General features: G+C 38.7%; 1 protein-coding gene across 7 annotated transcripts; it reads right to left on the minus strand.

Moving 5' to 3' along the window:
• Positions 1-2,781: 2,781 nt before the first annotated feature.
• On the minus strand, positions 2,782-241,803 carry mtg (mind the gap). Of its 7 annotated transcripts, XM_065220051.1 has the most exons (9): positions 241,698-241,803; positions 240,751-240,966; positions 135,434-135,903; positions 69,311-69,442; positions 33,683-33,816; positions 14,024-14,251; positions 13,430-13,948; positions 13,215-13,370; positions 2,782-5,018 (listed from the first exon to the last, which is right to left on the minus strand). In XM_065220051.1, exons 3-9 carry the CDS (start codon positions 135,483-135,485, stop codon positions 4,623-4,625), a joined length of 1,617 nt encoding a protein of 538 aa, XP_065076123.1. In that variant the 5' UTR covers positions 135,486-135,903; positions 240,751-240,966; positions 241,698-241,803; the 3' UTR covers positions 2,782-4,622. The 7 variants fall into 7 exon arrangements, with proteins under 7 accessions (XP_065076123.1, XP_065076117.1, XP_065076118.1 ...); XM_065220045.1 differs by having other exon boundaries at positions 13,430-14,251; XM_065220046.1 differs by having other exon boundaries at positions 13,430-14,251; positions 241,497-241,801.
• Between the last annotated feature and the right edge of the window lie 1,990 nt (positions 241,804-243,793).

Here is a 243,793-nt window from a genome sequence, read left to right on the forward strand (position 1 = left end):
CCAATTTCTTCAGGGAAGCTCAGAAATCTTCAGAAAAGTCTATACTTTCAGGGAAGTCGAATGATCTTGAAGAATCAGTCTTTTTATTTCAGTATTTCAGTCTTCAAGAAAAAGTGTTGATTACAGTTTTATAATCGTCACCGTTTGTTCCAAGGCTTGGGATCTTTGTCATGGCTTCATAGGTAAAGAGCTTTCTTTTTTAGAGAGACTGTCTGCCTTCGGCTGGTTCGTCTCTTATCAGAGCTAGGTAAGTTTAAGATGTTTGAGCTGAATGAAAAACGGCGCAACTTTATATCGCCTGAAGAAGGCCAAGTCCAAAGACCGAAACGTTGACCATAACACATTGTAGCGTTGAACTGAAGAGCCAATATCAGAAAAAAATAAGTACTGTTAAGTTTTATGGCGAGCTGACAGCAGACAAGTCTATCCATACCCTGGTTATATCGAGGTTGAACAGAAAGCAATTGATGCAATTGCGGTCCGGCCACGGTTGCTTCAGGAAGTACCTGCATCGGTTCGGAAACGTAAGGTCATCCCTCTGTCCGGAGTGTAGAAACGTGGTTTTCGACTGTCCAAGATTTGAGGCAGTGCAAAGCGGGTTAATCATCAACACAGACAATGTTGTACATGAGTGTAGAGACGAAGGCTTGTGCAATCCCGTGAGTAGAACTGTACTACAAATACTGACAGAGCTGCAGCTAAAGTGGAGATCGATTAGCGAACAAGCTATGTCGGCTAGAGGATCGAGGTGCACGACCACCGCCAGGAAAACTGTGCGAGGATTTTTCCTGATTGGATGGCATACAATTAATGGGTGTAGAACAAAAGTCCAGTCAACCGTTAATTTGTTACACGGTTCCAGTTGTAATATGCAAATCATCATAAGCTAATTTCTATAATAATACACCCAGTTGATGGCAATCACCTTTCTCAATGAATTTCACTCGAATAACAAAAAATCTTGAACTTGTCCAAGATCCGAGCTACGTTCGCTGATAATAAAGCAGCCCATGAGGTCAAACGAACATCTTAATCATCCCGTATTTTCGCTTGTTCTTGTCTATGGAAAATAAAAAACAAAAATCACTCCGAGACAATGCCCCGAAAACCTACATAGACATTAGGGTGGTTCAGAATATTGATTTTGCTCCACGAAGCTAAATCGATTCTAAATCAGGTCCCGATCATTCTCCAGCATTTTGAGTTTATTTGGATGCGAACCCATACTGCACTGACTATTTGAAGTGTTTATAGGAAAAGTAAACTTGTTGTTCTCAACGTCCAAGCCCTTCGCCATAATGGTTTAAGCTACAACTTTGCTGGAGACCACTTTTTGATTAGACACTTATGCCTTAGTAGCCTGGATATTATTAATTTATTTGATATTTGATAAGGCTCAACCGAATTACCTTTACAGAGCCGACGATTCTTGTTCACTATACAATACATCTTAAAACTATAACACAATAAATATTTTACCTTTCGCTATCCAATAAGCCTCCTCCACCAAAACGGGAGCCGCTTCCAGTAGTTTCATTGTATGCCAGATTCGCCAACGGGAGTCAGAGCGCTTCCATTGCAGCAATAGACGCAAAACGTGGTCAGCACTCACACACTCATCACGAAACGGTTGCTTTCCAAAGTCGACGACGCATCGACTGAAAGAACTGCTGAAGAAGAACAATGAAGAAGACCACACAATTGTTGCTGCCGAGTAAACAGACGATCGCGTGACACACATTGAGAGTGGTCTGCTTCTGTCGACAGACGAGTGAACACTGAGTAGCCTGGATATGTTTGCCCTATTATTGGTGCCAAGCACACCAATATTACCTGCTGAGCAGTTTATAGAGCATGCGATAAGAAAGTCATCCTCCTAATTAATCATTAACTAAATATCCTGACGATCAATTGAAATGCGGGCGCCACCATACTTGTAGCTGGGGAAATTTCACAATAGTACAGATAGAAAACTTTTCCAGGCGAAGGGCTAGAAGGATGAGAACTAAAAGTTCAATTATTTTCCATATAAACTTCAAAGGGTCTGTGCAGTATGAGCTCCCATCCAAATGCGCTCAAAATTTGGGAGAATGATCAGGACCTGATTTGAAACCGGTTGAGCTTGGTGGAGCAAAATCGATATTTTGAACCACCCTATTAGACATAGTAGTCCGGAGCGTGAGTATTTTTCGAATTTAGTTCATTAATCTGGTTCATGACACACATGGCGATGCGAGAAATCATAATCAAATTCCCGGCGAGGCGTTGCAATTCTAGTAGGAAATGGGAGATATTACGTTACGTTAGGTCCATCACGTATCAAATTATGCACCGGATGTTTTCTATCAATGCAAAATGTTTTTTCCTTCTTCGGTAGATTAGAACCAGTCAGGTGCAATGGAAAGATTTGGACTAGGGCTTATCGCCACCAGCCACGGCAGAGCAGAGCTTTCCGGACGACGACGTCGTACGCATCAGGATTTCGGAGGCATCGCCCTGGTTCAATATGAAACACGGTTGTCGCACTCTAAGGTTGTCTGAGAGCTGTACGACGGGCGATAGAAAAAGCAAAAGACAATTTATTTTGCGACATTTTTTGTATTTTTTATTCCTTTCACAAGATTTTCGGAATGTTTAGATTTTCGCTTTCACTGGTTTGCATCTGACTACTAGTAACTGCTAGCTTCACATAGACTTACTGGTTTGTGTGTGTGTGTGTTTTGTTTTTGTTTGTGGTAAATGAACCACCTTTGTTGGTTTTGAATTTATGTGATGTTTTTTTATTTGTGAGAGCAATAAAATGCAACGTTGCTAACAGATTTTGATTTGCTTATGCATGGTTCTAAGAAAAAAAAAACAATGAGCAAATTTTAGGTGTGCTTACGATTTCACTATCAGAGTACATCGCTAAACAGGGCTTCTCCGTATCTACCATAACTTTTGACAAATTCACCGACTAACTCCCTTAAAACAAATAAGTGGCTGAACTAAACCAGCTTCCATATACCCGAGAGATTTTCATTTGTATTTCCTATCAATTAAAAATAGACGCTATATCGGAACGAACCTAATAACATATACCCATATCAGGAAGTAAATACGTCAACAAATTGCGTACAATCCGTAAAGTATTATCAACCGTTTGTAAATATAGTATAGAAAAGTCTTTCGAGCGCGAAACCCTACCCTCTTGTGGTTTAGTGTAGTGTTTCGCCATTTGTGTTTCTCTTCTACAAGTCGCTAATAAAATAGGTAATAAATATGCTTAAACCAATCTATAACAAGTACACAAATGAATTTAAGTATTCGTAAGAATTATTTTGGCAGTTTGATGTGTGTAAATTTGACACAACTTGTTAGTTTCGTTCTCTGTCTTGCACTGACAATAATTCACTTGGGAGTTATTTGATAATTTTTGCTTTGCTGCCGATTTGGTTCCATTGAAACTGAGAAGATAAAAGACCCGCGGCAATGCTACTAATTAGTTTGTAATAATCTCTTTTAGTACTAGGTTGTAATGTTCGATAATTTCGTTTCGAGGGAAATTTCAAGAGGCTCCCAGATTACATTAGAAAACAATTATACCATTTTTACATGTTAGGCATGTTTGCGAAAAATGCGAAATGAAACTGACTACGCTATCGAGGCGACCAAAAGTGGTATAGTTACCCTAAATCCTCTTATATAGCAGTGAAAAGCCTGCCAGTAAATATCCCACTTTGATACCACCGCGCTACGCGGAAAGTATACCTCCCAGGAGATTATGTTTCATCTTTCTGCACTAAAAACGAAACTAACTGAGAGAGTGAGTCACTTTTACTCCGTTGTGAGTCACTTTTACTCATTCGTATGAAGATATTTCGAAAAAACGTAGGTCACTCAGCGCATGAGTAACCCATGCTTTTTTGAAATTTCTCCATCCGGATGAGTAAAAGTGACTCACTCTCTGACGAAGGTTCGTTTTCAGTGCACAAACAGACACTATAAGCCTTCAGACCAGGCTTGAAATCCCTCGAAACGGACGTTATCAACGTTGTTGTTGCTGCTGCTGTAGTTGTTTGAATCTTCCTTCTGCATACGCACCTAGGTTGAGCAAAATCATTCGCAAAGAGAAACAGTAGCAACAAGCGAGTCTACGCGGCCAGCACATTCCTCATTGCCAACTGTCCGCAGTGGGGGAAAAGATGAAAATGTTTTCCCTTTATTGCTGCTGCGGGCTCACACTGTTCCCGTTTCCCTTTGCTCAGTAAAATTAGATTTAGCAACTATTTTTCTTATTCTTTTTAAAGATATGACTTCCTTCGTTCAGCCCCCTTCCCGCATTCTTATTTCTAAAATGAAGTACACATTTTAAGGAACACGAAACAGAATGTAACTCGTTGGCTTTGTTGGCGAGGGAGAGAAACGGTGAGCGAAAGTTTTTTTTGCGAAGAAATTATAATAAATAACTTTCCTAAGGGAATATTCAACCTTCCTCACCATTATTCTCATCAGTTCCAGCCCAGAAGTGTTAGCTTTCCTTATCTCGAGTACCCCACCGAAAAGGGAAAACAGAAAACAATTCAATCTTCCTACTTTTGTATAACATAACCTATAGGTAAGTGGCATATCCATGAGCCAGCCTACGCCTTGGTCGTGGCCGTGGACTGTATCGTCGAGGAAGATTTGCTACTGATTTCCACCCCGGAAGAGGCGGAAGCTTTCGATGATCGACCCGTCAGCGGCGTTGTGCTGTTTTGGTCAGCGGTAGCTGAGACGCTGTTCTTCAACGCTTCCACATCGACTCCGTCCACGTTCTGGGGATTCTTGTAGTTGGTCGAGAAGAACGACAGGGCCTTCATCAGTTGGTAGCTTTTCGACACCGGTAAGTTGGAGTCGTACAGGCCCTTGCTGTTCTTGCAGTCGACGTAGAACCACCAGTTGCACTTGAGGATCGTCTGGTCGAACAGGGTGCTCTCCGGGCAGAGGAACGACTTCATGATCAACCCGTCATCAGTAAGGGCACACACGTGGAAGACCTGGAGGACAAAAACGGGAAGAAAATTGAAAATTAGATCGATTTTACAAAGCAAACAAATAGAGCGTTTCCACGCCAAATAATATAGTTTGAAAAGCAGTGAGTATCTAAGAGGCTGTTGTGGACAGCTGTTTAGAGATTTTTGGTCTCGCTTCTTCTATTCAACAGTCCATATACAATTCGAAAAATTTGTATGAACGGTGGGTGCTCAAACCCTTCTTCCCGCTCCCTAAACTGTCCATATGGACAGCTCCTTATTTCTACCATTCCATGATGCCAATAGGCTCTATTGAGCTTAACAAACAAATAAAGATTATCAGGAAATGCTTCAAAACTACTTTGAGCCTGTAGACATTTGAAATTAGAATTGTTTGGAAAGTATTTAATATCTTATTGAAGCCATTCGATTTTGTGCATGTTTTCAGAAGGCAATTCACGTACTCACAATGTAAATTATAACATTGTTCAACACATTATTGATCTATACAATTTCAAGATCTTGACTCCACAATAGTTTGAAGAGCATCAAATATCTCATTATATGAGAGGAATGTTGTCAAACGGCTTCCGTAAACTTTCTAGACTCATAAAGATTTCCAGGAAATTGTTCAAGATGCCATTTAGCCTGTCAATCTTCAAAATCATACCTCCAGAATACTTTGAAGAGCATTAAATATCTTATTGAAGCCATCCGATGATGTGTATGTTGACAGAAGGCTCACTTGAACTTTACGAACTCATAACGGCTCTTACCACAATGTTCAGGACTTGATTGAGCCTCTAGATCTTCAAGATCTTAACTCCAGAATATTTTGAAGAGCATTAAATATCTTTTTGAAACCATTCGCATGCTGACATGAACTTCCCGCACTAAAAAGAAAAAAATTCAGGACATTGTTCAACACTTCATTGAGTCTGTAGATCTTCAAGAGTACTTTTGAGAGCATAAAATATCTTATTGATATCATTCCATGACTGGCTATCTTGAACTTCTTGGACTCATATTGATTTTCAGGACATTGACCTATATAACCTCATGATCTTAGCTCCAGAATGGTTTGGCGGGCATTGAGTATCTTCTTGCAACCATTTTAAGGCGCGCTTGTCATCGTATTTGGGCTACAAAATGGTGAGTTGACAACCTGGAAGGAGCGGCATACCTAGCCCCTCACAAGTTCCTACTTCACGCCTCCCCGAGTCATATGATAACAAAAGACTACCAGCTGAAACATGGACACAGCTGGGTGGCGTAGCCTGGGCAATGTTGCCAGTCTGGCAATGGCAAAGTAAAGAGGTGCGACGCGAACACTGGCGCGGTAATCATAGTACGGTGATAGAGGAAATGCTTCACCAAACCCGAGCGTCTGCTGATGATCACCGTCCTAGTGCCAGAGTGGGACTCTAAACAGAGCTGTCCCCCGGCGAGACAGGGGGTTGGGGCAGGCCCAACAAGCCGCCCTGGAGAAAAAAAACATAAAGTTGCAAATACTGAAGAAAGAAATACGGATCGGAAAAATCGGCACAGAAACTCGGAACATGGAACTGCAAATCGATCGGCTTCCCGGGCTGCGATAGGTTAATCTATGACGAACTTCAACCACGCAACTTCGAAGTCGTAGCACTGCAGGAACTTTGCTGGACGGGACAAAATGTATGGAAAAGCGGGCATCGAGCGGCTACTTTCTACCAGAGCTGTGGCACTACCAACGAGCTGGGAACGGGCTTTGTAGTGCTAGGTAAGATGCGCCAACGCGTGCAAGTTGAGGATTAAGGTACGTTTCTTCAACTACAGCGTCATCAACGTGCACTGCTCACACGAAGGGAGACCCGACGACGAGAAAGAAGCGTTCTGAACGCTCAGGTAGGTCGGGCCAAACAGCCTGCATGCCGTATCGAATGACAACGGCCAACGATGCGTGAACTTTGCAGCCTCTCGGAGTATGGTAGTTCGAAGTACCGTTTTCCCCCGCAAGGATATCCACAAAGCCACCTGGAGATCACCTGACCAACACACAGAAAACCAAATCGATCACGTTCTAATCGACGGGAAATTCTTCTCCGACATTATCAACGTCCGCACGTACCGCAGTGCACATAGATTGGGATCACTACCTAGTTGCAGTATGCATGCGCTCAAAACTCTCAACGGTACATAACACCCGTGGAAGTCGAACACCACGACCCAACATTGAGCCACTACGGGACGCCGGAGTTGCCTAGGACTACGCGCAGCAGCTGGAAGTTGCACTAGCCACGGAAGAGCAGCTTGGTGCAGCTTGGCGCAGCTTCTTTTGAAGATGGCTGGAGGGACAGCCGTTCCGCCATAGGTAGTACTGCTGTAGCGGCACTAGGTACTGCAATCCTGGAACGAAGAAATGACTGGTTTGACAGCGAATGCAAACTGTTAGTAGAGGAGAAGAATGCAGCACGGGCGAGAATGCTGCAACACCGCACGAGATTGAATGTGAAGCGATACAGACAAGCGCGGAACAGACAAAACTCGGTTTTCCGAAGGAAGAAGCGTCAGCAGGAAGACCGAGATCGCGAGGCGATGGAAAATCTGTACCGCGTAAACGACACACGGAAGTTCTACGAGAAGCTAAATAGTTCGCGCAAAGGCTAAGTGCCGCAAGCCGATATGTGCAAGGACTTGGACGGTAACCTTCTCACGAACGAGAGTGAGGTGATTGAGATATGGAAGCAGTACTATGACGAGCACCTCAACGGTGAAGCAGCAGAAAACGAAGGTGGCACGGCAACAAACCTTGGAGCACGCGCAGAGGACGACAGGCTACCGGCCCCTGATCTTCAAGAAATTGAGGAGAAGATCGGTCGGCTGAAGAACAACAAAGCAACTGGCGTAGACCAACTACCAAGTGAGATATTAAAATACGGTGGTGAAGCACTGGCTAGAGCGCTGCACTGGGTAATTGCCAAGATTTGGGAGGAGGAGATATTACCGGAGGAGTGGATGGAAGGTGTCGTATGCCCAATCTACAAAAAGGGCGACAAGTTGGATTGCTGCAACTACCGCGCGATCACACTGCCTACAAGGTACTCTCCCGAATTCTATGGCGCCGCCTGTCACCATTTGCAAGAGAGATCGTGGGGCAATACCAGGCGGGATTCATGGGTGCCCGCGCTACCACGGACCAAATTTTCGCGATTCGGCGGCTTCTGTAGAAATGCCGTGAATACAATGTACCCACACATCATTTGTTCATCGATTTCAAATCCGCATACGACACAATCGATCGAGATCAGCTATGACAGATTATGCACGAGTACGGATTTCCGGATAAACTGACACGATTAGTCAAGGCGACGATGGATCGAGTGATGTGCGTTGTTCAAGTATCGGGGACGGTCTCGAGTCCCTTTGAATCTCGAAGGGGGTTACGGCAAGATTATGGACTTTCGTGTCTGCTATTCAACATCGCGTTAGAAGGTGTGATCAGAAGAGCTGGGATAGACACGAGTGGCACGATCTTCAGCTTCTTGGCTTCGCCGATGACATTGACATCATGGCACGGAACTTTGAGACGATGACGGAAACGTACATCAGAGGCTGAAGCTAGGCGGATTGGACTTGCCATCAACGCCTCAAAGATAAAATACATGAAAGGAAGAGGTTCTAGGGAAGACAATGTTAGCCTCCCACCCCGAATTCAGATTGACGGTGACGAAATCGAGGTGGTCGATGAGTTCGTGTATTGGGGCTCACTGGTGACCGCCGAAAATGATACCAGCAGAGAAATTCAAAGACGCATTATGGCAGGGAATCGTGAATTCCGGAGGACGCTCCGGTTGAATAAAATTCCCAGTCGCACGAAGTTGACTGTCTACGGCCACGAGATCTGCACTATGTTCGTGGAGGACCAACACGCCCTTAATGTTTTCGAACGGAAGGTGTTGCGTACCATCTACGGTGGAGTGCAGATAGATGACGGAACGTGGAGGAGGCGAATGAACCACGAATTGCACCAGCTGCTGGGAGAGCCATCCAGCGTCCACATTGCAAAAATTGGGCGACTACGGTGGACTGGGCACGTCGTAAGAATGCCGCACGACGACCCAGTGAAAATGGTTCTAGAAAGCGACCCAACAGGAACAAGAAGAAGAGGCGCGCAGCGGGCAAGGTGGATCGACCAAGTAGAAGGTGACCTGCGAACCCTTCGCAGACTACGAGGCTGGCGAACTGTGGCCATGGAGTAGCGTGGAGACGACTTCTTCGGACAGCAGAGGACAACAAGGCCTTAGCCTGATTGGAATGGAATGAAATTGTCATCGTATAGCTTTTTAGGGCTCTGATGATGTGTTGAATACGTCGGAAACGTGCGTATCAAACCACAATGAGTCAACAGGACATCAAGATCTTAACTCCATGACATTTTGGAGAACCTAGAATACCTCAGGATCGAAAAAAAGAAGTTTAATGATAAATTTAGACACATACTAACACAAAACATACCAAACAGTACCAAATGAACAAGAACACAGTTTTGGCCATCTCCTTGTATGGAGATTCTGCATAGTGCACTGCGCAGAGCCGCAATTTCACTTCTAATTTAATGTTTACCCTTCTTACAAAGCAGGGTATACATTCCGCATGGAAAACCCAGTTTCGTTCCTAGGTCCAGAGGGCTAAATGGTATATACTAAGTGCAAGCCTGATTTTATTTTCACTTGAAAAAAAAACTAATCAAATTAAAGGGTGTTACGATCAAAATTTGGTCAAACAAGAATGCGTGTAAATTGATTAAATGTATCATAATAAATTTTTCTACCACTGATAGACCAAATCCAAATTGCCGTTTAACTACAGCCACCACGTCCAGTTTGTTCGCCGTAGAACGCCAGTTTGCCTTAAACTGCTTCTCGCTTCCAACAGTTTTTTGGGTCTTCTTCAGGTTCCGCTTGACGGCGGCCCAATATTTTTCAATTGGGTGGAGCTCTGACGTGTTGGAAGGGTTCTTGTCCTTGGGCAGCATACCACTCCATGGCCTTTTTTCCGTAATAGAAGGATGCCAAATCCGGCCGAAACAGCACGGAACAATTGTGTTGCTTCAGGAAAGGCAGCTGACGTTTTTTCAGACACTCGTTCACGTAAATTTCCTGTTTGACGGTCCGGATTACAATGAAAATGTCGCTTTTCATGCCACAGGTACAGATAGCATGCCAAACCAGGTATTTCTTAGCAAACTTTGACAGTTTCAAATGCTTGAAAATATTTACCACCTTTCCCCTTCCGGTTGCCATATAAAACTCCTGCCCAGGAAGCTGTTTGAAGTGCGAGTAGCCCGGATTTTAGCAATGCGCGTGCAAAATTTTGATAACTGAAGAGCAAATGTCAAAATCAAAATAGAGGCATCATTCTGCACGCCGAACCCACAAAATGAGGGGTGTTCAGGTTTTTAAAAGATCGATACAAAAAAAAATGTGTCAAGTTTAAGTCGTCCAAATTTTGATCGTCACACCCTTTAATATTCATACCCCAAGAAATCAAAGTGCCTTAATGTGGAAATCTTGTGAAATTGGCGTACTTGTTTAGGTTGACGAAAGCCATACCTGCCTGCTAAAAATGTTGCACCCATGTTGGAAATAGCACCCATAGATTATATATTACGTAAAATTGTTAAGTGATCACTTGTGATTGGTGTACTATTGTGTGGCAAGCAAGTTTCAACCCTAAGATATCTTCGACCGGGCCAGGCCTCCATCATGATTTACGTCACTTTAGGCCTACGACCAAACCAAATCAATTAAGAATCAAGCATACGCAATGATCATATCCCGGTGCAATTATTCCAACCAGCTGAAAGATTGCAAAGAGATTTCAATTTCCCGTTATTTGATAAATCATTTCAACCTGAGGCTGCATTTTGCCGATCCAAAATCAGCCATTCCTTGATTGAAGCATACCGGAAATGCCTGTTGATTGCTAAACTGGGCCGGATGTTGAAATTGATGCGAGACTAATCGAAAAACAGGCCACCGTTGATCCAATTTGGGATGTGTGTTGCGACGCATCGTGCTTACTAGACAGAACAACAAGCGGTGCGTTGCTATAGGTCCCAACTATCCAAAAGATACGTAGGATGCCACGATCCTTCAGCCAGAAATGGTTTCATCGAAATATTTACATGATTGCATTTTAAATCAGGGTGGTTCTGAAAAACATATACGATTAACGTTCAAGAATCTTGCAGAACGGTTATAAAGTTTTTCAACAAGTGAGCTTGGTACATTGCTTTCAAATCAGTAAATTAATAAACAAATTTAATTAATTTAATGAGATTTCAAAAAAATACAGAAAACAACCACTCTCACGACAAACATCAACCGTTTCACCAACGAATAAACCACCAGCAGCGTACGTAATCAATGCGTACTCCAGATGCAATATTTTCACAACTGAGTGGCTTTTCTATTGAATGGATTCTAGGTTAGGTACGTTCGGATCCCGGTCCTATAGTTGCAATATTCGTTACCCATAAACCTACTGCGAAACACGTGGTCCGATCGGTTGATGGTTGTTAGCAAAATGTTTGAACAACAGCAGCCCTGCATCATCGTCGTCGTCCCTCGGTCTGCAAAGTTGCCGTTCGCTCGGCCGTGGATGGCTGCTTTATTAGAATGGAACCCGCCCATAACCCATCTCGCACTTCCGCTCCACCTCGATTCCGATGGTGTGGTTTTCCCCATTTTCGGGGTTGATGTTTACAGCTTTCCTCCAAACTGAATGTTGAACTGTTTTGGCTGAACGATGATGTGTCAGCAATATCATCCACCGATATCCCGGAGCGATGTGGTGATGTGCGCGCACCATTGCCCTTTCGTCAGGATTCGAATGCAGTTTAGGAATTTCATAATGCCTTTGTTTTGGGGTGGCGAAAAACTCCGAACCCCTCGTCGTTCGGTGAGTTCAGTTTAATGAATGCTCGCCATCAGAACCGTCCTTGCGTGTGCCTTGCGGATTTGAACTACGAACTGAAATTGGAACATGCAGGTTTGCTAGTTTGGTTATACGCAAAGACCGTTGGTGTGCTTCCCAGAAAAAAAAATCCATGTAAGCCATAGGACCTTTTATGTGGACCGTAGTTGAGCATTTCCACGTCAACTGACGAATCGATCGGACACGACCTTCTGCGATTTTCAAATGTATCGTAGCTATTAGGAGTACACATGGCTATGATCACAATGTACTACGTATGTATGGCTAAAGATCACGTGTAATCCTCGTCTATCGGCATAAAAGGGTGATCAAACTTTTGTTTGCCTGTGGGCATTTGAAAAAACGCACTTTTGCTACTATTTATGACACTTAATTTTACAGCACTATTTAAATAAAACAACTGCTTAATGTTATCAACAGTTTACTCTAGGAGTTCAAGAAACATATTCTAGTAACCATTTTCCTGTATATTCAAGATATTTGCATCAATAAGCATTTTTAAATTTTGGCCCAATGTCACCCCGTCTTACGGTATGTAGAAGTTATGCTATCTCCTACGGATTTATATTTTTATAGCGGATAGCCTTATTCGCTGCTTGCTCGTTCTCTTCCTCAGACCAGCAATTTTTCTTTTATAGATGTAAAGTGTTCATTAACCGAAATTTGGCCTAATGACGTTTGGCGTAAAGACCGTCAACAGTCCTACTCATCTGTCCTCTACTGTTTATTTTGATCAATCACAACGGTACGACGAAGGTGCTTGCTAACATCTACAGAAAAGGAATACTTTGATCATCAGGCTAAACAATATCTACCAAACCAAATCAAATCAAAACCATTAGCCGTGGTTTTTGTTTGACCATAATGACTTTCGACCAACCAGAAGAAGGTCATCGCGAACCGAAGTGCAAACACACAAGTAAAGTTAATTTGATGCACATGATTAATTATCTAGATCTAACGTCATTATAAACCAAAAAGGTTATCCAATCTGGGGGCAATGTGTATTAAGTATTTAATCCAATCGAAACCGTCACTACGTTTTGTGCCCGTAAATTCCCGTGGGTCGTAGAGTTCTCTGCATATCTCTTAAGTAAATGTTTGACTAGCATTCCTTTTCTATCCCCACCAGTTCCTAGGACTTGGCCAGGGAAATTATTGACTATTGTAGAAATATATAGTCTTGAACTCGTACCACCTACGATGCTATGTTACGCTACTAATCAAATCGAAACCACTTACCATACAACCCAAGTCTTCGTCGCCGTACAGTCCGGGGAAGTGCTTCTGCTCGCCACAGTTGAACGTCGTGTACGGCAGATCGACTTTGGAGGTGAAGTTGTCGTCAAAGTTCTTATCGTACCCGACCGGATAGTACTCTTTGGGTGCGTTCATAACCTATAAAATGCAATTGGTCCCGATCAAGAGAACTTAAAATCAACCCCTATTAGACTCACCTTGTGCCCATTATGCGTCGGATACCGTCGTGGACGTGGTGTAGTCGTGGTGGTTGTCGTGGTAGTGGTAGTTGATTTGGCGTGCTGTGCAGCGATGATCTGAGCCTGGACGATTGCGGACTGCTGTTTCTGGTACTGCTGTTGGGCTAGGAGTTCCTGTTTACGTACTCGGATGGCCTCCTTGATGACTTCGACGCTAACATTCGCTGCAGCAGCCAGTTCTTCGACGGTATGGCCCATCAGGTCAACTCCATCGACGACGGTCGTTCCTTTGGTGACGTCGCTGCGCGATGGGACCGTCATGATGGAGTTCTTGATCGTGGGTTCGGACAGTTTATTGTCGACTTGAATGACTGGTCCGGTTGAGATACGGGATACGGACTCGGGCATTGCGTGGAAGGCAGGTACCTTCTGGACGTGGATGTTGTTATCCTTGTACACTATGTGCTGATTGGGGGCACCGGCAGCGGTAATTCGGGATGGGCGATGGAAGGAAGAGGTTTGGTTCATGAGCTGGTTCTGGAAGGAAAGATCAGGAGTTTGAGGAGTTTTGAGGGAGAAACTTTTCTGCATCATGGTGGGATCGTATCTCACCGGTTCGGGGTTCTTTCTCGGGAGGGGTTTGAAGGCGGGAACGCCCAGGGGAAGGGATGTTGCTTTGGTCATTAAGGCCGTGGCTGGTGAGACGTAGAGGGGTGTTCCGGTGGTTGGTCTCTGGGGCCCAACGAAGTTGCTGGTCGGTGATGCCAGTTTGAGCATTGGTTGAACGGTTATCGCCTTTGGACGACTCTGTTGGAAGTTTAGTGGTGGAGCGAAGGATGCCTGAAACGATAGATAATATGGGAAGGATGTTATTAAAGTGTTCAGAATCTTCTGCTGAAATAGGGTTGACGATTTAATCCGAGAGACGGGGATTTTAACATCACTTTTTAAGGAAGGAATTTAATAGCATCAATTATTGAATATACTCTTAGATAATTTAATTTACTGCCACTGAAATTAAGAAATTTAATTCCCGGTTTTCGCGGTTGTCCATCACAGTTTTCCTGGTTTCATATAAATAGCTACATTCGGTCTAATCACTTTGATAAAAAATTAATTTTTGGATCGACCTTCTTCGATTTGTATTAAACTTTGCGTAATTGTTTGTTATGGGTAATGTTTATATTTTTTCTAAAACTCGGCCATTTAGGGTTTGTTAAATTTTCTAAATAGCGTCTTTTTTTTTAATTTTTGTAGCACGGTAATGGCATTTCTGATCAAAATGAGGTCTGAGACAAAGTTGTAGAGCAAAATAATTTCATATTTATTTTAAGTTAAAGAAATGTTTCAAACCAAACTCAAAATATCCCCACCGATTTTTTAAAATTTGTTTTCAAAAAAGCTAATGAAAAATGCAAAATTGATGGGATGTTTGAAACCATGGACAATTAAAAATTGACAAAAATCGTTGAACATGAACTCAACTACTCTTGATTGTTTATTTTAGTACAATTTTAGTAAAAATGTGAATCATAACCAGAAACAAACAATTACGCAAAGATTCATGCACATCGGAGAAGGTCGAGTTTTATGATTCATCATTTGGCGTGGAACTGCTCTCAACGTAAACAATTCCAGGAGTTTAAACGCACATATTTGTTTAAGCGTTAACAAATATTTTATGTTGTGTAAAACGACAACTTAAGTGTCACAAACGATGTTCAGGCATGTCAATCCATTGTAAAAGAACACCTTTACAATAACACCTTTTTACACGGTTTTTTTTTTAAACAACACGTTTTTTTTTTAATAACGCTGTTAAAGAACCAAACATTCTAAGTGTTTCCTGAGGAATGAACTTAGCCAAAAAACAAACTTGGAAGTGTACTTCTAGTGGGATTACCGGAAATATATTATGAATATATTTTCGGACTTCCGGTTTGTGAAAAACTGTCGAATATCCTACAATATGGGTATTTTCTAAACGGGGACGACACGTAGAAACCGGAAATCGGTGATTCGCGCCATTTTGGAATCCAAGATGGCGACTTTCGGTTTGTGAAAAACTTTCAAATAGCCAACAATATTAATATCTTCGGAACGAGGACCACGTGTAGAGCCCGAAAATCGAATATTAACGTCATTTTGGAAACCAAAATGGCGCTTCCAGTTTGTGAACAACTGTAGAATACGCTACATTATGTGTATTTTTGAAACGGGGACGTAGTGTAGGGTATGGAAATCGATTATTGACACCATTTTGAAATCAAGATGGCGTCTTCCGGTTTGTGAAAAACTGTAAAACAATATGAATATCTTCGGAACGAGAATGACGTGTAGAGGCCGAAAATCGAAGATTAACGTCATTTTGGAAACCAAAATGGCGACTTCCAGTTTGTGAAAAACTGTCGAATACCCTACATTATGTGTATTTTTAAAACGGGGACGTCGCGTAGGGGATGGAAATCGATTATTGACACCATTTTGAAATCAAGATGGCGACTTTCGGTTTGTGAAAAAAACTATCAAATACCTTACATTATAGGTATTTTCTAAATGGACACGACGTATAGAGGCCAGAAATCGATTATTGACGCCATTTTGGAATCCAAAATGGCAATTTCCGGTTTATGAAAGTGCCAAATATATGATAAATTTTTCAATAATGTTTATCTATATACAGTACTTTCCCGTTTTTGTCAGCGCCATCTGAAATTTTAGGCTGACAAAAACGGAAAGCAGACAAATCAATATTTTAACCATCAAAATGATTTTGAAATCAAGTTTGACCATTCTTTATCTACTATTAATGGAATTACTAATATCTGTTTACTATTCTTACAAAAAAGGGTACACCAAACGTCTCGAAAAGTTTGTTGAGCCTGTTGAGTACTGCTCGGTTTCCTTAAATTCCGCTTGGTTTTCAGCGCTGCAACCAAGGCTGAACCTCCATATCTCAGTGTCAAAGTAAATATACTAGCCAGGAGCCATCTCTTGCTACTGCTTGGTCCAGAGATGTTCGGTATGATTCTGGCTACCACATTGATGACCTTCGCTGCCTTCTCGTAGGCGTATTCTACGTGGCTATTGAAGCCAAACGGTCGTCGACCATCACTCCCAGGCATTTCAACAGGCACTTCTAGTTTACTGTGTGCTCCCCAACGGTAATTTTTGACCGCTGCAGCGCTTTAAAGTTACCGATCAATACCACCTCGCTTTTGTTGTGGGCTATCTGCAGCTTCGCTTCATGCATTAGGTTTCCAATCATGTCGACCGCCTCGGTCGCCAAAATTTCCATCTATTCCAGCGTCTTGCCCGTAAGACGACGTCGTCCGCAAAGCCAACTATCTCAAATCGTTTGGGTAGCTTCAGCGTTAGACCGTTTTAAATCACGTTCCAGAGCGTTGGACCCAGGATGGAGCCTTGTGGAATTCTCACCGTGATTCTAATCGATCTCTGTCCCATATTTGGCTCGTAGATCAGAACCCGGTTCAGGAAGTAGCGTCGGCCTCACAGCTGGTGCTGTTGAACGCATTCTTGACGTCGATCGTTATCTCAGCGTAATATCGATCTCCTCTCCACTTCTGTTTTGACACCTTCTCGGCTCTCTCGACAACTGTCCGAAGTGTATCCACTTTTGCTCTTCCATTTCGAAATCCGAACTGCCTCTCCGACAATCTTTGCTCACTTTCCGTGCATTTATTCAGCCTGTTTAGGATGATCCTATCCAAGAGTTTTCCGATTGTATCTAGCAGGCACTGCTACGAGTTACTTGTTGGTGACTTCGTCGTTATCTCCCTCTCCGTCTCCGTACGATGTAGGTTGCCAGATCGTTGGATCGTGATTCGAGAAAAGTCCTTCCACGATGACTTTCAGGTTAACTTAGCAAATTTCAGCGGGCATGACTTGACATATGATCTTCGTCATCACGACGCAGTGTGCGTCGTTGGCAGCAGCGTCTCAACCCAGCTCCAGTTGACAGTTTGACTTGCTCTGCTTTATCTCTCGTTGATGTGCTCGGAACATTCCTCTACGTTCCTCTCTGTCTGCTTCTGTTCTTGCTCTCTGAACACGTCTTCTGGCTCTGAGACAACTAGCGCGGACGGTGCTAATTGCCTCGTTGCAGCAGTAAGCTGGAGGCCGTCTGTTATTTAGCTCCAGTTTCCTCGGCATGGTCGTGTCACATGCTCTCCCTAACGATTCTGTCAACTCGTCTTCCACTTCAGGTCGCAAGTTCTCGTCCTCTGTACTGCCACAGGATTCCGTTGTCCGATGCCATATCAGATTGCCTGATGGTCACTATTGGTATTCACACACTCTCCAATTCATGTTTTTCACCTGCGACGGACTGCATCTTTAGCGTTGTTATGATATACTTCGTAGATTGGATACTAGCGACACCCATCCGGCCACGCCCATCTTTACCATAACTAGGGATAGGGAAGGAAATGTTGATGTAGTACTTACTTACCAAGAGGCCACCGACTTAGCGACACCCTCATAAGTGCTACGGAGTTGGAGGGTTGGGTAGGGTATTCGGTTAAGACCAAAAGGCAACCAAAAGTATATATTTTTTATTTAATTTCTCGATAGCCGGCTATCGAAAGAACATATTCATTTTGTTTAGTGATCATGAATTTTAAGAGTCATGATGGAGAGCTTGGGATTAAACCCATGATTTTTTGCTCAGTAAGCAAAATCGATCCCTCCAGGGTCATCGAGCATCTCATAATCCACAGCGCTTTGCGTCAAAGTACGAATATATGGATGAACTATCTATTATTGAATAACTGTTATTTACGATAATTACATGAAAGAGATAAAATATAAACTACAAACAAAACGTGACTACTAAAATCTTAAAAAGATATTCTCACAAATATATTTCACGCAACCAGGAATTTTAAAACCATTAGACGCTATAATGATACTCTGCACATGTTATACACAAGAAGAGGCCAAAAAGCAAGCGTCCGACACACAAAACCCGCCAAATCCACTTGCAGTCACAATCAACGATTCTACGAATCGCGAGCGCTCACGAATCATAAAACCGCCGACTGCGGCACTCTGAAATCGAAATTGACAGGCTCTATGCGTCAAACACCCGCCCTCCAATCTCCTTCCGCATCCAACAATACAAATCTCCATTACAACATCTAACGAATTTAAAACTCCGAATATCACTCACCTATAGCAAGTGAGTGGAAGCAACCCTGCATGCAACCATTCTTCATGATACACTTTTTCTGCCTATCTTTCTATTGGGCCTGTGGACATGCGTTAGCTTCGAAACTTCTAACCAAACTGGGAAAATTTTCAGATCACAAAAAAAAAAACAGTCCGCATAAAGTGACGTCGAGAATGGATTCCCGGCCATCTCTGCGAAAAGTGCTGGTGGTGCTTTTATTGAACAGCCTAATTTCCAGCTTCGCCAGAGCTTCCAGCAGAATGTGCCCTCTTGCGTTGGTACATCTGTTTCCCCACTCCCCACTGCCTAAGCATTGAAGTCTCCTCCAGTCCGCATAAAGTGACGTCGAGAATGGATTCCCGGCCATCTCTGCGAAAAGTGCTGGTGGTGCTTTTATTGAACAGCCTAATTTCCAGCTTCGCCAGAGCTTCCAGCAGAATGTGCCCTCTTGCGTTGGTACCTACATCTGTTTCCCCACTCCCCACTGCCTAAGCATTGAAGTCTCCTCCGATGACTACCGGTCTTCGTCCGATCAGCTATTCGGAAAGTCCAAGCAGTGTCTCGTGGAACTGCTCCATCGTCCATCGGGTGCGTTAATTTTGGTGATCACGAAACCTTCTTTTTGAATGGGGTATCTGCCCATAACTTGTATTGCAGCCATCCCAGCTCTATACGCAACCTAGTTACCTTTATCGGGAGGGACTCGATACAGTTGTGCAGTGTCGCAATAATTAAGGTTTATTTGAGTTACCTCTGTTATTGTTGCGACAAAACAATTAAGTGTGAATTGGAGCAAAATGCTTGCGAATTCATGCTTAAAACCAAAAAGTTCAGCAAAATCTTCAGGCTGACAAAATCGGGAAAAAAAGCTGACAAAATCGGGGGTAGACAAAATCGGGAAAGCACTGTATATATATTATAAAACATAGTTGCGTACGTCATAACTCAAGAACGGATCGTCCGATTTGAACTGTCTTTTCTTTGATGTGTTCGTCTCCGCGCAAGGGAAAATTTTAAAGCGAGAAATTATGGAATATTCTAAAAGAAAAATGGAACATTTGGGAAAATTAGTATCTCTCTCTCTCTCCTTTGATTTGTTTTCCGTCGAGCTTGTTTTCCGTGTTGAACTTTGGTAATTACACCAGTCGAAACATTATATGGACTTCATCCAAGTTGTTCTGCATATTTTGCTCGATCGAAGTCTCTGGTATGGGAAATATTAAATAATGTGAGAATTTTTTACAATCAAATGAATATTTTACTTCTGTTTCCCATATATTTTCCAATACTAAATTTGAAATTCTCCTGCGAATCCAGATCCCAACGAAATTAATACAAATTGGCACTCGAAAGAGAAGTAATGAGTAGTGATGGATGTGATCCGCCATACAAACTTAACCCTCCCTAATGCTTATCCAACAACAGTTCATTGTCAGGGATGAATCCTTGGTCGTAAGAAACTACGATTAATTTCCTAGTGCAGTTACTACTCTCTCATTACAATTCCTCCTACGGCAAACTTCCATCGCTTTGGTCTATGTGATTACCGAACACCATTTATGTTATCAAAAGTCCATCCACTTTATCCAAGGAATGAAACTGTGCAGACCAACATGACCGAACCGCTCCTCAAAGTGAATTGACTTCTTCGCAGTATTTCATTGACTTAGTTCCGCTTCAAACCGAAACAACCACCAAATCCATATTGAAAAGTTTCTGACAGATGCTAGGAAAGAAAAAAGAGCCAAAACTTAACCACTCACCACCGAAAGTCATAAGAAAAATTCCACCCCATACCCATAAGCAGAATTCTGCCAAGCACTACATCACCGAGGATTCGAAAAGTTTTCTTTTCTCGAAACACACATAAAACAATTCTCCGTTGAAGTGTACAACCGCTTTCATTCTTTATTTGCTTTGTTTCTCCGCCCGACGCCAGGAAGAGCCAAAGGATGGCCAAGTCACTGCCAACTCAGAAGCTGCGAATGGGAATGCTGAAAACACAGACAAGAATTTTGCACTCCCACTATGCTTCGCTTGCATAATACAGGGTTGCTCCTCGCCTGCCAACCCCCGTGTACTGTCGTGATCGTCGGCTATAAATCGCACGGATTATGCTCCATGATTTAAGGATTCTGCACCATTCCGACCCTCATCGGTCCCATCATCCTATAAAAGGTTTTATTGTTCAACAATTTGGACTGCACAAGCCGTACCTCTCTTACTCAGCATCGTCTTAGCTCAGCCGGCAGAAATCGGAAAAGTAAAAAACCAGCACAAAGACAGAGCAGTAGTAAAAACAATACAAGCAGCAATTTCCTCCCGAGTGGAAATGAATTAAAGACAAACAATTGAATAAACATGATGCAGCTCTTTTTCCGCTTTTTCCCTGTGGCGCATAGTATCGTGGAAAGCAACAGAACGAGCAAAGGGAGCGCATTTATTGATCCTAAGTCATGCCGTCATTCGCCAGTGGCACTACTCTATATTGTCACAGCCAAAGCAGCGGAAAACCCGGAAGGATGTTCTTATCGTCACATTCCGAGCATTTAATCGAGCCTCGTTTGTTCGCTTGAAATGTGCGAAACGAGGGGTACTTTAAAGCAATATTGCTGTCGTGCCGTGCGAGTTTATGATGCATTAAAGCACAAAACGACCACTTTGATCCTGACTCAGAGACGTTCAGTTGGTACACCCGTGTGCAATCTAATGGGCTGATATGGTTCCATCCCTGACTACAACCCTGCCGTCGGCACACAGCTTCTTACTGATGAAGAGCAAAACGAGCTGGATGTCAATGCACTGATGGCAGGTGACTGAGCTGACTGGCTGCGTTTGCCACAGATTAGAATTTGCTTCGGGGTGTTTGTCTGCGCGCTATGCACCCTGGAATGTATCAGTTCGCCGGGCAGGGTATGCAAAAGCGGTAGACATGGCGAGAAGTCAAGAATGCACTTTTCTTGTTCGGATAATTGACAACGAATAGCACGTTTGACTTTGTCGATGTTGCTCTACAAGTGGGAGGTCGTTAACGGGTGTCGCACAGATAAGGAGGTTGTCCTTTTCATCTTCGAGGTTAAATTTGTGAAAAGGCTCCTTTGCTCCTTTGGAAGCAGCTGATGTCAACTGCTTTTGAATTGGATATTTTAAGACTTAGTAATTCCGACTGTGGCGGTGGTGGCGATGGTGCTGTCAAGGAGGTTTTATGTTTAAGAAATATCTTTTGTGCACCTGAAGTTGTTGTGATTCCCGTTAAGTTTCTTTGATGGAATTTAAGTTAATTTTTAATTGGGACCTAAAATAATTTAACAAAGTTGAGCTGTTCCACGCCAACTGACGAATTGATTTAATTGTGTACTATTGCAGATTTTTCCCTTTCACTGCAAGACTGATAAGCTCGTTTAACCGAATCTAAATAAAGGGTGTCCCACATCAAATTGCACCACGGAAAAGAACGCTGTAGAAAATTACCTAGTTGACCGATCCTTTTCAAACTTTCAGACAATAAAATATATGCCATTAGTAAGCTTTTGGCATATTTATTTCATTCATCTTCAATACCATAACCGTACGCTCGCACCTTACGCTTAACTTCACTCATTAGGTTCTGTACAACATCTGGCTGCAGCTTCGTCTGTACGAAAACCCACTTTTTTCTTCATGTCTTCCTCAGATTTAACCTCCTTGGGATGCCCAGAATTTTTTTCGATGGGCCTTAGTTTCGGTGCGATGGGGGGGTTCATGTCCTTGGGTACGAAAGTGACCCCGTTGGCTTCGTACCACTCCAGGACAACATTTCAATTGTGGCACGAAGCTAGATCCGGCTAGAAGATCGTAGGGCCCTCGTGTTGCTTCAATAGAGGAAGCAGACGCTACTGTAGACACTCCTTGATGTAGATCTCCCCTTTACAGTCCCGGTAGTCACGAACGGTGCTCTCCGTTTGCCACATGAGCAGATCGCTTGCCAAATTATGTATTTCTTGGCAAGCTTTGAAATTGTCTGCTTCCTTACTTCCTCCCGAACATCAAACTTGTGCTGGGCGGTGAAGAACAGTAGCTCCAGAAGCTGCCGGAAATTTGTCTTGACGTAAGTTTCATCATCCATCACAATGAGGCTTCGTCAGCATCTGGGTGTACAGTTTCCGGGCCTGTGACTTTCCCACCGTATTTTGCCGATCGTCACGATTTGGAGCCTTATGCACTTTGTACGTATGCAGTCCCTCCCGGTCCTTGGCTCTCTGAACGAAAGACTTGGCCAGATTCAACTTTTTGGCCACATCCCTGACCGAAGCATTGGGATTCCGCTTAAACGCTTTCACGATACGCTTGTGATCCTGAAAACTAATAGATCATCCATTCTGACCGCATTTCTCCTTCCGTTCGATGCTCAAAGTTTCGTAGTATCGTTTAATCACACGACTTACCGTTGACTGCCGATTCCGAGTTTTTTTTTTCGTTGTCCCGATGAGAGAGTTGAGGATTTTCCAGGTGCTTGCGCAAAATCAATTCGCGACGTTGCTTTTTCGGGTGACGCCATTTTTTCAACTTTCAAAAAACTGGCAGCGATAAAAATAAGGTGTAAACAATATACTCTAAACTATTTCTACCCAAATTTTAAAGAGAAAATACCCCATGGGTAATTTTCTACAGCGTTTTTTGCGTGATGCAATTTGATGTGGGACACCCTTCACTGAACCAGCCGACCGACACATCAAAAGTCTATAAATTACATCAGTTTCAATGCGTTTGCAAGGCATAATGTTGGTGCTAGATTCGAAGAAGACTCCTTATAGAGAGTCAAAAAGTAGGATGAAAAGGTTGTCAATTGTTCCCTTTCACTCCTTGACTGCAAAAGCCGTTTAACCTAACCATTTAACATTAGAGTTGCCAGCATGATTCTGGGAAAAAATTTCAAACTCGAAGTCCGAAAAATGTCTTCACCACTTATTTTGAACGAATAAACGAATAATTTATTTTACCAAGGGGCGTCCATAAACTACGAAAATAGTTTCTGAGATATTTCAACCACCGGCGTTAAAAGTCATTAATGAGCAATTCCACACTAACTGGAACCGCAACGCAACCTTTTTCGATTTCCATTAAGCTTTGCATAATTGTTTGCAATGGGCAATCATTAAAATGTGTGCTAACTTGAATCTCATCTCATTATATAAAATGGAGTATTAGATATTTTTCAACATATCGCAGTATGAGAATGTCTCTTCAATCTGTTTGATGTTTTAGACAAAGTTGTTGGAAAATGGAAAATAAATGACCTTTGGATGGAATGGAATGGTAGAAATAACAAATAATGTGTATTTAGAAGCCATAGATATCGAGGGGGCGACACATCTAAATCTCAATTCTAGATGCTCAAAAAATCTCACACTAGCGAATCAATCTTCGAAAAATCATCTTTAATTTCTCGCATCTACTTGCATCGTGCTTCATCTTTTTGCAGGAAATCTTCAAAATCGACATAAATCTTTCTTCTATCTACTCAGCGTGCGTGCAGTTAGCCACAGCAAAACACAATCTTTTCTGCATCGTAGATAGAGTCGTCCCCCTCGATAGATATAGATATAGATTATATTTATTTCTGTTAATTATGATTTTACATTGCACCATTTTACATTTTCCAAAAAGCATCAAAGTAAATTGAACCATAAAGTAACCAACGATACAGACAAAACGGTTGCTACGACTACCACGACAAACTCGCTCTGTAACATAGCTCGATCGTAGTGGTATAAGGATAATGATATATTGCTTGCCTGCTTTGTTGAAATATACACGGATGAGGACATTGCTTATCTGAATCGAGAAAAGACATAAGAAAAGAATTCCCATTGGCACACGTGTATCATCTTCGGCTTTACTTCGTGAAGCAGTTTGCCAACAATTTGCTCGTTTTCTTCAACCACCCCGAGTGAGCTGTGTCGAACGGGCTGCTTGTCATGAAAGAAAGAAAGAAGATTATATCATTATCGCTTTCCACTTCTGACATAGCGTTATCATTCGGTTCGTTGATCGCTTGTCATTTTGTCATTTGGAGACATTTTTGATTCTGATTCTGATGGCACTTTGCACAGGTCTCCCAGATTGGCGTTTTGTACTCAATGACGGGGAGGATGATTTGCTTGTGGACGGCAAGCTTGTTTTTAAGGGACAGGGTGGAGGTAGAGCGACCTAATCAAGATGGTGCACTTGGTGGATGTTTTATCCACATGGGAACGAAACAGTAACTTTCTATCGAGGGTGAGACCAAGGACACTCGATCATTCAATGGGAGTATTATAGTGGACTTTTAAGTTACCAGGTGGGACAAGCCGAGGTGAATTGGAGTGTGGAAATAGTATGATCTGTGTTTTAGCTGCATACAAATCTTCCAGCTTTTGATATAGTCTGACAGAACATCCAGGCTTGATTGGAGTTTTCTCGTCAGAACACGGATCGACCCTTTTAGATGATGGAGGTGTCATCCGCAAACTTTGACAAAATACCACCACTCGGAAGTGGAGGAACATCTGACGTGAAGATGTTGAAGAGGATAGGATCAAGGAGGCTACCCTGGGGAACCCCAGCATCAACTTTGAACGTATCAGAAGGTGAATTGTTTAAGAAGACCTGGAATGATTTGCCCGAGAAGTAGTTTTGAAGATAGAGAAGTTGTGTCAATACAGATTGTACACAAGGCCATCATGTCAGACATTGTCGAACGCCTTCTCAACGTCCAACAATTCCATGGCAGATGTAATATTTTCAAGCCACCAAAACTGGTATATATATTAGTAACACAATATGTTTGACAAGTGGTAGGGGAAATGGATGTAATGTCGGCCTAAATGCCCCTAATGTGGGCCCATACATAAATTCAGCAATTGACTAAAATTTCAATAGTGACCAAAATATCCATTAGTACCGTCCCTATGACGCGTTCATCTAGGTAAAATTGATAAATAGCAGTTTTTTAGCGATGTGCCCAATCTTAGATTCATAGGCCAACATTAGAGCCATTTCCTCTATTTGACCAATTTCCTATACCATTTTTCCGGGCTCTTCTCCACACTCATTCTTCTATACGCTGATGTCCTGTTTACATTATGCTGGCTCATTAGCGCTAGTTAAATAGCATAAGTGTAACCACCACATTAGATGGCTCATTTTTTGCCCAATGTTGGATCTTATTGCTGGAAGGAAAATTGCTACTGTCCAAACACATAAAGTAACCAACGATACCACGATAAACTCTAATTTCAACACATCTCGATTGGAGTGGTACACACTGTACGAAAACATCCTCAATATTTCGAATGATTATCGCATTGCTCGAGCCCTTTAACAACATGCATCCGAATTTCGGATGATTGTCTTATGGTTGAATTCGTCGTCAGATGATGAGCTATCCAAATAAAGGATGATTTTTATTTGGAGAAAAGCTGTCAAACATAAAGCGCTCGGAGGACAACAATTTACGAATAGTATGACATGTAAGACATACTTTTAATAAGATATTTATTTCGTTTGTTTATATTTCCATTTTGAATAGCCATAACTAGCCATTCGAATTCGCAGTTGGTAGAGGAAACCTCGGAGAAAACTTCCTCCACCACAAAATAGACAACCTTCGGTTTCCATGCTTTACCCATGCTCGTACTAGCTCTGATAGCAATGGCTATGCTTCCACCTCGTTTGTCAGCTCAGATCAGCAAATGACGTTCGATAGAATTATTTACATCATTGTTTTGAATGATTTGCGTTATGGGGTTGAGCCAATACCATATGCATTTCCATTTAGTATGACAGTCATTCTGCAAAGAGCATTACGCATTTCAACTGAAGGCTCTATCCCTTTTCATAATATTGTTCATCCTGTATTCGAGTGGAATTACAAAACAACCGTCATCCGGTTGCAGCTATCATTCGGAAAAGCGATTTAGATGTTTCGATTTGAATGGTATGAGGTTTCATTCAAACAGATGATGGTATTTATGTACAGTGTAGAAGGATAATGATATATTGTTTGCCTGCTTTGTTGCATGGTTGATCACAATCGACATAAAGACATAACAAAAAAATTCCTATTAACACTTTACTTGGTGAAGCAGCTTGCAAAAAATGTGGTCAGTAGGAAGAAGATTATATCATTATTGCTTTCTATTTATGACATAGCTTTATCGTTCGGCTCGTTGATCGCTTCTCATTTTGTCATTTGGAGATACTTAGTTTTGATTCCTTACTGAGGACAATCCCAAGAAACATTGCAAGATTTATCGTGGTTTTATAGCATTCTACATGCCTAAATTATGCCCTACACAACCCTGATAAAACCCAAATTGTTACTTGAGAATATTAAGCTTGCTCAAGTCGAACAGCGAGGAGATCACACTGCTGGGCTTAGTTTCCATGCTATAATGGGACCACTATACTCGATCAAAGTGTGCTGTTTTTGTTTGTAAATGACTGCAATTATACAACAGAAAATTAGTGCCTGTGTATTGAATTGGCCTTTTAATGATAATCCAGTGTTGGTTTATTTCCTTTTAATTTCATTATATTTGCTTATCTTTTGACAGATACGCGTATTTCGTCTACTACTTGTGGACTTCATCAGTGCCGAGTACTCAACACCAGTGAAGAATCCTTTTTTATCTACGATTTATATACTAATCAGTAGGTACTAAAAATCAGGTATCCACTGCCATTTCAGATTTACCTAAACAAGGTGCCTAAATTAAGTCTCCAACAGGTAGATACATGCTACGATGTGTGGTTATAGGTAGAACTACTGCATTACCTTTGTCCGCTTTTGTTAAGAATACCGGCTTTGTTTTTAGTTCTTTGAGAATTCGAATTTCCTCTTTTTCGGTTTTACTAAGTGAATGTTCCTTTCCGTTTTGTATTGTTTCTGAAATAACATCCCTAACACACTCAAAGTTCTTCATTCCTATGCAGCTTATACGTTCATGTATATGTATGTATGGACTCCTTATCTTAACTTATTTCCGATGGAGTAAAAAACATGTTTCCATTCGTTTCTCCTACGCACATGATGCAATTAGTTCTTTCTGTGTTCATATTGTAGCACTATATGGTGACTTCTAAACACAAACGATTTATAATTTCTACGATTCTTAAAACAGGATGGAGCCATGCTTTTTCAGGCATCCTAAAATTAAAAAACCTCTTGCGTAAACTGAGGGATGCCTGCAATGATTATTACCTTTTCGTGGCAATATGAGCCACCCCCATATCCACCTTAATTGAATCTAGCCATACAATTTATGATTGGCATCTAGGCAACCCGCAAGTTGCATGTCACCACCAAAGCTCTGCTTATCAACCAAAACTACCGCATAACATTCTGAGAACCAAACAACCCCTGTACATCATGTAGATTTCCAGTGAGATTGCCCCACCCTCGTCGAGTAGTCACCTAAACACTCGTCACTTCTTCTTGCTTAAACACCACACTCGCACAAAGCCCTCTCAGGATCATTTTGATGAGCCGGGAGAGGAGCATAATGTAGACTCACATAAAGCGGCCGCTTAATTGAGGTGTCATTAGCAGCAACCATAACGGCAGCAGTAGGCAACCGCGGCTTCGTCGAGATGTGCTTTCTTGTTCAACGAACAAGGCAAAACAGGCTTATAAACATCAACGAGATGGCTTTGCGCGTATTTTTTTTTTTGGCAACCTAAAAGCCAAACATGCCATGCAAATGACATGGCACATTATCGCGGTTGTAGACAGGTAGGTAGGTACCTGACGGGTACAAGAAGCAACGGCAAACAAAACCGTGGCCGCTTATGATACGCACGTGCCAACGAGCCGCGCGGCTTCTGCGGAGATGTTCCTAATTGTTACTGGAGCTGTGGAAAATCTCGATTCCACGATAATGTTCTACCGTTTATTTTTATTTTTTCAAATGGAACGGGGCTTACCGGCTCTATAACGAGTTCAAAGTATTGGCACGGTAATGCCCGGATGGAACATAAACGCGTGCCATGGCATGTTGTGGATTGAATTACTTATGCAGACTTGCAGCATCCCTCTTCCAACCATTTGGATGACTCAACTATTTACGGTGATTCGGTGACGACGGTGAATGTGATAATTTCACCTTTGGGCAACACAACACCGAACAACACGCAGTAACGGGATGGGGGCATGTGACGTGAGCAAACTGTGAATGGAGAATCATGGTAAGCTTTCTGATTCGGAGGAATCCACTGATCAAATACAGTAGAAGATTGAGTTTCACTTTCCTCAATGGATGGAAATTTTTGCGATTTCTGTGAGGACGGAACTAATTTCCACAGCAGGTTGGTTTAGTACTTGACGTTGGAACGACGGCCGCAATAAAATAGACCCAGGTATAGCCGATAGTCGGTCGGTGGTTTGTTTTTCGTCGATTCTTCTTTACGGCTTTTCGCCGTGTTATCTTGACTCTTGAGCTCAGCATCCCACCATCATCATCGATGTGTAGATGTGACGGTGATGAGCGTTGCTCTGCCGTGTGGTTCGACGTTGTGCGCGAGATGCGTTGCGCTCGATTATGCTAATAAGAAAGTGAAATTCTTTGGTGAGATATCCGCCGAAGGCAGCGAGCGACAGTGATGATTGAGATCATCGGACGGGTGGTTACGATACGATGAAACAGTGGGAATTTTGGGCGATTGAGTTCAACGAACCGGATGAAGACTCTGGTGGAAATAAATACGATTTAGGTATAATGTGTATCGAAGTGTTCTAAATATAGAAGGTTGAATTGCTGAAAATATCCAGGTCCCATATTTTTTCGCGAGTTTACATAACTTTCATGTTAACAACGAAGTAAAGCCTAGCAACTCAGCTATAAACGCATTCTGTTTCGTATCTGAAATGGAGTGATAAGGCTTTGAAAAAGATTATTTTAAGCTGAGTATAACGTAGATACACTGTAACAGTGTTTTGTAAATTAATTTATGTGTAAAGGTCCAATCGAATAAACTTAGTTATCATTTGCTTTATACGTACTTAATCTTAATCTTAAATCAAAGTCTAAACCGAATACGCGCGGTCGTTTCGAAGGCATAGAGAATTATGAAAATCTATATCATTTGACCATTATGAGCGGTAATAGAGTTGTTCACAGTTCGTTCACAAAAATTCCTTAAAATTAAATCATTACCCAAAATATTCTCAGCCTAGAGGAGCTATGTAGTGTCGGTAGAAGTCCTTAAGGTGGTTACTTGAAGAGTCGAAAAATGGCCGTTATGATGACTGATATGCCCTAGAGCTCAAATCTCGGACACAATTGCGACATTGCTCATGCAATCCCTGTTTGATGCAGTGCAATTTCAGGTTTTCTAGCGCACAAATCTCGGACACTGTTGCGACATTGCTCATGCAATTGGAACTCCCTGTTTGCTGCACTGCAGCAAACTTAGAGTTCCAGTTTGATTATTGTATGTTGTATGTGATATTTGTGCTTTTGAAATTTCGAGGTGATGATGACATTAATCAGAAATAGGAGACCTTAAGACTTAAGCTTTACGATACCAACATAGTCAAAACACAAAATCATTTATTTTAATTGGGCCCTACTGGACTTGGTTTGCATGGACGGTAGGTGAAATGGTAACTTTAAATGAGAAAGTGACAGTGATTAGAGCCTCAGCGTTCCATCGTGTCTTGGAAAAATTCCAAAAAACTTCTGTATGAAAAATCATGATGTTGGATAGGGCGACTGACGCAAAGTGTTTGGAGCTCCGCCAGAACTAGTAGTGATCACAATCACCTTAAAAAAAACGATAGCATTATCATTTATCATATTTAGAATAAATAATCAATTTCACCCTATTTATTTAATAACGTATTTATTTATTTATTTTATTTATTATCTCATCTGACTAAATCTAGACAAAGATTTGAAAAGGGTGGAATTCAAAAATCACCATATCGAGAAAACCGGTTCTTAATCCCATTTCATGACTTGGCCTCCCGGATCTTACACCCTTTGAACTGCCAACATTGTTGATACGCCGTGTGGGAATACGCCCTTGGAATTTTGTGTTTATTGTTCCGGCTTGAATCTTCTTTCGCAAATTTTGTGAAAGTGGAATTACGCCCGGAAATTTCAAATTTATCGGGTGTGACTAGATACTACAGAATCAGTACGTTTAGCATATTAAAAATATATATATTTTGGCATTATAAAAACATAGAGTTCTAAATTGGAAATACGCCACGTAAAAGGAAACAGATTTGATGATTTGAAATGACGTTTTCTTCTACTTGTTCGTGTTTATTCAGTAGTTTGTGCTTTTTCTTTGCTGGAGGTGTTTGCAAGAACAATTGTTATTGTCCCGTAGATTCTACAATTTTGCCTAAATTTGAAAAAAATCCTTTGCAATCTACAAGTATATGACAGTAAGTTGAGTTCCACAAAAGCGACACATTGGTGGAGATTTGTTTTCCAGCACATGAAAGTGAGTCAACCGAGTGTGCCCGATGCATAATCTGGTAACAACTCGCTGCTCAAATGAATTTTTTCCTGTCAACGAATTTGCATGCACTCGCTTTGAATGATGTCCTAATGGAATTAGGATATTGGATGGGGAAAAGCTAAAGTGGCATAAAATCCCGACATCAGCACCCAAATATATAATTGTCATTGCCCATCGTTGCAAGCAAATCTCGTCACAAAGTGGAATACTATATTGCATAATGCAATTTCACCCATCATTCCACGTCGAGTTGATCCAAATGTTCGGATCGGTTCAACTCTCGTGCAGACTCCGTTGAATTCGGTAACGAAAAGCAACCGTAGAAATTTTGACATCGAAGAAATCATTGAATCTGATTGGATCGTGCAGGGCATAATTTGCTGCTCTCGCGCACGCCAAGATTTAGGAAATTCCTTGTTCCCAATGGAGCAATTATCTGCCAAATAATCATCTCCGATTTTAATGTCTGCGGTATAGCAGAAATTTTTTTCCGTTGGTCAAGAGATCATTTCGATGCAAGACTAGGTTTCAAAAGGGCGTATGTGTTTTCACATATGCATTTTTTTCAAAAAATATAACTCTAAAACCGTTGATTGTAACCAATTTGTCTCTCAGAAGAATTTGTAGGGAATCAATGAGAATCATAATCGGCGCAAACATTTAGTGTCTTCGTAGAAGTTGTTTATAATTAAATGGGCCTCATTTTAACTTAAGTCGTTACTCTAACTTTTTTGTTTTAACTTATAGGTAGCTACATTCTTCAGCAAAGTTGTAGAACAAATCATTATTTCAAGCTTTAATAAATATCTAGCTCTTCATTTGTTCATGCCACAACTATTTTTCTACTTTAACTTAGGGTTCCCTAAAAAAATCAGTATTTTCTGACTTTTTAGTTTCAAATGTTTCAAAAAAGTGTTATTCAGATAAGTTGTAGAGAAAATTATGGGGCACTTTTTTACTCAACATAGTATTTGGGTATAACTTAACATTCAAAAATAAGAAGTAATTTTAACCCATAACACAGCGGTCTAGTCATAGACACTGAAGAAGTTTGCAAGTAGTAAACGAAATACGTATATGTTATAGTTTTTTTAAGTGATAGTGAAAGTAAGTAGTGAAAGTGAAACAATAGTAGTGAAATTTAATGGAAAAACAACGTCATAAGAATCCTGATGAATGTGGGCGTCTTAGTAGAATACCTGTATAAAGAGATATAGAAGGATTAGTAATTTCCATTTAATTACACTACCTTATTTGCTTATCCTTGACAGATACGCGTATTTCGTCTACAATGAGCAGGCTTCTTCAGTTTCTTGTACTAATACTATTATTATTATTTAACTTTATTAATGAGGCTTTCAGCCTTGGGCTGGTTCGCCTCCACTGTACTAATACTTGATGTTATCTGTCAAGGATAAGCAAATAAGGTAGTGGAATTAAATGGAAATTACTAATCCTTCTCTCTCTCTTTTTAAACGTAATAAGGTATACATTTATTCTACTAAAACACTCATGACTCAATTTAGCATGGTCAAATGAAGATAAATGGTGTATTCAGCAAAGATGATTTAAATAATTTCTGCTGCAATTTCGCTGCAGAATGTAGCCACCTACAGGATTCGAAACTCAAATGTCATTAGCGAAATACATCCATAGACCATATAGGTCCACCGTTGTATAATTGGCAATTGGGAATTGTGGGTTCGAATCCCCCCGGTGCCCTTAGTATATTCAAACTTTCTTACAAACAATTAATTTGACTGCAAGTCGCTAAACCGTAAATCGAATGTAGCCACACATACTTAAAACAAAAACGTTAGATTCCCGATTTAAGTTAAAATAAGGACCACTTTAATCATCATTTTTATAAATTAATTATAATTAATTAACCCCCTAAAATAAATAGGGACGGAGTAAATATTTTTGCATGCTAAATTGCCGATTCAGACCACATAGAATTGTTTACTGAATAGGTGAAGGTCCATGGAATCAGCACAACATCATTGTTCTCGGAAAACGAAGCTCTTTCAGATGATGTATGATAACCGATATTTTTTCCAAAATTAATTTAAAACACACTGTTTTTATGATGATTACGTTTGTCCCTTTGTACAATATAAAACAAATATGATAAATGAGCGCCATTCTTTTCTGTCACGAATTTCCTACATCCGACAGCCATAAATTTCGGTGCACCTATGGAAATCAACATTGTTCTCATATTCGTTCGCTGTCCCATTTATTTAACTACCCGTCAAGAACGGTTTTCCGGCACATGACAGCTCAGCATCACCATTTATTTTCCATTTTTCTCTTATCTCTCTCATATCATCGTCGTCAGAGTGCCGTCATCACCATCCCCATCATACCTCCCTGCAATCCCACAAAAAATATTAACGGACCACATTAAATAACTCAATGAAAGTGAAAGTCCTTCAGTCGCACATTCTCGCCACATTCCCCCACGCTGCGGTTTGTTTTCCTAAGAGCACACCCAGAGACACCTCACGGCTAGAGAATAGCTTTTATCCCACATCAAGACCCACACAGCATTTCTCTGTTCCGCCGCACTCTCATCCTGCACTTACCGGCTGTTTAGACGCAGGCAGCACCCCAATGTTGTTGACACCGGCACCGGTCCGGACGTTCAGCGCTCGCCGTTTGTTGGCCTCGACGTTGCCGAGCGACTCGGCTAAGCCCAGATCGTCACCGACGCTGAAGCCTGTAGTGAAAAAAAGATGATGGAGGAAAAACGTGAGTTCGTTAAGAATATTATGTAAACGAAGCGGAATACTTTTTTTTTTGTTTTGGCCTTTTAGGAAGGATGTTTATAAATTAATGGAGAGAGAGAGATTGGAGCTCTAATCGCAAAGTAAGTCAAATTCGTGGAAACGGAGCATCGTTGGTAGACGACATGATAAATGGATACGGTTTTATCTAAATTGATGATGAACGCATTGGGCAAAATAAAATAAGAATAACTGGGGATTTCAAAGATAATGATAGAAGCGGAAAAATTCAGAAGTTCTAGTAGAGAAAATAAAATGTCTTGTGTGTTTCTTGCTCCACAACCTTCCTACAAGCCAAACATGGAAACATTACTTGTAATACATTCGCATAAAAGCTTGTACAACTTCTTTAAACTATCCTTAGCAACTTCCTTGGGCAATAGAGTATGATTTTAATTGCCACATATTTATACTAATGCTAAAATGGTACAGGCATCAAAAGCTCTCAATTAATAACGGTGGAAGTGCATCAAGAACACTAAGTTGAAAGCACGCAATAAGGTAAAATGCTACAAGTGATAAGCTTGAAATGCGAAGAAGAAGAAGAAGAAGAAGAAGAAGAAGAATATCGTAAAATACTTTTTTTAATAGTTAGCTTGCTCACCCACAGATTAATAGATTAGGCTATTATAATCAATACCGTGTAAAATCTTTAAAAAAATGTTTAGAGGTTGCACGCTTTATTTTTTTCAGGACACTTCCGAAAAATGTGTTCAAAAGGTTAAGAAAATGCATCATATAAAGTAGCCCAATACCATGTTATTGCAGTATAAGACTCCAAAAACAAAGTTTGGTATTGAATTGGGTCAAGAAAGTTAATTTTGTTTAATTTTTATGGCGTCAATTTTCAACTAAAAATAAGGAAAAGGATTTACCAATGTTTGCCTTCCTTGTTTGTAGTTTTGTAGAAAATTTTATACAGATTACTATTTCTAACGAAAGATTTTTTCTATCTGCTCACTGAACCGAGATATATTCTTTTAAATGGAAATTTTAGAAGTTTTTAGAAATTTTATGGCAAACAGACAACCACCCATGTTGATAAAAGCCGAAGAGTTTCATCCCATCAACATGTTGGACATATTAGAGAAAATTTTGGAACTTGTTGTTAAAGGCCAGGAGTATTTAAATAGTAATAGTTTGTTGATACCAGAACAATCGGGATATCGGGAAGGTCATTCTTGTGAAATCGCGTTGAATTTGGTATTAGCGAAGTGAAAAAAATAACTTGGAGTGTAAAGATACGATTGTTGCTGTTTTTTGGATCGCTTTTGAAACAATTTCTAGGTCCTTATTGATAAGATCAATCAAGCGCTTTGGAATAACGAGTACTGCATATGAATGGTTTGAAAGCTATTTGTCTGACAGAACTCAACGGACGGTTTTTAATGATTCTGTTTTCAGTCCCGTGGGGAATAACCTTGGAGTGCCCTAGGGAAGTGTATTAGGGCCCCTGTTATGTATTGTGTATATTAATGACTTGCAACGTGTTTTACGATTTTGTGATATTAATCTTTTTGCAGATGATACTGTGTTAATCATTGCAGCTAAGGATTTAGATGATGCCAAATATATAAAATTCCTGATTATTACGCTTTTCATCCTTGGCCGTACCATACCAGGTGTAACCAATGAGGTTCTGAGGACTCAATGCAACTGCTAACAGCCATGTTTTATGAATTATAATGTGAATTGTTGTGTCAGTTTCCTGGGAGCATTTAATACATGCCATAGGTTTAGTTCGGCCTATCAAGCAAATAAATAAGTTTTGAGCAATACATTTCCAATGTTATTAAACAAGAAGATCACTACTTACTTCAAATTGTGATCTGCCCACGTACCCCTTACAAATGAGACGGATTTTGAACATTTCCCAACATTACGAATACGGTGGGTAAAAAACCTTACGCCGACTACGAAGCCTCCGAAAAGCGTTTAACGGCAAGTTTGCAATGGCATAACTTTGCCATTTCTTGGTGAATTTCAAAAAGTGTTGTACCTCTAAAATTCCTAGAGTCTGTAGATTAATTTGATTGTAACAATATTGAAACTAGGCTTGCATTCTTTTTTTTAGTGAAAAGAGTCGTAACACGTTTATTTTTTAAAGGTGTGCTTATGGGTTTTGCAACTGGCTTAAGATCTATAATTTAGATTATTGGCCACAAATGTTCATAATTAGCCAGAATATAGTCATGGCTCCTACATATGAATCCAGGAGACAACGGAACGGTCCTCGAAAGATCCAGAACATCCGTAAAAGTAGGCAATCCACGAAACTGATCCTAGAGCTCCGTGTTTTTTCGAAAACATTAAGAACTGCACACTTAGAAAAATTCATGTAAATTTAGGTGCCCTGAGTGTGTGTGGTATAAGAAAGAATGTGGGTCGTGACATAAACATGGACCTGGATGGTCATGGGACCTTCCTCCGGAAGATCGGGAATATTCGTAAAAAGGCCAATTAATGAAACTGATCCTAGAGCTGCACAGTTTTTGAAAAACACAAGGAACTATGCTGATAGAATGAATTTGGGGTCGTGACATAAACATGGACCCTGATGGCCTTTGAACCGTCCTCCGGAAGATCCGGAGCATCCGTAAAAGTAGACAATCCACGAAACTGATCCTAGAGCTCCATGGTTTTTTTTTTAACATTAGGAACTTTGATATAATATAGAATTTGGGGTCGTTACATAAACATGGACCAGATTGCCATCGGACCGTCCCCTGGAAGATCCGGAACATTCATAAAAATAATCAACCTATGAAATTGATGCTAGAGCTCTGCGGGTTTTCGAAAATACTTCACACTGTCATATATAAGTTAATTGGGGGTTGTAACATAAACATGTACCTAGAACGCCATCGGACCTCCGGAAGATCTGGAACACCCTTAACACCCAATCCACAAAACTGATCCTAGAGCTCCACGGTTTTTTTTAACAGAATTTGAAACTGGGGTCATGACATAATCATGGACCTGGATGGCCATGGGACCGTCGTCTGGAATATCGGGAACATCCGAAACTGATCCAAACTGTGTTATACGAAATAATTTGGGGTCGTAACATAAGCATGGACCTGAATGACCATGAGACCGTTCTCCGGAAGATCCGTAAAAGTGCTCCAGCCATGATACTGATTCTAGAGCTCCGCGGTTTTTTCGAAAACATTTCGAACTGAGATATAAGAATGAATTTGGGGTCGTGACATAAACATGGAATTGGATTGCCATTGGACGGAAGATCCGAAAAAGTAGTTCATCCATGAAACTGTGAACTAACGCGTTTTTTCGAAAACTCTTTGAACTTTGATATAAGATAGAATTTAGGGTCATGACGTAAACATGAACCCGGATGGCCATGGGACTTCCAATAGATCCGGGACTACCGTAAAATCTGTGAAACTGATCCTAGAGCTCTGCAGTTCAATTTGAACTGTGATATAAGTAAGAATTTTGGGTCGTGACTTAAAAATGCATCCAGATGGCAATGGGACCGTCCTCTGAATCATCCTGAACATCCGTAAAACTGGTAAATCCATGAAACTAATCCTAGAGTTCCACAATTTTTTTTTCAAAAATATTAGGAACTGTGATACATGAATGAATTTGGGGTCATGTCATAATTATGGCCCGAATGGCTATGGGCACCAGCCACGCTTTTTAGAGGCATCGTATTCGGAGTGTTAATGATAATTCCAAGAGAATTTTAATGATAATTCAAAAGGAATTGTAAACGGAATTCCGAGTAATCTCAAAAGGAAGAGGATTCCTGAGAAGAGGTTTGATTGAAATGTCGAAAAATTTCTCAAAGGAATTGAATTCCCTGGAGGACTTCAATGGAGGATAAGAGATTAACAAGCCTTTGGCTGAAAGTTTCGCTAATAAAGATAACCTAACCTAACCTATGGAGGATTCCAATTAAATTCTTAGGGGAGTTTCAAAGAAATTCCGAAGATCATTTCATGGTACGAGAAAAGCTAGGTATCTTGTGAGTTTAAAATGAATCCCATGATAATCCGGAATTCTAAGGCAATAATGAAAAAAAATGTTTTTGATTTTAAATGGAATAATATTAAATTGATTTTTACAAATTTTATAATTAGTTGATGCAAAAACCACATCATTTATTAGAGTAAATGCATATACGACGTACCATTTGAGAGGGGAGTGGGCATTGGCGTAGCTAGAAATTTTTTCTGGAGGGGGCCTAAGGAAGGGGGGCTTGTAGCTTGTATTTTATTTTGCTACGCTACGTTAAGTAAAAACTCGTGAATAATATTACATATTACATTACAATTTGATTATATTTATTTCATAACAACGATTTAAACTTCGAGCTTACTGATTTTGAACATGCAATGATCGTTTGTTCATGCTTTTTATAATGAAATCACATAGCGTCCGTATGTCATAAAACTAAGCATCTAAAACTTAAGAAAATTCTCAGAGCTAGGTAACTCCATGAATATTGTTATAAGGTTTTTATTAAGATTTTGAATATTTCATTATCAGACATAGGAACCAAAATTAAATTTAAAGAGTTTGAATTTTATAACTTTATTTATTTACCATGTTTCAAGGTAAAGTGCACACAACATAAATTTCATACATTTAGGACTTAGGAAAATGTTCAAGATATAGGTCGATGTACAAATCTTAACATTCAATGAAATTAGATCAATTGTCATAATTCTAAGACTAAGATAAAATTGAGATCCTTCCTAGACAGTCATTTCATAAAATTTTTAGAACATGAAAATTAAAAATAAATTAAGTAAAAATTTCTATAATTATAATATGTTTAACCTAATAATAAAAACTACACAAATTAGATATGATGATGATGATGGTCCCACCTCTTACCCCTACAAAGGTTTGAGCTGGACGATTTATCTTTAAGATAATTAAATATGACATTTTAACCAGGTTGGCAAACAAAATCGAACTGGTTTCAGTTACAGATATAAATTCCCTCTAGAGTTTACAGTTGCTTCACAGCGATATAAATGTTGAAAAGCTCAGGCGTCCCCCTCTTAGTTCGCCTTTTTGTCCACCTAAAATATTCATAAGTATTACAAGCAATCAAGAGTTAATGAACAATCAACAAAGCATCCTATTACACTAGTAACCCCGCAATCTGATGCTATCATAATTTTCAGCAATGTCAGGAATGCTCACGAACCCCCAACATTTGCCAGAAAACTTACTACTAACTCAAGGTATCTTCCAAATAAGCTTCAAAATTGCATTTTTTTTTTTTATCAAATGTTAAATTCAGTCCTCTATATCCGTAATACGCGCGCGAGGCTCAAACCTTTGTAGACTACTATTTTTTTTACTACTACTATTAAATCATATATCAAAAAACCATCATCACCATCGTGGCGAACAAAATAGTTTTTGCAGTGCTACAATAATTATTAAAAAGTCGTTATAACAGCTATCCATACAAAGTAATCCGTTAAAAATAACTTCGTCAAGATACATAATTTGTCAATTCATAAAAAAAATCACTGGATAACCGTTCAAAAGACAGTTTTAACGTGTGAAATGCAATGTCTCTTAAATTCTGCTAATGTTGTTGAACGTTTAATGTGTCTAGGCATCGAATTGAAAACATTTATTCCTTTAAAAAATAATGAATTCTGTGAAGCAAAAGTCAAGAAATGTGGTGTTCTTATTTCATCCGCGTTTCTAGTATTATATCTATGAAAGTCACTTCCTCTTTCAATTCGGTCACACAAATATCGAGGCAGCAAACCGTTAACTACTTTAAAAATGAACACCATAGTCAAATATACAATTCTTTGCTTCACCGACAACCATTGTAAGGCGTCTAGCATCAAAGTTGAGGAAGTGAATCTATTACATCTCAAAATCAAACGCATTATTTTATTCTGCAAGCGCTGTAATCTCGATATTTGTGTTGCATTAGACAGAAATAAAATGGATGGGCAAAAGTCTAGATGAGGAGAGATGATTGATTTGTATAGCTGTATTTTACTGGCAATAGTTAAATCGTTTTTCAATCGACATAGAATTCCATACTTCTTGGCAATTTTCTTGATGACATTGTCAATGTGAGAGTTGAACTTAAGTTTGTCATCAATAATCACGCCAAAATATTTAATCTCCTGAACGCGATCAATAGTCTCATCATCAATTACAACAGAGACGTTCTCATTTAATCGATTCCGCGAAATTACCATAAATTTAGTTTTACTTGTATTCAATTTTAACTGCTTACACTTCAACCATCTACTTAGATACTGCAAATCTTCATTCAAGTGTGAGACGGCAACTTCTAAATCCTTAGCTGCAATGAATAACACAGTATCATCTGCAAAAAGGTTAATGTCGCAAAACCGTAAAACACGTCGCAAGTCATTAATATACATAATAAATAAAAGGGGCCCTAATACACTTCCCTGGGGCACTCCAAGGTTGTTCCCCACGGGACTGGAAACAGAATCATTAAAAACAGTCCGTTGAGTTCTGTCAGACAAATAGCTTTCAAACCATTTATATGCAGTACTCGTAATTCCAAAGCGCTTGATTGTACTTAACAGTAAGGGCCTAGAAATTGTTTCAAAAGCGCGTTTCAGATCCAAAAAAACAGCAAAAAGCAGCAAAATGCCAGAAAAAATCTAAGAAATTTCATAAAAAATAAATTTTAGGTATTAAAAAAAAAGGTTTTGATATCATAGGCTTCAACAAGCTTTGAATCCCCTGTTAAAGTCGTTCGAATTCGTAATTCAAGATCTTGGGAAACTTACCTAGATTCTGAGACTTACAGTATGTTTCTAGGAGAAAATTCTTCTATATTAGAAAGTAAAAAACAAAAATTTCGAAAAATATAGACATTTGACAAAAATTATGAAAAATCAGGTCATAATTTCATTTTATCAGGTTTTTAAGATATCAGACTTCGAATGCCATTAGCATAAGATTCAATTAGCTGGAAAAAATTTGAATACTTCCTGAGCAATTTACAGTCTCGAAAGAATATTTGAATGTTTTAAAGTTGGAGATCCTCGGAATTTGATCAAGCTGAAGTTTTGGAAAAATGTCCAGAGAACTTTACTAATATCTTCGTCTATATGGAGATCTTTTGAATATTTCCTGCTGTCTAGGAAGGATGGCTCGAAGAATATCCTGAAACTTATACAACGTTTCCTGAACATCTACAAAAGTCCCTTAAGTTTTACAAAATTTCCTCAACTTCTACGAAGTTCCCTGAATTTATTCCATATTTTCTTTACACCTCTCGTAATTTTACAAGGATCTCTGAACATATTTGCACTTCCTGGAAACTGGAAAGTTCCTTGAAATTTAACGAAGTTCCCATAACCTCCAGGAAGTTCATGGAGCTTTTTTGAAGTATGATCTCTGACAAACTGCAACGAAGTTCCTTAAACTGAAGCGAGGATCCCTGAAGTTCTTAGAAGTTTATTGTACTATTTTTGATCTTCTACAAAATTCCCTGAACTTTTTCAAAATTCCTTCTACAATGTTTGCAGCACTTCTACGTTTCTCGTGAAGTTCCACGAACGAAATTTCTTGAATTTGTGCGTAATTTCCACAACTATTCCAAGTCAATGAGGCTTCAAAAAAGTGCCCTGAAATTATATAGAGATTCCCGAAAGAACTTTAAAAAAAAAACCATTATTGGAGGTTCAATTTTATTAATCGCTGTTAAATAGTAACATAGAACTTGACAAGCTTGACAAAATACCGGCGAGTCAAAAAACACCAAAAATTCTGGGGTTGCCTGGATAATTCTGGAGGGGGGCTAGCTCCCTTGGCGACCCCATTAGCTACGCCAATGGGAGTGGGGGGTTTCAGATGTTGTGTCGTGCCATGTATTAGGTATAGAAAAATAGACTACGAGGGCGAGTCTAAACTTGTGGATGTTCCCTTATAATAAACTTGAAAATTCAAAAACCAAAAAACCAACTACAATTTATAATAAGGTCTATTGATTTTTCCGGTTCTACCATCTAATTCCCGTTTTCTTCCGGATTTCCAGGTTTGCTGACCACCCTGTTAAGTTAACCATATTATAATGACGTAAATAAAAAGCGAGTAGATAATCCACTAGCTCTAAGCACAGAGAACAGAAAGATAGTTACATACGTATAACAGATTCATTAAAACGATGCCGTCAGCACCCTTGAGTAAGAGCTCCGTGCAAAGGCAAACATAACATCTAAACCAGTACCGTAAGGTGGGGATGACATGAGGCCATAGAATTTCGTTCCCTACCTTACAACATTCATATTTTATCTAGGAAAACAATTTTAGGCATGTTAATTTATTAATCAATGATATACAGGGTGTCTCAGAATAGGTGTCACCATAGTTTAATGTTTAATTTACTGGATTTAATTCAAAGGTGTAATTTTTACAGAAAAATCAATCATAGCACTGATAAGTGTAAATATTTGTTTGTTTCTTTTCAGTTAATTTGTCAGCACAGTGAAGTTATGCGGGAGCTAGTTAAAATACAGATCTGACATGCTAGTAGATATAGAACTCAAGTTGCACTTGATTAATTCGTTTGGGCTATTTGCTACAATATATAGGAAGCACGAACGGGGTTTACTAGGTATCTATTCAAGTAACGTTTCTTTGAATATGCGACAATTTTCGAAAATGGATTTGTAAACCGATTGCGTTAAGTTCTAAACAAAAATCACTAGGGACTTGAATCAGTATGACTTGTTTGTATAATGGAAATGGAATATAAATATTCAAATTTGGATTTGGATGGAGTTTTGCTTTAAATTAAATTTATTTTAGTGACATCTATTCTGTGACACCCTGTATTTGCGACTGTCATGGAAATGGTTGATTGAAATTGATACCTCATTTAACTAAAATTAAATAATAAATTGGGCTAAGACATAAACATAACAATGTATTGCTGATTGCGTCTGAAACTGGACTGCCTCAAAAATGCAAAAAAGTGTGATATAAGTGCACCTTTGCGTCAAATCGTTTTGATGTCTTCGGAGCACTTATTGCTTTGATCATAGGAAATAAGTGCACCGAAGACACCAAGACGATTAGACGGAAGCACTTTAATCACACTTTTTAATAAGTGAAAGCGCGCTTATTAGTCCAGTTTGGTGTGAAATGCGCAATACTTTGTATGTATAGTTAAAGATCGCATGTAAGCCTCGTTTATTCACAGAAAAGTGTGTTTACAGAACTATTTAAATAAAAAAACTTGTTAATGTTCAATCCTTTAAATTTGTCGAACTTCTTACGAAATCCCTTTATGAAGAGCTTTTCATATTGTTAATGTTATCTACACTTTACTCCAGGATTTCAAGAAACATATTCTAGTCATAATTTTCTGTATATTCAAGATATTTGCATCATAAGCATTTTTCAATTTTGGCCCAATGTCACCCCGTCTTACGGGTACCTAAAAGGAAAAAAAGGAGCACAATCCCCTCACACCTGCCAGCAGCGAGCGAGGATACTTAACTGCGGCAACAAACCGACATTTGAGAAAGAAACACATGAATCAACTTTGTGCTCGTTTATGTAATAACATCGTACTGTAAACACCATTATGATTATGATGCGCGGTTGTAAGCGTTAAAGTTAATACCAACCCGCGAAGTTTCAACAATGCAAAACAACGGCAACACGCTTTGATGTTCAATATTATGGAGGTAATTAAAAGATAACACTTTCTTGCGGAGGAAAATGCAAATTTAATGGGTGTAAGGATTTTAAATTGATTGCCCTTCTTTGTGTAGGATCAGGATGGACGCAGTACGGTGCCTTTAAATGTGATGCTACGTTGTTGGCGAGTTTTATTTAATGGTTAATAATTTATGGGAACCATTATTACTGTTAAAGTTGTGGGAAATCCGCCATTGAATATAAATTAGTGGAGGAGCACAGCTTATATTAAATTTTCACGTGAATTTACTAACTACGCTCACCAGTGCACAGTGGGCCAGGAATGAAATCCAGCAGGAATAAATAAATAATGCTGTGATTGGTTGCAAGTAAGATGACGTCTTCAGCAAAGCTTCTTGGCTCCTATAATTTGGAGGGAAAAAATCTTCAAATTGCTAAACACCAGATTTTTTTCAAAAGATTAGGTAAAATTTCATATTTATCTATTAACTATTCATAATAATATCCATACTGAACTGCTTGTTTAAAATCCGAATGTCTTAAATATATTTCAATATACCTCTGAGATTTTTTTTAGGGTTTGATTGATTTGATGTACTTTTTGAATAACTGATAACGTTTTGCGTTATTTTTTTAAAATTATTTCTGAAAATCATGATATGTTTTACATTTTGATTGATATTTCTATTTTGATACGCTAAAATAAATTGTATTCTTCAAGAATAAATTTCAGATCAATTTTACAAGACTCCCTATATCTCTGGCATTTGAATATATAGAACTTTGATGTCTTATGGAACTTTTCATAAAATGGAACGTTCTACAACCATCATCTGGAAGTACACAGCTAACAAAAAAGGATATGCTGTGCGCTATTAATCTTAACTTAATTGGATGCAATCCCTGCTTTATTAATGCTAGATTATATTCTTGGTCCACTGTGCAGTGGCCTGAAATTCGATAAGGTTCCACGGTTCATTTGGAAATGAGATATTTACCAATTTACACAGGTGCACAGAGAACTAGTTAGAACAAAATCCCGACCAAAATTTAAAAAAAAAATAGGGGATTTCTATGTTACTGTTTTTTTAATACTTAAATACATACTTCACAAAGTGGCAACGGTTGAAACACGTAAAATAATAATTTAAAATTTTAAGAAATGTTTAAACATTGACATTATTTGGCAAAACATTGAGCAAATTTGGTTAATTTTGGTGCAAAATAAAATGTTTTTTTTTGTTTTTGTTCCAATTCAACTAAAAATCAATGATTACAACTTTTTGTATTCTATCAATGTATACTCAAAATAGCAGTAAATAATGTTGGCCACATGTTTGTCCTCTGTGCGGTGCACCAATCTCAATTAACAAACCATATGTGGTGGCGCCGATAATGATGAGCACACACAAACGACGGTCATCATCGAACAAGTTTCAGCACACTCTGTTTGAATAAATGTCCCCTACCGCAGTCGAAGTGCTGCTAATTAAATCAAATATATGCAATATCTACGGATCATTGCACAAAAGAGTGAGCTACCGAATGGGCCCGTGGAATAGTGTTTAAATGATTTGGGGGTCTATTGGATGATGCACCAGTAGGATAGTTATCTGCCAACTTAGCACGAACCAAAGCTCAATAACAATCCGGGGGATTAAGTGAGCGCAGAGGTACCAATAGAGTGGAAAAATTAATGCAATTTGGAATGTGCCGTGGAATGGTTGATGGTTGCGACGGGAGGTAGGTACTTCAAATTGATGCAAATATTTACACAAATGAATCGTTGTAGAATCAATTGAACGTGTTCATGACGGTGGGCAGTGGCATCCTGGAATTGCCTATGGCTATCAAATCTCAACGAGGCTCAATATCCAATGTTAAATTAGCTGCACGGGGTTTAAAAGCTCAACACAATATGTGAAAGGTGAATTGTGCATCATCGTCAATATTCATTAAGTAATTGTGATTTGGTTTGGGTGTGGTTTACCTTCAGCCTTCGGCAATTGTACAATTTATGCTTTAATGCCATTAAGGGGATAAGGTATTTAATTAAATCGATTTTGTGAATGTTCGTGACAAGTTTCAACCCAAAACGGAGGAAACGGATCTATTTAGCGGAATAGCTTTTGGTATTCCTGTGTTGACGTTCTTGAACTATTTTTTTATTTGGATTCTCGGGCGCGTTTCAATGTTGGTATGGAGCAGTTCCACACCAAATTACGAGTGAATAAAACTCGACCTACTTCGATTTGCATGAAACCTTGCAAGGGGATTTTTGATCTTGTATTTTTTTCAAAATGGCGTCTTTGATATTTTTGAATTAGAGCTCATGAGAAATGCAAACTTTTGGAATATTGAAAACCATGGACACTTGAAAATTGGCGTAAATCGTAGAACTTGGGTCAAATTTTTAAACTTTTTTGTTAGTTAGCTTTTTTATGTTATTTCGACACAGGAAACAATATTTGAGACGGTGTAAATCGTATTCTGTGAAAAATTACTTGCATTTCCTTGTTGAGGCTCCGCCGCCATGAGCCTTTGGGTCTGTCTCTGCTGCGATGACCGATTCCAATCCAGATTTCGTTTCCACCCCTACGCAGAGCGTGGTCGACCTACATCCACTTACGTTCTCGAATTTCAGTTGATATCGGCTTCTGATGACATCGACGATGAAGCTCAACATTCGAGATCCAGTTGTGATGCCACCAAGCACCAAGTTGATGCATTTCTGCAGCTTTTGGGTATTTCACTGGACTATAATAGTAGAGATTTCACATTTCAGTGAAAATACGGGTTTTGGTGCGTCAACTTATCTGGCTTGAACTCCAAATATTTCGTAAACTCGTAAAGGCAGCCGTAGCCTTCTTGATTCGTGGAAATATGTTGCAGATGGTACCACCGTCTGACGCTACCCAGAAAAAAATTAATTTTGATACCACATCAAAGTGGATGCACTTAAATCGTGTCAAAAATATGGTGTAATATTACTTGCCAGAAAGGACAAAATTATCATTAATACAGTGCATGAACTGACATTACGCTGATTTTACTGCATTTGTTTATTTTTGTGGCCATAAAAATTACATGAGATTTTGGACATGATTGAAGTGCATCCTTCATGAATGTAATATTAAAATTGATTTTGTTGCTATGTAGCTGGCTGCCAAGATTACCGTGTCAGTAATGTAAAAGGGCCTGGAATAGCACTCACGATCTGCTGATCAGTAATAAGAAGCGGTCGGTACTGCGTCACCAAGTCACTTACAGCAGAACAAACCACGCGACGTACCGTCGTGTCGAGCGTCTTTGGATACTATTCTTGTGTAAGTGAACTTTAACATATTCGTATGACATCAATAAAGTAGTATTATAAAAAGATGTGGTGTACATGAAATAAGGATACCTTTATGGTGTGTAATGAGAAATGTATGAATGACCAAGATTGATTGTAGAAAATGGTCGCCTTATAGCCATCAAACCGCAGTCGGAAATGTAAACGGACGGGCTACTTAGGGTACATCGTAAATTTTCTTCTGGTTTGATAATAAAGTGGACTACATCCAATAATAAACAACCTGTATAAAATTCGTAGCCAAATCAGTAAAATTACTGGTTTAAGGTAAAAAGGGACGTCATTTATTTTCAAAAAATAACTATCATGAAACTTTGTTTATTACTTTCCTACAGTGAAAAAAAAACTGCCTTTGAATTTCCAAAATTAATGACGTCCTCTTTCCCCTTAACAAAGCTTTTCAAAAATCATGAACTTTTTGTATGGTAGAAATTTGAATATGGAGAAACATCACCTCTTTTTTCTTTACTTGCCATAACATTGTTTTAAACATGTTTTACCTTAAATATCTGGCATTATCTGGTATAATGAATACCAATCTACTCCCGAGTGGTGCTTATGAATGTATTTAAAACTATTAACAATGATTTTGGGTCAAATTTTTGGGAAGATACACTTTTTATAGAACTCAATGGTAAACTTTTCGACTTCATTCTGGGAAGCTCATAATGATAATAGTTTATTCAGTCGAATATTAGTGCAAGGCTAGGACCAGAGTTAGTACTCATGTCCCAACCGTCAGAAGAAAATGGGGCATCACTCAACCTTTCTAGTTTTGATGCTTCCAACATCCAACCAATCATATAATTACCAAAATCGGAACGTGCGGTACGAGATGTCCACGTTTCATCCATTTATTGGATTCTGAAGCATCGTGTTTAAATCTTCGATTTAAACCGGCCCGATGTTTTCTGAATCATCTTGCCCCTTAAATTCTGCACAGTACACACCAAATTTAAATCGCTGGAAATCAGCAAAATTTTGCTGATTTTAGACGTGATGATCGTAAGATCAGCAAACGTTCGACCAAAATAATGCTGCTGGATTTTTCAGCAATTCCAACTTCTGTCAAAATGACGTCCTTTACTGAAAATCAGCAATATTTCTTTACTGATCTTTTCAGCAATTCAAAATTCTGATATTTGGCAGCATTTTGCTGATTAAACTATTAAATTCAGTAAATCGAATTTGTTTTCACTATATGAGCTCACAGCTTCTGTAAAAGATCGTTGATTCAAATATACGAATAATAAAGATAAAATCAACTTTTCTTTTCCAAGTATCATTTATTAAATATAACCAGTGTCCGAGCCAGTGTCCTTTACCTATATAATTTTATTTATTCGTATTTTTTTATCTCTCCCTCTTCGTGCGGTTTGACTGGTGTTGTAAGAATGTAAAAATACTTGCGACTGTGATGCTAACAGTTTGACAGCTCTTTGACTGGGTGTTAGTTTATGTTAGCTGAATTTTTCGGTAAAAATATCGTTTGCTGTTATTCAGCAAGGCATTGGATTGCTGATCATGATCCAGCAATACGTTTTACTGATATTGAAAACTTAAATTTGGTGTGTAGGCCTTATATCAAATAGACAAGAAAAATTATGGAGGTATATCCATCATTTTCCAGGATGCTTTCAAGAACTAGCTGTGTTGGTGTTAGATTAGATTAGATTGGATTTTGGGATGTGTAACAAGATATTGCAAAGACATCAGCTAGGTGCTTCTTGCTCAATCAATAAAAAAAATATCGAGGTTCAGAGGGGACCATCAGGGCGGAACCCGATTGAAGCAATTTGGATGGGGAGAGTGGGATTGTCAACTCCCTGTAGCTAAAATTTCGTGGATAGAGGGCAGGCCCTTCTCCCTATCTATTGAGACGTTCAGCAACACGATGGCTTGATTTGGTTGTATTAACTTACTTCTGGAAGGCGATTCTCCATCACTCCCGTGGGTTTCGCATAAGTGTCTCTGTTTACGGGTCCGTTCCACCGTTTTTGGCCCTTTATACAGGAGTATGATGAGTATGATAAGAAATCGTATTTTAATCAAGTCATGTAGTAGGAACAGTCCATTGCTATGTGCAGTCACCTTGCTATAATAAGTGGTAGTCTATCCTCATCATCATCATCATCATCATCATCAATACAAATCACATCGAACCATCCATTGTTCAAGCTAGGCGTCATAATGCTAATCGTGTGGTCGGAAATAGAAAAATTAATGAAACACAAAATCTCATTAAGAAATCGACAAGACCCTCACAACTCGTTATTGTGAAGAAACTTGGATTGAATCTTCAGCTCAGCATGCAAATCCAGTTGCCAGTAGGCCACCGAGCCCCTCATATCACTACAAACTATAACGATCGCCACAAACACTTGGATCGTGTGTTGGTGTCATCGATCAAATCCTGGAACGACGACGGTGGAAAAAAGTAAGGAAACAAATTAAATTGAGGCATTCGTATAGAATGACCTCTTCGGAACGATGCAACCATGACTTCCGAACAATTAATTTGGTGGGTTGAAGTGTTTTGGTACAAAATACACATTATTGGCATCATACCACTACAACGCGTTCAAAGAAAGGCAGAGGAGTCAACAATGAGCCTTTGGGAGACTTTAGAAGTAGCAAAGATGTAGATGTTGTAACCGTTTGTTACAAGATTTGTATGATTTTTAAATTGTGCATAATTGTTTAATGTACTGTCACGTTTTTATAAGTTATTTGGGTTTAGTTAGTAGGATTATTAAAAGATATGTGTTAAATATTGTCAATTTGTTAGTAGGGAATCGTTTAAATTTTAAATTGTATAACAGTAAAGTATGGATATGTTACAGTACAGTGGGTGCAACTACTACAAGGAGATGCAGGCGGGAAAATGGAGAAATGATTTTTTTCTGATTGGGATATAGGATGGAGGGATGGAAAAGCGAAGGGTCAGATAGCCCACGAACGACAGGCGTTCACGTGTGAAGGGTGTTGAACAGTTAAAGTGCTTGAAATAGCCAATAGTGAGTGGTAATATTCGAGTGTGACAATTTGCTGCACCTCAGCTCAATTCAGGTAAATAGTTCTCTGCCCAAACTATAGCTAACGGCTGAAATAACGCCCATGCGTCCATGCGCCATTTTGTCCGTTGACAAGAACAACCGACGCGCATGTGATCCGGATTAGCAGTCTCTAGGGGCCGCTTGGTCTAATAGCAAAGGAAGTAGCCTTCCTCAAGCCAGACCAAAAATAATCGGCTGGAAGGAATTGGTTTCGGAAACCCTTCCTAACCGCCAAGGAGACGTTCCCCTCTCGGTAGAGTCACTCTAGCCTTGTCTGGGCTATGCCGATGTAAGTCTATGAAGGAAGACGCCTGGGAGGACCTATAGTAGTTTCACGCGCCAACGAAACCGCTTCCTCACCCCGCCACTCAGCCAACGTTGACCAGAATTCGTAGCACAGTGAGTCCAGCGAGCACTCGCCCAACGTCGTCAAAGCCGTCCATATTCAGCATCAGTCATCATCATCAGCAGTACCGGTACGTTTTGACGTTAGACTGCGTCTGTGATTTCTATATGGAGGTACACTTTGTGAAAACCAAAAATGGAACATGTAACAAAATTATGAAAGATTTTGAACGTTAATAGCTAAGCTGCCCCGAGATCACTTCAATAATTTTATTACCCATCTATCAGAAATATTTCTACGCATCGATAGCATTGCTCTCGACTGTTGATTTTCAACAAGAAACTATTGAAAAAGTGGTAAATGTCAAATATTGTCCAATGTAGAAATAAAATGTGATTTTCAGAGTTGGTTGGAAATGCTATCTAACATGAAGCTTTAGTGTGATAATTTATTAGCTAGAGAGTGATCTTAGAAGAGAGTACCCGCATAAACAATAATCATAAGAAGCGCCTAACCACCAATTCGGGATATCATCCCGACTTTATGTGGTATGGTCGTGATATGATATATGATATCGTTAGTGTATGGTACCCATTTATTAGGGTAGATGGATAGTTCCGTTAGAGTACGGCAGTATGAAAATTCAATAGAAGTTGAAAATGAACGAAGGGCCATTAATGCGACAGCACAAAGTCAAACGCACACCTTTTGCCAACCCGTACGATGTACGCGGAGATTTGAAGTATGTCTTAAAATCTACAGGCATAATTTCACCACTGTTTTCGTGAAATAAACTTCCCAAACCCAGTCGTCATAATCGAGTACCACTTGGTAGCACATCATTCTGATTTAACCTGAAAAGATATAAAAGAGCGCTGCTGCCCAGCCTCAACTCATGTTTGCTTCGGACGGCGTGGTGAGCAGGCAGCAGAAGCAGCTATAGCAGCAGTAGGTGGTGGCAGGTTAGGAAACTTACTCTTCTAACTAACAGGTCTTGGTAAAGGAGGCGCCAAGCGTCATCGCAAGGTTCTTCGTGATAACATCCAGGGTATTACCAAGCCCGCCATCCATCGTCTCTGGTCTGATCATCTGATGATCCCTAGTCACATAACCAACAACAACAAAGCAACCACCCCTGTGTGGTAGTAGAACCCTCGCGACGATCAGTAAAAGAAACCAGCAAAACGGTTGCAACCAAACTTCTAATCTTGGAGCAACCGGGCCGAGACTCTTCTGAGTGTTCATTTCTTTTACACATCAAAGTGGATGCACTTCAATCGTGTCAAAAATATGGTGTATTACTTGCCAAAAAGGACAACATTATCATTAATACAGTGAATGAACTGACATTACGCTGCTTTTACTGCATTTGTTTATTTTTGAGGCCATAAAAATTAAACGATATTTTCGACAGATGCACTTCTCCTCTTGGATGTAATATTAAATTAATGTTTTGCTGTGTAGCGAAGTTGAGGTTTCCTTCGCTGCGCCCTTCCAACGACCGGGTCAACCCGTGTCCAGCAGTAGCCGGGCCGAGACTCTTCCAAGTGCCCATTCGTCGTTGAGGCATCCTTCACTACGCCCTTCCAACCCGGCGAGCCAACCCGTGTCCAGTAGCAGTCGTGCCGAGACTCTTCCGAGTGCCCATTCATCGTAGCAAGGTTGAGGTTTCCCTCGCTGTGGCCTTCCAACCTTTAGCAGACACCAGTTCAACCCCTGTCCAGCAACAGACGGGCCGAGAATCTTACGAGTGCCCAATTGTTTGAACCAAAGAATATGGGATTGTCCGGTCCGATTTGCTGATCCAGCTGTCTACACGTCATCATCATCTTCCAAAGGCTTGTAGCCTGTACTATCAGAGCCACCAAGATTTTCCAAAAGAGTCAAATTTCTGAACCTGTCTCAACTAAAATTCATATCAAAAGGTTCTTTTCAGAGCAATCATAGTCATACTAAAGAGTATAAACAGAGAGAACCCCACTCAAATTCCTATTCCTACACAAAACACAAGCTCCTGCTGCAGGTTAAAATTAACATTTATTGTATAAGACCACGTAGTCCTACGTTACCATTGCGAACAACCCCATAAGGCTGTCCCTTGTAGTTTTTAAAGAATAAACCACCCACTTTACACCCACACCCACAATAGTAGTAGTTTAAACCAACCTTGTTAAACAATAGTTGTCTTCAATAAATTGTTTCCATCTTGAACCACAGTTGCATTTTTTCCATAACGTTAATCAGATGACAGGCTGGCAGCCACGTTTGGTCGCGTAGCCCCTCCAATTGCCCAGTATTAGCCGACCTTGAGACTCAGCTGGAGAGGTCTCTTGCTATTGAGAAGTTACCGGGAACAGACAGTAGAGTTACACTAGTTACAATGTTTACACTCATTATTGTATATTTGGCTATTCAGTGTTCCAGTGTTGACGCATCCACAAAAGACCGATAAATTAGGTGTTTTTTTTCGTTCCTTCCCAGGAACGATAAATCTGAATGGGCGATGAAAGGTGCCTATTCAGGCAACTAGCGGAAGTCAGCTCTAATATTCGTCCATATAACAATCACTATTCAACCCAATTTGATGACCAATTCAAGACTTGTATTTGAGCGACAACCAGAGATGGTACATATCATAGAAATTATATGGGGAAAACGACCGCAGGGTTGACGTAGGCTACATTAAGTTGTCTAACGAACTTCTTGTGCATTTTTCTTGATATTGATTTATAATACAGTTTAACTAACCTTTTATTTCGGTCCTATGAACATATTTTGAATTTCGTACATAGTAAAACTTGGTCAAATTTATGACCCCTTAAAAATGCGAATGCATAGTCTATTACATATAAGCTTGAGCTTGAGCTTGATTGACCGTCCACGGTTGCTACTCTGTTACTGCCAGATCAGCTGTAATTACACAGAGAACCAATAGACGATGCTTGGGACTAACAATCATCCTCAATGTGTAAAAACTGGTGATCTTAAATTAGGCAATACCAGATTGTGTTGACATGACACTTGCTTTGATGGAAGCCGAGAACACCTCTGCACTTCCACGAGGAATCACTGGGATGTTGGATAAGAGGGTTGGGTTTGCAGCAGGGTTCGTTTTGGTAAACGATAAGCTGAATTGATGTCCTAACGATCATATAACGCGAAGGAGCTTGGGACTAAACCCACGGTCTTCTGCTCAGTAAGCAAAAACGTTTGCCACTAGGCAGACGAGCACCTTTTTAATCACCGAGTTGCTGTTATTACCATGTAGTCATATTAACAAATAAAACGATTGACGAATCTTGAATGTGGATGGGCCTGAGATTAGACTCATGATGTTCTGCTCAGTAAGCAAAAACGGTTGCTCTAAGGCCACCGAGCCCCTCATATCACATAATACCGTTGCTCAAATTTGTGTATCCATTCAAACCCGGAACCAACGACAACAACGAGTTTCGCAAAATACACGATACACAAGCGATTTTACCATAAATCTCTTTGATATGTAAGGACCTGGGACAGCGTTTTTCTGCTCAGTAAGCAGGCCACTGTAACCGACGATCTTTCAAATCCAAAAACTAACAACTACGAAAAAGTACTTAGGCCTTCATTAAGTTCCACTTCCATGCGACGTTCAATGACAGGGTCCTATCCAGGATTACATCTGAAAAATCCAAATCTGGCCAACGCCCACCCTAAACCTAAACCTGTTCTAATCCATCTGAAATGACTAACGAATGGAAGACTTTGACTACCCAGTCATGCGATAGTCTCATTCCGTGCCTTATGGCAACTTGATGATTCTATTGCGCTCATCTTTTGGCACCACCCAGGGGAGACTTGGTCATGTACCCAATGCTTAACTTATCTCCATTCCACTCAGCTACTCGCAATTTCTTGTGATATAGTGGGCGGAATATTATTATATGAGACAATCCAATGCAGACGTCTTTCCAAATTTGGCAGATCGGCAGGTAATCGGTGAGTTACCACGATAGTTGCTATTCAACAACTCGACAACGTCCCATCGTCAACGCCTGCTATGAGAATTTCCCATTGCAGACGCCAACGAAATGACGTCATTGAGCAATCGATCAACTACCCTGGTTATCGCCTGGTACCTTATAGCACGATGCTAGGAGGCGAACCGGAAGAATCGATGAGCTACCTCTCCCCCCGAATGCATAGGCTATTACATATGGTTTCAAAATTCCAATCCAAGCTCCCCACCTTAATTTTTAATTTCTGGAGAGTTTTCTAGGAAATTATCAAATAAAAAATGTTTCTCTAAAACACAAGATAAACAAATCGAAAAAATACATTATTTTTTTTTTCAGTAGCTCAAACATTAGTTTTAAATAAGGTCTTTGAAGCAAAGAAGAGAGTAAAAGTGACATTTTATGATAACGCAACAGACAGTTGTCTTTTTCTTATCAGAAAACGGTACTTTCAATATTGAACAAATTGTTGATTTATATGTAGGGGTGTGTGAGTCTGGAGAAGTGATCTTCCAACCCGATGCTATAGGCCAATACCATTCATTTCCGACCAGACCAACTCCTGATTCACTCCACGGTTTCAGAGCTTCGGCGTTCAGCCCACTCTTTCCGAGGATATCAACTCAGTGTGCTTCAACTCTAGGACGCAACGAGGTTGGCATCATGAAAGCCCCTGATCCCCCCACCACAGTCGAACTTTTCCCGTCGCCGTGCATCAGTCGCCCTGGCCCTGTGTGTGGGGTGCGAGAAAGGTGCTTCCAACTCGGTAAGTACAATACAGTAATGAGCAGTTCATCTCCTGATCAGTTTTCCGGTTCTAGCGCTGTATCCAAGCATCACGCGATCAATAGCAACAACGACACAGCTCATCCATGACATCGTCTGCAATCAATCTATTACCAAAATGTCAGGAGCCTTCGAACTAAGACGACTGCTTTGAAATTATGTTGTGATTACGATATTGTAGGTTTTTTCAGAAACGTGGCTCCGGTCCGATATAAGTAGCGCGGAACTGACCTCGGACTATTCTATATGGCGATGTGATCGTAGTGAAACCAAGGTTGCAAAGACTCATTTCAGCTAAAACAAACTCACTCACTCACTCACTCACTCACTCAGCGATCAGCAAATCGCTGATTGTGACTCATAGAAAGCAAAATTTACAGGTTTTATGTTTCCAACGCATACTTTGTAACCTCTTCTTGTAAGTTACAAGTAAAACATGCCATCATACCATCTTTTGGTTTTATTATTCCGAAAAACATTATTTTAGCTGAAATGAGTCTTTGCAACCTTGAGTGAAACTACCAGAACTTTTGTTGGCGCGTGTTTTTGCTTAATTAACTAAGTTGCTATTGCTTTATGTTGGAAGAGTAGACTGTTTATTAAAAAAGAGTGAATCAGCTGAAGCCTCTCCTTGACATGAAATGAAGGTTTTCATACAAATTACCAAGAGCTAAAAGACCTGAATTTGAAACTATTCCGATTCAGAATCGATTCGATACATGTTTGTCATTTACAGCTCAGTTACAATTAACAGTGTAAATAAGCTGTGCAAATCCCGCCAGAATGCTAATTTCCCTTCAGACTCTCGACTCCAAATCAACACCCAATCTAGGACACCCATCGTCGTGATGCATAATGGCAATTATCATCCCTATACGACGACGCATTCATCCAATCAGCGTCGTGGTGAAAGCATAACGTTTTCCAATTACCATATTTCATTTGTGGACATAGTGCATTCAACCGCATCATGGGACGCACATCAATAGTGGCGGAAAGCCTTCGGCTAAGTAATGCATACTGAGGACACAGGCATTAATCTTCAACGATAATGTACCTAATCAAGTGTCAGCGCACGACTAGTCACCGCACCGTCGTCATTCGTCATCATACATTGAATTCGAGGATTGCGAATAATAACCTACACGGCCGTTCAATCTTACCCAGTGACTGAGTAAATTTGGATTGCATGCTCTTTTTTTCTCAAGGAAGTATTGCTCAGTTTTCATATAAACTGACAGCAGTACAAATTTACTCAATCACTGGGTAAGATTGAACGACCGTGTACACTAATGCACGACATTGACTGTGGCTGCATCCGCCAGCGCAAATTTGCTTTTGTAGTACTTGCAAGAGAGCGGTTCACCTCAGGAAATTTATTGGAATGTGTCACTCGTGTCAATGAGGCGTTCGTTTGTATGTAACTGCCTTGCCTGTACAACTTTCCAGTAAGTCAAACTGCAAGGGTCACTTGTGTGAATTATGACTTTCAATTTCCTAACTCGGGTTCATTTTCATCCACTCACCGGCAAAAAGTCGGGAAATCCTTCGCGGAATAATTCCGAAAACATTAGGCGTCTTATTACAGGAATCAAGTATCGCTTTCCACGAATTATCCTTTTATAAAGTAGGAGGAGGACAACCGGCTTCCGCTTTGTACTTTTTGCCGTGTTTTCTAGATTGATGTACCAACCAAAAACCGGGTTCTGTTCTTCGGTCATGTTTTTCGGCTACGGGAAAGGACTATCTTATTGCAAGATTATAGGATGTTAAGAGCGGCGACACGGTAGTCAGCGGTCGCAGCAAACGAGCGACCGTAATCGTAAATTCTAATCACACCTCTTTGCTCGAAATGATTACGATTATGAAAGTTTGGTGACATCCTGCCTGCGTTGACGGAGGACAACGTGGAGATAATTTGGCTTAGGAAAAGGGTTGAAAAGGTGGGGATTTTCTGCTTTTTTCTGAAGGTAATGATAAGACAGTACTCAGGCTTATCTTCTGAGAAATATTTTAGGAGAGTTGGCAGTGGGCGGTTTGATTTTTGTTGGATTGCTTTATTCTTTAATATCTACCTCGTCAGTTCTCTTGGAAGCAGTACAGAAAGTAGACGTTATCTACAAGGTGCATATCGAGATTCCAATGGCTAACCTTTTGGGTTACCTATAAACAATATTTTTAAAACATCCAATATCTAAGATATGTGATTGTCATGGCAATAATTAACAAGTCTGATGCAATTAGTGCTGTTGTATTGCACATTTTCATCTGTCAATCTACCCTTTTTGACATTTTTTCGCATTTTTATATTTCTTGATATGCTGTAAAACTGATCGAAACAACAAAAGGCTTTTTTGTCATTGCATTGCCATAGCAACAACATATTAAATTTTTCATCGTGTGGACAAGTACAAGCCAAGTTAGAGCAAAATAAGTATAATTCCCATACAAATTTCAAATCATTGGCGCGACCTCTAGACCTTCATCAATCTTTGCCAATTTTTGCACAGGGTCTTATTTTGGGGTTATGAATGGAATGGAGGGTGACATATTTGAAATTCACATCTTTTTCAAAAATGAAGCACCCTAATGTTCATTTTTATTTGCGTCATTGAAATGTTTTGAACCGGACCGTACACAAAATGTTTATTGTCTCGACAAAAGCCTCTATGTAAATGTTGGGCTCAATCGGACATGATTTAGGGGTGTCACAAAGTGGTCAACGGTTGAGATCTAGTGATAACCCGAAAAATAAAATTGTCGGAAATCAACTTTCTGAGGCTATGAAATTTTTTCGGAAGTCCCAGGCAGAGTTGGTAACGGTCAGTTTGGTCAGTGACGTTTGACGAAAACCAAAAATAAATTGTCGCGGTACAAAAACCATCATTTCCATACATCCTTCGTCATTGACGAAGAGAAGCCGACAGTAATCCCTGTGAACAAATCCTATCGCATCTTTTACCTTCACTTCTCTTTTTTGTATCATGCTTCATGCATGGACAAAAAAATACAAATACCGTCGAACGTGCATGTGAGCAGACTAGTAACCACACTAGCCTTTTCATTTTCTTAAGCGTTGCTAGACCAGTGGTGAAGACACAAGCCTGTTAATCTCAACGTTGGTGGTTCGGAGCCGTTTTGTGCCCATTTTAACTTATTTGTGTTGCTTCCAACAATCATCATTTTTTGTCAAACAATACGGAACGGCTGACTAAAACGTGCAGTTTTTAATCCTCTTCGAGTACCCGACCGATCTAAGAGAGAGAGAACGTACTGAGCTATTATTATTATTTAGCTTTATTTAGGAGGCTTTCAGCCTTAGGCTGGTTCGCCTCCAACTCGTACTGAGCTAGTTTTTTTCACGACGTAAATGAAAGAGGACTGTCTTCATACGGAATTTGTCATGCGCTGCTTGGAGTGCGACGAAGATAGTAATACAATATTTTTCATCAGTGACATTGCTCTCTCTTCGTTGATGCAAGACAGCCCTGGTCCCAGGAACCTATTTTTTGGCGTTTCATGCATTTTTGAGCCATTTTTCATAAAAATAAATTTTGATCTTTGAAACTTCACAAAGCTCTAGATAGCCGATATTTAAAAAAAAATCAGAGTTATGACAAAGTTTTGGCTATAAATGGAACACACCATAATAGGAACGTATAGCCATAGCGTATACACCCACCCTATATCTAGACGTTTCATGTATTTTTAAGTCATTTAGCATCACATTTTTGACGTAGGACTACGTCTTTGATTTCTATATGGGGGTACACTTTGTGAAAACCGAAAATGGAACATGTAACAAATTAAGAAAGATATTGAACGTTAATAATTCAGCTGCCCCTGGTCCAATTTAAATAATTGTATCACCAATCGATCATAAATATGGCTACGCATCGATAACAATGCTTCCGAATGTTGATTTTCAACAAGAAACTATTAAAAAACTAGTGAATGTCCAGCATTGTTCAAAAGCGTCGAATTAACTAACAAATCCACCAATAACCTACATGCATATGCTGCTTCCCCAGCACAGTCGTCAGAGAGTAGTAAGTAGACGAAACAAGTCGAAGTGGCATTCGCCTCCGATCCTCGGGCGCGTGCGAATAGGAAGGATGGAATTGCGTAATATTTTGCACACTCATCGCCATAATCAGAACCAAATGCAAATTATTCGAGATAACCACCATCCGTCGTCTGGCTCGCCGTGGCGGTGTCTGACGTATCTCCGGTCTGATTTACGAGGTGTGCTGAAGGTGTTCCTGAAAAATGAGATCCGTGATGCTGTCACCTACACTAAACACGCCAAGTGTAAGCGGCCATGGATGTCATCTACGTTTTGAAGTGACAGAGACGCACTCTGTTTGGTTTCGGAGGTTAAATCATCACCAACTTTGGCAACAAAACGGTTCTTTTCAGGGCCACCAAGCCTATTACAGTAAAGAGTAGGAATAGAATTCGTCTGCCTGTTTGTCCATACTCAGAACCAACGACCACACAAAATGCTCATGTAATCAAACTGGAATCAGGGGTACAAATTATTTTGATCAACCTTGGTCAACTTTGAATCGCCACGGCCGGATATTTTCGATGGAAGAAGCAACAATCTAGCATCTAATTCCACGAAAACGGCAGGAAACATTTGTGAAGCCGAGTTATTTACGAAAGAGAGTGTCGATATTGAAAAGTGACGCGAGATTTGTATTCCGCACTGAGCTGCAATGCTACCGACGCCACACCTGGACCCTACATATCGACCCATCAACTCATGAAAAGGGGACCAACGGCTTTACTTCCCCAAGGAAGACGTGATCAGAGATGTTATGCCTTAGAACATGCCAGTGGCGCCGACTGAGATTGGACCCAGGCCTGCTGGGGTGAGAGGTTATCACGCTAGCCACCGGTGCCGATATCTTTCAAGGTGATATCACGGCGAATGAGATCGACCCAAATTTGAGTTTAGTTATCTCAGAAATAAGAAATAAAGTGCAGGAACTCAGCGATGAAAGTTAAGATTGGATTCACTCAGTCTATTGGTACTACTCCGAGACTGAATAAAATTTTCGTCAATTTCCTCATTTTCTGTCAGATTTTTTAGAATTTCCACAGGAAACCATGAGACAAATTTACTCATCGCTGAGCTCCTGCACTTTTAGCGATTATGAGTGAACTAAACTCAAATTTGGGTCGTTCTCATTCGCCGTGTACGCAAAAGGAAAAGAGCCAGTGTCGCTACTTGATAGCAAACTACTCATAATGGGAGGAGTCTTGGTTGCACATCATTCTGCTTTAACCTGAACAGATATAAAAGAGCGCTGCTGTATGGCATTAGCTCATTTTCGCTTCGGACGGCGTGGTGAACAGCAATAGCAGCAGTAGGAAGGTAGTGGCTAGTCCACTCCTTGACACCTAACAAGCAACAATTGACTGGTCGTGGCAAAGTTTTTCGAGATAACCGATATCGGTCGTCTGGTTCGCCGTGGTGGTGTCAAACGTATCTCCGGTCTGATCTACGAGGTGTGCTGAAGGTGTTCCTGGGAAATGAGGTCCGTAATGCTGTCACCTACACTTAACACGCCAAGCGTAAGTGGCCATGGCTGTCCTCTTCAATAAAACGGCCCTTTTCAGGGCCATCAAGCTTACATCAGTAAAGAGTTGGAATAGAATTGATCTGTGCTTGTTTGTCCATATTCAGAACCACAAGCTCCCAACGACCACACAAAATGCTCTCCAGAGTTGTAATCTTGTAACCAAACTTGGAAGCAAGGGTGCAAGTGATTTTGATTGATTCTCTTACTCAACATTCTGTTTGAAAAAGATTACTACAAATTTGGTACGCCTACAATTCAAAAACGGAAAGAGTTGAGATAATAGATAATTGATCAATTAAAAGAACTAAATACTTTTCACATTAATTCCGTCCACTAGCGGTCCTACGTCAAGCTTCCGTTCGTGCCCCTAGGCACAGATCCTTCAACTTTTTTTCTATTTCCGAAATTTCACTAGGCAAAAAAAAATTTTTTAGTTTACGCTAGATTTTGACGATTCATGCATTGTTAAGACATTTGGCATCAAAAAACTGCTTTCGATTTCCGAAATTTCATGTATCCCTCCCTATCTTGGATTTTTTTTATATGAAATTATTTCTAACTTTAAACCGCTTTGGGGTACCCCTAAATTAGCCCCGATTAAGCACAAATGTTGCATATGGTCTTTTTTCGAGGCAATGAACATTTTGTGTATGGGCCGTTTAAAAAATTCGATGGTTTCTTTTACCCATCCATTTAATTGGCAACCCAGACCTTGGTCTTAGAAATCTGTTCAAGAATGTTGAGCGAGAAATTTCAGAAAGAAGGGTGGTGAAAAGGTTTGTGAGATCGCAAAATTGGAAAAATCCTCTACGAACGTGAATTTAATATTCCAGAAATGGAGACATTTTCTAAAATTTGTCACATGTTATATTGTTAACACTGCGCACACGATGCATCCTGCAAAATGTGTAACGGCAAATTAGCAATGTTTGAAAAATCATTATCCAGCAATTTATCGATAGATTTTAAATTTATAGGAAGCGAATAAATCTTCAAAGTCTGTTGTTTCAAATAAAGTCAAGAGATTTGAAATTGGTTTTGTCTTCTTCTTCATCGCATTTCAAGCTTATTGTGTATGGCATATTAGCTTATTGCGTGCTCTCAACATAGTGTTCTACTAGATGCACTTCCACAGTTATTAATTGAGAGCTTTCGATGCCTGTACCATTTTTGCATTAGTATAATTATGTGGCAAGTACAATCATACTCTATGCCCAGGGAAGTCGAGAAATTTTCCAAACCGAAAAATTCCTAGACCGAACCGGGAATCGAACCCAGCCACCTCCAGCATGGTCTTGCTTTGTAGCTGAGCCTTTACCGACTGAGCTAAGGGAGGTCCCAAGGGTGAAATTGGTTTTGCCGTTACACATTTTACCGGAGGCATCGTGTTGGGAGTGTTAAGGATCGAAAATCATATTTAAAATCCTAGACTCTGGGATATTGCATTTTTTTAGGTCTAGGTCTGAATTTTGGTCCTATGGAAAAAAAATCTACACTTAAATAAATATTCGGACTCCAAAATATTCCCGGTTTTTTTATATTTAGTAAAAAATAATGATTGCAATATCACGTTATTTTCAAGGTACTCAGAATCAATTTGAATAACGTTTCTTAGACTCGAGTCCTCTTATGATTGCAGCGTCTGGCTGAAAATCTCCTTAATAAAGACAACCAACCAACCAACCAACCTCTTATGATTGTAAGGTGCCGGAATTTACAAAGTACCAGAATTATGGATTTTTCAAGGTCGCAAAACCGAACGCTATCGGGCTGAATTTAAGAAATTGTTTTAAATATCTTGAACATTTTTTTTAAGAATCGGGATCTCTTTTAATATAAATCTTTAAAAAAATGTAATCTAAAGAAAAATTTTAATTTCTAAGATTCTGAGGCTTTGACCTGTGTTTAGAGCCTTAGAATATGCAATTTTTTTTAGAAATTTGTGACTTATGAAAATCTACCCTAGATTTAGAAAAAAATTTTATTGGATTTTTATCGAACAATATAAATCTGAGAAAAATACTCAAAATGTGGGATTTTGAAAATGTTTCTAATCCCTGATTTTTTTTTTTAGATTCCAGATTTGGAAAAATACAGTCCCTGGAAAATTTTGTTCAGTTGGGAAAATGTTCAGGGTTGTAATAATTTGAAGATTTTTTTATAGAATTTTAAAAATTCTACAGAGCTCTGACAAGAATACCAAACTAGTTCTAGGATTAAGTCCTGACGAACTTTTAGAAGAATTACAAGGGAGTTGTGAGGAGAACTTCAAGGAGAATTCCTAGTTGACTCTGAAGAGAATTGTATGCGGATTGTGAGGAGAATTTAAGAAGAAATATAAACAGAATTTGAAGGATCTTTTGATAATAATTTCAAACGAAAACCGAGGAAGATTCACAAGAGAACTTTAAACAAGATCCAAGAAAAATGCTGGGAACGAGTAATCGTGAGTTTCAAGAAAATTCAGCACAGAATTCCAAGGTATTCTGAGGAGAATTCCATAAGATTTATGAGGAGAGTTTTGCAAAAGGTTAAATAATTTCAAAGGTTTAAGGTGATTAAGAGCTGAATAAATCATTGTTGAGCTGAAGAAACATATGTTTCACCCCAAAAGGCCTGGTTTCAATCCCAGTCGGTGCCGCCGGGATTTTTTGAGGCATAAAATCTCTGATCACGGGAAGTAAAACCGTTGGACATCGGTCTATGAGTTGATGGATCGATACGTAGGGTCCAGGTGCCTCCCTGGCGTCGGTAGTATTGGTACTCAGTACGGAAAACAAGATCGACGGAAAACAAATCAAAGGAAAAAAATATGTTTGTTGCAATATGTTAAGGTTTATGGATTTTTCCTGGTTCTCCTGTCAAATTTCCGGCTTTTACTCGGTATTCTCGACTTATTTTCATATTCCCGGTTATTTCCCGGTTTTAACGGTCTTCCCGGTTCGCTGGCCACCCTAACCCTGCTTTAGCACACGGTTGTGTAACGTTGAAAATCGATGATCTAGTAAATTTAGAAATCGAAAATACTTAAAGGTTTCTAACATAGGTTTCTTTGAAAACAAAAAAAAATAGCACGTAAACAGCATTTCTGATCGAAATGACGCCTGAGACAAAGTTGTAGAGAAAAAAAATGTTTTTTTTTTGGGAAATTTGATAGGGTAAATGATGGCTTCGGCAGCCATCGACTGTTTTCGGCAACCACAATTTTAACGTTAATTTCTCTGTATTTTCTCACTAAAACACTTCGCTGAATGTATTTTGTATTGTATGTATTTATTCAGGTTCAATCCTAATACATGTTCACGACTGATAAAACCTGTTATGTCAGGTGTTTCTTCAAATGAAACATAAGCTCATGAAAATACGGCTGATTTCGAGTTGCCGATAATAGAACAACTGGTTAACACACAGTTTAAACGGAAAGGTTGCCGAAGTAAAAGAGGCTGCCGACAATAGTCACACTGACTTGAGAAGTTTGGAGCGCCTTAAAAACGTTTTCAAACCTATTTGGTCAATACTGTCGATTGAAATGGATAGAATAGCTAGCAGCAGATAAATGTAAACAAACAAACACGTCATATGTGTGCGTGACACTGAGGAAATGCTAATAGAAGTGCGGACGCTGCTTAGATTGCCGAGAATACGTAAATTCCCCTATATAAATATTTTTTTATTTATATTTTTTATGTTAAAAAAAAACATTACCCAAATTCCCAAATATCTCAAAACCTTTCCCGATTTTTTTTAAATTTTATTGTCAAGAAATGGCCTATGGAAAATGTAAACTATTATGAATGTTCAAAACTATGGACCCTTAAAAACTGATAAGCATCGTAGAACAAATATTGTTAGTAGTTATTTCTGAGTAGTTTTTCACAGAAATGATTCAAAATGTCTCAAGCGTTGGTTTCTGAGAGTAAATAACATGAAAAAAATATTTTAACAAAAAGTTCAAAAAATTTACCAACAGTTCTTGTTCTACGCTTTTTGTTAATTTTCAAGCATTCATAATTTAAAACATTGCACAAGTTTGCATTTCTTGTGTGCCTCTTATAATAAAAACTCTCAAAAATCGGACCAGGACATTTTGAAATATTTAAGTATTAAACATGTTTTAAAAAAAAAATATTGAAAATTACTAAAAAAAAAATTTCCCAGATAAACATTTATAAACTTAATCTCAGACGTAATTTCGATCAGAACTGCTGTTTCTGTGATACATTTTTTTGAAATTTCAGAGACATCATTTTGAAAATTTTACAATATCCAAAATGGCCGAATTTTATCAAAAATGTGAATCATTGCCCATAACAAACAATTATTCAAGGTTTCATGCAAATCGAAGCAAGATGGAGTTTTTCCGATTCATCATTTAGCACCTGCTCTTCCTTTCATATTAAAGAGGTGTATTTTGCGAAACTTGTCGTCGTTGGTGCCAGTTTGAATGGTTACAACAACTCGAGTAAAGGTATGATGTGATATGAAGGGTTCGGTGGCCTTAGAGCGATCGTTTTTGCTTACTGAGCAGAACATTATGAATCTAATCTCAGGCCCTGAAGTGCGTGTTAACCAGCTCTTCTATTGTCGGCAACTCGAAATTAGTCGTAATTTGTAGTGCGTATGTTTCATTTTCATTTGCAACTCACTCTCAAAAATCCATTTTTGAACCGATTATTGATCCATTAGCCTCAAATAAAAGATGAATGTTCCTAGAATGGCACCCTGCCCAGGCTTTTGCCAATTTGGCCATTTAGACTACCTGGCACCGCTTCCGATAGGACACTAAAGGACACTTCCAAAACCTCATCTACTGGTACCGTCCGACGCTCAAAATTTATTATTTTTCAACCTGAAGTAAATGGACATCATGCAGATTGGAGATTGGAGAAATCTTGGGGAGGGTGCCATTTTAGGCACATTTATCTTTCTTTTGAGACCAATAGATCAAGAATCGGTTCAAAAATAGATTTCTGGGAGCGAGCTGCAGTCTACAAAGGACTACAAAATTGGTTCAAGTGCCTAAGGACAAAACTCCATATCTCGATGTGATACATCGCAATTTCTTTAAAGGAAGTTTAACTGTACCAAGTCATTTGTTTTAACTTCTACCATATATCGATACCGTCCGCATGTTGGTCGACACATAATAGCCGGTACACGATGTTAGACATACGGTCGTTAGGCATACGGACGTTAGGCATAATGCACGATAGGCATAACGGACGTTAGGCATAATGCACGATAGGCATAATCTACCCGATGAATCCCAGAAGGATGATAATGGGGACCGTCTATTGATTGCTGACATCGGTGACAATAATGAAGGAGCCTTAATTTTTGGGACTCATGAAAACTTGCGACGTCTTGGACAGGCAAAGTATTGGCTTGCAGATGGTACGTTTGCCACAGTTTCTTGTTTGTTTCGGCAACTCATCACTGTTCATGGAAGTATCGCTCCCTCACATCAGCAGACAACAAAAACGGAGTCGTTGTATCGAAAAGTATGGGAGGTAATCCTGGAAGCAGCAGGTATGTTTTTTATTATTTAATGAAAAACCACAGAGTTCACCATTTTTCATTTCATGAGGTTTTCTTTGGCATCATCTTTTATTCAACCTTAGCTGTTTTTTTTTGTTATTGAATGAAAAATCACAGAATTCGCCATTCATTATTTCATGAGCTATTCTTTGAGGAAAAGCTTCTCTTCTTTGACAATTTCAATATGTGTGTAAGAATATATTACAACAAATGTGTGATTTTTTTTATTTCCAGCTGCGATTTGTTTCAAGATATAGTTCAAAACAATGCTGAGTTTTTATTGACAGATTACTTAACCGGTATCACTACTAATCTTGAATCTAAGTAAATATGTAGCTACGTCACTTATGATATGATAAATAATGGATTCCAAACTGTGCTTATTAAATAAACTATGTTTGTATAACTTGTATCATCTTTTATTTAACACTTAGTCTAATTTAAGCATTGTTTACCATGCTCGAAACAGGTTTCTATAGTTGCACAGCAGCAAGGTATTTTATGCCTAACGTCCATTATACCTAACGTATATTATGCCTAACGTCCATTATGCCTTATGACTTTATGCCAAACGTCCGTATGCCTAACGTCCGTATGCCTAACGTCCGTATGCCTAACGTCTGTATGCCTAACGTCCATATGCCTAACGTCCGTATGCCTAACGTCCGTATGCCTAACGTCCGTATGCCTAACGTCCGTATGCTTAACGTCCGTATGCCTAACGTCCGTATGCCTAACGTCCGTATGCCTAACGTCCGTATGCCTAACGTCCGTATGCCTAACGTATTTATGCCTAATGGGGTACACTTCATAATAGCAGAGGTAAAAAAATGAGTAGCACTGTTTTTGGAAAAAAAAAATCGGTTTGGAATCAGGAATGTACGTTTTATTTTTAATTAAAATACCAGCACATCCCGATTAGCAAATTTCTAGATTTTTTTCCGGCATATTTCTGATTTTTTTTAAATTTTTGCGGTTGTGTGATGTACATTTAAATTATGTGTAAAACCAAATGCAATTAAATAGGGCATTACAAAGAAGGCTATATTTTTCCTGTATATTGAATTCCATTGCATTATTGGATATTAAACACCATTCGAAAGAAGCAGAATATTATTTGATTATTTATTTTAACCAAAAATAATATACACTTATACATTATGGATGACCCACAATTATGGGTCTCTTGCATTTGATTAACACACTAGGCAGACTGTTCCATAATTGTTTTTTGATGATCCATCATTGACTTTTAAAAAAATGATCAAAGATTGAATTGTAGAGAGTAATTTGAGATTGCATAAACAAACATCAAAAAAATAAAAATTTCATCGAACAATGTTTCGGCCATATCTTTGCGGAACCAGTGGACCCATTCCTAAAATATGGAATAGCTTTTTATTAAACCATGGTACCTTTCAATTGAAGGTTCACAAAAAATCATAGCATACTTGCTTAGTCTTCGCACCAATAATGTTTTATTCTAATTTGGGAGGCATCTGGATGAAATTTATCTGCTTTGGGATGAAATGCATCTACTGAGATTTCATTCAGTGTATACACGACATTTTTTTAGATAGTATAACTTTATTCATGTAAAACTGACCATTTTTAGATGTATGAATAAGTGTCACATTTAATAAACCAGAATCAAATTGTTCAAAAATAAAATATTTTTAACATAATTTTCTACAAATCACTCTGGCCCACATTTTGTCTTAGTTATATTTTTTCGTAGAAAAAGTTCTCCCATGTTCAAATGGTAGTCTAGATTTTCTCAAGGAAAATAAGTATGCTAAGTTGTTTAAGTAGACGAAACCTTTGCATCCACAATGTTTCATTGGATTCTGAGAGGCTGCTGCCTTCCACTTCCAAAGCTGCTTGAATTTGTGTGAAAAACAAAATGGTACTATTTGCCCAAGGAAACCCAGACAACGCCGAAAGGTTTTTTTAGGCTGGACCGGGAATTGAACCCGCTGAATTCGGCGTGGCAAAATCGCACCTGACTAGACTCTGCATCGACTGCCTTTCACTACGTGAAAAACAAACAGTGTTCTGTTATCGAACACTGGGTGCATTTATTTGTTAGTGAATTGTGAATGTTAAAGGTTCAATTTTCATTTAAAAAATTTAAATTTTATGTTTGAACCAAAGTTTTGTTGAAATGAGAATTACATTTATGAAGCATTTGTATGCAGTTTTAATTCAGCAACAAAAACAATATCGTATTACTACGTTAATAATGTGGTTGTCGTTATATTTTTTTTTGCTCCAGAACGTAAAATAAATCCACACCCAGTATTAAAATCCATTCAAAAGAGGTACCGTCAGATCCAGTTTCATTGAATTTCCCACTTTAATTATGCGGGCCAAAATGAAATAAAAAAGATACTTCTACCCAGTAATTTCCCGTTTGACACTCGCCGTCCATTAGGGGCGCATTTTCGTGATAGCAGCAGGTGGTAATTTGCAGTCCGCTTTGATGGTGGCCTCCACGCACAATGTTTGTCCGAAACGGCCATCATTACCTGTGCCCATTGGCGAACACATTGGCCTGACCTTCCGAATGACTAGAAACGTGAATCCTGGATATCGAAATCCCTAATGTAATAACACCTTCCTACCAGCATGGGAAGGCAAACATGGCCATTCATCGGAGATTTATAGCACCATGAATAAATGTCGATAGTTGCGAGCACTGATTACACGTGTACGTGCAGGGATCAAAACCAGGGTATATATTACGTTTAGTAAAATATTGTTCCTTTCTCCGTGTTTAACCAATAACTGATATTGCACCAAATCCTGCTGAATGTGATACGATCGAATGGTAGAATGTTAGAACGTGTTTCCAACATTGATAAGGAGAGTAGGTATACATTTTCCACGGTCGACCGGAGCTAAAGAACTGCAACAAGTGTATAATTACTAACACTTTCATGTGCATACATTTTTATCAATTCCTGGTACCAATATGTCGTAGCCATACAAGCACAACGTTTATCAATATGTTGCACACTCAATTAATCGATTCCGCTGAAATCGTTTTCTCATCTCTCCTGCGGGAAATTCTAGCGAAAAACAAATTGATCTTTACCTAACCCGAAGTGAGCTTTGACGCCCCCGAGGTTCCGCACTCGAAACAGGCCGGATTTTTTGAACGCACAGTTTAGTATGAAACCAAAGTCGGAATCTAACACACAGGTACTTTCTAACTGTCTGATTGTGCCTAGAAACGGGGAAGAGAGAAAGAGAGAGAGAGAAAGAAATGAGAAATAATAAGGATCACTTGGTTTGGTTTGTTGTTAGCGGTCTTACTAAGAACAACCCGCTGCCTCCAGGATGTATATGTGTGCCTCCCAATACCTGGTGTTTTTTGGTGGTGGTGGTGTAGTTGTGTTGGTGGTGGTGGTGGTGGTAGGTTAGCTTGGTGATGAAGATGGGTGCATGTTAGGGGGTTGCATTATTCGCCGAAATTCTGTTTCTAGCTTTTCAACCTCTCAAACCCTGGAATATCTGAGGCTTTTACAGTGTGTTGCTTTACGAGATGCCCGATTTAATAGAAGATTTGGTTACTGTGCGATCCGCAATTCAAAATTTCAGTTAAGAATACCATATTGTCTCTTAAACCGTTTCAAAAATAAACAAATAAGGTATTCCACTGTCTCTGAGTCACTCTAAATAAGACTTAAACTTAGGGTACTTTGCCAATTGTTGAACAGCTAAGCGCGTGCTTTTTGTTAATTTGTGATTTTATGAGATTGAAAACATTTTTGAAGTAGGAATTCCTCAATTCATGAGGCATTTCCAGAGGTGATAAGCAATTTATATTGGTAAAAACATTCAGTATAACGCAACTTTTGAATGTGCTTCAGAGCCCAATTGGTGCACTTATCATTTGCTTTGAAATTCTATTATTGCACACTTTGTATCTAATTATTTCACACCCATAAAATATGGCTAAATGCATCTTGGAATGAAATTTTTAAGCAAGAATAATTGTTCAGTTAATCTGTAAGATGGTTAAACATAACTTTTCAATATATTGTGCTTACAATATCAGTAATTTTATTGATTTTATTGAACCAATCAATAATCGAAGCAAAACATACACCGCTCCTGTTTTACATGAAACGTTGAATAGCTTTTGTATAACGCATATAGAAAATAATCCAGGACCAAAAGTCCAAAGGTGATCCAATCTTTGAACAATACTATTTTGTCTGAAATTTTACATAATTGATAGATGGATTTAGGTTGATCATTAGATAAAAAAAATAACCAACATATTCCTGTAAAGATTACTTAATTTAATTTAATTTAAAGCTAGTCATAGCGTATTTCACAACTACCCTATTACCCTTATTAGTTCACAAATAACCCGATACAATGCAACATGTGCAATGTTCAGAATGCTTCCTATAATTCAATTTTATTTGCCGCTAATAGCTTCAAAAGCTTCCAACTAACATATTTCAAATGTGATTCCCTATTCCCGAACCCTATAAGATAAGGTTCAGACGAACTTAAATTGGTCCAGAATATGAATTAGAACTGCACCGTCGTTATAAAATTCCTACTTTTTACTATTCGATGCTTTTTGCTCATGTATGTTTTGAAATATATCAAATAGCTTAATACCCTTTTATCATTCGGTAACATCGGTTACGGATGACCTGACTGTTTATTGAAAACACTCAATTCTCGCGTAAAAAAAATTGAGTGAAAATTATTATGAATTTTTGGCGGCCATATTAAAATTAGAAATCCAATATGGCGATTTTTTTGAAGTCATAATTTTTCATAAGCTTACCCTCACCAAAGCAAAGATTTTTTTTTCTTAAAGATACATATCAAATTAAGATAGAGAAATTTGGCGATCGCAAGGAATTAGAAGAAAAAGAAAAAGGAGGTAATATGATCCCGTACAATTTGTGATGATTCTTATTATTTTCTTCTGTTTCCTTACGAAAAACGAAGTGCTCCATCATAATTTGAAATATCTTAAAGGAAAAAGTCACAGCTTTCAAATGCGTGCTTAGTTTTTAATTTGGTGAAAAGCTCCAATATGGCGACTACTTTGAATATGGCCGCCAAACATTTGAAAACAGGCCAAATGAAAGCCCTGTCGTTTTCCTTTCGAATGATCCGCAAGAATGATTAGAGATATATTTATTTAAATCATCCAAGAATTTGCAAAACATGATTCGAAAATCATGTGTGACTAAAAAACGCCTGAATATAGTAACTTGCTGTAAAAATGTAGACTGTAAGAAGATCTAAAAGTCTTCCTTTCACTAGTTTTTGACGAAATGTGAGACACCCTAAATAAAAGCAGAAAAATACTTCTAGCATGAGTCAAATGAAGATCTAGATTAATGCAGTCTTGAGCAAAGTTGCTTTTAATAATTGTTTCTACAACATTGCTGAAGAATGTAACCACTTAAAATAAAATAACATAATACACTTAGTTTCCTGATTTAAATTAAAACGAGAACTACCCCAATCATCATTTTTATAAAAAAGAAAACCAATTTAATAATAAAGAACTCCCTCGATAAGTCTCATCGTCGCCCACTGGTCACCATAGCCGGTCGAACTCCAGACGAATCTAGAACGACACTACCGTTCATACTGGTGACATCGCTCTGATGAGACAACGAAACCTCACCCCCAAGCTCCTCCCCTTTTCCTATCCTTCGACAATGTATCCCACTAACTTCGGGTAAGCCGCGAGTATTCGGCCCAGCTCCTACTAGACATAGAATTAAGTGAAATTTGTTACAAACAAAAAACAGTGAACTATCGGCTCCGTAAAGCTAACGCGATTGAGTCTTACAAACCATTAACCACCTAAAAGTAATCGAAACAGAGTAAATTATGCTTTTCCACTAAATTGCCTTTCCTTGCACCCAGAAATTGCAACTCTACCAGCGTCTTATGTGAAGCTGTTGCTTATAATAAGGCCTTTATGTTGATGAAAGTAGCAAATAGGGTGGACCATAAATTGACAAAAACAATTTTTTAACTCGTTCATTTCTTATTATACCATGATAGAACCATCTACAAAGTTATAGATTACGTATTTAAAAAAAAATACTTTGCCGAGGAAACTAATGGTCGTAAAGCTTATGCTGATTTTTCAATAGTGAACCAAAGTAAGGGGTCACTAAAAAAATACTTTTTAGAAAATAACCTACATGAAGGTTGTCTTATATTTCTAATCATTAAATTGCATATTTGTAATGCTGAAGGAAGTGCCTCGTTTAATCCTTTGATAAAAAAAAGCTAATCAAACTTTCTCCAAAAATAAAATCATTTTCAATTGTTGATACCCTCAGTTGGGGGAACGGGGATACACTTCTTGCAGCAAACGAAAGGTGAAATTTTAATGCATATATTTTTTGATGAGTAGAAAAAAGTTGTAGAAGACTATTTTCGCGCACAAATTTAAATAAAAGAGTTATTCTATAAAAACAATATTTTAGGGACACTCTACCTTAAATCATAAAAACTGCTATATAAGCTTTTATAAAGCTTCCCCACTACAGTTTCTTTAGCAAAGTTTCTTAAAATAACGTCACTATAGGGAGGAAGGGGGTAATATTTTGCTCGATTTAGCGTGACATAATTAATGCATGGGCCCTAGGCAGTGGATTTTTTCACCATTTTCGCAACAACAATAGCACTTTTTTTTTTTTAATTATAGTCACTTTAACGCTCTTGGGTCATTCGTGACTTGTCCGGGGGTGAGATTTGAACTCGTGACTTTGGCGTGAGAGGTATGGATGCTAACCACTACGCCGGGGTCGCCCCCTAACAATAGCACTACCCATGTTCTTGCCATCAAGTATCGTTTCCCCCTAAATATCTTCTATATAAGCACATGTTCTTAGTCTTCAGGTATCGTTTACAAAAAAAAAATAGTAGGCGTAACATCATTCTTGTAAACCCCACATCCAAATAGAAATATTGTGACAATTTTTTAATGGATTTTAATTTTTTTCTATTACAAGATCAAAATAATGATTATAACAATGCACAGTAGTGCAGAAGTCGGTATTCAGGTGGAATAAATCGTTTGTGTCTAGAAAAATAGTTTTAGACAAATTGAGTCTTCGTGCAAAGTATTTTTTTATTTATTTCCTGGAAAAAAATCTGCGCGTTTTTAATTTTCTGAAAATAGTGGAGAAAGATATCAGAGTCTAACCGTATTTTTTTTTCGGAGCAATAAGCTTTCCGTTAAACAATTTTTTTTTTCTATATATAACTAGTTCGTTTATTTACTAGGCTCAGTTGTGTGTGACATTTTGCGGAGCCAAAAATCCGTTATTTTTTAATTAACATTTTAACAGCAGTAAATCTAGGTTAGTATTGGGTACGAATTACTCGTGGTGGGCTCGAGGTTAATGGGTAACAATTTCGATTGGAAGGAGCTAGATAGGAAACAGGTTTCTGAAGCCTCCTTCAGATACTACTATCGAGCGGTTGACCAAATGCTGGCTGGGCAGGGGAAGTAGCACAGAAACAGGAGGATAATAAGACTGGGACACAATGGCGGGAAATTGTTTGGAAAGAATGGGATGGTCACATCACACTCTAACATCAGACAAACAAAGGAATTCGTAGATCGCTTGCATGTAGGGATGTGTGTCTAGCGAGTAGTGGTTGAACATAAGTTTTGACCTCACGCGAATGAATCCCCGACTTACATCCAGACCTCCCAAGTAGCATTTCTTGTTTTATTGCACTCTATTAGTGGTTTTTGAGATTAATTTTATAAAACCGTCAATAAGGTTAATAGCTCCAGCAAAACCTTTTGATAACCGCTATAAGATCGTCTTCCAGCTTAGTGGACCACTCTTGATAAGGTTTATAAAGCATGTTTGAGAATCACAATGAAGCTGTCTTAAAACTTTTTGTAAGAAAGCCCCATACTCTACAAAAGGTTCTCATAGCCTCTTTAAGTGTAATATTGTATCCAAGCAGTTTTATTCCGCTTTGGTGAAAATCAGTTATAAATCCAATTTAATTTTTATTGCCTCAAAGCAACCGCCATAAATTAGTTTGTTGTTGTTCTGTTCTGCTGAAACTTTTTTTTTTCCATATGGAAATCTTTAGCGGTAAAAATAGGTTTGAGTGTTGGTTTCAAGATCACCATGCAATCAATTTTGTTTCATGGCGACATTCGTGGAAATCTTAAAGAAAATATATGACTTTTTAGAAGTTCCAAAACATATGCACTTGAATTTTTATCGTGTATATTGGAATAATATGAGCGTTACATAAATGCGCCTCCAAAATAATTCAAGTTAACAAAAAAGATTGTTTCAGAAATCAGATGAATTTGATGGAATCATCTTAATTTTACAGAAAATAGATCTCAATAAATGAATTCATACCAATGCACACTGGAAATTATTTTGGATTTCTTATTTAGCCTTTATTTTATTGAAATTTCTTGGATTTTATTTCAAGGCTAATGGCATTTTCATAATGGCAATATGGCGACAGAGGATTTGACAGCAGGCAAGAAAAATACCAAGCGCAATTTCTTAAAATGTCTAATGCTTACATTGGATGAAAGCAGAACAGAAAAGCATAATGCATGATTTTAATTCGTGCACTATTTTCTTTATACAAGAGCAATTATTTTTTTTATTTGAGGGCAAATGTATGTACCTATTCTACGGGTGCAACTGATTAATTTTACAAACATTTGGAAATGTTTTGAATGGTATGAAACCTTAATGAAAAGTTATGCGTGATTTCAACTTTTTTGTCCTTGAACTGTCACCATTCCATGTATTGCGACCAAAATTCGACAGTGTCACCCCATGTATATGCGAGCGATAAAGGAAGAATTATAGAGATTGCTGACGTTTTTCTTATTTATTCACAAAGCGATGTGTTAACATTTTTGGGCTCGTAATACTATTGATGATGAATGATGATGGTCCCACCTCTTACCCTCGTTTGAGCTAGACGATCTATATTTAAGATAATAAATATGACATTTTAACCAGGCTAGCAAACAAAATCGAACTGGTTTCAGTTACAGATATAAATTCCCTCTAGAGTTTACAGTTGCTTCACAGCGATATAAATGTGGAAAAACTCAGACGTCCACCTCTTAGTTCGCCTTTTTGTCCACCTAAAGTATTCATAAGTATTACAAGCAATCAAGAGTTAATGAACAATCAACAAAGCATCCTATTACACTAGCAACCCCGCAATCTGATGCTATCATAATTTTCAGCAATGTCAGGAATGCTCACGAACCCCCAACATTTGCCAGAAAGCTTATTACTAACTCAAGGTATCTTCCGAATAAGCTTCAAAATTGCATTTGTTTTTATCAAGTGTTAAATTCAGTCTTCTATATCCGTAATACGCGCACGAGGCTCAAACCTTTGTAGACTACTTTTAATTAATCTACTATTTAATCAAATATTAAAAATCCATCATCACCATCGTGGCGAACAGAAATAGTTTTTGCAGTGCTACAATAATTATTAAAAAAAAAGTCGTTATGACAGCTATCCATATAAAATAATCCGTTAGAGACAATTTTGTCAAGATACATAATTTGTAAATTCATAAAAAAAATCACTGGATGCTGTTCAAAAGATAGCTTTAACGAGTGAAATGCAGTGTTTTTTTTTTAATTATGTAAGTGCTGAACGTTTGATATGTCTAGGCCTCGAATTGAAAACATTTATTCCTTTATAATATAATGAATTTTGTGAAGCACATGTCAAGAAATGTCGTTTCAACCGCGGTTCTAGTATTATATCTATGAAAGTCACTTTCTCTTTCAATCCGATCACACAAATATCAAGGCAGCAAACGATTAACTACTATAAAAATGAATACCATAGTCAAATATTCAATTCTTTCCTTCACCGACAACCATTGTAAGGCAGCTAGCATCAAAGTTGAGGAAGTGAATCTATTACATCTCAAAACCAAACGCATTATTTTATCCTGCAAGCGCTGCAATCTCGATATTTGTGTTGCATTGGCCAAGGTTGCAAAGAATCATTTCAGCTAAAATAATGTTTTTCGGAATAATAAAACCAAAAGATGGTATGATGGCATGTTTTACTTGTAACTTACAAGAAGAGGTTACAAAGTATGCGTTGGAAACATAAAACCTGTAAATTTTGCTTTCTATGAGTCACAATCAGCGATTTGCTGATCGCTGAGTGAGTGAGTGAGTGAGTGAGTGAGTTTGTAAAAAATCGCTGATTGTGACTCTCATGAAGTGAAATAAACAGGTTTAATATGTCAAACACATTCTTTGCAACCTCTTCTTGTATCCTACCAATTCAAAATTTGATCATGGCATGTAATTATTTCATAATTTAGAAAAACATTGTTTTAGCTGAAATGAGTCTTTGCAACCTTGGCATTGGCCAGACATAAAATGGAAGGGCAAAAGTCTAGATGAGGAGAGATGATTGATTTGTATAGCTGTATTTTACTAGCAATAGTTAAATCGTTTTTCAGTCGACATAGAATTCCATTCTTCTTAGCAATTTTCTTGATGATATTGTCGATGTGAGAGTTGAACTTAAGTGTGTCATCAATAATCACGCCAAGATATTTAATCTCCCGAACGCGATCAATAGTCTCATCATCAATTACAACAGAGACGTTCTCATTTACTCGATTCCACGAAATTATCATAAATTTAGTTTTACTTGTATTCAATTTCAACTGCTTATACTTCAACCATCTACTTAGAGAACGCAAATCTTCATTCAAGTGTAAAACGGCATCATCTAAATCCTTAGCTGCAATGAATAACACAGTATCATCTGTAACACGTCGCAAGTCATTAATATACATAATAAATAACAGGGGCCCTAATACACTTCCCTAGGGCTCTCCAAGGTTATTCTCCACGGGACTGGAAACAGAATCATTAAAAACAGTCCATTGAGTTCTGTCAGACAAATAGCTTTCAAACCATTTATATGCAGTACTCGTAATTCCAAAGCGCTTGATTGATCTTAACAATAAGGGCCTAGAAATTGTTTCAAAAGCGCGTTTAAGATCCAAAAAACAAACCGCAAGGGGGTGGAGGAGGAATGTTTTGCCCCTTTGGTGCCAGTATTTTCCATTCACAAGCTCTATAAGGTCCACTGCTAGGGTAGTTTTAATCAATGGTCTAGAATCGCGTAACAGAATGTCCGATAAGCGAGTATTAAAAAAAGGAACGAAAGCCTTCAATGCTGATTGGTGAATTGTTGTGACCATCCACGACTGTAAATCTGATAAGAGACACAAGTTGGCGTAGGTATCATCCTCCGACTCCAGATAATTATATATTTCCTCTTCATGAGTCATTTTTGGTGCAGCAATGTCCATTCGAAGTGAAGATGGTTCAGAATGGTGAGGAGGCACACTCTTCACAGCTTCCTTTGTGACATCCGCAGAAAATGCAGCGGCATTTGTTTTCTTGGTTGGAGTTATTCACAAAGGTTTGTTGATTTTCTTTGCGCTCCGCTTGGAAGTACCGGAAAGTTTTGATTCTGTTCTATGTTGTAAAAATAAACCGCCCATTTACACTTCTGACAAGTTGCAACTGAATGCTTATAATTGTTTTAAAATTACTAGTTTTATAGCGCTTACTTATATATCAATATAAGGATTTATTTTTGGGTTTTATAAGGGCAATTCATATTGTTTTTTTTTTATACTTCAAGGCAACCATAAAACCTTTCATAAGTGAAAATAGCATAAGCATCAGTTGGTTTTTGTTATAAGCTTTATAGGGGTTTTGTATATAGCTATAAGAATATTCCATGACTTGCATTGTATATGACCGTCATAAAACTGTAGGTAATGGTTGCAGCTGCAATAAAACCTTTATAAATTTTGAATATAGCCAAGCAGCTCTACATTTGTTACCTGGGAGCTTTGAACCACGCTCTCGAAGAAACATTTGGAGTAATGTAATGTAACCACCACCCAAGAGAATTACTTGTCCACTCGTTTTGCCAACTTAGAAGAGAACTCTGACGTACTAATGGGAAAAATTCATCATGCGAAATTCTTCTATCATAAATCTTACCTTGTTGGGCGCCCATCTTTGCGAGAGAGTCTGGCTTCTCATTGCCTGGGATTGAACAATGTGAGAGGACCCATACAAAGGTAATCATATCTGATCTTTCGACCAGCAAACTCATCTGCTCCCTTACCTTTGCAAGGAAATAAGATGAGTGCCTACCTCGACCGAATAGCCTCAATCAAACTGAGACTATCCGAGAAGATGAAGTAATGGTCTGTGAGCATGTCGGAAATCATCCCCAATGAGAAGTTGAAACGGAACAAGATTCCTGAAGTTTCCGGAAGTCGTTGATTTTTTTCTAAAACTATTGGAAATAGATCAATAATCGATGAAAATCAGAGGTTTTCTATTTTTCTAAAGAAAAAATCCATGTAAAAACATTTTGTTATGGCATCATCATGGCACAAAGTTGAACTCGAAAAGCCACAAAAATCAACCTTTCGATTTTGTATAGCGTCCAATTTTTTTTTCATGTTGAGATAGCGGTAAGCATCCACTAAAGGGAAGCTCAAAGTTGCCCCTTAACTTTAACTGGTAACTTTATATACATTTATTTCTCGTAAATAATTTGTCTTAGACCATTTTTGGACTTTTTATGATGCATTTTTTTGCTGAAGCAATCAACTTGCAATCTCTTTTAATGGGAAAGCTATAACCAGGCATGGAAAATCATTTTCATTCATTTCGTGCATTGATTTACATTCATTTGCCTTTAACTTTTTTTCTTGAACAGCATTCCGCAAAATGATGTTAAGAGCTTTTGTTGATTCTGTTATTAGCTACAACTTTTGTTAACAAATCAAATCCGTATCTCTTATGCATGACGAGGCAGAGCGAACAGAAACCACTACTGTTTTTCAGTGAATGTATTTTACATTCACTGAAAAACAGTAACAAGTTCTGCCCGCTCTACTTCATGATGCATAAGAGATACATATTTGAGTTACGAGCAAAACTTGTAGCTAATAACAAAACCTACAAAAGCCCCCTGCATTATTTTGCGGAATGCTGTGGCTGAAAAAAGTTAGAGGCAAATGAATGTAAATGAATGTATAAAATCAATGCAAATGATTTTCCATGCCTGGCTATAACCGATATAACCGATATTTTTATGAAAAGCACCGATTTCAAATGTTTATATCTATAAATGCTGACTCTCGGATAATGTTTAGCTGAATCTCAGCAAACAAATGAAATGTTTGCTGAGATCTCAGTAAAACTATTATTGCCGAGATTTGCACAGCCGAGCTTGGTAGAAAAAACTAAGTGTGTAGATAAATCTTAACATTTGAATCAACATCAATGAATTTTTACTCTTAAAGTCCGAGATGTGCAGCGAGCATTTCTCACTTCATTTTTACAAAGCAAAAACAAATACAGTTTAGTACTAGAATTCAAATCTACTTTTTTTTGCGCATCTATAACAAGCTTTAACTGCTACTGCTTCAAAACAAAACTATCTTTCGTCAACTGTTTCTGAAGTTATTAGTAAATCAGCAATTCGTGACCAAAACGGTGTATGCCAAGTGTCTATATTTTCAAAAAATAAAAAGTTAGTTTTTTTTTATAATCAAAGTGTTTTCATGTTACTTCATACGTGAAGTTAACGATTTTCAGAGTTGTTTGGAAATGCTATCTAACATGAAGCTTTAGCGTGATAACTTATTAGCTAGATACAGTTCTGAGCGGAACTTTCAACCTACCCTCTTCATACCTTTCTCTAGCTAATAAATTATCACACTAAAGCTGCTTGTTAGATAGTATTTTTTATATAAACCTGACCACCATGATTATAAAAATGACCAAAAGAAGAAACTTTTTAAATTGAAAAAGGTCACACAAGACACCAATCCTGTAAAACTTAGGACAAAAGCACTAGAACTTTTTCCTGAATAAATTTCCATCTTTTGCTTGTAAATTATAAGAGATATCAATTTACTTTGCTCAAAAAATATGATTTAACAACAAGGCCTATAATAATCTATATTTGGCTTTCACGAAAAATTAAAAATTTATTAGAGCTAAAAAATTGAATGTTTCAGGATCACATTAGCATCAGCATCAGTCAATTCAGACCGGTGAGAGTAAGAAAAAAAAAAACGATTCTGCAGCAAAGTAGTTTGAAATCATCTCAGCTACAATTTTGCCTACATCATGCGTTATTATCTACAAACAAAAAATGTTAGTTAATATATGGGTCATTCCAGCTCGCTCAAGTGGGTACAGAATTTAAAAAAAGTTGTGGTCGATGTCACCGATTTGAGCCAAACTCGGCCAAAACGCTTATTTTGACATTCTGAACAAACGCCTTTTTTTATTTTACTCTAAAGTGCCTAGATCCTTCTGGGCTATAACCCTCGATTTTCGAGATTTAAAAAAAAAATCATCTTTCATAAGAAATTACTCCACATTTATATTTTCCGATTTTATATTTCAAAAATGTCCAAAAACTAAACAAAACCTTTTTTCGGGCATGATAAAAAGAAATTGACACATAAATAACTTGATTTAAAAAAAAAATAAAATTAAGAAATAATAATGAGAAACAACTAAAGGAAATGTAAATCATGAAGAAAACAGAATTGAGTGTGATCGTTTTTTTATGATGGATAAATTTGACTCCATACAGGAATTTTAGTTATTCAAACCAATTTGACAATGACTAAATTTGACAAACTAATTTAATCGGGGAAATCTCATGTCAATAAAGTAGCTTATCTACTTTTACTGACTGCTCTGGAGTGACCTAATTTCTGCTTGAACTAGTTTCCAAATGTCGTGGTTGCTATCCAAAATGGATACTATAATTAAAGATTTTTCAGAATACTTCCCACCCCAAGGGCATCTGCCCTGAAATTTGTAATTCCTATCTGTAAATTCTACAAGCTATGAACCCTTAACCATCGCAATAGCAGCACAGAACCGTTTATCTAAATTACACGAACATTTGTGTGTTAAGATTACGTCTGATAAAGCTCTTCAATATGTAACCCACGGATGCGATGTGCCAAAAATGCCGGTGTCCAAATTCCGATGAAATCCCGTTTTAATAACAAATACGCAACACTCAAGCCCCAATCATCACCAAACAACAAGCACAATAACAATAGATTCCAACCATTACTGCTGTTTTCCACTGAGAATGAACTTTTGCGTTTCGCGCTTTTTGCCAGACACCACCACACCCCCTCCATCGGGCATCAGCTCACCATTCCCATTTGTAAACGATTATTATTCTCCTTCTCCTCCTGACACTCTCTCTCTCCTCCGCCATTTCCTCTGTGCACCGATCGACCGTGGAACAGTAAGAGTACAACATACAAACCTATTGTCAAAACAAGCAAACAACAAATCACTCACTTAACCACTATAATTACCAAAATCACCACGCTAGAGACCATAGAGACTGAATTCGAGAAAAGAGATTAAAGTATCGGTTTAAAGCGTTAGAAAGACAGAGAAAAGGCAAAACAGCGAAGGAGCGCAACAGAAGTAAGGCGATAGACATAGACTGAGGAAGGAGAATCGCAGGCAAAAAGGAAACCGAAAATTCCCACCCAATTTTCTTCGACTCCACTATCCCGCCAAACAGCAAAACAATCCTCCTCAGACGGCACCCCACGGCACGTTTCGCTTTATGGTTAGATATGTACACACGCTGTAAATATGCATTGATTCAATCATTTCTGATTTATCTACTGTTTGGCGGGGAGAAACCAATAATAGTGGCAGTGGCAGCGAGAAGTGCGAATCGAACGGTTTCGGTTTGTTTGAAATTGCAACCAATCAATCAAATCATGCGGATTTTTTGTTGTTATTAAATCTATTGGTATGGTAGGGGTGTGGAAGGATTTTGGGGGTTCGTTGTTTTGGTATGAATTGAAACTGCCATAATCATAGAAAACGATGAATAAACGTAGTGTTTGTGTGCAGTTCACTACGGTTTAATTCTGCAAAGCATACAGACAATAAAATTAAATATAATTGTAGAGATCAATGTAAAATTCAATTCCTATGATTAAATCGATCCTCCTAACAGATTGGTGAATGAGTTTTTGGTACTGAAGAAGTGTAAGCTGAGGCAAAAATACTTAAGTATTCCAAAAGATATTGCCCATGGACCTGGACAATTTTGAATTCGACACTTATGAATTCCATCCAGCAAGGCTTATAAATATAGGTAATGTAAAACTTCATATCCTAACCAGAATAACACGCCTTAAAGACCATGTTGTAGAAAGTAGCCCAAGAAATCCTACAAATTTGATGTGAAAATCCTCTGACATTGCACTAGAACTTGAAAATCTTTTGGTGTTCAGGGCTCTGTAGACTCTGTTGACTTTCCCTGGAGTCCATCTGGACTTACTTTCGAAGTTCTTGGAAAACTTCTGAATTTAACCGGAAGGTCTTATGGACTTATCCTGAAGGCTTTATATTGTTGCCATGGTTGGTCTACCCTACGTCATGATTATTGTTAAGTTTCTTACAAACAATCTTAAATTTCGAACAACACTTTACTTTACACTCCTCCAGGAGGCAACTTCCCACTTTGGAGGTTTGACTTACGAAAAAGGAGTATTTACATCAAGATTTGCGATTATCAACAGAATACACAACATTTTAACTAACCATTTACAATACAGTGAACGCATACAAATATGAAGCAAACCTTTAGGCGATTTCGCCTGGGTTTTTTGGAAAAGCCATGCGATTCGCCCGTCACAGAGGTAGAGGTGTAGCGTGACTCGGTGACACCCAGGGCGGTTAATTTGGGTGTTACCCCCTAACTGTCGACCATTATTGTTTGCTGCAAAAAGGCTACTTATAATGTAAACGATGGTTTTTGAACACTCTTTCCAGTTATCGATATTTTTTAGGCCTCAAAGCCAGAAAGATACTCCTCATAATTCAGTAAATGTTAAAATTGTACACCTTCGGTTCCCAGCCTGGAATAAACGTACTATTTGCTGAGATTCCCAAATAGAAATAGTTGAATAATAATTTCCTCAAATTCGCAATTCAGCTAAACATACTACAAGTATTATTAAATCCTGAAACGACATTGCTTAAAACCTTCATAAGTTTAATGTTTCGATATATTATATTTTAATAGGATTGAAATGTTTGGAATTTAATCAAATATATTATATTTACAATATGATCCAATCTTTTACTTAGCTGTCGAAACGAAATTTTAGCGATTTAGCGATGAAAGCGCCTCTGTGACCAAAAAGGCTACCACTGTAATTGTTTATCATCATGAGGGGTAAACCAAATGAAAAATTTTATAATATTTTAAATGAATGTATTTCATCATATTATTTTATTTGATGACAACATTGACACAAATTTTAAAGCACCGTGCCGATTCAAATTTCCGACACTTAAACTCGAATTTCGGACACTTTTAAAAGTTGTCGAATATGATCCACATGTCTTGTAAATTTTAAATTTTTTTGACTAGTGCCCTCCACGATCATCTAACATTATTACTTTGTTTCTAACTGGATGTAATATTTAATTAAAAATGAAAGTGTCCGAAATTTGAATCGTCCGAAATTTGAATCGGAACGGTAATATGCAAAATGTTATTAATGAAAATAATTTGACTCTTGCTTTTGCAATGCGTGCTTTATTCGCACCCCTCGATTGTTATTGAATGATCTTTGCTGACCTTTTTCAACGCTAGATGGTGCGTGGAACAATATTTTGCGGGTCGCCATTGCAATGATTGGAAAAGGTATGAACGGATCATATTTTTAATATGATATATTTGATTTTATCTTACTAATCAGAAAGATTTTATAAAGTTTTTAAGGTTTGTGAAAAATTCTGTAGCAACGATTCAATTGGAATTTAAGGAATTCATTTCTAGACTAAAGACTGGTTACAAAAAATCTTCATATCATTTTACACATTTGTTTTTTGTGTTCCTTATGTATATGTAAAGTGCTGTTCATTTATTCTATTAAGTGGAAATTATCACGCAGTGGTGAATGTCCCTCATCCTTCATTAATAAACTAATTAAAAATTTCTTAGTCCAAGTCATACAGTTCGAGATTTCTGAAAGTCTCGATAATAAAGAGTACTTTAGAGCGTCAGATTTCAGTAGGTCTTCAGTGGGAATGACACTGCTGATGACTGAACATTGTAGTCGAAATACTTATCTATCGTGGATACAAAATACTCATTGAAATTAAATGGAAAATAATTACATTTTTTTTGTTGTTACATCTAGGAATGGGCGATTTTGAATCGAATTTCAAAAGATGGTTCTATTCATCAATTTTTCAATCGATCTCAAGCGCACCAGCAATTGACTGAATCCATTGCTTTGTGAAGAGCGCTAAAAACCCATAACCCTTCCTCCCACTTTCAACATTCAAAATCGAGATATTTTTTTATAGGTTTATAAACAATATGGCATGGGTCAACAGATAACTTATATCCACTTTCCAATCGAGAAAACAAAAATTTGTCTAGAAAAATTTGTCCAGTTACAAACAAAGTACATTTGGCTAATTTTTACAAATTTGTTTGTATTCTTGAACTTTAAATTATTTAATGTTTTCTGTCTTCGTTGGCACGTAAAGCTTGAGTCATTTAATATCTGGACGCACTGTTTATTTTACTGCAGTGCTTCTAGCGGTCGGATATGGAATGTGTTAACCGCAGTTTGTTTTGAAATGTTTCCTCTTTCAGTGCTGAAAAGTTCGTCACGATTCATTTTGTTTAAAAGAAGCCGCGGTACAAAAATCGTTGAAATTGGCTAAATTGATCGTGTGCAGTGCTGTAAAACGTTTCTGTGAGCGGCATACTATCGATCAACAGGATCATAGCAAGCGTCATAGTCGAACTAAGGATCGGAAGCTGGGCTGTCGGATTATGATATCGCCAAGAAATCCAAAGTACCGTCACCGAGAAGGATTTCGATCTTTTCGGGCCAGTAAGCAATCAATCAGGACACTGCAGCAGAATCTAGTGGCCAAAAGACGTACCCACAATTTGTACAATGAGGTTCTTACAATGTACGAAAAATGCATCCTCATGGACGACGTACATATTTGAGTCAGTGTTCACTCTGCTGTCGACAAAAGCAGGCCACTCTCGATGTGTGTCACGCGATCGTCTGTTTACGCAGCACCAACCATTGTGGGGTCCTCCTCATTGTTCTTCATCAGCAGTTCTTTCGGTCGATACGTCGTCGACTTTGGAAAGCAACAGTTTCGTGATGAGTGTGTGAGTGCTGACCATGTTTTGCGTCCATTGCTGCAATGGAAGCGCTCTGCCCCCGTTGGCAATACTGCCATACAATGAAACCACTGGAAACGGCTCCCATTCTGATGGAGGAGGCTTATTGGATAGCGGAAGATAAAGTGTTTATTGTGTTGTACCTTTTGAGCATGTAATGTAATGAGAACAAGAATCCTCGGCTCTGTAAAGTTTCGATTGAGCCTTATCAAATAAATTAATAAACAACACTATATTTGAGTACCCATTTAGAACATTCACAATGGCTCATTTCCAAAAGGGTACGGTAACTGTAGAGGCAAATCCTGTAATTTATCATCGATCCATAATAAGTTGAATCCCTGAATATCTGAATTCTATCAAATCCTCAACGGCATCAGCATTGTCAGCTGTATGATGTGTGTGCAATTAATGATTGTAATCGGCATTTTGACCTATTTCACACTCTTTCTCTCAATGTACTTTGCGAAATTTCGTACAATATGTTCAATCACCCGGAGTTATTTGGAATCAACATACTCCAAATATATAACTAATCCTCTGCATAGCCATCTTAGTCACTAAATTCTTTTTTTTAATCATAGTCCTCTTGGATCTTAAATTAATTACAAAATGCACCATTAACATGAATTACATCCCAAATCCATTAAATTTAAACTTATGCATAGAATTCAAACAAATGCACTAAGACTAAGTCAGGGGAGACCATCGTGATATGGTTTCCTTGCTTCATCTAAAATTCAAAAGTAACACCTCCCACAAAGGTCAAGGAAAGCATTCTCGGAAGCATTACTTCCCACTTTTTCTCATGCCCATTGGATTCGCTTCATTTCCAATTTTCGTCTTGTCATTCATTGAACGACCACCAGACCAAACCAGCAAATCATCGCCAGTTGGGAAGCCATATGCTGGTCACTTATCAATCTGACAGACCAGCAACAAACCGAAATTGAGCTGTCAGTAAACGAGCAAAACCTAACCAAATGTACTGCAGAAAGATGCAGCAGATAATCAGCAACGACACATTTAATTGCACTTTTCCCGCAAATCTGAAACGGAGATACGAGGAAAAGGAAAATTGAGAAGCAATCCCTAATAAACAAATACCATATACGAACCGGTAATCCGGATGGTAGAACTATCCCACAAATGGTTGGGATGATATCGTTAAGCTCTTTCTTATGATTATTTGTATCAGGGATGTCCAGTTTAAAACTTATAAAACTGGGTGAGAAAGCTTTTGTTAACACTTTTACTACTCACATCAACAATCTACAGTCTATTTACTACAACCACTGGAGCAAAGATAATTGAGGCTAATGAATGAGTTTGCGGGTCAAGCAAGAGAAGCATGTGTTATGTATTAGTTTTTGTTAATTTTCCTGTGTTCAGCCAGACTGGACGGAGCTGAACCAACCCCAGAGAGTCAGCAGTCGTTCCGGGCGGTTTATTTACACAAGATAAACTGCTAATTGGCACTTTCTTCCGAGGTGCAGTTTGTTTTTGTTTTGATTTTGCCGGTAGCATTAACAACTTTCGGTTTTGTGAATCGTGGTCAGGTCGGAAGCGAAAATCAGTGAAGTTTGATGCACTTGGGGCGCAGAAAAGTGAATGGAAATGGGTTACTCGGATGCATTTTTTTTTGCAAGTTGATCCAAGTAGGTCCCTACTGCGGATTCAGGGTTTGCGGCCATGAGACTGTTTGTCTCGATTTAAGACTCGCATCAAAGATATAAACTTTGCTCCATGCTTCGACTGCTGTCGGTCAAAATACCTAGATGTCTGCGGATGATAGGTCGGAAATATGGAGACGTAAACATCCTAATGGAACAAAAACGATGGATCACAAGAGGAAGGATCCATTTCATTAGTATGACTTGCTATATTGTAGCTAAATTTATACGCGGAACAAGGTGATTATTCCGGACTAAAGTGTATGCCTTGAGGGATTCATCTGATGATAAATCTATCAACAAAAACAGGGCTATAAAGCTGTCAGGCAACGATTAACTTGAACCTTCAAACTTGATGTGCTTGAACATTGATGGGCTCATTAAACGATCATTTTAAGAAATTGAAAATGTGCACCATTGTGCTTTTTCAAATAGATAAAAAGCTCAACGAACAGAAAATGTACGCTAATTTTTACTATAGATATACGCATTTGAAAAAAAAAATCAAAATGGATTTTTTTTAAATTACAAACGTTTTTAGTCTTAACAAAAACAAATCTTGACAGATCATGGTTAGATTTTGACTTTATAATTTCAATTCATAATGATAAAAAAAAACTTCACAGTTACAGCCTACTTTGATAACGCATTATTTTTGTAATGCTTTGCTACACTGCCTATAATCACATATCATTCCCATATGGATTTTCGTTAATTTTGAGATAACAACCCTATTCACTGTCAATTGGAATCAAGTTAAAGTTCTGCTTTTCAAATTTCCATATTTTTCTCGGATATAACAAAACATGCAACAGAATTTAACTTGAAAACAATATCAATAAATTTACGATGATTTTTCAAATATTTACATGGGAATGGTAACTTTGACTGCCATTTTCTCAATGCGATTATAGGCAGCACAGGTCATTATTGAAAGCAAACTAGTTTCATCTACCTATGGCATCGCGAAATACCTACCAAAATTAAAGCTAAAATATGCCATCCCCGGAATCCATTACAAAAAAACAGCCAATCAATTCGATCCACTCCAGCCGACAGCTGGAGGAAATATGGGCCTATCGCATCACACCAGGTCCAGCGCAAAACACCTATATCGTGCCGGTATCTATTTTGCACACCGAACCATTAATTTTACCGACCGTGGGAAAATATGCAAATTTAGGCCAATAAATTTTCCTCTTTGAAAACTATATTTAATCCTGAAACCCCCTTTTCACCGGCACCGATCTGATATATCCGCATCAGCATTCGGTCAGGACACACGTGGATGTTTGGCTTTGAACGCCCCCTTCTGGCAAAACAGGGTTGATTGATGAATTTTGAAAACCGGAACGGCTCACTCAAGGGTTGGAAATCAGTTCAACTTTTGGGATAAATTGAATTTTCGATGAAAATTTATGAATACTTTGCGTAATGGGAGCTCATTCCATTCATTCGTGTACCTACATCGATCGACCAAACAATTTGTTTTCCCCTGCTCAGAAACAATAACATTCATTTTACCGCACCGTAATTTCCTACAGAGGCAAATCAAAATAAAGCACTAAAAAATGATCCAGTTTCCCGAGTCGACTGTTCCGAGAGCGCAATTTTGACCGTCGAAGCGAGGATAATTTCAAAATAAATCATTACCGCCCAACGCGACTAAGTTACATCTTTCGAGGCCAAATCGAAGAAATATTCCCGTGGCTTGTTTGGACTTGGCGGAGCAAAATTTTTTGAAAGTGAATCCACCGAGCAAAAAAATCAGAAAGGAAAGGCCGTTTACAAGATTAAGTGAAGAGCCCGTCCAACGAACCAGACAGAAGAGCAGCGGTAAAGGAGTTTCATGGCCTCCTTTTTTTTCGTTAAATTTACAACTTTACGTCGGGCAAATCGCAAAGAAAGAAAAACAAAAACACGCCTCCTGTGATTACTTTCAATTTTTGTGATTGTCAATTGTGTTTGCCCATTGCGCGTTGAGGATTGTTACCGTATCTTGTTTTCACATGGACCAATCGGACGAATCGGCCTTAGTCGCCGCCACCGCCGTGAATGGGCAAGCACTCAAGTACCTTGCTTCATCGTCGAGTCCTGCCTGCGCGTAATATGTTCAAGGTGCCATAATAAAAGTTGCCAATCGCAATGCTGCTTCGTGCTATCAAACTCCTTTCATGAATGCCGAAATGGCAGAAGCAAACATAACATCTAACGTGTCAACCACAGGAAGGTGGAAGGGAGGGGTGGTTTTGTGGGGGGTAACAATTTGCTTGTCATTCAAACGGATCGGTCGGCTGTCCGTTTCATATCTAAGTGAACTTGCTGGAAGCGCTGCCATTCCGTACGACACATGCAACTATGCGTGCCGAAAACATTATCCCATCTGAAGATATCCAAAATCATAAGAAATGTCAATCAAAAGTTCCCAGCCCTCTCGTGTTGGGTTGTTCAATTGTTGATGTGGTTGTTTTTTTCATGCTAAATTTTTCGAGGTTTCAACAAGGGCCTTTTCACTCCCGGGTGAAGGCTTTGACTGGAATGGTGAAAGATTTGACATGTGAGGAAACAATTAGCAGCTCATTGTTACGGAGCACTGAGCAGCCTGAGACTTGTTTCTGTGGAGGTGGTATCTTCACTGTATTTAATGATATGAATTGAAATGTTAAACGTCAACTTTTCGTTGTGTACACAGTACGGAAACCAAATAAGTCTACACACTAAGATTATTTTACAGGAATCAGGGTTTTTTAATTGCTCAAAAAGTCGGTAACATTTCAAATGGGAATTTTTTAATCATCACTGAATGGATTTAACAGAATGTAGTCTGTTCAAATTAGGGATAACATTTTAAAAATTTGCATGTTTCCAGGTTTTTAAACTTTTACCGATCTTAATCCTAAATAACTGGGCAACTAAGCTGGATTAGTGGGTAGTATTTCTGAGCCAAAAAAAACTCTTCTTCTTCTTTTTCTTCTTGACGTTGAAGCTTTTATATGAGCTTACGCCTACTCTCAACCAAGTTTTCGTAGACACACTTCGTCCAATGTTATTAAATAGAGCTTTATATGCCAATCAGTGCATGAATTTGTAGTGTAGCAAGCACAACTATACTATGTGCCTAGGGAAGTCGAGAAAATTTGCAACCTAAAATATCAGTGCTAACATTTGAAAACGGCACAAAAGCCATTTGTAAACAAATGGTTTGTGGGCCCTTTACTCACTACTTGAAGTACACCCACGCAACACAACAGCAACATCGGGTAGGGGAAAATTTTCCCCTTCCTGACGATGCTGTTGGTTTGCGTGGGCGTTCTTCGGGTAGCGAGTAAAGGGCCCACAAACCATTTGTTTACAAATGGCTTTTGCGCCGTTTTCAAATGTTAGCACTGATATTTCCTCGATTGGCCCGGGAATCGGTGGGCTTGACTCCGGCTTGATAATACTGTGACTAGGCTATCTGAAACCCCAAACAACAAGAACTATTGATTTTGATTATTTTGCAGTTGTGCCTTAATATAAAATCAGTCTGGACTTAAAACTCCAAAATAGTTTCGAAACTCTAAAATTGAATCAATAATTGGTTAAATAACCTAATAATGTCAAAATCATCTTACTACTAAAAAATGCCATAAAACCTAAACCTAAATAGGGGAAATGGCTTTAATGTTGACCTATGGATCTAAGATTGGGCCCATCGCTAAAAATCTGTTATTTTTCAATTTTATCTAGATGAACGCGTTATTGGGACGGTACTAATGGATATTTTTGGTCACTATTGAAAATCTAGTCGATTGCTGAATTTATGTATGGGCCCAAATTAGGGGCATTTAGGCCGACATTACATCCATTTCCCCTAGTCCCAAAATTAATCAATGCCTTTAAAAACTTCAATATTGCCTAACGACGCCATAGCCGCTGTAAAATTACTATAAAGGGTGTCCACAGTTAAAATGCATCACTTTAAAAAAGCTGCAACGTTTTGCCCTTTGGTTTAATTTTAATGAAATTTTGGGTGAGATTGCCTCAGCGTGTATTGTTTACACTGCGTGACTTTCATTGTGAAATTAATAGTGGTGTCGAAGGAACAACACGATTGCGAGAAAAAAATTTCACACTCACCTCAACAACCCACATCTTTCGCACCGAGCCATCCGAAATATGTTGGGAATCCAACAATCTACTTTTTCTCGTGTCATAAAACGTTTCGGATAACGTTTAACTGTTAATCGGAAGCAAGTGAGTGCAAAAAAAAAGTGTTCCGTACTGCGTTGAAGATCACCAGCAAGTGGTTACTGCCTTCAAACGTAAACCCAACTATTCCGTTTGGGATGTCGCGCAAAAACTGCACCTGACAAAAAATTTCGTGCAGAAAGCCAAGAAACGAGCAGGACTACGTTCATACAAGGTTCAAAAATCACTAAACCGCAATGAACGGCAGAATAGGACAGCTAGAACGTCAACACAAATGTTGACAAAACCACACTGCTGTATCATGGACGATGAAACATACGTAAATGTGGACTTCAAACAATTACCGGGAATCCAGTATGTGACTGCGAAAGACATGTTCGATGTTTTATTTAGAATCTCTCGAGAAACAGTAAATGTTGAAGTTTCTCAAGAAATTCATGATTTAGCAAACGATTTGTTCGTGCGGAAAACGGAGCAAGCCAAGTCTACATGAATGAGTGCCTGAGGAAACGACTGCTTCCGTTTCCCACGTAACGTTCCTACTATTTTTGGCCGGATCTTGCCTCTTGTCACTACTCCAAGGACGTTCTGGCGTGGTACAAGACGCATGGGGTCAATTTCGTGCCGAAGGATCTCAATCCCCCAAACACACCGGAGATGGAGCCGATCGAAAGATACTGGGAAGTTCGGGCATTCGGATTTGGTGAAGAAATAGAGTGAAATAAAGATACGTAAACCAAGCTAAACCAAGTATTATAATCCCTGAAAATTTCATGACAATCGGTTGAAAGACTTTCTTTGGCGAGTACTTCTAAGTTATCCCATTTAACTGTGGACACCCTTTATTCCAATTGATAAATTAATGCACAACCTAAAGTCTTTCGGGTTGGAAATTTTCTCGACTTCCCTGGGCATAGAGTACACTAGTTTACAGCATTTTTGAACTCGGTAAGGTGTAATGTTTTTAAAATTCGCAGGAAAAATAAAAAAATAAATGCTGTAAATTTTTAAATGACTTCAAAATTAAATTTTTAATTAAGACATAATATTCTAGTAAACGGTAGCAAATTTATTTAGCTTCACTTTCATAAAAAAAGATTTAAAATTGGTGCACTAGTTCCAAAGATATTGACATTTTAGTAATCGTACTTTTGTCCAAAATTCAAAAAATCAAATTTTTTGTATATTTCAAAGATGGCTCTACTTTAATTTTTTCTGACCACGGCATTGAATTCAGCGTAAGATTTTGCATTAGAAACGTTGGTCAACCACTAAAGTTCACACTTTTTATGTTGTTTTGTAAACTAGTGGTATCATTGTGCTTGCCACGCAATATACAAATTAATGCATCGGTATTGGCATCGAAAGCTCTCAATTAATAACTGTGGAAGCACATTTAGAACACTAAGTTGAGAGCACGCAATAAGCTAATATGCGATAAGCAATAAGCTTGATATGCGAAAAAGAAGAAGAAGAACCTAAAATTAAGCGTAATATAAACTTCACCATAGAAACTTTTAAATTTCAAAAAGAAGACTTCGAAGTTGACCAAAATCAGTTATCCCGGGATATTGGATGATCTTAATTTAAAAAAAGCTTATGTGCGCAACAATTATGCATAAACAATCATACTAAGCTATCTCCCAAATTCAGTACATTCTGATTATTTCATTCTTACGACAAATCCTAAATTCTATTTAGAAATTTTACAAACTTCGTCAAAGTTTCAAAAGTGTACTTGTAATTTTAAAATTATTTAGAAAAAAGCTTCAATCCTACTCCTGTTCATCTAGCAATGAAGAGCAGTTTGCGAAATCCGGATTCGAAACTACACCAACCATTCATTCATAGTCATCATTTAAAACAATTCTACGCATTGCATAACCGCAAGCTCGTATGACTGATCCGTTGCGACCGACAACAACAACAACAACGGTAATGTGTGGCACATTCGCATCCCAGCAAGCTCTGCATGCGGCAGTAGGGTCGCACAGCAGCATTCGCTGAATTTGTACAGTACACTCTCTCTACCTCGAAGGGACCATCGAGTTAGGTAGGATATCGAGTTACGGAGGTAAATATTGGAAATTTGTATGTATTTGTTATAAAGAGATCGAGTGAGGGAGAGTTGACTGTATTTTCAACCAACCTAATAAGTGCAGTCGACAGTATAGGTATACCGCGATGGAAGTGATTGGCGAATGTTTGCGTTGGTTGGCACAAAAACAACAAAACTGGACGTCCTTGCTATGATTCCGGGGATTGCCAAGCCACAGCCGGAGTGGTTTCGGTACCAATGAACGGCAGCAGTAGCCTACTACGACTACTACTACAACGGTCAGTGTGACAAACCATCTGTCCTGTAAAGTGGAATGTCCGGATGTGAAGTCAATGGTTGCGTATGGTCTAATTTAATTTAAAAAAAGCCTGTTTGCCATCAATAAAATAGTAGAAAAATCGTTTTCGGATTATAAATCGCCAATACATAGTCGTAAAATAAACTGCGAATGAATTTGGGATCGAACTGTACAGTGTATTCGCGGCTGATAGCGTCGTTGTCATCGTCATCGTAGTGGATACCCGACAAAAATGGTGCCATACACCTTGTATGTAAATCAGTGAGGAGTAAATATGAATAAAATGAATATAAATAACGATTTGACACTTTCGCCCACCGCTGCTCTAGGCATAGCGAACGAATGCGGTCCATAAACAGTGGAGAAAGTGGACAACGGCAATGGAAAAAAAAAGAATTGGTGCGAAATTGACAAACTGGAAAACTCGACAATGATTTATTTGCACGGACACGTACGGCCTGCTTGGATTGGCTTTTATCTACCGTTAGGTAGTTCAATGTTTTTATTTTTTTCAGTCAGTTCATTTGGGAGTTTGAGAGTGACACAACTGAATGAAATTGACAGGTTCTTTTTCGATAACCTATTATTTGACCGATGAAAAACGTATTACCATTTCGAACCAATTTCGAGCTTGTCATGTGCAATGACGGAATTTCTTGTTCAGATGACTCAATTTACATTAGCGTCCGGTGAATTAATTCAAAATTAATCACCTATAAATCACCTACATCTCCAGCACAAAATATCCCCATCCGCTTCGCCCCAATAAAGCTGCTCCATCATAACTCATTTCTTTCGTTTATTTTCGATTTCGTTGTTGTATCGCTTATACGACCTCACGGAGACGTGCTCGATTGCCTTGGCCGCGGAAAGGAACTTCCTGAAGTTCACGACATTCGTGTGTGAGTGTCCCTCAAGCCAACAAACCGATCAACCAACCCCGACAGAGGTCATCAGATCAGGCCAAACAAAAGCAAACCGATACTTTTCGAAGCCGGCTTCTTTGGCATCCGCTTCGCTTTGCTTATATAATACACAGCGAGAGAGCTCGAACCACAACGGCAAAAGCGCGCACGTGAGCCAAAAGGCGTTTCGCCGTTGAACCGCATCTCCAAGCTCTTTCAGAGAGGTGCATTTCTTGAATTCCTCTGTGCGATGTCCTCCTCAGCAATACTGCCAACCAGTGGTCAGCAGTCGGTCGATCGTTTTGGTGCATTAATTCGAAACCCAATGCATGAATGCGTTGGCTCGAGGGGTGTTTTGTGTACTACAATTCCAACACAATGCCAAGGTATAGGAGGAAGCAATGAAAGAATAATAAAAATTTAAACTAAAACGACCATCATCGATCAAGTTCACTCATATTTTGAGAAGCTAAAGGCGATTTAAATCAGTGTATATATGTATATGGTTGGGTTTGGCAAGTTTGCAGTTGAATAATTGGCTCACGGCACTAAAGTTAGCTCATGGGTCCGGAATTGGTTCAAGTTACAGCATGCAATGATTAAATAAGATAAAGTAGAACGGGTTGGCAAGGTCACCTGAACGCAAATGAAGTTACATTGCTGATCCAGTTTGTGTTAATAATCATGAATTAAGAAGATTGTCCACTAGGGTGACCCAAAATGACACATTTTAATGACACCCGTAGCTCGCTCTCTAGATACTAGCTAATTTTTTTCTTTCGCTTAAGTACTCACTTATCGATTAACTGATTTAAATCATTGTACAACATTAAAACTTTACCACAAGAATAGACTATGAGCATTATGAAATTTTTTCGCGAAAGCTTGGTTTCAAAATGAGGATCTAAATCCTATCCTATCTAGATCCAGAGACGAACTAGTCTCAGGCTAAAAGTATCCTTAATAATGATTACTAACTAACAATAACTAACTATGTAGATCTATAGCAGAAAATATAGCCCTAACTTTTCTTGCACATTCCAAACAATTCTAAAACTGTTGCGGCATACTTACAGTTCTTGCACACAAAATATTACACCGATATTTGTTTGTCTTATCATAAAAATTAAAAAGGTGTTATGTTTCAGTATGTGCATCAAAACGGTTTCGAAACTTTGACTGCTGGTTGATCAATTATTAAAAGATTACACTAGTTTACAAATAAAAGTAAAAAAAAAACCTTAAATCTTTTACCTATGATCTTTGTGTAAAATCGTGCGCTGAATCCAAAATTGTAGTCAAAAAAAAATCAGTAGGTTAGTTTTCCAAATGCAGCTTAAAAACGATATTTCACTTAAAAAAAAGTTTTCTAAAATACATTAAGTCTTGTGTTCATTTTCAGTAAACACGGCACCGCTCAATCGTCAATTTTTGACGTAGGATTACGTCTTTCAGCAACATATTGGGGGTGCAATTTCAAAAAAACCAAAATCGACCGCGTTACGAAAAACTGGTCAGGTTTTGACCACTTATAACTCTATCAATAGCGGATGGATTTTAACTCTAAACAAGCCAATCGATTTGAAATTTTCAGTTGTCTTCATTTTTAGTTGGTTGGTTGAAGCAGAAATGATTTTTATCAGCGGTGCGTTAGCTGGTTTGTGCTTCAGTCGAATTTTTTCATGTGAAATGGTTTCTAAATGTTTTTCATTGTTCAATATCCGAAAATCGTTCCAGCATAGAATACAAAAAACATGATTAATGCCTTGAGAAGTGCAAGTTTGAGATGATTTGGAATTTTAGTTAATTTTGCACTTTGACAAATATTGGGTGCTTCTTGCTCAATCAATAAAAAATATATCGTGGTTCGGAAGGGACCATCAGGGCACCCGATTGAAGTAATTTTGATGGGGAGAGTGGGATTGCCAACTCCCTGTTGCAAACATTTCGTGGATATAGGGCGGGCTCTTATCCCCATCTATCGGGATGGTATGAACTTACTTCTGGAAGGAGATTCTCTATCACTCTCTGGGTTTTGTGTAAGTGTCTCTGACCCTTCATACAGAAGTATGATGAGTATGATAATAAATCAAATCTTGATCAAGTCATGTAGTAGGAACAGTTCATTGCTATGTGCAGGTGCCTTGCTACAATAGGTGGTAATCTATTATCATCATCATTATCAGTCGGACTTTCTTTTCACTTGTTTTGGTATACAAATTTTGGCAATTTTAAAACAATGAGTGTTTGCGCACGAGGCGAACGTTTTGTGTGACTTTCTTGTATTAATTCTTTTTAGTGCTGATTAGATTGATCCCCGTTTTCCGCCTCATATTATTTGGCAAAGTCCCATCCATTAACCCCGAGCCGACCGCGGGTAATCGGTCACCCCACTAACTTAAACCCTTTTCCACTTCAACAGACGCACTACCGAAAGTGAGCATGTCGACGCAAGCTTTGGCTCCTCCCACTAGAAGGATTTCATAGCATAGAACAGCAGCCACGATAGCAAAAGAGGAGAAGAATAAGAAAAAAATATCATATAAAAGTAGCCACCTTTCGCGCAAAGCGCACACACGTGTACCACATTGTATCGAACGGATCATCAAATACAAAGTTTAAACTAAACAAATAAGCATTCTCCTTTTCCGTGACAAGCCCAAAACAATCAGCCTTTCTCAAGGCTCACAATGGGATAATCCCTGCAAGTCGAGCATTTCGTAAACCCCATCCATACCTTTGGTATTCCCCTTGAAGAGGAAATTGGCCGTACAACTGGGATCCTCCGAGCCTTCCCACACCATTTTCAGAATCCGTGAGTGGACAATGAGATTTTAAGACCTCATATATTTAAATTTTTACAAAATAGACAAACTTTCATAACTCTGGGACCTATACAACTTTTCTATCTTGCAGTCTAAGAAAAAATCTTACCAATACGGGTTTCCCGGGTGCCCAGCATATTTTTCCCGGTTTCATATAAACAGCCTGCTATGGTAAAAAATGTAAAAAAAAAAATAGCTATGACATTTTATTTTAAATGAAAAAACTAACGAAAAAATTATTCCTTCTTATAAGCAATTAAATAATTTACCAGAATTTTAAAAATTGATTACGTTTCAAGATCGCAATATTCTGTTATATAATATAGATACTTATTTGAAGTTTAAAGAAAATTGGAATGTTTTTAAGTGTTTCAGAATTTTGAAATTTATGTAAATTATTTAAATTATTCAAAGGGCACTAGTACAAATTGATAGATTAAACTTAGAAATCCTTATAGAAAATAATGAGAACTACGAATAACATTTAAATTCTCAAACTAAGAAGTTTTGTGAACATCACATTAACATATTTTTTTTCTTCAATAATTTAAGACTAGGCCAGTTTATTTTTTGCCATTTTTAAGCGGGATTTCTGACTTCACAAGTGGTTTTAAAACTTTTTCACAAGAATGTCACTTAGTTCTAGATCAAGAGCACATTGCTCTAAAAAACCTTGTGTTCTCAATCCCTACCCTGCCACCCGTTTGCTAAAATTTGTTACCCCTAACCTCGAGATAGCCGCGAGTCATCGGCCCCCGCTTTACTAACGTTAGTTTTAAGTAATTTTGTAACCCAAACGATGAATATCGGCTCCGCAAATCTACGGCAAATGAGCCTGGAAAAATAAACGCATTAAAAAAAAAGTGGTTTTAAAAATCATCAAGTTAAAAAAAATCAAGGCTCTTGGACTTAAACAAAATTTTGGGATTCTGAAGCATTGAATTATGATAAACATTGAGGAGAAATTCTGAGAATAATTCTGAAAAAATTCTGGAGAGTGTAACCAATGGCATTTAACTAGAAATTTCAGGTGATTTTGTGAAGTATTTCAAGAAAGTTTTAAGGTAAACTAAAGATGAATTCTGAGGGTGGTGATCGTGGTCGTGCGGTTAGCAGTATCACTCGTCGTTCAGCCGTTGGAACTTTTCGGGACCCACACATTCTAGATATAGCTGGAATTAGGGCGTACCAGCTTTTGTAAACAAAGACTTCTCTTGATGATTTCAAGATACTCCAGGCACGCCTACACAAACCAACATATCTATCGGGTAGGGGAAGTCTTCCCCCACTCTATGGTTGTGTCGATTTGCCAGGGAGAGTCATGACTTTCGCGAAATCATCGAGAGAAGTCATTGTTAACAAAAACTGTTACGCCCTAATTCCAACTCTATCTAGAATTTCCCTACTGGTCTACTGGGTGTTGTGTGTTGTTCGTTGTTATTGTCTTAAGCTAGATCTGAAGAGGCTATAATAGCGATTAATAATATAATTCTATGGAGCTCTAAAGCAAATCAGAAGCAATTTCAGGGACGATTCTAAGGTAATTCGGAGGAATATTCAAAGATAATTTACCCAACGGCCAAATTAATGATGATACAATCCTGAAACTACGCCTAATGATGACATACGGATGAAAATCTCTTAAATGATCAATCAATAAATTATAGAGACATTCCGAGTAGAGCTGCAAGGAAACATGATAAAGATAGTTCCAACGGGATCTAGTTCTTAATATAGTTCAAAAAATTCCTGGCAGAACTTCGGAGAATTTATGAGAATTTGCAGGGATTTTTCAGGAGTGTCCAGGTGGGTTTGGCAGGAAATTTTGAGAATATTCTAAAGTTTTTCTGAGCAGTGTTCCAAGAGATTCTGGTGAAATCTGCAAAGGAACTCAATGGAGACTTTCAAGATAATTCCAAGAGCAACACTATCTCAAATAAACCACGTAGTCAACGAAAACAACCGTAGCCTTGACCTCTGCTTCGTTAGCGTTCAGGACACCGCTCCTTTCATCTCCACGGCACCTTCTCCACTAGTAAAGCAAGTACATCATCACCCTCCCTTGGTTGTCACTGTTGCTGACAATCACAATCGGGTCTTTGACGACATTTCCACAACCGTGTCATACGATTTCCGGAAAGCCGATCACCGTAGTATCGTCAACGTGCTATCTAGTATAGATTGGGAGAGCATCCTCGATCCTGATAATGTTGAAACCGCTGCGCAAACATTTTCACATGTCTTGGCTTATGTCATTGACAGGCACGTTCCGAAAAAAGTTCACCGTAAAATTTCTCATCCTCCCTGGCAGACTAGTGAACGGCGTGGGTTGAAGTCGACCAAGAGAGCCGCATTAAGAAAATTCACTAAGTATCGTACGCTTTCGCTGAAACGTCACTACATTAGGCTCAATTATGAGTTCAAGCGAGTTAGCCGTCGATGCTATTTGCGATATCAACGAGGGATTCAGAAAAAACTCAAGTCGCACCCGAAGTCATTCTGGAATTACGTAAATGAGCAGCGCAAGGAATTCGGCCTACCTTCTTCAATGGTGTTGAATGGAGCAGTTGCTTCCACTCCTCAGCAGATCTGTCGCTTGTTTTCTGAGAAGTTCGCCAGGGTTTTCACGAATGAGAGATTAACTGACGAACACGTTACCCTAGCAGCTAGTAATGTTCCACTGTACGGTCAAACACTGGGTGCGATGGATGTCAACGTCGAGATGATTTCCACTGCCACATCACAACTCAAGTCGTCCTTCAATCCAGGACCCGATGGCGTTCCATCCGTATTCCTGAAAAAGCATATCGCCAGCTTGCTGATGCCCATGCTTCACCTATTTCGATTGTCCATCTCGAGTGGTACATTTCAATCTTGTTGGAAATTCGCACATATGTTTCCTATCCACAAAAAGGGCAGCAAACGGGATGTGGACAATTATCGTGGAATTACGTCGTTGAGTGCAGTTTCGAAGTTATTCGAGTTAGTCATCATGGAGCCTCTACTCTCTCATTGTAAGCAGTATCTAACTGGTGATCAACAAGGCTTTACTTCCGGTCGTTCTACCTCCACAAATCTGCTGTGTTTGATATCGTATCTTACGGAAAGCATGGCAGAGAGGACTCAAACAGACGTCATATATACCGACTTGTCAGCTGCCTTCGATAAGCTAAACCATGCCATCGCGATTGCCAAGTTGCATAGACTTGGGGTCAGCGGCAACCTCCTGCGATGGTTTCGTTCATATCTCACTGATCGGCAACTGATGGTTGCCATTGGTGACAACCGGTCCAATATCTATCTAGCTACGTCAGGAATACCTCAAGGAAGTCACCTGGGACCTTTGATTGTCTTACTCTACTTCAATGACGTGAACTTGGTCATGGAAGGCCCACGACTATCGTATGCAGACGATCTTAAAATCTACCTACGAATCCGCTCGATTGAGGACTGTCACTTCCTTCAACGTCAGTTCGAAGCCTTTGCCAGCTGGTGTAATTTAAACCGAATGGTGGTTAACCCCACTAAGTGTTCAGTGATCACTTTTACTCGGAAGAAAGAACCAATCACATTTGAATACAAACTTATCGGCACTGTAATCGACCGTGTGAACCATGTGAAAGATCTGGGTGTTATTCTGGATTCTCAACTTACGTACAAGCAGCACATCTCGTACGTTGTCGACAAGGCGTCTAGGACATTGGGATTTATCTTCAGGATAGCAAAGAATTTCTCCGATATCTACTGTTTGAAGTCAATGTACTGTTCCTTGGTGCGATCCATTCTGGAATATTGTTCTGTGGTCTGGAGTCCAAACTACAACAATGGTGCTGAGAGAGTTGAGTCCGTTCAACGCCGTTTTCTTCGATTCGCTCTGCGGAAGCTGTCTTGGAGAGACCCATTTCATCTGCCCAGCTATGGAAGTCGTTGCCAGCTGATTGATCTGGAGCCTCTCCGAACTAGAAGAGACACCTCTAGGGCCCTGTTCATTGCGGACACTATACAAGGTAGAATTGATTGCAGTGCAATCTTGGGGCAAGTCAACATTAACGTCCAACCCCGTGCGCTACGTAACAACGTTATGCTGAGATTGCCACTTCAGCGCACAAACTATGGCATGAACGGTGCAATAGGTGGGCTGCAACGAGTGTTCAATCGAGCCTCGGGCATCTTCGATTTCCATATGCCTCGACAGCTGCTACGAAGATACTTCTCATTGTTCTTTTCTGGCACAGTTAACCGTGAATGATTGTGTGTTTTATTTATGTATTTTATTCTTAGTTTTTACTTTTTGATTTACCTATATAAGTTACTTAAATCATCATTAGGGCTAAACACAGCCTGTTGATGCAGACAAATAAATAAATAAATAAGAGCCATCTGAGACATCACCTGAAAGTCATTTTGAGAATAATTTCAAGGAAATTTAGCGTAATTGAGGAAAATTCCAACGAAAATACTTTTCTAAACTATCAAGGCTCAAGCACAATGACAGCGAAAGTAAACGGCAGTGGCAGCGGAGAAGCCCGATCCGAGTAAGCCTACTTGTCGGATTGAATACTAGTTAGAACCAAATCGACTTCGGTAAGACATCGTGATGTCATTTGTGATAACTGTCAAACTTGACGTGTCCGTTCCACTTCCACCCACATTGCGTTTGGGCCTTTAATGTCATGCCAAGATATTTCGTGGTTGATGCTACTGTGAAGGAAAAGTGAGAGAGCGAGAGAGCTGTTTTTAACACCTGTTGAAGAAATAGCGGCAGCATATCTATGGGAGCTCTTCAAAATCATCGTGATGTCATGGATTCCTTTGCAACATATCGGGTGAGATCTTTCCTTTATTTTTCTCTTTACTTCATTCCATTATTATATGAAACATTATATGCTGGGTACGGGGGGGCAGACCAGGGCACCCGATTGAAGCGAAATGGATGGGGAAAGTGGAAATGTCAACTCCCTGTCTTTAACATTTTGTGAATAGACAGTGGGCTCTCCTTCTGTTGAATGGCCTGTTTTTGACCGGTTGTATGATTAAAGAAACTATCGCGAAAATTATTAAGCATATGAATATAAATGCAGAGTGAATTTCGAATGTTTTTTAGGGAATTACTTAAGTCAGTGATCCTCATTTCCTTTTTTCTTTGTTCGATGGACATATTTTAAGTTGAACTTTATGTGTTTCCCAACCATTTCGACTATATATTCGTAATGCAAAAAAAAAATCATGCTGAGGTTGTTTGGAATGATTCAATTGAAATCTTGAGACATTTGCAAAGATATCCTGTGATAAATCCAAAAGAATAAAATAAGTAAATTCAAATATTCTGGAGTACTTTTTGAATAGGTCGTAGGTAACAAACGTAAACAATTTGATATTTTGATGCTACCAGCCACTACTCTGCTTACTCTTCTTAAAGGTAAAATTTTGCCCACTACGTCATTTCTGTTTCATTTTCTCATCAAAAAAAAACTATTTGTCTTATGTGAAGCGTAAAAACTGTACATACGACCTGTTGTTTTTTTTTTCATAATAAATGTAAAATTTTGCCAATCTTTAATGTAAACACGGTGATTGGTGGTCCATAAAATGATAATTATGCTTTCCGTGAGATATTACTAATTGTTATACATATTAAGCCACTAAAATGCGCACGGTCAAATGTAACATCACGACATGCAACAGGTCGTATAATATTAATTGGTTAAAAACGTTTCTTTTTTAACAAGAACGCTATTAACATCTTACTCAGTCGTGATAGATGTTAGTTTAAGGGAATTTTGAAAGACCGAAACAATTTTTATTCACCAAAACAAAACACCGCGTTTCGCGTTTATTATATGAGAAAAACAGTCAATCTATCTTAATAGATCTCCATCGATGAAATGCATAGTTCGAGAGCTGACCGCTAGAGTGCAAAGCGTAGGTAAGGTGATTGTAACATCTTCGATTTTCACGGGTTCAATAGGTCACCTTCACTTTAATCACATTCGTTGTGATCTAATCACAGTGGTAATTATCTTCGAGATAATTGCTTCCTGTCCACGAACCGCACTATCAACGTCACAGTCCCTTCTTCGTAGAGTAAGAACACGGTACTTGTGAGGTTCAAAAAACAACTGTTCTTGGCAATGGTTTATTTCCGACTAGCTTTGCATGCGAAATTGATTCCCTTTGAACTCTTATCTTCTCTATCTAAATCTCTTATCTCTCCTCTCACGATATCTGCGGGAGCAGATCACCGTTGCAGAGTGGGCCGACAAATGAAATTGTTGATGCAAATTTATAACTGTTATACTCTACTTTACATTACCGGCCGCCTTGAAATAGTCATAATTTCAACAAATTATTTTAAATCCTAGCGCTAACTAAATGCAACATACATTACTAATGAACTTAACATGCATAACAAAATTGAAACACGGTACTAAGCAACATCGCCGAATGCTTCGAATCTCCGGATAGGTTGCAGTGATTGGACCATCACCCGAGTTTCGCGGTACCAACGGAAGTGTGTCTTGTCCCAAGTCTACTTCGATCTCCATTCTGCGATCATGGCTTCCTCAGCTTTCGTCCAATATGCTGATCCAACTGAAAAATATGAGAGGGACTTTTTTACCAGATTTTAACACAATTTTAATGACTTCCCTGGCGCGGAGGCTTGCGTGCCTCCGCGGGTGCTCCTGCACCGATGACAATGTGGTCCACATCAATGATGCGAACGCTGTCCCTCTCAATGGTGTGACGACTCGCATGATTCGCGATGATGCAACGATATAACAGGAGACAGCGGTAGTAGCAGCATACAGATGAATGATAATCGTGATCGACTGGGTGGGTTAATGATGAATCCGAATCACATGCTGGTTGAAGCGCTCCGGTCTTCGGCGCATGGAGGTAGTGGCATGCGGGAACCAGTTGGCTCCCGCAGGCGCCCAGCACCTCTGATGACGCTAGTTCTCACGAGTTGAAGTTTCGTCATTGTCCCGGATGGGTAACGGACAAATTTTCGAGATGGCTCGGGTAAAGTTTCCGTTCATTGTCCGCACCGTAACAACCCTTACATTTCCATCGGGTCCAGCATGAACTTGAATGACCCGACCGAGAAGCCACTTCAGTGACGGAAGGTGATCCTCCTTTATGAGTACCAATGCTCCAACCGAAAGATTATTACGTTGTCTCGTCCATTTGGTACGATTGTGCAGCGTTGACAAGTACTGCGTCGACCATTTAGCCCACATATTCTGCATGAACCGTTGAGCGCGCCTCCATCTGGTAAGTTGATGTTCAGGAACCTCTGTAGGAATCTCTGGCTCCGGTATCGCAGTCAATGGACGATGGATGATAAAATGTCCTGGGGTTAATGCCTCCAAATCACTGGCATCGTTGCTCATGGGCGTCAGAGGACGTGAGTTTAAGCATGCTTCAATTTGTACCAATATAGTCTCTAGTTCGTCTGGGTAAAGGGATTTCAAACCAATTGACCTTTTCAAATGGTATTTCATGGATTTGACGGCCGCCTCCCATAAGCCGCCAAAAGTAGGAGATTTTGCCGGGATAAATTGAAATCTAATGTCTTCCTTAGCAGCCTCTGTTACAACTCTTTCCTGTGCTTGCTGAGATTGTAACATCCGTCGCATTTCATCAAGTTGCCTTCGAGCGCCAACAAAATTCGTAGCATTATCGCTCATGATCGTTACTGGTTTTCCTCTTCTAGCAACAAACCGTCGGAGGGCGGCGAGAAACGCATCCGTCGTCAAGTCTGCTACCATTTCTATGTGTACCGCTTTCGTAACGAGGCATACAAAGATGGCAGCAAAATACTTCACAGGGACCTTTTTCCGTTGCGGATAATTTACCATGAAGGGGCCGCAGTAGTCTATGCCTACTCGGAGAAACGGTGGTGCAGGTGTCACTCGTTCTGGGGGTAAATCAGCCATCAGTTGATCTTGATGCGAAGGTCGACATCGGAAGCATCTCATACAACTATGGACGATCTTTCGCGCTATGTTTCGAGCGGAGAGTGGCCAAAACCGTTCTCGAACTCCCGCTACCAACAGCTGGGGACCAGCGTGCAGTAGTTTATAATGGTAATGTAGCATAACTAGTGTGGTGAATGGATGAGTTTTGTCCAATATGATTGGATGTTTCCTATCGCTGGGAACGTTGGCATGCTGTAACCGGCCGCCAACTCGGAGTATGCCATTGACCAACCTGGGATGAAGAGTGTTGAGACGAGAAGTAGATTTAACCTGGACGTTTCGTTGCAGTTCGTCGATCTCTTGTCTAAAACACTGATGCTGCGCAACTCTTGCCAACTGTAGGAGTGCTTCATGTCGCTCTTCGTATGTTTGTACACCGATGCGTCTTTTTGACCGCTCTTGCAGACAGTTGAACTTAAATCTGAGCAGCCAAGCTGTGAGGGTTACCAAATCATCGAGTGACGATTTTAATCCAAATATTTTACTAGGTGGAAGGACGTTGACAACTGCAGACACGGGTGGATTCTCCTCCAATAGTGATGGATCTAGTCGGTTAACGAGAACTTCCTGCTTCTTAGGCCAAGTTTGTTCATCCTTGACCAACCATGTTGGTCCGTGCCACCAACCCGTATCATTCGTTAGTTGAAGTGGTGTTGTCCCACGAGAAAGAACGTCGGCTGGGTTTTCACAGCCTGGTACGTGGCTCCAAGACGCGGTTCTGGTAAGGTGTTGCACTTCGGATACTCTGTTGGCTATGAATGTTTGCCAACGTGAGGGTGATGATGCTAACCAGTACTGAACAATTTCCGAATCTGTCCAGAAAAACGGTTGTGCGGACGTCAGTTTCACAGCCTTTGCAACCTTATCGTAGAGATGAGCCAGCAGTAAGGCGGAGGACAGTTCTAGACGAGGTATGGTCATCAATTTACGTTTCTTTTTCTGTTGATCGAGCGGGGCAACTCTGGACTTAGAAGTCAATAAATGTGCGGAGATTCTACCGTCGGAATGCGTTACACGTACATAAATGCAAGCACCGTAAGCCACCTTTGATGCATCACAAAAGCCATGTAACTGAACGGCAATGCAGTTGGATCGAAACTCTACCCATCGAGGCACCGTCAGTCTGTCTAATTGCGCCAAGTCTTTCCGGAATTCTTGCCACCGGGATTGATCATTTTCGACGAGCGGTTCGTCCCATGAAACCTTCTGCTTCCAGAGGTTCTGGACGAAGATTCGTGCTGTTATAACGATCGGTCCAATCAGGCCAATTGGGTCGAAAATACGGGCTAAATCAGAAATCACAGATCGTTTACAAATAGCAGAGAGATTCCACGTTGGAACCTTGAATTTGAAATTGTCCGATCGTGGTTCCCAGATGAGTCCCAAGGTTTTGATTGAGGCGGTTGAATCATCCAACTCGAACAACGTACGGTCATCTTTAAATTCTGGTGGAATTTGCTGCAGGATCGCTGGATAATTAGTGCTCCATTTTCGAAGAGTGAAGCCTCCTCCTTGAACCAGGTGCTGGATATCATTACAGAGCTGGATGCCCTCTTCTATGGTATCTACTCCGGACATCATGTCGTCGACGTAAAAATCTTCACTAAGTACCTTAGCAGCGGCTGGGAAGCTGGATCCGTCTAGTTCAGCGAGTCTTTTCAGGCATTTTGTAGCGAGATACGGAGCAGAAGCTGTCCCGTATGTCACCGTACAGAGCTTAAAGATGCGTATTGGACCATCCTTGCTGTCTCTCCAAATAATCAAATGTAGTTTTTGATCTTCAGAGCACAATAGGACCATACGATACATTTTTTCAATGTCTGCAACTACTGCATATCTATGTAACCTGAAGCGAAGGATTATGGAATTCAGGTCGTCCTGCATAGTAGGTCCAACCATTAATGCGTCGTTGAGAGAAATTCCGGAGGATGTTCGACATGATGCGTCAAAAACTACACGTAATTTAGTTGTTGTGCTCTCAGGTTTAATAACACAGTGATGAGGAATATAGTAGTGACGTGTATGTGGTGCCATTTCATTATCGTCCACCTCCATCATATGTCCCAGCCGAAGGTATTCTGCTATAAATTCGGCGTACATATCCTTAAGTGCCGGATTGGCATCAAGACGTCTTTCCAAGGCCAGGAACCTCCTTAGAGCTGTCGTACGAGAGTCTCCTAGTTGCTCGATGAGCTGCTTCTTCTTGGGCAAAGTTACAATAAACCTTCCATTGGTATCCCGAACGGTGGTACGATCGAATATGTGTTCACAAGCCGATTCTTCAAGCGAATATGTGCTTTTGGAGTGACATTCCTCTAATTCCCAAAATCTCGTCAATAGTTCATCTATACGTTCCATGGATAGATTGGCTACTGCTGGTCGAGGTAGACCAGCCTCTTCGGACATCCTCCCACAAATAATCCATCCTAGCGATGTGTTCCGCATTACTGGACCATCCTCACTAAGTTTCATGCTCTCCGGCGATAATAAGTCAAAGAATAGACTGGCACCGATGATCATGTCAACAGCATTGGGCTCATGGAACGTTGGGTCCGCAAGTACGACGTCAATGGGCAGGTTCAAGCTACTGGTGTTGATTTTTGTTGCTGGCAAATTTAGTGTTACTTGCGGCAACACATAGAATGTCTCCTCCTGTACGAAATGTGAAACTCGAGAGCGAATTCGAGCGGTAACAGACTGCTTACATTTCTTCGTCGCTTGACCGATGCCACTTATCGACAACATTTCTCGTGATCTCTTAAAATTAAGCTTCTGAGAGAGACTCTCAGTTATGAAGCATAACTGTGATCCACTATCAAGCAGAGCTCGTGCGAGAGTAAAGTTTCCGCATTTGTCTTCAAGAATCACGATCGCAGTTGCTAGCAAAACGGAACGTGATGCCTTGGTTTCGTTAGCAGAAAGTACAACACTGAGACTAGCTAGGTTGTCTGTTCGAGGTGGCATGTTTTGTGAACTTGTGGAAGCGATTGATGGAAAGGATTGGCTCGTGGAGGGATGAAAGGTTTGCTGAGGAGTATGAGTGTTTGGATTTTTAGATTCTGATTCTGAGGGTGTTGACAATGATGTTTGTAAGTTTGGTGGGTTCTGCGGTCGCTTGTTCGATTGCGGGTCAGATTGATTATTAGGAAATTTGTGTGGACTTACGTGCAGCAGTGAATGATGACGTTGACCGCAGAGCTTACAGGAACTTCTCGAACAGGATTTGGACATGTGACCTCGCGAAAGGCAGTTAAAACACAACCGCTTTGTTGCGACTACATTTCTCCGTTCGTCTACCTTCATAATCTTGAACTTCTTGCACTGGAAGACTGGATGTTGAGATTCTCCACAAAACGGGCAACTGTTTAAGTTACTCTGAATACCAGCGTGACTAGCGAATGGCCTTGAAGGCTTCTTCGTATCCGGAGGAAGGGAGATCTTCCCAGATACAGATTGTAGCACCATACAATGGTTTTTGAGGAAATCCACCAACCTTTTATATTCAGGGACGTCTCTCGATCGATGTTCCGTTTCCCAGAGGCGTATTGTAGTTGAATCCAGCTTACTCGACAATAGATGAGCCAAGATAGTACTCCAGTTGGCTGTTTCTTCACCCAATTTGTCAAGCATCTGCAAGTGCTTTTCGAATTCACTGATGACAAAATTCAAGGCCTCGAAGCTCTCCTTTTTCATAGGATTGATGGATAGCAGTGAGTCTAGATGCGATTTAACCAGTAGTTTCCGATTTTCGTATCTTAACTCCAACGACTTCCAGGCTATTGAGTAGTTTGCAGCCGTCAGATCAATGGATGCAATTTCTTGCAAAGCTTCGCCTGATAAGGATGTACGTAAGTATGTAAACTTATCGATATCAGACAATTGAGTGTTGTCTGAAATCAAGTTTTTGAACGTGTCTCTGAACGTAATCCACTCTCTCATATCACCACTGAAAGATGGTAACTTAAGCTCAGGTAGTTTAACACGCATGCCAATTGGAGCAGCCTGTTGGCATTGGGAATGAACTGCAGGAACCATCGATGAACCTGGCTGCGCTGTGGAAAGGAGTGCTTGGAGTGTTTGCTTGATGGAAAAGTATTCATCGATGAAATTCTTCATAATTTGTTCATTTTCGCTGGTCCTTCAGTCTTCTTGCACGTACTGCTTCGGTTTCATCGGTGTCGGCAAAATCTTCGTCTTCAGCTGCGTCTTCCAAAAGAATCTCCGTTTTCATGCGAACATCACGAAACTCGTCGTAGATTTCGTCTAACTTCTGCATCCTGGTTTGTACTGATCCTTTGTCTCGTGATTCATCGTACCTTCGAACAAACTCCTTCAGGACGTCCAACACTTGTCGTAGTTGACGCTCCTGCTTGCCAAGTTCACGAAGAGTTGGCATTTTTTGTCTTCACTTGCACTATTTGCAGCCAGACAGCTAACCGAACCGCGCGACCGAGTATCGTATCGAACCCACCGATTGACAGGGATAGAATCACACCAAACAGAATTGGCCAATCAACCACAGGAGAAACAACTCAACTCAGCAGACTAATAAACCTTTTTTTTCATCATCGAATTGAAACGTACGCCATGCGTTTTAAATCTTTATTTCATCGCTTCAATAGGAAAATCAATTGAACGAAATCATCTCTTTGTCATATATGCACAATGGGTTGCTTTGAACATGCTTTCAGAGCACACCTCAGACAAACCTGCTTTCAGTGTACTTATCTGAATTTCTGCGTAGTAGCCCAAACGGTAATCGGCCAACATGCAGCATACAGCAAACAGCAAGTAGTTCCCAACGGCGGCAGCATCAACAGCAATGGTGAAACATCGGAACCGATGGAACATGGACAGCAACAACAGCAGCAGTGAAACCTCAGCAATGGCGTAGCAACGAAATTGAATAGCGGCAGTGGTGATCACTTTCACTATTGTTCGGAACAGCATTCATGCAGCTGTATTCTTCTTTCTTCAGAACCACACATCATCCGGTTCGAAGGACCAATATAACATCTTCGATTTTCACGGGTTCAATAGGTCACCTTCACTTTAATCACATTCGTTGTGATCTAATCACAGTGGTAATTATCTTCGAGATAATTGCTTCCTGTCCACGAACCGCACTATCAACGTCACAGTCCCTTCTTCGTAGAGTAAGAACACGGTACTTGTGAGGTTCAAAAAACAACTGTTCTTGGCAATGGTTTATTTCCGACTAGCTTTGCATGCGAAATTGATTCCCTTTGAACTCTTATCTTCTCTATCTAAATCTCTTATCTCTCCTCTCACGATATCTGCGGGAGCAGATCACCGTTGCAGAGTGGGCCGACAAATGAAATTGTTGATGCAAATTTATAACTGTTATACTCTACTTTACAGTGATTAAACTCACTCTAGCTAACTCTTAGACTAATTGAAGTCGTGTCTATCCATTTAAGGTGTTCCAAAGTCCCAATATCATATCTTAAATGAACAAAATAACTGACTGGTGTCAGTTTGATAGTTGTTCGCCGCCCCTTCTGCACACGCTAGTGTTTTTGACTAGCGTCTTCTTGTTAGATTAGTTACAATAATCCTAGCGAAATATTGCCTAACGTTTTCTTGTAAAGGGCAGTTTTTGAACCTATAATCTTTTTTTTTGTTTCGAGATTTCACGCACAATAACCTAACTATTAATCAGCTCACATATCATACATGCCATCCTCAATGTTTCAACCTCCATCGTCCGCACTGCACTGTCTGTTAAGACAATTGAGCAGACAGATTCAATTACCTTCCTACGAGTACGGTTTACTCGTCCCGCATGTTTCTCTGCATAGCGAGCGAGCACTCACTCATGAAACAGTAGGTAAGCCTACCTCCAAAAATTCCAAGCATAATTGATCGTCGAGAATGAATGAAACAAACCAACGAATGCCACCGAGACGCGGCATTAGATTTACCTTGCTGTAGGTCACTCGCAATTGAGCCCATTATTCGGGGTAGATGGATGCCTGTCGTCGTCGTCGTCGTTTGGATTTGATTATGATCACCGTGCAATATCACAGCGGTCGACGGTCCCTAAGTGTTGAAAAATTGAAACGGTCGATTATTTGATTGACTTCGCCACCAACCAAGCAATGTGCTTAGGTCGGTGCAGAAAACCGATCGTCCGACTGAGCAAGTTTGCTTTGAAGTTGATCTTTGTATCGAAATGAGACACACATTCGTGTGGTTCGCAGCTCGTGATCAAGGCTGATCAACGTTTCTTTCTCAGCGTCCAAACAACACTCGCGTTGATGGGAATGTGTGGCTGGCATGGTTCGATTTCCGTTAGAAGAGTTTGCAACAGCTTTGCAACTGGGAGGGGTCTCCCTCTTCTACCTGTGGAGCGAAGCTGTGAGATCTTATCGCATCGAGCAACTATTCCTTCATATGAGAAAAAGTAATTCAATTATTTGGTACTGCTCGTGAGGCGTGATTTTGAACGTTGCAGCTGCTGTCAAAATTGACACCAGTTTCGGCTACGAACAATTATCCTCTGTCAATGTCGTATATTACCCCTCGTCGCCTTTATTAATTCAAATCGTGGAAATTGGATTTATTAGGATTGCAGTTTCTATTTAATGGATTTGCTATTATGCGATTAATCTAATATCTGATATATAAATAGCCGACAATAATTTGTGATTTCATGTTCATTTATTTGCACGGTCGATTAATTTTGATGTATCGAATTAACCAGTGGCGTCGCGTAACTTCACATTTTTACCTGTGCACCAACTTTTAAAGTGTGATATCTAGCAAAATTTGTATTCAGACCGATTGCAGAATCTTCTAGTTTCACTGGTTTTTATCCATTTCAAGCAATATTTTGAGATATGCTATCGTTTTGAGAGCTGGTAGATTGAGGTTAAGGCGACGCCACTGGAATTAACGAGAGGTTTATTTATTGGCTGATGGTGCCATGTATTGATTCTCCATTGTACCTATTGCTTATTGAGTTGTATGGTTGTCAATTTCTATACAATACACTCAGCTTGGCAAACATTTTTCTGCATGAGCTAACGTATTACTGCATCAACTACAGAGACACTGTAACACAACCTGCTAATAATGAGCATAAACTTGGTGACATCAGTTGCCCATGCCAGTTGTGCACGACAAAGTCTGTTAGTTAATTCGAGAGCATCTCATTCTGTTGATCACTGTATGCATAGCGAAAAAAAAAACAAGCGGAGATTGCATTACTGTGAGATTAAGCGAATCTCATTCCCTCTCAACCGTCGCAAAGAACAGGTTAAGCCTACAAGACTCGGTAACTGCCATCATCGTCGTCGTCGTCAGTTGCAGTTGGCTTTAGCTCTTTACGCAATTAGTTTGGATAATGTCTTGGACCAAGCTCCGGAGGGGGGCCAGTTGGGCAAGATCGCAATGTGTTGTATGAGCGCACGCCTTTGCCCCGCGAAAGAGAAGGCCTTTTTACGAGCACCCTAAGCCCGCGGGGAGGAAAGGTGTCGACTCGTACGCGGTGAAAGAGCTATGTCCCGCGAGGAAAATGACCCTAATTGAGAAGGTTTGAAAATGAATTATGCTCATCTAAGCACACTCGACACTCGCGGGTTGGCAGGGGTCAGGAATGATCCATCTGGCGTAAAATTCCATCTATTTGAGTTATGCAACTTCATTTGATGTGTGAAAGGGTCAAAAGAAGCATTTGGCGAACGTTTATTATCGGTCCATAAAACGGTGGTCTCGTTGGTCGTTCTCTTGAGCGGAGAAAGGTGTGAATACGGTCAAACAAATCCAATTAGCGGGAAGAATCTAATGGTGTGCAGGTAAAGAACAGATGTACCACGTTAAAGTGACACTAATCAACGCCATGTAGCGTTTGCCGGTTGGTTTTTTTTATTCGCGTCACACCATTGCATTGCCAGCCACCGAGCGGTTTCATTATCATGAGGTTTTATTATCTGTAAAACGGCTCGTTAAGAGGTGTTATTTCTAAGTGTAATTAAAATGTTCATTTATCTCAATTATTTTTCGTTGGACAATTGAGTAACACATGCAGGTGGGTACAACGAGTTGCAGGGCATAGTTCTACAGTATGATTAATGATCCCGATCATGAAAACATGAATAAGCAAACTGAGTAGTTATGCTGAGCACAGCATCTTCACCTTGTTCACACACTGGCGTTCTGTGAAATTAGCAGCACCGATATTCAGGGTTCTAGGGTGGCCATTGGATTGAAGAATTCAAATTCCCGGTTTAGAATAGGAAATTAAGAGAGAAGAAAAATAGATTGGAGAAGAAAAATCAAGATCTCAATAATCGTAATCGAATGTAACTATGTCAATACACAACCGGATTTCACTAGTTGCCTGTAGTTTGCTTCCTGGGAAAAGAAGATCCGAAATAGATTCGGGTGTAACTAAAAATTGACCCATTACTATTGGTATTCAAACCCGTGTGTCATTTAAGCTAACGGACGCAACGTGCGTTGGTTTTTACCCTTTGATTGATTTCAGTCGAATGAACTTTAAATTCAATACCTCGAATGCCTTACTTCATCGATCGCACTAATCGCAATCAACCAATCATACAGCAGGTACGTTCTACTTTGCTCAATATGAGATTGCTATCTTAAAAAAAACATAAGTGCTGTTCGTTTCACTTCTTGTGGTCCGTTATTCATCATAAACCAGTCATCACAGACTAAATATTATAACAACAAGTGGCGATGGCGCCTCAATCCTGTTACATACAGTTATTCCGAAGAAATCCCAGCCACCTAACTAACACTTTCACCTTCCAGTTATAATTTAGCCACCTTACCATGGTAGAAAAAATGGCAAGTGGAAGATCCTGTTAGAGACGGCAAATTGCCGACTCCATGTTGGGAAATTACTACATTTATCATAGATTTTAAAAGAAAACAACTCGCTCGGCACTTGGCTTGCCTGGTATGAACAGGGACTGCTGGTACCGAACCGGTATACGCGCAATCGTGAAGATTAGGTAATTGCTATCTTACATCAATTACGTCTTGGGTGTTGCTGTGCACCTTTTGCATGGCTGGTGGATTAGGCGTCATCGGTCTGGTCTGCCGGTCGGTCTGTCGATTATCGCTCAACGGTAAAATCGCGTTCGAGTCAGCTGGATGTCGGCAGGTACTAGCATACTATAGGTGAGTCTCGGACAAAATCCACACCCAACGGATGAACGAACGGTTCAATGAACCAAGTCATGAAGAGGTGTAGGCAAAAAAAGGGTACATTCAGAAAGAGAGACATCATTTTGCGCAAGAAGTGTAACTGTCGGCTACACGGATCGTTCGGTTCGAGGTATGCCGGTTTGGTGAATTGGATGCACTTGAAACTTGGATGTGTGGTTGCATGTCGATGAATCAGTGTGTTTTTGTATATCAAACAAAGGTTATGCTACGCATCGGTGCGTTTTGTGGCGGTAAAAGCTGATGATAGATTTGACATACTGAGGTCGTTTACAGGACTGCCGATTTCCATCGGAAGTGGTAATCGAACGTTTCGATTAATTGGTTGGTTGGAGTTGATTGGTTGACAACTTGGTGGTGATTTACGATGTAATTTTTCATTGTTGCCAAGGCTAATTCCCAAAGAGAAGAACAATAAATTAAGAGCAGGCAAAAGCTTGCGTAAGAGAGTGAAAGCCATGAAGACGAAGAAGACTATAACCGCGGAGCTAAAACCCAAGCAAGAGAAAATAACTTATGAATACCTAATGCTGTTCCTGATACCAAAATTTGGTATATTTAAAATACATTCTAAAAAACAAAAGTTGATATTTGAATACCAAAGGAATACCTGTGTGGTATCGTTTTGCTATTGCGTTTGCTTTATTTAATATTGTGGCAACATTTGTTTGGTATTATACTTTGGTATTTTACGTCTTATATTAGGCTAATCTATACCAATTTAAGGTTCCTGGAATTCATATTTCAATTATAGAATACCGAATCTAAGTTTGTCAGAATGCTCATTTAGAAAATCTAAGAAAAATATATATTTTTTGACATAGGACTACGTCTGTAATTTCTATATGGGGGTACACTTTTGTGAAAACCGAAAATGGAACATGTAACAAAATTAGGAAAGATTTTGAACGTTAATAACTCAGCTGCCCCTGGACCAATTTCAATAATTTTATCATCAATCGATCAGAAATATTCCTACCCATCTGTTAAATTTAGGACTTTATCATTTTTAAAAATGTAAATATTGAAAATTGCATGAATGTGCAACTGCTGCTATCGTAATTAAAATTATCACCTCGTAATTAAAATTATGCCTACGAAAATTGATTTCCCTAACACAGATTTCAAAGTTGAATTCCATTCGGTCTCATCGAACGGTGTTTATTCAATCACCGCGTGGAGAGTTATGGTGTTCTCCAGTAAACAACGAAAGGCTCCCCGCAAGCAGCTATCTATCAAGGCTGGTCTAAACCGCTGATTGTATTCAGTTCTAATCACCGTGCGTGGTGCTGTCCGGTCGTCGACATCATCATCATCATCAGCAGCAGCAGTGCTTTCGACGCGTGTCGTTGAACGTTGTTCTCCAGTACACAAGGGAAGGCAGCAGCGAGCTGCAGCCCACATGAGCATCCATAGAAGGAAGACGAAGCCGCACCGCTGTTGATCGAATCAGTAGCTCTTCGTGAGTCGCTGTGGGCTATATATGCCAAGCGCGTCACCCTCATTCCAAACAACATACAGCTCACCAGCCTCATCTGTGTTTAATACCCTAATAGGTCAGCATTACTCAACCATCACGACAAACGGTCCTTTTCAGGACCACCATAAATTTGTTAAAGAGCATTTTTTGGACATTTGACAAGGTCATCAATCGGATGTCAGTTCACATATTAAGATAGAGCTGGAATTAGGGTGTAACAGCTTTTGTAAACAATGAGTTCATTCGATGATGTCTTGAAAGTCATGGCTCGCCCAGGCAAATCAACATCACCATCAGGTAGGGTTAAACTTCCCCTAACCGACGGTAATGTTGGTTTGCGTGAGCGTGCCTTGAATTTATAAAAATCATCGACAGAAGTTAAGCCTAATTCCAGCTCTATCTAGATATGTTTAAATCCAACATACCATGTACTTTACGGCAACATTGGGGGTGCAATTTTAAAAAACCGAAGTCGGTTGTGGTCCGATTTTGATCCAGAGATGATGGATTTTAAATCTTAAAACGCCAATCGATAAGAATTTTTCTACAAACCTGTTAAAATTAAGACTATTATTTTTTTAAATGTTGCAATGATAATTAAAATTAACAACGATTTCCTGCGAAAAGCGATTTCCGTAACACATATTTCAAAGTTGAATTCCAACCGGTCTCACCAAACGGTGTTAACCGCGATGAGAGTGGTGGTGTTCTCCAGTACACCATGAAAGACTGCCTGTAAGCAGCGAGCTGCATCCATAGAAGGAGGAAAAAGCCGCACCGCTATTGATCGGAATCAGTAGCTCTTCGTGAGTCGCTGTGGGCCATCTATGTCAAGCGCGTTTTACTAAAGAGTATGAAAAGAGAGAACCTCGCTCAAATTCCTATTCCTACACAAAACACAAGCTCCTGCTGCAGTAACAAGTAAGATTTATTATATAAGACCACGTAGTCCTACGTCACCATTGCGTACAACCCCTAAGGGTTGCCTTTGTAGTTTTTTTTTAATTTTGTTTAAATGCTTGGCTTTTTCTGAACTTAAAAATCTCAACATACTTGATATCTTTAAGTACAAACAAACAAGTTCTTTATGGTTTCGGAAGTGAGGCAAACTATTTTATTTGAAGGGTCATTTGGCAGAATCTCGCTAGACTGAACGCCATCTGATTAGAAGACTAATGGTTCATGAGCCGAGAATTGAATATCATCACACGATAACAGCATTATCAAGTTGAAAGAACATAGCAGCTAGAGAAATGACAGCTTGCAAAATACCTTCACCTATTAGCGGGGTACCACAAAGTCCTTGAAAGTTCTATTTTGGTACTTCGATACTCTGAGACACACATTCTCAGACTTTGTTTCAATTGCGACCCACTTAGAGAAATTTCATTAGCTCGCGAACCATCAATATTTAATACAGATGTTGCAAAGCTAAAATGTCCTTGAGAACTTAAATAACTTAGCAGCACCGGTAGTGTAGTGGTAAGCGTGATTAACTCTCACCCCAGCAGGCCTGGGTTCAATCCCAGTCGGCGCCGCCAGGATGTTCTGATGCATCTCTGATCACGCCTTCCTTCCGCGGTAGTATTGGTGCTCAGCATGGAAAACAAAATCGACGGAAAATAAATCAATTAAAAAACTCTCATAATAATATTGAAGCGTCAAAATGGTCTTAGAAAACCAAAAATAACCCAACATAATGCATTCCAAACTGGTCTAAAAATGCAATAAATTACCAAAATTGTCTAAAAATGCCAAAATACTTCATAAATTAAATGGTAGAATAGCCCTGAAAGCGTCAACATTTTCCATTAATCGCAAAAAATGGTATTATTTCAAACTGACTTTGAAACACCAAAACAATTAAGGGAGCAAGTTTCCGTTAAGAGGTTTAAATTAGTATAAACAATGTTTGGTATATTCAATTTTCCAATAAATCAAAGCACGAAAACGACTCATCCAATCGAAATGTCATCTGACACAAAGTTGTAAGAAAATGGAAAAAATACACACTGAAAAAATTTATTCTGGTAAAAAATTTAAGGGTTGTGTCCAAAGCACGACCGCATTGTTGACGTAGAACTACGAGATTATTTTTGATGCTCCATTCACTAATATATTAATAACAAAATAAATGGTTTAGAAACTTAACTCCAAAATGAACAATTCATTATTCAAATTTTTGATACTGGGCGGTTATTGAATAAATCCTAAAATTAGGATTACATTTGACCGCTTTCTTGTTGGCTTGACACATTCGAACGCGTTCAGCAACGGTCCGCGTCTGTTTCGCAGGTTTCCCTGCCTCCTGGTCTGTCACGCGCTTCCGATATTCACGGAGATATTTAGCAGCCATGTGTTGAGACATTTTGAAGATTTTTACAGAATTTCTCAATAAACACTTGTTTCACTTCGAATATTGACTCTATCCAACGCGGAGTATAAACACTGAAGCACTTACTGTACGAATTGAAATTTAGAGAGAATGCTACAATGCACAATCACGGTGGTGTTTCAATATGATGTCTGTGTTTGGGAAACAATCACAAAATGAAATTTTGATTGCCTTTCTTTTTGCACACCCCGGCAAACTACACAGACTCCTCCCATCATGAGTAGCTTGCTATCAAGTAGCGACACTCTCCTTTTGCGTAGTTTGCCAATGTCAATACTTTGAAAGCAAAGGGCGAGTTATTAACGAAAGATGAAGCGAATTGATCAAAATCACTTGCACCCCTGCTTCCAAGTTTGGTTACAAGATTACAACTCTGGGGAGCATTTTGTGTGGCCGTTGGGGCGTGTGGTTCTGAATATGGACAAACAGCCACAGATAAATTCTATTCCAACTCTTTGCTATAAAATTAAGCTTGTTAGTCCTGAAAAGGGCCGTTTTGTTGCCAACAGGCATGGAAAATCATTTACATTCATTTCATGCAATCGTTTACATTCATTTGCCTCTAACTTTTTTCATCAACAGCAATTCGAAAATGATGTATAGAGCTTTAGTAGGTTTTGTTATTAGCTACAACTTTTGCCCATAAGTCAAATCTGTATCTCTTATGCATCACGAATTAGAGTGGCAGAACTTGTTACTGTTTTTCAGTGAATGTAAAATACATTCACTGAAAAACAGTAGTGGCTTCTGTTCGCTCTGGTTCGTCATACATAAGAGATACGGATTTGAGTTGTAGCTAATAACAAACCTACAAAAAGCTACATACATCATTTTGCGGAATTTTGTTAATGAAAAAAGTTAGGCGTGAATGAATGTAAATGAATGCCTGGTTGCCAAAGTTGGTGATGATTTAACCTCCGAAACCGTACAGAGTACGTCTGTCGCTTCAAAACGTAGACGACATCGATGGCCGCTTACGCTTGGCGTGTTCAGGGTAGGTGACAGCATCACGGATCACATTTTCCAGGAACACCTCGTGTTTTCTCGTAGATCAGACCGGAGATACGTTTGACACCGTCACGGCGAGCCATCACGAAGAACCTTGCGATGACGCTTGGTGCCTCCTTTACCAAGACCTTTTCCTCCTTTGCCACGACCAGTCATTGTTGCTTGTTGGGTAGAAGAGTGGATTACCTCACCTGCTTCTGCTGCCTTCTCACCACGCCGTCCGAAGTGAAAATGCGTTAAGGCTAGAAAGCAGCACTCTTTTCTATCTTTTCAGGTTAAAGCAGAATGATATGCAACCAAGTGGTACTCGATTATGACGACTGGGTTTGAGAAGAACGTTTATTTCATGAAAACAGTGCTAAATTATCACTTTTTATTTTTACATTGGACAATGCTTGACATTTACCACTTTTTTAATAATTTCTTGTTGAAAATCATCAGTCGAATGATCCGTAGAAATATTTATGATCGATTGGTGATAAAATTATTGAAATTGGTCCAGAGGCAGCTGAGTTATTAATCTTCAAAATCTTTCATAATTTTGTTACATGTTCCATTTTCGGTTTTCACAAAGTGTGTCTACATATAGAAATCACAGACGTAGTCCTACGTCAAAAAACTGTGAAAATTGTGAAGTGTCCATTGAGTTCATTTGAGGTTAGCACTTTCAATAAGCTTTAAAACAAACATAAGTTTAAAAATTTTCTTCAATGTGCTTCTATTGTTATTGAAGTTTTAAGTAGTTTTGTTTTTACGAAAATTTGTGATTTTTTCAACAGAGTGTAGCCAACATTTTTGTCTCAGAGGTCATTTAAACGTTTTCGTGCTATGATTTATTGAAACATACTAAACACGCCATTTTAAAAAAAAAATAGGCGTGGGTCAAAATGGCCGAATTCTGACACAAACTTGGTTCATTGCACCAAGTGAACAATTGTGAATGTGAAGTTTGTTGGAATTCGAAGAGAGAAAAATAAAATCGATTCACCAGTGCTCGGTTGTCTAATTTTCCGAAATTGAATTTTAACGCGTAGGGAATTCCAGAAAGTATTATTTTGGAATTCCGGGGAGAGTTCTAAAGAAATTCTGAAATGAACACCATGAACTTTGCGAGTAAAATTTTCGTTGAGTTTTATGAAGAACTCCAAGAAAGCTACAAGTAGAAATACATGACAATGCTGAAAAGATTTTAATAGCATTTGTAGAGTAGCCTATAAGAACTCCAAAGAAAATTCGGAGAAGAATTTATGAACTCTGATGAAAATTCCCTGAGAAGCTGACGAATAATGATAGTAAGTTCAAAGGGATTGTGAGGAGACTGTCAATTTTCAAACAATATTCCTACATTCATTACTTTGGGAATCCTGAAGAAAATGTGTATGATAATTGTAGGTATGGGCTGAATTCCATCGATAATACCAACTGAATTGTCAGGAAAGTTACACAGAAAATTCTGACTGCACAAACCCTTTTTTAAGCGGGTACTTTCGTTCAATTTTCTTTTTCTGTGATGAACTTAGAAAATTTCTGTAGGTAAAGTAAATGGCTCTAATGTTGGCCTATGGATCAAAGATTAGGCCCATGGCTAAAAATCTGCTATTTATCAATTGTATCTAGATGAACGCGTCATTGAGACGGTACTAATGGATATTTTTGGTCACTATTGAAAATTTAGTCGATTGCTGAATTTATGCATGGGCCCAAATTAGGGGCATTTAGGCCGACATTACATCCATTTCCCCCACCAGGTTTTTCTTTGATTTTTTTTTCTGATTTTTTCACACTATTTGTATCAAGTTTGGTTTCATTTGATCATAGGAAAAAAGTGAAATAATACCGCGTAAAAAAAGTTGGGTGTACATCAAAAGCATCCCGATAGGAATTCTGATAACAATTCAAAAGGAACCTAATGTTGATGGATCCAAAGAAACACTGAGGTGAACTCTAATTTTTAAAATAGTTTCAAGGGAATCATGAGGAAGTTTGCAAGGAAATTTTAAAGAGAACATCAAAGAACATCAGGGAACATTCCAAGGGAATTTCGGTAGATTACTGAATGAACGCCGAAGAGAATTTAAATGAATTTCTGGAACTATCTAAAGCGAATTTCAGAAGAATATTTAGGAAATGCTGATAAGTGTTCCTAAGAAAATTATCAGGAAAGCATAATAATTATTCTGACCAAATTCTAAGGCGAAACTATACCTCATATGAAGTGTATACTAAGGATTCATAGGAATTTCCATCGAAAGATAATTGATAGAAAAGAAAGATAATTGTGGAAAAAAATTAGGAGAATTCCTGCGACAATGATCAAGAAATTGAAAATAATTGCATAGCAAATTCCAAGAATTTACCGGAGAGCATTTTTAAAGCATTATCAAGAAAATTCATCCACTCGCGCGAGCACCACAGAATCAAAATAACCAAGTGAATCTGCACGTCGACTCAGAACTGACAGCAGCAGAAGGAAAGAAGGATAAACTGAAAGGCAGCCGAATAATTTTCTCTACCGAGGGAGAACCAGATTGAATGCGTAATATCCGAATGATAACGATTTACATAACCAAGTCAGATAGATTTTGGCTCACTGCTTTAGTTGAATTGGCCACAGCAGTTTTACGGTATTTGCGTGACGCTTATGTTTATGTGTTACAGTATAACAGTTTTCTCCATATTAATAGTAATTCAAATGTGTCAATGTATGTTTACAGCTAAAAAATAAAAAGTGATTATTTCTGCATAATTCTCATTCAGCTCACTCAGCAGAATGCAATCGTAAAAGACTCAGCATATAAAAAATAATAAAGCTGGGTTTAGATTAGGCAAGTCAAATGATCAACTCAGTTGAATTCAATTGGCTTGAAAAATTGAGCCTGGTTCAACTTTTTTCAATTCAAATGAGTTGATCAAGTCAGTTGAATGGCATGGTTTACACTTTCAATTCCCGTTCAAGTCAGTTGAATTCAACTTACTTGATCAATTGACTTGCCCTGTCTAAACCCAGCTTAAAAGAGGAATCATCTACTCTACTACACTCAAAATCATTCATGTTACGCACAGCTGTATGTTTTGCTCAATTCTGCGTTCATCGAAGACAATAGAAGCAATGTGAATACGAACGAAATCAGTGCGGCTCGCATAAGCTGCTGTTCGTTTCTGATGTTGTATGCGTGTGAGTAAGTAGTAAATGCAAAATAAAAAGATTTTTCCCATGCTTGAGGGTTATGAGGGAAAATTTAGGATAAGAGGGACCGATCCTGTTATATAGAAGAGTTAGAGTTCTGTCCAGTTGGTAAAATATCAAAAAAATCAAATCTCTCCAATGACCATGGACGCGCTTGATTTTCGCAGAACAAAATCAACAAGCAATCGACTGCGAATGACAAGCTGCGATATCGTAGCTCCGAATATCAAGCAAACAAAACTCACCAGCTATAATTCTCACCAAGCTGTGGTGAGCTTGAGTTTTTCGATTTTTGCTTTACACCCGAACCCGACCCGAAGCTTCCATCACAGCCGGTTGCAGTAACTTCAGTGAAGTCGAAAGAGAGATAGCAAACATTACTTTCTCTGTCTAAGAAAACGATGTGCCGCGGAATCGTTTGTGTGTCGAGTCAACTCTCAGCTACAATTCTAAATGTTGAGAATAGTCGCGCAATACCAAAGGAGCTTTAACAATCATTATCAAGCTCTTTATTTTATTCTAATATCACGCGTTAAAAAATATAATTTTGCTAATGATTATGCCATCACTTGTTCTGTCCTGTGCATAATTATCGTGGTGTAACAAAGCTTAGGGAACTTCCCTTATTCAATAATAAAGTAAAATTATGTATGACCATTTATAAAAACATTCTTACACAATACACACGCTGCTCATATGGTTTTGCAACATTTTGATTTATCATATGATGCAGCGCTTAAGTTGAATCAAAATGAATTATTCCATTTAAAAGCGCTAAAATATGATAACCGCAAGTGCACTCAGCTGCAATCATAATCGGTAATTTACATCTAATATGCTCCCATGTGAATTCAACTGGCTCAACAACTGAGACTGAGAAAAGTTATTGCACCCTTTTCTGCGTGACGCGGAAATCTCATCAAGAGTGAGAAATTACATTTTGCGGTTGACTCTACCGAGCTCTTTGTGCATCATAAACTCTATCTTATGCCTTGGATTCTTTGGAAAAGAGCGCACATGATTTAGGCTCCCAGTGGCAAAATAAGGCACCACAGTCTGACCCAAAAGGTCTGCACGTTGTATTGGCTTATGGGAAGCGAACAAGTGGGTGAACATGATAAGAATTAACCTTCGCTTGGCTCTTGAATCGTTGAAGAAGTTATTGATGTGCAACGAATACCCACCCACATTGCTATTCTCCACTGGGCTGCAAAGAGTGCTCTCGTTCATTTACATCGTCTCCTGATGCTGGGTGCTTTGTTCAAGCGGAAGCATACTGTCGGATCCTGGGGATTCACAGAAACCTGTATGTATAATAATAATATGTACTGTGGCTGCTTCCACCCGTGTGCGTATTGGAATATCCAAGAGAATCCTTTCCTAGCCAAACGGTTGCATAAGTAGTACGTACATCCAATCCATAAATCCACTCCAACAAACGCTCAGGCAAGCATCCAGGTCAAACCTGAAGAGGCATCCAGCAATAGCAGTTGATTGATGCAGTTGAATGTAATGTTGGTATAAACTCTACTCTCATGGTTGGTAGTAGCACATCTAATATGTACACTCAATTAATTTGGCCATTAATTTCGTGAGACTGCACCGCACGCTCCCGATAAGAAGAGTTTGGTAAATAACAAACACGGTTGGAGCCAAGTTTCCAGCTTCGGATAAACACATTGCGCTAGGTTACAATTAATGTGCGGCTTATTCGGAAGCTTGGTGCTGCGGATGACGATGATGATGATGGCAAAAGGGATGGAGTCATAATTTATGATATTCAAAAACTCCTCTCGACCGTCGGGTGAAAGGCTTCCCAGCATGAAGTCGTAAATTTTCACCCGCTCTGCTTTCTTTCCAAAATGTTAGCCCTTTCAGAAGCTTACATACTTGGCCCTTTCTATAATATGGCACGGTGTACTGGCTGGCACTGCACTTGATTAATATTAATACCCACCACCGAAGACGACGTAGCGCACCATCCATTTGGCAAGGGTATGTATATGTTGCACCATCAGGTGTTATTGCTACTATTTACTGCCCGCGTAGCTATGGGAGCTTGGCGTGAAGCGAGCGAAAAATACGGCATGCGATCCAACTGCGATGAATGGTAATGAAAGTTCAACCCAAGGTCTCTCACCGTACCGATCTATGTACCGATATGCATTGAATGGAATTGAAGTTGCGTGTCGTTTCTTTTGATTCGGTCGCATAATGTACGGTAGAGGTTCGCCCGAGCCAATTTCATCGTCTGTCTATGCCTGGGCATATTACCAGCCCCGATTGTTTGTACCGGTTTGTAAAACAATCCAAGTGGTATGGTGGTGGATGAGACTTGCGCCGGGTGAAAATTACTAATAGCGACTAACCGCTGCCGAAGAGCGAGAGTGAAAAAAGCTCACTGCGGTGGTGTTGCTGAATGTTTGATTTTCAAATTTAGCGGGCGAAGCGTTGTATGACGTAGGATTAGTTTTTTTTTGTTTTAGATTTTTAGACCATGGTAGATTTATCTTTCTTTGAAATATGAGCGGTTCTTTCACGTCATATTGCAGTCTGGGTACTGCGGAGTCTTTCGATTTTATTTTGCAAGTTAATAGAAAACTGATTGAAAATTTAGTGCTCCAGCCCCATGGCTTTAACAAAGTTAGTTTAAACACATGTTTTACAAAACTTTGTTTTATTGCAGTTGACAACTCAGTTTTAAAATTAAGAATGTGTTATCAAAAAGTATGGATCATTTGTATGAGGTTACAATGCTTGACGATAGATAAGAACAGTAACTACATTTGTTGCTTCTGAATGTTTGGCTCCCATTTGACATTTTATACTGGCTCTTAAGTGACAAGCACATGGACTGAGTCCGCAGTACCCATATTGTATTCATGATTGTTGACATCTTGAATAAACTATGCATCAACCTTCTTTTCATGCTGCTTATTATTTTCTTCAACCGGAACCATACCGATGCCTTCTGATGAAAAGTGAACAACTATACTAACCCGTTCGACCTAGTGACCCAATCAACCGAATAGCAATGGGGTTTGGCCTAGTGATATTCGGAATAGTGGTATTCGGCTAAGTGATTACTTACTTTACCATTACGGTCATCGTGGAGAGAAAGGATTGTGAGTTCGACACCAGTTGTTACTAGAGACCGAATACACCTCTGCATCACCACGGCTATCACGGGAAGGACAGTGAGAAGGGTACATAAGGTCTACACAGCAAAAAAATAATTTTGATATCACGTCGAAGTGGATGCATTACAATCATGTCGAAAATATGGTGTAATATTACTTGCTAAAAAGGACAAAATTATCATTAATAAAATGCATGAACTGACATTACGCTGCTTTTACTGCATTTGTTTATTTATGTGGTCATAAAAATTACATGAAATTTTCGACATGATTGTAGTGCATCCACTTTGATGTGATATCAAAATTATTTTTTTGCTGTGTAGATTCACTTTTAAAGCATATTAAGCAAATGAGGCCTGGGATATAACCCATGAAAAAAAACGGTTGCCACTAAGCCATCGAGCCCCTTACATCACAACAAAGCACTGCGGCTGACTCTTTCAAGTCTGGAGATATGTAGCTATCCAATTAAAATTATGTATTCAAAACCAGTCAACAATGTTTTTAAGTCCGGATCGAGCAAACATCATATTTTTCTCAAAATATCACGTTTGTCCGCACCGTTCCAAATGAGTTGTATGAGTATCAATTTTCTACAATATCTTCTACAAACAACAACTAAACCGGAACGCACAAGCTTCTGTAGTTCAAAGGAGACTGGTATGGAGCCCAATTTCATCAGCTTAGTAAACAAAAACGATCATCACTAGGCCACCAGACTCCTTGCATCACAAAATATTTACCACTACAACGATTGTTCAAACCCGGCAACTTGAAGCTATTCGAATGGGATGACGTCCACGGCAGAATTTAACTGTTTTTCGAACCCGAGAATATCACTGGTTCGTGCTCGTGGGATTTTGTACGTATTATAATACACTCAGAGTCCTCTTAATTAATCTTACTACAGCATCCCTAGTAATAAAAGGGAATCAAATACCACGTATAAGGACGTATCAATAGGAAAGAACTCACCACATTTCCACTATGAATGCGAATTGAATAACCGTCATAGCATTCATTTGATCCAGAAGGACCAAGGACCACGGTAACTGTTCTAAAAACATGCTCATTTCACACATTTCCTCTAGTCAATTTTGTAGAGATTTGCAACTCTAAAAAGTGTGACTTTCTAAAACTTTTATGGTCCCACATTTTGAAAAATAAAAAACGGGATCGCATATTTTTATTACATGTGGGGCTGAGAAAAATACTCGAAATGAGGGATTTCCATGATCCTAGATTTGAACAATACGAACACTATTATTACCGGCCATGAAAAAAATGCAAGAGCTTGGAAGTACATTTTGATTTCAAATCATTTAAAGATTATTCCATAGAGTTTTGATGCGAATTTTCGGGATGTTTGATGAAAATTTAAAAGTAATTTAAATGTTGATATAAAAAAAATGCAGAAGAGAATTCCAACAACAATCTTGAAAACTTGTAAGGAGCTCTGAAAAGAATTCCAACATAATTCTGAGATGAAGTCCCATAGAATTCTGAGACGAACTCCAAGGGATTCTATGTGAAATGAAAAATGAATGTTGAATTCCTATGTTATTCTAAGAATAGTTCCAAAGGAGTTGTGCAGAGAAATTATACCGAAAATTCCAACGAAAATCTGTTGAGAATTGTACGGGGATCATGAGGAGAACAGAAGGTGAATTTTAACGAGAATCCTAAGATAATTGAGAGGATTTAAAGAGATTAATTGAAAAAAAAAGTGGAGGGAAATTAAAAATTAATTTTATGAAAATTCTACGAGAAGTATTTTCTGTTAGTTTTAACAATAATGTCATGATAAATCTGAGCAGAATTTCATTATAATTCTGGGATTAATACTTAATAATAATTGCATTGAAATTTTGATTTGAAACCGTAAAAAACCAAATCCCGGAATATTTGGTAACTTGAATTATTTTCTAGAGTATTGTGCCGATAATTTCTAAGCAGAAGAATTGAAAGGTATTCCAGGGATAACTTCAAGGGAATTTTTAGAGGATATCCTGGGAAAAATTCCAAAACAATTCTGACTCGAATTCCAAGGTAATTCTAAGGTTAACTACGAAGAGAATTCCGAGGAGAATTCCTAAAGAATTCAGAGCTTAATTCCGATTAATAATTTCTCGGTTTGATCCCGGAGTTTTGGAAATTTCTCCTGTTGAGCAATTCACATTTAAATTAAGCTCAAACCGAAAGCTATTGAGCTGAAGGATCACTTGGTTTAATGGGTCCTCTGTTCGAAACATAAATCCACTGCGATCAGCAAGAAGATCTATTGTAGTATAAAAAGGTATAACTAAGACAGCAGACTTTTTTTTCGTGGATCTTTATAATTTGTCTATGTTTTAACCAACTTGAAAATTCGCCCTGAACTCATTATAGGATTTCGTTGGAATGTTCAATAAGTTTCTTTAAAATTCCTTCTCAAATTTCTTTTCAGAATTCCTATAAAATACGTTTGAGATTCTTTCTGGGCGTCATTTGAAAGTTCTTCGTAGCAGTCCAGAGATTCTCTACAGAGCACAACAACAAAATAGTGGAATTCATTCATTCTAATGACTCCAAAAATTCACTGAAGCTTTGAAAATCGGTAGGAAGTCAGCTTAAGAAAAAAACACATGTTTAAGATTAAATCCAACATGGCCAAATTCAATAGGGCCGCCATAATTTTTGAACCAATCCCTAACTTTCCCCTTTACTATGGTGTATAAACATGAGGGGTTTTCTTGAGAATATTCAAAGACTTAATTATTCTAATGAATCAAAAATGCGGAAAAATTGAGCACTTTTGAAAACTTTTACATGTCCAAGTTATAAAGAGGTCCATTAATTTGAACTTTGCCGATCGATTTTTTTTAGTTCCTTAACTAGAACATCTGAATGAGCACAACAAATGAATTACTCTGCTTCAAATTATATTGGATTTCATTTGGAATTCTCCTTTCAGTTATCAAGAATTCCTCTCGAGATGCACTTGAATTTAACATCAGATTTCTCTTGAAGTTATTCATAAAATGCCTTTTGGATTTTAGTGAATTCACTTGAAATTATCTTAAGAATTTCTCATTAAATTTATCTAGAAATTCTTCTTTAAACTTATTTAGAATATTCATTAGGAATGGATCAGAAATCATCAACATAATTGACATGGAATTTTCTCGGAAGCTGCCTAAAAATTATACTCTGAACTCTTACAAATGACTTGGAGCTCTAGTCAAAACTTTTAAGGTGGTAAGCTCCAACCGATATTATCCTCGGATTAAATCCCGATCAACATATCCGGTTGCTTTGATGTCGACATCAGAGTTAATCAACACGACTCTAAGCAAACATCCAAAAATGGATGGTATTAAAAGTTTATCCGAGTTGGAGCTTACCTTCATCTTAGTTTCTCTCAAAATGTCTTTGAAATTTTCGCCAAAATTCTCTTATTAGTTCTTCAAAGTTACTGCATCCTTAAAATCTAGTCCAGTCCAAGGATCTTCTAATTTTTTCAAGGTCCATAATCTTATTTTTTCTGAAGAGAGGACGAAATGGTTTATTCCTCGTTTGTCATCAATTTTCACGGACTATTCTCGATTAATTCTAAAGTGATACTGTGAGTAAATTCCACGGCAGATCTTAGTAAAATTCCAAAATGATTGAGACGAGAATTTTACAAGGGTTGAGGAGAAAATTCCTTGTGAATTTTAAGAAGAAACCAATAGAATTCTGATAACAATTTATTTGGAATTAATTCAATAATTTTAAAGAAATACAGGTAGGGGAATTTACGTATTCTCGGCAACCTAAGCAGCGACCTTCTTTCTATAGACTTTTTCTCTATGGAACGCACACATATGCAGTATTGGTTTGTTTACAATCTTTTGCTGCTAGCTGCTCTAACAATTTCAGTCGAAAGAATTGTCAAAAACTGGTTTGAAACGCTTTTAAAAAGCTCCAATCTTCTCTAGTGAGAGCGAGTAATGTAGGCAACCAGTTTTTCTTCGGCAACCGTTCCATTTGAACTGCATGTAAATCTGCTGTTCTATTATCGGCAACTCGAAATCAGCTACAATTTGTAGTGCGTGTGTTTCATTTCAAGAAAACCCTGCTAGATTGCTTCTTCTCAGTGGTAAAAATATAGTCAAATTGAAGCTGAAAGCGTTCAGCGAAGTGTTTTCGTAAGAAAATCCAGTGAAAATAGTGTTTCAATTTGGGTTGCCGAAAATAGTCTGTCATGCCGAAGCCGTCATTTCCCCTATTGGAATTTAAATACTTTGAGAAAAATATGTCTTCAAATTTGAATACTTAATGTAGTTTTATTTTTTATTTCTTAAATTAACTAACATTTTACGATAAGTAATATAATGAATGGTATTGAAGCATTTTATTTTAAAGTATTACATAACATTGAAAAGTGTATTTAAAGTAATAAACGCAGCATGATAAGATTTTAAATATTTGGTCGGTTGATTGTGTTGTATTGAATAACTTATTCTAAGCGAATTCTAAGGATTCCTAGGAGAGTCCAAAGGGAATTTTAAGGAGAGTTCCTAGAATTCCAAGGAATTGTATTCTTATAGTTCCGAAGGAAATCTAAGAATGATTGCTTGAGGAGCATTCGAAGGGGATTATCAGCAGAATTTCAATTTTGATTTCACGGATAGTTCTAATGCAATTCAATTGGAGAAATCCAAGAAAATGATGAGGAAAATTTCAAGAAAATTCAAGAATGCTTAACATATTTAAGCATCCAAAAAGAGGAGAATCGAGAAGAATTTTACAAAAATTCAGAACAAAATTTCTAGGAATTCCTGGAGAGTTCTGTGAAGAATACCAAGGTATTTATTGTGCGATATACTATTCCAATTGAATTTTTGCAAGGGAATTTAAAAGAGAATTATGGAGCGAAAGTTAAGCGATTTTATGTGAAAATTATTAGGGATAATTGTATCACTCAGTTCAACGGGTACAACTAAGTACTTATGTTTTGTTTTAAAATCAACTAGCTCTCTGTTGTTTAAATATGCTACACTACAAGATTGCACCATTACTTTTCATTGCCTAATTAAAGGCCTAGGTAAGCTCTCAATAATTTGTTTTCGCGGTTCGAAACAGCTTCCCATACACTTTGCCGCAATCAAACTAGCATCAAGATGCTATTACCCGTTCGGTGCATTCCGAATCCTTCAAGAAATGATTCAATCTATGAAAAATAATCTCTCATTGCCAATCCGAGTTTGATCCAGCAACCACTGCAAAACAATAAAGCAGTTCCCTCCACAGATAATGGCACTCATCAATTCTTGCCATTGCATTTCACACTTCTCTTCATCACCCCAAAAGACACTTCATTAGATCGTACAAATTTGGTCGTCATCGTCATCGTCGTCTGGATCACCTTGCCGCTCGCTCCACTGGCAAATTTGTCATTTTCCAAACGGAATAGCCGCGGCCTTAATTGACCCTTTCATTTTTGAGCCGCCGGTTTGATAGTCGACATTGACAATTTTTCCCATCCGATTCAGTCAGGTGCGGTTGCATTCGAATCGCCGTGGTCACTGCCATCACTTAATCCAAGTTTTATGATGCCATTTCGGATTTAATTGGAGTTAAAATTTCCTGTCCCAGCGAGGATTGATTGATTTCAGTTGTTGGATAGCCGCTAGATGACAAATAAAGTGACATTGTTGAATGTCATAGCGTTTGTCCTCACAATTAGGATTTGATCTGTGGGTAGCATATTGAATGAGTCAGACCGTTAAAGTGTCGAAAGTGAAAGTAGCCGTTTTGTAAGACTTTTAGCCTTTTTCGACTAAAGTCCTCTAGTAAAAATATGGACGACTGAAACCAGAAAACTGAAACAAAAAAAGTTGTTCCAATCGAGCCACTGCATTTTGACATTACGATTGGAACAGCTTTTGGCAGACTTCAATGCTTTATCATTTATTACTTTATGGAGGGCCTTATTTTCAACCGCATAAAGGATGAAACGTCAAATCAAAACATTGTCACGGTTGAATGCCAAATGAGTTCACGATTTTACGACCAAATGACGCAGGAGCCTCAAATGATCGAGGACCCAGTTTCGCCCCACCCCAGTAGTAAAAATTCCTACGCCGGTAGCCGCCACGAACCTTGAATTATCGGTTTCTCCAAACCGCAACCGTTCAATCACCTGTTGGGTACAAGTTGTCATATTCGCTCGATCGCTATCCGGTTTAATTCGATTTAGCCGGTTTCAAATCAAATACAGTATATTTGCAAGTCATAAATGATCTAATTTGTGTGCGTTATTTTTAGTCAAGTTGCAAGCACCTTTGCCTGGCTATTCTTGAAGACAAGGAAGCTAAAAGTGCTTTATTGGACGAATTTCCGTTCATAACAGATCATAATGGGGTCTATTATTTTAAAACGCCTGGACCAAAATCGACACCCTGAACCGACCATCATTACTAGAAACAAACAAATTAGATTTACTTTGTCTCGCAACAGATTCTGAAGTGGTATCTAATTGCATCAGCTATGCCCTGTCTTTTTTTTAAATAACCTAGCAACCAACGAACTAGACCATCGGATTCGTCCAAGGGCGAACAAGCGATTTCTCGAACAAACACAGAAACGCAGAGCTAGTAGGCCTCGTCTGTGCGCAAATCAACCGTGACGAGATGTGCGTAATTCATACGGAAAATGTACCATTTCGCGCTCCAAGGATTCGAGGATATGGTTCCATTCAAGTCCGATATACCCTCCGAGCAACCGTAAACTGTATCGCATATAATACTCGTTAATATCGTGCAGCAAAAAAGGGAGACTAAAGCACTTGAACTTGAAAATCACTCGCAATTGCAGCACTCTCAGCTCCAGGGCGTCATGATCCCTTACCTCCGCACTCCACGTTCAATGAGTGCAGCGCGTGCTCTTGACGGCTACCTACACCGCATCTACCGCGCAGGAGAGGTCAAGTAGCTGGTTTACTCACGTTCAAAGTGGCAAAAGTGAGCAACACAAAAAAGTTTATTCACTTTTTTTTTTCGGCCCGGTAATTGGGTTGCTGCGATCATGGGGACACTCTCTTGAACCGACATGTCCGGAACATGCAGGTTACTTTGATGCGAATGCTATTTACTACAAGTACGAGAGTTGACCTCAGAGAGCGACACTCTCGGATCGGCGAGTTCATAGGCAAGAGCAAGCTTCACAGTTTGTGTAAGTTATGTACTATGTTTCTTTTCTTTTCAACGGGGGGTTTAATTACGGTTTAGTTAATATGCGTATCTTAATCGGGCCCTGGGCCAGACTGCCGTGTGCGTGCCCAAGCGTGGAATACGATTTTCGTTCATGGTATAGGTGTTGAGATAATTAATCGTTGTGCAATGTTATATGCCGGAGATATGGGAATGAACTTGACCCTGGGTCGGTCGGTTCGAATGTGACGAGTGCGGTAATATTACCTGGTTCTGCTTCGGCTGAGAATTCCGAGCTTTTAGCGATGTTTTGCTTGCGTGACATGTGTCATTGCGTGGTTGAACTTGTTCTGGAGGCTTGGATGATTAGGCGCTTCGTGATGTGTGGCATGCCACAAAAAAGGTCTTAAGTGTACAGCAATTAAAGCGATACTGTATTTTTATTCTGAGCGTGATTCAAGAGCATCAAACATTCTAGGTAGTACCACGTGGTACTAAGATTGCAGTTCCTGGTCAAATAGCGAAAAAATAAACAAATTTTACATTTTCCCTCTCAGAATTCCATGAAACTTCGCATAGTTGTTCGCTAGGGGCAATGAACCAAGTTTGTGCTGAAATTCGGCCATTTTGACTCACGCATAATTTTTCAAAATGGCGTTTTCGGAATTTCCCAATGAATTATAGCACGAAAACAGCTCATCTAATTGAAATGACGTCTGAGACAAAGTCGTAGGAAACTGAATTGCCCCTTTAAAAAAACTGTTAAAATATACACGCACTTCTGAAAATTTAGTTGTGAGTAAAAATCATCTCTTGACCTACGGAAAATATAGATCTCCCAAACTGAAGACATATGAAAAGACCCATCCAAATTGGAAAAGCTCGTGCGAGATAAGATACTTCTAAAGGAATCGCTCTCAACGAAAATTAGTACCAAACTTTAAATCAGGAATTGAGAAATTTTAAAGAAGTAATTATAGGCTTAATAATTATGCGAGTTGGAAATTTTTTTACAAATTTGGTCCAGAACAAGCTTTTGAATATAGGATGAAGCCACTTAGAAAAATTGATATAAATTTAGGTGCTCTGAGACTGACATATACAAGCGTAAATTTTGACATAAAATTGAGTCATAATAGACGCGAAATTAAGCTCAATCAAACGTAATTTCAAACTTTTCAGTCTCGGAGCACTTAATTTTACTTGACATGTTTGTTTACGTCTTATCCTTTATTTCAAAGATGGATTCCGTCACGTGTAAATTTATTTCTATGTGTGTACGTAACTCTCTTTTAAACTAAAATCCGAATACATTCCAACCCGTGCTACGATTTAATCTGCCAGCGCTACGGGAAGAACTATTCTGTCGAGCAACTTTTTTAGCAGATCAGAACTATACTTTATTAAATCGGAGCAGAAAGTTTTAACCATTTATCAGCAAGCCACTAATTAGTACCAGAATTCCAACAACATCATTCAGGAACACCGAATATTACAGCAAATTGCATGTCGTACAGCACAGAATGACTGACTTTTTTTTTTCGAACTACCGTAATGCTCCGAATACGGGACAGTTCTTTAATCCGGAAATTTAATTTCTGATTAATTGTGTCGTCTTCTTTGCAACATGATAAACATATGTGATGATTCTGAACGACGACATTAGGTAATGTTAAAATGTACGTGCCATTTCGGTACTTTACGTAACATACAGTTGATTTGGTATTGAATTTATGCATTTGTGGAGCTCTAACACAGTAAACGAGCTTGGAATGGATATGGCAAACAAAAAACCTACACTTTGTAGTTAGCTAGCATTAGCTGACCCAGCACAGAGAAAGAGCATCATATTCATATTCATTAGAAATTTATTCATCCAGAAAGTGCATTCATGAATAAAGCAGCAAATGTTGAACCGGCTGGGTCGTCAATCGAAGGGGAGAAGGCAGGTATGAGGGGAAATAAGCTTTAAATCTACCATCTCTACATTTTGCGTTAGTTGAACCTTTTCCCGACTTTGATTATATATGAATGCTGGTAAAATGGTCATTAGTAATCGCCAATTGTGCAAGTAGGTGGACGGGGGTGCGAGCAAGCACATGCGGTAATAATAATAGCCGATGCTAAACAGATGATGGCAATGAGTGATGAAGCGGTACGCGTGTGCGTGTGTCGGTCGATGGGTGGAATGAAAAATAGTAATGAAAGTGAATGGCACGAAATGAATGAAACGATTAAATTATGATCATTGCAAAAGTGTAGGAAAATTCAGACGTGAAAACAATACAAGAAATAGAAAAAAGAAGAAGAGCGAAGAAGGAAAACACTCTAACGGATTGATATTATTAGACTTACATAAAAAGCAGAATGCAAACAGCATAAAGTTGAACACTCGGAGCCGATTCATGGTTGGAATTCTGCTGCTGCTATTGATGTTGTTTTCACTTTCGTTCACTGCTGCTGCCGGGCGAGGGTGAGGATGCTATGGATGCTCGACGTCTGTTATTTTCACTTTCTTTGATCAGGTGTTGCAAAGATGAAAAAATGCAAGCATTGAATTTGAATATTCAAGCAATTCACTCTCTTCTTGGCTTTGCTTTTGTATTTTTTCTTCTATTCCTTCTTCCTTCCTCTTATCACTGGAAGCGACTTCGAAACCGAAAATTCACACTGCAGAAAAAATATTTTCGCACTCTTAGGAAAACTTGGCTTGTGGCAGCACCTATTACCGAACACGAACAGCCGAACAATGTGCACCTATTTACATATGCGCGCAAAATGGAATCACTCTCGCAAAACTGATTTCAATGTTGAAGATGCATAGCCTGCAAAGAAAGAGACGAAGAAAGAAATCAAGAGGAGAAAGGTTAAAGCTCTGACATTTTGGAGCGAATCAGTGTATGAGGATGGGTAAGGTGGATCTGGGAAACCATCTCCATCGTCGAACGGTAGTGCCATGCTAATTGTTTGCAAATTCAAATGAGCTTCGAGGAAAGGTCAATTAACCGTTAAGGTGAACTCCCCCCAGCAGCTGTTGACCCGATGAGATGGGCCGAGTACCGTAACGATACTGCTCATCATTTGCATCAGAGATATTACGTCAATTATGTGGACCACATGGATGGTTTTGGTTTCGAAGAATGGTTAAATAAAAACAAGCATCTTACAGATTTAGGTTTTTTTCTAAGAAGCATTCAGTAATTAAACATTTCCACATAACTAGACGATCTAGTTTTCGCAGACGTGAGGACTGAGAGAATCTTATTATAACGAAAAAAGAGCTATGTAGTGAGTAGTGAGGTCACGAACGGGTTGATTTGCTATCGTTAAAAAAAGACAATTTGAAGTTTTGATGATTTTTTTCAGCCTGGAAAAGGCTTTTTTTTCCTTTGGTTTGTTTTTTCCGTCGATCTTGTTTTCCGTGCTGAGCACCAATGCTACCGACGTGCCAGAAAGGCAGCTCTCACACCTGGACCCTACCTATCGACCCATCAACTTATGAACCGGGGACCAACGGCTTTACTTCCCATCCGAAGGAAGGCGTGATCAGAGATGTTATGCCTCAGAACATCCCGGCGGCGCCGACTGGGATTGAACCCAGGCCTGCTGGAGTGAGAGGTAATCACGCTTACCACTACACCACCGGCGCCGTTTGCCTGGAAAAGGCTATAAATTCTTTAAAATTATGTTTTGGAGTTTTAATTATTTAAATTCAAATCGATATTCGACGTCATTGTGGAATCCAAACTGGCGGCCATCGGGTTTCAGAAAAGGTGTAAAATACCCTAAGAGATGTCAACAATCGATATCCGACGTGTAACCGTCGGTTCCAAATATTTTACTGGTCGGCTCCACCACAAGTCCAACTACCCTTCCTATAATGCACACTTTTCAAAAGTTCTAACCAAACTGGAACAGTGGCACTCACGAGTAGACCTGTGCACCGGTCCTTTCATCGGTGGCAGCGGCGTAGAAATCATTTTTGCCTCGGCGGCGGCGCCGCGACGCCGTTGACTTTTATCAGCGGCGACGGCGTGCATCGGCGTAGCAATATGGTGTCTGCCAAAATGTCACATTTCAAAGTTGAAGTTAAACCAAAATATTATATTACTGTATATATGTGACATTTCGGAATAGTATCGGAACTATTGCTTAAGGTGGTTTTTTTCAGTAATTAAAATCATCCCGGATTAAATAGCCTATTCGGAAGAGATGCCCGCATAAACGCGAACCATAACTTGACCTTACCGAAAATGGTTAAAAATTGTTTATAATCCCTACTAAACTTTAAGTGAAATGTTTATGGAACTTTACTTTTACTTATGGTTTGAGAACTTTAATGGTAATGGTTATGGTAGTCAGTAAGGTCCATGGATGGTTCTGTAACATCGATCACATTTTGGGTTTGGGTCGGTCACATACCCGATCTTCCTATTATTTAGTTATGGTGGTTTCACCAAACCGATGACGGTGGTTTCACTTTTTATTTAAAGTTCTAGTAACCCTCCCAATTAACATTTTAAGTTTTATGAAATACTACAAAGCAACTATAAAACAACATTCATAAAACCCTGGTCAAGGCTATTTTGTCATTAACGGTGGTTTCACTTTTTATTTAAAGTTCTAGTAACCCTCCCAAGTAATATTTTAAGTTTTATGAAATACTACAAAGCAACTATAAAACAACATTCATAAAACCCTGGTCAAGGCTATTTTGTCATTAATGCATCCACCAAAACCTCATTAAGACTAGAATATGTCTAGTTGGCCCACCCTGGAGAAAGTTCTGAAGGGTGTATTCTCGAAGCTCTTCAAGATTGATTTACTGCAAAAGGTTGTATGACGAACGCATTGAGAACCATTTGAAAGCTACAATAAAAGCTATTTAGCAACAATAAAAACCCTTTCCGAGCCATTTCCCCTAGCCGCATGCTGAATCCACTAGGAAAGCATCAATCAAGATAGAAAAGGATTTATGAATCCGATCTTATCAAAATAATTAAAATATAAACTGATGGTATAAAAATCTTGTTGAATATCCAAATTTATTACAATAGTTCTCATTAAGTGGCCTAGTTTTAAGTGACATATCAAATTTTATGTGAAATGTACGTGAAAACATCGAAAAAATTATGCACACCCTCGTAAAACGTCGATTTGACTAATTATTTAACATTGAAAAAATAATATATTCTTCAGATCGAGCTTGGCTGAGATTTTTTTATTATTTTCGCATTTAAATGTTTGCTCATTGCTAAATTTATCAAAATATAGTTATATCTAAGGAAATATTGATTGAAAATCGAAGGTTGTAAAAAAACAAGCAAACTAATTGTAACATGGCGGTGGCATGAAAGTTGATTTTCATGGGTCATTTGTGAAAAAGTTGTTTTGCTTTCAGGAATTCCTTAACAAATTAATAAGGTTTTCAAATGGCTTTTATGAAGAAAACTTGCAGGGTGAATTGTATTTATCTAAAGCCATTTTGCTTGATCCTAACCCGTTCAGATTTATGGCAGCATTTATGGAGGCAAAGTAGCCTGCAAAAAGTTAAACGTCAAAGTTTGTTTATCTTTCGATAGTTGCACTGTGAGACCCTGGATTTATCCTGGCGATTTTCTCCCGATGGATTGGGAGCAGTTACTGAGATAGTTTGCGATACTGTTTTACAACATTTCGCATTTCGAACAACTGGAAGCGCAATCGTTCCCGAAAAAGATCCCCTTCTTCCGAATGGTTACAGAAGTGCACCATCCAAAGATGCAGAGATGTACGGTTGAATGAAATTTTCGAAGAGTCTTTCGCCGAATAAAATCGCTCGATCGGAAACCAGATCTGGAGAAGGCTGGTATGTTTTTCAACTTTAGACAATGTTTTATGAGTTTGAGGGCCCCGCTCACTTTACTCTTCTCCGACAGATGGTCAGTCGTTGGTGGTGTGCTGGTTCTTCTAAAGAAGTAAATTTATCTGAAATTGCTTGATTTTTTCATCCTACTTCGTCTATCCTTCGAGATTTCCTTGTCATAAATTTGGCATTTATTAACTATGAGGAACCATCTTTTAAGCTCAGTTTGTAAACAAAGTAATTGGGGAGTTAATGATGCACTTTAAAAAGCTAAAAAGCAAAAATAAATACTTTTTTCTCTAATGCAAAACCTAATTGTTTTATGGTTGCTTTTATAATGATAAAAACACGTTTATAAAGTATTTTATCATGACATCAATAAACAATTGCTAATGACGTTTATGCTTGAATTACAGAACAGTTTTAAGGAGGGAATGATAACTGTTTTAAATTTATTTTTAAAACAAGACAGTTTTTGACTTTCTTGCCAGACTATAAAAGGTTTTTAAAACAGCAAAAAGCTGAATTACTAAGCAGGAATGTTTTACACTTTAAAATGCTATATTTAAACTAAATGGATTGTTCATTGCCGTTATAAAACCATCATAAATCAGAGTGGATGCCAAATGGTTACTGAATTGTTGCTTGGGCTATAACCATCAGAAACGGGAGTTTCTGGTAGCCTTATTTGCTGTTTTGTGTTGATTTTGTGTTCCGCATGCATCGTTCCATTTTGCCTTTCTCCATTCCATCTGCTAAATGTCGTTTGAGAAATAATTTGGACGGCGTGTCAGTTTACCGGGAGTCCACGGAATTGTTTTTTGGAACTTTGACCTTGTTTGTGTTTTATAATGTGCCAACCATCGATAACCACGTCTTTAAAAATTTAAAAGTATAAAAAATATTACATTGACGGCGAATCCAAAATTATAACGGCTGCGTATCAAAAATCATCAAAATCGGCTGCGGCGGCGGCGGCGGCGTGTGAAAAAGTGCGGCGACGGTGGCGCTGTGCTGCGGCGCTCAGGACTAGTCACGAGTGGCTTGGCGAGTGAGTGAGCCTGTTCCACTTTCATGATTCGCTGCATGAGAGTTTGACAGTCGAGCAGTTGAACGGGAAAAATAATCCGCCACCTTGTCCCAGAAGATTACGCACAACGCACAAGTGTAAAAGGGGTAAACAAACCTATTATGAGATCAAATGTCAGACTTCGGCATTTTATTATGTTTGTTCGGCTAAGTTTTAGGAGATTAATTTCAATATAATCTCGGCAATTTAGTGCAATCAGATTTTGAGACTTCATACCGATTACAAAAATATCAATATTGATGTGTATTTGACTGTATTTCCACTTTTTCATAAGTCAGAAGTCGTCATCTTCGATTTCAAAATGGTGTCGCATGTCAATTTTCGATCTCAAGACGTCACCCCGATTAAAAAATACCCATATTGATGGGTAAACAAACTATCCGACAATGATAAATTTGCCATCTACGTGCACAGATCTTTGCGCATACGCTTGAATCGAGTGATCAATAGGGTGCTTCATTCTGAAAAAAGTGATGAATTTCTGATGGGCCACCCTCCAGTTCGATTCATAGCCCCAAAATATGAACCTGTGCAAAAATTGGTAAAGATTGATGAAGGTTTAGAGGTCGCGCCAATGATTTGAAATTTGTATGGGAATTACTATGGAAGAATTTAAAAAATCGCTTATATCGCTATAACTTTGCTTCTACTTGTCCAAATGTCGAAAAAATTTAGTATGTTATTGCTATGGCAATAAACAAAAAGCCTACAGTTGCTACGCTCAGTTTTGCAGCGTATCAAGAATTATAAAAATGTGAAAAAATGGCAAAATAGGGTAAATTGACAGATGAATATGTACAAGGCAACAACGCCAATTTCATCGCAACAACAACAGGCTTGTTGATCATTGTCATGACAACCACATATTTTTTTTTTTCAACGTTTGGACAACTACAACCAAAGTTAGAGCAATGTAAACGAAAATCAATAATTTCCCATACTAATTCACCAAAATCTCCATACAAAATCCAAATCATTGGCGCGACCTCTAAACCTTCATCAATCTTTACCATTTTTTGCACAGGTTCATATTTTGGGGCTATGAATCGAACTGGAGGGTGGCCTATCAAAAATTCATCACTTTTTTCAAAATGAAACACCCTAGTGATCAATCAACAAAAGTCATAAAAACTGCGCGAATTTGGATCGAACAGCTTCGCTTCAATGCAAAAGTAAGTTCATTTGACAATGAAAGAATAAATGAACACGAGCAAAGCCAAAACAAACAGCATGAAAACTGATTGAAAGTGGTTTTGTTGATGTTGGCGGGGATCTGCTCGAAGAGAAGACAGAATGACTTTCAATTAACCACTTCATTCGAGCAGTTAAAATGACGTTTACTACCACTCGAACTTTGAAATAAAACATTATTTTGAGATTTTTTCTTCTAGAATCACAAGAAAAGTAGCCATCATTTGTACGTTTCATAAAAAAAATAGAAATAAGTTGGTCCAGTTTTGTGAAATCGCTGGTAGAAAGTCACGCCAAAACTGTTTAACAAAGTGGTCAATTGAAAGCGATAGTTGACAGCTTCATCGTCACTTGACGATTTTCGATTGAAAGTGACTTTGTGGGGCCCTGCTGCCGACAATAGTCACTAGGGTGGGTCATCATGATCATTTTTTGTTCAGAACAATGTTTTTTTGGTTCCATTTTGGGTCTCAACCAACTGTGCAAAATTTAGGGATGATTGGTTGAAGCCTAGCTTTCCGCATTGCGTTTAAAATTCGTATGGAAATTAGTATGGGAAAACCTACTTTTTCCATTTTCATTCATAGGAAACAATAATTTTGATTATCATGTACAAGTATAGTCCAGGAGGTGCCTAACCATTTTTCTTAAGAATGTAAGGTGCTAGAATGCCTCCAATGCCTATCAACACTGCCTGTGTACCAATGATATGCGTAGTTGGAAAGGGGAGGTGAGCTCCCACGTCAATAGAAATAGGTTGGTTGGTTATCTTTATTAAGGAGATTTTCAGCCAAACGCTGCTTCATCTCCGCCAATAGAAATAAAGTTTCAAACTGAAATACTTCGGAGTTTCTTATCATATCGATTTGGTATGTTCAGATGATTTATTCAAAAGCAATTTCTCAAGCTCATAGGCATAGTTTGAGAGAAGGGGGGGGGGGGGGTTAACCATACGCAATTTTTGAATTGAAAAAGCAAAGTTGTCAATCACTTGCTGGACTATATGTGTGCATGGTTCCAGCTAAGTTGTGGTCTACACACTAAGATTATTTTACTAAGGAATCTAAGAAAAAACTGATTTTCTTGCATTTTTGATAATTTTTCCCAATATTTTTAGAAATATAAAAACGCGCCGGAAAGAATACTCTCGGAGCGGTAAACTTCCCCTTAAAGTCGTCTTCAAGTAACTTTCTTAAACACTTTTGCCAAATTAAGTAAATCGATATCACTTGCAGACCACACGATATTAACGTTTTTCTGAAGAACGTTTTTTTTTTTTAATAAAAAAGTTTATTTTCGTATACAAATAAGAGTTTAATTTTCGGTAAAGTCATTTTTTTTTTCATAAAAAAAAATAGTTCATCAGAATATAATCCGATGGTATTGAGTTACATTATTTGTTATTTTTCTACACACATTTTTCGATAGAAAAAATTACATTTACAGGGTGGCCAGTGATTTTTCATTTTTCCCGGATTTCCAGGTGCAAGTATTTAAATTTATAATATTCAGTAAAAAATAAAAGTATTTCATAATTTTTTTTTTAATCGACCAAGTGCAAATTTGCCATGATATTTGGGGGTAAATTATCTTCAATAGCAAAACTTCAAGGAAAAAATGGTAAAGATGAAAGTATATTCATCAAAATGGGTCGAATGTTATAAATTAAACCATTGATCTCTATTCTTTACCATCCATTAAATATCCATTTTACAGTCATCCTACAATTATGGACCTGAAAGTGATCTTCAAATGTGGAATGATTATAAGAAATATATCAAGTAGCAAGTTAATGATTTTTTAAACAATTTCTTAATTCAATCTATCACTCTTTACAATTCGGTCTAATGACCCTATCAGTGCAATAGCGTAAGGGCTAGTGACCATAAAAATCCCATGATACAGTTGCTCAGTAAGTTCTCGAGCTTTACAAACATTAAATTTGTGATTAAATTAAATTAATTTTCTTGGTACCTATATCGAAAGCATCATATACCTTTACATTTACCAATATTTGTAAGGTCACTAGGCCGAACGCTATAACGCTGAAAAGGGTCATTAAACCAAATTGTAAAGAGTGAGATATCGAATTAAAACATTAAAAAAAATCTGTAACTTAATACAAATGAGATCTAGAGAAATTTGTTGAAGATCTCAGAGTAAGAAAATGTTTAAACAAATCTGAAGTTTACAAATTTGTTAAGGTCATGAAACTGCATTTTTTCAGAGATTGAGAAAATTACTCAAAATGTGGAACATTTGAAATTTCACAGATAAAAAAAAATATGTTGGTCCTGTAAAGTTTCTAGGCTTTAAAAAGTAGAAGAAAGTTCAGAGCACCAGTAATTAAAAAAAAATATCATTGAATTCTTAGGATAATTCCTATGATTTTTTGTTTTAGTTTAAAACGCATTAAAGTGTTAATTCAAGAGAAATGCTCAGCAGAATAACTACAAAATCATGTTAAACATCCTAAGGAAGTTTTGACCAGAATTTCAAAATAATTCTGAAATAATGTCCTAAGGAATTCTGAGATGAATTCCATGGCATGTATGGGGAGAAGAATAAAATTTCTGAATTGAATTCTTAGATAATTCTAAAAATAATTCCATTGAAGTTGTGAAAAGAACATCAATGAGAAATCCTACGTGATTCTGAGCTGAATTTTATGGGGAGATTAGCAAGTGAATTTTAAAAATAAATCCAAAAGAATTTTGCGCAAGAATTCAGATAATCATTAACAGAATTTATAGGGTGTTTTAAGGATAATTTATAACAAAATAGCCTCTGGTGGATTCATGAACAAAGTTTTCTAGTCTAGTCCAGTCTATATTGAAATTCCCGATGAAAGTTTTGATTCATATTTTGAGAATATTTTCATAGGAATTTAATTGTCCGCATAATACTAAAGGAAACATATGGAGGATTCTGAAGAAATTCTTATGGGATTTCAAAGAGAATTCCATGGTACGAGAAGAGCTCTAAATGATTTTCTTGTGAGTTTTTAGGAGGATCTCAAGATTATTATATCTAGAATTCCAAGGAAATTATGGGAAAACAAAATTGCATGACATATTGCACCGTTTCCACACCAACAGATGTTGCTGTCCACGAGGTTTATTCTATGGAGATGCACATTTAGCGAGTCGTGGTTGACTACTTAAACCCAAGCCTTTGAACCACGCTCTCAAAGGAACACTAGAAATAATTGAATGTAACCACCGTCCAAGATTTCCAGTGTCCCAATCGGTTTGCTAGCTCGAAAGGGTACTCTGACGCACTAAATGGTAAAATTCATCGTGTGAAATTTGTCTGCCATTCAATTCGCCTTCCTGTCCGCCCACCTTTGCAAGAGAGTTCGCCTTCTCATTCGACCAGTGCACTCATCTGCTCCTTTACTTTTGAAAATAAATAAGATGAGTGGCTACCTGGTTTCATCGACCCGATATCCTCACTTGTTTGTTTCACTAAAAATAGCTGGGTTATAATTGAGATGTGCCCTATAAGCTATGTTCATTTAGATGATACAGTCAACTTTCCATTTCTCGATATTGAAGGGACCATCGAGATAGGGAGCGATCGACAATCAGAACAGTAATTTACTAGCCTACTGGTACGATTATAGAAGCACTTCGGATAAAAAAAAAGTGTATTTGTTTATCCCGCATCCAAAGCAAAACTCTATCGATTGACTCAAACGTCGAAAAAATTAGTGAACTAGGTTTTCGACATTTGGAGATTCATTTGTTCCCGAAAATTTTCTAGAGAACATCCAGATAGAGAACGATCGAGATAGAGAGAGTATCGAGATAAAGAGAACATCCATGAGAATCTGAAGGGACTGTCCAAATCATAGAGATAGGGAAATACCTCGAGATGTAGAACATCGAGAAATGGATAGTGTAGTAATAATTTTACACCATGGGTGCAAATTTAATCAAATCGAACAGGAGTCATAAAGAAGTTGCACGTGGACAAAATTAGGATCAAGTTTCAAATTATGTTTTCGTAACAGTCGGCGTCGGGGTCAGTACTTTTTCTTCGACTCCGACTCCGACTACTTATGCCCAAAAATGCGTCCGACTCTGACTCCGATTTCACAGCACTGAAAGATAAATGGTTTCAGGACTATTTTGCAAGCAATTTCAGCTGATCGAGGCCATTTTTGTGATTTTATAGTTGATAGTTGGCCCATTTCATTGTTTGAAGCACTTTTCTATTTCAATCATTTGAGATGAATTTCTATTTAATTTTGAGAAGCTTTCCTATTTAGTTTTCACACGGCTTTGCTGTTTTGATACTCCCCCCGCGAATCTTACATTAAGGCCGTTTTTCGACTGATTTTGCGTTAATGCGCATTTTTGTCGTTTGTAGTTATTTCAACATCTTTTGATTTTTATTTTGCTATTTTGGCGTTTTCTTAGACGTTTCCATGCCATTCTTTTCTGTCATTTTGCACTCGACAAAAGTTTGAGAACCACTGTAGTAAGCCACAGTATCATCAGAGTCGGTACAGGAAACAATTCGCTGGCCTGTATCAAATTTGATTGCATCCATAAATCCCACCCAGCACCCAACCCAGACCCAACAAACTGACTATCGCACCCCAATCGGGCTTGTCGTGGTTCATTTGCAGCAGTGTATCGGATGCAGTAAATATCATCGCTACCAGCGCATCACATCGGATCGCTTGTTTTCCAAATGTTATTGAAAAATTGCTTTTCATCGACTCGTAGCTACTACCACGAACGCCTGCAGGTACCTGCAATTGCGAGAAGATCGCTATCGAAAAGAAAGTCGAGAGTCTCTCCGAGCAGCAGAGTTACAATGTGTGTCCGAAAATGCGACGTCTACCTGCGTGTTTTGTAGACCTCGGTGAGTGGGTGATTGGGCTGATAGTTTCGGTTGCTGGGGCTTTATTGTACATACCTACAGTGAATCATGAAATTTTCCGTACAGTTGTCCTTGCATTGTAAGAAAACAGCTTCATGGACACAATTTAGATGGATTAATTTTTGAAAACTTGAGTACTGGTTGATCAAATGTTTATGAATTATCAGCAGTTTGACTTTTTTTAATATCCCCGACAATATATAATTGCTTGAAATAATGAACCGCTGAATGAAATTTCGCTTAGTTTTCATTATTAAAGAGTATCATCGCTTGGAAAACTTCTTAAATAAAATAGATAAATCAATGAATAGTCAACCAATGCCAACATTTCAGAAATCTATCTATGTATCAAAAAATTGCCCAAACAGCTGTACGAGAAATTCTGCGATACACTGTATATGAAGAGGCAATTGAGATCTAGAGGATTATAATCTAAATTGGCCACACTTTTACCGTCGTCGATCATTTCGGCTGACGATGATTATGTATTAACTAATTGGCATAACAGTATAATTACTTGCCTGAAGGCCTCGAGGGTGATGATGTAGGGTAATAGATACTTGGAAACATTCATCATAGATTATCACACCAAATGTAGGCCAAACGCTTGCGGTGAGGTTTTTAATTTTGTGTGCATGACTTTTACGGATTGAATTTGTGCCTGGAATGAAAGGTGACTTCTTCATTCGTCCATCCAGAGTCAGCACAATTCCATTTCCTCCTACTACATTGGTTAACTAGAGTGTCGAATTAATTGCTAAAACGATCAGCATCATTTCAACCATTCTCTCCAATTGCAATTGCCTCCAATTCAAATTTACTGATCGAAATAGTCATCCATGTGTATTTCACTTTTCACCGTCATAAATTTCCCCGCAAAACTTGGGAAAACTTGTCCTTCTTATTTCACCAGCAAAAAGTTTTCCCTCAGCGCCAAAAATAAACACTCCTAACGGAGCAAAACCAATTTCATCTTCCATTTCCCCAGCATCGACCGCATCTCCGGCGAACGAGAACCACAGAATCACGGGGTGACTGACTGAGTGCCAAGGGGAGCAAATACCTTCCCCATTACCCCTCAAAAAATCCTTATCACGGCCCATTGCTACTACTTCCACTGCTGTTGCGGGATAAAAACACTCGATTTCGATGGTGATGAGCGTTGTTTAGCCCGATGGCATGAAAAATGTGTATTCCCCCATTCCCCTGCCTTGTTCCAGCTCATCCCCACCCAAGGACTATCCTCGGTAGGAACGAAATAAAATTGGAATTTTTCAGTATTTCCATTGCCCAAACAACATGCTACATAGTACAGAGAGGTACCGTTGCTTGCGGATGGAGTTTTAGCCGGTATTCCTTATCCAGCAAGTATAGTGACCGCAAACCAGGGATCAATGAATCCAGAAAAAATAATACCGACTAAAACTCCATCCGCTAACAACGGTACCGTCCTGTACATGTGTCCTGCCGCCGTCATAATTTTGGATCACCCTCGGAAGCGGAAAGCTTTCTATTCCCAAGATTTCCAAATGCCGCAGAAAGCCCGAGGGTTAGGGAACGGTTGGCGATGGCAAGACAACACGACAACAAGATAAATAACACTCATTGTGATTCAGAAATTCAAATACAAAATTGATGGTTTATTTTCCGACGGATTGCTTCCCTCTTTGGGCAAGCTTAGCACCCGAAAGTTTGACGTAACAAGGGGATGAAAGCATGCCACTACGAAGAAGATGCGCTGGGAGGAAAAAAAAATGTGGAGAAAAGTTACAGTCGTTTAGATTTTCGGGCTCGACGAACCGGGAACGTAATCCATAGCTGTAATTAATATACAATTTTGGATTATTGTTGGGAGGGTTGTTTGAGGGGGAAGACGGAATGTTTTGTTTGAAAGTTGCGAAGATCTTTGAAGGCCACTTGAAAATCAAGAATTGGGATTGAAGTTTGTAAAATTAAAGAAATACTTATATACCAAACAACATTACATGTGTACAAATATGCATTAGTTAAAGAATGTGAAACAGAAACGAAAATAGAAAAAAAAATAGAAGAGGAACTGAAAATACACAGAAAATAAATAAGACGAAAAAGCACGATGAACTTGTGCATAAGAAGTTTTAATATGAAGAACATTTTTTTACGAAGATGTGCTAATGAATCGTTAACCTTAGGTGTATAGATGTGGTTATAAAGCAAGACGACTATGCTAATGGCAGCGAGTTCAATTTCCGATCATCTCGGCATGGAACATTTTTCGAAGTGTTCATAGAACACAAGTTTAAAACAGAAAAAAAAGTTCCACTAAGGACGTACCAGGAATCAGGACAGTAAAATAAATATAGAGCAGAAGTTCCAAACAAACATCAAACAATTAGCAGGCTTCATGGTTACTTGAGTTGTTCAATTTCACATCTAGGGAGATGGCCCCGGCATAGTGATTAACATCCCTACAAACATTTTGAGCTGAATCAGCTGAAGAAGCATATTTTTGCCTGAATAAGCTTTTATGCAGCTGTCAATATTTGTTGGGATCCATACCCCTCACGCCAAAGCCACGAGTTCAAATCTCATGCCTGGACAAGGAACGAATATAATATAATATAATATAATGAATATAATAAAAAAAAACGGTTAATTTCTTTTAACCCTTTCAAGATCAGACCTTCGTTGTTTTGAGAAGCAAAATAAAATAACCAAGTTCTTCAAAAAAAATGTTCAAAATAAATACTATTTTAAATGTTCTTCAATAGTTGTTCAGTTGATTTTAATTTTTCACACGAATGAACGAAACAAATGTGTATGCCTCTCAAACCGTTAAACGAATGAGCGAGAAGTGATCTGGAAAAAATGTGTAAAGTGCGGTGTAAGGGATACAATTTAACATCTGGACAATAGCCTATCAACATATCCGAAAGACAAGAAATTTTTGTTTTAAAAAATCCTAAAGACCTCGGCTGGATTGAACACAGACCCATTGGGGTGAGAAAGCAGTCATGCATGCCTCTCAACCACTGGCGCCGTCAGAAAGGATGTTTTATGTGAAGTGAAGAGCGGGATGTGAAAAGGGAGTAAGCTAGAAATTAATGAGTCAGGTTCAAGGTCATGTAAGATGTGAAAGTGAGTGAGTGATAAATGCAGGGTTGTTACGAGAAATTTGAAATGAAATCCACGCGAACTTTATATCAAAATCGCGTAAGTTGATATCACTTAATATATAATATGATATCAAGATAGTCATATTACTGATCCACAGAAAACTTCTCATTTGGCGGGGTAAAGAAGAAAAAGAAGAGTCAGTTTCACAGAACCGCAGCTGTCAAACTGCTGTACACTAAAGAAAATCTCAAAGTAAAATCGACGGCAAACTTTGAATAATGTTAAATGTAGATTGTTGCATATTAAGTTAACAATTTTAAATGCTTAAATTCAAAATTTAATTGTTGAATTCTAAATTTTAAATGTTGAATTTTAAATGTTAAATATTGAATTTTAAATGTTAAATGTTGAATTTTAAATGTTAAATGAAGGATTTAGAATCTCAATTTTTTCTGTGTTAATATTTTAAGTTTTAACACTTTTAATTTCAAGTGTTTAAACTTTAAATTTTTAATTTTCAATGCATAATTTTAAGTTTTAAATTTTTGATATTAAATACTTAATTTAAACTTTTAATAAGCACGAGCATGAGCATTGATGACCATACACTTCAGTAGTTGCTACTCCGTGATTGAACAAATTTAGCAAAATTTGCACAAAGAACCTCAATGGGCTTGAGTCCTTATTTTTGAGGTTAATAACAGCGCCAGCCACGTCCTAACAGGCATCAGGGAGGGAAAGGATTGTTATTTCGACACCCGTTGTTACTAGAGACCGAGTATACCTCTGCATCTCCACGGTTGTCATAGGAAGGACGTTTTTGTTAGTGGGAAGGATGAATTAGATCTGGATTCACATTGCAAAGTGATGCGATCTTTTAAAGCCTGGTAAGCAAATTACGCGACCCTATCAACTAAGTAATGTAAAGGGGCTTGGGCTCCACCCCTCGATCTTCTACTCAGTAAGCAAAAACGGTCGCTCTAAGGCCACCGTGCCCCATACATCACAACAAGCTATCGTTCATTATTGGTCACAAGAAGCTATTAAAATTAAATTACATTTCTGAAAGCAGTTAACAATGTCTGCCGAACCGGGTCAAGCGTACATCACTTTTGTATACTCCGTAATGTAACGAGGCTTGGGTTCTAATCCATGATCTTCTGCTCAATAAGCAAAAACGGACCGACTTAACAAAAACCTATTCAAATGAAGTGACGTCCCCGATAGAAGTTAACAATGTTTTTCAAACTGGATCACGCATACACCCTTTCCGAAATTCCAAACTCAACATACGCATCTAATCGCAACAACCGAACTACAAACGACGCGCAAAAATCAAGATCAGAGATAACAAATGTATAAGCATCCCATGGAACAATGCCAGCTATAACGAGATTATACAGCATTCTACAAGTCAAAATCATGATCTACAGAATCCTCACAAAGCCAAAACTGTTCCTTGGGGTGCTTCCCAACTAGAACCAACTCACCAAATCCAGCCATAATCGATGTCCAATGGGATGGCTTCACAGATTTTGAATTCAAGCTGCACCACCTCTGCACTCACTTGGTTCAGAAATGACTGCAAATGACCCGGATTCAGTTTCACGACGAATAGATGCTGCCACTTTTTTCACCTGGCACACCTTTTCATATGTTGCGGTAAATTTGTAGTCATTCCAAAGCAGTTCCCATTCACGTGGAGTAACAATTTGAAAGTTGCTCGTGTCGTAGAAGTTTTGAAGTGGTTCCGTGAATAAGGATTTCACAGCGATTCACCTTAATGTAGATTGTTAAATCTATATACAGTCAGGAATCCTTATTGCCGGGGTAACGGGGGCGTGAATAAGGAACCGCGAATAAGGATACCCACAGCTTATGGGATTTTCTCTAATGGGGGCTGTAGTGGATTATCTCATTTGTTTCAATACATAAAGCTATACTGTCTTCGACAAAGTTGCTGTACTGGGTTAGACCAACAAGCCTATGCCATTGGATTCGGGTTAAATTGAGAACTACGCCGCTAGAGGCGCTTCACTTTTATGTTACTTATGACGGGCGCTATAATATATGGATCATATTTCCAACATAGAATATTTCGTGATTCTGACCATATAGAAAGTTACTGTCTTCAGCAAAGTTGTTCAGGTGACCAAGTCCTTTTAGATGGTGGCCATATTAGTTCAGAACTCTCTCACTACGCAGCGCTAGTGTGCATGTGCAATTCCTATATAAACTGTATCTCGAGAGTCTGGCCATATAGAAAGTTGCTGTTTTCAGCAAAGTTGTGCAGGTGAGCAAGTCCTTTCGGATGATGGCCATATAGAAGGTTACTGTCTTCAGCAAAGTTGTTCAGGTCACTAAGTCCTTTCGGATGATCGTCATATTATTTCAGAACTCTCACACTACGCAGCGATAGTGTGCATATGAACTTCCTTAATATGTTATGACTCCAAAGCTTGTCCATATAAGATGTTGCTGTGCAATGTGAGAACAGGAACTGGAAAAAGGATGACGTGTAGAGGCCGGAAATCGATGTCAGATGCCATTTTGGAATCCAAGATGGCGGCCATCGGTTCAAGAAAAACTGTCAAATACCGTACAATATGGATATTTTTGGAAAGGGAACGACGTGTAGAGGCAAGAAATCGATGCCAGACGCCATTTTGGAATCCAAGATGGTGACCATCGGGTCAAGAAAAACTGTCAAATACCCTACAATATGGGTATTTTCAGATAGGAGATGACATGTAGAGACCGGAAATCGATTTCAGATACCATTTTGTAATCCAAGGTGACGGCCATCGGGTCAAGAAAAATTGTCAAATACTCTACAATATGAGTATTTCCGGAAAGAAAACGACGTGTAGAGGCCGAAAATCGATGCTAGATGCCATTTTGAAATTCAAGATGACGGCCATTGGTTCAATAAAAACTGTCAAATACCCTACAATATGGGTATTTCCGGACGTGTAGAGGCCGGAAACCAATGCCAGACGCCATTTTAAAAACCAAGATGGCGGCCATCGGTTTTAAGAAAAACTGTCAAATATCCTACAATGTAGGAATTTCCGAAAAGGGACGACGTGTAAAGGTCAGATATACATTCCAGCCGCTATTTTGGAATCCAATATGGCGGCAACATGTTTTCCATAAATAAGGCTTACCAAGCATATTGCGTTTCTGGCCTCTACACGTCGTTCCCTCTCTGGAAATACCCGTATTATAGGGTATTTAACAGTTTTTCTTTACCCTATGGCCACCATCTTGGATTCCAAAATGACGTCTGGCATCGATTTCCAGCCTCTACACGTCGTCCCCTTTCCAAAAATATCCATATTGTAGGGTATTTGACAGTTTTTCTTGAACCGATGGCCACCATCTTGGATTCCAAAATGGCATCTGACATTGATTTCCGGCCTCTACATCTCATCCCTTTTCCGGTTCCTGTTTTCACATTGCACAGCAACATCTTATATGGACAAGCTTTGGAGACATAACATATTAAGGAAATTCATATGTACACTATCGCTGCGTAGTGTGAGAGTTCTGAAATAATATGACGATCATCCAAAAGGACTTAGTCATCTGAACAACTTTGCTGAAGACAGTAACCTTCTATATGGCCAGGTTCTCGAGATACAGCTTATACAGGAAATTTACTTGCTCACTAGCGCCGCGTAGTGAGCGTGTTTTTGAACTAATATGACCATTATCCGAAAGGACTTGATCACCTGCACAACTTTGCTGAAGACAGTAACCTTCTATATGGCCAGGTTCTCGAGATACAGCTTATACAGGAAATTCACTTGCACACTAGTGTCGCGTAGTGAACGTGTTCTGAACTAATATGAACATCATCCGAAAGGACTTGCTCACCTGCACAACTTTGCTCAAAACAGCAACTTTCTATATGGCTTGGCTCTCGAGATACAGTTTATATAAGAATTGCACATGCACACTAGCGCTGCGTAGTGAGAGAGTTCTGAACTAATATGGCCACCATCCAAAAGGACTTGGTCACCTGAACAACTTTGCTCAAGACAGTAACTTTCTATATGGTTAGGATCACGAAATATTCTATGTTGGAAATATGATCCATATAATATAGCGCCCGTCATAAGTAACATAAAAGTGAAGCGCCTCTAGCGGCGTAGTTCCCAATTTAACTTGAATCCAATGGCACAGGCTTGTTGGTCTAACTCAGTACAGCAACTTTGTCGAAGACAGTATAGCTTTATGTATTGAAACAAATGAGATAATCCACTACAGCCCCCATTAGTGAAAATCCCATAAGCTGTGGGTATCCTTATTCGCGGATAGCCCGGCAATAAGGATCCGGCAATAAGAGATACCGGCAATAAGGAATCCGGCAAGTATTCCTGACTGTATACCTATATATATATAAACTAATTTCTGTCTGCCTGTCTGTCTGTCTGACCCTTATAGACTCAGAAACTACTGAACCGTTCGGCATGAAAATTTGTGTGCAGGGGTTTTTGGGCCGGGAAAGGATCTTATGATGGTTCGAGACCCCTCGCCACTCTGTAAGGGGGGCTCCTATACAAATTAAACAGAAATTTCTGCCTATCTCGAGAACTAATCCAGCAAATGGAACCAAATATGGCATGTGGAGGTCAACTGACAGGAAGCAAACTGTCAACACGCTAAGAATCGTTAACCCAAACTTGGGTAATCCTTTTACACGGCCACTGAGGAGAGTCACTTCTACTCAGTTGTATAAGAAATTTCTAAAAACTGCAAGAACTCAGCGCTGAGCGCCTGCAGTTTGTAGAAATTGCTAATACAACTGAGTAGAAGTGACTCTCTGTCTGCGTTATTCTCAGTGGCAGTGTACACAGATTTGAGCCCACCAGAACGTTCTCGAACAACATGTGAAAAAGGCTGTATACCTTTTTCATGTGTTGCTCGAGAATCAAACGTAAACAACGCATTGCGTGTTGTTCGAGAAGCCACACGTAAAATCTTATGTTATGGAGTTGTGTAGAAAACATTAAGATAAATTCCTACCTGTTTCTGAGGAGAATTGTATGAAGATCGTGAGGAAAATGACAGATGAATTTTAAGGAAAATTTAAAGAGAATTATTATGAGCATTGAACAAGTAACAGAATTTTAGGAGTTTTCTGGAATAATTTAAAAGAAATAATGCGGATGATAAGAGAACTTTGATAGAATTGATTGCAAAAAATGGCTGTGAATTCGAGAATAAATGCTCCAAGGGGTTTATGAAAAAAATCGAAAGAATTTTGCTAAGAGTTTTGACTTAAGTTAACATAAAATTTGAGTACAATTTCAAAGGAATAGAATTCTCAAAATAGGTTCAATGGAATTTTTAAAAGAATTCCAATCAAATTCTTAGAAGGGGTTTCAGGGAAATTCCAAAGAGAATTCAAAGGTAATTACAAGGAGAGTTGCCTGGTTAGTTTAAGATGAATTCCATGATAATTGATAGCATTCTAAATTAATTCTGGAATTCATATCATGGGATTTGTGAATAACATTGTGGAGATGGGCGATCCGCTCCCGAGCTGTTCTATAACCCGAGTTTCTAAAATCAGCTGATGACCCGCGGTTTCTTTTTTAGGAACCGCAGCTCATCAGCTCACTGGTATTACAAGTCTAAACCATTCAATCCATCACTTATAGCGGAACTTTACAAAAACGGACTCATTACACCAATTACGCATTGAACAGTCACCGCGTTAACCAAGACGCGCGCGTAATACAACATGTGCCTACTGATCGACAGTACCAACGGTAAAAGCAAACTTCCAAGCGGCTGTTTGGGAGAGAGAGAAATATGTTCATGTGCTACACGATGTTAATTTTCTACTGGTATTAGGGTGTTTGATCTAATTTCCGTCCTACTAAGAACACCCCGCACTTTACCTCTCTTTTATGAAAGGGTTTGAACAAAACATGGAGTGTTTTCATCAAAGATAACTTCTAAATTTATTCACCTTTCCATACGTACCGTTGGATTTGATAAAGAGTCAATCAATGTTGAGATATTATTAAAAATCTAACACTGCTTCTTCATTCTAAATTCGTCCTACGAGTTTCAATTCCGTCCTAACGCATTGAAACGCCATTAGATTTTCTTCGTCCTACGGATGATGGTAGAAAAAGTGGATTCGCTAGGAGCGCTTTTTTGTTTTGAGAACAATGAGTGTAAATATTCATACAATGCGCTGTAATAGGCATCATGTTGTGGTTTATGAACTAATGGATCGGATCAAACGTATTAATGTTTTGTGCATGGTGAAATCATTGATATTATTAATGATTTCTGCTCGATAGAACGGAAATGGGCGATTACGACGAAGTAGCGCTCTTCCCTATCCAATTTATTTATGTACCCGTCTCTTATTGCTGATGTTATTCCTCCAGCATATGTGCTCTCACCTCTCCTGCCGTCATTCTCTGGGGGAGCGGAAGATCCGCACAAAAGCAAATAACCGAAAAGCGAAATGCAGCTCTCCAGCTAATCAGCTCAGCTCCGGATCCGAATCATCGTTTCGAATGATTCACTGGGAGCATGACAATTCTCGGACCCGTCCAGTTCTTCGGATCTTTTTTCTTTCTCTCGATTCTTCACGATTCAGCTCCGGATCCGGATCTGAGTTAATGATCTGGAGCTGATGCCGAGAATAGTGAGAGAAATTCTGCTGGAGAATTAACATCAGAAATAAAATCTGAATGTAGACTGGATTGCATAGCTTGAGAAAAGGCGTAACATCATGTGTCACGATGTCAATCATATCATCGCGTGTGACATAAGTGTAGCTCTCTCGCATACATTTTTTGTTTTACTGTTGTGTTGTTGGAACATTTTGCACGCATTTTGGTTTACGCGGTGGTTGATCAGTTAATGCGTTAGTAGTGTTTTCCATTGAAAAGTAAAGCCATGCTTTAAGGTACGGATTTATTGGTTTAGACTACTTTTACGATTTTATGCAGTTAAGTACTAAAACCACTAGTTAATTTAACAATTTTGAATTTGTGTCATAATTTCTATAATTTCAATGTGAGCTGAAGAGCTGTTAAAAAGAATCGACTCCCTCTTTAGTGAGCTGAATGGGTTTCATCCACTCAGCCAGATGAGCTGATTTGCCCACCTCTATAACGTTGCATGGCTATTTTGATTTTGAATTGAAAACAAAAATAAAAGCCCCGAAAATGATCAGTTCAGTTTCGGTTTTTACAAATATTGTTGTCGAAGTCCAGCATCTTCAACATTTTCTTTTCAGGCCCATGCTACTTAACATCTGAAATTGGAACAGAAAGAAACATCAATTTGAAATATTGCTGAGTGATTAAATAAAAAGAATAAGAAAACAAATTATTTTGTAATGCCATTGGAATTGCCCCTGAAATTCACATAAATTCTTCTGGGATTGTATCCTCAAAATCCGATACCCTTGGTATTTTTCCCGGATCCTGGAATCCTCTTCACAATCGTCTAGGAATTTTACCAAGAACAACTGAAAATTCTACTCTAAACTCACATATTTGACATCTAGCTAAAGTCTAAACATTCTTAGAGTTATTTCTAAAACTCCCTTAATTTTCTTTGAAATACTTTGGTATAATCCCTGAAATTCAATTTAAAATATTCTCAAAATTCCTTTAATTTTTTTTTTCAAAATTCAGTTAATTTTCAAATATCTGTATTTAATCAGTTCCACACAAAATAGAAAAAATAAATCCATATTGAGCATGCATAAGGGCGAATACACGATGATCGATTCTCTTCATCGATTTTCTCTTTGCATTGCTACAGCTAAGCGAAACAATTTTCTAGAATGTGTTCAATGCAGAGTTATAACAGGTTGTACTGGCTATCAAAAGCAACAGCAAACGCACCGAGAAACGTTAAATATAGCGAGTTATTAACAAAAGAGAAAATCGACGAAGAGAATCGATCATCGCGTATAGGCCCTTATGCATGCTCACTGTCGAAATATTAAAAAAAAAAACTACTCGAGCCTCTCTGATTTGCATGAAAATTCGCATAACTGTTTGTTATGGGCAATGAGCGATCAACAACTTTACGTCCCTTTAGGCGTGATCAGAGATTTTATGCCTCAGAAAATCCTGGCAGCGCCAACTGAGATTGAACCCAGACCCTTTGTGGTGAGAGGCAATCCCGCTTACCACTACACCACCGGCGCCGCTGTATTTTGGATCTTGTATTTTTCCCCAAATTGGGTCTTTCACATTCTTCAATCAACTGTAGCACGAAAACATCAGTTTTGATCGAAATTACTTCTGAGACAAAATTGTTGAGAAAAATAAAGTCTCTGGGAAAAATATACATGGCTAATTTTGATTTTGTTATGCTTTTTGATACACATATTTGTTTTCTTTATTAATCATAATCGTTAACTATTGTGAATTTAAAATTTATTCATTAACCATACAATATTAAATTTTAATAATATCAAAATTCATTCTTTATTGGGAATTTTTCATCCTTAACGCTCTCCATTTTGGATCATACATTTTTTTTTCAAAATGGCATCAACGTAATTTTTCAATAAAATGTAGCATGTAAACGTCACTTTTGATCGAAATGACGTCTGAGTTGTAGAGAAAAATAATGTCTTTCTAGAAATCATCGAGAGGAGTCATTGTTTTAAAAAGCTGCTACGCCCTAATTCCAACTCTATCTAGAAATATCCTAAGTTTCATGCAAATCGGAGAACATTAGTCGAATTTTGTTTTTTGTTTTGCTATTTGGTCTGGCACTATTTAATATTAACAATGGAAGCATAGTTAATGACACTGTGCGACAACCTGGATTTATTTTTCTAGGGCAGACACATCTAACCATATTTGACTTTATTATGGTCCCTTCAGGCAAAGTGCTGACCTGGTGCTTGGATCTCTATGATGCAACAACCTCAGCTTGAATGTTTTATTTTGCATTACGAATTTATGGTGATTGAGAAATACACGAAATTCAACTTAAAATATGTCCAAGGAATAAAGATATAGCTATTGATAAAAGGGCATGAGCACACGTCACGTTTGTTAGGTACTGCCCCCTGTATGCATTGGGATATAATGCACAACTTGGATCATATACTGCCAACCTAAGCATTTGGCATTATTGTTGGGCAAAGACATTTGTAGAAAACGATTCAAGAAAGATTTTTCTAGAACATTTGAAAACAATATATTGATGTTTCACAACCTATTTCGGTGATATTTCTAATATTTAGGCAATAGGCGTAGCACCTCCGTGTTGTAAGCTCGCTGGTCTCATACACGCCTGTAGGGCGATACAGGCTCATTAGGACAGTGGTACCTAAAAAACGTGACGTCTTAGGACAAACATATTTTCTAGACTTTTACTCAGGACAGCTTAAGACAGTCAAGTAAGGTCAAATTTGTGTGTCCTAGAAATTCGTATTCCACAGAGCTATGTCAATCGTTCATATGACTAACGTCACGCCCCCGTAGCAATGTCATGTAAAATATGAGGTCAGCCCTCATGCCAGCCATTTTTGACCTCAGCCCAGTGAAATTAAGCTTTTTTAATTATAGCCAAATTAACGTGTCGCTAGTCAAGCTTAATTAATTTTGACCAAATCTTATCACTTTCCTTCGATGATACTATGAGCTGATAATCGATTTATTCCTTCCATATTTACTGCATCCTGTGCTTTTCATTGAATCGAGATCAATCATTTTCAGCATTTTACGATATCACCGTGAAACTTCAGAAGCGAGGGCCCACCATATAGGTAGGTACATCAGAAGCTTGATGTATTTAATGATGAAATTATGTTCATTGGCTGCTGAGCATAAGTACACGGAAAGCGAAAACATCAAGCAAATGTTAGGACAGAGCAGAAACAGATATGCAACATGTCGTCGGTTGATGGGTATTTAAGTAAAATTGCTACTGCGGTGACTGAGATACTTTTGTTATGCTCGTGTCTCACGATGATGGTGGATTGATAAACTTCAGGCCATTAAACTAGGGTGAGCTGATGAAGCAGCGTGAATTTATCTCTTTTTTGCATAACTGTGTTTGGATGAGCGCATGTGAAATGAGCCGAAGAAAGGATGGGACAATATTACGAGCTTTCAATTGTACTTTACGACGGACTGCTGCTCGGTTTTATGTCATTCGTTTCGGGGTGATGCAACACAGATGCCGAGACGATGTTTCCTATCGTTTGAATTACACTGCGTCAGTCAGTCAGTCAGAGTTTCTTTGTCGCATTTTGGTGTAATGAAATTTCCAATGTGGTACAATAATTCAAAGAATCATTTTGATAAAATCCAAGCCCTTGTGCTGCAGCTGTATCACACAGAAAACGTGCGAAAGTCTCCCTTATAAATAAAATCTACCAACACAGAAAACTTTTCTCGTTAAAGGCTTCAAAATGGGACCCGAATCAAGATCTATATGGCCTAAGCTCAGAGTGGAAAAATACATAAATACCTAAAATATTGAACGGCAAAGAACACATTCAATTCGTTCCTTTTAGTTGTTTAAACTTCCACGGATACACTTCCAGTGCTATAGGATATTTCCGAACAAAACGATCATAGACGCTGAAAGGAGGAAAAAGTATTTGGAAAAACCACTATGGCTTTCAGCCCGGAAACGATGCGGGTTTCTTTTTTTTCCCCCGGTGATACGAGAAGAAAAAGCAAGGGCTGCAAACATACCTACACGTCAGTATATTGTGTGCCGAGAAGAAAGCCACAAATGGTACGTGCCATAATATAACGCTAGGGGCTGCTACTCAACCGATAACGGTCGGACAAGACTGAAGCATAACCCTCGCCCCCACCCACGAAATTGCGTGCAGCGATCCTTGTCAATTTTTATTTCCTTCGAATAGCAACAATTATGGAAGCAGCCCCTTTCCTGAGTCCTGTCCTGACTGGTTTGTAGAATTATTTCCGGAGCATTTCGCACTGTCGAGCAAGTCGGTCAGGAGCGGTTGCCTAGCGCAGAGTGGATGATTATTATGACCAGAGTGAATCCGAAGAAAGTGCACTGGTAATACCTCTAGCAATAAGTGGTCTGGGAAAATCGTGCCGAAGGTCGTACTGTTCTGACCGGGCGAGCTTCCGTTCACTATTCCCACTGAAAACAGACCGGCCAGGAGTAAACATGGATTTTCACCGGCGGCAGCGTCCGCCGTGACCATCTACGGTAACATTCCACTGTGCATTTATTTCACCTTACCAGTGGAGTAGTAGGGGAGGGTTTTTTTTTTGTAGGACGACGAACGGTTTAGACTTGGATCGAAGACATCATATCAAGAAGACAGGCCACTTTGTCAGGATCCAATGGATGTTAGCGAGTCCCAAGCATCATCTATTGGTTCTCTGTGTAATTACAGAAGATCTGACAAGTAGCAGAGTAGCAACTACGGCGGTCAAGCATGCTAATGGAGTTGATATCGTAACTGTATTCACTTTTTATTTAATTATTTTATTTATTTATTACTTTATTTTATCAGGCACAATCGAACAAACTTTACAGTGCCGAGATTTCTTGTTCAATATACAATATCAGCCATTCCATAGCAGAACGATATTGTGATTGTAAAGTTGGTAGTTTTGTTCCTTGTCGCAAAATATAAGACCGGTATTTTTTTTTTTTTTTTTTGTCATTAGGGTGACCGGGTCTAACATTTTGCAATAAGGAACAAAACTGCCAATTTTTACGAAATTATGAGAACCACTATCCAGTATTTTAGATCACTTATGGCCGCCACAATCTGGCTGAGTTTCTGGTAGGGAACATAAGATTTGAAGTTTGGGTTGTGTCGTTTGACGTGTAAACGATCAAATTTGAACGTTTATACGTCGAACGACACAACCCAAACGTCAAATCATATGTTCCCTACCAAAAACTCAGCCAGATTGTGGCGGCCATAAACAACCGTAAAATCCTGGATATCGAATCACCAAATTTCTAACATCGAGCAAAATCTGCTTTCCCGACATTTTTCACTTTTCAAATAACGCAAACAAAACACAATGGTGCGATGCGCACGCTTCCCGGAACAAGAACTGTTAAATATTACGCCGTGATGCCAAATCTTCAGATTTTGTTTTTATTCGATGGCTAAAAAATAAAATCTTTGGAGTGTATGATTTATTTTGTCCCAGCACAAAAGTGAGCATATATTTATTTAAATTTTTAACAAAAATAGCAGATTCTATCATTCAGCTAATTGAATGAACCAAAATAGCAAAAATATGATGGAATATACTTTTGTGGGTTGAGCGTATGATTTATTTTGTCCAGTACTGTAATTTGCTTGAAGCATATAAAGTTCCCTGCACTTTTTAGAATGTCATTGATCATCTGCGAAGTTTCCTGAAGTTCTAGGAAGTTTCTTAAGCTACTACGGAATTTCCTGATCAATTCTAATCACGAAGTGTCTTGAAGCAAAAAGAATAAAAGCCTTCTAAAGCTACTTAAAATAAAACAAAGTTCCAATAACATCAACGAAGATACTCTAACTTAAACAATGTTCCCAATTCTACGAAGCATTCCCGATTTTTTACAAAGCATCCTGAAGAACATCTACTAGATCCCGTGGTTTTAAAGGGTGATACGGTCAAAATTTGGTCAAGGGAAAACGCGTGTAAATCGGTGAAATCGTTTATTTAAAAAATCAAATTAAATTTCTTTTTCAAGTTCAATTAGTATAAAATTCAGGAAAAATATTCAGTTAGGCTTCCGCTTTTCCAAATCCGAATTACCGGGCCTTACGCTTGACCCCTGCCATCAGATTTTGTACAGCCACCTTGTCCACCTTCTTCGCCGCAGAAAGCCAGTTTGCCTTGAACTGCTGCTCGCCCTTAGCAGTTTTTTTGGTCTTCTTTAGGTTCCGCTTGACAATAGCCCAGTATTTCTCAATTGGGCGGAGCTCTGGCGTGTTGGGAGGGTTCTTGTCCTTGGGAACCACCTGCACGTTGTTGGCGGCGTACCACTCCATGGCCTTTTTACCGTAATGGCAAGATGCCAAATCCGGCCAAAACAGTACGGAACAACCGTGTTTCTTCAGGAAAGGCAGCAGACGTTTATTCAAACACTCTTTCACGTAAATTTCTTGGTTGAGAGTCCCGGAAGCTATGAAAATGCTGCTTTTCAAGCCACAGGTACAGATGGCTTGCCAAACCAGATATTTCTTTGCGAACTTTGACAGTTTCATGTGCTTGAAAACATCTGCTACCTTTCCCCTTCCTTTTGCCGTATAAAACTCCTGTCCCGGAAGCTGCTTGTAGTCGGCTTTGACGTAGGTTTCGTCGTCCATTACCACGCAGTCAAACTTCGTCAGCATCGTCGTGTACAGCCTCCGGGATCGCGCTTTGGCCGTCGTATTTTGTTTATCATCGCGATTTGGAGTCACTATCTTCTTGTAAGTCGATAGTCCGGCTCGTTTTTTGGCTCGATGCACGGTTGTAGACGATACACCCAGCTTATTTGCGGCATCTCGGAGAGAGAGGTTAGGGTTTCGCTTGAAACTACCGGCAACTCTCTTTGTCGTCTCAGCGGCTTCCGGTTTTCGATTTCCCCCCGATCCAGACTTCCTGGCTGTCGACAAACGTTCCCCAAACACTTTAATTACATTTGTAACGGTTGATTTGGCAACTTTTAGCGATTTTGCCAACTTTGCGTGCGAGTAGCTCGGATTTTCGCGATGCGCGAGCAAAATTTTGATACGCTGCTCTTCTTGCTTGGACGGCATTTTGACAACTGAAGAGTGAATTCCAAAATCAAAATAAGAGCAACATTCTACACACACACACCTTCAAAATGAGGGGTGTTCAGGTTTTTTAAATGAAAAATTGAAAGAAATTCGTCAAGTTGATATTGACCAAATTTTGACCGTATCACCCTTTACAAAGTCTGATGAAGTTTAAAAAAATCACTGAGCGTCAACAAAGTTCCACGAATTTCATAAAAATTCGCTAAATTACTTTAAAGTTCACCAATTTTCAACCAAGTTCGATGAAGTTCAGCAAAGTTCTCTGAACTTTTACAAAGCTAGCTGAACTATACAATTTGCTGCACTTCTAGAAAGTTTCCAGAACTTCTACGCAGTTAAATTAATGTTAACGAAGTTTTCGAAAGTTTTACGAAGTTATTAAAAGTTATTCAACACTCTCTTTACTATTAAGAAGTTTTCTCAGATTCTACGAAGTTCTCTGAAATGAAATGATGTTCTCTTAACTTGACTTTTAAGAAGGTCTTTAAACTTCTAGGAAGATTCAGTTTTATAAATCTGAATAACAAAACACCTCTAAATTTTAAAAGTAGCGATCAAGACATCTCGTCGATCTTGTTTAAGATTAAGATCCCTGGGATGAATAACTCTCACTTAATGTCAGAGAAAACAGGTTTAATAGTGAGAATTGGTTGTGATATATCTGTCCTTTTCACGCTACCCTTATGAAATGTGATGAAAGTATCGTAAAAGACGATGGTTGGCGCAAAACTGAGAGTTCACCACGTACAAACAATCCTGCGGACGTATCTTCTTGCTTTATAACTGCACCTTTACCGACTAAACTAAGGAAGATCCCTGGAGGTAACTTTCTAATTAGTGTTAATACTACTTTGTCATGTGTTTTGATTACTCTTCGATTACTTTTCAAATCATTTTCACCCATTTATGGTTGTTTGCGGACTGATTTGGTGTTTTAGCGCAATTTGGTCGTTTTAAGCTAAAGGGTGTATTCGATCAAAATGAGCTGCAACTTTTTAACTATTAAATCAAATTAACTTTAAATTTTCAGAGATTCTTTAGAGAGTACTGAACTAGATCAGTGCGCCGCCACGCCACGCAGCCGCCACCGGTGATTTTGGGTCGGCGCGCCACCATGATCAACTTTGACACAACGTCGCTATAATTTTGAATACGATGTAATGACTTTAGAATTATTTATCGCAAAATGCACCAATTTGGAAAATAAAACAAGCATGTTTAACTTTAAGACGCATAGGAATTCATAGGTAATATTTTTCATCGGTGGTAAAAGTGCCTAGGACCATAATGGAGTTCTTGAAGTTCTTGTATAAGATTTGACGTTTTGGGATAATTAACAGGTTGCTTAGATATTCCATTTTCAAGCTGGTTTGCGTGTTCAGTAGGGTGCTTCATTTTGTAAAAAAAAGAGTAATAAATTTCTGATAGGCCACCCTCTAGTTTGATTCAATACCCCAAAATAAAAGTCTATTAAAAATTGGTAAAGATTGATCAAGGTTTAGAGGTTGCCCCAATGGATTAAAGTTTGTATGGAGATTTCGGTGAATTACTGTGTGAAGTTATTAAGGTTCGCTTGCATTGCTATAACTTTGGTTAATAAGCCTGTTATTATTGTGAATAAATTGATGCTGTTATCAATTGCAAGCTAAAGCTTCATCAATCATTCCCATTTTTTTGCACAGATTCATGTTTTGGGACTATGCATTGAACTGCAAAGTGGCCTATTAAAAATATAACACTTTTTTTTAAATGAAGCACTCTTAGTGTTCAGCAACAGCCCTCTGCAGTTAACCTCCAAAATCTAGCCAAGACACCAGACAAGTGAAAAATACTGAATACTTAACTTCCACTACCTTATTTGCTTATACTTGACTGATACGCGCATTTCGTCTACAATGTGCAGACTTTTTCAGTGTCTTGTACTAATACTCGACTCGACGAAGTCTGCACATTGTAGACGAAATACGCGTAGCTTTCAAGGATAAGCAAATAAGGTAGTGGAATTAAATGGAAATTACTAATCTTTCTCCCTTTCTTTATACAGGTAGTCCACTAAGACGCCCACATTCATCAGGAATCATTTGATGGTGTTTTACTCGTTGGTTGATTGTACTTTAGATAATATGTTAAGAAATACTTTTTGTTAGGAGCTATCCAGAATCCAAGTAGACACATTTTTAGGGGAGAGGAGTGTTAACAAGTGTTTACAGTTCATATAATCATTCCAAATTTGAATGGAATAAAATCTCTCAAGATCTATCTACGGAGTTAATGGACAACACCTCACTACATCATTGAACCGAAAATAAAAATCTTACGATCCTCTTGAGCACCATCACGAATGTTTATTTTACGCCCACTCGATTCATACCTCTGAGACTACTGCTGCTGCAGATCCGTCTATTTGCACAACTAGCCCTGAAATAGCGAAATCAAAGGAAGACGGGTCCGGCTTTTTATGCTCCGTCTCCCTTTAGTGCCTCCTTTCCTTTTCTATTCGATTATAGCGGATGCGGCCACTAACGAAGCGTCGTCGAACGGCCCGAATAATAACAGCGAAAAACAAACCGTGAGCCCAGTGCAGTGGTGGAAAGCTTTTCTTTGGGTTTGAGTTTTTTTTCCGACCCGTAACTAACCTGCTGTAGGGGACTGGATTGGCGAGCCTTTTCATTAAAATTCGAGCCCACTGGTATTTTATTGAATTAAGAAACGGTCGAACGGAAGAAAAGAAAAATCATCATTCACAACTCTACCCTCTGCGTTATTCAGCAGCCTCCTCAGGGAGTGACCCATCCAACAAGCTATTTATTCAACCAGACCGGAGGGATATTTTCCAACTCGTAGGGGAAATGGATGTAATGTTGGCCTAAATGCCCCTAATTTGGGCCCATACATAAACTCTGCAATCGACTAAATTTTCAATTACGACCAAAAATATCCATTAGTACCATCCCAATGACGCGTTCATCTAGATAAAAATGATAAATAGCTGGCTTTGAGCGATGGCCCCAATCTTAGATCCATAGGCCAACATTAGAGCCATTTCCCCTATTTTGAATATTCAAATAAGTTTATGAAATGGCCACCTTCATAATCATTCAGGAAAGAGAGGACTCATTATGGTCGGGGGGTGGAAGATTTGGTTTCGGTTGCTTTCCGCATACTAACTGAATGAGTTTTCCCCCTCCGAATACATTTTTTTTTTCTCTTCTCTAAATCGCATTTCGAATCCGCAAATTGACCATCTTTTCCGCATCGTTTCAATATTCGCCCCATTCCGGTCAGCTGCTGTTTCGTTATCCTGGGATTTCAACCCCTCCCCCTCTCTCCTCCTTTCTCGCACTCACTCATTTTCTCAACAATCCGTTGCTAATGCGGCACGGAAGAATCCACCCGCACTTTCTCAGTTGGAGCTGTTTGAACTGCTTAAACCAACTGGGGCCGCAGCAGACACGACACGGGCAGCACAAGCACTCAAATGATTATCTTATGCAAATTAGGTTCCCAGTAGCAGCAGAACTAGAAGCTGAAGCCGATGCCGAAGGGGGACACAGCAAACCCATCCGGCTGCTGGGCTACGTACTTCCGGATGCGTCGGAAACGTTCGTTCCGTTCCCTTTGACGGGCCTTCCAGGAAAATGAGCGAAAAACCATACTGGGATGGAGCAGGAGGGCCAACCCGAAGTTTGATGGTACTTAAAAGACAAGGGGCTCGGATTAAAGTGATTGCTAAAGCGAGTGAAGCTGTTTAAACTTGCATTCAATATTTAACGGTGGGATGCATCGACTGCAATTTATTATTCATAAGATGTAATTCAGGGGTAGTTTGGTTACCGCAATCCGGCTATTGGGAAGCGATTAATTAATTATGATTTTCTGAGATATCTTATCAACTTGAGTAGGGATCATTTCAATTGATTCCCTTATTTTCTCCAAGGAGAGGAAACGTTACACTGCACAATGGCCTATATTGTGTATTAAACAGCAATTTCGTTACGATCAGTGCATTTTATTGCATGAGCATGATTGGCTACCCACGGTTGCTACTCCGTTATTACCACATCACCTGATGCTGGGACTAGCATGCATCCTCATGTGATAAAACTGGTCATCTCAAACTTTTCAATAGACAATACCAGTACCAGCCGCGTCCGAATTCAGGTCGAATAAGCAATGAATTCAGGTAGGTGATGAAATGATACTCGATTTATTGGTAGCTGAGAAATCCTCAGCACTTGCACGAGAAAAAAAACTGGGATTTTGGATACAAGGGATGGGTTTGCAGCAGGGCTCGTTTTGGTGAACGGTACGCTGAATTAAAGGGATGTGTTTATGGTAAGAAATAAAGCCACAAACGAATCTTGAATGTTAAGGGTCCTGAGATTAAACCAATGATCAAAATAAGTAGCAAACACGGTCGCTTTAAGGCCATCGAGCCTCTCATATCACATCACATCACTTATGATCAAATTGTTGTTGTGGTAATCTTTCAAACCCAGCACTGACGACAACCTCTCAGAATTCCATGAAAGTTTGTTTTTTTTTTAGTTTTTTAGGAAATTATTCAAAGTGGCGTAGGGTTTTTGGTCTAATTTCCGTCCTACTAAGCACAACCCCCACTTTACCTCTCTTTTTTGAACGGGTTTGAACAAAAAAATGAAAAATTTCTCTTAAAGATGACTTTTAAATTTATTCACCTTTCCATACGTACCGTTGGATTTGATGAAGAGTCACAAATCGATGAGATATTGTTCAAAAGCTAATACTGCTTCTTAATTCTAAATTCTTCCTACGAGTTTCAATTCCGTCCAAACGCATTGAAATGCCATTAGATTTTCTTCGTCCTACAGATAAACGTAGAAAAATTGGATTCGCTAGGAGCGCTTCTTTTGTTTTGAGATTAATGAGCGTAAATATTGATACAATGCGCTCTAATAGGATTGATGTTGTAGCTAATGAACTACCGCATCTGAACAAACCTTTTATTGATTTGTGCATGGTGAAATCATTGATATTATTGATCTTTTCTGATCGATAGAACGGAAATGGGCGATTACGACGGAGTAGTGCTACACCCTATTCGATATTTTTCAATAAATTATAGCTCAAATCGAATCGATGTCTAAGACAAATCTGAACTAAATTGGATTATTTTTTCAGAAAAAATACACACTGAAACATCACAAATTTTCCTGCAGAAATGCAAAAAAAAATGTTAAGAACTTGAATATCAAAAACAGGATATTTAAAGATTTTTAAATATTAATTTGAAAGCTTATCAGAGCTATAAAAGCGAAAAAAAATTGAATGTTTGAATCGACCTCCTCCGATTTGTATGAAACTTTGCGTAATTGTTTGTTGTGGGCAAAGTAGAAAAACGTTACTCAAAATATTTACAAATTTCTACCAAATGTTGAGTTTGGATAAATGTTGGCAGGAAAAATATTAAGAAATCTGTATGTAGTGAATGCAAAAAACAAATTAAAACGGTTTAAACTAAATTCTTCTCGGTAGTTTTATACCCCGTTCACATTACAGCCTATATCACGTAATATAGGCTGTCTTGCAATGAGCACTCATACATAGGATTTCCAGTGAAAACTAGATGTATGAGTGCTCATTGCAAGACAGCGTATATCACGTGATATACGCTGTAATGTGAACGGGGTATTACAAAATCAACTATATTCAATGTAATCTCAATGCCAACTTTGTCGGAGAAACCAAATGCTTCGTTCAAAAGATACAAAACAGAATTGCTTCAACCAGTGTTGTGAAAATATCAAAAGATCTAATCTCACCAATGTGCATAATCTCATTTGAGTATCGTAGACCAAAAACTCAACACGCAAACAACAGCCGATGATATTACAAGCTGTGAAACGGTTGCTATGATATCATGCTAACAAAACTCCCCGGCTACAATTCTCACCAAACTGTGTTGAGTTTGAGCTTCATGATTTTTGCTGTACATCCGAACACGAAACGAAACTTCCATCACTGCTGGCAGCAGTAGCTTCGTGTCTGCCATTTGTTAAGCGCAAAGTTTGCTATCTGCTTTCTCTTTCTAAGAAAACGATATGCAAAGGAATCATTTTTGTGGTAAGTCAACTCGTGGCTGCAATTTTACATGTTCTGAATAGTCTCGCAATATCAAAGGAGCTTGTTAAAACAATATCATGCTTGATATTTTATTCCAATATCATGCGTGATATTGGGAGCCCTTGAGAGCGAAACAAAATTATTTGAGTGAGGATTATGCCACTTACTTAAAATGATCTTTATTTCTTGTGTTTGTGTGGTTTACATTTATGAATTTTTTCAAGTGACACAGATGCGTCTTTTCAACTTTAGTTCATTTGAGATATTAATTATTATTTACAGTTACTAGTCCTATCAGGCCTATTTTAAAGTATGACCACCTTGGTGGGATTGGTTTGATTTGAATTGGAAAAAGGAGACTACTTATAACTACTATTTACAACTACAACTAACCTACAACTACTATATGCACCTAACCTACTATATACAAGTTGCTTATCAAAGCATGTTCTGATAAATTACATTTTTCTGCAAATTTAGTCTTAATTTCGTTAATTCTTGAATCTATTTTGGCAATTCCTGCCTCTTCGTGTAAATTTGTTATTCTAGTGTCGAAAGGACGATCAAGAACCATCCTCAGCACTCTATTTTGTGCGACCTGAATTTTGTTCCTGTGAGTCTGTGCACATGATTCCCACACCGGAGCTGCGTAGAGGATCGCAGGTGCTATGATTTGTTTGTAGACGGCCAGTTTGTTTACCCTTGAGAGGCGAGATCTGCGGCAAATCAGCGGATACAGACACCTAACCAAGGCAGAACACTTGACTACTGTTTTCTCTACATGCGAACGGAAGAGGAGCTTTTCATCGAACAACATCCCGAGATAGGTTACTTCGGCGGACCACTCAACCCTTGTGCCATCCATGATTACAGTACAAGATGGAGCCGGTTTCAGTTTGGGCGATTGCCGATGGAGGAACATGATCGCTTGTGTTTTGGAGGCATTGATTTTGATTTTCCACATGGTGGCATAATCAGCAAAGGCGTTAAGGCATCGTTGAAGTTTGTTCGTTATTTCGCGAGGCATCCTTCCTTTGACGGCTATTGCGGTATCATCTGCGAACAGGAAAAACACGCAACCGTCACCGAGGGGAGGAATGTCGGAAGTGTAAATGCTGTAAAGCAAGGGGCCCAGCAGACTGCCTTGCGGGACTCCTGCTGGGATGGAAAACGTGTCTGAAAGACAACCATTCAACGATACCTTAAACGACCTTTGCTGAAGGTAGTTTCGGGTGATTTTAACCAGATGTCATGGGAAGTTGAAGTTACAAAGCTTGTACACAAGTCCGTCATGCCAAACATTGTCAAACGTCTTTTCAACGTCTAACAAGGCCATGGCTGTGGACTTGGATACAGCTTTGTTACTTCGGATGTTATTCATCACCCGTACTAGCTGATGATTGGTAGAGTGCCCCTTTCTGAATCAAAACTGTTCCGGAAGGAGAATGTTGCTTTCCTCCACAAACTTGAGCAAACGATTGAGAATGAGTTTCTCGAACAATTTGCTCAGCGCTGAAAGGAGGCTGATTGGTCTGTAGCTTGAAGACAATGTTGGATCCTTACCGGGTTTGCGGATTGGTATGATTTTTGCTACTTTCCAGATGTTTGGAAAGTAGTGCAGTTCCAAACATCTGTTGAAGATAGCGGTTAGAAGAGACTGCACTTTCATGCTGAGTCTCTTCAAGATCAAGTTGAATATGCCGTCAAACCCGGGGGCCTTCATGTTCTTGGTGCATTTCAGCGCTGAGCAAATTTGTTGTACTGTAATCATATCCACCGGAGGCACGACACAAGGGGAGGCATCTAGGTTTTGAACGCATTGCGCAACCTGATCTTCGAGCGGACTTTGGATAGACGAGCCAAGCAAATGCGATGAAGCGACATGCTCACCGATCGCATTTGCTTTCTCCTGTGGGGTGATTAAAAGCCGATCGTCATCATTTTCGACTCTGAGAGGTGGAACGGGTTTGGGATGAGTTTTCAGCACCTTGGCTACCTTCCAGAATGGACGGGAGCGGTCATCCAGATTCTGGACAACACGCCCGAAACTTTCATTTCGGAGTGAGTCCATTCTGGAAGCAATCTGCCTGTTCAGATCGGCCATTTCACGTTTCCTCGCTAGATCTCCAGTCCTCTGAAACTGGCGTCTACGCACATTTCTCAAGCGAATCAGTAATTGGGTGTGGGAATCAATGGAAACAAACTTACCCCTCACAGGAACTTGTCGAACACACGTCTCGTCAGCCACGGATATGGCCTGGTGGAGCCCTTCCAGTGCCCGGTCGATGTCCTCTACGGTGTCAAGTGGCGGATTTTCATCGATGTTTCTGTCGACCACATGCCCAAACTGCACCCAGTTGACATGATGGTAGTCTTTGCGCAGGCTTTGAGCAGGTTCCACGTGGGTGCCGACTTCAGTCACCACCGGTTGATGGTCGGAGCTGAGATCGTTGATCGCCATCGGTTTGGATAGTCCAATGTTCGATAGAAAAAAGTCCAACGTGGAAGGGTTTCCCGCCGGAGAGATGAATGTCGGTTCATCAGGGAATTTCACTGTATACAGCCCATGCTGCGAGTGGTCGAAGAGCAGACGTCCGTTCTGATTCCGCTGATAGTTCCGCCATGCTTCGTGGCGGGCATTTAAATCGCCCCCAATGACGAATCGTGAGCTCGTGCGAGTGATGGTGGTCAGATCATGCTTGAATTGGATGCCTAATCCATTACTGGCAGCACACTGACGAGGGCAGTATACGGCGACGAACCGGACGTTTCCGGTTGGTGATTCCACCTCGACACTAAGGGCCTCGATGATAGAAGTGCGAATATGCGGCAGCGTGCAGAACTTGATTCCTTTCTTGATGATGATCGCAACACCACCCCCCCTGGAGTCAATACGATCAAGCCGGATAATGTGGTGATCAGGCAACCAAAAGCTGTCACCGGATTTAAGATGGGTCTCTGTTAGGAGGCCCACGTCAATACTATGCTTGCGGAGGAAGTCAGCAAGCTCGAGTCTTTTTGCTCTTACAGAGCATGCGTTCCATGTGACGACAGTTATCGGTTTAGACACCATACTGAATAATAAACTTACCGAGCACTTGGATCTGTTCGGGCTTGCTGCGGCACTGGCGAAGAGCGCTGGTCATGTCGACGAAAATCTTCATCAGCTCATCCGCAGAGAAGAGATCGGGATTGGCGTTTTGTGCTGGTGGTTGTCTCCAGAATCCAGGGGGGGGATGGAGAGCTTTGTCCAGCTGAGGCACCAGACGTTTCTTGGCGGGGGCCGGATTGCACCCGTGGATTTGCTTGATCGTGTTGCGTAGCAGGAAGAGGCGGGAAATCCTCCAGTCTGAATGCCGGCGTATTTTCCTTCTTTCGTCCTGGTTGATTTCTTGTGGACGCCTGCTTTCGGATCCGTTTGAAATCTTCGCGTTTGGGGCACTGTTTGTCGGACCCTTGATGAGCGCCATTACAGTTGGCGCATTTGGCCGCTTCCGACTCGTCGACAACACACTCGGAGGAGATATGGTTTTGGGCGCATTTTCCACAGCGCGGCTTGACGAAGCAGTTTCGGGTGCCGTGCCCGAAATTCAGGCAACGTTGACACTGGGTGACGTCGTGACGGCCGCCACGGTATGGCTCCCATCGGACAATGATGGAATTGATGGAGCGGATAGCCTTCAACGCATTGAGCGTCACCGTTCCCTTCTGGAAATGCACCAGGAAAAGACAATCTGGATACCTTTTGACGTTCTCGTCCCTCCTTGTCATCCGGAAGACGGCAGTTGGGGCCAGCTTGTAGCGGTTCTTGATTTCCGCTTCAATCAGCTTCGGGTCAAAATTCGGTAGACCCCTGATGACGACCTTGAATGGTTTCTCGCCGGGAATGTCGTGGGTGAAAAATTCCACCTTGGTAGTCCTCAGGTGGGCAACGACCAAGTCATACTCCGCTTTCGTGCGGAGCATAACCTTGGTGCCGACTCTGCCCAACTTGAATTCGGCTTTAACGCCCAGCGAAGCCAGATCTGCGATGAGATCGTTAAGATGGGCATTTTTTACTACCAACGGAGGTAGCTTTACTTTTGCCGTGCTTGTGTCGGCAACGTCACCGAAATCTCCGACATCACTACCGTTTTCCGCAGTAGCATCGCCGCGAGAAATCGTGCAATCGGACTGGCTCCGATTCTTCTTCCTCTTCTTGCTGCGCTTTCCTTTTGCAGCTGGCTGGGTATGCTCATCGATGGGAAGAACAGCAAACCTGTTCGATGTGGACACACCGGAGCTACCTTCACCGGCGTCCTGGTCCTTCACCGGGCTTCGCGAGCGATGCTTCCTCATGTCGGGGCACACACACACGCACGACAAACCACGAAAGAAAGAGCGCGAACACTAACTCACAAAAATACTTTCCGAACAACTCACGAGAGCGAGCTCAAACCGAACTAAACTGCTTGACGTTCAAGCAGAGAATCAGGATTATGCCATCACTGGCTTCAACATTAATCTGAACTGTGTGAAGTTCTGCTATTGATTGAGGAATCCAATTGCAGGCGTCCACTCGCAATGACGGTACGATGAGAAAGAGAACGAGAGACGATCGCTGCGTGCGGGTAGCATCTCTATGCGGGAGGTATTCAATACCGGACATCTAACTCCTCCATAGAGTTCTCTACCACCGTTAGTATTAGTGAGAAGTTTCACTAATACATGCATTTTACTGGTTGAAAATAAAAAACAAACAGCTGTCAAGTCGAACACTTTGACAGGTGATTTCGTTGTTGAAAATAATAAACAAATCGATTTTACGATTACGATTTAGGTTGGATTAGTGAGATCTTGCGTCGTGAAGTCAATAAAAAAAAAACATCACTCGTAGTATCTTGAGAATCTTGCGAAGAATGGCTTCACGGAAAGAGGAGGAAAGGAACACGTTTTTTTTACCTTCACTCACAGACAATCAAATGTAAGATGTATCAATCAATGAACATCTGCAACAACTGGTAAAAATGGATACAATATTAGACTTATCAAAATTATGTTATCTCAAATTCTGCGTACATCGCACAGCGTAATATTACACAGATTAATAGGTGGTGTGTGTCTCCAGTGAGATGAATTGGCTGTCTTATCATTTTAAAGAGGTAACATTTACTAAATTTACCTTAAAATTAAAAACTGGCATCACTGATAAGTTCTTATTTGGGAATAATTGCCAAAAACTTGCGCCTGCAGTTGCTGGCGTTTCTGGATTTACACTGTTCTTCTCATGCTTGAGTCCCTTAACCTCTACCAGTTTCTCCTTTCCTTTCACAACCTGTTTTATACTTTCCAATGAAATCAAACATACTCAACTGGGATGTCTTAGTTGGAGTAAATGCAAACATCTTCAAATTATCGTGTAGCTTAAATGTATCGCTTTGATGGATTTCCCTTTAATGAAGAAACAAGCCATCTTGCAGAGCTCCTCAAGCGGAAGGTTCTCAAGCTTTGCTAGATATAGGGTCCGCTCCCGATGCTGCCCGGGTGGCCATTCGAGAGAGAAAGACATCGGAGTTACTGTTCCACATTATCGGGAGCGTGACTAACCATGATCGTTTTCCTTCACTTCGACAATCATTTTTGTTTGCATCCACCTTAACTCCTTGTCCAATTGTTCAATTACTTATGTAATTTTTTTTTAAAGGCTCAATCAATCCCACCTCGTCCGACATTCCACCTGGTCACTGTTTCGTCACTGAATTTGACTGAACTTTATGTAAATAAGCTTCTTAAAATTATACATCTTCCTATTCAGCAATTCATCCAGCTTTCGGTAATGCATTTTAACCATATTCTGGGTTTGTTCGAAATTAAAACATTACTCATAACTGGGTTTACTGTTTTAAGCGTTTACAAAGAAAACATCTGTCAAAACAATGATTTTTTTAGGAGTTCGTGACCTTATTTGTGATGACCATTGATGCTTGCAAGTTACAATTATCGCGAGAGCATTTGCTTCGCAGACTTTTGTTTTGATTTCCAAACCTTCCTAATGCATTATTAACCATGTTCGATCAATTTTCCACACCAAAATTCATCTTAGATCATTGTTCCGGTAGTTTTCTAGACGCACTATTTATTACTTTTGATCAATACTCCGGTGGTCCTTAGCAGGTCACAAACTACTGACACCAATATTTCGGCGGTCTTCTAGACACGTTATTGCATGTCGTTTTCCGATGGATTTCTAGACACATTCATCTTTAAGTCAAACTGCACTGACTGCACATTCTTCAGTGGTCTTCCCGACACACAATGTGTTATGCTCGGTGTTATGCCAGTCTACGAAACGGTTTGGATCAGTTCTCCGGTGGTCTTCAACACGCTGCTTGCATCGTTCTCAGCCATAAACCAGAAATTTGAACAATTAAAATGAAATCTCATTCAAAGTGTTTTTATGTTACTTCATACGCGAAGCTAGCGATTTTCAGAGTTGGTTGGAAATGCTAACATGAAGCTTTAGTATGATAATGTATTAGCTAGAGAATGATCTTTAAAAGAGGGTAGGTGAATAGTTCCGTTAGAGTACGACAGTATGAGTTTTTAAAGTCAAACGCACATCTTTTGCCTAACCCGTACGATGTACGCGGAGACTTGAAGTATGTCTTCAAGTCTACAGGCAAAAGATGTGCGTCCTCTTTTTGCTCATAACTGACTGCGGCTGTGGAATAGTTTTAGCGACGTTTCATCACTACCTAAAGCCCCACGTTTGCGAGAGCATTTCCAGTCGATGGTGTGTTATAATGCAATTCTTCTTCACCCAACTATTGTGTTGACGACCTACCCTCTTCAAAAGATCATTCTCTAGCTAATAAATTATCACACTAAAGCTTCATGTTAGCATTTCCAACCAACTCTAATATGAAATGCTTTCAATCAAAGCCTTTCAGACACACCTTGCAGCATTCCTAGCCACAAAAAATGCACAATGGTTTATGCCAAATACACGAGATTTCCAGTCAAAGCTCCGGTGGTCTTCCAGACACACCTTGTGGCGTTTTCGAACCACAAACTAAAAATCTGCGCAATGCTTTATGTCAGAATACGCAATTCTTTCAATCAAAGCTCCTGTGGTCTTCTAGGGCACACCTTGTGACGTTCCACAAGCCAAATTTCACATTTTGTTCGGACGAAACTGTATGAAAAATGTGAATCCGTTTATAACAGACCTGGCAGGATCGCGAATGTGAAATTCTGCCATTGATTGAGGAATCCAATTGCAGGTGTCCACTCGCAATGACGGTACGATCTAAGAGGACAATTGGCTTCTTCCTCTTTTATTTCTATCTCTATCTCTATCTTTATCTATCTCTATCTCTATCTTACGCACATGAAATCGGCCAATCAGGAGCTGGTTCACGTTTGACAGAAAAGTGGTTCATTTTCGCCCCCGTTAGAGTCGGTGTATAATGAGTCACGCCAAGAGAAAAACAGTTGAACTCGCATCACGGTTTTCGGAAGATTCCCATTCTTTTCACTTGGCAACAGAGGACTTCTACAACAACTTCAAATGACTTCTAGCGAGAGAAAAAATATTGCGGCTGTAGTACATCATTATATCAGTGATTTTGTCAAATTATCTTAACAAAAATAGTAGAAATTCTCATTACTAATCATTACCGACCGTATCCCATGACCATTTAACGCTCACTGCGTGTTTATGCTCATTTCTTCGATTATATTTTATATTTTATTGCAATACCTTTCGTGGACCTTTCATAGCATCGTAATGTTTATTTATTTTGCACGATAGGTAGCCGGTTTGACAGTTCAATAGGTAGACTTGGCTTCACTCTTGGCGTGACTCATTATACACCGACTCTAGCCCCCGTATTGTCACCTCTTCTCTTAGGGTACGATGAGAAAGAGGACGAGAGACGATCGCTGCGTGTTCTCGTAGTCTGCCGTCACATCAAGCTGAACATTGCATTAGGTCCTAAGTAACACTGACAGTTTCTCTTCGTCGACATTCTCTTTGCATCCCCATGTCATGTAAAGACATTCCCAGGTATTTTCAGCACACAGATCGATAAAAGAAGTTTTTGTCTAGCATCTAATTTTGTCGTAAGAAACGGTTATATGCTTAAGTTATTAACGAAAGAGCAAGTCGACGAAGAGAATCGATCAATGTTACTTAGGACCTAAAGCAATGTTCAGCTTGACATCTGCTGAGAAGTGCGCAGGGTTATGTTCGTATTAAGCAGTGAGCGGCTAGCATCTCTATGCGGGGGGTATTCAATACCGCACAAACTGATCATCAACTGATATGAAATTTTTCATTCACAAAGTAGGCCTTGTATAGATGAAAAATTTTGCCGAATACATCAAATTGCTACGGTGTCACCCCGAGGAGTTATTTTTTTCCAGCTAGATTTCATATCTGAGGTACTGCCCATTGAGCAAAAATCAAAAAACCTTCTTCCACCTAAAAGTGACAGAGAAATTATTTGACAGCTTAAACAGACAACACAAAGTTCGGTATGCTAAAATAAAATAACAAATTGTTCGCTTACATTCAGATTTTCATTTTGTGGGGCAACTGAAAGTTAGTAGAGCGTCCTTAGTTCGAAAAGTAATCTTTCAGCTTACCTGAAAATAAAAGGAGAAAACAGAGGAATGTTAATTGAATGAAGTTTCGATTGGAACACTGATACTTATATTATATGAGGCATGTTTATATAAATAGATGAAGACCCACATTCAAGAAAAACAAAAAAATAATGCAAGCCCTACAAAGCGAAGGAAGATTTGAAGTCCCTGCGCTTCGATCAGAGAGCGTATAGGGCGTCGTTGTGCCAATTTGGTCATAGCACATTTCGAGTATGAGAGAATGATTGTATTTTAGATCAAAAGTGCCTGAGAAAAATGCAAGTAATATAAAATCAAAACATTGAGAAATATAACCGATGAACCATTCTGACGGCCATATGAGTACCCAAGTAACCATATAGTCGCAATATAGCTTGTATATTCTTACTTTGCTTGAGTATGGTTAGTTGGGGAATCTGAAGAAACAGTCACTACTTGAAACTGATCCCTTTCGTATTTCTTTCTTTCATTCTCTTTTCGCACACGGAGCGCTCGGTGGACCAGCGACTTTGGGCGTGAGCCTCGTCCCAGATCACCATGGCAATACCGTGACAGATGGTGGACATGAAACCGACCACACCAACCAGCGAGGAAGGAGTCAACATCGAACCAGGAACGGAAATTACTGCGGATTTATCTCCCTCGGAAAACAAGAAAAACCCGGAAAAGGCGGAATCATGTTAGAACCAACCAACCAATCAACGAAAGGAAATTTCCGGTGAAATACGGAGTGATGCATGAAGCGTTATAGAAAAAGTCCAAGGGATTCCAAAGGAAGCAATTAACGGCGGTGGAACAGCAGAATATGGTAAGAGCTGTTCTAATTATTGTTTATAAATTAAATATCAAAATTAAACTAAATAGGGTTACGGTATGTAATGTGGGTCTAGTCCTTTCATTCGGCCTATCACGCAAATAAATAATTAATTAAGGAATATTACACAAAAAATAAGGAAAATATTGATCACTGATGATTGATAAATGTGTACCACACACAAATCAATTTATATCACAACATTTCAATACATTTTCAGCTCTCGTAAGTAATAAAACTGGTTGAGAATATCACTCTGTTCGGAGTTTTTAGCCGCCATGACTTCTAAGGTTAAGATGGGAAGGTTGCACTGACGATCATCAAATGGCCTGATTATGGCATTTATTGAATGGAATTACCTGATAATACACACTAGACGTAAAACTCACAGTTACTGTTTGAATATTTTATGTTTATTTTAATTGTTTAACAACGTTTTCACAAGTAAATCATGGACCCAACTTTAGGGACACATTTCTTTTCTATGTTCCTAACTTTGGCCCATGAAATTCATTTGACAGCATATAGCAATAAGAGTAACGTCAACAATGTGGTTTGCATTTGGATGATAAGGAACGAACAGGAAGGGAGATTTTTTCTGCCAAATCTGTATAATGAACATCACAATGTTTTGATTTAGATATTCTGCGGTCGAAAGACGATAAGCGAAATTTTTAATTTTTAATTTTTAACTTGAGTGATTTAATGTAGTTTTCGTAAAATTTTCTCTAAGAAATGTTTTGAGGAATGAAGAGTATTAAGTTAACAGTGATAGTGATAAAAAAAAATACATAAGAAAACGTTACCAAGAGCGTTTTTTTTTGAGAATCAAACAGGATAGGACGAAGTTGCATCCATAAATAGACCCAATTTGGGGACAATAGACCGATATTACATACATTTCCCTGGTGAGTTTTTGTCTTAAAAAAAGTAAGTTTTTCAACTTTTTGCGGTTCCTGATAGCAAACGACATGATAAGCATATCTAAGCATACCATTTAGCAGTAGAATATCGTTTGCAGGTAAATTAATTGATGAGTTATGATTAAAAACGTAATCTATGGCTGCATATTAGACCGAGGTTAGGGACGTATACCCTACATGCCAGGGTTGAAACAGAATATTTTCGAACCTGGAAGTGTGTATGATAACGGTGATGCATACATGCGGGGCTTATTGTGAGTGAAAGTAACATTCTGAAATGGGTTACTGGATCTGCAATAGAGCTATCACCTTCTAACTCCCGGACTAAAGCTGTCTACAATGACCATAAATGCGAAATTGTAGAGAGAGTTCTTCCATATAAATCTCAATGCAAAATGTAAATGAAATTACCATACCAGATCGGAGTTGTTAGCTTTTTGATCAAATAAAATAGAAGATACTGTAAGTAGAGACTCTCTTGCGAATCAGTTGTATAACAGAAAATAAATTGGTCAATTTATAATATAAATAATTTAGCTATTTCTTGCAATTATCCATTGAAACTGGTATATCTAAATTATGAAAAGGGCTGAAATTACTTTAAACGTCCATTTCCCGTGAACAAAAAACTCGCCAACGAACATAATTTTCCAAACATCAATCAAATCTCAAGGGGCCATTTGTATCTCCCCTGCTTTGTAATAGACGAGTTCAAAAACCTTTTGTTTTGTAGCGTACAAATTCGTTTCTCATTTCATTGAACTGTTTTGGGCACCGCCTTCGAGTCCAACCAAAACAAAAAAGCAGAAAATGCAGGCACGCTTCGTACGCCATCGTGTACCTTCTCAGCTGCTATATTATACCCACGCATTCAGAAAACATAATCCATCCACCGACTAATCGGAAAATCAAAGTCAGAGTGGACAACCGTGGCCAGAGAAAGAGAAAGGGTCGACAACGGGGTAATTCCAAACTCTATCAATTAAATTAGCCACGAGGGATCAACAACGGCGAGACGGCCTGCTCGGATCGTGCGTTTCATTGACCGCCGAAAAAAAAGCATGCTGTGAAAAATGAACAATAACAGAGACGATGTTGTTTTCCTTTTTTTCTTTTGTGGATCTGGTCACGTTTGATTTCGGTGGATGGCGTTTAACTTTCCATCTAACCTTCTATGATTGTTATTGTTATTGCTTAATCTCGTCTGAATGACGGACCACGGGTTGTGTGATCGATTGGTTTGGGAGATAACTGATGAACTTCCGGCGCTTCGGTTGCTTTGATCGGTGTGTAAAAAAATGCGTATCAGAAGCTGAGTTGTGATCAAAGGAAGCGATTGCTACACTAAATTTTACACAATAGGTCGGAATTTCACGCCTTTTTCGAATGTAAGAAAGTTGAACATATAAATTTTATTGCTTTTGCCATTTCGCAGATTTGAAACTTTAGTTTTCAATCAATGGAGGAAGCGAACGAAATTGCAACACGTCGAAGGTTATTTGCAGCTTATGAACAAAGACAAGCCATTGCAGATAAGACAGGCAAGACATGTAGCTTTCTCCTTACAAGCAATAAAAGTTCTACGTGAGATTCACCTGCTTCTGCTGGGAAAATTTATTTGCTCTGGTATTTTTCCGACGCTGCTCCTTCTTGCATCGAGCAAAACGAAAACAACCATTCTGCTCGTTTCTATTCCGGAAATCCACCTCACTTGGCTGATTTTCCAACTCCATCCCCCCAACCGAGTTCGATACCTACGTGAGTCTGTCTGCCGCAGGCAATAGGACGGAGCGATTTCGCCTCGGTCGGAATCGCTAGCTAATCGAATTACGTCGGTTGTAATTTCATGAAGCACCTGAGGTGGTGTATCTTTTTGAATAAATAAAAATCTGCTTCACTGGCAGATCCTTCGACAATGCTCCCGATTGGCTTCTCCGAAAAAAGAATCAACATGGTTAGGTTTGTTTGCTTCAAGCTGTGTACGAGAAAACAGTGCTAAAAATATGCGCAAACATATAAGGTTGTGCAAATTTCATTAGACGGTCGGTCGACTCGCTCTTTTCTTTCCTCATGCATATCCTATAAAAGTTACACGCTTCATCAAACAGCCATCGATAAAGTGAGCAAATTCAGTTAGCTTTCTTCATTATCACCCGTGAAAGGAAGCACATTTATGACAGCCCTGCCGTACCGCCTACTCGGGTTAAAACTGTCAAGTGCATGGTTGTGCTCCACTCCTCGACGACTACGATGATGATGGTGACAGGTAAAAGTGGATATAAAATATCCCACTTAAGGGCTGTTTAGGGGACGCAACTTAAGGCAAACAGTCTGCTCTGATGCGAGCGTTCGTGCGACATAAAGTAGCACAACAAGAAGAAGCAAACGCTGTGAAAAGCGTGAAAAACTAGCGGAAACTTTGGTGCATCTCATGAATGGATAAACAGCTAGTCTCTGGTCTCCGAGTTCGGCCTGGATGGCGCTGAAGATAGGAAATTTATGAGTTTTGCGCTGTTTATTTATGCAATGAGGAAAAATTGCATTTACTCGCCCCTTGGAAAGTTGCCACTTGAATGCGCTTTCGGTATAAACAGAGTATTGCTTGGCAACTGGGGCAACAGCGATCGGGATAAACGGGCAGAAGGGACCTCATAAAACTAGCAGTCTCTGGAATGGAAGCTGATTTTCAACAAAGGACGAGACGAAGGGCATATTCCTCCAAAAAGGATCAGAGAAAATTCTTTCACTGCACGCCAGCAGACTGCTTGCATGTTGCATGGACAGTTCCCGTTCAAATCGGTCGAAAACGCTCGATTTTCAAATTACGCTTTTATCTTCACCTTCCTGTCAGATCAATTTTTGTTCGGCTGCGATAGCATAAACAACGAGAATGATGTTAACAACAAACCGATAGATAGCAATCGGAGCAAAACGCAAAATATTGAGCGCATGATAAACAGAGTGCATGTCGAGCGTGTTCCAGACACAACATTACCACTTGGAGGATTGGGATTCTGCGGTTCCGAAAATTAATTGCAACAGTTGGAAATTCCAAGGTATTTACCTGAATTGCAATGCAGATTGCAAAATGACTTTAGGCCATATAAAAGCAAAAATGGCCTTTGTTAAAATTACTTTAAAACGTCTAAATAACATCGAAACTTTCAAACTGTCTCGAAATTTCAAAATTGAACCTAATTGCCATAAAAATAATTCAGAAATGTTTAAATTTACAAAAACTAGCTGCTGAAAATGCACTATAAATACCTTGTATGAACGACGACATGTAAAACGTTACAGTCGTCCTGATAATTCGAATATGTCCTTAACACTTCAGATACTAGGTGAGTGGATTGTGGGAGCTACATGGTCAATCAGCTAGATCTCAGCGGTGGCGTAACCAATTGACATATTTCTTTCGCCAATGCCTTACCCAACTCATCTATTTGAATCTTATTGTAAATTTATGTTCGTAGGGGTGCTGAAATTTCCACTGATAAGAAACGATTGGTACTACTGATTATATAGAAGACATGATAAATTTTACTCAAATAGTCATGTAGCTTTCTAGAACTTCTAAGAACTTCACTGCGGCATCATGTGGATCCTATTTGATAGAAAGCACACTTTAGCTTATCATGTTTTTAATACTTCATGCGTGAACTTAACGATTTACATAGTTGGAGATGCTTAACGTCAATATCGAACTTAAAGTGAACATTTTATACGAAAGATGAGAAGATGAAAGTATAGAATTGCAAGTTCCATTATAGTACGGCTGTGTGAAAATTGTACATAGAAAGTATAAAGCGAGCAAAGGACAATTTTGAGGAAGGTACGAATCGAACCGAGCATTCCTTTTGCCAATCTCATCCGTTTATGAGGGGTGGCTTAGGGGTGTCTGCTCTCGCCACCCCTTCCAAAGGAATGATCACCGATTTGCTCATGTACCTCCAATGGGCGGAAACGGTTCTATCAATTGTTACACACTCAGGTCGCCATCTGACGTGAGCATCTAGTTGATGATTTTGAAAATGCGGCAGAAATACATCTTTTAACTATCCCTAGTATGCTTTATAAAAGCTCGCAGTAGCCACCATTAGAAACTAATGCATAGAGCACCTCTGGCTGCCAGTGGACAACTTTGTCTCCATGGTTTCTCATGATCTAGAATAAAATGGATATCTTACGCCTGGCAAAGGGCCAGGTATTTTGTTTCCATTACCCAGTACAGGAATACATCGTACACACTTCCATCGCTGATTTCTCGAAAACTGTAACTCAATCACGAAAACCAACAATACCATCTGACAGAGGAGACATTCACCTATCTATTGGTAAAATTTCTTGCGTATTTAGGATGCAGTTGCCTAGAAATCATCGATGAAAGTTTGAGGTGTAGTGTGCATATAATCGAGGTATACCTGTATTTGGATTGGTCTTAGTAATATAACAAAAATCTCAAACATTTAAAAGACTGACAACCCAAAAATAGAAAAAGGTTTGTTGTTGAGGCCTCGGTGTCGATCACGCTATCGAAAGTGTGTAAAATTTTATTATGATCATGCCTCGTTGAAATAAAGAACACGATCAAGCTCAGTTTTCCCAATGGAAGTGAAAAAACTACCGCCAATGAAATCACTGGATGCAAATCCCGTTGAGATGGAAGCAACATGCCGGATTTCGGAGGAGAAAGCCATTTTCATTGAAAAAAAAAGGTATGCAAAACAGCGACCAATTAATGTTCCTGCATATTGATAGAAAAGCAATGGAGGTTCGCACATTGGCGTACGAATAAGGGGGATAGGGTTGCATAGCAGCTTGGTTTGAGCCTCCTGAGAATATGCCTGATCTTTATATTCTTTTGAGCAGTGTATTTGAATTCTAAATACAGTCTACCGTAGGCTTAACAAGAGCTGGCCAGACAACACCAATTAATTAGCAAAATATATTGCCTGAATTTCGATATATTCAGCAATTTTAAGAATTGGGCCATCCAGATTGAATTGCGAAAAGTGAGGGAAAATAGAAATTATTTTAGAAATTTTGAACTTGAAAAAAATATGAGGCCCAGACAGGGGAACGACACATACCTATCCCTAACCAAGAACATAAAAATCTCTAAGATTTTGAACTTAAAGAAAATGTTCATGATTCTGAACTGTGGACATTTTCATGGATTATGGAATATAAAATTTTTGATATAACCTATGTAACCTTTTTTAGATACTCATGTTATAATTTCAAAATTGGAGAAGGAATCAGGGACTAAGATACAGACTTCAGAACCCGTGTTTAAAAAAAATAAAAAAAAGTTCTCTGAAAAATGTTGCAAGGTCTTATTTTCTGGATAATTCTGATGATAATTTCTAAGCAGAAGAATTCAAATGTATTCCAGCGATAATTTCAAAGAAATTTTGGGGGATATTCTGGGTAAAATTACAAATGAATTCTGACTTAAATTCTGAGGTTAATTACAACAAAGTTCAGAATTGGACTCCAAGGTTATTCTGAGTAGAAGGGAATTGTGGATAAATTCCAAGGCAGTCCTGAGCAAAACTTCCAAGATGATTGAGAAGTGAAATTTACAAGGAGGAGAATCCCAGGTGAATTTTAAGGAGAATTTCAAGAGTATTCTGGGAAAAATTCCAAAAGAATTCTGACTCGAATCACAAGTTAATTGTGAAGTGAACTACGTGGAAATTTTTTTTGAAGAAATCAGGGATTAAGATACATACTCCAGAACTCGTGTATTTAAAAATTAAAAAAAAATGTGTTCTCTGAAAAATGTTTCAAGGCCTTATTTTCTAGATAATTCTGATGATAGCTTCTAAGCAGAAGAATTCAAAGGTATTCCAGTGATAATTTCAAAGAAATGTTGGGGGGATATTGTGGGAAAAATTCCAAAAGAATTCTGACTTGAATTCCAAGTTAGTTCTGAAGTGAAGTGTGAAAATTCTGAGGTTAATTTCAAGAAAGTTCTAAATTGGACTCCAAGGTTATTCTGAGAATAATTTCAAGGGAATTGTGGATAAATTCTAAGGCAGTCATTAATAAAAATTCCAAGATGATTGAGAGAATTCCAGGTGAATTTTAAGGAGAACTTCAAGAGAATTCTGATGAAAATTTAAAAGGAATTATAAGGATAATGTTAAAGGAATAATGTGAAGAATTCCAAACGAATCGAATTATGAGGGGAAAGTTTTCAGGAAATCCAAAGGTGAATTACAAAGGAGTTCTAAGGATTATTCCGAGGAGAGTTTCAAGGAAAAGTTGAGAAATAGTTCCAAGAGTTCCAAAAAATCTAGCTCTGAGGATAGTTCCAAAGGAAGAAACGTATAAAGAGTATTCCAAGGGAATTATCAGGAGAGTTACAAAGGATCCCGAGAAGAATTCAAAGGTTATTCCAAGGATAGTTCTGAATGAATTCAGAATCCAAGAAAATACAGAGGAAAATTTCAAAGAATTTCTGGAGATAATTTTGAACAGAATTAAAAAAAAATTTAAACAAAACTCCGAGGGAATTCTTGTGGAATGTATTTATTCTGAGATATATGAATGGTCTTCTGAGGATTTTACCAGAATCTAAAAATTATGGAGAGAAATGTAAGCGGATTACTGTGTGAAATATTAGGGATTCTAAGAGAATTGTAGAACGAATTACAAAAGTGTTCAATAGAGAATTATTAGAGTGTATGAATAAAATGATAATATCCGAAAGACTCCAACACACTTGACCTTTAAAGTTTCACACACAAACGAGAAAACTGGCGTCAAAATGGCCTCAATACGAAACACAGCCCTCAAAACGCGAAAAATATCATGGAATGAATAATGAAATTCCGGGAATTTTCCCGGTTCTTCCTGGTAAAAATAAAATCCCGACTCCTTGGCGGTTGTCCATGATATCTTATTACAGTTCCCATCACGAATTAAGAATTTGATTATGGAATGATCAAAATAATATATTAGACAATACCTCAGACAGGTTCAGCCCTAATTTGGCAGGAAAAACCTGTCGTAGTGGTTAGCATGCATGTCTCTCACGCTGCCGGTCACGAGTTCAAATTTCAGACCCAGATAAGTTCCACATCACTTGAGTTAAGACGAATAAAGCTCCAATTTCTTAGAGCTTTTAATGGAAGAAAGCCATTACATACAACTGAGAAACAACGACCATACTCATAAACCTATTACATTAACTATGGTGCGAAAAACGAACTGGAAGATGGAACTTGGGATCTCAGAAATCGAATTAAAGTGGGAAATTTCGTAGGGAATTCTAATAGCAAGAGCAGCATCATAGATAGGAACCTAAAACGGGAAGTGGTGTAGTGGAGGGAGGCCGGGAATTGTGATCTACACGATTTCATACCACTGCTGATGTAGGCTGCCCGTAGACGTGTTTTCGGCGGATGTATTTTATGTCGGAAGCACGTGGAAATTGGAAAACCACGTGATAGAATTTCAAGCTTCGCTTTGGTATGGCAAAAAGCCACTATACCTTGGTTACGGTCTGATGCGAGAGAAGAGGCGGGGGAAATCTCATAACTTAATAATTTACGTTTAGTGGCGTTGGATTGAGCTCATGCTGGGATATGAGTTTTCGTGATTAGAGTTGAGGTCTTACTGGTTCGGGATTAGGACCACATAGACGCAACTTTAACTATTCACATTTCCATTTTTGATATGTACGTACAGTATCAGGTAAATAAGGTTGATTGAGAAAGCACGTGGCAAGAATATTTCACATATTTAAATTGAACCAAAATCTAATAAGATATTTAAATCTGAAATGTGCATCAGCCTGGAATGGAATAACGAATAATAATGTAAAAATAGAATAACGAATAATGCACTCATTTTCTCCCGTTGAGAGTTGCTATCGACTGGTTAAAAGCAAATTATTCCAAATGCACACAATTTATCATACAACATCCGGAGTCTTCAAGCTTCAAGGAACAATCATAACATAAGATCCATCGTAATTTCCAGCACTTCCGCCAAGGAAAATTATAACTATGTCACTTTTCCAGCATTTAGGATCACCTTTCCACCTGCCTTACCTTTCTACCCGAGCAGAAAGTCTGTAATTGTTTATGAAAGATGATCTCCTACAGCCTGTGCAGAAAACCCACCAACAGTTAGAAGCTTTTCAACTTACCTCTCTTGCGAGAAACTGCTTATAACCCTTCCAAGTGCACACAGCTCCTAACCCTAATAGTGGGAGAGTATAAGCAAACCGTTGCACCCGCAAACAGCCAAAAGGAGGCAAAGTTTTTAATTAATGTAAATTAACTGTCAAAAAGTTTGCCCCTGCCACAGCTGGAACATTATGCCCGGTGCGACACCACCGGAGGCCCCTTTTTCCAGGTGGCGGAATTTTTACCCATTTTCACCGGGAGTTCCCCGTGCCCTAACAGCACCACACCTCGCCGCACCGCGTGTTGTTCTTTGAGACGCCTGGAGCTAACCCGTGCGTATCAACGAACAGACGGGAAAAGTTTTCTCTAGGTCCGTCTCGTGAGGTACTTTAGATACATACAGTCAATTCCTTTTAACTCGGTATGAAAGGAACTATCGATTTTTTGTAACGATAATCTTTAGAATTGTGCAGTCGAAGGAAGCAGGATTTCCATCGAGCTGGGTGAAATATTGAATAGGGCAGAGTTTACTGTATGTGTAGAACTTTTCGCTCGGCATGCGGCCAGGTAGTGGAAGGGTCTAGTCAGTTGTACATGCAGCACCCGTAGTTCGGATTTGGAGAACGGTCTCGGCTGCAGCAACAAAAGGGAGCTACTACACTGCACGAATGCGGATTCGGATGTGCCGGATTCGATTAGCCACCGTTGCTGCTGGCGGTACCTTACCTACAGTGGATATAATTCGATGGTTTCAAACTCGTTACAGGCTGGAGCGTAAGTGAAGGAAGGGCGTTGTATCAAAATTGAAAAAGTTTTTAAATTTTAACCAGGAAGCGTGATCAATGTCATTTATTCTACATCCATTTCCAATTATTTGATGCTGGAAAGATTTTCAATGCTTTAAATTGGATTCTTACTTAGCACATTTTGATAATTTTAGGTAAGTGACGTTTCTCGGTGCGTTTGCTGTTGCTTTTGATAGCCAATTCATCTTGTTACTACTCTGAAAGGAACAAATTCTTGAAAATTGTTTCGCTTAGCAGTAGCAACGCAAAGAGAAAATCGATGGAGAGAATCGATCATCGCGTATTCGCCCTCATGCATGCTCACTGTCGAATTTTAGTCTAAAATGAAAGCAGCAGTGAGCATGCATAAGGGCCTATACGCGATGATCGATTCTCTTCGTCGATTTTCTCTTTTGTTAATAACTCGCTAGATTTAACGTTTCTCGGTGCGTTTGCTGTTACTACCTGTTACTACTCTGCATTGAACAAATTCTAGAAAATTGTTTCACTTAGCTGTAGCAATGCAAAGAGAAAATCGATGAAGAGAATCGATCATCGCGTATTCGCCCTTATGCATGCTCACTGTCGAAAGGATCTTTTTGTGTTTTTCGTTTTGGAGATCGAAGTGTGCTCTGCTTCTGTACGGATGCGAATCATTTCCGAGTGTCAAATTGATTTATTTTTTTCTGGAATCGATTTTTTCATCGCGTTTTAGCTCGAAACTATGTGCCACTCGAAAACAGAGTCCTAGAAAAAAAAACTTTAGTGCAAAGCAAGTGCAAGTGATCGGGTGAAATACATTCCAAAGAGTTTTTTTTTATCATCATCGTTTTCGTCAGAACTGATATTAGGCGATTGTCAGGCTGGTCCAATAATTCTGATTGGAGGCGGATTGTGTAAGAGTTTCTTTGAAGATTTGATGGAATGTTGTGAAATGTTGAGCGCTAGAATTAGGAGATGCAACAGCACGAGTAAACCATCGTCCATTTGGTGAGCTCGTTCCTGTTTATTTACTCACTTGTTTCGGTACCTTTTATCAGTTTTCTGCAACTTTGTCTTAGACATCATTTCGAGTAGCCGCTTTCGTGCTGTAATTTGTTGAGAAATGTCCAGCGCGCTATTTCCAGAGGTAAGGAATGGGTGGCAATGGTCAAGTTCCTGCAAAAATTTGCCCATGAGTTCATTCGGCCAGGGAGTCGTCCTAGTGCTTTTTTATTATTTATGCATAGGGTAGAGCCACAGGAGTGGAACTTTGGATCAGAAAGTGGCTCCACTTGTCATTTGCGAACACTAGCGCACCTAGCGGTAGAAGGCATCTTCTGCCTGCAGTTAAGATAGGCAGCATGCTATGATAGTGTGAGTGCACATAGAAAGCCCGTGTGAAACGCTACCACAACACATCGCTTGTTGAGCAGAAAAACGAACACTTTTTGATTCACCAATTTGTTTGCACTTCTCCTTCTGTTCTGTGGTAGAGCGCTACTTCGTCGTAACCGCCCATTTCCGTTCTATCGATCAGAAAAGACCGTGTACAAAGCAATAATAGTTCATTAGTTCACATTAGTTCATTACCTATCACATAAATCCTGTTATAGCGCATTCTCAAAACAAAAGAAGCGCACCTAGCGAATCCCCTTTTTCTACGTTTATCCGTAGGACGAAGAAAGCTAATGGCATTTCAATGCGTTAGGACGAAATTGAAACTCGTAGACCGAATTTAGAATCAAGAAGCAGTATTAGATTTTAAACAATATCTCAACAAGTTGTAACTCTTTATCAATTCCAACGGTACGTATGGAAAGGTGAATAAATTTAGAAGTCATCTTTGACAGCAATATTCCATTTTTGTTGTTTAAACTACTTCATAAAAGAGAAGTAAATCGCGGGTTGTGCTTAGTAGGACGGAAATTAGATCAAAACCCCTACAAGAAAAATAGCACAAGTAATCTACTAATGATTTTCAGAGTATATGCTACAATTACACTACCGATGTACCTATTAACCTAACTGAAGAAGTTGCTGCATAAGATTTTACATTTAAACTTCTTATAGTCTTGCATTCCGTCGGTAGTTCATTCCATAATCGAATCGAACAATAGCGCAACGATTCACTTAAAAATGTGTAGAGCATCTTGGAATAATTAAAACACTTGACTTAGAAGATATGAGTTAATAAAGAAGTTTCGAAGATATTTCGGACTTTCGTTTAAAATTTTAAAAGTGTGAATACATATTCTAAGTTTCATGTACACAGATAAAAATTCTGAATTTTAATAGTGATGTAAACATTCATTCACGTAAACTTGTATTTCATTTCACGCAACCGAGCAACTTGTAAACAATGTCGTTTACAATAATGGGCTTTTGTATACAATATTTGCTACATTGCATGAAATGTCTCAGAACTTTACATGATATATAATGTAAACTTATATGATATGTGACGCTCCATTTGTGTGCATCATACTGAACAGAAATGTACACTACTTTTTCGAACTGTGTAGTTGACGAAATCGTACCCGAGTAATAAATTAGAAAAGTTAGAAATGTGATCGTATTTCCGCAGGTCGTATACGTATCTGGTAACGGTTTTAAATACCAAGTTTAATTTCTTTGTATTTGTCTTAGAAGTTAAGCTAAAGAGAATATCCCCGTACAAAAATAACGGAACAATCAAGCATCTAGCCAGCTGAAGTCTGATATGTTGAGGCGTGGAGTGACGCAAACTCGTCCAAAATATCGTTACTAGTAATACCTCTGAATGAAAAATTAGCATAAAGTTCATCAACTTGCTCAGTTTCAATAAACGATGATGGGGCAAAATGTAAAACAAAATAATAATTCAATAAATCATCAGTGACATCACATTCTTACCTGGTATAGGGGTTACCGTGATCATCAGTGACATCACCACCAACAACATTCATATTTAAACCTTTTAACCCGAGTCGCTTAATATTATTCCAAAGTTTTTTGGCAGGAAGAAATGCACTAAGTTGGGAAGCAAAGTATTCACGTTTAGTGTTTTTAACCGTACGGTTAGTTATGTTGCGTAGCTTAACAAAATTGTGCCATTTCCAACAGTCATATGCTTCTGAACGATTTTTGAATATCCTGTGGACATGTTGGTTAAGCCATGGAGTTGAAGGGTCTTTTACCAGTTTTATGGTTCAAGGGGCATAACGGTTTATGTGTGACAATAGTGCATTATTCAGGTTATTCAATTTGTCATTTACATCACAATAATAAAAGATAGCATCCATATTTTATTCTTGTAAATCCCGTATAAAGGAATCGTGGTTAATGTTATTGTAATCGCGATGAAAATAGGTTTCTGGTGTAGTTTTTTTTTTAGTTTTTGAATTTATAGTCAATACATATTAAATAGTGGTCACTAATACCGCCAACAGAAGACTGGTAGGTATTATTCACATTGGATGTACAATTTCCTGCTAAAAAATCAATAAGAGACGGGGTGCTTACGGGTAGATGGGGTGTGGATGACGGATTCACTATTTTAAAAGAAAGAGCATTCAGTTGGTCTAATATACTACGACATTTGGATGAATTTTTATCTAAAATATCTGCAATAAAATCAAACATACCTCTCACGCCAAAGTCACGAGTTCAAATTTCATCCCCGGACAAGTCACGAATGACCCAGGAGCGTTAAAGTGACTATGACATAAAAAAATCACCCATTAACACAACATTAGGCTCAGTAGCCAGTGTTTCTGAGATGAATTCAAAAATCGTTTTCATTTTGTTCAGGTTTACATCGGGTGGTTTGTAAACAGTTCCACACACTAAGTTAGCCTTTGTTAACTTAACAAATAAGTATTCGATTTCACTATTAGCTTCAGACTTGGCAAGAACTGAGAACCGGATATTTTTCTTCAAGTAGAAAACACGATTCCGTTTTGTACATTTCCGGTCGCATCGTATTATTCTATAACCCTGCAATTCAACGGATTTGTTGGTGACAGAAGGTTTAAGCCAGGTTTCAACTAAAACCAAAACGTTCAATTCTGACAGTAGTTGATAATTGTCTACGTTACTAAAAAGACTGTGAGCATTATGCAAAGCAACTGTAGAACTAGGAAAATGGCAAGAGTGAATAGGTACATTGGTATTCATTACTTTCATGTCGGTTTGTTGGAAATCTGGACTTTGTCGTTTTTTTGGACGGAATTCTCTAACTTCCCTAACGATAGAAGCCAAATCATCAGATACGGATGGACGGAAGCAGCAAGAGCGGTGGAAGCAACAGTATTAATGGTAGTGGCAGTAGCAGTGGTAACAGCAGTTTCAGTAGCAGTGATAGGAGCAGCAGTAGCAGTAGCAGTGGTGGCACCGGTAACAGTAGTAGTAGTTACATCAGTAGTAGTTATAGCAGGAGTAGCATTGATGACATTAGAAGCAGTGGCAGCAGAAGTTGTTGTAGTCATGGCCCTAGTAACGGTCCTTCTGACCTGATTTATATATACCAATTTCAACACTCCGCCAAAGATTTGAGTTTCTGAAAGTGCTCCGGTTATTAAAAAGCTAAAACATTAAAACTAAAATATAAAGGACGACAGTGAAAAATTCAGGGGAAGTCAGAGAAAAATTCCTGTAGGCGTCAGATGAAATTTCCGGGAAAAGGAGTAAGAAATTTCTGGAGCATATTTCAAGAAACTTCCGCGGAAAGATGGTAAAACACCATCAATCTGAAATATTTCCAGGGAAGTCAGAAGATAATTCCAGAGGAAGGCAGAAGGCGGAAAGGAAATCTAAAGAAATGTCTTAGCGACGTGATAAATAACTTCCAGGAACAACCTGAAGAAACTGAAATATTGAGACTTCGAAATTTGAAATAACTCCTGCGAAAAGTCAGAATACACTTCAGGGGAAGCCAGTAAGACTTCTGGAGTAATTCAGAAGGATGTTCCAAAAGAGTTTGAACGAATCTTCCAAAAATAAAGTAAGAGGAGCTACCGAAGAAAAACTTCCAGGCAAGTCGGAAGATATTTCCAGGGAAGCCAGAAACTTATGCGAAAACGAAAACAAAACCTCCGCGGGAAGTTTGACGTAGCTCAAACGAAACTTCTAGAAAAGCAAAAAATACGTCCGGATGAAGTTGGAAGAAACTTCTTGCTCAAGACGGTACAAAACTAACTGAGACAGTCCTCGGAGAAAACTTCTGAAAAAAGTCGGAGCAATCTTCCGGCGGAAACCCGATGGTCGGAAGGAAAGCACAAGAAATTCTGCCTGCCTCTGGACAAGTAATCGAATAACGCATATTAATGCAAGATCCTCGATCAACACTGCACTCCTGATGCATCAAAATTCCACATATCATTCATCACAATCCTACTGTGTTTCGCACATTTCAAAGGCCACTCCATTTTCTTTCATTACCATGTCGTTTTTCGCTACCACCCATCATTCAACGGGACTGAACATCACAATCCTGCTACACAATAGATGACAGTAAAAACCAATTCCGTCATTTCCTGCCACCAGCGATGACCGATGCACGGCTACTAACTGCTACCAAATCTACCTACATTCCTCGGAAGCCCCACGCGGTTGCCTAACCGATTTGTCATCATAAATCACGCGAAATTTCGCGGCACATATGAGCCAACGACGACCCAACTTTCACTTCAGCAACCTTTCCCCACGAACCGGCAGTTTGTCGTTCGTTTGCTGTTTCCCTGTTCGTCTGTTGTTCGTAAAATACACATATGCATGTGATTGTGGTCCGACCCGCTCGCTAACACAAATCCATCAACTTCACGAGTCTGTGGAAGAGAGCGATCATCAAACAGCGCTCAGAGGGCGCTTCCGAAAACTTTGGCGACTGAAAGCTCTTCCTCCCACTTTCTCACCGAGACTGACTGACTGCCTGTCAAGAGCACTTCTCAGCTGACCGTCTCCCAGATATTCGGTTTCGGTTTCAGTTGAATCCATCCCCTCCACCTCTTCCACTCAAAAGCAAAAGCATACAAAATTCGTTTTCATTTCCATCGACGCAGATTGTTTGCTTGTTTGTTTGAACTTTTGGAACCGTCGTCAACGCCTTGTTCGACCATCATCATCATCAGCATCATCGATGCGTTGCAGACAGTCCAGATAGAGGAGGTCTCTCCTCTCGTTTCACCCGGACTACACAGATCGACACGTTTGTTAGAGATGTTTGATTAGGAAAGTTTCACTGTCAATAAACAAACGTTAATTTGCCTACTCATTTGCTGTTGGGAATTGATTGAGAAAATCCAGTGGACTTTGTCGACCGCAAAGAGCTTCGTGTGAGGTATGTTTGTCGAGTTTCAATCAAAAATTGGGGACGAAGATTGATTGAACTTGTGCAACTTGTGACTCATTGAAGACCGCAATCCAAGGTTCACGTGTCGTGAAGACCTAGGTATTTCTTATAGACCTTGTGCTGTGAGTAATATCGTTACGAATCCTGCTTCATCGCCTAACTCAGCCCGGCTTAAGCTGCAATCCCATCTATCACTTCCACAAATATAAATATAACATTCAATCTCCATTCAGTATGCCTGCTCACGCATAGGCTTTCCCGACAGAGATTGTCTACACCGAAAGCTTCCCGGAGCAAAATTCAATCACAAAAGCGATATTTTATGATCGCATAAGTTTCACGCTTCATGCCTTCGGAGCATATCAAAGTAGTAGTAAGATTGCGAATCGCTGCCGACAGCGACGGCACAGTCGGAACGAGGAAACATAGGAAACATATGATTTGATGATGCCTCGCTTCTTTCTCACATCGTGCGTCGCCTTCGAAATCAATCAGAGCACGTAATCGTACACCCTTTACTACACTACCGTCCCACGCAGTTTCAGATGTCTATTTTCCCGTACATCACAATTGCTTCAACAGCACGCTCACTCCCTGTTCAAGTGCGCGGCTTCCAAACGTCTAAACATACACACACGCACGTTTCTTTCCAAGAGGGCATCACATTTCTTTGAAGTAATCTTCTTCTCCGGCGAATGGAGGAACGTACATATCCTATAGCGGAAGAGGATACGGATTCCATCGTTTGTCCTACATCAGTCGTCGTCTTGAAAGGAATACAAATTCTCGGCAAATTGTTTGCTATTTGATTCCTAAACTCAATTTGTGCTGTAGCCATACAACAAGCAGGCTGTGAAAAAGCGCCATGGCCTGCTGTTTTGGAGTTGCTTGAATCAGTCGGGACCAATCTTTTGAACTTAGCTTGCTTGATTCGGAGGGACATTAGGGTAGATCAAAATATCGTATTTGCGCCACCCAGTTCGATCGATTCCAAAATTTCAGCCCATTTGGTTGCGATCTCATACACTGGTCCGATGAAGTTTATATGGAAATTACTATGGGACTACTGAACTTTTTGTTCACCCCGTCCTAGCCATTCGGCATGATGATTTATGAGTACGCTTGCTATTTGTGCTTGCAGAAATTTATCTCAGCTACAAATTTGCGGTAGATAACTTTTTGATTGAACGTCAATAAAATTAGTTAATGATAGATTTCGAAGTCAATATGGTTCATCGACTGCTTTCAGGTCAAACCTACATTTTAGATTAGTTTTGTGCAGTAGAAATTTTCCCTTCCGGTTGTATTGGAACGACATGTGAGAACGTGTTAGTGGAAATCCAAGGAAAATTCATAACAAATCACTGTCAAACTTGTTTTGACGGATCTAACTGGCACTGGCGCGAAGTTGCTCGAACTGTGCAACAAATAGCTGTCATCCTAGCTAGTTTGGCTCAATGAACACCCATTTGAACCGATTAGCTATTTTCTTAATTTTTGCGACAAATTGCTTATAAAACAATCCTATTAGAAGTTACAACGATTTGTTAATCTGTCTCAGAGCACAATTATTTCACGCATTATTTGCACTGGAATTCTATTACTGCATACTTTTAATAAAATGATTGCACAAATGTATCTTAAAATGATAATTTCCTGTATGAAGAATCGTTAAGTGATTCAGCTAGATGATTGCACGTAACTTCAGCTAGATGATTGCACGTAATACTATCCTGGACCTAATTAATGCTTTTTCAAACCCACCCAACTGTCATTATTAGAAGCAGCGAATCCAAACACAGAAAGCAACCACGAAACAGACAAAACGGTTGCTACGACTACCATGACGAACTCGCTCTTTAAAATAGCTCGATCGGAGATATATTGCTTGCCTGCTTTGTTGCAATATACACGGATGAGGACATAGCTTGATCTGAATCGAGCAGACATAACAAAAAAAAAAATCAATCCCATTAACACATGTGTATCATCTTCGGCTTTACTTCGTGAAGCAGCTTGCCAACAATTTGTTCGTTTCCTTCTACATACTTAAAATTTTTCGCCGAGATTCCAACAGCCGAGCAGTTCTGCAATTTATTTTGCTGAGATTCAGTAAAACAATTGCCGAGACTCAGCTAACAAATAACTATTTGCTGAGATATCAGCTAACAAACAGATATTTTGCAGAGATATCAGCAAAAGTAAATGCCGAGGTAATCGGCTGTTGGAGATTTTACTGAGCTAGATTAAGTGTGTACCGCTTTGAGTGAGCTGTGTCGCACAGGCTGCTTGTAATTAAAAAAAAGAAAAAAGATTATATCATTATTAGGTTATCTTCCATTTAATTCCATTGACTTTTTTACCTAGGGGATGAGTACTTAAGGGGGTTAGATTTTGATAAGTTCTTTAGTGGGAATGACACTGATGAAGACTGCACATTGTAGTCGAAATACGTATCTGTCATGGATACCAAAATTAATTAAGTGGAATTAAATGGAAGATAACCTTTTTTGCTGTTTTATTTAGCATTCCGCTAACAACCCAATTTCATTACTTCATTATATCATTATTGCTTTCCACATAGCATTATCATTCGGATCGTTGATCGCTTGTCATTTTGTCATTTGAAGATATTTTTGATTCCTTGATTAGAAGCTTTTGGGTAACCACTTGGCAGTTCATTCTGACATGTCACAAGTACGGAACAAATGGATAAAAATTCGAATAAAATAGTTATGATTTGACATCGGTAAGCATGCAAATGGTAAAAAATAAGTTTTTCAAGAACTTTCAGGTATATAAATAAATTAATTAAAACCATATATTGTCACTGACATGCTTTTTAAAAAATTCGTGATATTTTACGAAGTTCACCAATGGAAAAGTTCGCGAGTCATAGTAAGTTTTCGTAAACTTTTCTAACACTGGTCACGGAAAATGACAATGAAAATACAACCAAAAATATTTAAAGGGTGCAACGGTCAAAAATTGGTTGACTAAAATTTGCCGATTTTTTTAATTCATGCTTCTATAAAACTATGTATTTTGTACGTACTTCTATTTTGTTTTTGCTTCTTCGTTGCTTCTATTTTGTTTTTGCCGTTTTCCGTTCAGTTGTCAAAATGGCGTCGAAGCAAGTGGAACAGCATAGCAAAATTTTGCAAGCGCTTAAGCGAAATATAAATTATTCCCAACTCAGAAATTTAATTGCGATTTAATGAACGTTAAAATATACGTCAAGGCGGATTTCAAGCAGCTCCCAGGTCAAGAGTTTACACGGTTACCGGAAAAGGAGATAAGTTTAAGCCGAAAAAGTTGTCAAAGTTCCCGCAAAATACTTGGTTTGGCAGGCGATTTGCACCTGTTGGCTGAAAAGCAAAATTTTTGTGAAAACTGGCATTACCAAGATATTTATGAAAGAAAATGTTTGCAAAAACGATTGATGTCTTTTTTAAGAAACAAACTTGTTCCGTGCTGTTTTGATCAGACCTTGCTTCCTGTCATTACGTGAAAATGGCTCAGGAACGGTATACCGCCAACAACGTGCAAGTCGTACCCAAAGACTCGCTGGAGCTGTACAACATAATCAGTATGCACATAATCATGATTGATCAATTTTTGACCGTTCCACTCTTTAGCATTAAATTAACGATTAAGTTAATTTCCGGGCTATAATAATTAACCACAGAGAATGATTGTAGCCATTGGAACATTGTAGCAGATGCAAATGATACTGCTGGTTATTTGCTATTTTCATAACGATTTAAAAAAAACATGCTTGTAAAGGGTGTATTCGTGCAAAATAACACGCACATAAACAGCTGTAAATTTATTAACTATTATCAAGGTTGCTTCCACTCACTTGCTATAAAATCATGATTTTCTGAATTTTGAAATCATTAGATGTTTTAATCATATTTTGTACTTGTTAGATACAAGAAGAGGCTGAAAGTCAAATGTTTGACTCATAAAACCTGTCAATTTTGCTACCAGAGTGTTACAATCAACGATTTTATGCAAGGTTGCAAAGACTCATTTCAGCTAAAATAATGTTTTTCGGAATAATAAAACCAAAAGATGGTATGATGGCATGTTTTACTTGTAACTTACAAGAAGAGGTTACAAAGTATGCGTTGGAAACATAAAACCTGTAAATTTTGCTTTCTATGAGTCATAATCAGCGATTTGCTGATCGCTGAGTGAGTGAGTGAGTGAGTGAGTGAGTTTGTGAAAAATCGCTGATTGTGACTCTCATGAAGTAAAATAAACAGGTTTAATGTGTCAAACACATTCTTTGCAACCTCTTCTTGTATCCTACCAATTCAAAATTTGATCATGGCATCTAATTATTTCATAATTTAGAAAAACATTGTTTTAGCTAAAATGAGTCTTTGCAACCTTGATTTCATGATTCGTGAGCGTTCACTCAGAGTGAGCGCTCGTGAGTTGTAAAATCGCTGATTGTGATTATCTGAAAGCGAATTTGACAGGTTTCATGTGTCAAACTCTTGCCTTTTAACCTCTTCTTGTATCTAACAAGTACAAAATATGATTAGAACATCTAATGACTTCAAAATTCAGAAAATCATGACTTTATAGCAAGTGAGTGGAAGCAACCCTGACAATTATACCAAATTACCTGAAATTTTCAAGGATAATGGTTTAGAGAGTACTTAATACAGGGTTATAACAAGATTTTCTTAATTTGATCTGCGAAATCCGCGATTTCTCAAAAGAAATCTGCGACTTCAAATACTAATCCGCAACAAATAAAACACTGTTTTCATTGCTTAAAAATACCATTTGTATTACTACTACATGGCATTTCAAGCTTTTTGCTTATAGCATATTGACTGTTTGCTTGCTCTCAACTTAGCGCTCTTTGAAGCACTTCCACATTTTATTTGAGAGCTTTCTATGCCTGTAAAATCGTCAGTTATATAGGGTAAATGTTGGCTTCGGCACCTACGACTGTTCTCGGCAACCAATTTTCAAGCGGTAATTGCACAGCAGAACATCTTGTTAGATGTTTTCAAACGATTCCTTGGTTAATCAGCTACAAACTGATTACATTTTGATGTCTGAACAAATTTGTCATGCCAGATTTTTACATAATGCAGCTAATTTAGAGGTGCCGATAATAGGACAACCGGTTTTTTTCCTTTGGTTTGTTTTTTCCGTCGTTCTTGTTTTCCGTGCTGAGCAACAATGCTACCGACGTGCCAGGAAGGCAGCTCCCACACCTGGACCCTACCTATCGACCAATCAACTCATGAACCGGGGACCAACGGCTTTACTTCCCATCCCAAGGAAGGCGTGATCAGAGATGTTATGCCTCAGAACATCCCGGCGGCGCCGACTGGGATTGAACCCAGGCCTGCTGGGGTGAGAGGTAATCACGCTTACAACTACACCACCGGCGCCTTTAGGACAACCGGTTAACACGTGGGGCCTCCCTTAGCTCAGTTGGTAAAGGCGCAGCTACAAAGCAAGACCATGCTGGAAATGGCTGGGTTCGATTCCCGGTCCGGTCTAGGAATTTTTCGGGTTGGAAATTTTCTCCACTTCCCTGGGCATAGAAGTATGATTGGACTTGCCACACAATTATACCAATGCAAAAATGGTACAGGCATCGAAAGCTCTCAATTAATAAATGCATGGAAGTGCATCTAGAACACTAAGTTGAGAGCACGCAATAAGCTAATATGCCCGGTCTTGCTCGGGATTCAATATAAGCTTGAGTTTATGCGCCGATTTAAAAAAAAAGTATGCCATATTGTACGATGCCTCCCCCCCCCCTTTCTTATCTAAGCGGCTACCCCCTATGACCATCTCCTTATACCTCCAAATGCCAAATCTTGTTCCATTTGCTTGATTAGTTCTCAAGTTATGCAGAAATTTCTGTTTCATTTCTATGGGAGCCCCCACTTATAGAGGGGGAGGGGTCTCGAACCACCATAAGAACCTTTCCCGGTGCCAAAAAACCCTGCATACAAATTTTTACGCCGATCGGTTCAGTAGTTTCCGAGTCTATAAGGGTCAGACAGACAGACAGGCAGACAGAAATTCATTTAGATTTATAGATAGATAGATATGAACACAGATGTTTGGTTGTTAAATCATAGCAAAATCGTATATATGTGACTTTGTTGTTGATGAACGACTTATTACCCTGCATACCGGCAATTCTATGGTCTCCAAATCGTCCTGGACATCAGTTGATTTGTTCTACTAGATCAACCGCGATAGTCCAACCAAGAATGTCTATAGTCCAATCAGATTTAAAGTGTGTATGTGAATCATGCATGACGTATTTCCGAGTATTCCTGATGTTCTAGGTTCTCTAAATCGTCCTGGAGTTCAGATAATTTGATCTACTAGATCAACCGAGACTGGGACGATGTCTGTAGTATCGAAATACTTCCAGACAGATTCGCAATGTCTATATTAGAGTGATGCAAAATTTGAAATTTTCGCTCCACAATACTTAAACGATTCCAAATCGGATCCTGACTAACCTCTCAAAATTTGAAACCATTTGGTGAGAAACTGAGATGGCACAAACCATTTGAAGTTTGTATGGGAATTACTATGGTAAAACCAAGATTTTTGTTCATGTCTATCTAATAATTCACCATATCGGTCTGCTTCAAAAGCTTTCAACTTTTCTTGTAGCAAATTTTCCCAGCTACAACTTTGCTGAAAACCACTTTTTGATTAAATACAAAGATCGAAAGTTATCAATGGTTCAATGCGCTGATATCTTATAATCATGCTCAATCAACTGCTCAGCAGGCAACATTGGTGTTTCTGGGGCGTTGAATAGGACACAAAAATCATGGCTACTATGTCACACTGCAAAATACAGTGTTGCCTACAGAGTAGCTGCTTGATTATGTCATAAGTTTACCAATCTCTTAAATAATTAATAACTTTTTCCTGTCTCGTTTTGCATAGAAACGATCTTCAGCAACGTTGTAGCTGAGAAAATTTTCTATAAGAATGGCTATCAAACTGTTTCGCAGCTTAATATGGAAAAAAAACTAGAAGGCCATGAACAAAAAGTTGAGATTTCCTATAGTAATTTACATGTGAACTTCAAATGGCTTGTGCGATGTCTGTTTCTAACCAAATGAGTTGTAACTTTGGGAGGCTAATCAGGATCCGATTTGAAACCATTTAAGCACTGTGGAGCGAAAAAGTCAAATTTTGCATCAGTCTAGTCTATATGGATCATGCACGAACTATTTCCAAGTAAAACCAGATGCTCTAGGTGCTCCAAATTGACCTGGAGTTCAGATGATTTATTCTACTAGATCAACCAACGAGATGCAACTATGTGGTTCTCTTATGGTTTTGGTTTTAAATTAATTGCCTCGCGGTAACAGTGACCTAGTAGAAAAATAATCTGATCTTCAAAATGATTTCAGAACCTATAGCATCTTGTATACGTAGGACCTATTGCAACGTATACAAGATGTTATAGGTTCTGAAATCATCATGGAACGATCCACATAGACACTATGAATCTGTTTGGACATGTTTCGATACTACAGACATTATTGCAGTCTAAGTTGATAAAGTAGAACAAATCAACTGAACTTCTGGACGCTTTGAAGAACAGCCCTGCAAATAAGTAAACATAAGTCATGATTCAAATACGAGCTATGACTTTAGTTAAGATCAAGAAAACAAAGTGTACCGTAAGACGGGGTGATATTGGGCCAAAATTAACAAAAATTTATTGATGCAAATATCTTGAATATACAGAAAATGATGCCTAAAAGATGTTTCTCAAATTCCTGGTTTGAAGTTTACATAACATTAACCAGTTGTTTTATTTAAATAGTGCTGTAAAGTAAAGTGTCAAAATAGTCGCAAAAACACCTTTTTAAAAATGTCCACAAGTAAATAAAAGCTTGAACACACTTTTATGTGGATCGACTAGAAATACTCAGAGGGAGAGATGGGCGGAGAGAATGTTTTGAGCCAAATGAACTGTCGAAATCTGAGCCGATCGAACATTCCCATTACAATTTATCCGATGATTTCTTATTCTTATTAGATTATATTTGAGAGTATTGCAATCGAATAGAAATTCAATCACCTTTATGTTTCGTATGCTTCTCAAATTCAACTTGTTTTTGGAATCAAAAACAATATTCTAACTCTATTGATTAATTGATCTTAGTTGGTTAATTAATGGCACCAAGAAATGTGCAAAATATTGCGATACAATCAATTATTATTTTGCACGTAAATCGAATCAAAAATAAAAGTCATGTGAAATGCTGGCTTCTAACAAGGGTTGCCAGATTATTTAGTTACAAATCCCTGCTGCCGAATTGTATTTTGTTTTCTCCGCCTATCTCTCCCTCTGAGTATTTCTAGGATAGACGAGGGTTACACGCGATATTTAGCCATACATATGAAGTACATTGTGATCATAACCAACCCGAGCAGGAGCCGATAGCTAATCGATAACAAATGAATATGTTAATGTGGAATGATATATGCTTGTGGTATAAAACCTTGTTTTGATATTATTCAGCTATCGAAATATTTTGTAAAATATCAAATGAATACCAAAATAACAAAATGTGATATTTCAGTTTTCATACAATAACACCTAAAAGGCTTATTGAATTGGTATAAGAAGGCCTTCAAAATAACAAACTATGGTATTATGGCATCTAAACAAGCGTCTGTTATCCGTTTGTTATTGTAATAACTAAATTATTTATTAGTTCGTTACTCGTAGAATATTTTTGAGGTGTTATTTTTGGTATTTTAACTCTTATTTCAGCCTCACTAATACCATATTAAGGTTGCCAGTTATGCTATTTGCATACCTGAATTTGGTATTAATTAGTTATTTTTTCCTGCTCGGGAAGTGTACTCCTAACAGCTACGTTACATTTACATATTTTAAGATATTTTAACCAAATTTATGTGTTGGCCCAATGTCACCCCCTATAAGGTTTTACATCTAATTTTTACTTAATTTTAGTATAATGAGAAAATAATTTCAATCAACCACTTCCATGACAGTCGTAGATATATAATTGATAAATTTATTTACATGCTTAAAATTGTTTTCCTTGCTAAAATGTGAATGTTGTCAGACAAGGAAAGACAAATTTTGATTTTTTGGCCCAATGTCACCCCCACCTACGGTAGTCTTAGAAATAATGTACGATTCCATAAAACTGCATTTTGTTTACCTTTACTTACTTTACTTTCAACATATTCACTGATTATGAATCTTTAAAGTGTGACAGTTTGGCGTAAAAATATTCATTTTTTTATTTGTCGCGGAGGCGAACCAGCCTCAGCCTGAAAGTCTCCCTAATAAAGAAAACATAACTTATCTTTTTTATTTGTTTAGAAAGTTTTTGATTTTTAAGGCAAAACGAGCCATTTTTTAACTAACTGCAGTATATTTTGAATTATAATATTTGGCAAACAAATATGGTTTGGTTAAAATAGTTAACAGCAAAAATGACGAATAGCTAAAAAAAAAAGAGATGAACTAGCCTTCGGCTAAAAATCTCTTTAATACAGAATAAAATAATAATAAAAATAGTTAAAAATTTACAGCTGTTTATGTTTGTGCCATTTTCCACGCATACACAATTTATGCAATTTTTGACAGTTCTGTTCATTGCATTATTTTTTTCAGAGTCTACAATTATTTTTAATTATTTCAATTATGAACTATTAACAACAACTCGAGAAAATTTCTAATCACGTCTTCTTTCTGAAGGGAAGTAAAGCCGTTGGTCCCCGGTTCATGAGTTGATGGGTCGATAGATAGGATCCAGGTGTGGGAGCTGCCTCCCTGGTACTCAGTACAGAAAACAAATTAAGGAAGAAAAAATAACAACTACTTAGCGGCTCACTTAGTCGAATCAAGAGGCGATGTCAACAACGAATAAATTATCAAGCAAAGTAAAGGTATCTCTACTTTCCACCAAAATCATCATAGCAGCTATGCGAAAATTAAACACCTTTCAAAAGAAGTCTGACTTTATGTTTCACAACTCACAAGGCCTAAAAAATAAAACTAGAAAGAACTGCTCATGTTTAAAAGAAGTAACAATTATCTATGAACGTTAAATTGGATGAAATAAATTTAAACAAAAGAACGAGCAGCTTTTGGAAATGAACTTTTAAATCAATTTTCATCAAAAGCATTCACAATAATAACGAATCTCGGAGGAACGGGTTATGAAAGAACAATACCATTAATCATTAAATGATGATAGGACAAATTTAATAAAGGAAAAAGCAGCTTTTTTTGAAATTTTACCCAAAATTACTTAACACAATTACCGTGTATGTTTTTCCAAGAATTATTTTTCCCTATAGCTTCGTCTCAGACGACATTGTGATTAGAATTAATGTCTTCGTGCAACGATTTATTGAAAAATTTGCGAATACGCCATTCTGCAAAAGCATACATGATTCAAAATGGCCGATTTTTAGCGTAAATGCGAATGATTGATCATAAAAAAAAATTATGCAAATGTTCATGGATATCGGAGATGGTCGAGTCTGATCGATTCGTTATGTGGCGTGGGACTACTCTACAACTACAAATGCTGACTTGTGTCTCAGAATCTAGTAGAGTGCAATATTAAGCACAAAGACATAAACCCCAATACTGGCTATTACTCTAACTCTACTTTGGCATCCTTTACAAGGGACCCATGAAAAAATGGCTTCCTCGACATAGTTCACAAAGCACCACTCGAAGCGCCGTAATCCATTATCACAAAATTAAACCGTATCTTTCATCTCTGAACTTAGCCATCGTACGGACCGAGGATACATCATCAAAGCAACCGAATGAAACTGAATCGAAATCGACATCATCATCAAACATACAACTCGCCTACTACGATGAATTCATCAGAAAAAAGAACAAGACAGATGCCTGCATAGGTTCAGCAGGACAACCAGATTTTCCAAAGCCTCCCCATTTCTACTAGGAGCTTATCCTGCAAGAATCTAGTTTTGCATTCAGCACCAAAAGGCCACTCACTCGACGACGAGGTTGATCATTCTGATTCATTTTTCCGGGAAACCAAGCTCATTCATACCAAAGGCAGAGGACAAGCCAAAGCTCAAACATTTCGGAGTGGGTAGTAGGTCGATATGACCGGCGGTACCGAAGCGGTGATAACAGCTGACACAAATCCTTGTCAACGAACTCGTCTTTGGTTTTGTTGGTCGGGTGGGGATTTTACGGGACCACCAGCAGCATGGGCGGACGTTTTTCTTTTGGGTGCGATGCATGTTCCGGTATTTAGCATGATAGGCTCAAGTTGAACCTCTTCGGGATTTAGGAAACGTGTTTGTGTACGTGCGTGTATGCGTTTGTATGTATGCAAACAAGGAAAAAGGACCACTTTACAGCCGACCGTACAGAAGGCAATATTTAGCATAGGAGCAGCAGCAATAGGAGCCTTTGTGCAAATTCTGCATAAATTATTTACGACAGCCTGTGGCGAACCAGCTGCTGTCCTTTGTGGAATGTCTGCCAGAGATTGCAATGTATACATATGCATGTAGCCGAGTACGTGCACTATTTGGTTTACTTTTTGGCACTGTGAAACGTGCCACTAGGGAACGTTCCAGAGTAAGTAGGACTCAAAGAACATTTGTGACCCTATTAGCTATCTGGAACATGAGACTTTTTAGTGTATGACACACATACAGTTTGTTCGTGTCAGGATGTCGATGGACACCCTGAATCTGCTGTCACTTTGAATGCAATAGACGCTCCTGTTAGCCATAATTAGGACTAATGCTAATCAGATTGTACTACTCCATGGCAAGCCACCCTCTTTTTAGGGCCAGAATTTACGTCAAGTTATCCAACCATACAAGAGATTTGAAATTATCTCTACCCGGGCTGTGAGCTTCTGCCTTGTGATGCTGGCCCTAGCACAGTGAGACCAAGGCGGACAAATCTGAAAAAAAGTAAGAGGTATATGCAAGACACGACCGAGATTTGACGTAGGATTACGTGCCCGGTATCAATATTCGGCGACTGTGTTAGGGAAACCACTTTTCCCATCACGGAAACGCCTCGTTTTCTGATGACAAAATTACACATTTTCGTGCACAAAATGCCCGGATTTTTTTGGTTTACTCAATAGATAATTAAAAAAGCGAAAATTGAATGAAGGAATTTCTTGCTAAAATTTTCCTATCGCTATATTCGAGATCAATCATATAAATTCGAGATTTTTTTGCTTCTTCTAGGGTCCTGGAGAAAACCTTAATTAGAAGTGTTTCTAGTTAATTGACAAGGTCATACGGTATTCGGTCATCGCGAGAATTGTTATGTAACACAACAATACTGTTACGCATTTGACCACAAACGTTTGGTTGCTGAGTACATTATCAAAGAACTTTGGGGATGATGTGGCTGACAGCAAGGCGATCGAACGTTCACTGATAATTAACTCTTGATGGTCCTGAAAAGAACCGTTTTTTTGGTGATGGTTGAGTTATGCTGAGCTATTAGGGTGATCAACACGGATGAGGCTGTCAAGCTCTATGTTGTTTGGAAAAAGGGTGACGCGCTTGGCATAGATGACCCGCTGTGGCTTACGACGAGAAACTGATTCCGATCAGTAGCGGTACGGCTTCTTCCTCATTCTTCAGTGAATCGAGGGCTCTTGAGGGCAGCCTTGATAGCTAGCTGCTTGCGGGAAAACTCTCGTTGCGTACTGGAGAACAATGTACAACGCCAAGCGCCGAAAGCACTGCTGCTGCTGCTGGTTGAATAAAAACCGTTCGGTGAGACAGGATGGAAGTCGATTTTTAAATCTGTGTTAGGGAAAGCGATTTTTGCAGGCAGTCTGTGATAATTTTGATCACCATTGCAACAGTTTGACATTTGTGTAATTTAAAAAAATAAAATGTTCATTTTAGCTGATTTGTAGAAAACATTTTAATCGATTGCCTTGTTTGGAACTAAAATCCATCCGCTATTGACAGAGTTATAAGTGATAAAAACCTGACTACTTTTCGTAAGGCGATCGATTTTGGTTTTTTGAAATTGCACCCCAATATATTGCCAAAACACGTAATCCTACGTCAAAAATCAAGTGGTTCATTTGATATTTTTCCCATAATGTTCATTAAATCTATCGGGAAATTCAAGCCCAATCGAAAGAGAATATATATGGTAGAATTTCAGAGTACAAAAATGCGAAGAAAAAAATGCTAGCGAACATTTTCCGTAGACGCGTTTTATCTTCTGTTTCAAATTTTAAACATAGCTTTACTTTCTGTTAAGTGTACATCATAACAAAAAATAATGCCTGGGATCTTTCATAAACAATTTTGAAAACTCGATTTTTTATGATACAATTTATAAGTAATATAAATATGATAATTTCGCATTCCCACAATGACCCATCCCATCCAAATCGGTTGGAATGAAATAGCTTTTAACAAGGGGGCCACTGAACCAGAAAAAGCGGGAAGAAACCAGGAATTTGAATTGAATTTTAAAACAAGTTGGTTTACTCTAAGCATTTATAAATCGAATTCTGCTAATGTAAATTCTAAGTATGATTCCTTGAATATTTCTTCAAATCATAATTCTAAACTTTCCTTAGTACGAGATACCAAAAATTAAGTCTAAGCTGTGAACAAATTATGCATTTAATTGTTTCAAAACAATTCCAGGTAGAATCATTAAAAAATGTCAAGCCTTAGGTACTTAGTTTATGTTAGCTTCACTCAAAAGTTTTTATATTTCTGATGTCTGAATGTTTGAATAGCTTTGTACGTTTTTGAACCTTGAAAGTCTTTCATGTCATAGACATGAGAATTTCCGTTCCGAGTTCCTTTAAGTTTACCGCAGAATTTTCCTGAAATTATCATCGGAATTATCTAGGAAGTATCCTTAGGATTCCCTTGCTGTTGGAATTCACCTTAGGTTTCTCAAAGTATTGTCACAGAATCGGCTTGGAAATCACATCAGAATTCTGTGGATATATTTTCACAATTCTTTCGAAAAAATCTTTTAAATTTTCCTTGGAATTCTCTTCAAAAAAATTTTAAAACTCTCCTCATAAATCTATTTGAACTTTCTTCCTGCTGTTCCTGGAACGCTACTTCTGGATGAATTCTTCGGAAATATGTTTAAAAATCCCTTTGAATAAACCTCTTCGAATTCCTCCCCGAAATTTTATGTAAGCCCTGCAAAATTATATAGAAGATATGAATTCCCATGGAACTATCTTCAAATTAAATTGAAATTCAGTGCAGAATTTGTTTAGCTGGATTAGAATTAGTATCGACATTAAGCTCTTTTCGGAATTTTCTTCGTTTGATTGATTGACATTTTGAGGCATTTTCTGCCGTATGCTGGTTTGTTTCTGAAAAGAATTAGAAAGTATCGACCCTGAGCATAAATTTGAATTTTAATTTTAAATTTGTCCTCAGAATTCCCTTATGAAAAGCTTCTTGAAAGCAATTCAAATGTGCCTTTGGATTTGGTTTCCCTGGAAGTCTTGTCTCAATCCCATAATAGTCTCTTCAGAACTACCTTGAAATTAACCCAAGGGGGGTGACTCTATCTAAGATTTTGTTTTGTTGTGGTTAGCTGCGCTCACGCTAAGTAGATAAAAAGAATATCGATGAAAATTCTGAAGATTTCCTGCAAAAAGATGAAGCACGATGCAAGTAGTTGCGATAAATGAAAGAAGATTTCTCGTAGATTGACTCTCTAAGTGTGAGATTTTTCAAACATCTAGAATTGAGATTTAGAGGTGACGCCCCCCTTCGAATTGACCTTTAGTTCTCCTACTAATTTTATTGAAATAGGTACTACTCAAAATAAACTGCAACTACAAGAAGAATTTATTCAGAATTCCTGCGGAAGTATGGTTGAAATTTCTGTTTAACTTTGGCTTATTCTTGAAAATTAAGTACCCAATTCTTCAAATTGTCAGAATCCTAAATTCTGCCCAAGCCAAATCTGAGATCTGAAAATTTATTTAATTTTTTTATGTCTGAAATCCCAAAAAGTTCACGAAAGTAGAAACTCGTCTTGTCTGAAAATCTTGAAAAATTTCTCATGTAATTTGTTATGCAGTTTCTCACTCTCAATATTTTTTGTGGGTCTCTTATTTTTAAAATATATTTCTAAGTTCGATCCCTTGAACAATTAACATGTAGTCATGTTAAATTTTAAAATCCCATCTGTTCACATCAATCAAAAATCACCATCCATGCTACTCTGTTATTACCAGATCAGCTGTAATTACACACGATGCTTGGGACTAGCAATCATCCTCAGTGTGTAAAAACTGGTGATCTTAAATTAGGCAATACCAGCGCCGGCCGCGCCCGAACACAGGTCAAGAAAGGAATGGGAAGGATTGTGTTGACATGACACTCGCTTTGATGGAAGCCGAGAACACCTCTGCACTTCCATGAGGAATCACTGGGATGTTGGATAAGAGGGTTGGGTTTGCAGCAGGGTTCGTTTTGGTAAACGATAAGCTGAATTGATGTCCCAACGATCATATAACGCGAAGGGGCTTGGGACTAAACCCACGGTCTTCTGCTCAGTAAGCAAAAACGTTTGCCACTAGGCAAACGAGCTCCTTTTTAATCATCGAGTTGCTGTTATTACCATGTAATCGTATCAACAAATAAAACGATTGACGAATCTTGAATGTGGATGGGCCTGAGATTAGACTCATGATGTTCTGCTCAGTAAGCAAAACGGTTGCTCTAAGGCCACCAAGCCCCTCATATCACATAATACCGTTGCTCAATTTTTTGTATTTAAAATAAACGATACACAAGCGATTTTACCATAAATCTCTTTGATATGTAAGGACTTGGGACCGCGTTTTTCTGCTCAGTAAGCAGGCCACTGTAACCGACGGTCTTTCAAATCCGAAAACTAAAAACAACGAAAAAGTACTTAGGTCTTCATTAAGTTCCACTTTCACGCGACTTTCAATGTTTCAATTTGCTCTTTACGCATTGTTCAGGCTATAATGTAATTACAATACCAACAGTCAATGAAAACAGAGTAAAAGAAACTTAGGCAGTCTATTAGAAAAGTATCAAAACAAGGGATAAATAAGTAGGAAAACAAAACTACCTTATAATTAAAAATGCAATGCATGAGCGTTAGTTTCGGGATCATTTTAGTGTTAGAGTTATGTTAGCCTTGACCCGTAATCAACCCTGCGGCCCCTCCAACACTAGTTGTAGACAGTGGTTGTAAGATCATGCAACACTGTAACTACTACTATATTCAAGATATGATTCGTCGAGTTTATACAACTCAGTGTTTCAATTCAGGTAAACTATCTATCAAACAATTACAAAATCAACCTCAAAATTACAATTATATGCCAATCACAGACCGCCCCTCGGTATTCCTTTGTATGGGAAAAAGCTGTCAATTTGTTATTTTTGTGTCAAAAACCGAAATGATTATTTTGCTTCAAATCTTGATTTAAAAATCGAGATGGAAGTCTGGGATGAAAAAAATATGCCGTTGTGCTCAGAAAATGAAGCCCTTTCAGATTACGTATAGTAGGGTAGAGCGCTACTTCGTCGTAATCGCCCATTTCCGTTCTATAGAGAAAGAAACATCAGTAATAGCGATGATTTTACCGTGCACAAATCAATTATACGTTTGTTTCGATGCGTTAGTTCATAAGCTACAAAACCAAGCCTATGCTAGCGCATTGTATGAACATTTACACTCATTGTTCTCAAAAGCCAGCCTAGAACGAATAAAAACCTAGAACAACCAATGGCGTTTCAATACGTTAGGACGGAATTGAAACTCGTAGAACGAATTTGGAATCAAGAAGTCGTGTAACAATATCTCAATAATGTGTGACTGTTTATCAAATCCAACGGTACGTATAGAAAGGTAAATAAATTTGGAGGTCATCTATAGTAGAATCAATCCATTTTTTGGTTCAAATCCGTTCTAAAAAGAGAGGTTAAGTGCGGGTTGTGCTTAGTAGGACGAAAATAAGATCAAAAACCCTAACCGATATATTTTTCAAAAATAAAGACCACAATATAATGGCTTCATAGCTGAGTATTCCTTCATTATTTCACGGTATTTCACCTGTGAGCAGACTTTCGCGTTTCAAGAAAAAGTAAGAGGTTGTATCCAAGACACGACCGTAAATTTGACGTAGGATTACGTTCTCGGCATCAATATTCGGCGACTGTTTCAGGGAAACCACTTTTTGGCAGGCAATCGGTGATAATTTTTGATCACCATTGCAACAGTTGGACATTTGGGTAATTTTCAATAATAACCTATTGAAAATTGATAAAGTGTAGTAGATTCGTAGAAAAATTTCCAATCGATTGGCTTGTTTAGAATCCGCTATTGACATAGTTATAAGTGGTCAAAACCGTGATTTTGTTTTTTTTTTTAAATAGCACCTCAATATGTTGCCAAAAGACGTAATCCTACGTAAAAACAAAAGCAAAAACCGATTCAACGCCTAAAAAAGCGTGGCATCGAAGAAAACTATGACCAAAGTAGGCTTTGAATATACATATGTAACTGGGTTTGTAAACGAATTATGACAATACAAACGTCGAAGAATGAATTTTTCACTCGAAATTGATTTTGCCACCAGGTCCAGTACCATATCCGAATTTAGCCAATTTGAACTCGTTCGTAACAAGGGTTTCGCTCATTTCCAAGGTATTTCAGAATTTTGTCCAGATTTAGCTAGGAGTCGCCCCACTGTGCGTTGCTCGTTAACCCATAGGAGGTTTTACTCCGCTCCAACAGTATGATGAACTGTGATGAAGAAAAATGTTACAACTGTATCATGTTCTACCGTGGCGAGGTTTTCGCTTTCTTGTGGCGGGTCGACGTGTTGCCCCCTTTCAAATGTAACAAGGGTGGATGTTCAACGGAAACATGCGGAATAAAATATTTGTGAGCTACTATAACCGGAAACGGTAGCAGCAGCATCATCCCTGTCAAATGCATACGGGATAGCTGGAGGAATGTTGTTTTTTCGAAAATAAAACATTTCTATTGCATGCTGCAGACGGTTTATCATATCTACACGGCAAAAGACGACGACGGGATGCTGGATTTCCTTTATAGTGGATGTTTGTGGGTACGTTCTTTTGCCATTTCTGGCCCCGGATGTACAGATGTAATAAAGATACTTTTGTACACAGCTGGAATTTATGTGTGCGAGCGTACACGGATGTCAAGGATCTAATAGGATCCCACTTGTGTTATTGTATCCGGTTCCTAGTAGTGGGTTTTTGAATTAGGGAATCATTGTGCAGTGTAACGTAAAGAAGGACATGATATGAAACTGACGGGAGATGTTGAAAACAACGATGAGATTATGAAAAACGAATAGTAGCTGAAAATAGCAGGTGGTCTCGGATTTAACAAATCTACCCGTGACTAAAAATCTCCTAAATAAAGTATAACAAAAATATGATCTCTTTCGAATTTCCTCAGCATAAGTGTGAAATAAACGTGAAATCAAGTTTCCCCATTACCGGGAATCTGATCCGGGTTCACAGGAAATTACTTTTTTTAGAAAAGCCATGCTAAATATTAATTTCTACTAAAAATAGATCATCAAATAGGGAATCATTTCTGGGAAATTTGCTATACGTTTTCGTGGGAAAGTTGACAGAAACTTCCGTGGGATGTTGCTAAAATCTTCTCCGAGAAGTTTAAAACAGTATCCGGAGGAAACAGAAAGAAACCTCTATAGCTCTAATCGGAAGAAACTTATGGTGAAAATCGGTAAAAATTTCGAAAAAGATTCCGGGAAGAGACGAACCGACAGAAATCATAAGGACTTCCCCAAGTCACACATATTCATGGAATTATGCGACTTTACAACCAAAACCAGTCAGACAGGTTATATAAACTGTTATAGAACTTGTTTGTTGCTTGGGCTGGAGTAAGACAGAAAATAATTTCAGCGGAAGGAAAAAAATCCATTTGAGGATCATGGGAAAACTTGCGTTGTAAATAAGGAAACTTTCGAAAGAGTTGGAACAAATTTCTGAACGAAGTTTGGAAAAACTTCTGGGAAAAGTTGGAAAACACTTCCAGGGAAGGCCAGAAAGAGTTCTGAAGGAATTATGAAGACAGTTTCAGGCGAAGCCGTAAAAATATTCCATGATTTTAATTTGTGCGTGATGTTTTTGAAACTGTATTGTTTATTAGATGAAGTGTTTGTCAGTAGGATTAAATTTTGGTAATCTAAAATTATTGTTAATGAGTAGGGATTGTCAGAAGTAGATTTAATTATTATAAAATTTGAATAAGAAAGGTATGGAATGGGTGGTGTAAAAAATCACCTGTGGCAGAAAAATGAAAGGAGGAGGATCGAGCACAGATGGGTGGTGATAGTTGACACCGAGGAAAAATTGAGTTAGGAATGAGTTGGATATTGGAATAGGAGGGAAGTAAAGGCTATTATTAGATCGCCATGATCACTTTACACAAGGCGTTCGTGTGAGACGCAAGTGAGTGATAAATTTGCCAGTGAATCTACTATAGTGCCTACTATCAACTTGAACTGCTATACTTTTATACATTTTGTACCTTTGTGCTCAATCCTCAGTTCCACACGAGTTGGCTGAAATCGGGAAACGGGTTTAAGCCTAATATTCAAGGACCTCCTCTCTGGTCACCATTCACAGACCGTTACCTCGGGCATTGAGCCCTAACCGTCAAAGAGGACCATTCTCGGCGTGGCCAATACGGTATCGTCCGTAGTCCGTCGATTGCGTGCAAGAAGCTGAATCTCAGTGGAAACGTCATTCCACGTACCCCACTAGCAATCCACCATTGCAAAAATTCAAACCAGGCCATCAAATAGTCATTGTCAAGACCACCGAACCACGAGCGCTCGCCGTAGTTCAACACCCTGGTACGTACCAGAACAAATGGCCATTCCACCACACCAATAGCCCAAACAAAACCCACTTTGCACCACACAGTAATTTGAATCAAATTTCCTTTCCCATCAAACACTATATAAATTCTTCAACATACGAATCTAAGAAATTCTACAATTTTCGCACAACTTGTTCCGCGTGTCCCTCCGAATTACCCAGGAGCATACCAACCCTGTGACTCAGTTCAGGGGTCTCGTGCTACTGAGCTAGTTATCCGGGAGTCTTGGTCGAGCCAGAGTAAGTCTGCTGTAGTCTCAACTTTCGTAATAGTCAGTTACAACTTCCAGGGAAGTCGGAAGCCTCGAGATAACTTTTCCATTTTAGTTTAAAAATATTTTTGAGGAAGTTTGGAGAAGCTTCCGGGTGGAATTCGAAAAAGAAATATGAGAAATTTCGAAAAAAAACTTCCTGAAGTTGGAAAAGCTTACTGAGGAGTTAAAAGAAGCTGGAAAAATATCTCCTGGGATAAATCCGAGAAAGCTTCCAACGTAAGCCAGAAGATTTTTAAGTGGCAGTTTGTCAAAAAAAACTTCTTAGAATCTTTCCCTGCCAGATATTTCCAAGCGATGCAAAAAAGAACTCTGGGAGATGTCAGGGAGAATCTTTCAGAGGAAAATTGAGAGTTTCGAAAGAAGTTCAAAGAAACTAGCGAGATAAGTTTTGAAGTGAGGTCGGAAATACTTTCCAGGAGAAACCAGAAGAACGCCTGAAGAAATTACTGAGGGAAATAATTAGAAGTAAAATCACATCCCGAGGATATTGGAAGAAGATTCCGTGAAAAAAAAGAGAAACTTCCGGATAGTGCCACAACAAACTTCTTGAAAAGGAAGGGAAAACGCCCCTTGAGAAGTCGGACGACAATTTCAGGAAAAGCCACAACCCTACATGTATCGTTCAACAGAAATTAAAACATGAATATTCTGATTAACCTATCTGGTTACTGGAAATGCGACGGGAAGAGCTAACTGCAGTTTACCGATTCAGGTTAGCAAAAGAAGGCCGGGAAATGGAAACACTACTAAGAATTAGATACCCTCGAAATTGCCATGGAAATCTCATCAGAACTCTCTAGAAATTCTTCTCAGAACTTAGTTAGAAATTGACCTGCAATCCTCTTCACAATCAACATGGAATTTCCCCAGAACTACCTGAGAAATCTGGAAGCGAACCCGGCATAGTGGTTAGAATCCATTCCTCCCACGCATAAGTCACGAGTTCAAATCTCACCCCCAGACAAGTCACGATGACCCAAGAGCGTTAAAGTGACTATAATGATAAAAAGCTTGAAACATCTACTCTGAACTGACTCAATTGACTTGGAATTCTATTCAAAACATTCTAAAAAAATTTCAAAACCCCCTTGGAATTTTTCCTTCTTGTCATCCCTATAAGTAATTATAAAATCTCCTCAAGATTCGGCGTCACACACACACACACTCATCACAGATCTTCACAGTGACTGTATCCTGAAAAAGTACTCCAGTCCACGGGTTTAGACATTTTTTTAAGGTCCAGAATCTAAGTATTCCGAAGAGAGGAAGAAATATTTTTTCCCGATTTTTCATCAAAATTCCATTAATTTTTTCACGGATTTTTCCCGGTGATTTCAAATGCCCGGCATTTTACTGGATTTCTTGATTTCAAGGTTTACTGGTCACCCTGATTATTGACCGTAAAAAATGCATTAGTAACTAATTTTTAAGAAATAGTTACTTTTGGTTGAAAAGTAGGGACTGTTTAGTAACTGACAAGCCTTTAAAAAGTGACCTGCTACCAGCCCTGACCATGCATATATTTTTTGTTCATTAATTTATTTGATAAGGCTCAACCGAACTAACTTTACAGAGCCGAGGATTCTTGTTCACTATACAAAACATCTTAAAGCTAAGGTACAGCACAATAAACACAATACACAACAGTATCGCCAACGGGGATCAGAACGCTTCCATTGCAGCAATGGACGCAAAACGTGGTCACCACTCACACACTCATCACTAAACGGTTGCTTTCCAAAGTCAACGACGCATCGACCGAAAGAACTGCTGATGAAGAACAACGAGGAGGACCCCACAATGGTTGCTGCCGAGTAAACAGACGATCTCGTAACACTCATCGAGAGTAGCCTGCTCCTGTCGACAGGCGAGTGAACACTGACCACGCATATTTAAACAGCACAATTATTTATCACATTGATCAGAACAACATAAGGATCAGTTCCCATACTTATTTTGATTAAATTTAGAAAAAGTTCCGACTGCTAAAGGCTCAAGTTGCGATTATAGAGTGTCCCAGAAAGTATATTCACACTTTCAACTCGCCGCCATTTCTAGCCCGATGAAGTTTATCAGCTGTTCATCGATGTGTGTTGTTGTATACTTATTGCTCAACAAGTTTGTGTGCGCAGAGTGCATTTTTTTACAAAATCATCCAAATGCGAGGCATTTCCCCGGAAAAGAGCAAACAGATCGTGCACTATTCCAAACCTATCAATGAGGAAGTTGGCGTAAATGGTGGAAGCAAGTATCGGAGCAGTCCAAACTGCCATCCGGAAGTTCGGTGAAGAAGTTACCTTCGAAGGCACATCAAAATCTATGCGTACACCGGACTAATGGACCAGAAGATCATCCAAGCTTTCGTCAATAAGAAAAGTGCATATGTTCGAGATTTGGCCAAAAAAAACTGAGAACATCGAAGAGTACCGTCCAACGTGCCAAGGCAAGAAACGGGCTGAAAACGTTCAAAAAGCATAAGAAGCCGAATCAGAGTCAGAAACAAGCCGCATCCGTCAAACCGACGGTTCGGAAGCTATATTATAGCCTGCTGTGTGGAAAATTGGCGTGTGTTACCATGGGCGATGAAACATACGTCAAATTCAACTCCAAGACGCTTCCGGGAGACCAATACTACACATTCCGTGATGGTCAGAAACAGTACTGTGCATTATCATAACGGTTATTGTACCTTGACGGTCATCCTCGCATAACCGTCACATCTCAAAAATGACGGTCAACTAGCATATCACTTGGAAACACCTCTACCTCAATAGACCGTCTTCATAAAAGCCATCCATGACAGTTAGATCTAATGACAAGGAAAGAGTAGCAAAATCATTCACTCACTGATTATCTCTGTTGGGAATTTATAAGTGGGTAGTGATAATAATGCTCCCTCATTTTCCTGTTCTTGCTAAAAGTTGTTAAGTTCAGAACATACGAAACATTTTGAGGAAAACGTTGGATTTTCAATTTCCTTGTAACAAATATCAATTCTCTTTTACGTACGCGTCTCAAAACTGATAAAACTCACAATTTACATACCCAAGAGAATTTTACTGTCAAAACAAATATCTTTTCAAGGTGGTTACATTTCGTGCGAAAAGTGAAGCGAAAAATCTAAAATGTTTGAATTGCTCCGAAAAATTGCAAGGGCCATCATGGAACCACCGATAAAATCAGTACGAAGCCGAACTTTTTGTCAGTGCGAACCTCAACCTGAGCTGGGTTTTAAAAGCAAACGAACAAACTAACGTTTGTCAGAAAACAAGCAGATCCAATCTTGATACCCGATCCAGGTTGGAACTGAATAATAAACGAATTCGCTATTAATTTTAGCAAAGATTTATTGAAATACACTGCGTTTCCTTACGTACTTCAAAGTAACGATTTGATGTTTTCTTTGTTGATGGATGCCAATGGATGCTTTGATTGTTGAAACCTCAAGTGAAGAAAATGTGTATTTATAATGCATTAATTCAAGACCAACAATTGCAAAGGCCTCAACTCCTTTTTGTAAAGCTATTTTGTCGCGAACCGAAGTCCGCCAACGCAAATCAACAAAATTAACAGGTAGGGCAAATTTTCCTCTTGTGTTTTAGATTTGTGAATGTAGGTTTCGTTTCGCAAGAAAATGGCCTTACAAAGTTTGTTTACAAAATGGAGTTGAGGATTTTTCAATTGTTGGTCTTGAATTGTGTAAGCATTAAAGAGGGATGGAGTGCTTGCAATTTTCTAACGATACCTTTACTAGAGAGCGACATATCTTATGTAAGGATGAAGAAATCAAATGCAGAATGCTGTAGGATATTAATATGGGTGAAAGAGCAATTGGTTTGATTTTACAAAGTCTTACATGTGGAGAGAGCGATTTGAAAAATCCCGAAAAACTGCTAACGTTTTTGTATGACCCCTATATGATGCTTGTCAACTTTTTAATGAAATAATCCTGAACTGTGGTAAAGCAAGCAAATATTGTATTATGTTTAACCTAAATATATATAATGACTTGTTCAACAGTTCAACGTTTGATTACTCAGCAATAACACCTTTAACTACAATTCCAATATTTAGAGGGGAATTCCTATTTACGCAAGGATTTTTTTTTATTGGTATTGCTTTTTACCGATCCCTTGATACTTGGGCTTCGGTAATGTGGATACGATATGCGGTCAGCATCCTTATTATTGGAGCTCAACCGTCACGGTATCCGGATCAATAAATAGCTGCCAAATCTATATCCATGAATAAGCATTCGTGACTACAGGTAGTACGTGTTCATGCAGATATGAATTCTCACAATAATAATTTCTGGTTATGATACGATTGTATAACGGAGGATAAGACTTTTTCCTTGATACATCATAGCTATCGCCTTATCCGTGATTTTGGAAGACGAATGACCGTCATAAACGTATTTATGCTCGAAATGAGATGACGGTCAATTTATATGTCATGACAGATGTTAGTGATATTGCGAATGAGTGAGAAAAGCAAAACAATGATATCTCACGGTTGTTGTGTCATACTGGTGAGAAGTTTCACGGAGAGAGGGTACTCAGTTGTTTTGATTGTTAACCGTAGGAATATCTTTTGTCAATCTAAAGGCTGTCAGTACCATGATGCAAGTCTGCACTGTTCAGGAAGTTGAAGATGCCGATAACCCATTTTTTATCGAAAAATTTGGTAAGACGGCCATGGAATGGCAAGCGATATCAAGATCAAAAATTGAAAAGGCCATTACTCAATTTTGTAAAGAAACCTTGTGAGGCCATTTTTTTCGCGAACCGAAGTTCACCAACGCAAACCAACCTGAACAGGTAGGGTAAATTTTCCTCTACCCGATTGCGTTTAATGTTTGCGAATGTAGGTTTTGGTTCGCGAGAAAATGGCCTTCCAAGGTTTGTTTACAAAATGGAGTTGAGGCCTTTTCAATTGTTGGTCTTGATATGTGAGTGTGGCAAGTTGTTAAAGTCATTTGTGACGAAGGATACGATGAATACTACGTTTGGGAGTGTTTGAATCGGTGTCTGCGGCCCATGAGCAGTCAACATGATGGCCCAGTATTATTTTGGTCCGATATGGTGTCAATGCACTTTTTGAAATACACGGTTGCTTGGTACAAAGCAAAAAATGTGCAATACGTGCCAAAAGAGATGAATCCTCCGAATTGAGAGAATTCAATCGAAGAATTTGAAAAAGACTGGACAAAAGTGGCCAAAATTATCGCCAAAAAATATGTGCTGAAGCTTATGGGTAGCGTCAGATCAAAAGTTCAGTCTTTGGTATACGATTAAAGAAACTGCAGATTATTTTCATCCAATTGAAATAGAATACTATAGAGAACATAGGGGAGATGAATGTAATGTCGGCCTAAATGCCCCTGATTGGGGCCCATAAATAAAATCAGCAATCGACTAAATTTGCAATAGCGACCAAAAATATCCATTAGTACCATTCCAATGACGCGTTCATCTAGATAAAATTGATAAATAGCAGATTTTTACGATGGGCCCAATCTTAGATCCATAGGCCAACATTAGAGCCATTTCCCCTATATATGAAATAAAAATGTTAGTTCATTAACATAACGTTGTTTCTAACGTATTCTAATAATAAACTGTCTTTATACTTTCTGGGACACCCTATGGTTTCCACATTTCATCAATCAATGTGTGTGCGTCAAGGAACATAAAGTCTGGTCCACTTAGAATCCGGACCATTTATTTATTGTATAGCAGCGCCTGTCCACCCGAAAACTGAAAAAATGACCAGTCCAGTGTGCGACAGATTATGGCGGGAAGTCCAAACATAGTTGAAAGTACAATAAAATACCTTCATTTTGGGTAAATTACTTTTTTCTTACGTCAAATCAATGCCGAGAAACACCTGGTTTTATGTTTCCGGATGCCCCGTAACGTGGGTAGATCATCTTTTCGTGGTAAGTTACGGGATGTAAGATCTACCACCGATTCCTAGTCCTGACTAGGGTAAATGTTGGCTTCGGCACCCATTGACTGTTTTCGGCAACCAAAATTTAAACGTTAATTTCACTATGTTTTCCCATCAACGCACTTCCCTGAATGTGTCCAAACGATTGTTTAGCCTTTCAGCTTCAACCTGATTATATTTGATCGATCGAGCAATCCAGTAATGCTACATTTTTCTTCAAATAAAGCATACGCACTACAAAATGGGGTTGATTTCGAGTTGCCGATAATAGAACAGCTGGTTAACACGCAGTTCTAATGGAAAGGTTGCCGAAGAAAAAGAGGCTGCCGACAATAGTCACACTCACCTGAGAAGTTTGGAGCGTTGTAAAAACGCTTTCAAAACGTTTTGAAAAATTCTGTCGACTGGAATGGATAGAAAAGCAAGCAGCAGATGAATGTAAACAAACAGACACATCATATATGTGCGTGACGCTGAGAAAATGCTAGCAGAAGTGCAGACGCTGCTTAGATTGACGAGAATACGTAAATTCCCCTACTTCAAACTACACAGCAAAAAAATAATTTTGATATCACATCAAAGTGGATGCACTACAATCATGTCGAAAATTTCATGTAATTTTTATGACCACATAAATAAACAAATGCAGTAAAAGCAGTGTAATGTCAGTTCATGCATTGTATTAATGATAATTTTGTCCTTTTTAGCAAGTAATATTACACCATATTTTCGACATGATTGTAGTGCATCCACTTTGACGTGATATCAAAATTATTTTTTTGCTGTGTAGGGGAACAGGATTTTTCAGTAATCCAAGGAACACATCTTAGTCCTTGTTACTTTTTATGCCTTGTTGAAAGTGACAAGACTCGGCTTTGTCTACCGAGGATGATCTTGAAACAAGAAAAAAAAAATGAGTTAGTTGACTTCATCTATGCGATTCCTAATCTTCTATTCGTTGTTCCCTAGTTTGAAGTGGCTAAGACTAGGGTTCTGATGCATGGTCATTATCGGTGTCATACCTTAATTTTGTTGCTAAGGAATCCAATTTTGACTGACAAAGGGGCGCGCCTTTGGAGGGTGTTTCAACACTCCGAAGGGTATAAATAGCGTGACCTTTAAATTAGAGTCGGATTCTTGCGATAAATGCAAGAGTGGAAACTGTAAAAAAATCGATTACTTCATCATTTCTTAATAGTGATGGAGTAATACGACATGCACTAAACTAAGGACATGGGATATACTACAATAGATCAATTTACTGGTCGCAGTAGTGTTAGGTCCCGAACAGAGGAAAAAATGTTTCCGGATTCTAAGTGGACCAAACTTTATTTGTTCTAGTAACAAGATCAGCCATTCTACTAGTAATAATGTAGACTTTGATATATTCGCTTCTAAAACGATCCCAACTATGGAATGGCTTTCGTTATCTGAACAAGGTCCAGCGTTCAATAGTTGTTGGGATATTCCACATACATTAAGACATAACCGAAAAGTTCATGAAAATAGTTTTAAGTTTCAATTCCACAGTTGCAACAATCAACAACAAACCGAGTCGTAACCTTAAAGCATGAACAATTTAAAACAATGCTTGTCGTTATTCAAGTCGACGCTGTCTACAAAAAGCATCTTGAGTCGACAAAATCTAGAATACTGAACGTCAACAACTTGAGAGCAGAAGACACTGAGACATCCCATAGAATCGAAAGCCATAAAAACACCCATTTTTCTGTACGCAAAACTTGTCCGTATTGTCTCTCGTCGTTTCCTGTTGGTTGTAGGATATACCGTCACATCTTGACACTCGTCGTTGTCGTAAATATATTGTCCATTCTACACTTTCCGGTTCGGTGTGGACGACCAATGAAAAAAAAACGGAACTATCAACTATCTCATCCTCTCGAGCTCCTAGCTGTATACGGGCACTGGCGCCAGGCATCACACACACACACACGTCCTAAACCGGATGAAAAACCGCCCCATCAAACATAACGTCCTCATCCACTTTAGATAAAGTATTCGAGGTGATTGTCGCTTCGTTTCCCCTCTTTTGGGTATAGATAAAAGCAACAACAACTGGGAGAAGTGCTCCTTGATTCATGGATGGGGCTGACCGACCGACCACGATGGAGGAAGAAGGTTCCGTAATGGGATTTCTTTCCTACCTTTCCAATTCCGGGTTTCTGCTCTCTGTGTGTTCCATTCTCGGGAGTAAAGCGGGGTGAAATATAACAGCACCAAATTCCCTACTTTTGACCATACATATATTGTCTATGAATGTCGGTCTCTAGCGGGTACCGGCAATGAGAACTGAGAACAACTGCGACGAGTCGATGACAGTAATCTGGACGATCGGAAGCTCGTTTTGCTATACGAATCAAATGGAAATAGGTCAGCGGTATTGGGAAAAGAAGAGGATTAAGAAGTAGGAGTCATGCCCTTTGAGTGATGTTGAAGAGTTGACTGATACTTTTAGACACTCGTTTGAATAACATAACGGCCTACTTTTCCTGGCTAAAATAACAGTGTCGAAAAGTACTACTTTTCAGCAAAATTCGGTTTTTTTCATCACTCGTCGTAATTACTACGACTAGTGCTAACAAATCTTCTTTTTGCAACTTCTAATAACTAATTCGACCTTATTCATATGATTCCAATCAAAGAAAGAGAAAACCCTCGAACGAAAAAGATAATCATGCACCAATATTACACTGGGGACCATCTATCTTTGTCGGACAAAATTGGTGGGGAACCAAGAGTAGCCCTTCCGAATGCTCGCCGAGGCTTGAGAAATGTGCTCCATTACACCAGATGACCACTGCGAGCTCCTACCGAGAGCACATGTTGTAGGCCAAATGTGTACTTTCTACTCTGGCACCACACCCCTCCTTGAGTGCGTGAATTATTGTACGCATTATTTCGAACCGTGCACCAGCAGCAACGTGGTGATGAAATACTGGTCGCCTGGATGTCTTCAAGCGAAAGCCTCAGGGCACACGGTATAAGAGAAGCCCAGATTAATCAGCAGAAAAATTATAATTTAATAATTTCGAATGTACACGGCGCAAAATCAAGCAACGAACGCGGACGCGTTAAGAGGTTTAGCCCCAATTTCCTATTAAACACCTCATTGATTTTACATTTTGCCGACCAACGGACGACCCCCTCCTTACACTGAATCGGAGAGCAACCCGGCGCGATCGAATCAAATGTACTGGTTTGAAACGTGATTTTCCAGCACTACATTACTACTCAGTCCAAACTCTGCTAATGCTCACATGCTTGCATGAATAGGTAGTTACAGTAGTTGATAGTTGCCCTCCAGCATGCACACATAGACTCACGTGCTCCCAGATCAAGCTGAAGCTTTCGCACCGCGTTCACGGTTTACAGATATATTTTTTCATGTCCAACAAGCGGCTTGCATATGAAGTGACTAGGGAGAAAAAATCCGTATAATAAATCTTTAATGAAACTCCACAACATTGGCAAGGCTGCGGCTGTCCAGCGCCGTAGCTAACATCAAAGTGTGAGAGAGGCAGAGAATAATCCACTACTGATCCACAACATCGGCTGACCGAGCCGACCACAACAGGTAGCAGCGCTGTGAAATATTGCATGCTTTTGAATTTTGAGGCAACTTCATAACAGTTAGACTGGATCACTAGATTGAGGAACATTATTTCAGAAAATATCAAGGTATTTTTTTAACAAGGGTTGTCAGCACGGTTTGACAGTTCTAGAAAGAATGATTTTTAATCGTATTTACTAGAATAAGGTAAGCATGTCTAAGAATAGCGTTTCTCAATTGACTCATACCTAGCTGTCCGGAATTTAGAATTTGTTTAAATTCGGCTTGAATTTCAAATTATTAAAAAGTTACTGAAACTCAAAATAAATTTTCAAATAAACTGATAGGGAACATTTACAGCCAACTCTCCACAACTCGATGTCCATAAACACGATGTCGAGTTTTAGAACCTAATAAAAATGAATGTCATGGCTACTGCGATGGTTATTTTATGGGATTGTTGTTCTGTACTCGATAGTCCCGTCCCGTCAACATCGAAGTGTTTAATGCAATAACGTTTTCCCTTGAAAAAGGTCACAACCCATGGCCGAAACGTCGGGTAGATAAAATAAAAGATTACCTTCGGTCTTAAATGAAGCCGCAAAAACAATCGTTCATTCATACACTTAGTTGTTACAGTTAATTTACGATTTGTTTTCAAATTTTTAGTGGTAAAATAGCCAAATCGTTCGAGCGGTTCTATAATTAAATGATGGGGCTTTTTAATGTAAATTTGGCTATCGAGCAGTTTCACGCCAAATGACGAATGGAAAATACTTGACCTTCGCCGAATGACATGAAATTTTACATAATTCATGGACAATGGTTAAAATTTTTGCTAAAATTCAGCCATTTTGGATCCTGTAAAAATTTCAAAATGACGGCTTAGAAATTTTTCAAAAAATTGTAAATCTGAAACGGCACTTCTGATCGAAATGACGTCGGAGACAAAGTTTTAGATAGAAATAATGTTTGTCTGGGAAAAATAAAGAAAACCTCTTCTTTTTTATTTTTTTAAGTAAAAATTAACATAACAACAGTGGCGTCGCGTCCACATGTGCAACCTGTGCACGACACAGGTGTAAATAATTTAAAAAAAATGCGGTTAAATTTTTATAGGTTTCATGGTCACATAATAGCTGTACTTCTTTACTCCACACTACAAGTGATCATGAATACACTATTTTATAGTTCGGATGGTCTTTCTAATCCTTAATATATTGATTTCTAAGCATGTCGATATCACTACCATGACAAAACTCGTTGAATAGTGCACCTAAAAGCGAGCTTTTTTGGGTGGCAGGTGGCAAGTTTAAGGATGGCCAAATGCCTGATGTAAGCCAAGCAGACCTTCTATCACCTCTTGAAACCTACCATAAACTTTCCACAATACATGGCGGTTTGCACCACTAGTTGTAATTAAAACTTTCAGCAGTCACGCGTCAAACGGGAGCAACACGGAAACAGCAGTCTGGTACGCTTTGGACGTGTATCATACTTGCAGACCGGTATGAATATGTGAGTTTAAATTAGAAGAACATTTGTAATGTATGGGTGCCTAAAGTGTGCATTTCTCGCTGTGCACTTGGATATCTGATTGCAGGCAAAGAGAGTACTATAGAAAGAGAGCGCCAAAGCTCGCTCTCACTCTCTTGTCAGTTGTAAATCTCTCAATTACCGATGGTTGGCGCCTGTCAAAACTTATGAGCTGCCTCTGGTTCACTCTGATAGTGTTGTTCTGATGAATAAAAAGTTGATTAATACTTCAATAATCAAGTTTGCTACGCAGGGGACTTCATGAATTTTCTCTAGATTTTGACACTGTTTGTATCAAAAAATGTTTTCGGAAATGTTTGACGGATATTCTTTATTACACTTCAGTCGATAGAGTTAAGGCCCAAACGCAATGTGGGCGGAAGCGGAACGGAAACGGAAAGTTTGACAGTTGTCACAAATGACATCAAGATGTCTAACTGAAGTCGATTTGGTTCTAACTAGTTTTCAATCCGACAAGTAGGCTTACGCAGATCGGACTTTTCCGCTGCCACTGCCATTCCGCTTCCGCTTGGTTGAGCGGATCATTTCTAAAACAGCAGCACCTTTGCTGGATCTTGAATTTGGTTCTGCGACACGTTCAAAGTCTTCATTCAAAACTTTACTGGCTTTTATTTGATTAAGAGTTTTTTTTTTTTACTATAGTCACTTTATCACTCTTGGGTCATTCGTGACTTGTCCGGAGATGAGATTTGAACTCGTGACTTTGGCGTGAGAGGTATGGATGTTAACCACTACGTTGATTGAGAGTTCTTTTCAGAATTCTTCTAAAATAAATTTGAAATTCTCTCTGGAAGTCCCTTGAAAATGTCGTTATAACAGTCCAGAAATTATCTCCAGAACACTCCAACAAAATCTTAAAATTCGTCCGTAGATTCTCTTTGAATTTCAAACTCTTTCTATGAGTTTATTGGAATTTTCATTTTTTTTAATGTTCTTGAAATTCTGCGTAGAGTTCCCATGCAATCAGATTCCCGACCAAAATCTTAAAATTCGTCCGTAGATTCTCTTTGAATTTCAAACTCTTTCTATGAGTTTATTTGAATTTTCATTTTTTTTTAATGTTCTTGAAATTCTGCGTAGAGTTCCCATGCAATCAGATTCCCGACCAATAATTGAAAAGAGTGTATAAGCTTATAGCTATTTATTAGCTGCCAACAACGTTGGGCAGGGGAAATTCTCCCGCTGAGACTTGTCTTCACATTTTGCTCAGAATAATCTTGGAGTTCTCCTTAAAATGCTTCTGGAAATTGCATGCAGCTCTCATTAAAATTCATTAGAAATTCCATTCGAAATGCACTTGGAATTATCCTAGAAATTTCCTTATAGATCCGCGAAAAATTATTTATGGATTGCACCCTCAAAATTCGCTTCTCCCTTGATATTTTTCACGAATCCTGGAATCCTTTTCACTGTTGGAAGTTCAAGTAAAACTCCCTTAGAGTTTTTATTAAACTTACTTACTTAACGATCATGCGCACCTCTAGGGGTGCAAAGGGCCTTTGTGAAAGATTTCCATCCTGGGCGATTACTAGCTTTGGCCTTGACCTGTGCCCAAGTCAAATTTCGCCGCCACGAGCCTCTGGGTCTGCCTCTGCTGCGATGTCCTGCTGGATTCCAGTCCAGTGCTTGCTTGCAGATTTCGTTTCCGCTCCGTCTTAGTGTGTGGCCGACCGACCTCCACTTCCGTTCACGAATTTCTGTCTCTACCGGCTTCTGATGGCACAAACGATGAAGCTCGGAATTTGAGATCCAATTGTAGGGCCACCAGGCACGAATTATGTACCGCAGGCATCGGTTGATAAACACCTGCAGCTTCTGAGTATCCTCCGCTGATACACACCATGTTTCACTGGCGTATAACAGCACAAACTTCACGTTCGAGTTAAAAATTCGGATTTTGGTGCGTCGACTGATCTGATTCGCTCACCATACATTTCGCAAACTGGCAAAAGCAGCCCTCGCCTTCGTAATCCGTGCACCTATGTCGCTCTTGGTGCCGTCGTCCGACGTTCCACAAGGTCGTCGAGCTTACTCTGCATGTCAGAGCGCCGTTGTGCTAATAACGCAACATCATCAGCCAAATCAAAGTCGTTGGGATGCTCCATGGTAATAGGCTGCCACAGCAACCCACGGTTCGGTACACGGTCAACGGCTCCAACCATGATCTCGGTGATTACGATGAGGGACAGTAGTGGTGATAATATACATCCTTGCCTCACACCCGCGATTACCCGAATCGGGTCAGACAAAGCTCCGTTGTGCAACACTCTGCATGAGAAAGCCTCGCACTGCGCTTCGATGAGGTTGACGATCTTATCAGGGACTCCCTTGCGTCTCAGAGCGCCCCACAAGTTTTCGTGGACTCTTGGAACTCATTGACCTGCTCTAAGATGATGCGGAGCGTGACAATATGGTCCACACAGGATCTTCCAGCAAAGAATCCTGCCTGCTGTCGTCGGAGAGTTGCGTCGATCTTCTCCTGTATCCGATTAAGGGTAACTTTACACAGAACTTTGAGATACACAGTAATATGATGCCTCGCCAGTTGTCGCATGCAGTTGGATCCCCCTTCTTGGGGACTTTTACCAAGACGCCATGCATCCAGTTGGCCGGAAAAATCACGGTGTACCAGATATTGACGAATAGTTGATGCAACATTTGTGAGGATAGCATGTCGTCAGCTTTGAGCATCTCTGCTGATATGCGATCGACCACCGGGGCTTTGTTGGACTTCATACTTCGGATGGCTGCTTCTATCTCCTGCAATGATCGAGCTTCAGCGTTGACGCGAGTAACGCGCCTCACCCTTGGCGGATCATGTCGAGAGGTTGATGGTTGGTTGACCGTTGAAGCTTCGAGAAGTTGTTCAAAGTGCTCAAATCAACGTTTCAACGTTTCAGATTTTATTGAAGTTCCCTAGAAAATATTCTCTGAAATACCTTGGTGTTATCTCTAGAATTCATTCTAAAATCTGCTCAAATTTGATTTTGAGAAAAAATCTGAAATTCTCTTAATAGTTCTTCAAAGTGACTGTATCCAGAAAATCTATTCCAGTCCAAGGGTTTTGAAATCTTCTTGTTTTCTTGATTTGTCATATTTCGGTTTTTTCCCAGTTACTTAAAATTCGCAACTTTTTGCGGTTTCCCCGGTTCACTGGTCACTCTGTATTTTACATATGAAACATTTGTTTTTAATCCCATTATATTTGATTTGCGTTGAGCACATTTTGATACCCAGCTCCGCAAGAAAATTATTCCGGATAATACACTAAGCCAAAAGCTAATTCGTGGGCGGATTCCTCCGGTGGGAAATCATAAAAACAGCGCTATCACCTCCAAAATTCTGTAAGTTAATTCCAACTCATTTGCAATACCAGTAACATTACAATACTAAAATATCACTGAGAATCTAATTAAACGAGCTAACCAGGTTTCAACTGAAGACCTAGAATACTCAATAAAGCCACTATATGCTGTCAAGACAATGCGAATCATTATTCAATCATAAAAGTGCTACACCAAACAATAAAAAAAATCCTCCCAAGCAAGACCATTATCCTAAATTCTCATTTAGTTTGTTCTCTGAGCTAACCAAGCTGTTAAGAACACAATAAGGAACAATAACTAGAAGTATTAAGAAAAAAATCATCATAATCTCTTAATTGAAACAAATTGAACCACCAATTCAACTGAGTTGATCAATGACTTGCCTTGTCTAAACTCAGCTTAACGGTTTACCATTCTTGCATTTAATCAAAGGCGCTCCAATGCGCTCAAGGGATTGATTTTTGTCGGACATAGCAGGATCGAGCAGACACACCAATCTACTCGAAGATTAAATTTTGTCAGACGCAATTAGGTGTAACATCTATTAAGAGCTGCACATTCTCATTAGCAGCTTAAATTTTGTATTGTATAAAATGTATTTTAATCTCAGTTCAACTCAGGAATGTAACAACACTCAGTGGGAGCTGTATTTATAATAGGCTCAAAATCATCGAACAACCCTTTTATTTGCGTAACTTTTGCTCAACTTGCAAAAATGCAACATCAAGCATTGAATAACCACAAGTTCGCAACGCTATTAACAATTTGAAAGGAAAAATCATCCAAAAACTACACCGAGTAATTAACTTGTTTGAAACTAGCAAAGTCGGACATACGTATTAATAAGTTTCTGTGATTCAGAAATTCCTTGAGATTCCCTGATTTTCCAGGTTTGAAAATGAATTCCCTAGATTTTCCAGGATTTTCCAGGTAGTCGACACCCTGTTCATAGAAGTGATAAGTTTTTTTAAGTACAAGGAACTTCATAGAAGTTCAGACAAAAATGTAGAATCGCAGCGAACTTCGTAGAAAATTTATAAATTTTCAAGAAAAAATGTAACGTGAAATAGTGACGTTGATTGCGAGACCATGAAAATCGATTATAATCAATGTTTTTAGACGTAAAACCACGATTAAAGTTCATATTTATATTTTTCGTGAAAACTAGATTTAATAATCTTTCATTTGACTTTTTGTGCTCAAAAATTGGTCCTCAGTTAAGATTTAAAAATATGAAAAAATAAGATTTTTCAAACCACCCTAACACGGAAGGGGCAAAAAAAATGAGGATAAGGACGATAAGAAACAAAATGACCAATTGTTACGAAATTCGAAGATCCACTCTAATAAGAAATTGCTATAAATATACATGTTTCGATAACAAATGTTGAGCTGGTTTGAAAATGTTGACCCTAAAGGTAGCCGAAACCATCAAAAATAAATCTACTTCCATTATAAACGCCCACGGCGCCATTCTCTACCGGTATAGATCTCTCGCCGAACGAGATCAGGTGCTAATCCTTGATGACACACGGACGGGATCCTATAACCGCTCTATCGACAGTAGTGTTCGGGCATTCGAGCAGAACGCTAGGCGTAGCTCACCACTTCCACAGGTAGAGAGGTGGTGCCCGAAAGCTGTGATGATTAATGACTGCTAGGGATTTGGCGAACGCGATTTCACTCGGCCATGGATTGGGGGGAGGGGGCGAATTCAAACGGGGCTGGTCACGCGAGATGCCGAAAAATTGATGAGGCACATTAAGCGAAGAAATATCTGGAGGTTCACGTAAAGTAAATCCAAACGCGACCAACCTTCATCAAGCAATTGTGTTCGTAGACATTATTAAAAAAAAAAAAATAAGTCGACAACCGGTGCCAGTGACGATTGCTGGGAACCTATTCGCAGTGGAAGTGAAAAACGAAGCGGATACCTGGAAAGCGCTCGAGAGTCAACGCGAGTGGTTTTATTGCTGCTGGCCTCCTCCGGACACAACACCGCACGCACCAGCATTTGTCAGTAAGCCAGGGCGGGCAGTCATTCGCTTGAGCAAAAAGGATCAAGCTAATTGAAAAAAGAATTTACGTTTTTGAGTAAATCTCCTGCCCGAGAGTGGCAATTTCCGGAAGGCATTCTTCTGTTTCGCCAAACATAGAGAGAGAGCACTCATCCGGTCGGGAATAAATCAGGATCGTAGGTGTGTAAATAGAAATACAAACGATGTTTGCGTTAATAATACTAACTGGAATTCATTAGAGCAATTCAATATTGCTATTCCAGTTCACGGGGCCGGTCTGGTAGCAGACGTTCATAAATAATAAAATCATAACAAATTATAATTGGGAGCACCGATGCACAGTTCATTTCAGTTTGCCCTCCTGAGAAGGAAGCAGCATAAGAATTAACCCGCCAAGATTAAGGTTGTTACTATAATGCTTTCCGATCCTAAATCATTACATATTGGATTAAGAAGAATGGAATGTTGAATAAAAGCAACAAAATCCTGTTGCTGTCCTCAACAATTAACTGGTTGTATTGATGGTACAGGATATGTTCTTTAATACTTTGGAAGAAAATTCTCGCAACATCACTTTTCATGCACCGCCTGATAATTATTAGCGTTCAATTTAACAACTGGCCCTCAACAAAGTGAATGATAACACAATGACCTTTAAGTAAGTAGGGAAAAATAGTAAATTTTATAAGATTAAGCATCACTAGATTTCGCAAATCACTATTTTGTCCTCAACTTAATCATGCCGTGACACAAATAAAGACATAAAAACTCATCCAAAACAACACGATTCACAAAGGCGCTCCTAAGCCCGGCTAAATGACGATGTTTTCCAGGAAAACATCTTGTTAGAGCCACATCTAATGCTGTACGATAACGGCTATAGAGACACTGCAGACAAGAAGCAGCACCAACACCATAGAATCGAAAGCCATAAAAACAACCATTTTTCTATACAGAACTTTTTTGGATCGTCCTACATGTCGCATGTCGTCGTGGTTAAGGCGACGCTCGTTCCCGTAAATATATTATCCAATCTACACTTCCTTTCGCCAGATCGACTCGAGCCGGTACATGAGACTCGGACACAGGCAACTATCCATTCCCTGGGCGATAAACATTCTGGAGAACCGGAACCGGATGAAAAACTGCCCCATCAAACATAACGCCCTCATCCACTTTAGATAAAGTATTAGAGGTGATTGTCGTCGCATCGCTTCCTTTTTTAGATGACAACAACAACAACAAAGACAGAAAAAGACCTCCCGGAGAGGAAAGTGCTTCAACATTCATAAATGCCAGACTGAAGAAGAAGGAGGTTCCATTTGTAGGGTTTCTTTTCTACTTTTCTGATCCGATTTATGATTTTTAGCGGTCAAAAGGGGTTGAAATATAACTGCATCAAATTCCCTCCCACACTTTGACTGGCAACGAGAACGATGGCAACCGACGACAGTAATCTTTTGGCAATTGGAAAATCTATAACGTTGCGAACGGAGCATCATCATCGAGTGGGGGAAAAGGGTGAACTAGGATGTATGACTTTTAACCCCTTTCAACCGATTTCTCGGGGTTAATAAGCAGAAGGTGGCATATTGGGATTTGTGCTTCGGTAAATATTTTCGATTTTTACTTGTCCTCATGAGCGTCTTTCTACTATTGTAAGCTTAAATGTTCATGTATTTCACTAAATAAACTCATTTATTGAAAATGTACCTTAGGGTAAGTGTGGAAAATTTTGGTCCTATCATAAATAAATTAAAAAAATAAAATAATTTACAAAATTTATTTCGTTGCAAGGTTAGAGCATATATTTTGCCGTACATGATGATGGTGCATGATAGTGGTCTACCACACCGAATGGAAACTAAGTATGATAGCAGTGGGCTCTCTTCTCTGTTTGTCTTGATCAATCTTAATAAGCTCTAGTAGTCCTCAATATTTCGCTGCATGAAGGGCCAAAAACGGATAGGGTGGATCGATAGGCAAACAGGATCGCACAATTGGTCAAAAAGACGAGTCCCCTAACAGGAAGATGCCCCAATGAGAAGGGAGAAGAGCCCGCCCTTTATCCATGAAATGTTATCAACCGGGAGTTGGCATTCCCATTCTCCCCATCCGAATCGCTGCAATGTTATTTCTGATGTGTTTTACGACATTTCGACGTCCATTATGATCTTGAGTTCCTACTTGCGTCTTATAAAACCGTAACACCAGTGCGGAAAATGGACAGTGTCTCCGATTATTTTCATCACGAGCATCGTTTTTTTTTTTCGTATTGGGTATTTTGATCACTGCGACCAGTACTTTGATCTATTGTGATATATTCCCCGTTTTAATATTGCTTTATCAGCATGTCGTATCACCATTTTATGAAGCGACCGACTTAGACTGACCGAAAGCATTTTCCCAGTCAGGTATTACATTTCGAATGAATTGCACTACTTGGCTGGGAACTGAATTCCAAATATCAAAGGGTTTTGTCAGCCCAGAAAAATACACCTCTTATTGAAGATTGCTGTACAAGAGCATAGCAGGTGTTCAGAGTCTTCTTTTCCTATGGCACATAATCGACACATGTCCTCTTGAAGTTTTCCTATTAGCTTCAAGTGATATTTACAGGGATAGTATCCTGTTCTTAAACCAGTGTACATACTGAGATCTTTCTTTGATAGTTCAAGAATTTTGCTAGTCATTGAAATGCTCGGATTAATTAACCGTTTCGACTGCCTAGCAATGAGAGTGTTGTTCCAATTGGTCTCCACTTTCATTTTTTCCCATTTCTTGAACTCCATTCTAAGAGAGCAAGTGGAAACTCCACAGAATGCTTCTGGTTCTATAAATTGTTGAGATGATCCATTCATTCCCTTGAATTCCGCAGTGATCAGGAACCCAAAATAGGTTCACTTGATTTTGACAGGTAAAATTTTGGAGTGACATTGCACATTCCCATACAAGTTTAGAATTACATGTTGCTAATTTCAAAGCATTTAGTGCTGCTTGGCTATCAGACATGATGCAGATATTCGAATGTCTTTAATTTATACGCAAGCAATTTTTAGAACATTCAAGAATTGCTTGGACTTTTGGTTGGAACACGGTAGGCCAGTAGCCCATTGATATTGAGATATTTATTTCTGGACTTGTTACCCCTGCTCCTACACGATTATCCAATCTAGAGCCGTCTGTATAAAAGACATTGTCCCCCATTGTCCCACAAATCGCGATTCGCATCTGTTACATTGTAGAGACGATCGAAGTGATATTTTTTCTTCATTCCAATCTTCATTTTGTATCACAAGAGAATCAATATTGAACATTTTTAGGATGCTCATATGTCCTCTAAGATCACCTTCAAGAAAGTTCTGTCCCCGTAGGATCTTTAATGTACTTCTTTCGGCTTCTAATTGAATAAATTAATGCAACGGAAGCAGATAAAGTAGAGCATCTAGTGCCATACTTGGTGTGCTGCTCATTGCACCAGTTATTGAAAGAGTGGCTAGTCTTTGCAGCCTCCCCAGCTTCTTCTGAGCTGATTTTTCATTGGTTTTAGGCCACCAAACCAATGATGCATAGGTTATTCTGGGTCTTACAATCGTCAAACAAATCCAGTGGATCATTTTAGGTTTGAGTCCCTATTTCCTACCAAAAGTTTTTTTTTTACTTATCCAAAGAGCATTTGTTGCTTTACTGATGACTTGCTCTACATGCGAATTACAATTTAGTTTGCTGTCAAGAGTAACTCCCAGATACTTGACTGTGTTTAAAAGTTCTAAAATTATGCCTTTCAGTTTAATATTATTTAAGGACATTTTTTTTCCTTCGTGTGAATGGTACAACAGTTGTTTTAGATGGATTAATATTCAATCCTTCGCTAGTGCACCACGATGAAACATAATTTAAAGCAATTTGCATTCTACTTGAAATGACGTAGTTATATTTTCCATGCACTAATATGACTATATCATCTGCGAAGCCAATAATCTCGAAGCCCTGTGCTTCTAAGTTTTTGAGAAGGTCATCAACTATTAAAGACCACAGAAGAGTTTAAAAACACCTCCTTGAGGACACCCTTTTACAGCTCTCACTGCTAAGGTTTGCTGAGATTTCTCTTTTACTAAGCATTTCGTTAATCCAATTAACAATCTTATCTATTTTATCGAACTCATGTTTCATCATAGCGTATTTCATTGAGTTATATCAAATGCTCCTTCAATATCAATGAACGCTGCTATAAGGAAATTTCTTTTGATTCGAAAGATTTTTCTAGTTTTGTAACCTAAAGTATTTAGGAGACGTTTTATCCCTTTTACTAGCCTTTTAAATAAATATAACCTTAACTTGACGCCAGGTTATTGGAATATAGTTTAATTTTAAGCTTGCTCTAAACATGTCTGTAAGAATAAGTGTCAATGTTTTTTTTTCCTTTCTGGAGTAGTACTGGAAAAATTCCGTCCCTACTTGGTGATTTGAAAGGTTCAAAAGAATCAATCGCCCATTCAACTCGTTTCTCTGTAAAAATCATGTTGGCCAGATTTTGAGCATCTTTCCTGGCTCTCTCTGATGCAGTCGACTCGTTCATTGTTTCCTGAACATACGTCCTGGTTTTTCCAGAGACATTTTTTGCTGCGTATATATTCTGGTCTTCATTTATGTTAGAAGTCGAACATGGAAAGTGTGTTTTCATCACTATCTCTAACGTTTCACCTACTGATCCAGTAAACGTGCCATACTCTTTTTAAGAGTTCCTAGGCCATTTGAATGATCTTTTGAATGAATTTTCTGCAATCTAACAGCAATTGGAGTATTTTCAATGTTTTCACATGTATGCCTCCACGAGCATCACTCTATTGTCGTATCGCATGTGCTCCATTTTGCAGATTTTCTTTCACTTTTAGTTTGGACTCGATGGTACCAGAAAAGAAATAGATGTATACATTATTAGCAATGCTGTGATATAACCACAACGGGATGGCCGTTTCGAATGGTTCAACGGATGTGAAATGAGGGAACATTTAAATTTAACACGATTTAAAGTATTTCAATGCAACATTAAAATTTTTGACTAAAAATTCTGCCATTCCATAGCAATACAATATAGTGGTTTTCAAAATTTCGTAAAAATTGGTAGTTTTATTCCGTATCGCAAAATATTGGACCCGTATTTTTTATTTTGTCATAACGGCGACCATTTCCATGTAAAGGAAGTCCAAAAAATCGATTTTTATAAAAAATTACTTTTTTTTTCAAATAATCATAGTTTTTGAGCCACCAACATATTTAATGAAAGGTTATTAGAAATACTTTTTAGGTAAATTAAAATGAAATTGTAAATTTGGGATTTTGTATTGAAAAACATACAGTTGCTATAAATTGATGGAGATGCTGATTTTGTTAAGTGTTGTGTAAAAAATCCAAAATTTTCAAGGAAGAATAGAAAAATATATTGCGTCCTCTGTCTACAAACTATGAAATTCATTAAAAAAAACAACTGCTTGAATCAAACATGAAATTTGAAAACAAAAACAAAGACTACGAATTTTAATTTATTTTCAAATCCCGGAACTTCATTTATTTTTCTGTACCCAGAATCTCGAAAAAATATCAACTTTTGAATCAACTTGATACTCTAGGAACTCTGTAGCCTGTTTTGAAAAATGTTTAGAATCATCTTAGAATATCCTCATCTTAGATGTTTTCTGGCATTCCCTTATAAAAAAAATTTGTTTTTGTTTTGTGATTTGTTTTCCGTTGATCTTGTTTTCCGTAATGAGTACCAATGCTACCGATTTCAGGGAGGCAGAGCTCCAACACCTGGACACAACTTATCGACCCATCAACTCATGAACCAGAGATCAACGAGTTAACCCAACAAACAATTTGAGTTGATTAATAGTCGAACAAGCTATTTTTTAGCTGAAGAAGCATATTTTTGCCTGAATAAGCTCTTATTCAGCATTCAATGTTTGTTGGGAACTTTCCCTTCCGAAGAGATGTTATGCCTTAGAAAATCCCGCTTGCGCCGACTGGGATTGAACTGAGGCTCTTTGGGGTGAGAGGCAAGCACGCTTACCACTACACCACCGGCGCTGCTAATCCCATATTTTTTTTCATAATACTCATTAAAATCTTCTTAAGGAAAAGATCACCACTCCGCAAAATTAAAATAATTTTTTATTTGGCTTAAAATATTGGAAAAAGATATCAAAAATCTATAAATAATAAATTTTTTTGTAATTTTCTAAAGAAAATTCACGTGCAAAAACATTTTTTGTAAGTCATTATGGTATAAATTTAGACTAAAAAAAGACAAAACATGGACCTTTCGGTTTTGCTAAGAGTCCATTTTTTTCATGATAAGATAGAAAAAATATGTTTACTAGTAAATTTTCTCAAGAATCTATGGAAAAATTAATTTTCTTGGATTTTTATATTTTTTTTCCATTATTTTTAGAAAAATAACAACGTGCCGAAAAAAATATATTCGGGCGGTAAACTTCTCCTTAAGAACACTATTTGAAAGTACTCTACAATGCTCATCAAATTATTAATAATTCTTGCTGTTATTCCTAGGAATTCCTCGAAGAATTGTCCTGAAAATTCACTTGGAGTTCACCTCAGCATTCACTAAATATTCTCCTTTGAATTATCTAATCACCCGAATATCCTTGGAATACTCCTCGAAATCCCCTTTGAAATATTCTTCAGATTTTTTTTTAAAGAATATTCTTACCTTTGGCATTATTTTCAGAAATGCTATTGAATATATTTCAGAATTACATTTCAATCTAGAATTACATTTCGAATTCCCTTGTAATTTAACGCACAACTATGAAATTCTAACCTAAGAATTACATGCAGTGCTCATAACAAGTTCCATAAATGTCTCCTCATAATTTGTCAAGACAGAAATTTTCATCTGTGGTTCTACAGGAATTATACTTAGCTTTAATTAAATTCTCCAAATACTCCCTTGGAAAAATGCTCCGGATTCTTTTTCTCCCAGAATCTTTTCGAAATTATCCTCACAATGTCTTTAGATTTCTCTTTTGTATTACCTTAGAGGTAGTGAAATCACCCTTCTCGTCTAAATTTTCTCATAATTCCTTAAGAATTAACGTCAAAAACTGTTATGAATTTTCATTACAATTTCTTTTGGATCCTATTCAGGGTTGCTTTTGAATTTTACTCAGATTTACCTTTTTTGTGGGTAACCCCAAACTTATGATCGACGACATGAATTACTACTTTATTTATTTAAAATATTTTCTAAATCTTTCCGCCATCCTGGATGTAGGTATAGAATAAGGGTTCTACAACCACTTTCATTTCAAAATTTGGTCGACCAAATTCTGAGAAAATCAGTCTTGATTATACAGTGTGAGTTTTGGAAAATGTTGTAACTAACAGATAAGTTTTAGTATTCAAAAATTGTAAAATATATTAAACCAGTTACCTACGAACTACATTTCAGACAATACCAATCTAATTACTTATAAAGATCGAGAATCGGTCGTAAAATGACAGAGATATGAGTAAAAAACATTTACATGTTTTTTTAAAAGGTGACCCCAAACTTATGATCGGGAGTGTAATTTATGTCAAAGAACTGCTCATGTCATAAAGAAGAAATCAACTCTAAGAGTAAAACATTAGTTTTAAGTTGGATTATTCTAAAGCTTTTGTCTGTCAAAAAATTGCTCATGTCATGAAGAAGGTGACATCTCCAAGAGTGAAAAAAGTTTGTTTGAGTTTTGTTGAATAGATTTTATCTTCCAAATAACTGATCATGCTATAAAGAGGGATCCAACTTTAAAAGAGATAAATGATTTGAAAATTTCAGTTAAATTGCTCATATTGCGCCTAAGTTTTGTTTGCCTGTTTTCTTTACTAAGTATATTACGTTTTCAACCTTTTGTACTTTCGACCTTAGAAATTTCGGCCTTTTGTGTTTTTTTTTATTCGACCTGGGTGGTGCTGGGCATTTCAAATGGCACCCATTGAACTGATTTTTTTAATTCTCATGTCATTTGATGTTTTACACCAGTGGTGCTCATCCCCTTTTTGCAATGTCATATTTTAGGTTGAATTTTGTGTGTTTCCCAAACATTGCGGCAAAACATTCGTGATGCAAAAATAAATTCATGTTGAAGATATTGCATCATAGAAATCCAGCCTCACGTGCGGCTCGGGGCCGCACTTTGGTCATCACATTATAGGTTTTATTAGTTTCAAGACGGATTTAATCTCAAGGCCCACACAAACCGGAAAATTTTCCGACCATATCTCCGGAACCAGTTGACCGATTCCAAAAATATTCAAAAGCATTCTTCGGTACCATAGTACATTTCATTTGGTACATATTGCGTCCAATTCAGTTCAGTGATTGTCGAGAAACATTACCTACAAAATTTGCGTTACACACACACATACATTTTCCGATCTTGTGCTTTGAGTTCTTGGTTGCGCAGTTTTGTTTTGGGCTTTATTACGGATGTCACTACACGGTGATAAGGAAGTGGTACTCCGAATAAGAGCCATGATTTCCGAACAAATCAAATGAGAATCACTACACCGTGACGACAAGTGACGAGTTTTCACCGTGAAGTGACATCCGTAATAAGCCCCTTTGTCTTGTTTTAAATAAGAACTAAATTATTACAATTCGCCCCACGCTTCGGCGCCAGATAATTCCTTCTTTAGAATCGAAAAGTTTATAAGCATTCTGTTTTCGACTAAAGCAGTGATCTCTTACAGTAAAATATAATTATACATGCAAAACAAATGGGGTAAGGGTGAATTTTTTACATCCTCTGCAGTTTTTACTCGAGAGTCCAATATTTGTACTATAAACTGAAGAAGTCTGCACATTGTAGATAAGAGGATAAGAAATTAAGGTAGTGGAATTAAATGGAAATTACTAGTCTTTCTCTCTTTCTTTACATTTAAACCTTTTTCAGGAACACCAAAAGCCTTCAGCACAACTCAGTTAGAAACGTATATGTAAATCCTTTATGTGTATTGAGCTGAAAATGAACCCACTGCCCACAAGAGTAATCAGTAGAGTGCAACTTAATGAATTAAACAACATGCACGCATCTACCAGTGTTTCAGTGAGAAATCATGCCGGAAATAGGATTCCATTGCCCCGGATGAATTTTCATAAAGCAGCCTAACAACCAAGGTCCCAGGACGCATCTACACGTAAATGAATTCTTAGAACTTCCAGCCAAGGCGAAGACGTACTTCCTAATTGAATAGGGATCGTCGATGAAGTGGGAGAGCATTCTACATATTCAAATAGAATAGACACACACACACACAACCACAGCAAGCAATTTCCACTTTCAATCTTGGCACGCCTGCCAATGGGAAAGATACCGGAGATAACATCAACTTACCAGTTTTTGATTAGAAGCTACACCAACAGCAGGAGGAACCGGACGAAACACCGGAAACGGTGATGAAGCTCAGCTCCCTGAAATTTTAATCACCAGAGGCGAAATTGGATTTGGAATCAATTGTACCTATCTTCGTTCGTTCACTCTTGCTCCGTGTTTGATCCTCCCACTGATGTCACACAGAATTGGCTCACCATATAACTGACTGTACAAAAACTGCGAAGGAAATTTAAAATCGAACTTCGTTAGACAAGCCACCCGATTTGATTGGATTTCGAGAGCAATTTATTTAATTGCTTCGGAATTCAATCTCCGTCGGTTTGGTCCGGTGACCTCCCTAAGGGCGCAGTTCGAATTTGAATTTGCTTCGCTTCTGTATATGTTCTTCAAACGTTGTTCTTTCCGTTTTCAACTTTGCCGTGTTTCACATGTGATCAATCGAATCAAAAAAAAATACTTCTTTCCTACATTCGCAAACTTTCCGTTAGTTTACACAAAGAAAACTTCTTTCCGTTTATTAAGGCGAAACTCGGACATCCACTGAGAGTTTCGATATTTTTCACCTCCTTCGTTCCCTATCCCAAAATTCGGCACAACTTGTCGAGATTCTCAGATTTCTCCAGCCAGCGCACGGCCGTTTAAATTCAAGCAGGATCGTGTGACGGGAAACGCAAAAAAAAACGTTCACCGTGGAATGCAACTCGACAGTCTCCACTCGACTCGGGGCTGCCCGCTTGTTCACATACACAGTACTGTCCAACAACACGTCACACACCAGAAATCCACAACTGAGTCGATTATTGGGGAAGTGAAACTCCTTCGACGGCGCGCGCGAACAGCTGAACTGGTTTTCTTCTCACCACTCTACTACATATACGCCCGGTCGAGTTGCATGGACCCACTGACTACTGACGAAGTTTACGCAGCATCAAACACAACACACCAACCTCTCGAATCGCAGTGATCTCCGATATTCAAGGGCGCCACTAATACTCAATTACAAGAACACACACCTGTCACGGACAGCGGTCGATGGCTAACTGATTCGTCGAAGACTGCTACTGGTGCCCCTCAGCTTCATCATAACATTTCATTGCATTTGGTTTGGGAGTTTCGCTCCACGAACGGACGGTGAAACCTAACGTGCCAGCCCCACAAGAAGCACATGCTTGGCAACGGCTCCATCCCGCAGACCACACGAGAGAAGGAGAGACTGCGTGGTTGTTGAGAGCGGGAGAGAATTGAGATTTAATTATCGGTGCGAGAAGTTTTTCCTTAGACTTGCCTTATTGAATGCCAAATCAACCCTAGGCGTGCTTTCCCTTTTCGGGACATCATGATCGGTTTGTCGGAACAGAATTTGCTTCTGAACCAATATTGTTAACGAATTAATTGTATTTTTGGGTACGTATTCGCCGACATTTCAGCGCTATAACCAGATTCAGAAGAATGAATATCAATACACAAATCGAAGCTTCTATCGAAATGCATGTGGCCATTTTTGAAAAACTTCTTTATTTATGTATATATTTGTTTATTGATAAATTTGATTACTTGATTACTCATTGAATTAAAAATAATTAAATATTTTTGGTTGGAAATGCTAACAGGAAGCTTTAGTGTGCTCTGCGTACATCGTACGGGTTAGGCAAAAGATGTGCGTCTATCTTTAAAAACTGTCGCTAACTTCGCGTTTGAAGTAACATAAAAAACACTTTGAATATATATTTTTATTTATTAATTTATTAATTTACTGCATTATTAATTTATTAATTTATTAGTTTATTAATTTTTTAATACATTTATTTATTAAGTTATTAATTAATTCATTAGTTTATTGAAAAATTTATTATATCCTTAATTAGTTAAGTTATTATTGTTACAGTGATCACCAGATTTTGTCAGCGCCTCCACGCACCAGAATTTTATCTTTCAATAGTTTCACATTTTTGTAATTCCAAACCTTTCTCATTCATCTTCAAGATGACTGTTTAAGGTATATTTTGGTGCAATAATACCACTAAAAAGCCCACGCTTTTCATAGAACATAATAAAAGATTTTCAAATAAAGGGCTGTCATTACTGTATTACTTTATTTATTTATTAATTAATTTATTAAGGGGGAAGAAATGAACTACACACTAAGAAAAATTTATGTAAATTTGACATAAATTTGAGTCATAACAGGTTAGTTATTTTTAAGTGTGTAGCCTACGGCTAAAAATCTCTACAGTAAAGCATTACAAAAATATATTAATTTAGTACTTTATTAACCCTAAGTTTCTCTAATAAAACAAATACTTCATCAATGTGTGACTTTATTCATTTATTGATTTATAAGTTTATTACTGTATTAATCTAATTAACAAATTTATTAATTTATTAAAACATTATTCTATTGATTTATTAATTTATTAATTAACTAATTTTTTTATCTATTAATAATTATTATTTAATAACTTAATTTATTTATTACTTTATTAATTTCCTAAATTATTAATTTATAAATAGTTTTTTGTGCTTTTTTTTATCAATTTACTTTATAAATTTATTAATTCATAAGGTTAATAGTTTATTGACTTTTCAATTTACTGATTAATTTACCTTTAATTTATTAATTTATTACTTTATTAATTTATTTGTCATATTATTAAATTATATTAATTATTAAATAGTAATTTTTTTTAATTAATTTATTAATTATTTATTAATTCATTACTTATTAAGTTTTTTATTTACTTACTTACTTACTTACTTACTTACTTACTCACTTACTTACTTACTAACTAACTAACTAACTAACTAACTAACTAACTAACTAACTAACTAACTAACTAACTAACTAACTAACTAACTAACTAACTAACTAACTAACTAACTAACTAACTAACTAACTAACTAACTAACTAACTAACTAACTAACTAACTAACTAACTAACTAACTAACTAACTAACTAACTAACTAACTAACTAACTAACTAACTAACTAACTAACTAACTAACTAACTAACTAACTAACTAACTAACTAACTAACTAACTAAC

This window comes from Ochlerotatus camptorhynchus, unplaced genomic scaffold (assembly GCF_037179485.1).
Source record: "Ochlerotatus camptorhynchus isolate MF236.1 unplaced genomic scaffold, CSIRO-AGI_Acam_v1.1 ptg000114l, whole genome shotgun sequence".
In the NCBI taxonomy this organism is placed as follows: Eukaryota; Metazoa; Arthropoda; class Insecta; order Diptera; family Culicidae; genus Ochlerotatus; species Ochlerotatus camptorhynchus.

Coding starts and splice junctions, on each gene's coding strand:
- mtg (XM_065220045.1), bottom strand. CDS start 135,485: ATGAATCGGCTCCGAGTGTTCAACTTTATGCTGTTTGCATTCTGCTTT. Junction 33,817..69,310: donor CAAAGCTCACTTCGGGTTAG/GTAAAGATCAAT, acceptor TTTTCACTACAG/GCTTCAGCGTCGGTGACGAT. Junction 14,252..33,682: donor TGCCTGCGTCTAAACAGCCG/GTAAGTGCAGGA, acceptor CTATCGTTTCAG/GCATCCTTCGCTCCACCACT.